This window comes from Podarcis pityusensis, assembly GCF_964106645.2.
Source record: "Podarcis pityusensis genome assembly, chromosome: 2".
Taxonomy (NCBI): Eukaryota; Metazoa; Chordata; class Lepidosauria; order Squamata; family Lacertidae; genus Podarcis; species Podarcis pityusensis.
This window is the reverse complement of record NC_138029.1, coordinates 41,693,878-41,982,235: the sequence shown is the minus strand read 5'-3', so window position 1 is coordinate 41,982,235 and position 288,358 is coordinate 41,693,878. Positions and strand designations below refer to the sequence as shown.

Sequence of the window (288,358 nt, the reverse complement as noted above, 5' to 3'; positions counted from 1 at the left end):
AAATTTGGAAACTTGCAGTTTTTCTACCGTCCCCATCCCCTTCCTGTCAGATATTTTCTGGTAATAATAAATAATAGTAAATGATAGCAAGTGTGAATGGGTTAATACTTCCCAGGCGCTCAGGTCTAAAGTGCCTGAGTCACAGATACAGCACACGAGCCCTTCTGCACATCCCTTGAAAATGCACCATTTCCCCACAACCATTTTATGCACCATTGGTGCACTTGAAGCCTCTGTAGACCCACGCCACCGCTGTTTGTAAACTGATCTCAAATCCCATTGTAAACAGGACCACATGTCCTGCTCATTTGTTTATCAGATCTAGTGTCCTGCTGCTCCTATTGAAAACCCTGCCCATGCCCCCTCCCACCCATAAACCTGATGGCATTCCTTTCTGTCACTGTTTCCAGCAGAAAGAAGGAAAGAGCATGCACTCTCCTCCTCCTTTTTCTGTATTTCCGTGGCATCATTTGATTACTGCTGCGCTTTGACTAAACATTGCCGCTAGCAATGCATTTTTGGCACCAGCTCTATCTGCCGTGCAGGTGGCTTCCTCTGAGTATATTGCAGCTCTAATGGCTATCTAATTGCTCACTTACCGCTGCCTTTACCTACTCAGAAGTAAGCCCTATTCCATGCACAGGGAGTTCCTCCTGCCTGTCCCCCTCTTCCATGCAGGCACCTGGGCTGCAGAAGCTACCAACACATGCTGAAGCAACGAGCGAGCAGCAAAGCTTTTGCAAGTTGGAGAAACAGGGAGAAAGCCTGAGAGGAAACGGGAACATGCTGCTGTGCTGCCACCCTTCCCTGCTGTCCCACAGCCAACTCACCACATCTGGAGCTCTCTTCCTTAGGTTGTACAACAGCAGCAGTGGCAGCTTCTGGTGAGATCTCATGTGCGGAGGTGGCGGGTCGGCAAGGGCACCCAAAGCAGCTGCTTCTCTCTGCCTCATGGATGAGCCGGCCCTGGGAGAGAGAGGGTGGGGTTTGGGGCTTGGTGTACTAGCAACTCAGTCAGGTACAATGCGCAGAAGTAAGGCACATTGAATGCAAATAATTCCACAGCGGGGGGAACCAAGAGCACCAGAAACAGACAATGAGGCAGGGGGAGGCATGGAAAACATGACATGCTTGGGTCGAGGCAAGGCCGGCCACCCATGAGGCAAGGTGCCTCATGTGGCAGATCCACAGGGGCCGTGGTGGCTGCAGCACATTCCTTGGAGGCCAGATCTGCTGCCTCCTCAGCAGCCCACCCCCCTCATGCCACCTCCACAACAGCCTCTCGGTGAATAGGAAGCACTGCTGGTGTCCTCCCAACTGCAGAGAGGAAATGGCGGAGGCTGCCCTCTGGGTTCTCCTGGGGCTCTGGTGTGATTCAGAGCAGGCTCCCCGCTCCTGCCATGACACCCTTTGAATCCCACTTCAGCCATCACGTTCGGCTGGTCTTGTCGTTTCCAATCTAGATCTTCATTCCTCTCTAGCTGGCTAGTCCTGGGTGGAGGTGGGGAGTAGAAGCAGGGGGAACCCAATACAAGGCCAGAGCCATGATATGACAAATGAACACCACAGGGGAAGCAACACGTCACTGTTATCAAACCTTTCTGCGTTACTACCAGTTAGGTTAAAAGCATCTTTTTGCTACAAGACATGTGAAATGTCAGCAGAACGCTGGGAACATCCTGTGTTTCCCTTGCTCAGAAAGGCAGGAACATTCAAGTTACGAAACAATATTTTGGGTGATGTGGGCAGGCCTATAGTAGTAAAGTCTGTTCTTTGCACTTTAGAGGTATAAACTTCTATCCTCATTGGCCTAGTTTGTCAGTCTTCCTGCTAAGGCATAGGATTCCCATCCTTGAAACAAAGGGGGGAATTGGCAGAATCTAGCAGCAGCAGCTGTAGCACTATTCCTGCCATTTTATGGGGCATTTATATTAAAAATAGGGAGTTTTAAAGGTGAAAAACATCTCTCTAATATATGCGCTCTCTCTCGCTCTCTCTCATGCACACACACAATATTTCGTAGAGTTTGAAGGGACCATGACGGTCATTTCTTGTGGGTGTTGGTGCAATAATAACACTGAGTTTTGAATTATCAGGAACAGCTTTCATAGCCTTCTCATTCAGCTGTGATGGAATCTGGATACAGGGCTACCCATATTTCAGGGTTCCTGGTGAGAGAAATTGCACACCTTGAGTAATCGCTTACCTTTGTGGACAGAGGAATACATTCACCCCATATAGTTGTAGCACATTTAAAACTCATGACTTCCCTATAAAGAATCTTGCAAAGTGTGGTTTACCCCTCCCCCTTGGAGCTAAAATTCCCAGCACCCTTAATAAACTACAGTTCCCAGTATTCTTTAGTGGAAGCTGTGTGATTTAAATGTGTGTTAAATGTGCTTTAAATGTATGGTGTGCATTTAGCCATTTTATCTCGAGCCAGTCCTGCTCATGTGCTTTGCTTTGTCTTTAAAAAATTCAGCAAGGGCAATCCAGAAGAAAAAATCAAACCAAGTTATTTCAAATGAAATGAAAATTACATCCTGGGCACTGTTTTGTGTAAGAGCCTGGTATAAATTCTTCCTCCTTGAGCAGACCTCCACAATTTGCAACCCACCAAGCAGAGCACGGTCCAGCAGCCATTTACAGTGGTCCATCAGGATAAACTTCTGTTTTTTGCTTTCTACCTGGCCTGGGACTGCAAGCTGAGTTTAGGAAGGGGAGGTTATCAAGCACCTGGAAACACCAGAGCTTGGTAGGTTATACAGACCTCTGCTAAAGTAATTCTTGGATGCTGAGATATTCAGGATTGGTCCATTAGTAATTTGTTCTCAGCAAAGCATCCTTGTTTACACTATTGGATTACTTCCCATCGGTTTGTTAAGCAAATGCTCTTTCATGTCTCTCTCTCTCTTTCACTCTCTCATCGTCACGAGATGATAAAAAATCAGCTACAGAATGTTCTAAAAGTGGCAGGCGCAAAAAGAACTATTTCCTGTCAGCCCCCATATGTTTCCAGCAAAGCAGGCTGTGTATCCCAGAGGAAAATTAAAGATCTGAGAGAGTATCTGAAAATTCATCAGTTTGAGATGCAGAGCAAACCTCTCCAATGTGCTCTGTCGAAAGAGGAGGCTAAAGCCAATGGGCGACTCAAGCTCTCCCCCTACTGAACGATGGGAGAATCAGCGGCTGGCTACTTTTATAGCATCTGACAGCGGGAGATGGGGAGAGAGGAAGAGAAATGGGCATTTGGTTAAGCAGATTTTTAATAATAATAATAATGTCTGGGCTGAAGTGGTTAGGAAAACGACACAAAGTACCAGTACCAAGAGCAAAGGCTCTTTGTGTTTTGGTTTCCTGTCGAAGTGGAAATTGGATTGAGAAACGCAGGTGGAAATCAGTAACGTCAAGGTGGTCTCAGTGTGTATGAATCAGGCGGCTTGCTTAGCTTTTGGCTTCTGGTTTGCAGGTACATAAACCAGAGGATCTGAGAGAAGACGATCAGCAGTGCCAGAGCTCCAAATAGGACATTGCAAAAGGGCCTTGGGAGCTTTGTGGTCATCGATCCTCATTAACTGCAGTGCCACAAAAACACACACGGGGGGATGCTTAAGAAGGGATGAGATTAGGTCTTTCTTCAGAATTGCACCTTTTCCTCACTACTGATCCTGCATTAGGAACATGTGGCACTTCCTTATACAGAGCCAGCCTATTGGTCCATCTAGCTCAGCATCGTTGTTGATGGATTGGCAGCAGTTCTCCAGGGTTTCAGGTGGCACCTGGCCCCAGTCCTACTTGTAGATGCTGGGGAATGAACCTGGGACCTTCTGCATGCAAAGCAGGTTATCTGCCACTGGACTATGGCTGACATGCAATGAAGCCACTACAGAAGTAGAGAGGTTTACATACAGCCTTACTTTTGTATCCATGGGGAGTTTATGAGCTTGTTTTCTGTGTATGATTAGCTCAAAGAGTGGATTATTGGGGAGGGGAGTGGGGAGGGGCAGGAAGAAGCCCTCATCACCAGCTTGTGGGATAACCAGCCTTATAAAACCACCATGCTAATGCATGAAGGGGTTAATGCCATAGAGTAACCTGTCCTGCCAGGCTTAGCTGGGTCACTCCCCCTCACCTTGGGAAGAAGGTAATCAAGCCTATTATTGTACCTCAGTCTACCAGAGAAAAGGTTTTGAGATGGTTTCTGCAGCTCAGACCACATGGCTCCAACAAGCCATTATTATGTTTTTATACAAATAATTTAGGAACTTTCACCACTGCAGCTAGGCCAAGTTTTACTGTGTGTTTTTTTATTGCTCTATGGAACAGCACGTGAATCTAGCCAGTTTTAACTTACCAAACATGTGGTCTTTTTCTATGCTGGGAAAGAGGGGAACTTTGGAAGGAACTTAGAAGAGCATATTTTAAAGGACTAACAGCCTATATTTCCACACTTTACCTTGCTGAATGTTTTGTGATTTTAAATTTCTGTTGGGGTCTCTCACCAAAGAGTACTTGTTCCAAACCTGGATCTTGGCATCCGGGGAATTCTCATTTTAAAACCTATTTTGTCCCTTGCCACCAACACTGTTGCCAATCTTCACTCCAGAAAAGCCTCCCTGGTTTTTTCCCCCTCCCAGCACTCCAGCTTCATGCTTATTTGCTCACAATTCACGCTGAGCTGACAACGTGCTACAACAAGCTCTCTTGGGGTTCCCTTTGTCAGAACACTGCCTCTGTCTAAGTGTATATTTGCACAAAATACAGCAAAATAGCTTTAGGTTAAGGAACAGAATCCCATAATTTAAAAGCATTCATTTCAAGCAAAAGGGCATGAAATAAATATACTGAACCTGTAGAGAAGCACCTCATGTGGAAAGCACAGGTTGTAAGGAGAAGCTTGGACGCACTCTCGCCTCATATTTCTGGCTTGAGAGTAGCAGCATCTTTTGTTCCATATGGTCTCAAAGGTCAGAGGCTTTCAGAGCCCAGCATCCAAAAAGGCAATAAATGCTGTATGGGCAGCATCTTTGTAGGTCCTGCAAACCATATGACAGGTGTAGGGGACTTTTGACCCTCCCAATTGGCCATGCTTGCTGGGGCTGATGGGAGTTGTAGTTCTGGAAGGCCGCCCACCTGCTGTATGACATATTGTGGCTTTCATCATAGATGTCATTTTGATGGTTTCCAGCTACAGGTACTTAGCATTGCTGTTGTTTCCCATGTCAGCTGGGGAAGGATCAGGAGGGATAGGGTCCCCTGAGCTATGAATTTTTTAAGGCTGTGGAGTGGTGGGGAAATGATTTGGCTAAAATTAGAGCAAGTCAGGCACCCTTTATGAACATTATTATCCGTTTCATTAAAGTTTTATCCATCACTTGAAGGAGCATCTCCACCCCCATCGTTCTGCCTGGACGTTGAGGTCCAGTGCCGAGGGCCTTCTGGCGGTTCCCTCATTGCGAGAAGCAAAGCTACAGGGAACCAGGCAGAGGGCCTTCTCAGTAGTGGCACCCGCCCTGTGGAACGCCCTTCCATCAGATGTCAAAGAGATAAACAACTACCTGACATTCAGAAGACATCTTAAGGCAGCCCTGTTCAGGGAAGTTTTTAATGTGTGACATCTTAGTGTATTTTTGGTCTTTGTGGAAGCCACCCAGAGTGGCTGGGGAAACCCAGCCAGATGGGTGGGGTACAAATAATAAATAATAATAATAATAATAATAATAATAATAATAATAATTATTATTATTATTACTATTGCAGACAACAACTTTTCCTTCCTTCATTTGAGAACTGCAAACTCAGCCTCTTAACAGACATGGGATCTATGCACCACAAACCAGTATAAACCCATACCATAATTAATTTGATGCAACTTACTGGAAAAAAAGAGGCAGCCGAGGAGGGTTCACAGGGTAGGCAGGGACACACTTTGGCTGAAGTTAAATCAGTCTGTTTCATTGGGAGAAGGTTAAGCATGTGCTCAAGTGCCACAATGAAACCAGGAGGGGAACTTTGGAACATGCCCTTGGTTCACCTGCTGCTAGAACAACAACAGATGAAATCAAAAAGGTCCCATGGTGAATGGAAGCAGGGGGACAGCTGCTGTCGCTTAAGGCAGTGAGGTTTGGCCTGGTGCCTGGGAATTCCGATTGCCCCCTGTGCCCCACCGTGGAAACACTTCTCGAGTGGCTTGGGTGTGTTTCCAAGGTAGGGTGTGGAAGGCGTATGGAGCCCGCTGCACAAGGCCAGCTCTCACCACTGAAGCGCTACTAGCCCCAAGCGGGGTCACTCCGATGGCCAGAGCTGGCCAAGCACAGTAGGCTCTTTTGCCCTCTGCACCCTGTCTCCCCCTTCCCTCAGGCGTGGTGGGAGTGCGCTCCACCGCTGACCTCCCCAGAAACAAATCAGAGTAGAACCCATTAAATAGCAAACATCATCTCATCTTCTGCAAACGAATCAGGATGAATGGTCCATAAACAGGTTGTATGAAAGCATATGTAATTGCACGGACAAGCAGTTATCCACATATACGCGTGATGCCCCTTTAAAAATAAATAAATGAAAAAGAGGTATTCCAGAACATTTTCTTCCTCCTTCTCTTTTTGTTTCCTTACATGTGAAATTAACTTGACCAGAAGCTCTCTGTGTTCTGGTCCAGTCAAGTCTACTACTTCATTGTCTCATATAAGTCCCTAGCAAGCAGCTATGATTAACTTAAGAATTCACAAGTTTCTCTTTCCCCCACCACTTCCAACTCATTCGCACAACTTTCAAGCTACTAGTGTGGGGCAGGAATTAGGCCATACAAATTTGCTTGCACTGCTCTTAAGAAATTTTACCCAGCCTGGGTCTTCCTTCAGAGAATGCCTGATATAGTTCTGTCTCTGAAAGCATCTTAATTCCGAGTTTACGCTGGGAAGCCCATGAGGTTGTCATCAGCCTTACTCAATGGAACGGCTTAACAGCCTCTGCTATTTAACCAACAACGTGATTTATATGTCCTGCATTTTCACGTTCTGTACATTTCTCAGCTCGAGGAAAATCAATTTCACCGGAGTCTGCCTTGGACTCATCACCCAGGAGAATAATGTATGTTCCCCGTTAATAATGCAGGAACGTGAAATTGGTTTGGGCTGATGAGAATCTCATTAATTGTTTGAAAAGCATAAAAGGCAAGCTGGGACAAAATCAATTCATTTGTATTTTTTAAAAAACGATGCCAAAATGGCCACACCCAGCTGATGGAATCCAGCAGAGCATGTAATGCTTACATTTGGATCCTGACATTCTGAAATAAATCCATCCTTATGTTATGATGCATGGCTCAACATTGCCATGAAGCATTATGATGCTCATAGATTTTGGCTTAAGTGAAGCAATAACCCAAGAAGTGCCATGCATGCCTTGAGTATTGTAATCCTGATCTAGGAACTGTTTGGCTTAGTCACCCGAAAGGACTTTGCTGCTGCTGCTGCTGCTGCTGCTGCAAATAATGGGAAGGAGTTGCTTCTGGCAATAAGAGGAGAAACCTGCAATTCTAGTGTAGCCTGGATATACAGTATATAATCTCTGGGCCTCCTGGTGCAGTCAAATTAGGCAAAAGTTCAGTAGGCATTTCCCCCATTGCTGATGCAGCCCTCCCAATTCTCTTCTCTGGTCCCTGCAGCTTTTCTCTTGTTGTAGTAGTAGTAATAGTAGCAATAGTAGTAGTAATAATTTTATTATTTATACCCTACCCTTCATTAAAAAATGATTTTTTTACCCACACTTTACCCTGAACTCCCAAGGTGGGTTGCAGCAATTTAAGATACAATGATAAAAACAATTTACAATCACAAAAAGAGGCTGGGTCCTAAAAAGGCCAGGGTAAAGATGTTTGCCTTCAGCATTTACTGAAAACTGCATCATCATCATCATCATCATCATCCAAAGCACTAACGACTGATGCTGCATCACCCAACACTTCTGGGCAATTGTGTTCTTCAAAAAGAGGGCATGAACTACAGCCCCAGTGGACATCTGGAGTTTGCCTAGCCATGCTGTGTGCTGACACTAGCCCTAGCCTGCTCTTGACATTAAAATATACCCTGTACAGGCTCTTCTGTTGCCTCCCACACAACCTGGCGATGTGCCCTCAAAGCTGCTGTAACCCCCCAATTGGCAGAATAAAATCTGGAATTTCCTGGCTTGCCTTGGCCACCCAATTCCAGGAAAGAAGAATCAGGGGAAGAAACATCTCAGCGGCCAGAATTCATCAACCAGGAACATTCTCTCTCCCCATAACAGCAGGCATCCGCTGAAGCCTAATTAAATCCACCAATTAGCCAGGGGTCGCTTGGGAATGCCTGTTAATACGGAAACCTGAGCAAAATGCAGCCTCAGACCTTGGACAGGAACTGCTACGTGGATAATAAATCTTAAGAGCAAAGCAGTCCCTGCAATGGCAGGCCTGTGGGCAACACACAAGGCACCTGCTCACTCTGCACACCTCCCTTCTCCCTGCAAGCCAAGAACTGCATAGAGCAAGTCCACTCCCCCTACACCCTCCAAATCTTTGATGGGGGATTTGGGGGACCCTCCTGAGCAGATCTTTATTCTGGAGAGGGAGAAGAGAAGATGTGGAAATCCCACTGAATGAGTGGAAGACTGTATGTGTTGCATTAGATGAAACCTATTGTTTACTAGCCAGTTCCATATCATAGAAGAATTTAAAATATATTACGTCCGGTTCACAGATAAAGTGCACAGAAATGTAGCAGTGAAGCTGCTGGCCTGGCCTTTGACCTTCAATTCATAGAATCATAGAGTTGGAAGAGACCACAAGGGCCATCGAGTCCAACCCCCTGCCAAGCAGGAAACACCATCAGAGCACTCCTGACATATGGTTGTCAAGCCTCTGCTTAAAGACCTCCAAAGAAGGAGACTCCACCACACTCCTTGGCAGCAAATTCCACTGTCGAACAGCTCTTACTGTCAGGAAGTTCTTCCTAATGTTTAGGTGGAATCTTCTTTCTTGTAGTTTGGATCCATTGCTCCGTGTCCGCTTCTCTGGAGCGGCAGAAAACAACCTTTCTCCCTCCTCTATGTGACATCCTTTTATATATTTGAACATGGCTATCATATCACCCCTTAACCTCCTCTTCTCCAGGCTAAACATGCCCAGCTCCCTTAGCCGTTCCTCATAAGGCATCATTTCCAGGCCTTTGACCATTTTGGTTGCCCTCCTCTGGACACGTTCCAGTTTGTCAGTGTCCTTCTTGAACTGTGGTGCCCAGAACTGGACACAGTACTCCAGGTGAGGTCTGACCAGAGCAGAATACAGTGGCACTATTACTTCCCTTGATCTAGATGCTATACTCCTATTGATGCAGCCCAGAATTGCATTGGCTTTTTTAGCTGCCGCATCACACTGTTGGCTCATGTCAAGTTTGTGGTCAACCAAGACTCCTAGATCCTTTTCACATGTACTGCTCTCAAGCCAGGTGTCACCCATCTTGTATTTGTGCCTCTCGGTTTTTTTGCCCAAGTGCAATACTTTACATTTCTCCCTGTTAAAATTCATCTTGTTTGTTTTTGCCCAGTTCTCTAATCTGTCAAGGTCGTTTTGAAGTGTGATCCTGTCCTCTGGGGTGTTAGCCACCCCTCCCAGTTTGGTGTCATCTGCAAATTTGATCAGGATGCCCTTGAGTCCATCATCCAAGTCGTTGATAAAGATGTTGAATAAGACAGAACCCAAGACAGAACCCTGTGGCACCCCACTAGTCACTCTTCTAATTATCCACCTCATTCCCTCTGTTTCGCCCTGCAGGGAAAGGCAAGGCTATAGCGCAATGTTGACGTCATAGGACCATAACAGAAGTGGGCGGGCACTAACTCTACGGCCTTGTGGTGCTGCACAGCCAGGCGATGCGCTGTGTCTTCAGTATTTACACCGTCCCACTCCTTCTCTGGCTGAGCACATCCCCAAACAGGCCTGTGTGTTGGAGGTGGAGTTTTATAGCTCTCCAATACCCTGTAAATTAATTTTAAAAGGTTACCGTGTGGGGTATATTTTATTTTTGCTTTAAAAAGGAGAAAAGCACAAATGAAGCGATGCATAAAATAGGGCTAACTGTTCTCCCATTTAAGCCTTTTGTTCTGGTCTCATAAAGGGCTGTCGGATTAGATATTAAAGGCACAGTAAAGCTAAACGAGTTGATTGTGGCTCGTGTTATTGGAGAGAATGTCTGAGGGATAAGAGGTGATTAGACACTTATCACAAAGCCCGAATGGAGGAACTAATCACTGCAGGAGTGCTGGTCTAACACACTCGCTCGGGTCTTTCTGGACATTTTCCTGCATGACCCTCCTGTAAGACAAGAGACTCTTACACAGAGGGAGAGTGAAAATCCAGGACAGATGACAACAAAGGGAATCAGGGTTTGTCGCTTTGTCAGTGACTCCTAGCACCGTGGGACAAAAATGGCCACGATGATGGATGTAATTGGTGACATAGTAAATTGCAAGGAAAATATGGGTGCTCTGTGCAGTAATATTTATAAAGATGTCCAAATGTGCTGCTTCTGTGGTGATTGAATCTGACTCTTTCAGATTAAAAACGTAAGAAGAGCCTGCTGGGTCAAGCCAATGGCCCATCGGGTCCAGCATCCTGTACTCAGCATGGAGGACCCAAGAACAAGAGCACTCTCCCCTCTTGTGGTTTCCAGGACCTGGTATTCAGAAGCATTACTACCTCTGACTGCAGAGGCAGAGTCTAGCCATCATGGATAGAAGCCATAGATACTCTCATCCTCCATGATTTGTCTAATGAGTTCTAGTGGTATGAGATAGATCCCAGCGAAAAAACAGGACCTGAACCACCTCAGTACTTTCATAGGGGCTCCTCCAGCAGTCATCCTGATTTGCTTATGCAGAGGTTAGACTATGCCTGGTCTTTACTGAGCACTCATCCTGATTTGCCTGCAGGGTGTTGACATGTCTTCCCATTCATCATTCACCCACCTCACACTTTCCATTGCGTTTTTCTATCAGCTCCCTAAACTCAGAGAAGGTTTTGTTTTGTTGTCAAGTGGATTTGTTGTACTAGGGCATGGGTAGGCAAACTAAGGCCCGGGGGCCGGATGCGGCCCAATCACTTTCTAAATCCGGCCTGCAGACAGTCCAGGAATCAGTGTGTTTTTACATGAGTAGAATGTGTCCTTTTATTTAAAATGCATCTCTGGATTATTTGTGGGGCATAGGAATTAGTTCATTTCCCCCACCCCCCCAAAAAAATCGTCCGGCCCCCCACAAGGTCTGAGGGACAGTGGACCGGCCCCCTGCTGAAAAAGTTTGCTGACCCCTGCTAGAGTGACAGGGCACTTTAATCCACTTCAACTGCACAAGCCTAAATTTCTGGTGTGCACTTGAATCCCTCCCTCACACAAAAAGCGATGGCCTGGAAAGCACTCTGCATTCCCTGAGACCCCTAACCAATATGTCACACAGGTTAAAAGTCTAGGAGTTTTCATAGGACGTCAGAACGGGTGACACCTTAAGGCCCCCATGCTGCAGATGCAAATGGGGGGGGGGGGGAGTTAGCTGGCATTGTAAAAAAAGAGAAAGCTTTGCTTCCAAGATTTGGCTCATGCTTACCTACGATGTGATTTCTCACCTGGACAGTTCTTGCTCTTGCACAACTCTGCTTTTGATTCCTTTTTCCTTTCCTTTCCCCTCTGGCTTTTTCTTCTCTTCATTCATCTGGCCTCCTCCCTCTTTCCTGCTTCTTTCTTTGGTGACTCCTTCCCAGTTGCCCTGGCCCCTTACAGCTTTCTAGCAGGTCAACTAACAGGTGCCAGAGAGACTGTGTGGACCCTCTCCTCTGAGTGATATTGGCTCACCTGGATTATTTACTGATCAATATCCACCACTGCTCTCAGGGCCCCTGCTCCTCTCGGCCTTGTGTCGGCCAGCCTGATACTGCACCAAATCCCATCGCCGCTTCCCAGCCCATCCCTGAGATGGATGGCGGAATAAAGCCTGTTTTCCTGCTGAGATGCTGCCTGCACCTTGCCTCTTTCCACTGACACAGCTAATTTCCCCACGGAGATGGATTGATTTCTCCGCACATGGGATGGTTGTAATACACAGCATCCATCAGCCAGGCTGTCAGTCAAAGGCATTCGGTATCTGTGTATACACCTTAATGGGACATCCTTCATTATTCATTAGGCAACAGCGGGGCCTTAAAAGTCACTTTTAGAGTATTAATAAATAAAATGTTGACATAAATATTGTCCAGGAAGGTCTCTCTGGCATGCAGCTAGTCTACCTCTAAGCAGGACTGGCTAACAGGGTGTCCTGGACGTGGCCTCACTCTGTGCTTCCTGGCTATTTACCCACACCTCCCATCCTTGCAGGCAGGGGTGCCATCTTGAATAAAATATTGGGGGGGGAGGTAAGCCCTGCCCCCCATAATCAATCACATGATGCGGTGCACCAACACCATGTGAATGGCAATGCCCATCAACATTTGCAAGGGTATCTGTAGGGTGCCATTAAAAGACCCAGAACGCAAGTGTCACTCCATTTCTGAAGACCAAGACGGACGCTGTACTGGTCAGCTGCAGCAGAAACAAAGGGTCTTGTTGCACCTGAAAGACTAACAAATCAAAAGCTTTTATGGACTTGAGTCCATTTTGTGCCTCTGATGAAGAGGGATTGTAGTCCCTGAAAGCTGATGCCATAATAAATGTCTTAGTCTTTCAGAGACTTTTTGTTGGGTTTAATGGCAAATTCTGGGCTATAAGCATGTGATCCTGGTGGCAAATCTACATGATGGGCAGAACTCCAGAGAAGGGAAACCTCAGACCCAGGGGGTCAAATGCAGACCTCCAAACCTCTGTACAGTGGTATCTTGGGTAACATACGCTTCAGGTTACATACGTTTCAAGTTACAGACTCCGCTAACCCAGAAATAGTACCTTGGGTTAAGAACTTTGCTTCAGGATGAGAACAGAAATTGTGCTCCGGCGGCGCAGCGGCAGCGGGAGGCCCCATTAGCTAAAGTGGTGCTTCAGGTTAAGAACAGTTTCAGGTTAAGAACAGACCTCCAGAACGAATTAAGTACTTAACCCGAGGTACCACTGTATTTGGTCCTCCACAAGGCCACCCCATTTCTCAGGCTGCGCCCCTCGCATGCTCTGCTCACATCCTCCTTAAGTGCTTTTGCCTGGCTGGGAATAATAATAATAATAATAATAATAATAATAATAATAATAATATATTATTTATACCCTGCCCACCTGGCTGAGTTTCCCCAGCCACTCTGGGCGGCTCCCAATCGAGTGTTAAAAACAATGAAGCATTAAATATTAAAAACTTCCCTAAACAGGGCTGCCTTCATATGTCTTTTTTTCCCTCCCCCCCCCTTTTTTCTTTTTCCCCCCTAATATTTTATTAAGGATTTTCTTGTTTTACACAAGTAAGTGTAATGCCTCGTATTTTTTTTCCATGTAACATTTTTACAAATCCATTTCATTTGTTGAGGCATTAGGAGCAGAAGAAAAAAAAAAAGAAAGAAAGGAAAAAGAAAGGGGGAGTGGGGGGAGGGAAGATGGATGGGGGTGGGGTCGGGTGGCGATGTTTCTATTATGCTTAATGTATCTAGATTTTGGTGTCAGCGTTACTTGTGTTCCTTTGGTGGTGAGAGAGGTTGGGGTTGGCCTAGGGTGTGATTGGCTGTGGTGATCTTTGTTTTCATGTGTGAGTGAGGTGGGTGGGTGTTTTGGATCAGGTTAGCCATATTGATTTGTATGCTGTTGGTGGATTATTGTCATTGTCTTGTTGGGCTGTGTATGTGATAAAGGGGAGCCATACCGGGGTGAAGGCGTCTTCTTCTGTTTGTCCCTGTGTCAGTTTCAGTTTATTAGTTAATTTTTCTAGTAGGGCTGTTTCCCATTCTATTTGGTACCATTGGTCCATGCTTACTCCTGACAGGTCTCTCCAGTGTCTGGTTATGGTGTTTCTGGCTGCTGAAAGTAGGTGGGTTATGAGTTCTTTGTGGTGTAAATGGGCATTGTTGTCTTGGAAGATGTTTAGTAGGGCCAATTCTGGGGTGATATCTAATACTTGCTTAGTTATTTTACATATTTCTCGTATGGCTGTTGTCCAGAATACCGTAGTTGGATTTTGGGACACTCCCACCACATGTGGAGGTATGTGCCTATGGAGGTGCACCCTCTCCAGCATTTTGGTGAGGTTCCTGGGCGTATTAGCGCTAGTTTCCTTGGTGTTAGGTACCACCTGTAGGTGAGTTTCAGTGTGAGTTCCTTTCTTTTCATTGATATGGATTTAAAGGGGGGTTTAGACCACATTCTGGTCCATTGAGTGGGGTTAATCTCATAGCCTATGTCATTCTCCCATTGTTTTTTGATTGCGTCTAGGGGATTTGCGGGATTTTGGAGTAGTATTTTGTATATTGCGGATACTGTCCCTATACCGTTTCCCTTTGTTGATAGGAGGAGGTTTTCGAAGGTTGTCAGGGGCCTAGTTGCTGCTGATTTTACTGTTGGGTTGTTTAAGAGGGCATGTAGTTGGAGTTGTGTTAACCAGGGCATTTGGGTGTCTTCTAGTTTGTCTTGTATTTCTTATGTTGACAAAGGTTTGTCATTTTTATAAAAGTCTATTAGGCGATATAAGCCTTTGGTTCGCCAGGTTTTTATCTGGAGGTTTTGTGCTGCATGGTGGAATAATGGGTGGTACGCCAGGGGGATTAGTGGGGATGGGGTTGGGGATAGTTTGCCTATTTGTGTTTTCCATGCTTTGAGCATGGTCTGTGTGTACCTGTTGAGTGTTGCGGGAATTTTCTTTAGTTTGTTTGGGAGGAGTGGGTATGTTGTGGTGCAGGTATTTTCAATTGTGTCCCTCTCTAGGTGTACCCATTGTTTTGTCTCATCTTCGAGTATATATGGGATTATATGGCGTATTTGGTTGGCAATGTAATATGCTTCTATGTTGGGGATTCCCCATCCTCCTTCTGAGGTGGGGAGGTGCAGGTATTTGGGGCTTATTCTTGGTTTTTTATGTGAGAAGATAAAAGAGTGTAGTTTTCTCTGCCAACTGCGGAGTTGGATTGAGGGGATACAGATTGGGAGGGTTTGGAATAGGTAGGTTAGTTTTGGGAGTGTGATCATTTTGATCATGGCTATTTTGTCTGAGAGAGTGAAATTCATGTTATTCCATCTCTTTAGGTCTTTGTTAATTTGTCGCCACAGGGGCTTGTAGTTGTGGAGGTGCAATTTATTGAGGTTTCTGGTTATTTGTACCCCTTGGTATCTGAACTTGGTGTGGCAAAGTTTTATTTTGGTGACCTTCGTGAATTCTTTTTGGGTGTGAGGAGGGGTGTTGAAGCACATAGCTTCTGACTAAATTTACCTGTAGGCCCGACACCACTGCAAATGTGTTGAGTTCTCTGATTAGGGAGGTTGCTGTGCTTATGGGGTCTGGTGTTGTGACCATTAGGTCATCTGCAAAGAGCCCTAATTTATAGGTTCTGCCTTTTATTTCCACTCCCTTGATGTCTGTGGCTGCTCGGATGCGGATTGCTAAGGGTTCCAGAGCCAGGATGAATAAGAAGGGAGACAGTGGGCATCCTTGTTCCGTGCCTCTTTGGATAGCTATAGTATTAGAATCCATATTGTTAGTTCTGCATTTTGCTGAGGCTTGGGAGTATATTTGTTTGAGGATTTGTAGGAAGTTGGGGCCAAATTTCATGTTAGTTAGTACTGCTAATATGTATTTCCACTCTAAGCAATCAAAGGCTTTGAGGATGTCTAGGGACATAATTGTCAATGGAAGTTTAGTTGCCTTGCTATGTTCGATCAGGTTCAGTAGTTTCCTGATGGGGTCTGTTATATTGCGGCCAGGGACAAAGCCAGTCTGGTCTGGGGCTATTAACTTGTGTAGGAAGATTTTTAGGCGGTTGGCCAAGATTGATGTGAATATCTTGTAGTCTTGAGATTGGGCGGTATGATTCTACTTTGAGGCTGTCTTTTAGTGGTTTTGGGATGGAGACTATTTTGGAGTGGGTCCAGGTTTTGGGGATGGGGCCCCCTTTTATGATGTCGTTGAATAGGCGGGTCATGTAAGGCATCAAGGGTTCTTTGAATTTCCTATAAAATTCTGCTGTGAAGCCGTCTGGGCCTGGGGCTTTGCGTGGTTTCAAGTTTTTGAGGACCACATCTATTTCCTCTGGGGTGATAGGGCTGTCCATGAATTCCTGTTCCTCATCAGTTAGGGTAGGCATGGTCAGTCCTGCTAGAAATTTTCTGATTTCCTTCTCTGGTGGGTTATGGGAGGTGTATAGGTTGGAGTAGAATTCTGCAAATTCTGAGATTATTTCTTTGGGGGAGAATGTTATGTTGCCGTCTTTTTTGGTGATGCAGTGTATTCTTGTTTTGAGTGCTTTTTTACTACATCTATTTGCTAGTAATCTGAAGTTTTTCCCTCCATATTCATAGAAACGTTGTTTAGAGTATAGAATGTTGATCATTGTTTTGTTGATTTCTAGGGAGTCTAGTTCTCTCCTTTTTTGTTCTATAAGTTTTAGGAGTTTTTTAGATCCTGTTTGTTTGTAGCGTGATGAGAGGGCTGTGATGTCTTGTTCTATTTTGCTAATTTTTGAGGAGGTTTGTTTTTTAAGGAGTGTTTTCTCTTTTATGCAAGCTCCTCTGGTGACCGCTTTCATTGCGTCCCATAGGAGGGGGTTTTTATATTGTCTACATCGTTTTCCTTGAAGTAGTCTTGGAGGGTTTTTGTGAGACTCTCTCTAATTTGTTTGTTTGTAGTTAGGATGGGACTGAAGGACCATGATGGGGTGGTTCGTGTTCCTTCTCCTATTTTAACGATGATTTTAACGATTTTAATGTTACCTATGTTTGTTGATTCCACTGAGGGGATCAGACCCTGAGGGGATCAGACCCAGACAGTAGAATGCTGTCTAGTCTGGACACTGTGTCATGGCATCCCGATTGGAATGTATGGCTGATGTCTCCCGGGTTTTGCTCACCCCAAATGTCGTAGAGACCCCTGTTTTTTAGCAAATTAAATAACTTGTAAGAGTTCCTAGTTGTTGGAGGTTTCCTTCGGAGGAAGGTTGCCCATGGGGTTGGGGGGTGGATATCTTTCAGGGATATACCTTTCATATTTAGATTGAGGTCCCCTCCTAGGATTGCTTCCCCTTCAGAGAAGGAGAGGAATTTGTTTAGTGTCTTCTGGAATAATTCTAATTGTTTCGCATTTGGGGCATATATGGAGCCGATTGTCAGTTTGATTTTGCCATCTAGTGTCCCTTTAGCGAAAATGAATCTGCCTTTTTTGTCTTTGAGGACTGTTGTGGCTGTGAAGTGAATACTCTCTACTGAGTATTATGGCTACCCCACGAGCTTTCCTTGAGCCTCGTGCGACCCACTGTTGACTGAAGCGGGGGTCGCTCAGGAGTTTGCTGCCTTTGGGTGGGTTGTGTATTTCTTGTAGGAAGGTGATGTGTGGTTTCATGGTGTTTATGTATGAGGTGATGTGTTTTCTTTTGATGGGGTCTGGTTAATCTTGGTCTGGTTTCTTGTGTCGTATGGCTGGCGGGACGATTCTGAGCGTGATGCTTCTCTGTATTGGTTTGCATTGTTGTGCCGCTTCTGTTGTTTCTTTTTCTTCTGTACCGTCGTCCAGTTGTTTGCTGTTGTTTCCTCGTGGTTGGGGCTGTCACTTGGTGGGTTTGTCAGTTGCCATTCCAGTGGGAGGTCGAGTTCAAGGTTCTTTAGTAGTTGCAGGGCCTCAGGCATGTTGGTAGCCATGTGTTGTGTTGTATTGGTTGTTACAATGAGGCGGAAGGGGAAGCCCCATCAGTATTTGATCCCTGCTTGTTGGAGACGCTGGGTGCATGGGCACAGGCCTTTCCTCCGGTTTAGGGTATCCTGAGATAAGTCCTGTAAGGCCAGAATGGGGGTTTCTCCATATCGAAGGTTGGTTGAGTTTCTGAGGTTGTTCCATACCTCTTCCTTCTTTTTGTAGCGTGTGAAGCATACAATGATGTCTCTTGGGGGGGGCGCTGGGTTTTGGCATAGGTTTTAGGGCTCTGTGAGCACTCTCCAAGTCATCTGCCTCGAGTTTCAGGCTTGGGATTGTGTTTTTCAGCCAGCGTATAATTACGTCTGCTGGGCTTTTCTCCTCTGTTTTTTCAGGAAAGTTGCGGAAGCGGATGTTACGTCTATTGCGGTCTTCAAGGTCGGCTTGCTTAATTTTCATCTCTCTGTGTTCTGCTTCCATTTGGTTTACCAGTTTGTCCAGTTTCTTGTTCACACGTGCGTTCTCCTCCCGGTATTGCTTTATTATTCTTTCTTGCATTTGGTTCTTGTTCTCTAGAGCTTCCACTTTGGAGGTTAGATTGTTGATTCGTACCTGCATGGGAGCCATTGTGGCCTTCAGTGTTTCTTCTAATCTTGCTTCTAATCTTGCTTCCATTTCCCTCAGGTCTCGTTTCGTTACTGGGTGGTCATCATCTTGGAGGGGAGTTACGGTCTTAGCATTGTTTGCCATCTCCTTGGTTGGTGTCATCTCAGTCTCCCTAATGGTTTTGGTTTGAGGTTGGCTTGGCGTCCTCTTGGAGTAGGGCGTGTGGTGGTTAGGAGTTGTGGCAGTGGTGGTTCCTGGGTATTGTTGGGTTGCTGAGCTGATCAGGCTTTGTTGGCTGGTGGCTTTTACAGAGCGTTTGGATTAGGTGGTCATTTGTGTCACTTCTAGCCTGTGTTTTAAGAACTTCTCTAGGGTTTCTGTAGTTGCCTCAGCGGTGCCGCCAAAGCGGGGGGGGGGCAGGTAAGCAGAGATGGATAGACTAACAGACAGACAGTTCATATAAAGGAATGGGGGTTAGCAGGTAGAGATGCAAAAGATTAGAGGGTTGGGGCCAGGGGAAATATGTGTTTAGGAGGGGGTTGTATATACCCAAAAGGGGTACTGGGGTCCAGTTAAGGTGGGAGTTGGGGTTGGGAGTGCGCTCAGAAACAGAGACAGATAAATAGGCTATATGTAAAGGGTGGAGGGAGAAAAGGGAAGAAGAAGAAGGGGGGAGACGGGGAGATTGGAGTAAAAGAGGAAAGAGAGAGAGAGACAAAAAGAGAGTTGAAAGAGAGAGGAGAGATAGTACAGTAATATCAGTGGTAATAGATTGCAGCAATAGTTTTAACTATAGTATGAGGGGGGCAAAGTATGATACGATGATATGAATGTGTGTATGTGTTTCCTTTAGGAGAAGGGGAGGGGGGATGGAGAAAGGGAGGAGGGAGAGAAAAGGAGAGGAGGAGGGGGAAGGATGGAAAAAGGAAGGAGAAGAAAAGAGAGGGGGAGAGAGGGGAGGGGGGAGGGAGGGTGAACTGTGGCAATGGTATGGGGGGAAAGTCTTATTTTAAAAGAGGGGGTGGGGGGAAAGGGCTCCCCCCTCAAAAACAAACTGACAAACAGGCTAAAAAGGGGGGGTTGATTTTAAAAAATAAAGGGGATATAAAACAAAGTTGGGGATGGAAAGTGAAGAGTGGGATAAAAGGAAAAAATAAGGAGGGGTGAAGAGAGAGAGAGAGAGGAGAGAAAAAAAGGAAGAAAAAAAATAAAAGGGGGGGAGTTGAGGGGGAGAGTATCAATAGCAATAGCAGTGATATGGAGAATTTTTTTGTTTTAAAAGAGAGTGGTGGTCGTAGCAGAGGGCGAAGGATTCCCCCCTCAAGAAGAAGCTAACAGTTAGAATAGAAAGGGCTTTAAAAAGAGGGAAAAAAATTGTGTGTGTTTTTTTTCTTTAAAAACAACTATTTCCCCCTAATTATTATTATTATCCTTTGTTTGTAAAAAAGTAATTAAAAATGTACGGGTAAAAGATAAAAATGAGAATTAAAGGTTAAAAAAAAAAGGTTTTTTGTTTTTATATATATATATAGATGGATAAAGTTATTTTATTTTAAAAAATGTGTAAAGTACGAAGAGGATAGGTAAAAGAGAGTGGAAAGTCTGGGGTGAAGTGGCAGTCCCAGGAAATGACCTGTGTTGTTTCAGGGCTCTTTTCTGGATACTGCCATTTTAATTCTTAAGAGGGGAGTTTGAGGTGAAAATAAAATGAGGTTTAAATTGAGGGTGTGTGTGTGGAAAAGTGTGTCTTTAGACAGTGTGTAGAAAAGGTAGAAATAAAAATAAAAATTCAAATAAAGGGTGGCTGCAGCAGCAGTGGCCCCTCTTTTAAAAAGAAAAGTGATAAAAGTAGGTATATGGGGGGGAGGGATAAAAAAAAAATTTTTTTAAGGGACGGAGGGGGAGGAAGGGGTTAAAAAAGGGGGTTAAAAAATAAGAAAGGGGGGGGGGAAGGTAGTTTCTTCCTTTCTGCGATCTCCTTTGTCATGCGGCTTTTCTGTGTTTTCCTTGCTGCTGGAGCTCCGGTAGGCTCAGCCACATGTTTTTTCGGAGCCTCTTTTGCCTTCCTGCTCACCTACCTCTCCTCTGCTTTCCCGTCGGCAGAGATGGGGGCAGCAGCGGTAAAGTTGGGGCTCCTTTTTCTTTCTTTCTTTTTCTTCCTCTCTCTCCCTTTCTTTCTCCCTCTTTGCGTTAGCTCCACTGTCCTCCTGGTTTTGGAGCTCCTCTCGGCTGTTGGGGGGGGGGTCGGGTGCCTTTCCGGCTCAATCTCAGTCGTGGGGGGGGGGGTGTGTTTTGGCTCCTTTGGTAGACGCCCGGGCACCCCCGATTCCTCTCCGCTGGCGGTGCTGGCGGCAGCAGTCCTGGGAGCCCGGGAGTCGGCCAGACAGAGCCTTTTACTCTGGTTGGCTTCAGGAGCTGTTTTCTGCTGTTGCAGCCGCCATGCTGCCTTGCCGGAACCTCATATGTCTTTTAAAAATAAGATAGCTGCTTATTTCCTTGACATCTGATGGGAGGGCGTTCCACAGGGTGAGCACCACTACCGAGAAGGCCCTCTGTCTGGTTCCCTGTAACCTCACTTCTTACAATGAGGGAACCACCAGAAGGCCCTCGGCGCTGGACCTCAGTGTCCAGGCTGAATGATTGGGGTGGAGACGCTCCTTCAGGTATACAGGACAGAGGTCATTTAGGGCTTTAGGGATGTGTTCTTGGATTCATCCTGCTTGTTTGGGTGGGGCATGGAGGGATTGGTTTATGGAAGCCTCTGACTTTTGCTCGGGTGGAATGCCACCTACTGTACAAAGGTAAGAGTCACATCTTTTCTACCGACTTTTGTCTCTTGCCCCATCCGCTGCTGGCATGCCTCTGCCTACCTCCCACCCAAGGCAGGTTGCCCACGATGAGGGGAATGCATCTCTTGGGCTGGAAAAACTTCTGCAGCCCTGCTACACTCCAGCACACCAAAGGGAAGAAATGCGCTGCAGCCACTACACTGGTGCCACTGAAGTTCTGCATAACACCTGCAAGCTTTTTTTTAAACAAGGGGGGGGGGACCTGTTGTGCTCATTCAGGGTCCATTTTGTTTCTAGAATAAGCACGCAGTTTCCCACTCTCAGAAACTGGTCTCCTTGCTTGCGCTGGTGCTGAAGGACAGCTGAATGTCAGGGAAGACTCAGCAGCCATCTCTGCTGATGGGCTGAGAGCCTGGTATCCGTCTGTGGGAAACGGCTTCTCTCCTGGGATCCTGAGAATTGCAGCCTCCTTCCCAAAGGGTTTTATGAAACACTTGACGAAGTGACCTCATTAATTAATTAAATGGGCTAACGCTCCGGCCATATACTTTAGTTAATTGCTCTTCTGTCATCTGGGGAGAATTCTTTATGCCACATTGATTATTCTCAGCTTTGCCTGATCAATAGTGCAATAAAGCATGGTTACTTTAAAAAGAGATTAAAGAGATAAAATACACGGGACATCCAGAGCAAATTGAGTCCGGCTCTGTGATGGAAACCAAGTGGGCAGGAATGATCTCGCCACCACAGAGACTGGCCTCTGGAAATCCCAGACTTTTTTTTTAAAGCGACTCCAATGTGACAGTGCATAATTTTTTGTCTTTGCACATGCATTGCAATGCTGGCCTGCGTGGCAGTGCAGCACCTTGTGACACGGCTGATGTAATGCCTGAGTATAATTTGAATATAGCAAAATGCGTCTGTCCACAACTGGAACTGACAAGACATGAAAACATCTCTGCCGTACTGGTGAAAAGCAGGGAATTTCTGCAGTTCACAGCAGCTCTTGCTCCCACCTCACAGCAAGACAGAGATCTCGTCTTTATGACATCACTGTTTAATGCTCTGGGATTAAAAATGTTCTGTTGCAGACATACAGAGCAGTGGGCATGTTAGCCATCTCTGTAGTTCGTTGTATGAATAAGCAGAGACTTAGAATCTTTGCGGAACTTTCACCCTGCATTTCAAACACTAATCAGCTTGAATCCACGTGGCATATTTCTCTGTGGGACCAGCAAGACATGGGCAGCTAATCCATAGCTCACTCCATAAAGATAAGGAGCCTCCAACTATAGAGTCTGTCAGACAAATCTACAAGCACTGCAGTAAAAACAAGAAGATCCTGTAGCAGCTTGTGAATTAAAAGAGAGAGAGAGAGAGAGAGAGAGAGAGGGAGCACAAAACTCTTTAGGTACCTCCAGACTGCCACTAATTCTAGGTTGGATTCAGCCACAGCATCCTCGAATCGTAGAGTTGGAAGGGACCCCAGGGGTCATCTAGTCCAACCCCCTGCGATTACCGACAAATTCCATTGTGGAGTGAAAGTGGACTCCCCCACCAGTACCTCAAACACCCAGACTTTTTGCAGTGAGGAAAGGCACTGGAAAGTGTGGGCCAACAATTGCTTGATGCAACGTCATATAACTTCCCTGAAAACAAATCAGAATGAATGCTCAATAGGCAGCCAATGTTACTGTGACCTAACAAGCTTTGGGTAGACAAAGCAGGAGGAATGCTCCATCGGCAGGTCACCAGTTTACATCATAAACTTCTAAGTGGAGCAAGGCCGCCACCGTGTGTCTAGGTAGCAGATTGCTTTCCCTTTGCTTTGCTTTGCTTTCCTTTCCGAAAGTTGCTTCGCCAGAAGGGTAAGTCTGCTGCACAAACTGATGTAGAGTCTTGAAGGTAGGGATGTGGGTGAAATTTGCTTTGGTTAGTGTTTTAATGTAAACCTACCTAACGGTCTCCCTCGTGTGGTTGTGGACTCTCTTTCATGGGAGGATGGATGGCCATCTGCCATGGATGCTTTAGCTGAGATTCCTGCATTGCAGGGGGTTGGACTAGAAGATGCTTGGGATCCCTTCCAGCCCTACAAGTCTATGATTCTAAAATGCACACTTTCTGAAACAATATGAAAACTGAAACACAACACAGGTTTCCTTCAAAACATGCACTGTGTTGTCACGACAGCTGTAGGCTTGGCTAGGCATCAAAGGTAATAATAATAATAATAATAATAATAATAATAATAATAATTTTTATTTATACCCCACCCTCCCCAGCCAAGGCTGGGCTCAGGGCAGCTAACCAGCAATAATAAAAACAAGTTGAATAAATACAACTTAAAAACAAGATTAAAATACAACATTAAAATATTGAAGCATTAAAATATTAAAATTCAGCCTCATCACAGGAGGAGAAAGGAAAAAGAAAAAAGAAAGAGGGGGAGGGAATCAAATTGGCTCCAAGCCAAATGCCAGGCAGAACAACTCTGTCTTACAGGCCCTGCGGAAAGAAATCAGATCCTGCAGGGCCCTGGTCTCATGAGGCAGAGCGTTCCACCAGGCCGGAGCCAGTGTTGAAAAGGCCCTGGCTCTGGTTGAAGCCAATCTAACTTCCTTAGGGCCCGGGACCACTAGGGTGTTGCTATTTATGGACCTTGAGGCTCTCCGTGGGGCATACCGTGAGAGCTCTGCTGAGATGAGGCCAAGGACCTATCAAGTCCAGCATCCTGATCTTGCAGTGGCTAACCGGCTGTCCATAGGAAGCCTGTAAGCAGGACAGGAGCACAGGAGCACTCTCCCCAAAAGGAAGGCAAGTCTTTTATAGCAGTGGTGGTTGCAATGGCTATAATGGTGACAGCTGCTATGGTTGGGATTTGCTATCAGAGCTTTTGAAAATGGGAGCCAGACCCAAAATGGGCAGTTCAAAGGAAGGAATGAGAAGCAGGCTTTCTCCCGGGTAGACACTTGTCTGACAATTTGAGGAATATAATTAATATTTTGGAAAAACTAGAAGTGAACATAAATACTAAGGCAGTTTTTATATTTGTGGACGCGGAGAAAGCTTTTGACAATATTTCCTGGAGCTTTATGAAGAAGAACCTACAGAGGATGGGGGTAGGCCAAGGCTTTGAAAACGGTATAGGTGCAATTTACTCTGAACAAAAGGCCAAGTTAATAGTTAACAATGAGGTGACGGAGGAATTTAAAATAGAAAAAGGGACACGACAAGCTTGCCCAGTCTCCCCATTGCTTTTTATATCAGTCCTGGAGGTTTTGTTGAATATGATTAGAAGGGACCAGTTGGTTAAAGGTATACAAGTCGGAGCAAGACAGTATAAATTGAGAGCTTTTGCAGACGATTTAGTATTGACATTACAGGAGCCAGAATCTAGTACTAAAAGAGTCTTGGAACTGATTCAAGAATTTGGTCAAGTTGCAGGAGTTAAACTGAATAAGTTAAAAACTAAGGTTTTAGAGAAAAACTTAACACCGATTGAGAGAGAGAGGTTTCCGAATGAGACAGGTTTAACAGTGGTTAAGAAAGTGAAATACCTGGGGATTAACATGACAGCAAAAAATGGGAATTTATTTAAAGACAATTATGAAAAATGCTGGGTTGAAGTGAAAAAAGATTTAGAAATTTGGTCAAATTTGAAGCTTTCATTGCTGGGCTGTATTGCTGCGATAAAAATGAATGTATTGCCTAGAATGTTGTTTTTGTTTCAAACATTGCAAATTTTGGACAAAATGGACTGTTTCAAGAAGTGGCAGAGAGATATCTCTAGATTTGTCTGGCAGGGCAAGAAGCCTAGAATAAAATTTAAAATACTAACAGATGCAAAGGAAAGAGGTGGATTTGCCCTGCCAGACCTTAAACTTTATTATGAATCAGCAGCTTTTTGCTGGTTGAAAGAATGGCTGCTTCTTGAAAACGCAGACATTTTGGATTTAGAAGGTTTTAATAATGTATTTGGATGGCATGCATACTTGTGGTATGATAAGGTCAAAGCACATAAAGCATTTAAAAACCATATTGTCAGGAAAGCATTGTTTAATGTTTGGATAAGATATAAGGATTTATTGGAAAACAAAACCCCAAGGTGGCTGTCACCGATGGAAGCGAAAGCTCTGAAAAAGCTCAATATGGAGGTCAAATGGCCAAAATATTGGGAAATTTTGGAACAAGATGGAGATAGATTGAAACTGCAGAGTTTTGAGAAACTAAAAAATAAAGTGCGAGATTGGCTTCATTATTATCAGATAATGGAGGCATACAATTCGGACAAGAAAATTGGCTTCCAGGTGGAAAAATCAAAATTAGAAACAGAACTGTTAGAACCTAAAACTAAGACTTTATCAAAGATGTATAACTTGCTGTTGAAATGGAATACTCAGGATGAAACGGTGAAATCTGCTATGATTAAATGGGCACAAGACGTTGGACATAACATAATGATGGCTGACTGGGAACAGTTATGGACCACAGGTATGAAGTTTACGGCATGCAATGCCTTAAGAGAGAATATTATGAAAATGATATACAGGTGGTACATGACACCAGTCAAGCTTGCAAAAATCTATCATTTGCCCGATAATAAATGTTGGAAATGTAAAGAAACTGAAGGTACGTTCTTTCACCTTTGGTGGACGTGCCCAAGGATTAAGGCTTTCTGGGAGATGATCTATAATGAATTGAAAAAGGTATTTAAATATACCTTTCTGAAGAAACCAGAGGCCTTTCTCCTGGGCATAGTCGGCCAATCGGTGTCAAAGAAGGATAGAACTTTTTTTATGTATGCCACAACAGCAGCAAGAATACTTATTGCAAAGTACTGGAAGACACAAGATCTACCCACTTTGGAAGAATGGCAGATGAAGGTGATGGACTATATGGAATTGGCGGAAATGACTGGCAGAATCCAAGACCAGGGAGAAGAGTCGGTGGAAGAAGATTGGAAAAAGTTTAAAGACTATCTACAGAAACATTGCAAAATTAATGAATGTTAGAATGTTGTTGGATAGAAATTAAGTGGTTTTTAGCTGTAATATTATAAGGGAATATGAAAAAAGGATTATTAATAGGTTAAAATTCAATGTCACAATATTTTAAGATTAAAGATTAGGATAAACAAAGAGGGGAAGGATTTGCTGAACTAACAAACTGAATTGGAATACAAAAAAGGGAGGCGCGAGGAGGTCCGGGAAACAAGCCAATGAAAGATAAGTAACGGAAATATTGAGTTGTTTTTAACTACTTTTATTTTGTTTTGTTTTGTTTTGTTTTTTGTTTTTTCATTTTGTAATATTTTGAAAATTTTAATAAATATCTTTTTTTTTTAAAAAAAAGAGAAGTTTGAGTACAGTCATACCTCGGATTGAAGTAGCTTCAGGATAAGTATTTTTGGGTTGTGCGCTGCGGTGACCTGGAAGTAACAGAGTGTGTTACTTCCAGGTTCTGCCGCTTGCGCATGCACAGGCGGTCAAAATGACATCATGCACAGAAGCAGCGAATTGCGGCATGTGCAGACGCGCGGACGCGGGTTGCATTCGCTTCTGGATGCAAATGGGGCTCCGGAACAGATCCCGTTTGCATCCAGAGGTACCACTGTAGTTCCAAAATTCAAGTCATGCAAAAGTTGCATTATGTTAGGTGGGGTAAAAGTGACTGATAACAGTGTGAAAAGTAAATTAAGTCAATCCACACACCCCCCTAGAATCTCATTCCCTGATCAGTTATGCCCATTTCTTATCCCTCTGTTGAAGACACTCCTTGCAGACTTCCCTACTTTCCATAGAGTAGTCACCAATGTTTTTAATATGAAGGACATAATTGTTGAAGATGGACACACTTTTACTAACAAGTCATGGGAGGTTGCCAATGATAGAAAAGGGCAGCAATGTCAGAAACATCTGTTATGATAGTTTTGCCCAAAGTTGTTAAGCTATTTTTGGCAAACTTGCAAGTTTTTGAAGGAAAATCACCAAAAACGATGGGTTGCCATACACCTGGAGTTTCTCAGACAATTTTTTTCGCAATTTCTGCCCAGCAGAATGACTGCAGCATTCTATATATGTCTGGGAAATTCCAGACGTATGGCAACCCTAAATATGACTTTCTTACTGCAGCAATGCTACATGAAATTTTTGTGCCTGAAAGTGTCACTGCAGCACAAAATCATTGAACATGAGCTTCATAAAGAGAGAAATATTCTACCTAGACTTATCACTGCAATGAGGGTCAGCCGCATATTGACGTCAAAGAGGAACGTAGGAAGTATGTTTTCAAGTCTCCCAATATTTCTCTTCTAGATGGAAACAAGCTCTCCTCACCAGTAAAAATCAGCCATGTCTTAGATCTCTGCCCAATCTACACAGTGATTTCTATTTAAAAACAAACATTTAGAAGCCCAAACCCATTTTTCCCCTTTACAAAACAACCTTCCATTAAAAAATAATAGTTCAGCTATAACACTCTTCTGCTAACAAACTCCCAGTTCTGAGGACTGTATCCCGTTCTGTGTAGGCTTCTAAACATCATGGAATGTGACTCTCCTTCCAGATGTTTAAGGAGAGGCAGTGTGGTGGAGTGGTTGGAGTGCTGGACTATGACCTGGGAGACCAGGGTTCAAATCCCCACTTAGCCATGAAGCTCACTGGGTCACCTTGGGCTAGTCACTGTCTCTGAGCCTATCCTACCTCACAAGGTTGTTGCGAGGATTAAATAAGCAGAGAGAGAACCATGTCAGCCACCTTGAGCTCCTTGCAGAAATAATTAAGAGAGAAAGCATGTGTGCACATGCAATGGAAAGGCATGGGTCTGGTCTAGCAGCATGGGCTTTGCATACAAATTACAATCACATACTGCTAGGTGGTTCTAAATTTTCCTTTTATAAAGCCCTGCTTGCTAGAAGGGGACAGAGGAGCCGGTGGAGACCCCAGTCTGGCATGCCTGAGAAGCGGGTCAAGCTTTCCAGAAACACTTTGGGATTCAGAATTTTGGTTATCGTGCCATTTGGTTTGATCCTCAGCTTCTCATTTGATGCATTTGGCTGCAAATGTTGCAAGGCCACAGTCACACTGTGCAGAGGGGTTGGGCGCAGGCCTCCCTGAGGGATATTCCAGGCCCCTTCTTTGAATTCTCCACTTAGCTTCTCTGCTTCCTGGGTGATTTTCACAGGCCCAGTTACGCAGGGGAAATTCCACCCAACCCACACCCAGTACAACTATTGTTTTGTTCAATTACTTACCACTAGGTGGTAGCAGCACTCTAAAACCAGTTGTAAGAAGATGCGATATATGTCCAACGTGCAGCGCATATTCCTGCTCAGGGAATTCTGGGTACTGCAGTTTGTTTAGAGTTGCTCGGAATTCTAACTCTGTGAGCTGTAAACTACAGCACCCATAATTCTTTGAGTGGGGAATGTGTTTCTGTGTGTGGTGCTGCTTGGAGGCTGTATGTATTTATGCAGTCTCTGGGATCAGAAACAGTGTGGGCTCACTCACAGTTCTTCTTGTGCCGTGCCTAGAAAGAAGTTTTCCCCTTGTGCCGCTCCTTTCCAAGGGAAAGCCCACTCTTTAGGGATAGACGAGAACAAATATCAATCCAAGGAAAACTTGAATTGCCATTTGCTCCAAATGAGCACTAAAGAGTGGTTTTCTCCAGGGAAAAACAGCAGGACAAGAGAACGTATGGATAAGCCCTGTGCCCCTGTATCCCAGCTATTGGGCAGCAAAAGTTAGAGAAGGCTGTCCGCTTTCATTTCCCAGAACCATATGTTTGACCACTGTGGTAAAAAAGATCCTGGATTAGATGTATGCTTGATCCTATCCAGTAGGCCTCGGCATATGTGTTACATGCCATTCCCAATCTCCACGGCAGTGTGAGTTTCTAGGGAGTTCCTGGTGCTTATCCAGGATCCCTGTTTGGTTTTGGAAATGAGGCACAGCGGGGACTGTAGTGTCTTTATGATATATGGTTTATATGCACATAGATACAACCCAAGCCTATGATGGAAGGGTCCTCCAACATTACACTCCAAGAGGATCTTGTCTCCTCATAAGCGGTGTTATGTAGTGTAGTTTCACCCTGGGCCAACAGGGGGATACTGTATATAGTTTTCACTCAGGTCTGTAGATAGTTTTCACTCAGGTCCGCGGCAGTTATTTTAGGCGGGAACTCTGGGCTGTTGTGGTTACAATGTTGACAGCCGGCTGCCTATAAATACAGGCCGGCTGAGCTGTTCGCAGTCAGTTCTATTCCAGCTTACCATAATAAAGAGCTACTTGAAGAAATCGCTGTGCCGGCTGCTATGTCAACCCACCACCTAACACTGGCGACGAGGATGGGATAGATGGACATCAGAGCACAGCCAGATGCGGCCAGCCTCTGAACTGAGCTGAATCACTGAGCTGAATCACAGAGCGAAATCACTGAGCGAAATCACTGGGCAGAACCAATTCAGAGCTGACTGTTCTGGCTAGAGCACTGTGTTCCATCCATCGCCCTTCACGCCGGCATCGGAATCATGGCTTCACTTGTGCCTCTACCGCCGTTTGCGCCAGCCTCTGAATCATGGGACTCCTACCTCGCTCGGTTCGACTGCTACCTCCAAGCCAACGAGCTGACAGAAGTATCACAGGAGCGGAAGCGGGGCCTATTTCTCAGCCTCTGTGGGCCTGAGGTGTTTGAGACGGCCCGAGCGTTGGTTGCGCCTGAAGCAGTCCAGGCAACACCATGGGACACGATCCAAGAGAAGCTCCGCAACCACTACGCACCAAAGCCGTCCAAGATTGCTGCCCGCCATGCGTTCTACCACCGGAACCAGGCAGAGGGGGAGTCAATCAACAACTACACCACCGCCCTGCGACAGGCTGCAATGCACTGTGAGTTCCGAGACTTAGACGATGCCCTGATGGATCGAATCGTCTGCGGGGTCCGGGACATCCATCTGCAACGGCGCCTCCTAGCCAAGCCAGACCTCACGCTACAGAAAGCCATTGAGGAGGCTGTGGCCTCAGAAGCTGCTGAACGCTCCGCCCAGGAGATCCGCAAGTCCAGCAGCCCGCGTCTTGCTAGGGAGCCAGTTCCGGTGCATCATGAAAAGGCCAGCAGTGAGGAGGCATCCTCCAGTGAAGACGATGACGTGCACCAGACAAAGCGGGAGCGCAGGAAGTTCCAACAGAAGTCCAAGGGCCAACCGGAATGTGCTGGCTGCGGAGGCAACCATTCCCGTGCCAAGTGTCGATTCAGAGACGCCATCTGTAGGAAGTGTTCCAGAAGGGGCCACATCGCTAAGGTCTGCCGATCGGCTCCGTCTGACACCCCCCCTTCATCGATTCGCAAGTCCAAGTCTTCACTCCAGTCTGCCAAGGAAAGTTGTTTCGCTCTCACCAACTGCCGCTGCCCGTCTGGAACCACGATTGGCCAAACCGACTCGCCTACGCGACGCAAGCTGAACGTCACGGTGCTCATTGAAGGAGCTCCATGTGACATGGAGATCGACACCGGGTCTGCCCTGTCCATCGTGTCATGGAGCACCATCAAAAGACTGGTACCCAGAGTGTCCAAAAGGCAACTCGACTCTCACCGCGTACACCTGAGAGACTACCAGGGAAACGACATTCCCGTGGTAGGCGTTGGCCGGTTCCGGATCGCCTTCAAGGATTTTTCGGGCCTGCTCCGGTTGGTGGTGGTCGAAGGTCAGCGGCCAAGCCTCCTAGGGCTAGACTGGTTTGATGCCCTCGGCCTGGAAGTCACCGGCATCAACTGCATCTCTAACGCAGAGACTGAGGGTCTGGTCAAAGACTTTGCCGAGGTTTTTGACGGCACCTTGGGCCAATATACAGGTACGCCCATCTCCTTTAGCCTTGATCCACAAGTCGCCCCCATCAAGCTAAAGCCACGCCGGGTTCCCTTTGCTCTCAAGGCTAAGGTGGATGAACAACTGGACAAACTGATCGCCCAAGGAGTTTTGGAGCCGGTTGACCACGCAAAGTGGGAAACCCCCATCGTCACGCCTGTCAAGCCAGATGGGTCGGTGAGAATCTGCGCTGACTACAAGTGCACGATCAACAAGGCACTTCAGCAGCACGCTTATCCGGTTCCTGTTGTCCAACACCTGCTGCATTCCCTGGGTGAGGGTAAGGTCTTCGCTAAGCTGGACCTTGCCCAAGCCTATCAACAACTGCCAGTCGATGATGCCACTGCTGAAGCCCAGACGATCGTCACCCACCGGGGGGCTTTCCGTTGCCGCCGGTTGCAGTTCGGGGTGAGTGTGGCTCCTGGCATCTTCCAAAGCCTTATGGAGCGTCTCCTGCAAGGGCTTCCGGGCGTGGTACCATATTTTGATGACGTCTTGGTGTCTGCAGACTCACACCAGCAGCTGTTCGAGCGCCTCCGTGCCGTGCTGACCAGGTTCCAGGAGGCCGGGCTCAAGGTAAAGAGGGAGAAGTGCCAGATCGCCGTTCCACAGGTAGAGTTCCTGGGCTATCTTATCGATGCCTCCGGTCTTCATCCAACCACATCCAAGATCCGCGCTATCCAGCAGGCCCCCACCCCAAAGAACAAAACGGAGTTGCAGGCATTCCTGGGGCTGCTGAACTTTTATAACATGTTCCTGCCCCACAAAGCCACAGTGGCTGAGCCTCTTCACCGACTCCTTAGCACTAAGACGCCTTGGGCCTGGGGTCATCGGGAGACGGCGGCCTTCAACGCGGTCAAGGCTCTCCTTTCTTCAGACAGTGTGCTGGTACAGTACAGTGAATCCAGGCCGCTGGTCCTTGCCTGCGACGCCTCACCTTTTGGCATCGGTGCTGTCCTTAGTCACCGTTTTCCAGATGGAAGAGAAGCACCGCTCGCCTACTTTTCCAGGACACTATCTCCGACGGAACGGAATTACAGCCAGCTCGACAAGGAGGCATTGGCACTTGTGGCTGGAGTGAAGAGGTTCCATGAATACCTCTATGGCAGGACTTTTGACCTCATCACTGACCACAAGCCACTCCTGGGCCTCCTCGCCGGTGATCGTCCAACTCCACCGGTCCTCTCACCACGCATGCTGCGATGGACTGTTTTCCTGGCTGCCTACCACTACCGGCTCATCCATCGCCCAGGGAAATCGATGGGCCATGCCGACGCCCTCAGCCGTTGCCCTCTTCCAGCATTTGTGGAAGACCCGGCTCCAGCTTCATCGCTCCTTCTGATTGAGGATCTTCCGGCAGCGCCTGTATCGGCTGCCACTGTGGCCTCCGCATCTGCCCAGGATCGCACCATCAGCCGGGTGCTCAACTGGGTGTGGAGGGGGTGGCCACAAGGGCCTTTTGCATCGGAGTTCCAGCCCTTCGCAACCAGACAACATGAACTCTCAGCTCATCGTGGCTGCCTGCTGTGGGGAGACCGCGTCGTGATTCCCCAGGGACTCCGTCAGCGCGTCCTGGAGGCTCTGCACGTTGGCCACCCGGGAATTGTCAAAATGAAGGCGTTGGCTCGGTGTTACGTCTGGTGGCCTAATATGGACGATGCCATCACTGCCTGGGTGTCCGCCTGTCAAGCGTGCCAGGAGTCGAGGCCTGCACCACCGGCAGCTAAGGGACACACCTGGGAGACGCCAAAGACACCCTGGTCGAGGGTGCACATCGATCTGGCTGGCCCCTTTCACGGCCGGACCTTTATGGTAGTGGTGGACGCCTATTCCAAATGGCTGGAGGTCGCCCTGATGTCCTCCACCACTACCGAAGCTGTCATCCGGGTGCTGCGAGGCCTGTTTGCAACGCATGGGTGTCCTGATGTCCTTGTCTCTGACAACGGACCGCAGTTCACGTCAGGCACGTTTGAGCGGTATCTTTTGGGACTGGGCATTCGCCATGCCCTAACGGCACCTTTTCATCCATCCAGCAACGGGCAAGCGGAAAGAATGGTGCGCTCGACAAAAGAGGCACTGGCGCGCCTGGACCGGGGAGACTGGCATGAGCGGGTCGCCGAATACTTGTTCGTGCAACACATCACCCCTCATGCGGCCACAGGGAGGAGTCCTGCTGAACTGCTTATGGGCCGCCGCCTCAGGTCACCGCTCGACCGGCTACACCCAGACTTTGCCGTGGCTGAACCCCCAGGCTGTGCCAACGCACCACGGTCATTTGTCCCAGGAAACCAGGTCTTTGCCCGGAACTATGTGGGGGACATCCCTTGGGTGCCAGCCACAGTAGTGGGAGTCACTGGACCTCGCTCGTACCAGGTGGCACTCGAAGACGGACGCTTGTGGCGACGGCACATAGACCAGCTTAGGCGCAGGGTTGGGGACTTGGACACTACCGAGGTGCCCCCAACTGCGCTTGCGGCTCCAGAAGAGACACGTACAGATGGCGAGGCCCCACCTACACCTCCCTCACAAACTGCCAGCGTGGAGCCGAACCAAGCCGTTTCAGAACAGACTCAGACCACTCCACTTGCGGAGGCTCCACCCACAGCAGCGGATCCAGGGGAGTTGGTTCCAACGCCACCTAGGGTCGCACCACAGCCTCAGCGAGAACTGTGTGGCCCTCCGGACTTGGCTACCAGTCCCCGGCGGTCTGGCAGAGTTTCCAAGCGCCCAACTTATTTAAAGGACTATGTTGTTGGACAGGTATCACTGTTGGTCTAAGTATGGGAAATGTAACCGATATGCTTTTGTGCTTAATTGAACCATTACGCGTAGTGCTGTATATAAGGAAACCATTACGATTGTAACTAACGCCTTATCTCGGTGGGGAGGGGTGTTATGTAGTGTAGTTTCACCCTGGGCCAACAGGGGGATACTGTATATAGTTTTCACTCAGGTCTGTAGATAGTTTTCACTCAGGTCCGCGGCAGTTATTTTAGGCGGGAACTCTGGGCTGTTGTGGTTACAATGTTGACAGCCGGCTGCCTATAAATACAGGCCGGCTGAGCTGTTCGCAGTCAGTTCTATTCCAGCTTACCATAATAAAGAGCTACTTGAAGAAATCGCTGTGCCGGCTGCTATGTCAACCCACCACCTAACAAGAACAAGCACTGGAACCAAACAGATACCAGTCATTTTCTCTGCCTCCTACTCTCTGCTTGTCACATAACACCCTCCTCCCAGCTTCTAACCCATATTGCTGTATCTGTGGAATGAAAGGGGCCCCACCCATTGTCACTCCACAGAGTTCCCCTTTGATCCACTGTTGTGCTAACGGCTCATTGCCCCACAGGCTCACGCCTCCAAGGAAAGTAGTCTGAGTTGATTAGTTTCCAACACACATAGATTGCAGGGGATTAGCGAGGTGTCTTTAGGAAGCTTGTCTAGCTAAATTAGTTCTTTCACACATGTTAATTCCGGAGAATTAAAAGCATCTAACATACAGCTTACCACACACAGGTCTAGCAACCAGTTTTAACACACCAACCTTCATTAAATTCTAACACTAACCTGATCCAGAATTTAAAGTGTCTTGCACCCACAGATTCATCACAATACATTGACTATGATAAGAGTCCATCCTTGGGCCCTGCTCAGGTGATGACATGAACCCTAGGCCCATAAAGCAAACAGGTATGCACCCATGAGACCACACTTTAAGGAGGCAACAGTCCGTCAAGTGTGTTACTATTGCTCACCGGGGCTATTTATAGCTGCCACAGTGAAGGACTATCTAAACTTGCCTTTGACAACCTGGTGCCCTCCAGATGTTTTGGACTACAACTCCCATCATCCCCAGCTGGAATAGTTGGCAAAGGCTGAGGTATATCTTTTCCCAGAGAAACAGCATTCCAAAGATTATCTGTCCCCCTCTTCTTCTCATAAACCGATCTCCTCTTTGTGAAAAGACATCTGCTTTTCCTCTTATAAAGACACCTGCGCACACTACTGGATTACAACCTGCTGCCTGTGGGGAAAGGCCTACAAACCTTTGCAGCATTTCCGTCAGAGAGCTCACTCCTCACACCTCCACATTTCCAGCCACTTTCCCCAGGGAAAGTCCGCTCCTCACCACTGAATCGGAGCAAACGTCTGTTGGGTTTTCCTCAGATTGTCGTTTGCTCAGGGGGGGAAAATGGAAAACTGCTCAGACTCGTGCCTAGAAAGTATAGAATGAGAGGAAAACCAATCAGACCCATGCTTCTAGGCACGGAACAAGCGGAATGAGCCCTAAGTCAAAAGAAGAGATCTTAGAGGAACTGGCTGCATTTAGCCTACAAGAAAGAGCAAAGAGCATTGGATAGATCTATGGGTCGTGATAAAAGGTAAAGGTAAAAGACCCCTGACCGTTAAGTCCAGTCGTGAACGACTCTGGGGTTGTGGAGATCATCTCGCTTTACTTGCCGTGGGAGCCGGCGTACAGCTTCTGGGTCATGCGGCCAGTATGACTAAGCTGCTTCTGGGGAAACCAGAGCGGCGCACGGAAACACCGTTTACCTTTCCGCCGGAGCAGTACCTATTTATCTACTTGCACTTTGACGTGCTTTCGAACTGCTAGGTTGGCAGGAGCTGGGACTGAGCAACGGGAGCTCACCCCGTCGCGGGGATTCAAACTGTAGACCTTCCAATTGGCAAGCCCTAGGCTCAGTGGTTCAGACCACAGCGCCACCCACGTCATGATAGTTGGTGCTTAATGGGATGGATGGGGTGGAAGGCAAGAGAGCAGCAGTGACTTTGTTTGTGGGGGCAGTATTTGTGTTTTTAAATTTGCTGTGAGGATATTTTCTATAGTAAGTGGTACAGAAACAGTCTTAAATAAAAATTGATAAATTAAATAACCCCCCTATCATCTCAATCCCAATTAATAACATTCTTTGTATAGCCTTCTCTGTAAAACCCAAATGTTGCGGGGGAAGAACGATAACACTTTGCTCCTCAAAATATGTGGCTGCATTCAAAGCTAATCACTCACGAGAATCTTTGGAACTGTAGCTTACACTTACAGCTATAACTCCCATCACCCTTAACAAACTACAACTGCCATGGTTCTTTCAACATGTCTGTGTGTGCCTTAAGTGTATGGTGTTGCAACAGATGGCCCAAATGCATCCATCTTCTTTCAAATACTCCCTAAGCCAGTAGTTTTCAACTAGTGTGCTGTGGCACCCTTGGGTGCATTGAATGATGGTCAGGGTTGCCGTGGGCAACACTGGCCTCTGTCCCTCTTTCCTTCCTTCCCTCTTCTGATGTCCTCTCACGGCTCTGCCTCCCAAAGGCTTGCACAGCTGTTTGTTGCAGCAGCCCTGGCTACACACTCCCCAGGTGAATGGTGCCTCTGGGGCTGGCCGGAGGGTGCTTCCCTGGCCCCTGTGGAGCAGTGGGAGGAGGAGCAGTGGGAGGAGGCACCTCTCTTTGGGTCAGAGGGGGCAGCTCAGAGACCAGGGATGGCGGCTGCCCAGAGCACTCCCAAGGAGAGGGGAGAAGAGAGCAGGCTGAGGAAACACTCCACAAGGGAGGGTATTCGCAAAGGGGTGAGGAGCTGTAAGCTCTGCAGGCAAGGGGTGACATAACTGGGCTCCTGAGCCCCACAGGGGTGCTGCAGAAAGAAAGTAGTTGGCCAAGGGAGCTGTGGACCCCAAAAGGATTAAACCTCTGCCCTAAGCAGTCCTCTTAGTGACCTGTCATTATTGCACGAGATAAATGAGATAAATCTATAAAGTTCAATAGAAGTTGCAATGTAGCTCCTCGCTTGATACTGAGAGTTATAGCAGGTATCTGATTAATCAAGGTGTTCTGTTGCACCAGAAGCAGTTTAGTCATGCTGGCCACATGGCCATGAAAGCTGCCTGTGGACAAACACCATCTCCCTCAGCCTGAAGCGAGATGAGTGCCACACCCCATAGCCACCTTTGACTGCACTTAACCGTCCAGGGGTCCTTTATATTGAGTATCTATACATTTCCCCTTCCTCGGTGTCCTGGCCTTCTCCAGCCAAGGAAGGCACACTTTTCATAGTTAATTCTGTGTTGGCAAGATAAATGTTTGCAGCAGCTTCCACAGCGTTCTGGGTACACATACTTCTAGCCTCTAGACAGTCGCCCACTGGTCTAGACCCTGCAGAGCAGTTGCAGCAGTAGAGAGACCCTACCGCTCTGCCCACTTATATATGCTCTCCTGATGGGTTGCATGCCTGTAATCTGAGACTTCTCCTGCATGGAATGTGCCACTGCTCTTACCACTTCAAGCCCCTCCTTGTTCTAGGAGACAGTGGAGCAGTGGAAAGGGAGGTTTCTACTGACCTGTCTTCTTCTCCCACATCTGGCATGCCTTTCTCCATCTCGGACTACCCTGAGTCTCCCTCCTCCCCTGGCTCCTTCCTTGCGTCCAACCCCATAAATCACTGGTCCCCTCTCCTGGTTCACTCTCCTGGTCTCCTGCCCCCCACACTTCAGAGTCCTGCCAGTCCCTGACACTCAGCTAATAGTAGCTCTGGCTGTGTGTAGTGGGTCGCACTGGGGGAATTAGTGCCCCACTTTGCCATGATCCTGTCACAAATGACCCCCCCCCACACACACACTGCTTTTAGCAACAACAACAAAAAGTGTCTGAATACGCATTCACTCACCTCTGGCATCAAGTCTAATTTGTCCTTTGTGTGAGAAGCAATGAGTTTAAATTTCAGGCAAATGGCTACAAGAATAGATCGGAAAAAGGTTGCCTAAGAGGATATCATGTTCCCATCTCTTGATCGTAAGATGAATTTGATACATCATAAAATTGTCCCCAAAGTTAGTGGAAGACCAACACAACTAGCCATATAACTTTTCTCTGCACTGCTGGAAGAGCAGAGAAGAATTACATTTGTTACTGGCTTGCCTTATGGCAGGAGCTAATTAGTCATATTCATCTGCTTCTGTATCCAGTTTGTAGCTTCTTATCTCATGACATAATATTGGCCAACTTTCCAATAAATTGGATGTTCAGGAAACAGGAGGCAGCTGGCTTTCCACACATAACTGGTGCCTAAAGTGCATCTGTTCTGAAGTGGGAAGCAGAAGTTATTGGTACCTGGGCGAGTGAGCTGTTAACATGTAGAGGGAATCCTGGAAGGGTTTGAATGTATTTGGTAATGTTTCTTCACATATTTTGGCCCACAGGGCTCACTGCAAGAAACAAGGTGTTGATACATTAGCTTTCCCGCCTCTTTTTATATCTCCACCCCCCACTGATTCTATTAATAACCAAAAAAAAAAAAGGAAAGAAAGGGTTTATTCAGACGTTAACTGAAGTGGGCCAACCGCATTTGGCATGTTGTGGGATAGCCCTGGAGGGTGCACTGAAGCCTGAACAGCTTTTACCCTAAAAGTGAGGCAACTAGCCTGTGGCCCTCCAGATGTTGTTGGACTTCAGCTCTCATGGATCCTGTCCATTATCCATGCTGTCTGGGATTGATGGGAGCTGCAGTCCAACTACACCTGGAGAGCTGCAGGTTCTTCACTCCTATCCGAAAATTGCTAGGGAACCTCAGGCCTGAGGCCCAAATGTGGTCCTACAAGTCTCCCCTTACTGCATCCCTTTCTGACTCTGCTCTGCCCCCAAATGTTTTTGCCTGCCAGGAATGTGTCCTTAAACTCTGATAAGGCATCTTGCTTGTCTGGACAGAGAACACAGATGGTTCTCTGGCCCCTCCTGGTCCTAGCATGTGGGAATGCACGCTTTGGCCTGAAAAAGATTACTCACCCTTGTCCTAAAAGGTGGCTTGTAAATACTTCACATCAATTTAAATAATATTAGAGATGGACATAATTGTTTGGTTCTGTTCCAGATATGTTGCACTGAACTGAATTTCTTTAGACGCCACTGAACCTATCCATATTCCTATAGCTTCAAAACACTAGTTATTGGACCCAGGTATGTGAAACAGGTACAAAGCTGGAAAAATGCCTATTTGGTGAAAGCCACAGATTAGAATACATGCAAGGAAGGGGAGAATGGGGGTTCACATTCAATGATCTTAAATTGTCAGAACCACTCCCCCCTCCCCCCCCCCCACGTTGCTGATGCTCCTTCTCTTGCCCAACCTGTTCCGGCACCACAATCCACTCCTGCCCTTCCTTTGTACTGCATCCATGGCCCATGCAGCTGTTGTCTGCTAAACAAAAGCAGCTCATCCTGTAGGCTCATCCCATGTGCTGGAGCTTTGGCCAGCGAAGGGTTAAGGCAAGCCATTGGCTGCTGAGTGAGTGAGCTCATCTGAGCTGGAACATGCTCCAGGTTTTATGAGCCACTCAATGCAGATGATATCAGAGGGGGGTTATCTGAGCCTGGAAGCTAAGCTACTTAGGGAAATCGCAACATCCACTTAGGACACATTCCATGCCTTAGCAGAGCAGCAAGCCAACTGCAGGGAGCCTCTGGTCATGTAAGTAGAAATACTTTCTCTCTTGGAACTGGGTGCCTGGGCTCTTTTTGTGGCAGGGAGCTGGAGGGTGGGGGGTACCCTGGATCCCAGAGGCTGAGCTTTGCATCCCAAGCTCTGAATTTTCAGTACCCAACAAGAGCTGGAGGAGCCTCCCGTCTCAGAATAGATCTCCGCTGGGCGGTTTCTTTCACATTTGCCTGGAGCTAAATAAATGGACCTTGAAGTTGGCATAATAGTCACTCCCTGCACAGGCTGAAAGAGGCTGGGAATGCAATAAACAGGTCTGAGTCCCACCCATATTCTCTCTGGCAAAAAAGCTGATAATCAGTGGCAAAACCTTTTGTGCACTGGAGCAACCACCCCACATAAAAAGTGGGGGAGCTGGGAACTCGTGAAGTTTCCCCAGGAAAGGCATGAGCACTTTTTCTCGAGGCACCCGGGAAAGGGAGTCTGGCAGACTGGCCATGTAGCCTACCTTTGTGTTTCTCGGCAGATGTGTGGGGACTGCATGGATCTGGGGGTCGGAGGGAGGGAGAAAACCAACACAGAACTGTAAATCTGACTTGCACAGGTTGGTTGGGTGTGGGTGTGTGGCAGCCCCGCTTCTGAGACGAGACTCAGATGCTCAATCCCCTGCCAGGCAAGAACTGCATAGTCAGGTTAATCCTGCCTGATGTAAATATCATCCTCTCGCAGCAGAATGGAGTGAGATGCTGCATCCTGGGCTGGAGAGTGAGGAATGGTGCAGCTGCTGTCATGATGAGTAGCTTCCTGAGCTCCAAGACTTGGGCACTCCCTGTTGGAAAGCCTTGGCTCCCATGATGGTGGTTCTGCAGGGGAAGGCTTCCAGATCATCCCGGCCTTGCTCAGGTCATCCTGGGTAGCTCTCACCCACTTTCATCTCAGCCAATGGCTCTTTCCTTCGAACTCAGTGGTCCTGAGCTGCTACTTCCTTCACGCAGAGGAATATACAAAGCTGCCTGATGAGTCAGACTATCATCTTCCCTGACTGGCAGCGACTCTCATGGGTTCCAGGCAGGGGCCTCTCCCAACCCTACCTGGGAGATGTTGGCAGGGGTCGACCAGGACAATCAGGTGCCAGGCCACGCATGCCAGGAGAAGGGTTGGTGCATGGCAGGCATCTCTGTGATAGTTACGTTGCCACTTGCCCACGTTTATTCACTTCCAATAAATGACTTAAAGCCATTTAACAATTTTAAAAATATCAACAATATAAATATAGTGCAATTTCACAAATCAAAACAGTTTCAAATCCAAGGCAGATGCATTAGGAAACTTGGTCCTTCCTCACTCTTTGGCTCTAGTTGTGGAGAAACCTACACAGGGCAGCAGGATGGCTGCGGATTTGACTTTCTGACTCCCAAAGGGATGTGGAATTAGTGAGGGCGGATTCAGCCAGTCCCCAGGTCCCCTTCCTCCACTTCTTAGAGAAGCCTCCCCGGGGCATGGCCAGCTTCACTAAAAGTCATCAGGATCAGGCCAATATCAGGAGCCCCAGGCCACTAAGGGGACCCACAAACACACCATTTAGAAGGCTTGGGAGGGGGCACCAGGCATTCTCATCTTACAAAGGGTTTCTGGAAAGGTCAGAATGCTGCAAGAGAGACTCTTGCTGCTTCCGGTCTCCCAGGTGCTTATGAGATTGTGGGAGTGTAAAATGTGAAGCAGAGAAGGAGGGAGGGAGGTTGAAACACTACCCCACTTCATGTGGCTTCCCTCTCCTGCTCACCACCAGTTAATGAAGCCAGTTTGCAGGCTTGCTTCCAGTCCCGAGGCAAGGTTTTGCATATTTCACAACTTTGCATTGCTGAAAAAAAGTCTTGCAAATAAATGCTGGGCCTGTGTGATTCAAGAGGCCTGCAGTCTGATTCCTGAAAGGGGTTACACTTCTCAATTGTCCAAGTGTCTGGGGCTCGGTTCAAGCCATTCTCACACACATTCCCAAGGCACAGTGCCACTGTAGCAGAGCTGGAAAGAACAATAGACTTCCCAGCAAGATGGCACTGGGCAGTCGACATCCACAAATTTGCCCACAAGATCTACCCAAAGGATTTAGGTAGGCATCCCCCGAAAGCTATAATCCAGTAGAAGGTGAGGCAGAGGCTTGTGCTGACCAGTAGAGGAGGAATCTTACTCTCAATTCTTTCCTGTTTCCTTCAAGAAACAGAAGGCAGATGGGAAGGGAGGTGTAGCGAGAAGAGCTCCAGGAAGATCAGGGATACTCCTCTGGATGATTAGTTTCTTCCTACCAGGAAAACCAGGATCAAAGAGAAGATCGAGGCAGGGCTGCACTGGCTGAAAGGAAGGTGATGTGATCTCCCTGCCTGACTTTCCTATGGGGAAACTGGCAGGAGAAGAAGTTGAGGCCCATTCACACTGGGATGGGGTTCAGCTAAGATGGGTCTCTTGCTTTTTGCATAATTTGTGTCTTTTGTTGCCCAACTTACCGCTAGGAAAATGAGGTGAGAGTGGAGACTGAGACTGGACTTTGTCAAGGGAGGCTAAGGGGAGAAAGGAAAGTCACAGTCCCATGCATTGTAAGTCAGGGATGGGGAACTTCTGGACCTCCATATGATGATGCTGGGCTAAAGCTCCCATCATCCTCTGACCACTGACCAAGCTGCCTGGGCTTGGTGGGAGTTGGAATCCAACAACATCTGGAGGACTGTGGGTTCCCCATCCCTGATATAAATGGATGTCTCTTATAATCTCATGGCTGGCACATCAAGTCCATACAACAAGGAGACCCTCATTTTTCAAGGTTGTCTGACACTTCTCAGCTGGTTATCAGACACCACACCAGCAACATGTAAAGAATAGGAGGAGTGGATCGCAAACCAACTCTTTGCAGATCCCCACAAAGGAAAAGGGAAATTGCTCGCAAGTACAACTGCCCAGGGCACATTAAGGGCTGGCTGTCGAACTACACGTGTAATGTAAAGGCGTGTTAGCAACTTGGGACCAGTTTACCTGTGAAATTGCCTCACCCCATATGTGCCCACTTGACCACTTTGACCAGTGCAATTGTGTGTGTGCAGGGTGTGTGTTTGTGTGATCAGTCTCCTGCTGATAAAAACCAACCTTGCCAGACTCTTTGCATAACCATTTTGCATGGCACTGAACAACTCATACTCTACAATGATACTGAATTAATGAGGCCAGGCTATTTAAATGAAAAAAGATCAACTCTAGTCAGAATTGTGTGCTTTTGTCCCCTTGAATTATGTCCTTCCCCCATCCTCCCACTCTTCCTAAGTTCCCTCTCGGTGTGTTTCATTCTAGTTCCCCAAGACAAACAGAGAAAAGGGGCTGCAAATTGTGGATATTTACTTATTTGAGGATTTGTTATCCTGCCCTTTCAGAGCAGCTAACTTAGCGAAAACATTAAAACAGGAGTCGGGGGATAAAAGACAGCACAATATGGTATAAAACGTGAGCAGCAGACAGACCAATAAGCTAAAATATGTCTGTGATATGTGGGAGGACTTCTCTTACTGTAGAATGGACAATAGAGGGATCTCTTGTTCATAAGCAGGGAATGTCCAGGAAATGGAATGTTTTGCAGTGCAAATACAGGCTCAATAGAACAAAGAGTACAATGCACATCAACTGGACTGAACAGATCCTTTGTGTTCCTGGTCCACAGAAACACACTTCAAAACACCGGCTCCCTGTTAAAGCCGTCGTCATCATCTATGTTCCTATCATGGTTTCTCATTCCCATAGCCTGTAGAATCACCTTAATTATATCACGGACATTGTGTGCGCCCTGGCAGAAGAGCAGCAGGTGAGGGTCCAGTGATGGGGAAGAATCCCTTGGGCATTTTTGAGAAGGAGGTCCTGCCTGTCGCTCTCTTGCCGAGTTGTGTGGTTGCGTACGCAATATATATTTAAATAACATTTCCCCCCACCAGTGCCAAAAGAATCCCTCTACTGTAATTCCACCACAGCACAGCTATGATTTCCAGCAGCCTTGACAAATCCCAGTTCCCAGAATTTTTGGAGGGAAATGCGCTTTGGATTTGCTTTGAATGTGTGGTGTGTAAGCAGCGTGTGCCTCCCTCGGTTTCTCAAGGCACAAAGCACACCTGGCGAGCTGCACCATTAAAGTGAAACAGACCCAGGTGTGGATGTTACGCCAGCAAAGCCATGCAAAGCCCTGGCACCACCTCTGGGTGGCAGCCATGAGTGGAACACCAGTGCACATATGGCTCTGGGGCAGGCTTGGGTGGCCCCATTGTGACTGTCGGAGAAAGCCTTTTGCCCGGCCTTCATCCACCTGATGCCCTCCAGATGCTATCTGCAAATGCTATCAGCCCCAGCCAGCACGACTGCTCTATCCAATCACTGCTGTTGCCTGTTTTGAGAATGCTGAACTTACCACTTCTCCCCCAAGAAACCTGGCCAGCTCCTCACAGCTTGCAATCTCAAGCAGGTCTGCTTGTCTTGGAGCAGCTAAGCACCCCTTCTGTTGGAAAATGGGAGCTCCCAGAGGCTTCCATGATGGTGGTATAGGGGCTGCTAGGGCAATCTATCATGTTCCAGGGTGAGGGGTACCTGTCAAGAGAACAAATAATGCTCTTGAGTGCTTTAAAGTGAGCATGTAAGTGCAGATGGGGTGAAAAGGAGTGTGAGGATGCTGTATTCTGGTCCTCAGACCTATGGCATAGGAGACAGCTCCTAGGGGCTGACATTACTTCACCCCCTCCCCCCAAAAATATTTGAGGGGGCCAGCTCCCCACAGAAAGTTGATGGGCATTGCCATTCAAATGATGTGTGTACACCACATATTGTGATTGATTATCTGGGGTGGGGCTTACTTACCCCCCCCCCCACAATTTTATTCATGTTGGCACTCCAGTCCTACTGTCACCATGCACCCCAGCCCACTGGGATGGGCAGCACTCAGATGAACGAAAGCCAGTACCCCTCACATTTTAAGGGAGCTCACTGAGGAGGATCTCTTGCCCCCAACACCTGAAGCCAGCACCAGCTGGACATAGCGTTTTGTTTCCAGGGCAGGGCTGCTCAGAACTGCAGTTTTAGAAGATAGCATGAAGTTGGCTTTGGCTGTGACTCACAATATCTACACAGCTATCAAGGAATGGATGGTGAAAGCTGTAACAGCCCTCTGCTGCATATCAAGCTCCCTGTATATGTTTCTATGTCTCCCCAGAAGCACAAAGAGGCCAGGAATTGAACTTCAGCCCAACAGTGACTTGACTAAGCCAACAATCCTTACCCATGGTGAGTTCATCTACAGCACCTACGCACCGCTAACAAAAGAGATCGAAACTTGGCAAAAGGCTAGCAGGAAAGAATGGGTTTCATGGGCTGCGGCAGGGATGGAGAACTTTTCTCAACCCAAGGGCCACATACTCTTGTGGTCAACCTTCTGGGGCCCACAGGCCAGTGGTAGGGTATGTGGCCAAAGGCAAAAGTGGGCAGGGCAATGTATTTGATTCTTACCTTTGTATGTAGATGACAGCAATGCAAAAAACAGGTTTCTGCGCACAAGAAAGGGCTTATCCACGCTTACCTTTCCTCTGTGCTTTCCAGGTATGGTCTGCGCTTTAGAGCTCTGTGTCTAAGAGCTATTTTTTGCCCCAGAGCTTTTCCCACAAAAACTCACTCTTTACTGCTGAATTGAAGCAAAAAACAACCCGTGGGAAGCCCAACTGGCAGTTGTTCGGATTCAGCAGTACAGTGGTACCTCGGATTACAGGCGCTTCAGGTTACACACTGTGCTAACCCAGAAATAGTACCTTGGGTTAAGAACTTTGATTCAGGATGAGAACAGAAATCGTGCTCTGGTGGCGTGGCGGCAGCGGGAGGCCCCGTTAGCTAAAGTGGTCTTCAGGTTAAGAACAGTTTCAGGTTAAGAACGGACCTCCAGAATGAATTAAGTACTTAACCCGAGGTACCATTGTAAACAGTGGGTTTTCCCTGGGGAAAGTGGTGAGACAAAACTAAAACTTCTCAGATATGTGACTTGAAATCATGGGATGAATGAAAGTGCAAATGGGCCATTAGTTTAAACCTGCCCATAGTCTAGCAAATCAGTGTAGGTCAGATGCTCATGCTTCAATCTGATTTCATTGTGGCTGCTTCCAGGTGGACGGTTTCTGGGTCTACTTCAGGGCTCTACCATTAGGCAGAGTGATACGGCTGCCTCAGGTGGCATTTGACAATGCCCATGTCAAAATCCTGCCCTTTCAGAAAGCCAAAGGAATAGTGCTAAGGGCACTTACACTTGTGGAGATTGAGCTCAGTTTCCATCCTTCTGGAGGCAGGGGGGGAGTCAGCATTTTTTGCAGTCTCAGAAAAGACAGAGGGGAAAGAAACAGAGTGACAATCTTTTGTTTACAGCATCATGTAGATGCCTCATAAAAAGTGAGTGAATGAAGCGGGGCAATTCCACGAGGATTTCTACAATAGTCAGCTGGTCATCTCTGTAAACAGTTTTGCTTCAGAATGGGACAAGATTTTCCCATCATTATCACAAGGGCTTTCCATTTAGCACTATGTAAATCTGGCTTCTGCTCCTAATTCTCAATGACAGGTTCTCCTTGACCCAGCTGGGAAGCAAAATAGTATGGTACCAGAAATGTGTTGAGTGGATTTCCACAGCGGGCTTACCACTTGAACTATGTATGTTTGTCATCATAGGAACTGAGGCCAGAGCCCTTATTACCAAGAAAGGACATGTGGAAGCTCAGAACTAGTGAGGCTGACCTTCCCTCATGGTCTAAACTGGGCCTGTGACAGACGCAAAGAACATCCAAGCTCATGAGCCAGTCACAGCCATTAGCTATGTAGATAAATCTTAGCCCAAGAGTTTGGGTGAGAGTGAAGCATACAGCTATCCAAATAACCTGCTCCTTGGTCTATTTCTCCCCCCCCCCCCTTATAGGCCTTAACATCCTGAGTCTGCATAACAGGTAACCATGGAAACCCAGCCAAAAGAAACAGAGGAGGGAGAGAAGTCCCCCGAGTACAAGGACCTGCTGCCCAGCCAAACAGCCAGCACCTTGTGCATCAGCTCGCGAAGTGAGTCCACCTGGAATGCTCCTCACCAGAACAAGTGGGACATTTACCACAAGCCCGTTATCGTCATCTCGGTGGGTGGAGCCGTGTTCCTCTTTGGAGTGGCTCTCACCAGCCTGACCTGCCTCACCGCAGACCAAAGAGGAGGCATGAACAACACGACCAAGGAGGTGTTCAAACTGTGTGGGCCAGCCTTCCTCTCGCTTGGCCTCATGCTGCTGGTGTGCGGGCTTGTCTGGATCCCCATCATCCGCAAAAAGCTGAGGCAGAAGCAGAAGTACCACATCCTCCAGAGCATCAAGTCCTTCTTCCTCAACCGCTGAAGACAGCTCTCAAGATTCGGCCACCAGGCGAAGAAGACTGTGTCGCAGAGGACAGGGCTCTGCCTTTCTCTCCCTGGACCTACAAGGACAGATCAGCACTGCCCTAAAGGGGAGTTCACTCCCATACCCTCCTCTTCTTCCTGTGTGCAACAGATTTCTCCATCCCCAAGCAGAGACACTGTTGGGTGACACTGCGTCCTTAGCCAGTGAATATATTTTCCAATAGGATATCCATGCTGAGAGAGTGAAAACTGGCAGATCAGATCCCAGAACAGTGGATTTCTCACACTCGTTATTGCTTGAAAGGATATGCTATCTGTATCTTCAAGAGCCTGGTTTTCAGACTGTATTCATAAGAAAGTTGAGGCTTGTGCCATGACCGTCCACTGGGACTAATAACTGCCACAAGCTTTTGTGAGAAAGCAGATTGATATTTTTATTCCAACAGCTGGCTTTTGGGTTTTTTAAACAAAACCCAAACCCCTCTGCCTCAACCCCAATTAAAATGTTCAAGGAAAGAAGCCATTGTGCAAGCAAACAACTGTGTGTGAGTACAAATATTAATCGTGCAAAAGTCTCAGGCTCGGTGCGAGAGGGTAATGTCTGAAGGGTCTCACAGGATCCAGGCTCTCAAATGCTCTCAAAATGAGGGGTTGTCATTGTAAAATTACTTCGAAAAAGAGGGGCATGGAGCTGTACTATCGTAGAGGAGATGGCAGACTGTTGTGTAAGGAAATGGGATCCGCCTAGAGATCTGTCACACTGTCAATGCCATGCTACTGCAGCTACTGTCTGTGACTGCTTTTCTTTCTGTCCTGCTCCTCCTTTGTTCAGCGAAGCGCCTGAACAAAAGACCCTGGGCTCATCCGCACTTCCCTTTTGCTAGGCAGGGGGGCACTTTAAAGCACTGTGTCAGGTGCCTCCCCTTTTTGCCCCAGTGCTTTCCCTGAGAAAACCTGCTCTTTAATGCTGAATTGGAACAAATGGCAATTCAGGTTCTCCATGGGTTGCCATTTGCTCCATTTCAGCGGTAAAGAGTGGGTTTTCACAGGGAAAGCACTAGGGCAAAACCAAACAAAACACAGAGACACGGTGCTTTAAAGTCTATAAACACAGCACAAAAGGAAGTCTGGATGAGCCCCTTGTTAGAATGCAAGTCCCTAAAATTATGTCAATGGTTGTAGACAAACACGGATGGACAGAAATATAGAATTCAAGGCAACTAGCCAGGATCAGGGACTTGCCAAGTATAGTGAATTATGTTTAAGGAACAATGTTTACAGTTATGAATGTGACATCAGCTTTTGAAAATATGAATACCTGGAGAGGTACATGGTATGGGTGTTCTGCACATATTTGCAAAAACACTGATATGCCGCCTTAGGGAACACAGCTCTCCCAAGGCAGTCTACAATATTACATTGCTGTTTGTCCAGGAATCTACCCCTTGGTCAGGGAGAACAACTGGCAACACTCCTGTGACCCAGTGAGAAGAATGTCTCATTGAAACTATGATCAAGCATGGTTTCTTGGTCCTGGAAGACTCTACTGCATGCCAAGGCCAGGCTCTGTGAATTAGCAGTGCGTTGGTCTTGGCAGGCAGGCAGGAAATTAAAAGTATTTGGGCTCCAGTTGGAAAATGTAAGTGGAAAGAGATCTGCTAGATCATGTACACATGTGCACTGAGGTTCACTGAGAAACTGTTTTGAAGGCTATTGGGCTGTACTGGTTATATGGCCCTTAGGATGAGGTGTAGAGATTTTTATACATAGAACAAACCAGAAGTGCAACCAACCAGGAGTCTTTAGATTCTGCCTTATAGAGGCCTTAGATTCATTCATTCTGAACCATTTTGAGAAGCTGCCTTTTGGAAATGGTTCTCACTCCCAAAGTGCCTCCTCACCAGTGCTGCTTTGTGCATTCTTCCCCCTCCAAATGGCACCCCTCAGCTATTCCTGCTGACACCAGTAGAAGAGGCACATAGAGACAGAGCTTTTTATTTCCTGGCACTAAGATAGCTGGTTCCAAACAACCCTCCTGCATTTCTAATTCATTTAGGGATGTGCTCTTAAGGTTTATTTCAGTTCTGTTCTCCGCAGAGTCAACTATTTAGTGTGGGCTTCAGTGTTTGATGCCGGGCTGTATTTCTCAAAAACTGGTAAGACCATGGCACTTCCTGTTAAGATTATGCCTTACTCCATTCATTGAGGAACAGAGAATCCCCCTTCCTTTCCAACATTTATACACACACACAACAGTATTAGGGGTGCACCATTAGTCATCACCTACCAAAACATGGGTGGCGCTGTGGGTTAAACCACAGAGCCTAGGACTTGCTGATCAGAAGGTTGGCGGTTCGAATCCCGTTGCTCGGTCCCTGCTCCTGCCAACCTAGCAGTTCGAAAGCACGTCAAAATGCAGGTACCGCTCCAGCGGGAAGGTAAACAGTGTTTCTGTGTGCTGCTCTGGTTCACCAGAAGCAGCTTAGCCATGCTGGCCACATGACCCGGAAGCTGTATGCCAGCTCCCTCGGCGAATAAAGTGAGATGAGCACCGCAACCCCAGAGTCAGTCACGACTGGACCTAATGGTCAGGGGTCCCTTTACCTTTACCAAAACATTACAAGATAAACTGCTCATTTTCTTTAAAATGATCTAAAAAGCTTCCCTACAGTTTACTGCAGATGTGTAAAAGGTTATTTTTATTTACCAGGTTTTCCACATCATGGGCAAATGCACATTAAACGAAGAAAAACTATAGGCTGGCATTTTTATGATAACATCAACTGGAGGGTGCAAGAAATATGTGTGTGTGAGCAGAACCAATTTCACAATAGACTCTCATCTGGAAGCACCTCTGAAAAAAATATAATTGTAACGCAGTGCAAGGGGGCAGTCCTTTAAAGAAAAAAAGGTGTGGTCTGTGCACTGTAGTGATGCGATTGCATGGTGCGGCAGTTAGTAAAAGTATTTAAAGGAAATGTAAATAAAAAGTACATTGAGATGGTGCTGGGGCAGATTACTGTTACTGGTGTTATTGGTCACTCTGTCCAAGGCACCCGAGACACTCATGGAACCACGTGATGGTAGAAGTAACAGTGCATGTGATATCTGGGGGAAGAGTCGAGTGTGTCTAGAGCTGGGACGATGTAATATCCCCATAAAAGAAGCACAGCCTCAAAGGAAAATGCCTTGACTTTGTAGGGAGAGGGGAGGAAGAGAACATGTGTCATTGTGACTTATCAAGGACAGGTAGCAAAAGGGGAGCAGGGCAATATCTGGTAAATAAAGACAACTAGAGCGTATGGCTCCTTGTTTCCATGGTGCACTTGTACGCTTGCAGCATCAGCACCAACTACCCACCTGGAATACAGCCACTTCCATCCAAGCCAGAACAGCAGCCGGGGAGATTCCGTGCATTCTTCCTTCAGAACAGTTATTTAGGGTGTTTCCAAACAACCTGTTTATTGAGCATTCATCCTGACTTCTCTGCAGGGATGTGAGTTGACGGTGGCTCATTTACTCTGATTTGTTTGTAGGGAGGCTAGACGATATTGAGTGCCAACCCACACTTTTCCACTGCGTTTCCCTGTCATATTGCTAAAAGTCTGGTCTTTGGGGGAAGCGGGTTTGTTGCAAACAGGCGACCAAATCAGCTTACCTTGCACAGCCTGAATTGTGATTGAATTCCCACCTGAAAATGGCAACAGTCTAGAAGTGCCCTTAGTTGCATACAGCCTTCAATATCCACTTAGAATACAGGGCAGGAGAGTGGCATGGGTTGGGGGTTGGGGACAGTTTGTGCAGTGTGTCACAGGATCCTCTAACACCAGTAATGGCTCTTTGTCTCCTGATTTTTTAAAAAATAAAAAACCAAGCATTTCTGTAATTGTGCGTCATTTCTCCTATGCTGCTCTAGAACTCAGCCTTGCTGGCACGACCATCTCTTACAGGAGCCGATCTCAGAGTGCACGTACCTCCTGCAGAACATGAGGGGTGGAGGTTAATGGGAGAACGTGGTACACTTTGTGCACCGCTCTTGGAAAGCATGATGGGACTTGGCACCAGGAGAGCCAGATTTCTATTAAGGAGGAGAGCAGCAGCTGAAATCTGAGCATGCTAAGTGTTTCCTGACACTTACCACATTGGCAGCGTGGCTCTTCTCCTGGGAATCAATGCTTTCGAATTACTGCACTACTTCAACTTGCACAGTCTGCTATGATATCAAGCTAAGAGCAGCTCCCTGCTTCTGGGGTTTGCAGAAATCCAGGCCATAAGAGCAGGGCTACGAGAAGGGAACAAACTAAATCCCCCCACCGCCACCAATTTGGGGAAGGGTGGTAGCTCAAGGCTAGAGCACCTGCTTTGCATTCAGAAGGACCAAAGTTCAATCCCTAACATCTCCAGGTAGGGCTGGGAATGTCTCCCACTCAAAACACTACCAATCAGTGTTAACAATACCAAGCTAGATGGACCAATGGTCTGACTCATTACAGGGTGGATTCCAGGCAGGCAAGACTCCGACAGGCAATTCTAGGCAATGGGCATTTGGTAGCCAGGCTACCAAAGAAGGCTGGGGCAACTGGTGGTGGAGGAAGCTGCTCAGGTGCTTGGGGCGGTGTGCCCAGGGGTGGGGCAAGCCGCCCCTAGGGGCGGGGCAGAGTGCAGGGCCTTCAGAGTCTGCCTGCCCCCTCCAACTCAGCTGCCGGACAGCTGGGGGGGGAGGAGGCAGTGGGCAGACCATTTGGGCAGCATGAAGCCCAGGAGAGATGCGTGGCTTGGGCACATTGCAGGCCGCACGGTGAATGCCGCCCGGCATTTTGTCACCCCTCTCAGTGGTGACACCTGGGGCGAACCGCACCCACTGCACCCGCCTTCCTCCACCCCAGGGGGCAACACAGGCCATTGATCTCATGAGCTGTGCATTTGTCCGGGCACTGCTGCAGGCAGGAAACTGAAATGAAATGAAATACAGCTCTGGCTTGAAACCACGAAGCCATGCAGAGTGGCTAGTCAAATAGTGCCCACCTCCAGAGAGATTCCCTGTGCCATATCCTCAGTTTGCCAGTATTGGCTTCAATGCTGTGGGCATGTGAAGAGGCACCTGGCCTGGTTCTTCCAAAACAAAAGCAGAACAGCCCACCCCAAACAATAGCTAAGACCTCTCTGTCTGTCTCTCTGATCCACTCCACACTCTTGAGCAGGTATAGAAGCTTAGCATACAACTCTCAGAACAGAAACACAGCTGGACAAAGTTGAATGATTGATCTGCATTTTTTATCCTGCCCATTTTTATCCAAGGAGCAGAACATTCCTTCTCTCACCCAAATCATCCTCACAACAACCCCATGAGGTGGATTAGGCTGAGAGATATTCACTTGCCCAAGGTGTGAGCTTCATGGCTGAGTAGTGATTTAGAGTCTGAGACTCTAAAAAAAAACCACCATACCATGCCCTGTTTCAAGCAAAGTTGCCATTGCTGCAGAGGTTGAATTTACAAGCTTATGTCTGGACAACGGGAAGTGGCATACATGGCAGTGCACTGCTCTTTTGTCCACTCCCAAATGGAGACTCTTCTAATTCTCACTCCCAACTGGAGCCATAAAACCCTTAATGTACTTTCCCCATTAATCCTCTTTCATTTGGTGCTCCTGCTGAAAAAATATTGTTTTGTATCTGCTGCAGTGTTTGTTTTGAGAACCTGACTACTAATAAATCCTTTACTAATGAACCTTGTTCTCTTGGTGTCCGTATGGAAAGGACTGCTTGGCTCCTCTCTTACATCCCTGTGTACATAGGTAACTGCGTTTGGAAGGGTGAGAAAGGCTGGCCTTCAGCCCTGCTAGATGTTGCTGGACTCCAGCTCCAATCAGCCCAAGTCACCATGGCCAATAGTCAGGGATGATCAGAGCTGAAGTCCAACAACACCTGGAGGGCCAAAGATCACTGCTACTGTATAGTGTGATCTGCTCTACAGAACCAAACCTGTAGCAAATGCTCCCATGACCCTGACACAGTGACCTTAGTACCGCTTGTTATCAAGCTTTATATTTGTCTCATGATGTCATTAGCATTACACCTCCCATTTCAGACGAGTGGCACTAAGCTTTGGGGGGTGGTCCTCATTCCCTAGTACCCCACTTGTTATTCCTGAAATTTGGAGTATTTAGTTAGAGTCACGTGCTTCTCGTGGTCACTGAGAAGACCTGGGGGAGGTGGTCAAATATCTTCAGAAATGTCCCCACAGCCTTTGTCTTAGTCTTTATTTGGCTTGTAACTGGAAGATACAAAAATTGTAAATACACCCTCAGATCAATACTGTTTTTGGCATTTGGGTAGGCTGACTTATATAAGTCATACAAACAGAGAACTAAGTCCCCATGTGCAAATCTCGCCCTCCCATCACATGTCAAAGAGATAAACAACTACCTGATTTAGAAGACATCTGAAGGCAGCCCTGTTTAGGGAAGTTTTTAATGTGTGAAATTTTAATGTATTTTTAACCTTTGTTGGAAGCCGCCCAGAGCGGCTGGGGAAACCCAGCCAGATGAGCGGGGTACAAATAAATTCCTCCTCCTCCTCCTCTTCTTCTTCTTCCATGGACCCATTCCTGAAGCTGCCCCATGGCACTATCCAGAAAAACAAACAAACCCTCTTTCTGTTTTGTGTTGCAACCTTGCCTTGAGTTACACTGGGATGCACAGGAAGCATTTATATTATAATAAAAGCCCTTTCTGTGCCAGAGTCCCAAATCTGATTGTTGCTTAAAACCAGCAGAAGGCTTGGGTAATTTCCTCTCTCCATTTACTTCAAAGTAAGCTTAATAGCCCCTGGAAAAGCTCGTTCTTCGTGTTTCTCTGCTAAATGTTGGGGCAGGCTATAGCCCAGGGCCCTTGAGGTAGAAAACAGCCGTGAAGGTAGGAGAGGGGATTGTGTTTGACAGAACTAGTCACACTGGACACACATACAGACACTTCTGGGAAACGTGGCAGCAGGGTAAGAGATGGAGTCGCACAAGAATATCATATTTCAGCTGAAAACAACACAGAGGAAATTTGTCAGTGTGCTTTCTGGCAAAACACAAACCAGCTCTGCGAAGCACTTATCAAGACAGCCGTTGGAAGCCACCAGTGCCCTGGGTGAACCTAAACCTTGCTTTGTCGTTCTAAGCCTGGGGTCAGGGGTTCAACTTGTCAGCAACACTTCTCCCATCTTATCTGTTTGCACACAAGCCTCTTCTGTCTGGAATCTGGGCAAGGGGGTGTCAACCAAACAGGCTTTCTCCTGTGTTTTCCAGTGGCATCTGGTTAGAGTCAGTCTTAAACAGTTTGATAGAAATGAACATTACCCAAGATGCTTCCACTTTTTGAAATACAAGGAAGCCCACAAAGTTGAAGGGTAGGGGGCAATTATTCATCAGCATATTAATAGGTAATCTATCTTTTTAAATATAAAAAATACACAGGTATATACTGTAAAGTCTGGCTAGTACTCAGGCTAATTTATGTTGGTTGGTTTCAACAACCACACTTAAAAAAAAAGTCTCTCTCACCATTCCAAAGAAAGAAAAGAATTATTTTCTATGATTATATATGTGCGCATACAGAGATACACACACACATACAGTGGTACCTCGGGTTAAGAACTTAATTCATTCCGGAGGTCCGTTCTTAACCTGAAACTGTTCTTAACCTGAAGCACCACTTTAGCTAATGGGGCCTCCTGCTGCCGCCGCACCACTGCTGCACGATTTCTATTCTCACCCTGAAGCAAAGTTCTTAACCCGAGGTAATATTTCTGGGTTAGCGGAGTCTGTAACCTGAAGCATATGTAACCTGAAGTGTCTGTAACCCGAGATGCCACTGTACACATAATGCCAATTGGTTTTCACAACCACAATGTTACTGAAAAACAGGATGTTTCCCTTGTTGTTTTACAGAAACAGAGGAATTACTGTACTTTTCCGTGTATAAGACTAGGGTTTTTTTTACTAAGAAATAATGTTAAAAGGGGGGGTAGTCTTATACACGGGGGCAATCTCCCCCCATTTTCTTAATTTTGAGTCCCCCAAAATAGGGGACGTCTTATACACGGGAACGTGTTATACACAGAAAACTATGGTACTTCTCTTCCTCACAATCTGCTATGGCATAGCTGGCTTTGTTGATCCATTAGCAAAGGATCTGAGAGGCTTGAGGTCTTGGGGCCCATGCGGATGTGACCTTAACAGTCTGACTGCCACCTGGTTATTTAAATATCAGCCACAATAAGGAGAATTGGGATTGGGGCTGTGGGTGCAGAGGAGTCTCTCTCTTTGCCTGCTGCAGCCTCAATGAAACACTTCCTCAGAGTTGCTATGAAACTCCCAATCCAGCCCCAATCCTGATATATTCAAGGAGGCAGGGGAGAATAAATATGCTAGGCTTGCCATATGTCAAAAAAGCTCAACAGCTTTTGTGTCTTGAATTTCACTTCTAGAAATATGACAAATGTAAAATTTAAAATGAGATGCACCAAAGTTCTCAAGAGTCTCCAAGCAGTAAGAGACTTGATTCACTGAAAAGCTTAAAAATGACAAATAAAGCAAGCATTGAAGATGCATTAGCTTAAGTTACTTATTTTTCAACACCTTTTATTTGACTCATAACACGGGCAGTTAAAGTATGACAAAGATATGCTTTTTTCAGAACCCTGTAGCTGAATGTTTAGGGAGGACCAAGGTGATGCTCATCTCTCTTTGCAGAGAGAGAAGTCATTCTACATCAATTAATGGGCACGGAGTACAGCAAGGGTGTGATCCTGTGTAGGCAGCATGGGTCAGTAAATAAATTGAGGTGTGAGTGAGGTTTCTGGCAGGTGAGCTCTTGAGGCTGTGTGTAAAACAATGTGGGAGGGGCTTCATTACCTGCTCACACCCTTCCATCAGCCTTTTGTTTTCACCATCAAAATGATCGGGCGAAGAATGAGAAAAGCATGGATTTGCTTGCTCCTTGTTTCCCTCCAACCTTCCCCTCACTTTTGTTGAGAAAGAATAAAAGAGATTTCGAAGATTCAAATATGGGCTGTCGTTTACTTGGCTCCGAATCTGGCTTTGACAGAATGATTTGGGATTTATCGCTATTTGCCGGACAAACAAGAAACTTCATATACGCCACCTGAGCTCCGAAAGAAAATAGTAACAGAAGAACAGACCTGCTATTAAGGTGGCCAACCAGATGCCTTTGAGCAGGGCATAAGACAATTGTTGCTGTTCCCCAGTTATTTCTATAGTTACAGCGTCAGCAAAGGACCTGAGCGCCAGGAAGCATCCACACAGCCTTTATTTATTACATTTATATCACACCTATCCCTCCAAGGTGGCAAACATGATTTCCCACAATTTCTTGGCAACTGTTCTATACCCCAAAGCCCACAAACTCTTGTGGGAGTTGCTCCAATCCCCTGGTCATTTTGCTTGGTCTTTCCTGTACCCTTTCCAGCTCTTCAGCACGTGGGCCTAGGGTAGTCAGGATTTAGGTGGGAAGGGGCAGGATTTACATTGGGGTGGGGGTGGGGGCAGAATCGACCTACCTACGACGAGTTTGGTGAGTTAGTTAAGTATTTTTACTTATTTACTTGATTTAGGGGGACATCTGCTTGGCTACTATACCCGTGCACGTGGCGTGAGAGTGAAATGGGGTCACCAAAACGGCGCACGGTATTCCAAGTGCGACGGCACCGGAGATTTTTATGACGATTACTAAGCGCACTGCGATACCGCTAAGACAGTCCTTGAACCGAAGGGCGAGATCCAAATCCGGCGAGATTGCGCGGTTTATGGGAGCAATCGGTGACAGGCTGCGACTGACAGCCGTCGGCTGTGGGGTAATTCTTGGCCGCGCACAGCCGAGCCGCTCGCTTGGGGTCTATTCTCTCATCTGCCCCCGGGGACGGCGCGGTCCCCGCTGCAATTGAGCCTCCTCCGGTGCCGCCGGGCAGGTGAGGGGGGCGTGGCCCCTCCGGCGGCACCTGAGCGGGCGTGCCCTCGGCGGACTTTGGCTGCCGCCTGCCCGCCGGCGCCGCGCCAGTGCGGGCATGGGCCACGCTCGCTGCGGGCACTGCGCGGTCTTCCTCGTGGCCGCGCTGGTGCTGGACGGGGCCGGCTTAGCGCTGGTGCTGGCGGGCGCCGTGGGGCGGCCGATGGTGGACGGGATCCCCTTGGAGGATTTCCTGGTGCTGACCGGGTCGCTGCTGCTCGCCCTGTCGCTGCTCTGCTGGCTCTTCTGGTATTCGGGGAACCTGCGCGGGGTGCCCGCCGAAGAGCTCCAGATCGGGGTGCGCCCCGCCGCCGATGCCGCCGCCGCCGCCGCAGGCACGACCCAGCCCCGTCGCCGGCAGAGCCTCCTGCGCCTGGCCGCCAAGCTCTCCGAGCGCCTCTCGCAGCGCCGCCGGCCGGCGCCTGCGCCCTGCGCGCCTCTTGGCTCGGGCCTTCCCGCGAAGGCCACGCGAGGCGCGGCGGCGGCGGGAGCAGCCGCCGGGACCCTGGAGCTCAGCTGCCTCCGCCCGGCTGCGCCGCTCGAGCAGGGGCCCGCGAGGACGCAGGAGCGGCTGGTGTGAAGCGCTGCCTCCCGGGGAACCTGCCCTTCCTTCGTCCGTCCTCGCGGCCTTGGACCTTTCTTTAACCCGCGCCAAAGGAAGGATGGAAGAAAAGGCACGTGGTCAGAAATCCCCTGGGATAGACAGGTCCCTCCCGCCGCACTTCGCGGTGTAACTGCCTCGCTCCCCTTTTAATATATATGGAATTAAATGGTATGTGACTTGTAGGACGTGGGGCTCACAGCTGCCGGACACGCTGAGCCCCGGCACCTCTCTTCCCAATAGTAATGACTGTGGTGCCAAATCGTGGGCCCGTTCTTTCATTGCTCAAGCAGTTTCGTACTTCTTAGGCTTAGGAAGACCTTAAGCTGAGCTCAAGCGGCGACCCTCTTGTAGCCCAGAAACAAAGCAATAAATGGCCCTGCTGAGCGTGTGCCGACTGCCTTTCCTTCCATGGTGAGTATTTGCAGTTTGCCCCTTAAACATTATTGAGAGTGTTAAGAAAAGGCATGACTTTGGGCAGGCTGGAGCCACATCATGCTCAATGCGTTCAAGCCTAACACCAGCAAAGCCTTATTGATGGTCTTTGTAAGAGAAGAAAAGCCCAGCTGGGGCTGAGGAGAACAGTAGGCAAAAACATCTGGACAGTACCAGTCGGAGGAGGCTGCTCTATATTCAAAACATGAGTGAAGAAAGGCCTGTTGTGCTCATCTGTAGGTGATTCCTGGCTGGCTTTTAGCTGCTGTAGGCTGTAGCTGTCATGAAATCATAGAAGGGCCATCTAGTCCCTGCAATGTAGGAATCTCAACACATGGTCTCCCATCCAGTTTGAAAATATACCAGACCCTGCTTAGCTTTGTAAGTGTGACAGCACTTCTCAACATGACTCCTGGAAGTCTTGTGGATGTATAAGATCTCATTTGCTTTGTACTTTGCAGTCCATTGTCTATTGTATTTATATCCTAAATTTCCTTCCTCTCTGTCCCCTTCATTTTATACTCATAACAATCCTAAGAGGTAGGTTAGGGCTGATGGATAGTGACTTGCCCAAGCTCTTCCAGGGAGTTTCATGGCTGAGCGGCAGCTTATATCTGGTTCCCCCCATTGGTAGTCCAGCACTCTTCATCATTGCACCACACTGGATCTCCCTTCTCAATAGGAAAAGGGCTCCCTTTCCTGTGTAGATCTCCACTCGTGTCCTTTATCACCACAAGCTGTGAAGCAGGTAGCAATAGGTGCTAATGTGTGCAAAACACATGGGACTGAAACACAAATGTCTATGACAGTAAGGTGCGTGGCTGGGAGATTGCAACACCCAAAAAAAAAAAAAGGCCGATCCCCTGCTATAGTAACTTTATGTTCCCTTTCCTGCTTTGTGCACCTCATTACTGCTGAATGTTTCTGGACTTGTCTAGCACTCTACATGCCTATAAGTCCCAACTGGATGACACAGCTAATGCTTCTGCAAAGTAACTTAAACTCTCTTTCTGTGCATGAAAGATTCCATTGCCTCTGGGGAGAAAACCCTAAGCCCTTTTCGCTGTGTGTTGCAAATGGTTTGCTTCCCAAAGGCAGCGGTTTCCTGCTTCTGAACAACATGTCCTTGCCTTGCCTGTTCCCCAGCTGAGTGTTGATTGAGATGGCTGATGTCACACTTGAGTGTTTTGGCTCAAGCAACTGTCATGTTAATGACCCCTGGCCTTCTGGAAGTATATCCTGAGACTAAGAAGATGGCTGGTGTCCATGGTGTCAGATGCCTAATTTGAGGGTCTCAGAAACCATTCAGGCCATTTTTATGGAAAAGACAAGATTACCAATTTAACCCTCAATTAGAAAAAAATCTGTTTTATGAATAATTCTGGATTTTTTTAATTGCATGGAAACTTTCATACAGTATTTAGTTATTTAACCATGTTTAGAGCATAAACTTATTTTTGGGAAGCTGCTGAAATCTAAATGGGCTTGACTTTTTGACAGCACAGAATCTGCTCCGCAGTCTTTAGTGGACTTACAATGCTGTGCATTCAACTTGTATCCATCATACAGTGGTACCTTGGGTTACATACGCTTCAGGTTACAGACTCTGCTAACCCAGAAATAGTAGTACCTCAGGTTAAGAACTTTGCTCCAGGATGAGAACAGAAATTGTGCTCCAGCAGTGCGGCAGCAGCAGGAGGTCCCATTAGCTAAAGTGGTGCTTCAGATTAAAAACAGTTTCAGGTTAAGAACAGGCCTCTGGAACAAATTAAGTACTTAACCCGAGGTACCACTGTATTTCTCTTTCTTTTATGTTTTTCTTTTTTCCTTTATTTTCTTTCTTTCTTTTAAAAAAGGTCTGTGGTTATATGAGTCACTCCTATCACTTGTGATCTATAGATAGGCACCTGTTCTCAAGTACCACCCCAGAGGTAAAACACTGGACATGTTTTGCAAGGGAGTCACTGTGTTGTTATTGCCCTTTCTCAGCCTTGGATGAAATCCTGGTCTCCCTTCTTCCTTCCATTCCACTTCATGTTTGAGTACTGTACATTAAAAGCATTCATTCTCTCCCCCCCCCCCCCAGTCTGAGCCACTGATTCCATTTCCCATGCTGTTTCAAGCGCTCTTTCAGTACAGTATAATTTCAGTTTGTTTGTGTGTTTTTTACCTGTGGCAAAGAAATCACTAAGCAATTGTCCTAGAAATGAGTGGTTTTTCATGACTTTTTCATGTTTTCTGTATCTTATGTACATGAAATGCATTAGTATATAATCCCTCATTAGTTCTCTATTCTGGACAAGGCAGAATTCATTGTGAAGCTTAGTCATTATACTCAGAAGAAAAACACATGAGAGCCTTCGTTGTAACCACCCCCTCTTTTCATTACTCACAGTCTCCTAGGATAGGTGTCCCCAAAGTTTCTGCTCCCATGCTCACTTGAGATGGCTGAAAACTACTGAGGCTCACCAGTCACAAAATGGCGGCCAATACAGGGGCAGTTTGGCATAATCGGGTGGCGGTTCATGATGTCTTCTTCTACTGTATCTAATCCACCTTTGGAAATGGCTAAATTCTTTGACACTATTTTTCTTGTGGCAGAAAGTTCCATAGCTCGCCTTTCCTCAAGCTAAGTGCAGTACAGATATTTGCTCTGGGGGTGCTATAACTCGGCCTCCCCATTTTAGGAAGAATTTGCTGGTCCTTTTACATTTTCCCCTTCCCCCCACACATGATTCTCAAATTATATTTACTCATCTTCTGTAATTTCTTCTCCTGTCCAATATTCAACCTGTTCCTCATTCCTCCCATCTTTCCCCCCTTCAAAAATCCCCCACAAGTGCCAGTTTCTTTTTCCCCACATCCCTGGATTATCCTCATGAAGAGAGTCGCTGGTACCAAATGACTACGACGCAGCTTAAATGTGAGGCAGACAAGTGAGAAGTTGCTGGGCAGGCTGTGGCATTGAGGCCTACCTGAAAAGGTGGCCTGAAGCCCACTGGCAGGTTCTAGCCAACTCTTTGAGAAACAGAGCTTGCTAGATCAGGCCAACGGCCCACATAGTCCAGCAACCTGTTGTGACAGCAGCCAACCAGATGCCTGTGGGACCTGAGTCCAAGAGCACCCACCCTTGATGTGGCTTCCAGCAACTGGTACTGGGAAGCATTACTGTCTCTGTCCATGGAGGCAGAGCATGGCCATCATGACCAATAGCTTTATTCTCCCTGAATTTGTCCAGCCCCCTTTTAAAGCCATCTAGGTTGATCGCCCAGGTGAATGGTCACCTAAAGTGGCAATAGACAAGTCCGTCAATTTTGACTCTTATATGAGGGGTGGGGGCAGATGTTCCTCCCGCCCTCTTGCAGGAACAGTGTGCACTTGTCCTTCCTTTATGCGAGTCCCAGAAGTGGCAACGGAGGAAGTGCATAAGTCATGCTTCCTCCACTGCTTTGATGAATGCCTCTGACACATGCCAAGTCAGCTTGTCTGCCTATATTCTGAGCCGCTTCAAAACCTGTTTTATTCCAGCATTCTTTGATGTGTGGTGTATGGCTGGGGCTGGCCTGCACTTCAGTGTAGGATCATGTTTCTGATTCAGTTCACATGTCAGGAAACTGATGCAAAAACAAAAACATTTGCAATGCTATTCATACATTCCAATCTGCATATTACATTTTTAAGTGTTTACTATTTAAAACTCACTGGAGAAAATGACATAGTAAATAGCCTGTGTCACACATCTAACGATATTGTATATCTCCACATACTTTCACTGTCACGTTCCAGTGACAAATGCAAAGTTCTCCTGGTGTGTTTTCTTCTTCAAAAGAACACGTAGAACACTCAGATTCCTTCATTCCGGTATTCCTTTCCAATAATTACTTATCTTTTCATTGTTCCATGAAATGTGTTTCAGGTTTGCACTTGCTAGGCCTCAATGTCTACAAAAATTATGCTTGGTTCTCATACAGGTGCAGGTCTCTCATGGCATGACTTGTATAAAAGACAGACTTCTTGGCTTGATATATTTGAGTGACTACAGCCTGATTGTGTATACCTTCGAAAAAGACAAATCTTTGATCTTCCTTCATCCCACCTCATAGAAACACACAACAAGGTCCCCTTTGTATAATGTATCTTCAAAGCGATAGAGGAAATTGTACAGTTTCAAGAGACATCTATTGCAAATTTCAGTGCTGATTTCAACACTTGATATGGAATCATGCTGGTAAATGCTTTTTCATGCCCCTGCTTTCATGACGCCAGTCTGCTGCTGAGACTTTTGCTTCAATTGGGCCTGGATATAGTTGTCCCTTGGGTGCTCCATGCTGTGTTTGTCCATTTGCTTCACTACCCTATTGCAATTACATAATAGAATAAAAGCACTTAGACAGAGCACGACCGCTGTCCCTTGAGCAGCATGTAATGTTCTCCAAACAACCATTTTTTAAAAATCCTCCTGAAAAGCACAAAGCTCTTTGTTTCCGCTCCTGGGTCCCCAGAGGTTGTGTAGACTGTAACAAAATACTACATGCATCCAGAGTAGACACCACAGTGACAGACCCCTATGCTAGAATTCAGGTTTCGGCTGAATTCATATGAAGTGTGTTGGAGATGATTTAAAGAGCAGCATGCATGATACGGAGGAGCCGAATCTACTCTCTGCCTGGACTTCCAGCCCCAAATTGCTTTGTTCCAGCTCTGTTCCTCCCAAGTGGGCTCAAAAAAAAATGGGAAGAAACCCTTACAGCGAGAAAAAACATATGGGGGCAAAATAGATTTTTAGGGGGAGCATGGGCAACATATTTCTCCATGTTTGCCTAGCATGTGGCATTTAAGTCTCTCCCCACACATTTATGTCAGCTTGAAATGGCTCCACTTGGATGAGATCTACCCCTAAATGGGAAACTTGAATGTTTCAACCATTGAATTGGACATAGCTTTTTGGAGTTAAACTTGATGTTGAAACATTAGCCTAAGAAGCCCTGATGCAATAGGGAATCAGGCGCCAATCTTTCTCCTGTGTTACCTGGGTTCTCTGCAAATGACCTCATCTTTGAAACTCACTTTTAGTAGAGGGAGACTTTTCATCTTCATCACAGGCACAGCAGACCATCTATAATTTGAGCAACCTGGGCACACCGTGGGCCCTCCACAACCAGAACGATGCAACAGGCCTTCCTTTAATCATTTTCTCCCTCCCCCTGCTTCCCCCCTCCCAGAAAAAAATTAATCAAGACTGTTTGCTCTCCATCAATGCAGTATCAGGAAAGCTTTCTCAGCTCTGGTATAAAGTGCAGCACCGAGGTAACACCCTTTCATTGAAAGGAAGGTACATAGATACGGATAAGCTTTTTGCCAGGTTGGCTATCTGGTGAATTAAACTACCTCCTTAATTAAACTGCTACCTCCTTATTCCTTGAAGTTTAAGTTCCTCCTAGGATTCTCTGGCAGAGAGCTGAACTTACTTTATGCAGTTTCTGGGCCATTTTAACAACATTTGACAACAACAAGAAATTAAGCCTTGAGTGTCATCGGACCAAAACTGTGGAACACTCTGCTAATAGAGATTCAGCAGGTGCCTTCTGTGCCAACTTTTAAATGCCTTCTGAAAACTTTTCTATTCCTCCAGGTTTATGCAGGCAATGAAGAGTTCTCCCACAGTGGTTTACTGTATTAATGCTTTTTTTTATTTTTTATTTTAAAATTGTTTTTAATTTTCATGTGCTTTTATTGTACGTATTTTTAAAAAATCATTTTAGAGTTGTAAACCCCTTTGTTATTTTTTCTGTATATAAGTACTTCTATAAAGAAATAAGCACACAAAGCCAAGTCTTTTAAGGCAGGCATGGGGAGCCTGTGACCCTCCAGTTATTGAACTCTTAGCATTCCCATAATGGCCATTGACCAATCTAGTTGGGACTGATGGGAGTTGAAATCCAACAACACCTGAAAGTCCACAGGTTCCCTGGTCCTGCTTTAAGGCATGCAGGGGGTGGAGATAGAAACCAAATTGTTGGTGTATGCGCTTTTTACCTGTCCAAGGTAAGAGTCAACATTTGAAGGTGGTGTAAATATTTGGGGTTGTCTGTCTAGAAACTATTGCTCTCATACTTTCAACTTAGGGTGGGATAAACTTCTCTCGCTTGTACTGTTTGGATTCTATTACTCCCTTTGGGGATTAGGCACCTTACGCCAACTCCAGATGCACACAGCTCAAGGCAGGCAGAGAAGCAAGAAAAACAAACCAAGCCTTGGGGTCTTCTTCCTGAGACTGTTTACTGAAGCATCAGTGGTGGCAGCTGCTCTCCACCCTGCTCTGGGCAAGCAGCACACACAACCTGTTCCATCTTCTTTAATAATAATAATAATAATAATAATAATAATAATAATAATAGGCTGAATTCTCCCCTGCTAGACCCTGACCAAACTTGTGCTCAGCTTTCTTAGATTTCCTATGCATTCTTGAAATGGGCATGATGTGAGCCAGTGATGCTTTCTTCTTTCTCCTCCTAGGTCAGCATGGGTCTGCCGCCATCTATATGCCAATCCAGAGTGTGCCATATTGCCATTGATTGGTGGGACACCCTCCTGTGCCGGAGCTGGTGGAAGAGCCTCGTTTTATGTACATCAGCCTTGGATGTGTGTGGGTTGTTGTTGTTTTTTGCCAAAGACTACTGTGCCAAAGTATTGTACTGCCAGCTCTTTGAATGCTCTTTGCACAGCCCCCTGCAAAGACTTGAGAACTTACCTTCACAATGGAGTCAAGCTGCCCTTTGAACTGCGGAAGGGACTTTTGATCCTGAATCTTTGTGGTGGTCTTGTACTGTGTTTTCTTCAGTACTCTCTGCCCTGTTAGGCTTGCTTAGTAAAAAGAAATCTGTTAAGACTATTGCTGATCCACAGCTGCTAAGCTATGCAAACAAGCTGATGTTCCTTTTGGACCCTCTTCTCTAAGAAGCTTTAGGTATGGTTAATTTGTGCAAATGTGTACTTGTTTACAAGAAAAGTGAGGACTGCGGAGATTTTTTTATAATAAATATTGATTTATTTAAAAAGAAAAATGTACCATGGCTGATTTTTGTATGGTCTATTGGGCTATCCTGACATGGGTTTGAGTCCTGTGCTTTATGATGCAGAAGTGAAGCTGCAGAGCTCAACCTGTCCTTCCTCCATGAGCAGGTTTTCAGATTAGGCTCTTGGGTTTTCTTGTCTCCATTTGTTCTCTATAACTCCATAGAGATTACCGGTACTTGCATTATCCTTTATCTATTACAGTTTCAGTAGATCTGCGTACATAGCACTTAGGACCTGTTCTCTATGCCTGCCCCCCTTCTGCTTCAATTTATACATAATGTGAATTATAGGACCACACTTGTGGCCCTATGTAAAGGGTGAGTCACCTGAATCACATTCCACCATGATAACCATAAATGCAGAAAATGGGTCAATGGATTGATTTGAGATTGGGCAGCATTTTGTTAATTGAATATCAGTTAAAATGGTTATTGATTTAAAAACCCTTTCTCATGTATCATCTAGCATTATTAACAACCCACATGACATATATATAATGAGAAGATCAAAGGCATTTCCTAGTTTCATCTGCCAAAATCAACTAAATGATCCTCAAGTTTCCTTCCTCTACAATTCTGTGATTCTTCCTAAAATTCATTGATTGTGTGAGCCCAAACCACCAGGGACTCCTGACACTTGTTCAAAACTGAAATCCTGTGGTGGGAGAATGATTATTTCCAGACATGTTGCCTGATGGTTCAAAATTATTTGGGGGAGTAGTATCAGGAACCGGCTACTGCCGACAAAGACATTATGGGCAGGATTCAGCCAAAGGTAAGCAATTTTAAGCCCCATTTACTTCAGTGGAGCTTATATATAATTTAAAGATCACCCATTAAAACCAAATGGTCATAAAAGTGCTTCATTTTGGCTGCATCACTGTGTCTGACTTGATCTATATTCACTGACTTGGTAAGGCTATTTATATGTCACATGCAAGTACATAGCTGTCACGCCCAGGCCTGACCCAAAACGTTTTGCTGGCTTCCCTCCCCTGCATAACACCCCCTGCTGAAGTTCCATAGTACCCAAGCCTGGTTGAGTTATTTTGGCACTTGAGGCCAAACAAGCATCTCTTTTCCCACTCTGAGAATAAAAGCATGATCAGTGAATCGATGAAAATCAGAGGTTAGGAGAAGGTAGAATGGGATCAAATGTGAGCTCTCTGAATGATTTCCATAGTTCAGCAAGGATTCTGACTCCCAATTATTCCTCAATAGTAACAAAAAGGGTTTTATTCTCAAGCTGCTGAGATGAAGAAAGCTTGTCGCAGTGGGGAGAACTAGGAGCGGATTTTTGTGTGACAAAGCTGGGCTGCATTTATATCTTAAATTTAAAGAAAATAGCCTTTCACTAAAATCCTGGGAACTGTAGTTTAGTCCTCGCAGAGCTGTGATTCCCAGAACCCTTAAGAAACTGCAGTTCACAGGGTTCTTTGGGGAAGTCAAATGCTTTAAATGTGTGGTGTGTATGCAGCCTTAGTTCTAGTTCTGAAAACAAATTCCTGGGCTGAGCAAGTGCTCAGAGGCACCCTGTTCCTTCATTCTAAAGCATGTTTGCACCTGGCTGCGGTTTGTGGATTGCAGGTTATGCATAGAAATCACAGTCCCCGGGTTGGTTACAACAATTTAGAACACAACATTGAAAACAGTTTTAAACAAACTGCAATCACAAAAAACAGGGTGGGTCCTAAAAATAGGCTGTCTCACTCTGCCTAATGGTAGAGCCGGCCCTGTTTCCATGTCAGTTTTACACCTCGCTACCACTAGTGAGGCTGATGTGAGTCTTCCACATGATTCACCACTCCTATCTGCTTCTGCACATTAAGAAAACATCAGGCAGGCATTTCAGCATCAAATGAGAGACTGTCACAGCATTCCAAATAATCCTATGGGGTTCTATGAGTTCCAGCATAACTCAGGAATTCATGAATAGGTGACATGTTTTCTCCAGATTCTTGATCCCTTATAACACCAGTGACATAAATCCTTCTTCAGGATATGTGTTGGGACATTTGTTTTGTTCTAGAAATCACATGACTGATTGTTGTAATTTCTGTGCATGACTACAAAGTGTAATCCCAGCTTGGCCTCAAAGCCAATTTTTTAGGCATAGTTCCTTAGCCTATGAAACAGGAATGATTCACTAAGCCACAAGGATGTTGAGAGGACGGGAGGCAGAAGGAATGAAAGAGTGTTGTAAATGCTTGTTGGTTTTTTTTTTTTTAAAAACCTCTGTCCTCCTACAGACAAAAGAAGGTGTGCATGAAGCAAGGGACAAAGCAGTAAGAGCAGATGATTTATTAATCCAGAATTTATAGTCTGTCTGATTGTTTCCGATTTATATGCATTCTCAAGGCAGAGAAGAATGTTTAAAAAAACGCAGTTACAACAATTAATCTGGGATGGAAGACCTCAGGTCCAGGAGCTGAATGCAACCCTCCAGGACTTTCTCTCTCTCTCTCTCTGGCCCACAGGATTCTCACCAGGCCCAAAACCCCTCACCAGCCCAGGTCTGCATCCTCCTTGGGTGCTTTTGCCTGGTTGAAATGTGTCCTGGGACTGTTGCCTGAATGCGGAGAGGCATCTGTATATGCCTCCATCTTTTGCCTGACTAAATTGCAGCCTACAAAAGGTGGAGTCACATCTGTCACTGCTTTTGCACATACAGTAGTACCTCAGGTTAAAGACACTTCAGGTTACAGATGCGTCAGGTTACAGACTCGGCTAACCCAGAAATAGTACCTCAGGTTAAGAACTTTGCTTCAGGATGAGAACAGAAATCGCACAGTGGCAGCAGGAGGCCCCATTAGCTAAAGTGGTACCTCAGGTTAAGAACAGTTTCAGGTTAAGAACAGACCTCCAGAACGAATTAAGTTATTAACCCGAGCTACCACTGTACACCCCCCCCCCATGGCAAAGGGCTTGTGGAGCCCAGAAGATTGTTTATGAGGGAATGTGGCCCTAGAAAAAAACTTTCACATCTCTATAATAAATAATAATTCATAACTCAATAGCAAACATGCATCATCTGCTCTTAGCATGCTTAATACTTGAAGATCAATCGTCTACTTATACAGGAAGGTCTCTCAACAAAACAGACCAGATTCCCTCATCTTTCTTATGGTAAATAATTCAAATACAACCACTTGGGGGAGGAATACAACCTGTAGTAGCTACTGAGGATAATCTCAGAAGAGTGGAGTCCACAACACATCTTGTTACTGAACTTCAAAGGATGGAGAGGTATATATGGAGGAAGATTTCCCCTCATGAATCCTGAACCCAGGCTCTAAAGTGAAGACCCAGTGCTTTGGATTTAACCCAGAACTTACCCTGTAAAATATAAGCTAAAAAAACCCAACAGCAACCAGAGACTGAGCAGCTTGGCATCTCTTCCTGGCCAGGGAATGTACTATTCCATTTAAAGAAGTGCTTTTGTTTTTGTTTCGAAGTTCATTTCAGTTTTGTTTCTCTTTTTAGGAATTATAAAAAGACTTTGTTTTTCTTTCATAGTTTATTACCCTTATTACACTTTTAGAAACACTCTCCTGGCAAGGGAAGTGTTGGCAGTTTCTAAGTCCTGCATGCCTGTCAGGTTCAAGTTTTAGCTTGTCACAAACGTTCATAAAACAACTACTACAGTAATAATAGTGATAACCCAATAACACTTCAAAAAGATTTGTAAACAAGGGCATAAATCCCTGCCTTAAGAAGACAGATTGCATTTAGTGTGTGATGATCCACATAATTGAAAAACTTAAAGGGAAATGAGGATTAGGAAGCAAGTTCCTCATCTGAGGTATTTAAGGCTCCCTTTCATATGCACCTGGCACTGGGGCCCCTTGCTAATGATGCTGCTATCCCACGTGACTCTGGCATGTGCATGAATAGCAGAAGGGCATGGGTGCAGCTGATCGTGTATGCCTTCCCTAAGGGCTGGTTCTTCTGCCTGACAGGATGATTATCTTGTTGCCAACTCTTCTAATCAATCCTGCCCGGGTACTTGCCACATTCACACACACATACCACAGCATAGTACAGTGGTACCTCAGGTTAAGTACTTAATTCGTTCCGGAGGTCCATACTTAACCTGAAACTGTTCTTAACCTGAAGGACCACTTTAGCTAATGGGGCCTCCTGCTGCCACTGCGCCACCGGAGCACGATTTCTGTTCTCATCCTGAAGCAAAGTTCTTAACCTGAAGCACTATTTCTGGGTTAGTGGAGTCTGTAACCTGAAGCATATGTAACCCGAAGTACCACTGTACTGAGAAGCAGTTCTCAAGAGTTTGGGTGTGAAGGAAGAGGAACAAGTGATGCCATCAGGGTAGGACTTTGGGTCAGGGCAGAAGAATGAGAAGCAAGTTCACCAAACACAGCGGAGCTTGCCCACCACATTTTGAAGTGATGTGAAACTTCTTACCAACTGATGGGTCCCTTTCAGAGCATTCAGTCCAGAGTCTAAATCTGCCCCCCTCCTGAGAGAGACTCGGGGCACCAGGGCTGTCTGTTTCTTTGCACCCATATTTTCTCTAGCTTGCCATGAAAGCCTGTAAGGTTTGCCTCCTACAGAGCTGGGATCCTCACTCTTCAAAACTGTTGTGCCTGCTCTGTTTCTTCACATAACATGTGTGCTCCAGAACAGGTTGTCTTGCCAGCCAGTCATCACAGTGACGGGAACTCTTTTTTGGCCGTAGGGCAGGTCAGAATGTGACTCCTGCAAGTGTGGTTTATAAATAGCCCTGGGAATGGTGCATCACTGGGATTGTAAACATTCAGTAAAAATGGTTAGTTTTCTGAGCTGGGGAGCTAACCTGGAGGCCTCTGCATGTCCTCCGCAAGCAGGGCAGTTACTGGGTAGCCTGTCGATGGCCAAAAGGGGTTACCATGGAAGACTGACAAATGGCAAAGCCAACTGGATTAGGGCTGGGCTTTTGCTGCTGAGGAATGTTAGTCACACTCGTTATCCAGAGAGGAGAGGAAAAGAGGAGAACGATCTGGCAGGAGGTTCATCTGGCCATATGGCTGATACCGTTACGTTTGGCATGATTCATAGCTTGACGTCACAAGCAGATAAGGTTTTTATTACGCCTGACACTTAGCAGACGTGGAGCAAGTGAGGCAGCTTGGTAAACCAAAAGCAAACCACCGGGGCATCTAAAAATAAACACCCACCATTTCAGCATCATGCTGCTTTCTCTGATGGAAAATATTGAATTAAAAAAATTAAGGGCTGCAAAAGTGAGAAGGGAAGAGATGGAAGGAATTTACAGGACAGACAAAGAGGAGGTGGGCAGGAATAAGGATGGTTGTTGTTTTTCTGCTTTTATTAGCAGCATACTTTGACAGGCAAAGATCCCCCAACAGCAGATGTTGAGAAATGCTTCACCTGTTGAATTTCTGCTTGATACACCAGCCCTGCCAGAAAAAAAATGGGTGTACCCAAATGTATATTGCAAACCCTCTAAGCAGAGACAGTGACGCATCCATGTTCTGAACAGTATGGGGTTTGATTTATCAGGCAGACATTTTAACTAGATGATTTTATTTTCTTGCAATTAGTCCTGTGACACTGGTGGACATGAAGAGTGACAAGCATTTAAACTCTTAAACAGCGGTGTGGGGGGGGGGGATTTGGGAAAGGATTGTGTGGATCAGTGGTAGGTCTCAGGCTCCATCCAGATAAGGTTGGCAAAGACCTCTCTGCCTGAAACACTGGAGAACTGCTATGTCACACGGTTCAATGGTCTGATTTTCCATAAGGCCATTTCCCATGCTCCTGTTATTAACCCAGCTGTTTTTAAAAAGAGCATAGGTTTTGAAGACAAATGGCTGCACCCAATTATATTATCATTTCACAACCACTATATGATTAAATATTGATTTTCAACAGTATGCCTTTAAATGGATGGACCAAAACAGCTGACAAACATTACGGAACTGCAAACACAATGCAGTTCCTTGACTGTGTGTTATAGTTTTATGGTTACTCTACTGACCAGAGAGAAAAAAACCCTGCCTGGACTGCTCTTGTACCTTTAACAGCAGGTTGATCTGCAAAAACCAGCAAGGCGAAGCTTTCCATCATATAGAGATAAACATTATTAACCACCTTATGCCTGTGCCTCAACTCCCCACCCCCCACCCCGTGCAAATATTTCAACTAAATGTTGTTCTGAACATACAAATAAGAAACATTAAGTGCTCATCCACACTTATGCTTGTCCCACTGCTTTCCCCCAGGAAAACCTGCTGTTGGGTTTTCTCCAGGTTGACACTGCCTCTGATTTAGTGCTGAAAAGCGGATTTTCCACACTGTGGCAGAGCAAGCTGATCAGGCGCTGTGGGCAGCCCAAATGCCCTGCACCCGGGCGTGAACCCATCCCTTGAAAGCATAGAACAAGCAGAAGACCACTCAGACAAGCAGAAGTGTAGATGAGCACTTACTTATGTAAAGCAGAATCACAGTACACCAGCTGCAACAGTATTCACTATGAAGTCTGGTATATTAATTTAAAGAGTGTCGCCATACGTTGGTCGAAAAATCACAGATAAAACAAAACCAATCATTGTCAAAGTCATCTCCCCACCGCTTTCCCTTTCAGCATTCAGTCTCCCCGTTTACTTTTTGGCTAAAGCAATTTGCCAAAAGTTTGTGTACCAATTAGATAATGTTAATCCTGAACCAGTTTACTTATCAGCTGATGAGCTGACACCATTGAAAAATATTACTAAGTCCTTGTAAGGAATACCAACATTTTGATTATCAAACAGGGATAACAAAACCAACTGAGGGAAGTACCATACATGGAATCTTACATCCTACTATTTTGCCAGTGCCTTCAAATACTTTTTGCCTCAACCAGAGCCAAGGCTTTTTCGGCTGTGGCTCCAATCTGGTGGAACGCTCTGTCACAAGAGACTAGGGCCCTGCGAGACTTGACATCTTTCCGCAGGGCCTGCAAGACAGAGCTGTTCCACCAGGCCTTTGGTCAGGGCACAGCCTGACTCCCTCCTTTGGAAATCTTCACAGAACTTTAGCCTAATGGTTGCCATCAATTTGAGTTGAATTAATTTTAATGAAATGATTTTAGAATGTTGTATTATTTTATTGTTGTTAGCCGCCCTGAGCCCGGCTTCGGCTGGGGAGGGTGGGATATAAATAAAAATTATTATTATTATTATTATTATTATTATTATTATTATTAAAATTGATTAATTTCAGACCAATTCTGCCACGTGACAAAAGGTTAGTACAGCCTCTCCTCTCCAGCATTGTTTGCTCAGTGTTTTGTTGGTGCTGCTCAATAAGACAGGTGTAAGGTTCTACCTATAACTCACTTTCAGAGTGTTTCCACAGACGCCTGCAGAAACAGATTTCAGTGCCTTTTTACTCCACTGAGCATTCCACTATGCATCTGAAAGGGTTGTATTTAAATCTGTTAAGAAAACCTTTTTTTTAAATAGAAAAAACAGAATCATTTTGAGTTGTGATAATAAAATTATAAATATCCTGTAGATGAAAGAAACAGGGGTTGTTTTTTAGACTTGAAGAATATTCTGTTAATGAATTTTCCATTTCAGTTAAGGGCATTATTGCTGAAACGTAAAATTTGATGCAGTTCAAACCATGGTGGGTTTGTTTTTTTTAACTCTTTTTTCAGTTTGAGGATAAGGTTAACCCACTGGATAGGTCCCTCACCCTACAGAGGCATTTTGGACTCCCAGTGTTTACATTACTGAATTTTATCAGTTCCACAGAACAAAGGATGGACAATTATAGGGGCTAATAGTGATTGTACAGTAGATTTTATTCCACTCTTGCCATACCTGCAGAGCATGCTTCAGAAAAGGGTTAGAGACCAAGTTGTTTTTTTAAATAGTATGGCTTAAAGAGACACATGTTCTTCATCAGTGCATTCCATTTGAGCCTGATGTTTGCCTGAATCCCTACAAATGAAGGCACATGCTGCATAACATTAAAAAAATGTCAAGGTGTCATTATAAGTGAGGTATTCCTAGCCCTCTGTCTACAGATAGTTTGATTTTTAAAAATATTGACCTTTTACCACCATGCATAAATACATTAATAAGTTCTGCCAATTTTGGAGTGCTTCCGTTGTGATAGCAATAGGTAACCTACCAGGAAAAGGTAAGTTTAACATGGTAAAATATTCATATTTATGGAACTGGTTTTTCCAAGCTATGCTATATTCATCTTGCTCCATCTTTGTAGTTTTGTTTTATTTTTTGTAAGTGCTGTGTAATTAAGTTTTTATAATACAGTGATACCTCGGGTTAAGTACTTAATTCATTCCGGAGGTCCGTTCTTAACCTGAAACTGTTCTTAACCTGAAGCACCACTTTAGCTAATGGGGCCTCCTGCTGCTGCCGCGCCACCGGAGCACGATTTCGGTTCTCATCCTGAAGCAAAGTTCTTAACCTGAAGCACTATTTCTGGGTTAGCGGAGTCTGTAACCTGAAGCGTATGTAACCTGAAGCGTATGTAATCCGAGGTACCACTGTAATTTAAAGTTTGTAGTAAAGACCACACCCAGATATTTTATGGGTTTGTCATGCCTGTGCCTCAGCTTGGCATTAAAAGGACACTTACCGTGGCTATCTAAAAACACAACTTTACATGTACGCTGAATGATCTTATTGACACATTTTAAAATAATGTTTAGTTATAGTTTTCCTGGTTTAACAGAACAATCCCCTTGGTCTAGGAAGTGTGGGGCTTGATTTCAAAGTGCTGTAGAAGCTATATGACTATAAAATGTCAGATTTAAATAAAAAATAATAGACAAGGGCTAAGTAAGCCCTTACTAGTTTTTCCGAGTACAAAAAGAAAAGTTCCCCAAGGGGACCAAAGCCCAGGTGGAGAGATCCATGCGGTGTGGCACCTTGCAGGCAAAAGTGTGTCACTGCTAGGGTGACAGTGACAGGGCAGGAAGGAGTTAAAGGCTCACCTGGTCTACCTGCTTAGTGTCCTCAGAGGTGTGCTCTGAAATTTATACTTCCTTCTGATGGCAAGGCAGCCTGGATGTTTGGGCAGGTAGCATGACAGTAAGACAGGCTTCCAAAGCTCAGCCTGCCTTTTTGGCTGATAGCGCCCCATGAAGAAGAATTTGGCCACGATCCTTGCCCTATACGTGGGCCGGTGTTATTTCATATTAGTTTTGGCTCTCGTCTGTGATGTGGCTGGATTGGTCCTCCTGCTTCTAGGGATTTTTGGCCTTTTGAGCTCTTGGGATTTCTTTGTTTACTCGGGAGCCCTGCTGTTGGCATTTAGTCTCCTATTCTGGGCTTTCTGGTATTCGCTCAACATTGAAGTCTCCCTTAAAGAACTAGCTGTTTGAGTCGATCTACAACCAGAGGAACGTGCAGGTGGCACCGTCAAACTACAGAGAAGAACGTATCACCTCCTGGAGGCATCTGAAATTTCCCCTGGAGAGTAGAAGGAAATGATGCAGCGACAAGAGTCAGTGCCCACCCATCCCCACAGCAAGGTATGTACCAAGAGTGTTGTTTTTCTGTTTTAGGCAGATAAATAATCTGAATTTTCCAACATTTGTGCTTTGAGAGAAATACATTTGAGCCGAGTGATTTAAAAAGATGTTACATCACATTAGCAGAATTATGAATGCGTAAGGGTGGTGCGGTGTGTGTGAGGTCAAAGAATTCCAGAGAATGATGTTACTTCAAGGAAATGGTGGTTAAGCGATGTGTGTGTGAGAGATCACAGAATTCCAGAGAATGAATGGTACGTCAGGGTCCAGCTGCACACACCCCATTGTGACTTGAGTTACTAAACTCAAACTACATCTCCTTAAAAGTTGTCACAGATAAGCAAGTCCTTATGATTGTCATAGAAGCCAGCTTCTGATAACTGCCACATTAAAGCTGCAATCCTGTACCCACTTGCCATTGAACTTAGGAGGAGGACTTAGTCCTGCTTAGGATTGCACGGCACATTATAGAATATATTGGCCTGTTGTGTACATTTCATGTTACTTTGAAGATTAGAGAAAGGGCAGATAATAACGGCTGGCATGGTGGGAATGTGATCAGTTGTGTCTGTTCCATTTTTTACTGTTTCACATCTGTTCTTAGCATGGTGTCCAGTTCCTGTGTTCTGGCTATCAATTTTTTTTGGGGGGGGGGGTGTTGCTCATTATGTTTGCCTATCTTGTTAGCAGAATTTAAACACACACACACACACACACACACACACACACACACAACCTTGGATGCTTGTCTGGTGTTTCTGTCTGAAAAACTTTATTTCAAAAACAGCCACGTTTGCATACAAAAGGGCAAAAATGAAATATGCGTCTTAGAGCAGGACTACAGTCTCAAACACAGAAGAGACAGTCAGCTGCCTTAAAAGCCCACTAGATAATTCAGTTGTCGTGTCAAGCTTCCCGCAGAGATGAAACATCATTTATTTTGTTTGTTGCATTTGGGAAGGTGGGTATGGGGTTTTTCTTACATTATCTCTAGTCAGAGAATTCTGTTGTCTGCTGTAGCGAAACCAAAGCCCCAAATTAAAGCTCCACTTCACCCATCTCGGCTATGTCTCTTGTCGTGTCTTCAGGAAAACAAAACATACAGGGAATATTTCTGGCATCTCATAACTGCTTTAACAATAGCATGCATTTTATTAGATGCTAATAGAAATGGGGCACAATCAGGGGTTTTGGTGCCGCAGGAGAAACTGCACAATCTGCTTTGAAGTAGATTCCATTCTCCCTAAATTAAAATCAGGTTCACAGCTCAGGGACGCTCCTTGATCCAGACTTGATCCTGGATGGTCAAATAATAGTAGCCACTAGTGGTGCCCCCTCCCAGTTTTGGCTTGTCCCCCAGCAGCTGTACATTTGTTTTGACAAATCCTGAATCCTGACCACAGCTCCTCATGTCCTCGCAGTTCCGATTATTCCTTGCATTCTAAGTCCTCCAATTCTTCCATTTTCTAGTTTCTGCTCCCTGTCTCACAATGACTGCGATGCCATATCGCCGACAACAAATATACAGGTGTCTGCTAGGAGAGAGTTCTCTTCGTATGCCATTATTCCTGGCATTTCCCTGGCATCGTGCCCAGACTAGCGGGAAGAGCAAGTGAACATCTGTCTCTCTACAACAGGGAGAAGTAACCGGGCAAGTTATAAAGTGACCAGCCTGGCACTATGGCCTGCTGTGTTTAATCATTAACTGTGGACCATAAAGTTTCCGGAGCCACAAGCTTCCTTGATGGGGCAGCTGCCAGATACATGGCTTGTAATTATTCTTTATTAGGCATTATAAGATGGCACAGCCGTGGCAGGTGGCACAAAACTCACTCTGATCCTCCAGAATATGGAATATGCATATCCCAGAGCACAATCCTATTAAAAGTAGGTCCTATTCAATTCAATCAGACTCCCAGATGAATATTATAGGGCTTCAGCCCCAATCACTCCAAGGATGGAGAACTTCCAGGCATGCATAACAACATGAAACTGATAATGCATGCGGCCAGAACGCTTCTCAAACTACACTGGCTGGTACAGTAAAAGCCCTTGCCAAATGATCCCACATTTGCCTTTGCTATAACATGCCAGCTTATCTTTGCAAAACAGTTTCAGAAACATGTCTTTGGTTGGAACGCACGTGGTTTTAAATTTTAATTGTGGGGGTTGGTGGTAAAACCAAAGCATCCTGATTACTAATTGAACCCTTTCCCCCAAAGCCCATTATTTACAGGATTTAAAGAAATAATGGATTTCTTAAAATCCATTATTTATATAAAACATCTATCTCCTGTGCAGATGTGACAAGATGCAGAAAGATGCAGGTTCAGCTTCATTAGCTGTGCAGCCTTTTCCCTGAGCAAGGAAGGGCTGAAACAGGAATGAGTTGGAACATACCCAGATACCACTTTCATTCAGCAATGGATTGAATGCAACTTTTCTTCTTTTGTGTTTTTGTTCCCAGTGCACTTAAAAGCTGATATACCATGGATTATCCCAGGAGAATGAAGGGAAGATGCAGCGAATATGGACACTCATGCCAGCCTACATTTGGAATTCACAGGATTCCTCCAGGAAAACTAGGCTATGTCGAGTCCTGTGCATTCAGAGACTCCTTGTCTGAAGCTCTGCACCTTATTGGGTTGAACGCGTACAGTCTGAACATTACACCAACATCTCGCTCTAAGCCTTTGCTTTGCACAGCTATTCGGCGCCCTGATTTTACCCATTGCAATCACCAAGCCACGCTGTGTCCTTGAGTAACGTATGGACTTTATTTTTAAAAGTTAACTAGAACCGCAGGAGAACCATACGTGCGTGCAGATATGATTGGTGCTGTATTTGCATGAATCTATACAGTTGAAACTGGGGGAACAGTTTATATAGAGCTTAATCATTTTGTGCATTGATAATAGCTTTGTAGATGCCTGTAATTCCAGGAAGCTGTGCAGTGCAACATTTCATGATGCTAGAGTGCTTGTAGGCTGGGAGGAGATGGTGCCAAGCAAGCCCATGTCGTTTTGCTGTGTGCTTTGCTCAGGTGCATGCAGAAGGTAGCATCTTATGAAACTGAAGGCTGCTAGGAGATGGAGACCCTACTTCCCCCACCGCTGCCAGTGATCCTGCCAGGGCCATTCTCTTTTGTTGGCTGATTTCCTCTCAGATTGGGGGTTATCACCTTTGGCCAGGACTGCTCTTCCTTGTTTGGCTTCCTGCCCTGCAGACATTTAGAAGAGAATGAAGCAAAACAGGGCACTACAGCATTTTGCACACTGATTTCTCTAGCTGGCTGGCTGCACAACCTGCCCCACAGCATTCCTGGTCCCTACGATCTGCCTGGTCATCCTAACTGGTAACAGCGTGCCTTGAAATAAAACCCCACCAGCCTGAGCGGGAACCCAGCGGTTTCTACACTAGCCGGATGGCAACTCAGCACAAATAGCTTCTCAAATGTTTTTTTAAAGCAAAACCCTCTCCAGAAAGTTGGCTAAACGGAGGGTGAGGGAACAGTGCAGATTCTGGCTTTAGTTAAGATCTCAGCTGTCCACGAAAATGCTTGGTTTCATGGAGATAGAAAGGTTAGCTTGTTCTTACTTCCCAAGTTTGGTATGGGACATATGAGAGGTGAAATTGTCTTAGTTAGAAAAACCTAAAGGGCTTGCAATGCATTGGTGAGGATCCAAACAAGTCCCAATGGGAGTTTTGTCGAAGGCCTACAGTGATTTGCCCTGCTATGGAGTCCCTCCCATGGCAGTGGGAATTAGTGGATGTATGTGGCAGCAGTGACTGAGCCAGACAGCAGTACTCTGTACAGGCCTGGGTAGTTGGAATTTTAAATCTGCCCAATGCCTCAGGAATAATACTATGTTAGAGGCATTGTGGGAAATTAATTAGAGGCATTGTGGCTCCTGGACCCAGCTGCTCAGTACTGCTCAGAACCCCAGGAAAAACGTTTCCAAGCTGTAGCCCAGGGTTCTACGTGTTGATGCCAGGTCTGGTATTGCCTAGAGATTTTGAAAGGGGAAAGGGATTCATTTATCTTGGAACAAGGAACAGCACATGAACAAAAGCAGGGGTGTCTGGTAGTAGAAAAGGCAACCGTTTAGGGGAATGAGTAGGCCTCAGTGCTGCAAGACCCAAGCAAGCATGTGGAGATGAATAGGCTTTGAGGGTGCATTTTATGGCAATCTCCCTGGCTGCCATGCTCAAACAAATGTTGGGTGTACCACGTCCAGTGCAAACACACACATCCGTGCTGGGCCCAAGCCAGTTGTTGTACATCTTTATGGCCTTGCAAAATAGGTGCTTTCGATTTTGATTGTTTTCTGAAAAGTAAATATTAGCTTTGTATGGGAAGGGAAGGAAGCCTTGAAGCTAGAACTCGAACTGCAGATCAGATGAGACCCTACAATATTGTGAAGGGGTTTTCCTATCTTGGGTCAGTGGCTGTTTTAATTCCTTTTTAAAGATATAGGTGCAAGCTTCCGAGCCATGCCTAAGACTGGAGATTCCGGAAAAGTAAGGTGAATTTCTGTGAACAAGAAAAATCCAATAACGTCCAAAGCCACTGCGGACACAGCTATGTATAGAGGTGACAAAATAGACTGCATGTTAGTGTATATGCACTGAATGTGCCGCTTTCCTGCACACAAGTGATGTCTGTGTAGGAATCCTTTAAGTGTAAAGCAGCCCTCGGAATAGTAATCCTATAAAATGAGATGTGGCTTTGCCAAAATTCCCCCTTCTAGATGCACAAGAACCCTGTCCCAAACTGAATCTAGCAGTCCCTTCTTTACCTCCCTGTGATCCCACAGGATATGAATAATAATAGAATATAAATACAGGGCAGGCAGCAATACTGAGGCCTTAAGCAAGCCCATTTTATGGCCCATCTGCTCCCCATAAAAATTGGGGAAGTGGGATGGATTTTCCAGTTATACTACCTGTACATGTAGTATCAATAATCAGCATTTATACTGAGCATTTCAGCTCTTCTCAGTTACAACAATGTATAGAGAAGGGGCCTGATTCAAAGACAGGCGGTGGCACTTAACTTCACTGAAATATATGGGACTTAAGCATCACTGTCTCTGGACTGGGGTCTTTCATTACGTGTACAGAGTTTCCCTTCTTGCCTTGCATGGAATGTGCTTAACATCCATGGATATCATCCTATAGCATTAGATGTAAGGACCAGGGGCACATACCAACATTTGGTTAACTCCCTTTTCAGATGGGTGACTGCATGGGAAAGGAACAAGTGTAGGGAGAGAGCAGCCTAATGGTATACACAGATAGTCCCATGTGCCTTAAATGTCACACAGCTTCCATTAGAAAGGGCATCAAAGCTCCTTGCTCTGTGGAGCTATGGAATATTTCTGATGAGTCTGAGCCCATCAGGACACTAATGCTTTGTAAATTTCTAGCCTATTGCAGACAGGGTGGGGTAGGGGTAAGGTTCAATGTATATGTGGTAATTTGATTAAATGTATATAAACAATTCCCACTGAACGCCTCTTCTCCAAAAACCACAAAACTTTCTCTCCTTTCACTGGTCTGATGGAATCAAAACTAGCCAGAGCCAGTCTCAGGTAGGTGGTGCGGCACCCAGACATGTAAATAGCTGCCTGGTGCTTGATTTGATAAGCATAGTGATTTCAACCTCACTGTGCCACTGTGAGTAGCCTCCTTATGTGCCACTCTTGCTGTGTGAGGAGGAAAATGCACAGTATGACTCTGCAGAAATCCCTTTCAACAAGTCCTGTCTGCTTATTTGTCCATCTGTTGCTCAGGGTGTCTTGCTGAGTTTAGAGTAAGCTTTGACAGCTGGGAAATAAATACTCATGGGTAAAGTATAATTTGCCTAGACAGCATCTTAAAAAGCAGAGACATCGCCTTGCCAACAAAGGTCTGTATAGTTAAAGCTATGGTTTTCCCAGTAGTGATGTATGGAAGTGAGAGCTGGACCATAAAGAAGGCTGATCGCCGAAGAATTGATGCTTTTGAATTATGGTGCTGGAGGAGATTCTTGAGAGTCCCATGGACTGCAAGATCAAACCTATCCATTCTTGAGGAAATCAGCCCTGAGTGCTCACTGGAAGGACAGATCCTGAAGCTGAGGCTCCAATACTTTGGCCACCTCATGAGAAGAGAAGACTCCCTGGAAAAGACCCTGATGTTGGGAAAGATGGAGGGCACAAGGAGAAGGGGACGACAGAGGACGAGATGGTTGGACAGTGTTCTCGAAGCTACCAGCATGAGTTTGACCAAACTGCGGGAGGCAGTGGAAGACAGGAGTGCCTGGCGTGCTCTGGTCCATGGGGTCACAAAGAGTCGGACACGACTAAATAACTAAACAACAACAACAAAGTATAATTTGAGCCTGGACTTGCTAAGACTGTCCCCCTTAACGCACACCCTAAGTCTTAGATCATGAATGGTAATAATTAAGTGTACAGAGCCTCTGAATGTGTGCATTTCCTTCACCGCTAAGACATTTCCCATACATCTGGAATTACCAGGCACGAATCATGAGCTAGAGAGTTATATAAGCACCGGCCTTTCTCTGTTTACCGTACTTATTTACTACTTGGCATGAAGGAGAAGATGCAGTTTTGAAAGTGAGATGTGTGTGTGTGTCTACACATGTGTGCAAAGGGTCAAGCACACTGTATTTCAAGTTGACAGCTTCTTATTTTGAAAAGATTTCCCCTTAAAACACCATAATATTTAGTGACTATCTCACAATTGCTGCTGGATTAGAAGTTCCCCTGAATTTCTAAAATGTTTTCTGTCTTCAGCAACAACCATCAAAAATAAAAAAATAAAAATGTATCTGAATGTTTCGAATTTGAAACCTGAGAGCAAAGTTGCAGTTCTTGTTGACAACTGGAGAAAATAGTTACTGAATACATAACTTTTAAAGATTCATTTCCTTGTAACAACAAAAAAACTAGTAAGAAAAAAATCTAGCTGCATAGCTTGCAACAATAATATAAGGTGTGTATCAGTACAAAGTTCGATCCACTGTTTTTTTATTGGCTATGCAGATATGGGTTAGATCGAAAGATTAAAAAGATCACATTCCACTTCGCCCAACAGAACACACAAATGTTTTGATTGGTTTTTGAAAATCTTTTTTAAATTCAGATGGTCAGATATATATTTTCCTTTCCTAAATGTCCTGCTTCCATGCTCTACTTTGCAACAGTGTGTGATAAGAACATAATTGTACACGGATGAGGCAAATGTACAGTGATCCCAGATTTTTTTCAAAAAATGTCTATGTTGCAGGTTCCCCCTTTGCACTTTTATAAGGCCTTTATTTTATCTGGAAGGCTCAGAGCATGTTATGGCTGTAATTCACTATCTGTTGGGATCATAGCAAATGAAAGCTTAGAGATTACAAACCAGGAAACCTGGACAACAATTCAAGATTCCTAGACTTTGAATCTACCCTCTCTTCCCATTAAGCCTCATCTACTTCCGCATGAAGGCTTGGTGGCATGTCATATGCACAGTGATCCAAAGTGAAGACAGACATGGGGCTCTTCCACATTGTGTTTTGTAGATGCAGCTCCTGCATCCACACAACATAATCCCCATCAGAGTTGCACCCGCAGATTCCCCCTCTCCCCAACACAGACCGAATTTCTATTTACTGTTTCCTCTGTGTGTTGTTGTTGGTCGTGGTGGTGGTGGTTTTTTGTTTTTGTTTTTTTTCTTAATGGGTTTTCCATAGATCTGGATTAAATGGGGGAAATAATACGGGATGGCATGTGGACAAGAATGACGTTGTGTGCCTGCTGCCCCAAACCCGCACACAGGAGCAGCATGGAAGACAGATGCCCATGTTCTCTAGAATCATAGAACTGTAGACACGGGAGGCACTGCAGTCTAAACCACTGAGCCTCTTGGGCTTGCCAATCGGAAGGTCAGCGGTTCGAATCCCCACGACAGGGTGAGTTCCCGTTGCTCTGTCCCGGCTCCTGCCAACCTCTCAGTTCAAAAGCATGCCAGTGCAAGTAGCTAAACAGGTATTGCTGTGGTGGGAAGGTGAATGGTGTTTCCATGCGCTCTGGTTTCTGTCACGGTGTCCTGTTGTGCCAGAAGAGGTTTAATTCTGCTGGCCACATGACCTGGAAAGCTGTCTGTGGACAAACGCCGGCTCCCTCAGTCTGAAAAGTGAGATGAGCGCTGTACCCCATACTCACCTTTGACTGGACTTAACCATCCAGGGGACCTTTACCTTTTAATTTTTTTTTTAGAGTTGGAAAGGACCCCAAGAGTCATCTATTTCAACCCCCTGCAATGCAGGAATAAAACACGGTAAGAATGGTTTGAACACAGAATTGCTACATTTTGGGGAAGAGTAGCTTCTACTGCACTTAGAATGTATGTCCACATTTACATGTAATGTGCTGCCTGGTACTAAAAAAACAAAAACACATTAGAATTTGTGGCAATCTTCATGTAGATCTCTGCTAGAAACTGAGCAGTGGCAGGATCTGTGAAGGTGGCCCCATCCCAAACAGCAACTGTACTTCAGTAGGGGGGAGAAACTCACTGTGCTAACTGGTACCACTCCTTTACAGATTCTTTCCTACAGCTCAGCACCACAGCTTCATTAGCTCAGTGCCTGTGACTAAATGACACCAGTGCACCCCACCGTATACTCGCATTGTAGTTAGCAGTGTTGGCCACCCATCGGTAATCACTGCTCTTTCACGGTGGTCATGCATCTTTAATCACCAGGCACAGCCCCCAGGAAGTACCAGAAGCAGCAACAACAGCAGTCCTCAACCTGGCAGGGAGCCAAATGGGTGCTTAGGCGATAATGCCAGCTGCTAATTGCTGTTCGTTTGCAAAGAATATGCAAGACTCATCCCCGGACAGCAGAGCAGCTCAGCGGATATCATGGTAGCTGCCAGCCTACCTTGTAGCAGGGAGTGGATGTGGGAGTATACATACCAGAAAGAAAGAAAGAAAGAAAGAAAGAAAGAAAGAAAGAAAGCCCTCCTGCAGGATAGCAAAAATGTGACACCCACATTTTTGCTTAGGACAGGACCTGCAAGTCTGTGACACACCCCAAGTGAGTCTCTCATTGATTTCACAGGGACAATGGACTGCAGTCTTGTGACTGTGCCATAGACATCATCTATGTCATGCCAGGGCAATAAGTGAGGACGTGTCCTTTTCACAGTGGACACATGTCTCTGTGATGCCTGTAGAATGACACCCAAGTGATTCAGATCCTGATCTGTCTCTCTCTGGCAGGAACTTTGGGGAAAGCGTGTAGAACTGCTTCCTGCAAGAGCCTGTGAACAAGGCACAGACTAAGAACACTAGAAAAGCCCTGTTGGATCAGGATAAAAGCCCCATCTAGTCCAGCCCCCTGGTCTCACCGTGGCCAACCAGACACCTGTGGGAAACCCAGAACCTCCAAGTGTCCCTATCTTCCAGGGATGTCCCTGATTTAGAGAAGCCGTCCCGTTTTCTGATTTGATCCTGGAATGTCCCGCTTTTCCTTAGGATGTCCCTAACATTTTCATTGGAGAAATGTTGGAGGGTATGGAGTTATCTAACCCCCAAGCCATCTGAAGGCAATTTTGTATAGGGAAGGTTTTTATAAAAAAATGTTAATGTTTTATTGTGTTTCTATATATGTTGGGGTATAAACAGTAAAATTATCATTATGGAATGGGACGTTCCTATTTTCATCAAAGAAATGTTGAAGGGTATGGAAACCTGCAAACAGGATGTGAGCAAAACAACTAACTTTTGATTCCCGGCAACTGGTATTCAAAGGCATGCTGCCTCCGACTGTGTTAGTAGAGCATAGCCACGTGATGTCTATGAGGCTCTTTGGGAAGTATCTCATTAAGCCAAATGATGAATTATTTGCCTTTATTGCGATTCAGCTGCTGAGCTGCTGGCCTGGTGGGCCTGCTGAGCTCCTGCTCAATTATTCAGCAGCTGAGCTGTAAAGCCAAGCAAGCCGAGTGTTGCCTAATGGGTCTCTTCAGCGCATCTCCTGCCATTGAGTGAGCAAGGAAGCACTTCCAGGCTCCATGCAATTCCCAGACCTGCCATTGGCAGGCTGCAAAGCAGTGCCTTCTTCTCAACAGTCGACTCCTTCCATTATAAGCCCGAAGTACCAAGCCATTAGCAATGCATTTCTCTGTGGGTCTGGTGCCTGTTCACACATGCATACAGCCCTACATGTTTCAGCTGGTGTTTGGCCTTGCAGATTTCTCCCCATACAACTCTACCCCACCTCTCCACCCCAAAGTAGCTGCTGAATCAATGGGCCATGGAAAGAAGGAAGGAAGGAAGGTGAGGGTGGGGAGAAGAAATAATAGAAGTTTATAAGAAAATGGGCAGAGAGAAGTTTTTCTCCCCTTCCTGTAATAGTAGAACCTGCAGATTGCTCAGTGAAGTTGAAAGCTGGAAGATTCAGGACCCAGCGAGTCTTTACACAGCACATAGCTAAAGCTATGCAGTTCACTGCCAGAGGGTGTGGTGACCAATGCCAACTTCAGCTGCTTTAAAATTAGACTGATTCTTGGAGGATAAGGATAATGGCTAAAGGTCAAGATGGCTATATGTTGGCTCCAGGACAGTGGCGTAGCTGGGGTTGCCAGTGTCCAGGGCCATGCAAAGAGGTGGTGGAGGGAAACGGATGGAGTATTCATGCGCATTCAACCGCCTAACAGTGTCCACAACACCCAAAAGATTGCAGCTGCCAAGATAAGAAAAGAAGAGTCATTCCATTGTCTGGAGAGGTCACTTCCTGGTTCACATGGAGAAGCCGTTTTCAATGGAGCTCAGCAACGGAAGTGTACAGCAGTATTGCTGCAGTACCAGATGTTGAAATTTTGCGTCCCTAACAATTTTGCACCATGGTACGCCACTGCTCCAGAATCAGAGACAGTCTGCTTTTGAGTATCAGTATCTGAAGCTGGAGACCAACAGCAGGAGAAAGCTATTGTGCTCAGGTTCAAGAGGCTGGCAACTGGGGGAAATAGAATTCTGAACTACATAGACCTGTGACCTGATCCAGCTCTTCCTGTGTTCTTCAGCTCTCTCCCAAAGCATACTCCCTGTGCCTCTATTTCCTGTCCCTCCCCTCCCCTCCTGCATCTCTCATACATACTCATTTCTTAGTCATCAATGTCATTCCCTCTCCTCCCTGCTGCAGGTGCTACGTATAGGAAAGCTTTGCCACCTGGCTTTTCACAGACTGTGGAGCTTTTCCTGTGCTTACAGGACTTGCCAAATTTGCTGCCAGGTGCTGCTGGGTATGTGTACAGCTCCACTGTGTGGTGAACCATTGAACTTCAGGTGGCAGCTTCTCAGGGACGTTCCTCCAAGCTGGGGATGGACTCTGCTGGTCCAGTTTGGCTATTGGGTCCCTTAGGGCAGGAAAGAGTATAAGAGGGCTCTCTGTGCCGGGTTGAGCTTTACGTTATGAACAAGGTCTTCCTGAGCTCTGGTGCATTTCTGTTGCGCTCTGTTCCTGGCTCATCCTCTCGTTCTGACTTGCTGCTTGGTCCTGGTTTGCCCTGTGGTTCTTTTGACTAATTTGTCTTGTTTTTAGTTTTTGTGTTTAATAATTATTTATACTTTTCAGATTTATACATTTCACTGATTTTACAATCTCTTTGACATTTCAAAACTTGACTTCCTTCCCCCTCTTTCTGCAGTTCCTTAAATTTATTTTTAATATCTTCTGCATACCCTAATTAACTTAATTTGCTCATTTATTCATCTTCTTTAAATATATACTCTTATGAAACTGCAGGTTATTACAATAATCCTGCCAATGTTTTTATCTGTTTACAACTTATCTGTAAATATTCAATAAACCATTTCCATTCTTTTATATAAAAAAAGTCTGTTATCTTGATTTCTTATTCTTCCGGTAAGTTTCGCCATTTCTGCATATCCCATAAGTTTTTGTATCCATTCTTCCTTTGCTGGGACTTCTTCTTCTTTCCATTTTTGGACAAATAACATTCTTGCCACTGTATACATGAACTAAGTTTCTATATCTAAACTACCTAGACTAACTCATCTTGAGGTGGGATTCGCAATAGGTGGGTCATTATGATGACTGATGAGCCCTCTTCCCTTGGACTCCCTGTGAACAATAGGGGGGGGCAGGGACCTTTTGGAAGTAAGTGTGCTTTGAGATGTTCCCACACATTTTCTATTAAGGAATGGCCAAGTGATTGACTTACATGGGCGTAGTTCTATACTTCTTGCTGACCTGCACAAGGCCAAGCCTGCTGCTCATTTGCACGTGTGGATGTGTTTGAATACACACATACAGTGGTACCTCGGGTTACATACGCTTCAGGTTACATACGCTTCAGGTTACAGACTCCGCTAACCAGGAAATAGTGCTTCAGGTTAAGAACTTTGCTTCAGGATAAGAACAGAAATTGTGCTCCAGCAGCGCGGCAGCAGCAGGAGGCCCCATTAGCTAAAGTGGTGCTTCAGGTTAAGAACAGTTTCAGGTTAAGAACGGACCTCCGGAACGAATTAAATACTTAACCCAAGGTACCACTGTATTTAAAATGGCTTATTGTCTTATACTGAATCCCTAATAGGAGAACTATTTCCCAGTAGTGATGTTTTCCCAGTAGTGATGTATGGAAGTGAGAGCTGGACCATAAAGAAGGCTGATCGCCGAAGAATTGATGCTTTTGAATTATGGTGCTGGAGGAGACTCTTGAGAGTCCCATGGACTGCAAGAAGATCAAACACATCCATTCTTAAGGAAATCAGCCCTGAGTGCTCACCTGAAGGACAGATCCTGAAGCTGAAGCTCCAATACTTTGGCCACCTCATGAGAAGAGAAGACTCCCTGGAAAAGTCCCTGATGTTGGGAAAGATGGAGGGCACAAGGAGAAGGGGATGACAGAGGACGAGATGGTTGGACAGTGTTCTTGAAGCTACCAGCATGAGTCTGACTAAGCTGCGGGAGGCAGTGGAAGACAGGAGTGCCTGGCGTGCTCTGGTCCATGGGGTCACGAAGAGTCGGACACGACTAAACAACAACAACAATAGGAGAACACTATAGCCATAGCTGTCAACTTTCAGGTTTGAAAATAAGGGATCAACAGCCTCGAAAATAAGGGATCAGCAGCCTCACCTGTCCTGGGGACAGTCTACGGGATATCTAACAATCCGGGATAGCAGCGGGAAACGGCACTGCAATAAGGGAATTTCCCGCAAAAACAGGGAAGGTTGACAGCTATGACTATAGCATATAATATAGCAGGTTAGCAAGAAGGGCTGTAGCTCAGTGGTAGAGCAGTTGCTTTGCATGTAGAAGGCATCAGATTCAGTCCCTAGATTTTCCAGGTAGATACAGTCTAGGACAGCTTGAATAAGGTTTCCTAAGTCAGCATTCACCGGTGCTGGTTTCAGTCTCTGAATGATGCTGTGTGGATCTGCTATGTGACTCTTCTCCTTTTTGTATTGAAGCAGGCACTAGGATTCTGTTTGTTTCCTGACTACTGCCCATCTTTATGCCACTTTTGACAAATGCATGCCACGTTTGAGTGGGCAGCAGTGTTCTGGCTGGAGGGAGTGTGCCAGCAAAGAACATCAGTTCCACAGCCCATTATGGCAGATGGCAGATAACCCAATCAGCCTGACTAGGAGAGGCAATTACCAGAACGCTAATGACTTTCCTTTCCTTGGTGCATAAGCAAACATTTCATCAATTGAGTTAAATACTGTGAATAGGCTCATGTCATTTCCTGGGATTAATGATCAGCTATTGGGGCTTGAGCTTTGATGCTACCAGTCCAGTGCTGGATTTACGTATAAGCTAAACAGGTTTAGGGCCCCACTCTCTTGGGGCCCCCAAAAAATTAAAGAAAAAAACCCTGGATGTACATTTCCAAAATATAAGATAAAAAAACAAATAAAATAAAACCTACATACAGCAACAGTGGTTTTGTTTTGTTTTGTTTTGTTTTGTTTTGTTTTGTTGTTTTGTTCTGTTTTGTGTAGGCTCCTATGATGTAAGTAATGGGCCCTGCCTGCTAGCCTGCTCCCTAAAATATCACTGGTTTGCTCATTTCTATATCTAGTGTGCCTACATTCTGCATGGACTGGTCCATAAATTACCATATAGCATATAAAAAGGGGAAAGGGACCCCTGATCATTAGGTCCAGTCATGACTGACTCTGGGGTTGCGGCGCTCATTTCGCTTTACTGGCCGAGGAAGCCGGTGTACAGCTTCCGGGTCATGTGGCCAGCATGACTAAGCTGCTTCTGGCAAACCAGAGCAGTGCATAGAAATGCCATTTACCTTCCCGCTGGAGCGGTACCTATTTATCTACTTGCACTTTGACATGCTTTTGAACTGCTAGGTTGGCAGGAGCAGGGACTGAGCAACAGGAGCTCACCCCGTCACGGGGATTTGAACCGCCGACCTTCTGATTGGCAAGTCCTAGGCTCTGGTTTAACCCACAACGCCACCCGCGTCCCCATATAGCATATATTCAACACCAAAAAAAACAGCGGCAATTTGTTGTTGACAAAGGACAGCTTCAGTAACTTAGGGCCTCATCAAACCTAAATCTGGCTCTGTGCCAGTCATATGAACAAACACGTACATGAGCATTAGCCCTGTGTGCAGCCTGAATGGGGTGTTTTCTCAAAGTTCCCTCCATTATTAAACCAACACTGCACATTTACTTAACATTAAGTATAAAAAAGAGACTTAGCTTGCAATGCCATCTCAGATTGCATTGCCATTGGCTTGCCCAATGGAACCTTTGCTTTCACAGCCTTGCATCTCTTAGTCTCATTAGCACCTACAGCAGGCAACTGAGAGACTCACTCACATCTGTAGCAGCTGCCATTAAGACTCAGGCAGCTCAGGGTCAGTAGCATCTAAGTATGCTTTTATATGTGGGTAAGAAAATTATTATCCTCCAATAGAAAATGGTTTTCCAAAATAAGTGAGATCTGTCTGATCTACGTTTATCAGCCTGCGGGTCAATATTTGCAGCTTAGCACCTATTCTTTTTTTAAAGCTTTTAGGGGAATCAGTGGAACCATCATGATGATACACTGGCACCTCCTTGTGGCTTCCAGGAGTATTTGCAGTCATGTGTTGCAAAAACAGCTGGTTGAGTTAGGCTGGACGGATTAAGCAGAGAATGAATGCAGCAAACAAAATGCAACCATCAGAGGGAGGAATATTTTAGACTGGAAAGGACATGCTCAAAGCACTCCAGCACTGCAGAATCTGAATATCAGATTCAAGACTTTGGACTGCACGTAGTCTGGAGACAAGACAGATAACAGCAACTGGAAGATGACCGACAGGGTATTATATCCATGTCATGCAATCCTAGCGTTGGCTCCATGCCACGTTGCAATCAAGTCATATGATTTGCCAAGCAAAGGAAGGTTGCCATCCTGCACCTTGGTGTATCTTGTTTCAGAGATAACCGTGTACTTTTCAACCTTCCTCTTGGGTTGGAGCTGTGATAACAGAAGTCCTGAACTACTCCCCTCCCAACTGTTTCACACCGAAACACTTGCAAAGCAAGCAAGATGTCTCCAGGTGGGCTCTGGGTGGGTGGGTGAATGAAAAGGGCCCAAACTCCCAGATTGGCTAGCTGTTTACTGTTCCTGTTCTCATAAATTCCTAAGAAGAGACTTGCTAGATCACACAGGAGGCTTCAGGAATCCAGTCAGGTGCTTCTAAGACTCTGACAAGCAGGACATGAAAGCAAAACCACTCTCTCACTGTTCTGCCCTTCTGCATGTACTGCTGCTGCCTTCTGGCTTCATGGTTGATCAACTTATTGCATTATAAATGCACAGTTGTAACTTGTTTGTTGCATGTGATTCAGATCTTTTGCACTTCTTTTGCAGAGATATTGCATTTCCCGGCTCTCAAAATACACTGTTTTGTTACTAGGGAAATGAATTTCTTCCCCAGCCAACATTTCCCATTGGCAGGTGAAATAGGGCTGCATGAGCATCAGAGACATCTGTAGGCCATCACCAGTAAGTGTTAGGAGACACAACTGCAACAACCTATGCACTCACTTTTCTGTCAACTTTTTAAAGACATTTAAGTAAGGGCTGTGACTGCACTATACCTTTAAAGCACATTTTCCCCTCAAAGAATTCTGGGCACTGTAGTTTGTTAAGGATTGCTGGGAATTGTACCTCTGTGAGAGATAAACTACAGTACCCAGAATCCTCTGAGAGAAAGAACATGTTTCAAATGTGCTGTACACAGCTATGTCTCTTCATGTTCATAGTAGCTGCATACTTCCCAGTATAAAGAGCTCATCCAAAACTTTAAAAAAGGAGGAAGGCTGCCTTCTTTCCCTGTCCTGTCAAACTTTTGCTTTCATCTTTTGTTTAAATTTTCTTTTCTGCTGCATACCTCCCATACTGCAAAGCCAGAACTATAGAGCTCATCCAGCTCCACTGAACTGTGTCCCCACCCCTTTGAAAGGTGCAAACCACAGCCTGACAATTCCTCCGCAGCAAAAGGGATGGGATGTTGCAACACTGGATAGAACCTGAAATGTGTATAGCACTATACATCGAATCCATGGAGTGTTGTGTTTTTTTTATTGTCTAAAATGGTTCTTTCACCTGCTTCCATTTCCTCTCTGCCCTACGCACAGAACACAAAAGCTTCTGGACCGAATGGAGGCAATGGGGCTGTACGATTTGCTTGAGAGGCACCTGCTCAAACAAACAAGGATGAATCTAAGCAAAACATTGTCAGTGCGTGACACCATGAACTTCCCTGCAGGAAAGACTTGAGGACAGACTGGAAAGGAATTTGACCTCTGCCTTTATTGAAAAGGGGGGTGGGATGTGTGTCCTTGAACAACAACAACAACAACAATTAGCTAATGAATTGTAATTTAAAAGCCATGAAATCAGACAGTTTTGCTTGTGCTTTTGGTATCAAGTCACATTCATTCTTGGAGGACCACTGGAACATGATAGGTACTACCATTGTTGGTCTTCTAGAATCAACACATTGACAACCTGGTGGGAGGACCACAGCTCAGTAGCAGAGCACCTGTCAATGTCAACAATACTCAACTAGATGAACTAATGATCTAGCTCAGTTTAGGACAGTTTCTGATGTTCTAAAACTGCAGCCATGCTGGGAGTTTGGTGCATCCTCCAACCTCAGCGCAATAGGAAAAAGGAAGTTTCTCTTGCCAAGCTTGACTTTGCAGGGAGACGAGGGATAGACGTTCCTACTGTCCCACTGGCTCATCTAAACCTAGCAGCTGGTGCTTTCTAAGACTGGTTAACATCTATTAGGCTTTAGACTTCCGGTCAGCGCCAGCAGCAATGGCGGACCTCCTTTGAGTTTCGGAGGGGGTAGCTCAGCGAGAGATCGGGTCCTGTGCGCTCCGGCGAAGCGGGGACCCTTAGAAATCGCAGGCGCGGACGCCTGCGAACGTGGAGGCTCGGCGGGCACCTTGGAGCGCCCCCCCAACCCGAAAGGAAGCCTTTTTTGAGGCTTCAGAAGGGAGTGGGGGAGAAGCGCGGTGCTGCGAGCGGATCGCTGCTTTCACTGAGCGAAGCCGTGTTGCCGTTGCTGGAGAGCGCTGACTTATTCCTGGGACATTTGGACTTAAAATTTAACCGTGAGTAGAAGAATTGGATAAAAGTGCATTATTTGGATTAATTGGACTATTTGTGAAAAAGCGGAAAAGTTTTAAAACATCTGAATTGGCTACCGCGGTGGAAGCGTAAACAGGAAGTCCGCTTCCCTGCACTGTATATGGAATAAAGCATAGAGATTTGGAGCTAAACGTGGGAAAACTGAATTGAAATAAGTGTTTCTTTCTGACCTGAGAACTTTGGAGGGATCTACCCTTTGGAGGGATAAGGGAAAGACTCTTGATTCTACCGGACTGTTTAAATTGAAGGATTTAATGAGTGACCTGTCAGTGAGACGTCTCAGCTGTCAAAGCTGTTAAAGCTGCTTGTGGGTTGTAAAGGAGATACATTGTGGCCAACTTCATTGGGAAAAGATTGGAAAGGACTGAAAAGCTACACTGTGTTCTCTATTTTTGCCTTTCTACTTAGTATCTTTCTCCTGTTATTTCAAAAGGACAGTAACTTGCTAGGTGGTAACAGTGTCCATCTAGTGGGACTCCCTGTAATTACAGGAAAGGAAAGGAATTTTCCACTTATAAACAGGAGCATCAGACGTGGGAAAGGAATTTGACCTTCACTTTGTTATGGCTGATGGTCAAAAAGACCAGTCAACTTTGAGATCAGGGAAACCTTGGACACATAGAAGGCAATCATCTGCTGGTTTGCCCGCATCGGCAATACAATCTAAGTCTGGTGGAATGTCTGAGGAACTTTTAGCCAGTGCTCTGACTAAGATTAATGAATCAATACAGCAATTAAGTACAAAAGTGGGAGAGATGAATAGGAAGGTGGAAGAGACGAACCAGAAAGTGGATATTGCAAACAGGAAAATTGACTTAAACACAGAAACATTAGGCAATTTGGAGAAAAAAGTAAATAGCAATACGGAATCTATTCAGAAACTACTGCAAGACTCAAAGTCTATACAGGAAAAAACTGCTGCTGTAGAATTTAAATTGGGGCAATTGGAAACTGAAAAAGTACCAGACTTGCAGAAAGAGATTGCAGAACATAAGTTAACGTTGTCTATGATTGACCTTAAAGACAAACAAACGAATCTTAGAATTAGAGCTGTTCCTGAGTTGGAGAAAGGTACCTTGATAGACTTTTTGACACAAGAATTTTTGGACTTTTGGAAATCGGAATTGAAACAAGAGGATTTTAAGATTGTGAGGGCCTTTCGACTGGGGAAAGGAGGAAGAAAGATCAAAATAAGGGACTGTTTGATTACCCTCCGATCCAAAGAAGAAAGGGACAAAATTTTGGGCTTGCATTACGAAAAACCTTTGACAATTATACAATCAAAAGTGGAAATCTTCAAAGATATACCAAAACATCTTCTTGATTTAAGAAAGGACTTTGGAGATTTGGTGGACTCGTTGAGAAAAAATAAAATCCTTTTTAGGTGGGAATTTCCCCAAGGTCTATCCTTTAGCTTCAAAGGAAGAAAGACCAAGATTAGATCAGTGGAGGAAAAGAACAAGTTTCTGAGTGCATACGAAGAAGATCTACAGAAAGGATTGGGAAAAGACATTGCGATACTGGATAAGGGTCTGCAAAAAAAAGTGAAACCAACGCCACCGGCAGATATAGACAATCTTCTTGGGGCTGTTGGAGGAGAAGGAGAGTAACTACAAAATGACACTACGAATTTTAAGTTGGAATATTAACGGTCTAAATTCGTCGGCAAAAAGGGGGAGAGTATTTCATACATTGAAAAAAGAACATTTGGACTTGATTTGCCTACAAGAGACTCATGTGACAAGGCTACATCGGAAAATTTTGATAAATAAAAGATTGGGAGAGGAATTTATCTCATCGGATAATGTAAAAAAAAGAGGGGTAGTACTTTATGCGAAGGAAAGCCTGTCACCAAAATTTATATTTAAAGATGATCAAGGAAGATATATAGCAATTGAAATTCAATTTCAAGGACAGAAATTTTTGATAATAGGCGTATATGCACCAAATGAGGGAAAATCAGAATTCTTTAAGAAACTGCATGAAACTCTCCTGGATTATTTGGATTACAACATTATTTTGATGGGAGATATGAATGGAGTAGTGTCTACAAATATGGATAAAGCCCAAAGACAAACAGTGACAAAAGATGGAAGACTGCCAAGGACATTTTTTGAAATGACTGACAATATGGATCTTGTGGATATTTGGCGAATAAAGAACCCCCTGGAAAGAGAAGGAACCTTCTTCTCTGAAGCAAATATGACATGGACAAGAATAGACCAAATCTGGATAACTAGAGGACTGGCTCCTAAAATTAAAAAAGCGGTGATTTGCCCGAAAATTTGCTCCGATCACAATCCAGTAAAGATTGAAATGATATCAACGCCAATTGGGGCCTTTAGATGGAGGATGAATGACTCCTTATTTAGGAATGAGGAAATTATTAAAAAGGCTCAGAAGAACTTGAGAGACTACTTTGAAATAAATTTGAATACTACGACAGAAAAAAGAGTGATTTGGGATGCCAGTAAAGCGGTGATGAGAGGATTTTTGATACAACAAAATGCAATTAGGAAAAGATATCAAAATGAGAAGAGAGAAAAAATTTTGGAGAAAATTAAGGATGGAGAAAAAAGACTGAGAGCGAAACCGAACTCACAGGAGATTTTAAAAGAGATAAAGCTATACCAAGTACAATATATGAAATTGATGAACCAGGAGATAGAATGGAAGATCAAACAGATGAAACAAAAGACTTTCGAATCGGCAAATAAATGTGGGAAATTATTGGCCTGGCAAATGAAAAAAAGACAAAAGCTGAACACGATTACGAACTTGGTTGTAGAAGGGAAGAATATACAGAATCCTGGAGAGATTCGGAAGTGCTTTCAGAATTATTTTAAACAGTTATATACGCAGGAGACTCAGAAAGAATTAGACATTGACCGATTTTTGGAAAACAATGGATTACAAAAAGTATCTCAAGAGAGTAAATCAATATTAAACTCTACAATATCTGATCAAGAGGTGGAAGGAGCCATTCAGAATATGAAATTGGGCAAATCTCCAGGGCCGGATGGACTAACTGCAAAGTACTACAAAACTTTGAAAGAATGGTTATTGCAACCGTTGAAAGAACTTTGTAATGAAATACTACGGGGAGGAAAAGCACCCGAGTCGTGGAAAGAAGCATACATTACACTTATACCAAAAACCGAAGTGGAGAAGACACAGTTGAAGAACTACCGTCCCATATACCTATTAAATGTGGATTACAAAATTTTTGCCGAAATTATGGCTAAAAGATTAAAAAATGTATTAGTAAAAGAGATTCATAAAGACCAGGCGGGCTTTCTCCCTGGGAGACATTTGTCAGACAATACTAGGAATATTATTAATATTTTGGAAAAATTGCAAGTTAATATCAATACTAAAGCTGTTTTAATATTTGTAGATGCAGAGAAAGCGTTTGATAATATTTCTTGGAGTTTTATGAAGAAAAATTTGCAGGGGATGGGGGTAGGCCAAAGTTTCGAAAATGGTATAAGTGCAATTTATTCGGAACAAAAAGCTAAGCTTATTGTGAACAATGTAGTTATAGAAGAATTTAAGATAGAGAAAGGAACAAGACAGGGTTGCCCAATCTCCCCATTGCTTTTTATATCGGTCCTGGAGGTTTTGCTCAATATGATTAGAAAAGACCAATTGGTTAAAGGTATACAACTCGGAGCTAAACAGTACAAACTGAAAGCTTTTGCCGATGACTTAGTTTTGACATTACAGGAGCCAGAAGCTAGCACAAAAAGAGTGTTACAATCAATCCAAGAATTTGGTCAAGTAGCAGGTATTAAATTAAACAAGATGAAAACTAAGGTATTAGAGAAAAATCTTACAGAGATAGAGAAGGAGAGGTTTCAGAAAGAGACAGGATTAACAATTGTTAATAAAGTGAAATATCTAGGGGTGAATATGACTGCCAAAAATGTGAATCTGTTTAAAGATAATTACGAAAAATGTTGGTCAGAGGTGAAGAAGGATTTAGAAATTTGGTCAAAATTGAAGTTATCATTGTTGGGCCGAATTGCAGCGATAAAGATGAATGTATTGCCTAGAATGTTGTTTTTGTTTCAAACATTACAAATTGTGGATAAAATGGACTGTTTCAAGAGGTGGCAAAGAGATATTTCCAAATTTATCTGGCAGGGCAAAAAGCCCAGAATAAAATTTAAGATACTAACAGATGCGAAGGAAAGAGGGGGATTTGCCCTGCCAGATCTTAAACTTTACTATGAATCAGCCCCTTTTTGTTGGCTGAAAGATTGGCTACTTCTTGAAAATGTGGACATTTTAGATCTAGAAGGTTTCGATAATGTGTTTGGGTGGCATGCATATTTATGGTATGACAAAGTCAAAGCGCATAAGGCCTTCAAGAATCATATTGTCAGGAAAGCATTATTTAATGTTTGGGTGAGATATAAGGATTTGTTGGAAAGTAAAACATCAAGGTGGCTGTCACCAATGGAGGCTAAGGCTCTGAAAAAAACAAACATGGAGACAAACTGGCCAAAATATTGTGAAATTTTAGAACAAGTTGGAGATAAATTAAAATTGCAGAGCTTTGACAAATTAAAAACTAAAGTTCGAGATTGGCTGCATTACTATCAAATAAGGGAGGTTTTTAACTTAGATAAAAAGATTGGTTTCCAGGAGGAAAAATCTAAACTGGAAACGGAATTGTTAGAACCTAAAACTAAAAATATGTCAAGAATGTATAATCTGCTGTTGAAATGGAATACACAGGATGAAATGGTTAAATCTGCTATGATTAAATGGGCGCAAGATGTTGGGCATAATATCATGTTTGCTGACTGGGAACGGTTATGGACCACAGGTATGAAATTTACGGCTTGTAATGCCTTAAGAGAAAACATAATGAAAATGATTTATAGGTGGTACTTAACCCCAGTCAAGCTAGCAAAAATTTATCATTTGCCTGATAATAAATGTTGGAAATGTAAAGAAAATGAAGGTATTTTTTTTCACCTTTGGTAGACGTGCCCAAAGATCAAGGCCTTCTGGGAAATGATATATAATGAACTAAAAAAGGTATTGAAATATACTTTCTTGAAGAAACCAGAGGCCTTCCTCTTGGGCATGGTCGGCCAATTGGTGCGAAGGGAAGACAGGAATTTTTTTATGTATGCGACAGCAGCGGCAAGAATACTTATTGGGAAATACTGGAAGACACAAGAATTGCCTACCCGAGAAGAATGGCAGAGGAAAGTGATAGACTATATGGAACTGGCTGAGATGACCGGCAGAATTCGAGATCAGGAAGAAGGGTCGATGGAAGAAGACTGGAAAAAATTTAAAATATATCTTCAGAAATACTGTAATATAAAAGAATGTTAGAAAAGGTTAGAGAAGAATATTAGACCGTATTGGCAGACAGAGTATAATGGAATAAGTAAATATGAAGTGTAAAACAAAGATAGAGGAGAATTAAATACTTTCGAATGTTAAAATAAGTAAATGAAAAGAAGGTTAGAAGGATTTGCTGGAGATACGATTTAAATTAGAATACAAAGCAGAGAGGTGAGAGGAAGTCACGGAAATAAGTAAATGGGAAGATGGTTCTAATGGTTTAATTTGATTTTTTGTTACTTTTTTATTGTGATTTTTTGTCTTTTGTATTTTTCTTTGTACTGTTTGTTTATTTTTGTAAGATGTATGTGATTTGTTTTTCTTTTTCTACTTTTTTCTTTCTCTGTAATTTTAAAATTGCAATAAATATTCTATAAAAAAAAAAAATAACATCTATTAGTCTTTCCCATGACCAGCTTTGCACATTCTGAGATGGTCTGCTCTTTTGCAACATTGGAAATGTTGAATGTGCTGATATCCAAAGCAAGTGACAAAGAGCAGGCACTCAAGACTGGGGAGTTGCACTGCCACTGCTGTTTTGGGAACCCCCAGAAGCCACCCCCACCCACCCCCATTTCTAGCAATAGTATGTTTAGTGTTGATCAACCAATTAGTCATTTTATTTGTATGCCGCTTTAAAACCATTCTCAAGGCGGCTTACAACCATGTAAAAAAAATACATAATTACAAACTTAACAAAAGTAGTTATGAACAATAAATAAAACATCAAAAAGTACACATTGAACCATTTCAACATAAATCGTAAGAATATCCAAAATAAAGATACAAGAAATTAATATCAATTACAGGAAACAACCTCACCTAAACAATACCACATGCCACAAGTAAGTTCAGCAGCCTCAGTTTTTGTAGTTGGAGTCAATCAGGGCCCTGCCTTCCCAGACCAGGTGGGAAAAGGCCTCTACAGCCTAGTTGGCTCTAGTCTTCCTCTCTGGTTTCATTACCAGAAGTAGCTCCATTCATCAGACTGGATAGAGGCAGAGCCAGGACAGGTTCAAAGTCCTTCTCTCACACGTGCCTACTTTCTCTATCCATTTCCTGCATACTATGCGCAATTTTACAGAAGTTTGATAGTGTGGAGAAAGTAGATAGGTTTTTTTTAATAAAAAAAAATCCCTCTCATAATACTTGAACTTGGGGCCATCCACTGAAGCTGAATCTTAGAAGGCAAAAGGAAATACTTCTTCACATATCACATCGTTTAAACTATGGAATTTGCTATGATGGCTTTAGAAGATGCTTGGACTAATGTGTAGAGGATAAGACTAGATGGCTACTAGGCATGTTAGCTACATCCCCTCTAAGTTCAAAGGCAGCATGCCTTTGAATAACAGGTGCTGGGGAACATGAGCAGGAAAGGGCTATTGCACTTGAGTCCAGCTTGTGGGCTTCTAATGTGATGAACCAGGATTGGGGCTCCTCCTATTTGGGCTGTGGATTTGAAGTGGGAGAGGAAATTTCCCCTAGGGACAGCTTCCAGAAGTCCACAGTAAACCAGAGGCACCTGCAGAAGAGAAGTCTCTTGTGCCAGTACCTCTCTGGGTTGAGGACACCAGGGGGGCCCTCCTCTGATGCTGAGACACCTTAATGGCTCCCACTTTCCATCAGGATCAATGCCTACTAAAGCAGGCTGGGCCCCTTTAATGAAGAGGCTTTGCTCGCGGAATGTGGTACTAGCTACACAGATAGAGCTGCAGCTCCCGTTTAAGGCTCAGGATTGAGTGCCTCTAGAATATCACTGCTCTTATGGAGTCTCCAGCTTCAATCCCAAACGGAGCTGTCCATGGTGCCCTTCTTGCCTTGCCCCATTTAGCTTTGCCTTATTTCATTTCAGGTGCTGCTGAGGTTGTCACTCAAAACAAAACATTGGTTGGCACACTTTGGGAGACAGGATGCCACGCTCCAAATTAGTGTTCCACAGCTACTGTGACATCGATGTAGGCATGAGTCACTCTTTGATCCAGTTATTGAGTTGTAGGTGAATTTGGTATGAGTGTTTACTTTTTTAAAAGCTACCAGGAAGTCTCAGACAAGCCCACTTGGCTGGACTACAAATTATGCACACCGTTTGACAGCAGCCTAACTCTGCCCATTGGAAATTCTGAAATTCCCTCAACAAAAGACGGGAAAAGCTAGAAGGACTTAGTAACCACACACAACTTTTTGTCTGTTGTTTCTCTCCACTTATCTCTTTCTCCTTAGGAAACATCTGTACTGGCTTTTTCTCTCTCCATATGGAGCTAATGGCAACCCGGGTGTGTTTATATGCCTGTGAGTGTAAGAGAGAGAGAGAGAGATTCATTGGTAAAAGGGTTTGAGAGGAAACACCCAGAATGGCACTACTTCATATCTGAAGCAGCTATGTAGAGCTGCTAATTAGTTTTCTTTAAAAGGAACAACAAAAAGCAAAACCCGCCCATGGGAAATAACAATGATACATTCCCCATGTCACACCAGCGAGAAGTAGGTCACAACGCTTTTTTTAAAAAGCACATAAATCAAGCCACTCCTTATAGCAAATAAAAGTGAAATGTAAACCTGGGTAATGTTAGTGCCCTTGAAAACGCCTTCCAGGGTACCTATGAATGAAGTCTAGAAACCATGATTCTCACAGTGGATCCACATCTGTACATACATAAGCCACTCTTCCGTCACAGTCTGCCGAATGTGTGAACAGGACACCACTGAAAAGTATTGAGTGATGCCATGTGTCATGGAAGCTCTGGGTCGTGTTCAACTAAATAAATGCATGAGTGGAATGACTTCAGTTTGTACAATGGGACTTTCTCTCCCTCGCTTCCCACTACACAATCCCCACTGCACACGCCCCTGTGGTGTTTTGACCTGCAATAGCTGTTGTGTAGCTGCTAGTCATCACTTGAAATAGTGGTGACGTTGTGTGAACTCACCCCTCGACTCTTTCTGCTTAGTCCCACCCACCACTGAAAATCCACAGCGCTACCTAAGGATGAGCAATTCAAATGATAAATTGCTTGTTCTCCTAACTGCCAGAAGAGGGTGCATGTGACCTGTGTGCTCATCAACTAGATGCACAACTGCCAGGCCTCCCTCTCTGCCTGCCTAGGCAAAAGCAAGGGCAGGTTTTGAAGAAGAAGGAGGGGGAGTCCTGGGAGGAAATAAGACCATCTGACAAAACTACCCTTGAAATCTAAGGAAGTCCATTTGCTAAGGAGTAGCAATGAAATATTTTTATTAATCTTAGTGTGACAACAATATCAAAAGTAGAAAACAGGACAGAAGGTACAAAAATAAAATGAAACCAAAATTAACATATTCCATCATGTGACTGAAATCTTCACAACATGAAGACTGCTGCTAGATGATGGGGGTCAGCAACAATAGAGCAATAACAGATGAAGAGCAGCTATTGCTAATGACTGGAGCAGGAGACCTAAGTTAATTCTACTCCATCTCAGCTGGGAGGGTCTGTCTCACCTATAGTGTGCCCAGAATTAAATGCAATAGGAGCACATGGTGTGCAGGACAAGAATCCTTCTGTGTTAGCAACGTGCTAACAGCTTGGATTTGCCTGGGTGGAACAAGGATTTTCATTATGCTGGAACCACCCAAGATGCCCTTGGCTTATCACAAAGGCTATGCCTTATTAAATTACCATGAGTGTTGAAGTAAGAGGTGGAACGACACTGAATCGGTTCAGTGAGCCCTTCCAAACAAGCACACCACAGCCCATATCCCCTTGGATGCAATACTGGCACCAGAGGCAGCTACAATGTTGAGTTTGGGTGTGAGCTCAGATCCCTGCTCAGCTGTCAAGCTCATTGGTTGGTCTTGAGAAATGTTGTCACCTCTCAATCTACCCTGACCTCACAGGGAAACTTTAATACAACTCTGAGCTCCTTGGAAGTGCTCCTTGAAGGGCAGGATATGCATGTAACAATTAAATAAACACACTGATTGTCTTCAGCAGGATATTTAGACCCCGTCTCTAGTCTAGGTGACCTTCCTTGCTCCTCTGAACCACACTTTAGCAATACCATCATACATGACAAGGGAGGGATTGTACAAATACCATTTCCTGTAGTTCTGTTTCCTTCGTGGATCTCCCATCGACCTGAATCCTGCAATTCTTTGCGGGTGTGCCAAAGGAATAACTTTTTTCATCATGTGGTTCCCAGGGGAGGGGTGCAGAGTAGGCCTCTAGGGAAGTCCATTCATCATGTCCATTCATTCTAGTAGTAGTAGCCAGGGGAGAACAGCCCCCAACAGAGCAACAGTGGAGACCAGGAGGATTGCCAAGACAATGGGTGATTGGAAGCAGCCCATTATTAGGGACCTCTGAGACGTCACTGACCCCGCAGCTTCCACATCGTGGTTTAGAGCGGTGACACCAATGTTCTCTTCGATCAGCGGCATCCCACACTGAGTGATAACGAAGACGTGAGACTGTCGCTCCAAGCCACCAGGGTGCACCATCGAGTCCATGCTAGGGCAGCCACACACATTCTGGTGGCTGTCGTAGCCACGCAGGGACATCAGGAAGTGGCCAGGCACCACTAAAGTGTTTGCCGGCCCCAAGGACAGCAACGAAGGTGAGAGAGGCAGCTCCAAAGGTGGAGGGTTTGAGGAGATCTTGGAAGGCAAGCAGGCTCTCTTCCTGCAGAGGAAGGTCACAAAGCGACAGACGGGGCAGGTGAGGCAGTTCTGTAGCCGGCCCTCATCCCGCGACGCCAAAAGGCACTTGACCAGACAGTCATGGCAAAAAGCGTGCCCACAGCTCAGCACCCGGCGCGACACTTTCGGAGACTGAAATGACTCATAACAGACGGGGCACTCCACCGAAGGGGCAGCAGCAGGAATCTCCTTACTGGTTTTGGTCACAGACATCCTTTCCCACTTGCTCACATGCAGCCACCAGCTGGATGAAATGCAAGACACAAATACTTTTAAGAACTCCAGAAGAAGATGAGGTGAGAAGGGGAAGAAAGTGTGGGTTGTATATACACGTGGAGATGGCCCCTTTCAGTCCCTCTGCAGATACATAAATTAGCCCACGTAGATTTAGACTGGTGGCAGAATTAATAACCTCAGTATGGAAACACCAAGGAACAAGCCCCCAAAGGATAATAAAAATAATAATTAATAGTGGGCTGGTTGTTGTTTTTTTAAGCACTTTTTGAACAGCCTTTCAAACATTTTCCCACAAGCAAGGGGACCAGAAATTAGCGTTAAAGAGAGATTGTAGAGATTCTTGCCATTTAGGCTGGGGAAAAGAAACTTTAAAATTGCAAAAGCTAGATGTGAATACGCTGCAACCCATCCTATCCCACATTCAAGGCTAAGGTTAAGTAATCCAAGAACATAAGAGCACAATGCAGCTAGAAACAGAAGCAAAACAAAAATTTCAACCCTTCTCCTAATTTACTTTTTGTTTGTTTGTAAACATTTCTGTGCCATCAACACACAGTAAGAAAAAATGTCTTGGTGGCAAGCGGAATAAAATCAACAATAAAACCACATTCATAATAGCACAAACAAAACCACATGGATATGCTACACAGATACATACAGGTCAAAAGATCTGCAGAGGTGTCCCATCCATGGAGATCATTTGAAGCACACGATCTTTTCCGTAGATCCCGGAGTTTTCCCACCAGCATCCTGCCACTTTCCTCCCGAGCACCATACCTCCCTTCCTCAAAACCAGCAAGGAGCTACCTCTCCAGACATTTGGTGTTGGTGCCTCCGACCTTCCCAAGCTCACGATGAACAAGCCCTAGCTATAGAACAATGGGTGTTTGCTGGGTGGTTCGCTCTGTATCCATGCCTTTGCCTTGCGTCAGATCTTTAAGCAGGCAGGTAGGCAGGAGGGCGGTTCCCCGAGGAGTGAATGTGGAGGAACTCGTTTGTGAATCGGAGGTTTCTCTTTCCCGATTTGGGACTTGGGGAGGAGTCACTACAACTCAGAGTCTGAATCATGGCACCTCAAAGACGCCAGGAGAACCTCTTTCTGTGCCAGGCTGTGACATGCATGGACATCATGTGGTCTTCCTAGTGAATGAGATACTGAAACTGAGATGCAGATCTGTTGGGCTTGTTAAACTTTTCACCTTGCCTCTAATTTACTTGAGAGAGGATCTGCCATTACGATGTACAAAAAGGAGAAATACCAAACTGCCCTCAAAGAACCTCAAAGGCAATTATATTACAAGAGCGCCCACAGAGGTTGTTGTTGTTGTCGTCATTGTTTATTGAATTTGTTAGTTGCTTTATGTTATCTTGCTCAGGGCAACCCAAAGCGACTTACAAACAGGCAGAACACCTCCTTCCTCTCCCACCTGCATAGATGCATTAAAATCAAGAGGAAAGAGGGAAGTCTGTATAGAAATATTGTATGATGAGAAAGCATGTGTAAAAAGAAAAATGGAAAATGCATAAACAAAAATTTAAAAAAATCAAGAGGAAAAATAAATATATTAAAAGCATCCCACCAACTTTTAAAAGACCACAGAGAGTTAAAGGTCAAAGGCTTGGTCATAGAGGAATTTTTTTGCCTAAAGATATGTAACAAGGGCACCAGGCAAGCCTCCCTGGGGAGAGCATTCCACAAATGGGAGCCACCACAGAAAAGGCCCGTTCTTGTGTTGCCAGCCTCCAGACTTCTTGTGGAGAAAGCACAAAGAAGGGCCTCAGATGATGACTGCAGGGTCCAGGTTGGTTCATATGGGGACAGGTGGTCTTTATAGATCAAAAACAGCATTTTGAATTGGGCCCGGAAACTAATTGGCAGCCAGTGAAGTCCAGCCAGGATTGGCACTACAGTGGTACCTCAGGTTAAGTACTTAATTCGTTCCGGAGGTCCGTTCTTAACCCGAAACTGTTCTTAACCTGAAGCACCACTTTAGCTAATGGGGCCTCTTGCTGCTGCCGTGCCGCCGGAGCACGATTTCTGTTCTCATCCTGAAGCAAAGTTCTTAACCTGAAGCACTATTTCTGGGTTAGTGGAGTATGTAACCTGAAGCGTATGTAACCTGAGGTACCATTGTATATGCACAAACTGTCTTGCCCTGGTGAGTTTGAACCGTTGTGTTCTGAAGTTCAGAGCCAGCCCCACACTTAACGTGTTGCAGTAATTAACCTAGAGTTAGATGCTATCAGACCATAGAGAACAGAAGTTAGGCTATCCCAGTCCAATTTACATCTATGACCTTCCCTGATTTGTATGGGAAACCCCTGCTCCACCATCCTGGACATGTAAATTGTGCTCCTTCAGCCCATCAAACAGCTGTTGATCCTCCCTTCCCCCTGCATGTCCTTCCCAACAGTGTGTGAATGCATGTGTGTGGGTTTGAATGTGTGCATTAATGGCTCCTCCCACTGATAGCTCCAGCCACACCTGTGGCACGTGGGCCCCAATTACCCATCCACTGCCACGTGGCATTTGAGGGCAAAAAGGTTTCCTAGTCTGGACTAGAACATACCTACCTGGCTAACACCAATCACAAATAAGACCAGTATTAAGAGTGCACCATTTTGGTTACTAGAACATTTCACAGATCAGTTCAAGGCGATAGGTTTTACTTGCATGTTTTCTCAGAAGGAAGTCACTTAAGCATTAAATGGCAGTAATTGTGCAAACGAATGCAGTTATAACCCTGTAATTGGCCAGTTCTGTGACTACCTCAAGCACTGCCTCCTCCCACGTAGACCCCACCACACCCTTGGCATTTGGTGAGGATCTGCTCTGCATATCAACTCCCCCCACCCCCCAAAAAAGTTTAGGTTGATAATATTTTCTAAGGATAAGGCTAATTCCAACACTGTTATCCCAGGCAAATGAAGAGGATAGTAATCAAGGTTAAATTAAATTGCAACTAGGCTGGCAAACCAATGTGCATTCTCCATTAAAAACATTTATAGAGCGGGTTCTGGTGTGCTCTAATTGCCACCTTGCAATCCATTCTTACAAGAACACAGGAAGGTAGCTCAGCAAAGTGTTCCTATATTGCAGAGGAGAGGTTTTTCGTAGGCCACAAACTATGCCGATGGTAGGCTAATAATTGAATGGGCGATCACGTAGTTGGCGAAGAACCAAACTGGGGACTTCCTGGTTCACATCGCAGAATGCCAGCTATACCTGGTCTGTTCTGCCTCTGAGAGATGTAGGTTAAGGCATATATTTTGACACGAAGAATAGCTGAGCTCTTCCTGATAGGATTGCAACAACAGCAGGACTTCTGAAGAGATGACTCAGAAAGAGAAAATTATTTAATTATTTAGAGCAGGGGCAGTCAACCTTTTTGTACCTACCACCCACTAATGCATGTTTCTTCCTGGTAAAATTTCCTTACCGCCCACCAGTGCTTGATGGAAGGAGGATTCAGCTTGTGCTGTGGAACCCCTGACTGCCCACCTAGAATCCTGAAACGCCCACTAGTGGGTGGTAGGGACCAGGGTGACAACCCCTGATTTAGAGCAATTCAATTTTTAATCCTGCGTTTCCACCAAAGAAGCTCCTGGATTATGATGACTTCATATATTCCACTTGTCCCTAATGTTCAAAGATAGTTTATCCACTTTTCTGTTGCTTGTCTCTGGTGAACCGAACTCCTGGGTGGAATTCAATGTGGCACTATTATAAACTTCCTGTCTGGGCTGGATGATCCCATACCCTCCAAGTGTCCCTATTTTCCAGGGATGTCCTTGATTTAGAGAAGCCATCCCGGTTTCTGATTTGCTCCCAGAATGTCCCGCTTTTCCTTAATATGTCCCTATTTTCATTGGAGAAATGTTAGAGGTTTAAGGAGTTATCCAACCCCCAAGCCATATGAAGGCAATAATAGGGAAGTTTTTTTTAAAAAAAATGTTTAATGTTTATTATGTTTTTATATATGTTGGAAGTCTCCCAGAGTGGCTGGGGCAACCCAGTAAGATGTGCATATAAATAGTATGAAGATGTGGGTAGTATGAAGATACAGACTCTGCTAACCCATAAATAGTACCTCAGGTTAAGAACTTTGCTTCAGGATGAGAACAGAAATCGCGCAGCAGTGACGCGGCGGCATCAGGAGGCCCCATTAGCTAAAGTTGTGCTTCAGGTTAAGAACAGTTTCAGGTTAAGTACGGACCTCCGGAACGAATTAAGTTCTTAACCCAAGGAACCACTGTAGTGAAATTATCATTGTGGAATGAGACTTCCCTATTTTCATTGGAGAAATGTTGGAGGGTCCTCTTACAAGCTCTTTCTGTGGGCTCTCCTGACTGCACCCCAACTCTGAGCCAACGTCAGCAGACGCAGGGGGCATGCAAGGCACATGGGGGGAAGAAGATGAAGAGAGCCCCATCGCCATTGTGCAGGGCTTCTACTAATGGAATTCATCCAGGGAACCCCACCCCCCCTGTCCCTACATTTGCCTTTGGGAGGTATATTTTAAAAGGCACAGGGGGCAAGATTCATCTAGCAAACCCTGTCAGCAAAGGGGCTTCTCCCCCTCCTCCAGCTGCACCCCTGAAATCAGCTCAGGGAGTCAGGAAAACTGCGAGAGGAAGGGCAGTCGTTCCATCTGGCAAGCTGGTGTCCTTGCACAGGCGGAACATTGAAGCTGATGTGCTTAGGCAGCCAGAACGTTTGTAATAGCACAATGCTACCCAGACAAGCAAAGGAAAAGAGGAGGAACTATCCCCGGAAAATAAGGACAACTGGAGGATATGTGGTCATTATAATCCAGGTCAAATAGCAGGGTAAAAAGTGTTCTAAATAAATAAATGTGTTTCTATTTCTGAGTCATTTCTTCGGAAGTCCTGATAGTGTGGCAACACTACCAGGAAGGCCATTGCTGGGCTGAACGGCCTTTTGTGTCCAAATAGACACAGAGACCATAGACCACCTGGCATACTATTCTGTGTTGTGAAAAGAGCAACTCCCTATCAGACACACACGCTGCAATGTATCCCAGTGTGGGAATGAGAAAGGGTTGGTAAATAGCGGCATCACTAGCGAACATTTCACATCATAGAGGGAAGACAAGACTTCTGTACCCTGCAGGTACTGCTAAGCTCGTGTGTGTGTGTGTGTGTGTGTGTGTGTGTAGGAAGGAACTATGCAGAATGGCAGGTGGTCTTTGTTCCAAACTGGACAGTTACCCCCCCCCCCCCCCGTGCCTCACAGAAGGTTCTCCACTCATCTTAGAGCCAGAACAGGCAGCATGTCTATTATCAATTCTCCAGACACTTTGCTTTTCACTTTAAAGCAGCCATTGAAAGGAGGACGCTCTGATTTAGATCAAAGCAATGGTTTTGGTGTAGATGTTTAACCCTTTCCTTGTGCTGCTTTCCTGATCTAAATTGCCCCCTTCCCAAAGCTGCTTCTAGCCCACTTGGTGATATAGACTGGTACCTGCATCATGAACTGGGCCCTCATTTTCTGTGATTGATCACTCGCAGTGTTTACTTACCCACCATGGTCAGAGGTAATACAGTGGTACCTCATGTTACAAACGCTTCAGGTTACAGACACTTCAGGTTACAGACTCCGCTAACCCAGAAATTGTACCTCGGGTTAAGAACTTTGCTTCAGGATGAGAACAGAAATCATGCTCCGGCAGCGCGGCAGCAGCGGGAGGCCCCATTAGCTAAAGTGGTACCTCAGGTTAAGAACAGTTTCAGCTTAAGAACAGACATCCGGAACAAATTAAGTTCTTAACCCGAGGTACCACTGTACTTCAGGAGCTTCTCTCCAGCTGTTCTGAAAGACTCCATTGGACCTAAGTAGGGCTGGGACACACATCATTGTTGCCACAGGACAGTAGGGAAGAATAACCTTCCCATGCTGAAAAAATGCTTGTCCCTGTACTAATGCTTTTGAAAATACTCACTTTGTGACTTATGGTGATCATGTTGTGACTCTTCCACAATCGCTTTCCATCATGTTCCAGTACCTTCTGGGGGAGCCTCACGAAATGATGAAACTTAGTCACATGGGGATCATTGTATCTGTTCTAAGCTAGTTTGGGATCCTGCATCATGGGGAGGCTGTTGCTTTGGCAGACCACCACCACCCACTTTAGAAAGCCCAAGGTGACCATAAAGGGAGCTGCTTTGGGCGAGAAGCTTCCAGGATAGCAGATCTTTGCTAGACTGTTGCTAGACTGCCCCACTTCAGATGGGGGGTGGGAGATGTTGGGATAGGACCTGGGAGAATAGGGTTCAAATCCCCGCTCAGCCATGAAGCTCACTGTGTGACCATGGGCTAGTCACCATCACTCAGCCTCACTTACCTCACAAGGTTGTTGTGAAGGTAAAATGGAAAGCGGGGAGAGCCATTTCCACCATCTTGAGCTCATTGGAGGAAAGTGGCATAGAATTATTATTATTTTTAAGTTTAAATGTGTCCCAACACAAAAACCTGCATGTTGAAAACTATCAGGCCCAGGAGAAGGCTAGCATAAACTCATTCACCTTTGATCTACTAATTTTCTATGTACAAGGAGCTTTTATTCTGAGGGACAATTCAACAAGCAATCTTTGACCTGCAATCAGAAGTGGTACAGTCCGGCAAGGGCTGTGCCTTAATACTCTTAGCATTCCAGCCTCCCAGAAGGTACTGGAATGAAGAGATAACTTCGTCATCCTTGACCCCATTTAGTTTCCTGGAAACTTAAAGCACAGAGAAGGAAAGCAGCACGTCAGGATTTGCAGCTAATTGAAGCCTAATGCCAGATTTCCTGCACCCTCCACAGTTAGGTCATTGGCCACCCAATGAGAAATGGAACCCACCATAGTCCACCTAAGTCCCAAATAATGTGTATTTGAAGGACACAAAGAAGACACATCATTCTGAGTCAATTTGTTCCCTTTTTACAAATGTGGTACTCAAGCATTCCTGCCTGATGATTTGGATACAGTTCCTTCTCTGTGGGTTATTCCTTCTCTCAGAGGCTGTGAGCCTGTGTCTCTGGACTATCCAGAATTACAGTTTGAAGCATGGAATATTCCACCATGAATAAACAACCCTCCTCCTTGGGTCAAACTACATGACCCACATGGAATTGGCCATCGGATCGTCTCATCTTTTTGTTGGAAGCACCCATGAAGGTGCTCCAGTTTTGACAGAAGAAGCAGTGTCAGGGACTGGGCACCCTGACCCTTCCAGGAAGGAGGAAGACAGTACAGATTGACAACAGGGGCTTGAGGGAGGTCGCAGCTCAGAGGGAGATGAGGGGGAAAGTTGGGAAATCATGGGAGAGCCAGAGCAACACCTGGCTGACATGTTGTCATTAAAAAGCATTCCAGACCCTCCATCTCCTAGAACCCGGAGAGCCTTAAAAGTAGGAGAGCAGAGAGCTCAAAGACAGAGGGCACTTAGCAGCACCCATAGAGGAGATGATGAGGATGACGAATGAGGAAATGGGAGAGGTGGTAGGTGGGGATTCACTCATGCCAAAGCCATTATCCAAGAGGCTGGGTTCTATAGCCTCTCTCTGTAAAGATTGAAATAAAAAAGGACTGTAAGAAACTTTTCCTTGTCATTATAATTTCCTGGGCAACTAGCTGGGAGTCGCTGACAGCATCCTAACATGTGGGAGGGGACTTCAATCCTTCTCTTGGGTCATTTCCCCTTTCTAATCTGCACCTCCCAAGCTGCTATTTGCTCCACTGGGGAAAACAGGTGGCTGGATATACAATACCTACACAATACCAGGGTATCCAGTCATGGACGGAGAAGGGCCATAACTCAGTGGTAGAACATCTGCTCTACAGTCAGAAGGTCCCCAGTTCATTCCCTGACACCTTCAAGTAGGGCTGGAAGAAGATCCCTGCCTGGAACCCAGGAGAACCACTGCCAATCTGGGTAGACCAGTGGTTTTTTTCTTTTAAAAATGTTAGGGGTACTCTCATTTTCCTACTCATATTGAAATACTGCCCCTCAATGAGGCCAAACTTGGATTCACAAACTGTTTAGGAGTATGCGTCCCCTTGCGGCTCCTCAGAAAAAAAGCACGGGGGTAGACCATGCTGAGATAAGTGGACCAGTGGCCTGATTCATTATAAGGCAGTTTCCTGTGTTTCTATATCCCATGTAATCTGCTTCATAGAAAAATAGCATGTTGGGGAGCAGTTTGGACTAGGGTGATTCTCTCTGGTGTGCCAATTTTCCATGTGCATGGTTTGTTTGTTTGCTTGCTTGCTTGCTTGCTTGCTTGCTTGTTTGTTTGCTGAGGAACATTTAATCATGTGAACCTCACTTGCAGTCCAGAGTGGTACAGTCCTGATTCAGGATTTACACCCTCAGTGAGAACTAGGCCAAAATGAAACTATGAGCTCACCACCATATTTATTTATAGACTCTGGCTAAACAGGCCCATCAGCTCCTGCTACTTCTAGCAACAATGGGAACAGAGACATTTTGGCAGATCAAGTGGGCACCTCCTTGCTGCAGGCTAGGGTGGGTAGTGTCCCCATTCTCCGGGAGTATAAATACATACACTCTACCTCTTCTCTAGTCAACTTATTTGGGAACTTGAGAGATACAACTGAGTCAGCCAAACAGGTTTAGATGCTGACACAAGGTTCTGTGGGAATCAGAGTAGCCCAGTGTTTAGTTGCATTATTATGAGACCGTTGGGATCCTTCTCAGGTGGCAGAAGGACAATTACACACACACACACACACACACACACACACACACACAATCTCACTTACTAGAACCAGAAAGATCTATAAGCAAAATCTAAGACAAACATAAAAAGGAGCTGCATAAAATTTAAGTAAAATCATCATCATCATAAAAAAAAAGCACCCGAAAACTTTTAGTTAAAATGAAATGCTAAAATTACATGCCTTGGGCTGATTAAGGCTCCCCAACCTTATTGTGCAGTTACATTTCAGCTACCAGCTTCCAATCGCTGCATATAATAATTCAAAAGCCTTCAGACAGGAACCCACCGCTAGAGAACAGAGTGTATAGGGTAAATTGCAGAGATTTCTGACAGGTGAGGCTGGAGGAAGGAATGGATCCTGAGAGGAGGGAGAGGAGTGGCTGTAATGCATGCACACGTAATACACTACTTGCTAGCAAATTTTATTTATATCCTGCCTTTCTTCCATAACAGAATGGAAGGCAGTGTGCCATGTGGTCCCCAGGCAGTCTCTTGCGTGTCCCTTCAGACCATACCCTGGAATGTTCCTAACCGGCAGGATCTGCCTCTCCTGTCAACCAAGATCATTCAAGTGCCTACGAAATTAGGGCAACAGCTCACTTAGCCAAGAATCCTGTCTTAGACAGTGGCTGGTCCCAGATAACTCTGGGGAAATGTATGGGATGATTCAGAGGGCACTTGAGGGTTGGCTCATCCTAGAGTCCTTGGACTCTTGGGAGACTTTGAAACTGGTAACCTTTGTTCCAGTTAGGAATGCAAGGGTGATCTACTTGCCTCATATGCCTAGTGTGAAGAGCCAGCGAGCAGCCAGATAGCTTGCATATTTGGGGCTGCCTCAGTTCTACTGGAGGCCTCATATATTAATAGTAGTAGTAGGAGTAGTAGGAGTAATAGTAATTTTATTATTTATACCCCACCCATCTGGCTGGGTTTCCCCAGCCATCGGCTTTGAGATTCATGCTTCAATCTTCCCCACAGGGCCAGAGAAGTATAGGTGTCAGTTCCCCGAAACACCTGCTGCTGCTGCAGCTGTTTCCAGGTGACTTTCTACACCTTACAAAATCTTTCTTTGTCCTGCACCATTCTTCCCACTTGGGTACCATCCCTCTCATTTGGCTTTCAAATCACAGTTGTGTTGGCTAATTGAGATACAGAAGACAAGGTCCATCTAGGTTGATTATACAACTCTAAATTACATAACACACACTGCATCACTTTGTCATTTGCCCAGGCCAAGGCAGCAATGTTTCTTTGTGGATTCCACCCTCTCAAGGAGACAACGTCTCTGAGCAAGTAGTGATCGAAGCTGATTACAGGCTGGACTGCATTTAAGAACATCACAGTCTTGCCCTGGGTCTCATGACTGTGAGTGATTTGCATGAGGCCTCTGGTGCCTTCTCTTTCTCCTGAAAGCAGGTTGGGCCAGTCTGACCTGAGTCACACACTCCCCACGATTCTTGACTCCAGAGCAAAGCTGGTTAGCTCAGAGTTACCCTTCCTTTTTCCAGAATGCACTGTTCTTCACCAACAGCATTGTCTCTTCAGAGTTCAAGCTACCTTCTGTGTTGCTCCGACACACACTGTAGTTCATGCTTGCTGCAGCCAGAACTTGTTGACTGTGTCACTGCCACTCTTCTACCACAGTGAAGCGCTGTTTGCCCTCTCTTGCCAATTACAGGAGGACCTTCCCACAAAAAATGACAAGTTGGAACCTCCTAACAGAGTGTCCATGTTGTGCTCAGCCCTGAAACTCTTCCCTAACCGGCTTGTGGGCGAAGCTTGCCCTGCTCCAAGCCGGTGGTGCCACAGTTATGCCAATGGCCTTTAGCCAATCAGCAGCGTGTCAAGGTTGGGGGTACAGTGGTACCTCGCAAGACGAATGCCTTGCAAGACAAAAAACTCGCTAGACGAAAGGGTTTTTTGTTTTTTGAGCTGCTTCGCAAGACGATTTTCGCTATGGGCTTGCTTTGCAAGACGGAAACGTCTTGCAAGTTTGTTTCCTTTTTCTTAACACCGTTAATACAGTTGCGACTTGACTTCGAGGAGCAACTCATAGAACGCGGTGTGGTAGCCTTTTTTTGAGGTTTTTAAAGACTTTGGTGATTTTTGAAGCTTTTCCAAAACTTTCCCGACACCGTGCTTCGCAAGACGGAAAAAATCGCAAGACGACAAAACTCGCGGAACGAATTAATTTCGTCTTGCGAGGCACCACTGTATTTATTTGGCAGTGCGACCCAATGGATTTAAAACTCACACTGTCATAGGTTTAATTGGTGATATGCTAGGCAAGGCCATAACCACAGAGGGCCCATGCCCTAGTTACATCCAAATTAGATTACTTTAGTGCACTCTACATGGTGCTGCTTTTGAACACAGTTCAGAAACAACAATTACCAGTAGTACAAAATGTGGCTGGTAAGTAGTTATCTAGAGCCTTAATACAACTCCAGTATTATGTTACTTTCATTTGTTTCTGTTCCATGTTTTGTACCAGTTCAAGGTGTTGGGCTTGATATCATCCTCCTCCTCCTCCTCATCATCATCTTTAAAGCCCTCAGCAGCATAGGACAAGGATATCTTAAGAACTGCATCCTCCTATATTAGCCTGCTCAAGCACAGAGATCAGTTTTGTAAGCTCTGCTAGGCAACCCTCCATCATCAGAAGTACATTGGGTGAAGGGAAATCTGCTAAATTTCTGTGGATCAGGTTCAGGACATGGCAAAACTTTGCTGATTAGGGTTGCCATACGTCCCGAATTCCCCAGACATACCCAGAATACTGCAATCAGAAGCAGTGTCTGGGCAGAAATTGGTAATAATGATAATGATGGTGATGGTGATAATGATGATGATGATGATGTCCGGGAAAATTTGGATGTATGGCAACCCATGTCGGCAGTGTCGTTTTTGCCGATTTCCCTTAAAAATAGCTCCAAATGTAAAAAATAAATAAAGTGATCCTAGCAAAAGGCCACCAGTGAAAACCTCACAAATCCTGTTATCTCACAAATAAGACCAAACTGAATGTACAAATTGCAAGCAAACTGAATGTGAATTGGACCAGGTTTCATTGCAAGTCGAGGCTGATAAATTACTGAACTGGGGATTTGTGCAAATCCTTAAAGTCTTCATATTTTATTAATGCAAAAAAAGAAGGAAGAAGCCTGTTCTTTCCAACCCTGCAGACCTTTGCTCAGCTATCACTTCCGCGCCTAGTCTAGGACACATATGCCCACAAGGTGGCACTGTGACATGCCACTTTTGGACCATCCTGTTTATGGCAGTGGGCACTGGAAGCAACGCTGTCAGGAAGATGTCTGATGCAGGGCCTACTTGAACTGATTAATTTTAATAATTTATTCTGACCTTCCATCATATTCCCAAGGGCAGTTCACTGAAAGAATTAAACAGTAATGTTATGCCTACCGGCGTGGTTGCTCGAGAGCGAACAGGCAAGATCCCCACTAGTCTTTTCAAAAGCTTTATTATTGGTGCAAAAACATTTACAGTGCAGAAAGTCTCAATTCCATGTCTTGCTCAGTCACTAGCAGAATCTGAGAGTGGGCGGTCCTTAAACTTTCCCCAGCAGAGTAGTCTCTTGGCCCCCATCCGACGCCTCCCCTCTCTGCGCGTAAACCTACTGGGGAGAGAGGGCATGGGTAAAGGGGGAGCTGCCTCCCTCCCGCTTTGCTCATGCACGGTGTCTTGGCTCTGCATCTCTTCTCCACTAGAAGCGGGGCTTCCCTCCTCCGCGTAGGAAGTGCTGCTTCTCACGATCTTTGGAGGCTCCCTGTAACCCAGCTGCCCTTCCACCTCTCGCCTCTGAGCTGATGGCAGTTCCCTGACAAGTAACTACTACACTCTCGCAAGTCACAAAATCATAAAAGCAACACAGAAGAGTCAGTGGGATTAAAATGGTATCTTAAGGTCTTGGGAAAATAGAAAATGGTTCTTTTCCTGGCACCAAAGGGCAATAACAATCTCACTGGGAAGAGCATCCTGCAACTAGGGTGCCACCACTGAGAAGGCTCTCTATCTTGATAGGCACCTTCCGCACCTGAGGTGAAAGGGGCCCCTGCAGGAGCACCTCCATTTAAGACCTTAATGTAAAGGTAAAGGTAAAGGTGCCCCTGCCCGTACGGGCCAGTCGTGTCCGACTCTAGGGTTGTGCGCCCATCTCACTTAAGAGGCCGGGGGCCAGCGCTGTCCGGAGACACTTCCGGGTCACGTGGCCAGAGTGACGAAGCTGCTCTGGCGAGCCGGCACCAGCGCAGCACACGGAAATGCCGTTTACCTTCCCGCTGGTAAGCGGTCCCTATTTATCTACTTGCACTTAGGGGGTGCTTTCGAACTGCTAGGTGGGCAGGAGCTGGGACCAAAAGACGGGAGCTCACCCCGCCGCGGGGATTCGAACCGCCGACCATGCGATCGGCAAGCCCTAGGCGCTGAGGTTTTACCCACAGCACCACCCGCATCCCTTTTAAGACCTTAATGTACAGGTAGGCAAATGTGGAGACACACAGGCATTGATCCTAAGCCATGATGGACTTTAAAGTCAAAACCAGCACTTGGGATTCAGCTCAAAAACAGACTAGGGTCCTGGGGGTGATAGTGGAAGGTCTGGAGCTGGGTTAGGGGTCCTATCAGGACATGTGAACCACTTGCAACCCTACTCTGAGCTGGGGCCCACAGTAAGGTCCTGCTCCTCCTCTGAATCACAGAAGAGGAGATTTCGCTGTGCTTGGGGTTGGCTCAGAAATGTGCCCCAACACATCCTCCGCATCAAAGTGCCCCTTTTTTAGCTGTGAGATGAAGGCAATTTGGTTGTTGTGCATTTCAGAGTATTCTTTGCACAAATGATTAAATGCAAAATGGTAATTAAGATGACCTTATTTTAGATTCTTCCTAGTGGTGAAATTCTAGAAATTGCATGCATAAGTGTGCAGGGGGTGAGGGGTGTGTGAGTGTATGTTTTATGAAGTTAATATCAATGAGACAGCTAGCTCATTCCTTGGTCAGACAAACTGGATCTTACCACTACAGGTTACTGAGGTTTGTAGATAGATAGCCGGGGGCAGGGTGTGTGTGTGTGAAATCTTTGCTATTTGTTCTCTGGACACTAGAGGTCCCAATGAGTCTGCTCCTCTTGCTTTTGCTTGGTGCCAAACTTCAGTCCAGCTCTGTGGCAGCAGAGGCCATGGAGGCAGGGAGATGCATCAGAGCCATGTTGTCTGTTAGATGGTGGGGAAAGAGAATCTATCGGAGATACCATTAATTTAACAATCAGGACTACAGCAGATAGATAAGGCTCCTCTTCATCAAACTTTACTCCTTTGTAGGCAATGTGAAACGTAAAAGTAAAGGACCCCTGAACAATTAAGTCCAGTCAAAGGTAAGTATGGGGTGCAGCGCTCATCTCACTTTTCATACTGAGGGAGCCGGTGTTTTTCCACAGACAGCTTTCTAGGTCATGTGGCCAGCATGACTAAACTGCTTCTGGCGCAACAGGACACTGTGACGAGTGCCAGAGTACAGGGAAATGCTGTTTACCTTCCAGCCACAGCAGTACCTATTTATCTCCTTGCACTGGCAATAGCACAATGCTACCCAGACAAGCAAAGGAAAAGAGGAGTAACTATCTCTGGAAAATAAGGACAACTGGAGGATATGAGGTCATTATAATCTGGGTCAAATAGCAGGGTACCACAGCAGTACCTATTTATCTACTTGCACTTTGAGGTGCTTTCGAACTGCTAGGTGGGCAGGAGCAGGGGCCGAGCAACGGGAGCTCACTCCGTCACATAGATTCGAACTGCCAACCTTCTGATCGGCAAACCCACTGTATAAAATGCTATCAGTGGGTTGTTTGAGGCTAGTGGCATGGCTGAGTGCTGCTAGGAGTAGAAAGCTGAACTATTTTAAAAAAATGGGTTCACGTCCTACTCAGTGCCTTAAAAGTTTTTAATTCTCTGATTTGATTCTATTCCCTGGGAGCAGGGAGGAGTCCATACCGAAGTAGAGTGTGTGTGTAGGCAATGCATACACACAGCTGGGAGTGCTTGATTGGCTCGGCTGGTGTGCCCAAACCACCCTGCCCTTGCCACCACCCTGCCCTGCAACGTCCTGGTATACACAACAGGGACACTGCTGCCAGGGGGCCTGGTCTGTGGCAGCTCCCCTCCCTGCTGGCTGCTCCTACCTCCCCCCCCCCAGCCTTGTGTTATTTATTCATTGTCTCCAGCGGTTTACTCCACGGCTTCTTCAGCGCTTCTTCCTTCAACTTGTTTTCTTTCAACCCTTTGAATCATACCTGCAAGGCAGGTCAACATGAGCTCCTGGTTTGCTCTTCCCCTCTGGTGCCCCAGGTCTTCCACTTCTAGAGCTCTGCTCTTGGCCCTGTGCCCCTTTGTCGTCAAGTCCCTCCCATGGCATCTCATATTGTCACCCGTATTTCAGTGACACCTAAATAGCATTTTTCTTTCCCCTTCCACCTGAACCTTCATCCATAGTTAGAGGCAGTAATGCTACTGAATGTCAGTTGGTGGAAACGACAGGAGGGAAGGGTGATCCTTTGCTCAGGTCCTGCTTGCAGGTTTCCTGCAAGCATCTGTCCACTTTTGAGAACCAAATGCTGGACTAAATGGGCCACTTGCCTGATCCAGCAGGGCTCCTCTTGTCACTTTTCCTGCTTGGATGACTTTTTCCTTTAACACAGGCAGGGGTGTGGATCTTCCTGCCAAACGCACATTGGTGTTTAGGGCCGTCTTAAGCATATCCGGCGCCGTGGTTCAAAGATCCCTCTGGCGCCCATCCCTTTCCCAGAGTTGTTGACCTTTTCCCAAGCCTCTGCGGGGATCGATCTCCTCCAGCGGAGGCTTGGGAAGGAAGCTGCATGCCCACTAGCCATATAGTTGGCAGGGCGCATCTTCCATCCTAAGCTTCTGCGGGGATCGCTCTTCTCCCGCAAAGGCTTGGGAGGTGTGCTGGGCCCGGGGGTTAACCCAAGCAACGTGGTCCAGGTCTGGTCCCGAATCCAAGGATTCCGCGAGGAGTCAGCCCAACAGGGCCAAGGCAAAACACAAGGCAGGAAAGCAGGCTAGCTCAGGCACAGGATCTCAGGCAGGATCTAGTAAAAGGTAAAGGGCCCCCTGACCATTAGATCCAGTTGTGGCCGACTCTAGGGTTGCGGCGCTCATCTCGCTTTATTGGCCGAGGGAGCCGGCGTACAGCTTCTGGGTCATGTGGCCAGAATGACTAAGCCGCTTCTGGCGAACCAGAGCAGCACATGGAAATGTCATTTACCTTCTCGCCGGAGCAGTACCAATTTATCTACTTGCACTTCATGCTTTTGAACTGCTAGGTTGGCAGGAGCAGGGACTGAGCAACGGGAGCTCACCCCATCGCGGGGATTCGAACCACCGACCTTTTGATCGGCAAGCACTAGGCTCTGTGGTTTAACCCACAGCACCACCCGTGTCCCTAGATCAGGCAAGATCTAGCATACAGCAATGTTGCTCCCGCAACCTGTGGCGGGGTCCAACAGTCTTTTGTCTTTATCAGGGTAGCGGCCGGTCCTGATCCCCCGATGACTCACCTCCCTGTCTCGCCCGAAGGCAAGCACTCCTCCTGCAAGTACTCAGGTCTCTCCTTCTCTCAGACCTGAGTCTCTGCAGCTCGGGTGATGTCGGTGGGTTACTAGACCCAGAGGCTGCCTCAGCCTCTCCTGACCCAACTGGTAGTGGAACAGCTGTAGGTGATTGCCCAGCAGAGGGTAACGAGGTAATCCCCACATCTGGACCCTCAGACCCCTGACTCGGCCCAGCTGGAGCTTGTTGCAGGGGAACCTGTGCAGACTGGGGATCTTCAGAATCAGGCCCCAGACTCGGTTCAGATGCCGCCTGAGGCAGAGAATCTGGTGTGGACTGAGACTCCTCCAGTTCTGAGTCCCAGCCCTAGTCCCAGTCCATCACAGGAGGCAAGCTGCACGCCCGCCAGCCATATGGTTGACGGGGCACAGCTAGTGGGCGTGCAGGGAAAGGGGAGGCCACCAGCAAAGCCACGCAGCTCCCCCACTCGCTGGGGCACCCCTGAGAGGCCAGTGCCCTGGCGCAACGCACCAGTAAGCCCAATAGGAAAGACCGCTCTGTTGGTGTTGCATTCTAATTTTTTCATATGGATTCCATCACGTAGCGCAGCTGGGGGTCGCAGGTCATGCCCCTCCCACTAGGCCAGGCAACCCGGCAGTGTGCAGGAGTCGGTTGAGCACAATAAAGGCATGCAAGTTCTATGCTGCTTTTTCTCTCTATGAGGCCAATGACTATAATGCTTCTTTCTTCTTAAATAAACATTTCTTTGTTTAAGTTTCAGCATGCATTGCCTTGGGGTTCAAGAGGCTGTGCTTATGCCTCTCTGTTTGAGACTCCCTCGCCAGATTATTCTCATGCCTTAAACAAGATTTATGCTTAGATTTATGCTTCTGGGTGTGAAACAGGGCTCTGAGTTGCAAAGGACAATGTGTTGTTTCTAGTCTAACCAGTGCATATTCTCAGATTAGGGCAATGCAGGACATCGGAAGCCTTTGTGGTAGTTTAGGCTACTTGTGCAAATCCTAAAACTCGTTTTCGTCAAATACTTTCTTCTAAATAGCAGGAAAGGGCAAGGAAAATAACCAGGGGCTGCAGTAATGCACCCACAAGGAACAGCATTTACAGTGTTGGGGGCCTTTTTAGCAAGAGTGCGTGGTGGAGATTATAGAAGTAAAGAAAGATATGCATGTGTGTCATGTGGAGAAACTAGATAGAGAGTTTTTCTTCCTCTCCAAGTCTGTGTGCACACCATACATAGAAAGCAAAGTCAAACACACACCCCTTCAAAGAATTCTGGGAACTGTAGTTTTTTTAGGGTGCTGGGAATTGTAGCTCTGTGGGGTGTGAACTACAGTTCCCAGTATTCTTTGAGGTGTGTGTGTTTAAATGTATGGTGTATACACAGCCTAGAATCACCCAGTGAAGCCAATCGGTAAGAGACTGGGAAATGACAAAGGGAAGTATTTCTTCACACAGTGCATAGCTGAACTATGGAATTTGCTGCCACAGCCCACTTTGAATGACACTGAAAGGGAGTTAGACCAATCCATGGAGGAGAAGGCTTATCAGTGGCTGCTATTCATAAGGGCTGTATACTACTTCGACATCAGATTCTAGTTGTTGGGGATTTTGCATGGGAATAGTGTTATTGCATTCATGTCTGCATATGGGCTTTTCAGAGGCATCCAGTTGGCCATGGTGGAAACAAGATGCTGGCCTGATGCCAGAGGGTTCTCCTTGCCGTCTTATGTTCGTACTGGAGGTTATTATAAAAGTTTGGGAAAGTAAGTCCAGAGCCATGAATCAAAAAGTTGTTCCAAGTGGTTTCATGCTGAGAGAGAGAGTAAAGGTAAAGGTAAAGGGACCCCTGAACATTAGGTCCAGTCGTGGCCGACTCTGGGACTGTGTCACTCATCTCGCTTTATTGGCCGAGGAAGCCGGCATACAGCTTCCGGGTCATGTGGCCAGCATGACTAAGTCGCTTCTGGCGAACCAGAGCAGCGCATGGAAACGCCGTTTACCTTCCCGCCGGAGCGGTACCTATTTATCTACTTGCACTTTGACGTGCTTTCTAACTGCTAGGTTGGCAGGAGCAGGGACCGAGCAATGGGAGCTCACCCTGTCGCGGGGATTCAAACCGCCAACCTTCTGATCGGCAAGTCCTAGGCTCTGTGGTTTAACCCACAGCGCCACCCGCATCCCCTGAGAGAGAGAGAGAGAGGTGCTACTAAAAGACAGTCAGAATGGCATTTCTTTCTGAAGAAGCTGAGACCTCATAGATCATCCTAGAACTAAGCTGAACAAAGTTCTTATCTCCTGAGAAGTGAAAAGTGGTGGCATCTGCTATGCAATATTCTAAAATAGTTTAATGGGGTGGACAACTATTTCCAAAGTGAGTTGAAACCTGGCAGTTCCTTGATGGGAACCAGCTTCAAGAATCAGCTCTGCTGAACCTCCTTATATGTGAGGTGGGATGCCAAGACATCTTAAAACAAAAGGGACGCATCAGTTGGGAACTATGGCCCTATCGAGGCATCTATTTTCTTCCGCCCACAAATCCCAGCAGATGCCAGCTGGCATTTGGTGCTGGCAGGAAAAGGGAACCTCAGGCTCTCTCCATGCTGGAGCAGGTCAGAAAAGCCAGGTGCTGCAGAGATCTGTTTCTGCAGGCATCAATAACCCTTGCCTGGTGTTCATCTCTTAGGAAATTTATTCTTTGCTTAGGGGGAAAAACCCCAGCTGCAGGGCCAGGGACATGCTAACACTTGGACTGCATCCTTGCAATGCCCAGTGCAACTATGGCATGGGCAGGTTCCTGAGAAGCTCATACATGCCACTCTTTGCATTATGAGTCCCCAGGGGCCCTCACAGTGAGAACTTCAAAGGTGGAATTAATATCTTAAAGATGCCAGTAGCTTCAAGCTGTCCTCATTGTAAGCAGGCCAAGCCTGCAGTTAACAGCTCGATTATCTACTTCCCAAAGGCTTAGGACAACGGCATAATGAACCACAGGAGGAGATCTGGTGATGAGGGTGTGTTTCCCAATCCTTTCAATTGCCTCAACCCTCCTCCTTCATTTTTGTAGGATGAGCAGCTTTGTTTGCCTAAAGGAGATAACAGAGGATTCACATGTCCCTGCGCCTCTTAGGAGAGAGATCTTCTTTGCTTGCCACCAAAGGAAGGCTGAGATCCAGGAGGAGGTAAGAAGACATCCTCTGGTTTAAGAATGTGTGCAGGAGGTCTGCAGGATCAGGCGGAATGTGAAATTTCTGGTGCAGCTACCAACACTGATGTTCCAGGAAGAAAGATGGGCTCAGGGGGTGAGAGAACTGCAAAGGGAGTTGAGAGAAAAGCTTTGCACTGTGTCTGTCTGTGTGTTGTCTGAAGGACAATTAGTGAAGGCTTGGCTTGGCGAAATGATTTCTGTATAAGCCCTTAGTCCAGTTGTATTCCAGTGCTACTCTCTGTATGCTCAGAAAATGCAGCTATTTGACCAGTGAGCCTTTATTAAGTAATGGCAATTAGCGCACCTTGGAACTGTTAAAGGAGCAGGTGCTGTCTCTACAGCCTATATCAGAGTGCAACAAAACAAGAAAGAAGGTATTGTGGGATGGAATTCAAAGCAGATGCTCTGTCACTGAGCTACGACCTTTCCCCTGTGAAGGAATTCTGGGAATGAGAGTTCTGTGAAGGAGGAGACAAAAGATCTCAAACTGAGTATTCTCAGAACTAGAAAACTGCAACCCTCAGCTTTTAAGTGGATTTAGGTTTGTAATGTGGATGGATCCTGGATTCCAGGTGGCAGGAGTCAGTCAGGAGGAAAGCATGACAAATTTAGCCTTTTCTTTTTTCAACTGCTGTACTTTAACACTGGATTTGTACACTGTAGGGGGAAGGGGGGGGAATTGATTCTGTTTCATGTTCTTCTCCCAGTGTTACACAGCTTGCACAGACCAGAGGAGAGGGCTCGACATAAAAGTCACAAACTGTCTGCTTTACTATTCGGCCTCAGTAAACCTGCCACCAGCTGATGCTTTTTATCCTTCCCCGCCTGTCTGAGATCCGTAACAAGGAAGCACTAAGCTAGCGCCCGACTGACCTATCTTTGCTTAGACTGTCTGGATGGAAATCCAACTCCGGCCATCTGGTGGAGCTTGTGGGGATGGAGATGGTGGGGTACAGGTCAGGCTACCACTTTGGGATGAATACCAGACTCATTTTGAAACGGCAGGAATGTTTCCACTTACACTGCCCCCTCCCATCCTCAAGAACTTTCCCCTAACCTAAGCAAAGGGGGTCTACTGATGAGTACTAAACTACATCCAGGTCAGCAGCACAAGATGTTGAAAGTAAGGGCTACAGTACAGGTCAATTTGGGGTCTCCGGAATGGTCTAATTATATGGAGCAACCCAATAAAAAGGATGTAGCCATCTGTCTCGCTACTTGGAAGGTCTTAAAAAATTGCTGCAGTTCATGCTGACAACTTCCCTTTCCATCCTAATCAGCAGGCAGTGGCTATTTTTCCAGTTGCTGTAAATTAAAATATATGGCTCTTCAGGGTGTCAGGAGAAACCGAATGCTCTCTATACTCCAAAGGAGCTTGCAGATCATTGAGGGAGAATGGGTGGCTGCACACTGTGTGTGTGTGTGTGTGTGTGTGTGTGAGAGAGAGAGAGAGAGAGAGAGAGAGAATGCATCTTTTCTGTGGCTAACATTGTGACAGCTAAGGAATATGGTTAAAAATGGGAGGTCAATAATGTGATCTAGCAGATTCCTTTAACCTGGCTCAGTGCGTATGACTAAGTATGTATTGCATAACATTAAAAAAAAACCACACCATGAAAGGGACTGCTGACGCCACACTGTCTCTGAAGGAAGACAATAGGGAAAAGTTGTAAGTCAGCCTAAACGAAACGGAATCAATCAACCTTTGGTGTCCCAGAAGGAAGACTAGCTGCCCTCCTCCAGAACCTGACTTCATTCATGCTTTCGGTATCTGACTTGTACTGCATCTTAGCTGAAGGAAGCCATCAGTATGCAGCTCAACATGAATATTTTGGAGCTGGAAAAGGGGCAGAAAGGGGCAAGCAAAATGATGAAGGGGACTGGAGCAACAGTGGCACTGTTTGGGGCTTGTTAGATTAGGAAAAAAGAGGCCAGTAGAAGGGGGAGGGGAAACATGACAGAAGCGTGAAGAAAGAGAAGCCCCGTCCCCCAATATTCTAGTATTGAATTCAGAATCATCCAATTAAGATGAATAGTAGAAGATTCAAGACAGGCAAGAGGTGTACAGTTAAACTATGGAATTTGTTACCACTAGATATGGCGACCAACCCAGACACTTGTAAGACAAAGTTAAATTCATGAAGGTTATGCAGCTATCAGTGGTTACTGGTCATGATGACTTACATGTTTCCTTCCAGATTAGAGATAGCAGGTCTCTGAATACTAGTTGCTGGGGAGCAACAGGAAGAGGGTCCCCTCCCACCACAGGTCTTCCCTGTGAGCTTCTCATTAGGGCATCTAACTGGCCACTGTGAGATGCTGAATTACATCTTATTTTGGCCTCATCCAGCAGCACTGGTGGTTCTTGAGGGTCTTATTTTCCCTAGGCGGGGATATTGTAAGGGAGGAAGAGTTGCTGGAGGTATGTGGTGGAAAAGTAAGGCAGGCAAAGCATAATACAGTGGTACCTCGGGTTACAGACGCTTCAGGTTACACGATTTCAGGTTGCGCACCGTGCCAAACCCGGAAGTACCGGAACGGGTTACTTCCGGCTTCTGGCGCTTGTGCATGCACAGAAGCGCTAAATTGTGCTTTGCACATGCGCAGAAGCGCCGGATCGCGACCGGCACGTGCGCAGACGCAGCGCTGTGGGTAGTGAACGCTGCGGGTTGCGAACGTGCCTCCTGCACAGATCGTGTTCGCAACCCGAGGTTCCGCTATATGTAGACACATATCAAATATTGCACACACACACACACACACACACACACATTTCCCTTGTGAGTACTTTTTATAAGGGCCTATGACAAAGGAAAAATTGGGGGGTGCATCTGGGGTGGGGGAGCCCTTGAGGCCTGACAGCCTACACTGGGTCAGCCTGAATGATCTTAGTGGCATCTTCTTATTTAGGCAAGGGAGGTGACAGTGGAGGAGAGAGAAGCTGTTTTCTGCATTGTGAGGTAATGGGAGATGAGCAGGAAGGGAATATAACCCAGCAGTCGCACTGTTCCTTGGGCTTCTCATTCAATTTTTTCCCTTTCCTGTCATTAAAAGGGGGGGATAAGGCACCAACTTCCTCCTCCTCTCTCTAATTTACAAAACAACAGGACAGTCACCAGAGCCTTGCATTCTCTCCCCAGGAGTGGGAACGAGCATGCAGTTTCCACCAACAAGCAAAGGAGGTTAGGGGTTAATTTACTTTCATAATCTAGAGTGTCAGCTCAGCAGCACCTCAGCAAAGATGCTGATGGTGTTAATAAGGAGACAGGAAGAACTGGCAATTGGGATTAAGTACTATCCATCTTCCCCCTCCTCCTTTCTGTCCCCCACCCCCAAACTCGCTGTCTCTCTGTGCCTTTCTGCATCTGTGCATACAATGTAATTTTCTCCAGTATGTCCAATAAACCTAATTTCTTCCCTCAAGATTTAGATGGTTTTATCCCTGATTATATACCCAGGAGAGGTAATTCCTGCTTAACTTGGTATCCAATTGAACCCTGATGGGAACTCTCCAAGCAGCTCCAGCTCTTTAAGGCGCAGGAGCAAATCGGATTATTATTCTTGCTGGCCGTGGAGGAGTTTGTCTGAGCAAGAGGTGCTCCTTGGAGGCTCTGCCTGCCTTCTCTTGAGTCCTTTTAAATCCAGCAACAGTGCACTGAATGGTTTCCTCGCCTTCTTTCTGCAATGTTAAATAGTGGGGATGGGGTTGCTGCTGTTTCCTAGCAGCTTCTAGGGGAAGCTAGGGTGAGCTTCTAGGGTGAGCGTCCATTGCTCTGTCCCAGCTCCTGCCAACTGAGCAGTTCAAAAGCACACCAGTGCAAGTAGATAAATAGGTACCACTGTGGCGGGGAGGTAAACTGTGTTTCTGTGCACTCTGGCTTCCATAACAGTGCTCCATTGAGCCAGAAGCTGTTTAGTCATGCTGGCCACATGACCCGGAAAAGCTGTCTGTGGACAAACGCCAGCTCCCTTGGCCTGAAAAGCGAGGTGAGTGCCACAACCCCAGAGTCACCTTTGACTGGACTTAACCATCCAGAGGTCCTTTACCTATAGCAGCTTCTCAGGTCAGCTTCTGTCTTTCTTCTTAGCAAATAAGGGTGCTTCCAGATTGCCTGTTTGTTGATTTGTTTGTGGGGAGGCGAGATGACCTTGTGTCAAAGTAGGAGCTATCTCACACTAGCCAGCACATCTCCCCATCACTTTCCTTATCACAAAAGTCTGATATTTTGGGAAAGCGAGGTTCTGATGTAAGACTTCCCAGTCTGCTATAATTGCAAGGCCTCAATTTACTGGTATGTGATTGAATCTTACCCGAAAATAGTGACCGTCAGAAAGTGTCTTTTATGTCTGGAGTCTTTCACAGAGCTTGGAAAGCTCATTTTAAAAAGGAACTAGCTAACCTTAAAAGCTGCCTGTATACAGGGCTGCCTGAAGATGTCTTCTAAAAGTCCAGCCTCGGAGCGACAGTAGTGGCTGCTCCTTGCAGTGAGCAAGCAGTGCAAAGCAGCCAGCTGCGCTCTGCTTCTTTGGAGGCAGTGGGGGGGGGGGATGGGTCCCATCCACCCAAGAAGCAAGGGGTCAAATTCCTCACCCACCCAGAGCAGGGGTAGATGGTGGCGGCTGCTGCCCTGAGCAGATAGGCCCTTCTGGGATGTTGGCACCCATCCAGAGACACCAAGCACCCTAACTCTTTTCTCAGGGCTAAAACAGCAGATACAAGAGAGATCTGTGGCTTGATCTGCCCACATTTTAATTTACTTTAAAGCAGGCTACATGGGGGTTGGGGTTCTTATTTTATCAGAGCAAGCAGTACTGGCAGCAATCATCCCCACCATACATGTAAAGCATGTGGCGCCCCCCAAAGAATCACTGGAACTGTAGCATGTTAAGGGTGCTGGGAACTGTAGTGCAGTGAGGGATTAATTCCCAGGATCCTTTGGGGGAAGCTATGTACTTTAAATGTGTTTTGGCATGGTATGGATGTGACCTAGATTGCTCTTCGAAGCTGCTATTTTTCCAAAGGGACGACACAAAAGTTAAAATAAAAAAAATCCTTCCAGTAGCACCTTTAAGACCAACTAAGTTAGTTCTTGGTATGAGCTTTCGTGTGCAAGCACACTTCTTCAGATACCTCTGAAGTATCTGAAGTGCAAGCACACTTCTTCAGATACTTCTTCGTGTGCTTGCACACGAAAGCTCATACCAAGAACTAACTTAGTTGGTCTTAAAGGTGCTACTGGAAGGATTTTTTTTATTTTGACTATGGCAGACCAACACGGCTACCTATCTGTAACTGGACACAAAAGTTGTTGAGCTTCTTTGGGCCATAGTTCTCTAAATATATGTTGTTAAAAAAAAAAAAGGAACTAGCTCAAGAAAAAAGGCATTCCTTGGGAAAACAAACTGGTTTCTTTAAAAGTAAAAAAAAAACCTGGTTCCTTTAAAAGGAAAACAACTTAGCTTAAATAAATAAGAACTGTGGTAGACACTCTTCTTCTCTAGAAAGCCCTGCTGAGGACAACATAAGCTTTTCAGGACAGGGAAGCTGCAAAGTGCAGACTACCAGAGATATTATTTGTAGAATGAAAGGAGGTAGGCTTACAAACATCCCTTGACCACCTTGAAAGAAAGGTAAGGGGAGACCCCATCTGTGATCCCCCCCATCATGTTTTCTCTCAGGCTCAGGTTCTGACCTTTCCAGAATAGGGCTGGGGGAGACTCATGCCTGAAAGCCAAGATGGATCAGTGGTCTGATCCGACTACCTTTGCACAATCGAAGCAATGCCCATTGTTTTACTACCTACAGCTGCTGCAGGCAGTTCTTGTCATTGTGGATTGCCTGCCAGATCCACAGTGATGGATCCTGTACTGCAGGGGTGGCTTGGGCTCGATTACTAACCCCCAGCGCTGCAAAGAGCAATTGCTCTCTTCTGTTGAAAAAATTGTTACCCAGCAACAGGGAGGCTCATCTCCCTGGCAAAATCCCACGATCATTCCTGTGGGGCGATTTGCATTTGAAAAGCGAGTTTCCTTCCATTGCTGGAATATCAATGGCTTTGAATCCATTACATGGGCCTTTATGGGGAAGGGGGCGGGGAGAAAGCAGTGCCTGGGAACTGATGCACTGTGGATCTGAGTTGGCCTATTCTCATTGGTCTTTATAGCCAGCAGCACTCCTGCCATATTGTGGCACAGGAACCATAACAGAGAAGGCATGCCATGGGCACTTCCTTTATGGTAAGGCTTTAGAGAGGTGTGCAGTAACTTCCTTCCTCATAGACACCCTATATCCAGCGGGCATTAAGCCAGAGGCATTGAGAAGGCTGCTGCAGCTGTACTCATCTTCATTAGAAACCACAGGCTGCAAGCACAGCGATACAAATTGCTATGGCAGAAGCAGAGCACTGCCTGTGAAACTGGGCACTTTCCTTAATTAAGTGTGTGTTCAATGGCTGCTTCTCATTATTAGATATGTTGCACTCTGCTACAAGATTGAGGGCACAAGGAGAAGGGGACGACAGAGGACGAGATGGTTGGACAGTGTTCTCGAAGCTACCAGCATGAGTTTGACCAAACTGCGGGAAGCAGTGGAAGACAGGAGTGCCTGGCGTGCTCTGGTCCATGGGGTCACAAGGAGTCGGACACGACTAAACGACTAAACAACAACAAAGCACTCTGGTACAAACACCCCAGTACAAAACACACATGTATGTCAACATCCTACCAGCGTGGCAGAATAATAGAATTATAGAATCATAGAACTGTAAGGAGGAAAGGGTCACAAGGGTCACCAATGCTGGAATCTTTCACCCAGCATCTTGAATCCATGACCCTGGACTGAAGAGTCTCCTGCTCTGCCTACTGAGCCAGGGGATCTGGGTGCAGGGCTTATCGGTGTTGGACTAGGATTCAAAACCCTACTCAGCCATGCAGTTCTCTGGGTGACCTTGGGCCTGTCAGGGCCACCCTCACAGGGTTGTTGTGAGGATAAAATGGGAAAGTATACGCTACCTTAAGCTACACTGGAGAAAAGGGTGAGATATAAATGTAGTAATAAATATATATATAGGTAAATAATAAACCGGTTAATGTGCAAAGATCACCACTTTTTGCTTCAAATTACACACAAGTTGTTAAGTAGGAAAAGATCAGATTCCCGCTTACATGTACAGTAGTTTAAAGGGAAAGCTACCTGGAAGGCAAACTTTTTGTTTTAATACTGCTCTTTTGTGCAGACGCAGGCCTGGCCAGGAAGGCTTTCCTGCTATAGCTTCTGGGGTTGACGAGGCATGTGAGCCTCACCTGTCCTGAGCCTACCCCAGCTGAGGAATCACACACCTCCACCCTAAGCTAGCGAGCCCCATCTGGGCTGTTGGTCCTTGCCTTCCTTCCCTCCAAACTGACAGCTGTTAGTTCTGAAATCCTGAGGTCAGGGGTGGTATGTCCCATTTTGCCACTTGAGGCAAAACAGCAAGTGCTGCCCTGCTCTGCAACACCACCACCACCACCAGTGAGATACTACAACTTAGCTGCCTGCCTATTTAGAGGGTATTTTTTTTACCTGTGATTTCCTTTTAAAAAAAGCTTAACAACTTTGGCTGCCTCCCCTCCCCCTGCCCCAACAAAAATCCTGGCTACGCCATTAGTTCATACATGTTAGACATTTCATTATTTCCATAATTCTTGACTAATGCCTTGAAATAAATTATCACCTTAATTTAAAAAAAAAAAAAAACCAGAGCTAGAACAAATGTGAGAAAATGCATTTGAATTCAAAACCTTTATTTGTTCGGCAGCTGCAAAGAGAGCTTTTGAAGAAGTTGGTTAAAGCAGATCTCAAAGTCTTGACATCCAAATTCTGTAATCTGAATGATGGCACCTGAGTTTTGCTTCGGTTACAGTCTGAAATTTTGTAAATGAAACGAAATAGCCAGAAATGGGGAAACGGGTGTCACCTTCTTTCAAACCATCCATTTGTATTCCATGCTTCTGAACTGACTGGGGACGTTCATCCAAATATGCATTTTATTTTGACTTTGAAGGTTTTCACATAAAAAAATGACCTGATTTGGGAGTTTGCAAATTAATACCAAACTATGATTTGTTACAAACTAGAAGTGGAAAGTTGTAAATCTCTTCCCCTTGTGCACAGCAGAAGTGGCAGAGGATGCACAGGAGCCCAAGCCTCACTGTTGTTCATTTCTGATTCTGATGTGTATGTGTGTGTGTGTGTGTGTGTGAAAGTGTCACTGTCTCCATGTGTTCCTTGCACAGCCAGCGCATATTCTTGCAATATCAGCATTCTCACAACCACAATCAAATATCTACGTGTGACCCTACTACTCACTTCATGCTGCTGTGCAACTCTGAAATGAGTATGTACAGTCACCAAATTAAGGTGCACAGCAATGGTTCTATACACTCTTATGTTGAACAGATGTAAACATTCTGGAATATTTCCATTTCCTCCTGATCAATGGAGCACAGAAGAGATTTCTTTGGAAGGACGTTACAGAAGCACTAGCAATCACCATATTGTCAGATGTGGCTCTGCTATCAAGACAGACAAGCATATGTCTTCATAAACATGTAGGTGCCTTCCTGAGCGACTGGAAGTACACAAAGGAGAAACGGGGGGGGGGGGGGAGATGTTTTGAGTAAGGTGTATCATTCCTCACAATTCCTCCCACGTGCTATTTATGATTACATGACTTGGAAACCATACAAAAGAACATCTGAACCTGGTAGGGGTATTTGTGTGGGGAGGGGGAACAGTGCAGACAAGCAAGCCCACAGATTCTACCCTTAATAGCTATTTTCATAGATATGATTTGCCTATTGCTAGCAAGCCCTACCATGCAAACACATGAAGAATTATGAGAATCAGGGCCGTCTTTACCCGGGGGTGCAAGGGGTGCGGGGCACCCGGGTGCCGAATTCTGGGGGGTGCCAGGCACCCACCGCTGAAGCCACCTAAGCTCTTAACTATCTACCTGTTATGAAATAATAAATAATTTTGATCAAGCTAGAAAAACAAAATACATATATGCCTAGGAATAATAATAATAATAATAATAATAATAATAATAATTTATTATTTGTACCCCACCCATCTGGCTGGGTCTCCCCAGCCACTCTGGGCAGCTTCCAACAAAGATTAAAATGTCACACATTAAAAACTTCCCTAAACAGGGCTGCCTTCAGATGTCTTCTAAATGTCAGGTAGTTGTTTATCTCTTTGACATCTGATGGGAGGGCATTCCACAGGGTGGGTGCCACTATCGAGAAGGCCCTCTGCCTGGTTCCCTGTAGCTATGCTTCTCGCAGTGAGGGAACCGCCAGAAGGCCCTTGGTGCTGGACCTCAGTGTCTGGGCAGAACGATGGAGGTGGAGACGCTCCTTCAGGTATACTGGACCAAGGCTGTTTAGGGCTTTAAAGGTCTGCACCAACACTTTGAATTGTGCTTGGAAACGTACTGGGAGCTAATGTAGGTCTTTCAGGACCGGTATTATATTGTCTTGGCAGCCGCTCCCAGTCACCAGTCTAGCTGCCGCATTCTGGATTAATTGTAGTTTCCAGGTCACCTTCAAAGGTAGCCCCATGTAGAGTGCATTGCAGTAGTCCAAGCATGCACCACTCTGGCAAGACAGTCCACAGGCAGGTAGGGTCTCAGCCTCCATACCAGATGGAGCTGGCCCTGGATACAGAATTGACCTGCATCTCCATGGACAGCTGTGAGTCCAAAATGACTCCCAGGTTGCGCACCTGGTCCTTCAGGGGCACAGTTACCCCATTCAGGACCAGGGAGTCCTCCACACCAGTCCACCCCCTGCCCTCCAAAAACAGTATTTCTGTCTTGTCAGGATTCAACCTCAATCCATTAGCCACCCTCCATCCTCCAACTGCCTCCAGGCACTCACACAGGACCTTCACTGCTTTCACTGGTTCCAATTTAAAAGAGAGGTAGAGCTGGGTATCATCAGCATATTGATGGATACCCAGCCCTGATGATCTCTCCCAGCAGCTTCATGTAGATGTTAAAAAGCATGGGGGAGAGGACGGAACCCTGAGGCACCCGAAATGTATACCTACTGTTTCACTAAAGGACTTTCGACTTTGTGCGCTCATTTACCAAAGATGCACCGTGACAGCAACGGCGTTTGTCATTCACAACGGCGGCGTTTGTCATTCACAACGGCAGCGCTTATCATTCTCAATGGTGCCCTGCACGCAAAATTAACTAAATTTGGGAGCGCTAGGCAGATCTTTGCACCCTGGCGGTGCATATGCTAAAGACGAACCTGATGAGAATGAACAAGAAAATAAATGGGGGGGGGGGAGGTTTATGTGATGGTGAGAAGGGCAAGTAGGTACAAATTGCTTGCATGAGTTCTCCAGGCTTGCCCAACCTTCTTCTTCTTTTTCTTTTTGCATTATCATCTAAACAATGACTGCTCAAAAATAGGCACAGGGTTTAATGCCAAAGATAGTCCCCAAATGCCAACAATTTCAGTCCGTCGTAGCGAAGCTGCAAGATCCTGTAGCTGCAGATAAAACTGATATACATGTGGAGTTGGGGCAATGAATGTAAAACAGGTACTGTACCACACCTGGGCAGGTATAGTTCGATAGACTGTGCTCACTGAAGCATTCACAGGCTCTGAAAGACATCTGTCTCTGCATTCCCACACTCAATCTATAACGCCCACCCTGTGTGTACTCCTATAAGAGAGAGAGAGAGAGAGAGCATGCCTTGTCAAGAGTCCTGACCCCAGATTTCATGAGACACTCCTTAGTCTCTGCTCTCAGGCCCCTCTGTGCTCTCATCACCCCACCCCATGAGATGGAGCCCACTTCAATAGAATCCATTATGTCTCTTTTCTTTGGTCTGCTTTTCAATAGATGACTTGGTTCTGCCTGGGAAGCACAGCCCCACCACGGCTAAAGAGGAGCAGTGGCTGTTCGGAGTAGGAGAGAATTAATGCTAAGTGACTGTGCCTTTGTGAGCCTCGGGACTCGGAGCCCGTGGAGAATGCATGGGAACAACTGCAGATTACAACAGGGTGCAAGCAAAAGAAGTTAAAAAAAAAACCCCGCACACACCCTGAAAACAAACATCGACTTTAAATCAGTGTTAACCAGACAGGCAGCCCCCTCTAAATGCAAGTTTGGAAACAGGGGCCCCAACACTGTCTCTTTGTTAATTCTATGAAAGCCCCGTCAGTATCGGACAAAGGCAAATGTGCAAGGGATGTTGCCATGTGTCAAGTGCAGCAACTAAGGAGGAGAAAGCAGGGGAAGTGAAGAGAACAGAGTCTCAGAGGAGAGGCCCATTGCACCTCTCCATCCTTCAGAGATAGTTCCATCTGCAGCCATGCTCTCCCGGTGTGAGATGGCATTCAGACTATCTCAGCTCTGGCGGGGAGGCAGTTAAGGGCAGAAATGTTGTAAGCAGAATGCAGGGATGTCGCTACAGCCATCACAAACATCTCCCTGGACTTTTGACAGCAGCATTTTCAGATCATTGAGCTTCAAGAATCCAGATGGCTTGTTATGGAATACTGGCCCAAGACATTTTGATGCCTGAGGCCAATGGTAGAGATCAGGGGCGCCATCTCCTACGGGCCAAACCCTTCCCCCACTTATTTTTGGGGAGGGGGATGGCCCCCCAATGTTCAAAGGGAGAGGAGGAGGCCAAGGATGGAGCCTAGTGCAGTGTGTCTTCAGTGGCCATCTTCTTCTTCTCCTCCTCCCCCCCCCCAAATGGAGGGGAAGGAAGAGGGAAGCAGCCCCTGGCCAGTGGTGGTGGCAGGAAGAGGAGAATCCACCAGCCATTGAAGCCACATTGCCACTGCATTCAGCTCCGCCCCTGGCTCCTCCCAGTGTTCTGATGTCACATGTGAAATCACACACGTGACACCGGGGCCCTCATTCTCTCTCGAAGTTGGCGCCTCTGATAGAGATACACTGCTCCCTCCTTTCCATATGCAGAAGTTGACTGGACTGATAGTTGAATCTTACTTCAGTTTCAGGAACAAGAGATCATCCTGCAACTTATGGGGGTGTAGGGCAGGCCACATAGAATACAAAGCTCTGCCTTCCAACTGAAGGGTGCAGCCAGAGGTTCAGGAGAAACAGCCAGGGGCCACCTGCCGCTGAGCATCTGCTTGAGGTGACTGTCTCACTTGGCCTAATGGTAGGGCCAGGAGAGATGATGATGATAACAACAACAACAACAACAACAACAACAACAATAATAATAATAATAATTTATTATTTATACCCCGCCCATCTGGCTGAGTTTCCCCAGCCACTCTGGGCGGCTCCCAATCAAGTGTTGAAAACAGTACAGTATTAAATATTAAAAACTTCCCTAAACAGGGCTGCCTTCAGATGTCTTTTAAAGATAGGATAGCTGCTTATTTCCTTCACATCTGAAGGGAGGGTGTTCCACAGGGTGGGCGCCACTACCGAGAAGGCCCTCAGTCTGGTTCCCCGTAACCTCACTTCTCACAATGAGGGAACCACCAGAAGGCCTTCAGCGCTGGATCTCAGTGTCTGGGCTTAACGATGGGGGTGGAGACGCTCCTTCAGATGGTTTTATGGTGGTGAGACAGGTGTGGTCGCACGGGGCCCTGGGCTGCAGGGGGTGCCACAACAATGCTGGGGTGTGAGTGGAGCCAAATATCAGCATCACCCAGTGCCCTGCTGAAATTTGAGAGCCCAGAGTCCTCCACTGAGACCAACCTTGGACAACATACAGTAGTACCTCGGGTTACAGATGTTTCAGGTTACGACGCTTCAGGTTACAGACTCCACTAACCCAGAAATAATATCTCTGGTTAAGAACTTTGCTTCAGGATGAGAACAGAAATTGCGCGGCGGCGGCAGCGGGAGGCCACATTGGCTAAAGTGGTACCGCAGGTTAAGAACAGTTTCAGGTTAAGAATGGACCTCCAGAATGAATTAAGATCTTAACCCGAGGTACCACTGTATACGAAGTCCATAGCAAGCAAGGAAACCATCCAAGTCACTTCCAGTACCACATAAGGGGAAGCAGCTATTAGGGATAGTTTTTACATGAAAGCAAGGCACCTGTAGTTCCTACTTCATTCTTCTCAGTCTTGCAGGAAAGGCTCTGGTTCGTCCCTTTAGGGGGACTGCAGTCTAAATAGCAGGTGCTCCAGTTACTTTCATTTATTCAGTCTGAACCAGACACTATACTTTGGTCTTGGTCTTATCAGTAATAGTGGCCATCACAGGACAGGAGTTAATGGATTGGGAAGCAGTAAGTGGTCTTCTTTAAAGGTCTGTCCTGAGTCCAGTGCTGTTAAGCACTAGGCACAATGCAGCCACAGTTAAGCAGTTATATAGTTCTGCCTCCTAGAATATTTTCAAAAAGGATATCGCAGAGCTGGAAGGACTTCAAAGAAGAGCAACCAGAATGATCAAGAAGCTGAAGCAGCTCAGAGACGAAGGAAAAATTACCACATATTAGACTTTTTAGTTTAGAAAAATGGGAAGTGGGGATATGATATATATTACACACACCACACCACACACATACACACCACACCACACCCTCTCTCCACCACAAAGTTTCCGAGCACAATTCAAAGCGTTGGTGCTGACCTTTAAAGTCCTAAACGGCCTCGGTCCTGTATACCTGAAGGAGCAGTTCCCTTATTGCAAGAAGTGAGGTTACAGGGAACCAGACTGAGGGCCTTCTCGGTAGTGGCGCCTGCCCTGTGGAACGCCCTCCCTTCAGATGGGAAGGAAATAAGCAGCTATCTTATCTTTAAAAGACATTTGAAGACAGCCCTGTTTAGGGAAGTTTTTAATATTTAATGCTGTACTGTTTTTAACACTCGATTGGAAGCCGCCCAGAGCGGCTGGGGAAACTCAGCCAGATGGGCAGGGTATAAATAATAAATTATTATTATTAAATGGGGATTAGATAATTAATGGGAGGACAAGGCTATCAACAGCTACTAGTGATGACGGCTACGTACCACCTCCAGCACTAGAGGCATTCCTCTGAATAGCAGTTGCTTGTGGTCATGAGAGGGTGAGTGCTGTTGCACTCTGGGTCTGCGTACAGGCTTCCAAAAGGCACTTAGTTGGCCACTGTGTGAATAGATTTCTGGACTAGATGGGTCCTTGATCAGATCCAGAAGGGCTCTTCTTATGTTCCTTCCATCATATAATGCTACTTCAAATCATCAGAAATTAACAGGCACTAAAGCAGCATTTGCCTGTCTGGTGTTTTAGACATATTGGTGCACTGGGAGTGGCTTAAGTAAGGATGTCTGCTGAATGCATTACCTAAGAACAATGGAGAGCCATAGCAGTAGAGTTTGAGCAGGGGCAGAATCAAGATCCAGTACAGGAAAGCCAAAGAGGAAAAAGTTGGAATTGTCAAACATGTACCGGATCAATTTGGGCAATAAAAAAATGGATATTGAGCAAAAGATGGATCCTGTCAATGCTGGGAATGATGTTCAAATTAGGGGAGCAGGGTGGTTCAGGGACCCTCAATGAAATCCACAAGCAAGCCATTGATCTTCCATGCCTAATTCAATCAAATCACATCACCAGTAGTGATGTGATTTTAAAAACAGGAGCCAAGGGGATCAGTGAAAAATTAAGGGAGTTTTGCTCCCTCTGGCCTTTCTGTAATTCAAGCAGTGGCTGAGAATGGAGAGAAAAACAAGAGGTGGACATCTCAGAACAGAGTTAAGGAAACTAAGAAAGAAAATTAAAAACACTAGCGATAGGTCTGGCCACTTTCTGCCAGTCTCTTCTTCAAATTTAGCACACAATGTTTGCTATTTCTGTTTCTGAAACTATCTCAGGAAGATCTCAATACTGGCAGGCATATCTAGGAAACAGATCTCAGCTAAGTCTCCTTCCTGTTCTCCTTCCTGTTTTAACTTCCTGTGAACAAGATAGAATGTCTCACACAGCTTAGCATGAACTACTACATCATCTTCCTGAAACACTAACGCTGTTCTGTTCAGAAAATACCTCTTTTGTGTAGAAAGGGGCACTGGTAGAAGCGCTTCATCTTTAAGAAACCAGTTTCTTCATCAAGAAGTAGGAAGTCTCAGGCTCTTTAGTAGCATACATCTATGCATGTTCTCTAATAAAATATGTCCCACTGTGTTTTTCCCATGTAAATGTACATAATATTGCAGTTTATGGGTGGGATTCAACTAACCTTTTCCCTCAGAACAGACCTACTGAAATCAGTGGTCTAATCTTAGCCATGTTCATTAATTTAAATGGGCCTACTCTGAGTAAAGCTTAGTTAGATACCACCCCAAGGCTTTGTAAGTCAGAATCACACTTTGCATCACACCTGGAATCAAACAGGCATCCTGTGTAGCTCTTCTAAGTACTGTACTAGTGATAGGTATTATTTCTTGGGTCCTGCTATATGCATCCTATCCACCAGTGAAAGGAGCTAAGCATCACTTGAGCAAAAGAAAAAAAAAGGGGGGGGGAATAGAACACACCCAACAACCCACTATTTATTATACAGTATTAACAATGTAAGACATTTTTTTCTTTTTCTTTTTACATTGCTGGATAGTTATAGGGAAGAAATGGAACAAAATCCGTTCTGATTGGTCTTGGAAACCATGCAGGTAGGAAGAGATTGATCACACTGAATATTTGGAACACACAACTAGGTTGCAATCCTGCACACACTTACCTGGGTGATAAGTATCATTGGCAGGTACATATTTGGATTGCGCTACATGTGTGATCGCCAGTGGGTTGCTTTGTCGCAATAAATTCAGCAAAACCACTACAGGAACATTAAAGTTTTAATTTTGCTTTTAGTATCACGCGCGAGTCTCAGAATAGGCACGGCGCGCGCTCGAGAAGGGCGTGACCATATCTACACGGCCCCGCCCCCTCTCCCGCGGCCTGCCGTTCAAGCTGGCTGGCTCCGCCCCCGAGCGGGGTTGTGCTTGTCTCGTGGCGGACCTCGCCTTCTGCTGTGACGTAGCCAAGGCGGTGGGTTGCCCGGATGAGGCAGGGTTCGGAGCTGTGTCAGCGACTGAGGCGATGCGGTGGCAGCAGCGGCGTCGGCAGTGGTAGGAGGAGAGCGCCGCTGGACGGTTGAGGAGCGCGAGGAGGAACAAGGGTGGGTCTAGAGGAGCAAGTGTGTGTGTGAGAGAGAGCGTGTGTTGTGTGTGAGGGTGGGTGGACTCTTTGAAGTGCGCGAACGGGGCTGAGGTACCGCCGAAGCCGGGTGAGCCCCCACCCCGGTCCTATCTCTCTCCCCCCCCCCCCACCGGGCGCACAACTGCTTCACTCCTTCGTCGCGAGCTCGTGCCGGATTGGTTGCGAAGCGACAACGGGGCAGATTCCGCCCCTGCCGGCCTTCTATTAGTCGGAAGGGGAGCCATGGCCGACTGTCACTGGCTTGAAGCCGTGTCATTCATCCATCAGGGAGCGGCGGGCAGGCGGCCTCCCTCCTCACCCCCTCCCCCGAGGACTCGCTGCCCTCCTTTCCCTGCCACCGCTCAGGCAGGGGAGGAGGCGGCCGTTTGTCGCTCCTCTGTTGGTGGCGCCACCGCCGCCCGCCACGCTGTCGGCCAGCGCCGCCCTGTGACGCCTCGGCGCCCCGCCCGGAACCTGCCCTCCCTTGCCCTGGACCGTTAACGCCGAAGGGTTCCGGCTGCTGCTGCTGGCCTCGTGACTCACCTCACGGCCCGCCGCTGCCGCCGCCGCCCTCCTCACTTCTCGGTAGGCCCCGGCCTCAGATGAAGGCCTGCCTCCGGTTCTGCACCGCCGGCACCAGCTCCCTTTCGTGCCAGCCCTGTGCTTCGTAAGAAGCGGGCATCCTGTTGCCGCATCTCAGGCCTCCATTTAAGCGCTCCGGGCTCCAGTCTCTTGAGCTTCGGCGTTTGGCCTGTGACTTCCAGCTCCTGGCCAACCCTGTGGCCGCCCTGACTTTTCCTTTCTCTTCCTGCCTCTGGCAACCTTGGCCAGGTACCTCCCGCAGCTTTTGTTCCAGCTGATAAGGCTCTAGACAAGCGAGGCCCAAATCCCCGTGTGTGTAAAATCTTGGGCGGCTTGGATTCCTTCCAGTATTGAAGTCTGTTCCCAGGAGTGACTCAGGGCCGTCTCTTGCAAGGTCTTTTTTGCGATGTTTGTGAATTTCCCAAGCGAGTAAACCTTGCTTTTAAATTAGGAGGTGTCAAAGAGTATATGACCTTCCTTCTGAGTCTTTGTGTGTTGTGATAGGAAAAAGATGACTGCCCACTTTAAGGATTTGGCTTAACCCTTTAAGGTTAAGCTGGACATGCTGAGACACTTACTTGGTCACATGTCACACTGTATATATTAAATGCGTATGTTTTTAATGTTTACATCCGACAGCTGTCTAAGTGAGGTGAATAATGTCTTCCTCTGTTAATTCCCATTGGGCTCACTTCTTGTGTTGCACCTCATCCAGGGGAGAAAGCCTGCAGTAATTGGAAATGGACAGATAAGTTGAGGAAGGGTCAGGATTCAACTCCACTGCCCTGGGTCTCCTTTTACTCTGAAATTGAGTTTTTTATTATTTATGAAATTTTATACCACCCCTCACCTGTAGATTTCAGGGCAGTGCACATCATAAAAATACAAGACAAAGAACAAAAACAATATAAACCGGTAACCTTCCCGCCCCCACCCTCTTCTTACATGTCAATAGGGATGAGAACAAAAAATGAGGTTGCTTCCATTATATGCAACTGAAGTGAACTGAAAGCATATCTTCCCCCACTCCCCTTATTACTCTTGCCTCCATTTCCCTCCACTCCCTCTGCACCCTTCTCCTGTGTCAAATAGTTGATCACACTGGATATGGTCTGTCTTCTACATGTGCACCAGTACTGTAATAGTGATAATAGATGTTTTATACAAACAACTCCTCCTTTGTTAATGTTGACTTTCACTGTAGAATCTTTAACTACTAGCCTGCCAAATTTGGGAAAGAGAAAAGCTTAGGTGTTTTGCTGGCAGATGGTTGCTAGGATACACAAATATACTGTTGATGTCAGAGCACTAAGTTCCCATGAGTCACTGAAAATATTTTTCTTTCGCTTAGTGGAGGGAAGAGGCAGGTATGGTTACAGATGCTGCATTTTATTTTGGAGATAATCAAGTTGTTGGAAGGTGGCTATACTAGATCAAAAGTAAACAACAACAACAAAAAACACCAACCCACCAAATCACGCAAAGCAAATCCTAATTATGGTTTTCTGCCCCAAAGAGTTGAAGGCTTTTTGTTTGAGACAGCTGCAGAGTAAAATCTTAGTTGCTGCTGTTCTCGTTGCTCCCTGACCCATCCGGTTTTTTGCCCTTACTGCGTATGTCTTAAACCATGTTCTGCAATCACAGAGGCAATTTTTGCATTGTTGGTATTAGACATATCTTACACTCAAATTTATGGTGATACAACTGCTTTCATGGTATTGGCCCTTGCAGATTCATATGAGATGGGGTTCAGACTCTGGAAAGTAAAGCCTTCATTGAGAGTTCAGCTACTTCAGATAGGATAGGAAGTGAAAGCCTTTAGTTTACCTTTCACGATGTGGATAGATTTGATGTCAGAGTCTTGGCATGATGTCCCCAAAGAGGCTTTCCTGGCAACCTCATTAACATCTTTTCGGCACCAGGCAAAGACCAAACTTTTCCTGCTTTTGGGGGTATATTTTAACTTGTTATTTCATTGGTCACTTTTTCTAGTGAACATACTGATGTCAAGACATACTGATGTTTCTTAATTGTGCTGTGATATACTTAATGATTGCTTGTGTTACGTATTTTAAAATGTGTAATGTTGATGTTTTATTTTGTCTTTTCATTGTTAGTCTACTTGACATTCTTCTGTAGGTGATGAATAAATGTTAATAATAAGTATGATTATTATAACTATTGATGCAGATTTCTCAAATGCCTGGTGACCTCTTTGCCTAATGGTTTGTACTGTATGCTGAAAACATAACCCTTAATTTTTCTGGTTCCATCCAAACCTTAAAAGCCAGAGATTACATGGAACTCCAGTATAGCTTCAGTTAAAAGCCTTGTGTGGTTACAGTATAGTCCAGCCCTAGGGCCCCATGAAGAAAGTGGACACATCCTGCAGGTTTTATCGGTAGGGAAATAGCTGGGCACCAGTAGGTTCTTTGTGAGTTCATTGAGGGCTTGGAGGTTGAAAATGAATGTGGAGCAGTAGTGGATCATTGTTGTGTGGTCTTCTGTCAAGATGACACATCATAATCTGGTCCTGTGTCTTGAGTGCATGGGCACACTGCTGGTTCTATAACATGGGCAAATATTCTTTTGTGGATGGTTCTTGTCAATTTGTCTTTATGATACATTATCTGCAACAATACATATTAGACTGAAATGCTGATACATGTCTTCAGCATTGCTTTTTGCAATGGACTTGCAGGTATCAAACTGCTGCTGCTTAGGTGCCTGTAGGTGAAATTCCAAATTCTTTCACCTCAAGCTTTCCTTTCTCACTGCAGGTGAAAATATGTGAACGTGTATCTCTTATGTTGCAGGGGTGGGGTGCAGTCTTGCATGGGTGACATTGGAAGGAGAATGGTTAGCAGGGAAAGTGGTAAGAGCCCTCTCCTGCCTTTATTTATTATTGCTGCCTCCAGTTGCTACTTTTCATTAAAAAAAAAAAGTCAGGGGAAGTTTACATCATTGAACTATGTGCATGCAGTGTGGCTTCTGGCCACAATATGCAGTTAGGGTCTGATTTAGGATGACTTCTCTTTAAAAGTGTAGAGCTTTGTAATAAGTACTTGAGAGCGTCAGAGCTGCGCCCAGGAAGCTTGCTGCTTGGCAATAATAAGAGCAAAGGGGAGGGAGTGGCTGATTCACAACTGAATTTAGAGAGAGTGAGACTCTGCAGCTCTGAGGACATGTGAACTCTGATTGCCTAAAATTGCATCATTTACAAAGTGCATGCTTTTCAAGTTAATGCTGGGACCAATACAAACTTTGATATGTGGCAACAGCAAACAAGCTTTTAAGGGAGAAATAAGTTGATGAAAGTTTCACTAGATTTAGATGTATCACGATCAGTTACTATTCCAAGGAAGGAAAAGGAGACCATGCAACTCAGCTATTGGTCTGGTGTATATAAAACTTGTATGTGCATCATTCCTTCATATTTGGGGCTTAGAAAGGTTAATAAGCTGTTATGAAAAAGAAAGTAAAACACAGCACAGTGCTCACAAACTAATCTGTGTTAAAGTACTATATTTGTGTATGCAGTATTGAGATATTTCAGACTTTAGAATCAGTTTCTTGAACTGATTCCTAATTTAAAGTGCATTCTGTTTTCATATCCTGCAAGGAAGTTGTTTGTGTGCTGTCTGTGACAAATATTGAGTTTATTTTGTTAATGCCATTTTAAGGATATATGCATTTTAGTAAACCAGTTCAGTGAGAACATTTAACTGGTCTCAAAAACTGAAGTCTGGAACCATAATGCTGTGCTTCTAAATGTAGACAAATGACTATAGATTGATAGGTCGTCGTCGTCGTCCCCCCACTCAGTGGTTCTCTGACGTTCTTGTATCTAAGTTTAGGAACTGGAAATAAATGTGCATTTGAGGCTATTGCAATTGAGGTGGTTTTTGTTTGAGTAATGTACTTGCCAGAGGAACACTAAATAAACCTCCCCCCCACCCCCAGTAAAATGGCAGGGAAAGATTGAATGAATGTTATACCTTTTTTTTGGAAATTTTTATTTGATTTTACAAATATAGAGTTATGACAATACAAATTACATATCCATATTTAGATATTTCCCTGAATTGCTGGACTTCCCACCTTCCCCTCCATGGGTCCTATTGAATGAATGCTATCCTTAATTTTAATAAACCTTCTCAGAAGAACTTAGGTCATCGTATAAAGAATCATGTTAAGTTTCCCCTACCACACCACACATTTGCTTTCCTTGTTCTTGCAGATGGCTTTTAAAAATTATAAATGCAGAACTCTATTTGGGTAATTCACAGTAAGCCATGGTTACTAGTTCACATTGAATGCAGAAATTGCTTTTGATTGCAAGTGGAAGTACAAACCATCACCTTTGGCTAAGTGTTATGGTTCATACTCACTTGTAGCAACCACTCATCCAATGGCCATCCTGGTAGCAGGAATCTTATTCAGAGCAACAGCCAAATCCATTGAGTGACTTGCACATTCAAAATATATTGCTTATTTGCTACTTTTATTGTACTTTGTGGCAGTTAAGATGTGCCACATTACTACTTCCACAACTAACATGTTGGCTCTCACCCAATGTCCAAACCGAGCATCAAGTTTTGCTTTGCTCCAAACGGCAGCTTCTTTGGAGAAAAATACATCTCAGTCCCCTGTTCTGTTGAGCCAAGGATTATAGCTTGTTGCTGCTGCTCATTAGTAGGGAGAAGTAAAGTAAGAATGATCTCTGCATCCATGGTAAACCATAACCATAGCTTACCATGTACATCTAAATGCAACTGCAGTGTAGATTCTCTTTACAGTTCTTATTTGCCATCATATAGTCTTGAGAGGTGTTGTTTTTATTTGAACAGGTACAAAAAGGAAATGAACAGCGACCTGTTCTGAACCCGGATCTGCCCTGGTTCTCTACATGTGCCACATACTTTATTCTGCTCTGCCCCCATGGGTGGATATCGTTTTATTCTCTTCTTTTGGTACTCTACAACTTCATTCATCATTTTCTTGTAAGCTTACTGGGCAGCTGGTATCAGTGAAGAGGTGATCAGAGACTGCAGTTTGTAAATTCTTCCTTTCCTTGATGAAACTGGTTGTTTTTAGTAGTACTGAGACCTTTCATTGAGTAATCATCATGTGACCTTACTAATCTCTGTAGATTCCAGAGCAGCATCTGATAAACACAGGTTTCAGGAAGTGCTGACATCCTCTCCCAGCCAGTTGCCAGAAGCGTATGATTCAGTATTCTGAAGTGAGTTAGATCTTATGATAATGCTAAAACACACTTCTGAGGAAGATAAATAATTGTTTGCTTGAGTAATCGCCACTTAAAATGTGAATTTGGTATTTGTCCCCCCCTCATAAATTTATGACTGCTTCCTACATGCATTTTAAAATGTGCAGTGAAGTGAACATGAAGTGACCTCAAAACATGTGTCTTTGGGATGTGATCAGAGAGGAGTCTTAGAGATGTATCTGGCAGAATTCAAGCTTGTCTGCTGTCCATTTGTCTCAAACTTGTGCTCTAATCTTACACATCACAAAGATGTGTGTCTGTGCCATTTTCTAGTTGCTTTCCTACATAGATTGTAAGAATGCAATTAAGGAATAATACTGTGGATAACATTTTTTAGAACATTGTACTTAGTGATACATATGCACACAAGCTTATTTTTCAGTTTGAACCTCTGCTTTGCAAATCCTTTTTCTTTTTTGAAGGCAACACAGAAGCTGTGGCAGTGCCTCTGGATGATGGGCTTTATTCCTAATTCTGTTCAGATGCTATGCTGGGCCAACTGGCAATCCCCCCTCCAACTGCTCCCCACACTTTCCCCAGATTAGTGTTAAGTATAATTAAGCATTTCCAGTGTAACCATAGTTACCACTAGACATACGTTGCCTTTAATTTGGAAATTGAAACCACGATTAGCCCTTAAATCAGAGATTGAAATTAGCTAGCCATAGTTAGCAGTTATAGTAGGTTCACATATTGTGTGGGGGTTATGTTCCGGGGGCTGCATGTAAAGCTGTAGAAAAGTTCTTTTGGGATGCTCTCAAGCTGCTAATTACTTGACTGGAGTGCAGTAGAGACTTTCTTTAATATTAGGTGTATGGCTCACATTCAGTGTTCGAAACTGCTATTCTAGGTGCATTTTGCGACAGGGAATTTCATTAGTGTGAGCAGTTTCTGAAGATTTCAGATTAGAGCTGCAGAGTGGAGGGGGAGAAGAGAGTTATCTGTTGAGGACTCCCCATTCTTGAAGACTTTTTTGCATTCTTAGTGCACATTTACATTTTATTTCCTTTCCTTTCCATTAATTGGCCAAACAGAGTTTACAAATCAAATATACAGTGGTACCTCGGGTTACATACGCTTCAGGTTACATACTCTTCAGGTTACAGACTCCGCTAACCCAGAATTAGTACCTCGGGTTAAGAACTTTGATTCAGGATGAGAACAGAAATCATGCTTCGGCGGTGCGGCAGCAGCAGGAGGCCCCATTAGCTAAAGTGGTGTTTCAGGTTAAGAACAGTTTCAGGTTAAGAACGGACCTCCAGAACGAATTAAGTACGTAACCAGAGGTACAACTGTACTCGCATTAGACTTTGCAAAATGTCAGTCAGTGCTGTTGGAGGATTTGACTTCATGCTTCATAAACTACCTGTTCTAAGGACCATAGCCTGCTTTTGAAGTCTCTTCATCTGCTTAGTTTTTCACTTCCTCCATACTTCTGTGCTGTTTTTGCTTAGGACTGATTTGCGAAGAGGCTGCCTGGAAACTTGCAAGCAAAGATGTACTACATTTGAAATCCCTTCTCCACAATGGTTGCCAATTATCATTTTTGTGGAAATTGTGCTATCCATGTTATTAGGCCTAAGCCACAACATAATCAGCTTGTAACAGACTGTATTTTTCCAGACCTGTTGAGTTTCATTTCTGAGAGGCCTCTGAGAGCAAACTACTGTTGCACTACTTCAGTCATGCTTGTTCGAAGCGTCTCATGTTGCCATTTTGGTGCTTTAAATTTAAACTGTAAATCCAAGTGAAGTCCTTGGAAGAAGTCATTTGAAAACAGCACACTATTGGGTGGAAGAACCCACAAATAGTTCATTCCTGGAATGGTGCAGACTGTTTTAAATAGTACCTTGGCACAAACACCATTGATGTTACCACACTGAGAAGGCAGAGTCTGCCAAGTCCCAAAATGCCACTTAGCAATTTGATCTGTTCCTTGAGTCACTTATTGCAATGATGTCTGTTTACATGCTAGGATTCTTTGTCCCAGTTCAGGGAGACTGTACTGGATCAGGTGCATTGGTTATGATCCAGTGCAGTTGTGTGATTGGAATGGGGGTAACAGAATGTAAGAATGATAGGTCAGCATTTATATTCTAGATGGACACAAAAAAGTCAAGGTAATAATAATTAAATAATAAATTAATAATAAAAAGGTAACCCATAAGTTGAAACAATATCATAGCCCAGTGACCAAAATATTCATCTCCATGACCTCCAATCTGTTGTCCATTGGACTATGATACTGTTTTTATAAAATTATCATTTAAAAGTTGTTCTGTACAGTGGTACCTCGGGTTACATACGCTTCAGGTTACATACGCTTCAGGTTACAGACTCCACTAACCCAGAAATGGTGCTTCAGGTTAAGAACTTTCCTTCAGGGTGAGAACAGAAATCGTGCTCCGGCGGTGCAGCAGCAGCAGGAGGCCCCATTAGCTAAAGTGGTGCTTCAGGTTAAGAACAGTTTCAGTTAAGTATGGACCTCTGGAACGAATTAAGTACTTAACCCGAGGTACCACTGTATATGGAGTAGATTTATATTTAACTTATAAGTCACCTTGACCCTTTTTGTATCCATAAAGTATTGGGCAGGAAATACATTTACCGTATTTTTTGCTCTATAAGACTCACTTTTTCCCTCCTAAAAAGTAAGGGGAAATGTGTGTGTGTGTGTTATGGAGCGAATGCAGGCTGCGCAGCTATCCCAGAAGCCAGAACAACAAGAGGGATCGCTGCTTTTGCTGCGCAGCGATCCCTCTTGCTGTTCTGGCTTCTGAGATTCAGAATATTTTTTTTCTTGTTTTCCTCCAAAAACTAGGTGCGTCTTGTGGTCTGGTGCGTCTTATAGAGCGAAAAATACGGTACCTTGTTCTTGATTACTCAGTGTTTATATTTCTCCACTATCATTATGCATGATACTTTTCTCAAAGTACTGGCCTCAGATGATACTGCTATTTAAGAACTGTAGTTCTGAACTGTTACGTTTTTTTCTTTGTCATGTTTTGTACAGTAAGATGAAGTAGAATACTATGTGTGTGCTTTGAATGTTCAGGTCAGAAATGTGGGTCACAGAAATGTGGGATGCGCCAGTTTGTTTCCCTGGAGGGAGAAATGGCTATTGATGCTTGTCAGAATTCAGCAGTATTCTTTGGTTAACAGCATTAGAATCTATATACATGCGGAGGATGAAAAGCTATCGTGAATGCAGTTCATTCCTTCCTGTGTGGCACCTCAAAAGTTAGTAAAACAAATGCCTTCTTTGTAGTTGAGTGGCTGCAACATTGACTCAGATGCTAGCAGTGATCATCTGTTGAAGGAATGGGGGCTTTAACAGTCCTCTGGAAGGAAGCAGCTGACTAAATTTTAATTGTATTATTATTATTTTATTTTTCAAACTTTTGTAGGAATATGATTTAAGGGCAGTAAAAAATTATATATAATGAGTCCTATTGGCCTTTAAAAAAATTGAACTTGCTTTTGATATCTAAATTTATTGGTAATCTTAATGTATATTTATTGTAACTTGCTAAGAGGTTTTGATCAAGTGCTATATAAATCCTGTTAAATAAGAAAAATAAAACAGGAGGAACAAACGCTGCTTGGAATCGTGCACTACAGAGGGCTAAACTAGATGTGTTATGAGAGATTGCCTATGTTTAACATTTTAAAAAGCTTCAGTGATCTTGATTAGGGTCATAGCACTAGGGGGAGTGCTGACCAGGGCTCTTTGCAAGGAGCTTGCAAAAAATGCTTCTGCATTCTTTGCAGGTCGCTTCAAGGATTGACTGTGGAGTTCCCCATGAGGAAATCAGTAGCACAGTTTTTTTGTTTAATGTATTTTTTATTAAAGATTTCTTGGTTTATAAAAGTATGTGCAATGCCTTTTTTCAAGTTACATTTTCTACAGATCAGTTTCATTTGTTGAGACATTACTGTTATATTAGGAAGAAAAGGGGGGAAGAGGTGGAGGGGGCCATGGTGGGTGGGATCGGGTGGCGATGTTTCTATTTTACTTAACATATGCGTGGGGTTTTGTATCAGCGTCACTTGTGCAAGTTCTCTGCTAGAAATCAATAGCATAGTTGATACCAGGAAGCTTGAACTGAGCACCTCTCAGCACAACCAGGAGTCTACTTTAAGGTTGTGCACTGGCAACCATGTTTCCACCTGTCCTCAGCTGATGTCACATACCATGTCAGATTTGGAACAAGTTTTGTGTAGTATAAGGGAGATAGCAGGCTAAATTGGGACCCATGCTGGGCCTAATTGGGTCACAGTCTGGAGATTCCCCATACCTCTAGTAGAGCTTCTAGCCTCCATCAGCTATAGTGCTTTATCTATGCCTTCAATGTACTCTTGAAGTGCTACCCTATGTTTTTGTTGGCATGTCAAAGCAGTTCATTATCTTTGTGCTTCTGAACAGATAATGTTGTAGAGCTACTCTGCCAATTTCTATTCATTATTCAGGTGCTAGAGAAAGGGCAGTTTGAAACCTTTCAGCCTCTCACTGTCTGTAGGGCAGGAACAAACCTTTGCTCGGCTTAAATGGCTGACCAGACTTTACTTCTATGATCTTATTCAGTGGGTGATAGAAGTGTTAGTTACAGTAATTACAGGTTTTACCACCTGGCTGAAAAGCCAATGCCTGCTTTAAAATGTGATCATTTGCATATTCCTTAGCTGGATTTGTTCCAACTCCGTTAACCCTTCTTTGAATAGCATGGTACATTTTGGGTGTGTTTTTATTTTGTTTTCCCAAAAGTCGGATTCAATTTAAATGCAACAATGCATCTTCAGAGAACTCTTGATGGCCTGGTTCAACCCAGACTTAAGGTAAAGGTAAAGGGATCCCTGACCATTAGGTCCAGTCGTGACCGACTCTGGGGTTGCGGCGCTCATCTCGCTTTATTGGCCGAGGGAGCCGGCGTACAGCTTCTGGGTCATGTGGCCAGCATGACCCAGACTTAAAACATTTTAATTGCTGATAAAAAAAATATGCCAATCACCCATACTCATTTCTTTTGAGATGAATAGAAGGTGAGGTATAGTTCTACTTGTTGCTTTGGAATGCTGAGAGTCCTGGGGCTTGTCTGAAACCAGTAGGCCATATCAGGAGCTTCCTATTAAACACTCTGGATTTTGCAGGTGACCATGATCATGGACTGTGAAGAAATCCCTGAGTTCTCATGTCCAGAGGAAGAAACTGCATACTGGAAGGAGTTATCTTTGAAATATAAACAAAGGTATGGTTCTAGTAGTAGTATACTGAGTTTCATTTCTAGGTAGTTAATGCATTTAAATTGCTTTCTTTGAGGTAACCTTTTAAATGTCTGTCGCAGCAGTAAGAAGCAAGTGGTTGGAAGCCACGTGTCTTCAGCAAAGCTGTGAGCTATGTGCTCTGGGATGCAGGAATAGAATTTCTTTGTCAGTAGTGGCCTTGCACTGTTTGAAATCTGCCTTTGCAAACAATGGGGTCCTTTATCATCTCAAGAATGCTGCTGATTGCTGCCTTTGGCAGATTGTCTCATGCTTCACTGTGGGGTTAAACTGTATATCTTTTAAAGTTCTAGTTTTACTGAAGTTTAGTTTAGGTACAGTGCAGCCTAATTTTGGTAAATAAGGTCGTTCTGAGATTATAGGAGCTTCTGACTCCCTCTAGTGATTAGGATGCTGTTTAAGCCTCTGATTCTTGTATATTGCATGATAGCAGCCCAGCACATGCGTGATCTGAATGAATTCAGTTTCCTGCCTGAATACTGGTATGGAATGAAAGACAAAGACAGCCATTATGGGCTACCAGAACCCCCCCCCCCCAGATTAGATAGATAGTAGATTCATTGTTCTGACTTGGTGGGTAATTTTTGTATAGTCTTGTAGTCTTGTTAGCTTCTTCTTGCCTAGAGCAGTATGGTTTGAAAAAGGAAAGGAAAAAAAAGCAGTGATGTTGGCTTCCTGAACAAGGTGTGTGGTGTGAGTTTTTAAGGAGTTAACACAGGGATGGGTAGAAACTACTCTATTGGGAAATTTGCGGGGGATTGGCAGTGGTTTTCAATTTTTATTTTTTTTAGCAATAGCAAAAAGGATTCAACAGCATCCTCAGATTATTAGTACCTTGTTTATTCATCACTTTTAAGAGTCTCAAAGTGACTTAGTTTTTTATCTAAAGGCACTCATCCAGTAATATTGTAAAAAAGTTGAAGCCTACTGTACCCAAATAAAATATTAACACCACAAACAGGCCAGAAAACATACCACAGTATTATCCCAATTAATCAAAAGCCTGGGCAAATAGGAATGTCTTAGCCTGGTGTCTGAAAGCTGACAGTGATGGTGCTAGGTTTTCATAGGGAGAGGATTCCACAAATGGATAGCAACCCTTGAAAAATCCCATTCTCAGGTTGTCACCCTCTATACCTCCCTCTGAAGAGGCACACAGAGAGGGGCCTCTGAAAATCCCTGGGTTTGGGTAAGTTCATACAAGGAGAAGTGGTCCCTAAAGTATTGCGGGTTCTGAGCAGCATAAGGCTCTATAGGTCAAAACCCACACTTTGAATTGCACTCAGAAACTAACTGTTAGCCAATGTAGTCAGGCCAGATCGGTCTTACTATGTTCAGACCATCTGATCCCAGTCAAGTCAACAATCTAGCTGCTCAATTTTGCAATTTTGTAAACTGGCTGCAGTTTACAAATACCTTTCAGTGGTTACCCAGATGTGGGCAACAGAAGCTAGGCCAGGGGTTGCAAGCTTTTTTGGAGCAGTGGGCAGTTTTTGAATTTTGAGAATGCTCTGGGCACCCTGCATAAATGGCATGGCATAACCCAAAATTAGAGTACATTCATGATTAATCTTTCCCCATATTTATATTTCTGTACTAGAAACAGCTTAACCTGTTCCATTTCAGCTTGTCATACAGATGTTAAAGGCATATATTAGCAAACTACTTAAATGCTAATGTATTTAAGTGGTAAATAAATTGTTTAAATAAAATAAATACAAACCCTGATTTTCCACAGTGTCAACCCTAAACCAAAGCCTACGCTGCCTCATTAAACTTGAAGAGACTTGCTTCTGAGTAGACTTGTAGACCATTGTATAGTAAATTAACTATACAGTGAATTGTGAATGAGTGCAGGAGACATGCCTAAGCCTCTTTGCAAAGCCTTCACTTTTGCCTTTTGCAGGGACAGGATTCTTTAACATCCAGCCACACTTACTGTAGTAATATGTTTAGAAAATAACTTATAGGGAGAGCCAGTGTGGTGTAGTGGTTAGGAGCAGTGGACTCGTAATCTGGTGAACCGGGTTCTTGCCTCCACTCCCCCACATGCAGCTGCTGGGTGACCTTGGACTAGTCACACTTCTTTGAAGTATCTCAGCCTCACTCACCTCACAGAGTGTTTGTTGTGGGAGAGGAAGGGAAAGGAGATTGTTAGCTGCTTTGAGACTCCTTAGGGTAGTGGTAAAGCGGGATGTGGTAAAGCGGGATATCAAATCCAAACTCCTCCTCCTCCACCACCTGATTTCAGGTGAATTCACCACAGGAAAGATGGATTCTGGTTGCTAGGGGAAAAGGAAGGGCAAACTACAAATATTCCACTGGTTGGGAGAGTAAGTTAGATGCAAGAGAAGTGCACTAAAGGGGAGGCGGAAACAGCAGCTCTCTGGGGCCCCAGGGATTTCTACTGCTTGGTGTCCAAACAACTTGTTTATTAATCTCTTTATTAACTTTAAACAGTATAGCATCACAAGAGACACAGTATTTTGAATAAGCAAGTGTCTCAAGTGACACAAAGGATTCTATTGTTTGGAAGATTATTTTTTTCTTTCTATGGGGATGCACATAGATAGTGTGCAGCAGTTCTTTCAGTAGGCTTTCAGCAAGAATCGTGGTTAACCTCCACACAATAATCCTTCACATAATCCAGCAGTAAAAACTTTTGGTCCTTTTGAGGGTCACTGGGAAGAAGTAGTTATGGGCTTGCTAATACCATATTGACAGGATGGAGGCATGGTTGGAGTAATGCCTCACTCATCATCACCATTCTTCTTACAGTTTCCAGGAGGCCCGTGACGAGCTGGCAGAATTTCAGGAGGGCAGCAGAGAACTGGAAGCAGAGTTGGAGGCTCAGCTGGTACAGGCTGAACAGAGGAACCGGGACTTGCAAGCAGACAACCAAAGATTAAAGCAAGAAGTGGAAACTTTAAAGGTACAACTGCATCTGTTAGCAGTGTTGGTGGAGGCAAATCTGGAATAGGAAATTATCGTTGCATTTATAGCTCACTTCATTATCAAGACATTGTTCTAAAGCTACACTTAGGTTTCAGGGCCAGTTAATTGTGGCCTATCCTTTCTCTTATTTTTATAGTCTCTTAGCCCACCAGATTTTCAAAAGTCACTGGAAAGTGAGCAGCCTAACAAGCCTTGGAGCTTAAAACTAGTGCTCAATGTCTATTAAAGGGCTTTTAAGAGTGAACATTGGTGTATTCAAATGCCTTTTACACGTGAAAGGACTGCTCGGTGCTATGAGTACACTGCATTGCTGTTGGCAGCACTCTGGTTGCAAGGCTATAAGAGTTTAGTTGCAGTTCAAAGACACAGTGAACTGCCATACTGCCTTGACATGCTTCTGGAGAATTGCATTCTCTCCCATAAACCTAAAGGTACTGTAACTTGGATCTTCTGTAGTAAGAGTACTTGGTTACTTACAACCATCCAGTATAATGAAAAAACATGCTTGCTTTATGGTCTTAGATGAGGGCTTGAGCATACTGTATCCACTACACCCCTTAAGACGAGCTGTCCCTATCAATATGAACCTCTTACCTGAGGGGCTCTTTTGTAGCTACACATCTCATATGTGAATTTGCTTTTCAGAAATGTGGTAGGCGTTGAGGAGAAAAAGAGAAGAAAATTGGTTAAGTCCTGCTGGGTGTGACTTGGTCTGCTTGTATAGGCTAGGTAGTCTGTAAATGTATCTGCAAATATGAATGTGTGTTTGAGGAAGCAGCACAGGGGGTAGCAGGAATGCTTCTAAATCACTTTGTTAATTTCAAAGCAGCAGAATACTTAATACTCTTGTGCTTTCAGGAGAAGCTTGAGCACCAGTATTCACAAAGCTACAAGCAAGTGTCTTTGTTGGAGGATGACTTGAGTCAGACCCGGGCAATTAAAGACCAGCTGCATAAATATGTGAGAGAGCTAGAGCAATCCAATGATGACCTTGAGCGTGCTAAGAGGTAAGGGTCATGGTGTTGGGTGGTAGTCTATTCCCTTCCTGAGACAGATAACTCCTTATATTGCCTTGCTGCTCAGGTTTTTGTTTCAGTAGCTTCCAAAGAACCTTGTATGCTATAAATAGTGAATTGATACTGATGCAGTTGTGTAACTAAAACATCTACAGTGCTTATCATATTTCCAAAACATCTTTTATGTGGTAGCCTCTTGGGTTAGCAAAAAATATGATTGAATTTTGAAGCATTAATGTAAAACACGCAATGACTATAATTTCCATTTATACAACAAATTATTTTGCACAGTCCCCATAAAAATATATATGTATGTGTGTAGTGTTTGTGCCTGGTTGGACTGATTCTCTCCAGAAGGATAAATTAGCATTCAGAATGTGCTGTGAGGAAAGTGGTCAATGATTTCTGCTACATCTACAGCCCACAGGATCAGGTTGGCACCAAATGTGCCAAAAATATTATTTTATTTTATTTATGGTTAAGTATATATAATAGTTAAATGTTGTACATCATGAATAGGAGCCGCAAATATCTTTAAAATGAAATCCTGCTCTCAGGGGTTTAGGGCATCCTTGCAAATAAATTCAGAAAGTTTGCTGACCACAAACTAACCATGGCTTATAATACGATAGTTTTAGAAGTGACTCTTGAATGTGCACTGAAGAGCTGTATCCTCTGTTTTTCTCTGTGTGTGTCTAGGGCCACAATTGTTTCCTTGGAAGACTTTGAACAAAGACTGAATCAGGCCATTGAGAGAAATGCCTTTTTGGAAAGCGAGTTAGATGACAAGGAATCTCTGCTAGTTTCTGTACAAAGGCTGAAGGATGAAGCAAGAGGTATTGCTAAATTAATGCTTAGTTAATGAAGATGGAATCTGGTTGTGAAGGAATAAATAGGAACTTTTAGAATGAACCGTGGGTACAAATGTAAGCCAAATTGTAATATATTGTCATATCGTGAAGTTTAGCTGGCAATATATTATGATGTTGGAAAGCAGGTATTTCCTAGCCATACTGGGAGGTTCATAGAAACAGTAAAAGGGCTTTGAACTACTACTGGTTTCCAAGCACCAAACAGCCAGGTGGGTGCCTGGAAAGTTCACACAAGGTATTTTGAGAGATGGGTGGCGTTGCCCACCTATCAATCATGTGATGTCGTCATGATGTCATGTCATATTTGGCTTACAAGGCTGATCCTGATAAGGATTTGACCTGTGGAGGCAAATAGGTTTCCCAGCCATGCTTTATGTAGTGGCTATCATATTTCAGAACACGAATCAATGATCTGTTGGACATCAGCAGACCAGATTTGATGAGGAAATACATATTAAGTAACTTTGAAACCCATCTGTACTTATGTAATCTCCTTTGGAAATCCCTGACTTATGGAACATTTCTCGGAAGAGGCTTCAGCAGTATGTAGATAAAGGCATGTCTGGCACCTTCAGCATTCTTTCTGTGGCATCCCTGTGAGGCTCAGGAGCCCAGTTATGTCACCCCTTGCCTGCAGAGCTGGCAGCCACTCACCGTTTTTCAAACACGCTTCCTTGTAGAGTGTTCCCTTAGCCTCCTCTCCCCTCTCCTTGGGAGTCGTCTGGGCAGCCGCTGCTGCCGCCCCTGGTCTCTTGGGTTGCTCTCCTTCCACAAAGAGGAAGGGAAGGGAATAGACTCCTTCTTCATGCTGCCCCACAAGGTCCTGGGACTTGTCTGTCCATTCCCAACATCAAGGGCTGGTGGACTGGCTGACTGGGCTCCCTTGCCTGCTTGCTTGCTTGCTTTGAGGCAGCCTCAGCTCCTGGCAACCAGTACCTGGCAAGACACTAAAAAGACCTTGCTGTGCCATTCTGCACAGACTTCTTGTCTCTCCCTGTTGTGGTGTGCTGCCTGCACTTATAATTTGGTAAAATAAAATAAGAGTGTGTATATTTTATAGACTTGGGTTCTTTTGACGTTTCAACAAAAATTGTCTTTTCCACAATGGAAGTGTGAGGTGCTATTCAAAATATGAATATGCTGTGTCAGCCAAGCAGATGCTTGATTGCCAAGGAGTACATTTATAAAAGCTAGTGGGAGGAGGGAGGTGAATTTACCTGATGGGCAGTTTGCCTTTGCTTAAGGGTTATTAGTTATGCTACTTCTGTGTAACTTGCATTGATGGACAATGGAAATTGTTCATTATTGACGTCAAGCTTTAGTTCAAAGGAAGTCTTGTCCAAGTTAGGGTTTGAGATCAAGTCATGCAGCTCCAGCCAACGTTCTGTTTGTGTCTCATTTGGCCTTCACAAACCTACTCAGAGATGGTAGGAATCTCCAGAGAAATGAGTACAACAGAAGTTGGAGGGTAAGGTGGATGTGTTCTCTGTGTTATGGGACACATCTGCAATATATTCTTCTTCAAACTTACAGATTTAAGACAAGAATTAGCAGTACGGGAAAGGCAACAGGAAGTGACCAGGAAGTCAGCGCCTAGTTCCCCAACCTTGGACTGTGAGAAGATGGATTCAGCTGTCCAAGCATCACTCTCACTGCCAGCAACACCTGTTGGGAAAAGCTGTGAGAACAGCTTTCCCTCTCCAAAAGGTAGAACACAATACACATGTTATGCTCTGAATGTTCTACTGTTTACATTGTGTGTGAATGTAGAACTTGCACAGTTCTTGCACAGCTGTAGTAATGTGGGCCAGTCTCAGAGTAGAAGTTAAAGAACAAATTTTGAGCCATATACAGCAACAAAGATTTACTTGTGTATTAATTAAGACTTATTTTTTTCCACCTGGCCTGGGAGGGTGTGACCGTGACTGACTTCAGCTACAAAAGCTGAGGCTGCTGAAAGAATCTTGAGCGGGTTTTTTGTGGTGTGTATGTGTTTCTGGGGTTTTTTTATATCTTTATTTTGTATCTTATTTATGTGGAAATCGTTCAGTTTGGTTGTATACTTTTTGATGTTTTGTTTCTTTTTTTATGACTACTTTTGTTACATTTTTTAATAAGGTGCCTTGAGCATGTTTTTAACTTTGTAAAGGTGGCATACAAATAAAATGGTTGATTATTTTTCCATTGCTTCTTGTTTTTGTTATAAAATCCTATCCCATATAATGGCAATGTAGATATTTGAAGATTGTGAGATAAGGTTTTAGGGAACTGACTGAGATAGTTGGTCTTCATAAATATGTGTAGTGGTGATATTTTCCCAGAGAGCAACTGTTCTTAGGGGCCGGGGAACATGAGTGGTCATGCTCTTCATTTTCCTTTTTTGTTCATATGTACATCCATGTGACTAGTCTCTTGTCTTTTCCCTTCTGCAGCTCTTCCCAACGGTTTTGGTACCAGTCCCCTTACTCCCTCAGCCAGAATATCTGCGCTCAATATTGTAGGTGATCTCCTAAGGAAAGTTGGGGTAAGAGCCTTTCATTACCATGCATGACTTATTTATTCTCTCTTTCAGAGTTCCAGGCTATGTTTAAAGTAGCCTAGGACTTTTCATTGATACTGTTGCATACTGATTCTGTCACATTCTTTGTTATGAGATGAACTGTAAACAAGGATGCTAATTGAAACAAATACATTGTTAATAGCATTGTGAATGAAGGTATCTGCTTCAAAATGTTTGAGCCAACTCTCTCTCTCTCTCTCTCTCTCTGTGTGTGTGTGTGTGTGTGTGTGAGAGAGAGAGAGAGAGAGAGAGAGAGAGTTGGAATTAGTTCTCTTGGGAACCAAAGTGTGTGCTGCTGGCTTACTCACCCTAGATAGTGGCAAGCTGTTGTTGTCTTCTCTCTACCCCTCTCTCACCCTGCCCATTGCAGAATTCAGAATGCATATATGTGTGTGTGTGTGTGTGCATTGAGGAGTGCAAAAGTGGATGGGCAATGCTTAATGAAATCATAGAGCATTTATCTCACAAATCCCATTAAAGAGGTTAGCTGGTTAGCTCAGAGTATCCCCCCATAGTCTGTTGTCTCTCCAGTCACATCCCAGCTCTGATGGTTATTTGCATATTCTTCTAGTATTTCTACTTTCCTGTAACAAATGCCTCTAGTTCTTACCTTTTTTGCCAGCTGCTCCCAGCTTTTCCAAGATTTCCTCATAAAATGATGCAAATTTCAATTTCTACTATTTTTAACATTTTGAAGGGCATTTTGGCTTTTCAATAAGGGAGTTCTCCTCTGAAGAATTCTGTCCTGAATTTGGGAATCCATGTTCTATTCAAGAGCAGACTTTTCAAATCAGCTTCTCTTACTAAGAATGTGACATAAGTGGAATCGGAAGATTGACTGGCTGCCCTGAGTCATTGCTCCATCTTATATTTTGTTGAATCTGCTGATGTTGATTCTGTTTCTCCTAAACCCTCATTAAGGCAAATTACTTTAAATAAAAAGCTCTGTTATCTACTTCTTTCTCAGGCCTTGGAATCGAAATTAGCTGCTTGTAGAAACTTTGCGAAGGACCAGGCATCGCGGAAATCTTACATTTCAGGGAACATAAACAGCAGCATGATAAACAGCAATGGCATGAAGTTCTGTCATTCAGGACACACGACATTCTATGACAAAGCGTAAGTTCTGGTTGTGCTCGATGTTTCAGGGATGTAGTTTGTATGCTAATAGACAAAAGCTTCCAACCTTTGGCCTATGGACATATTTCCTGTGGATATAGGGTGCAACTTAAGGAAGCCCATCATCTACAGGCCTCTTGTTAAGCCCAGAGAACAGGATACCTTGACCCTCTGAGGATGCGAATCTGAGCTTTCATGTTCTCCAGTTTGGCACCTAAGCTGTAGCACTAGGAAGCTGGCTTGGCAACCTTCAAGAAATTGTAGTGGGCCCTTTAGAGTGTTCTGTACAGTTGGGGAAAGGAGTTAATAGCAAATAGTGGAACATCACTCAAAATAAGCAAGGCATCATGAGGTCAGATTTGTTTGGCTTACTGTGACACTTCATGCTTTGGTTTCTTTCCAAGAGTTAAGTGAAGTTTGTTAAGTAAGAAACAACCTAGCCTTCACATGCCATCAGTGAAACTCAGGAGTATTCCATCATGGCTACCTCGTATGTCTAACAGAATGTTGTAGTAATGGTGGTGAGCTGAACTCCCACCCTCATATTTGTTGGACCATTTGTCCCCTTGGGAAAATGAATATGTTTTCCATTAGATTTCAAGATGGACAGAAGAAAATTTTGTGGGTAGTGGTTGGCTTGGACTCACTTTACTTCTTAGAATGAGGAGGCAGAGGGTTTAGGGTCAACAGGACCTTTTTTTTCCTGAGTGTTAACTGTCATGCCGTTGTGGATGTTTTGATTTAGGTAAGATCATGAAGGGGAAGGGTTGGGTTAACTCACCCATTCCTGCACAAAGTTGTCCTGATCCAAATTTTTATTTTTTAAACTATAGGGCAGTGGTGGGAAATAGAATTTGGCTGGTAAGCCAGATCCTTAGCTCCCCCATCCGCAGTGGGACACTTTGACAGCTGCAGTGTCAAAGTCCTGCCCACTTGTCAATCACTTGATATCACAATGTCAGGTGACCCATTTTTCCTAGGCAACACAGCTCAAAGTCAAACTGTGTCGCCAAGCAAGATTGCAGCGAGGCTTGAAGTTGGTGCTGATCAGCCAAATTTAACAGGTGCTGCATACAAGCCCCACTTGCCAAAGAGTAGTTGGGAGTATATTCTAAGGCTCCTGGTTATTCCTTTCTCTTGCATCGTTACCTCATATATGGCATCATATATGATGGCAGGTGGGCATGGCTTAGGAGAAATGGCTTACAGGCCATATTAAGGACTCCTAGCAGAACAAATTAGCCTGTGGGCTGGAGTTTTCTCAACCACTGCCGTAGAGAATGTGAAGGACTACAGAGTTTCTCTTCCTCTGTCATATCAAGTACAGGAAGACAAACTTGTTAATGTTTGAAATGATACACACTCTTGGTAATTTCATTATAAAATGTAAGGTAAGCGAGCCCTTTCCACTCTTTCCACTGAGAGAACTTTCTCAGAAATTTCTTCTGCTCTTTCCCAATTTGGGCAAAAATTATTCTAGCCTTTTATGCCCCTCCCCTGCAAATGGGCAAAAAGAGCTGTGCCAAAAATATTGGTCCAGCTCTAGTTAAGAGCTGTTTGTTTCAAAGGTTTCGGGAGCTATGCTGCCTTGAGCATTTGTGAGGTTTTAAATAGTGTATGGTCAACCATGTTCCTAATCTTTTTGCAGAGATTTGGAGCCACTGCAAAGAAAGCCCTGCCCTATGCCACCTTTCCCCATACTTTGGATTGTGGAGGATCAGGGTCATCCTTAAATTATCCTGCACAGAGATTGTTTAGGTGACATAAACAGGGAGTTAGGCAATGAAGTTGTTGCAAAACTGAAGTGTTATGTTCCATGCAGCCTGCACCAGTTGCAATCTAACAGCTGCATTTCTGGTACCTTTTTCAAAAGCAGTCCCTGACAGACCTCAAGACAGCAGTCTAACCTAGATGTGACTAAGTGTGATTAGGGCAAAGTGTGGTACATAATTCATGTGCAAAACTAAATCCACATAAGCAGCTGAGTCCTTCAGAAGTTTGGGAGGGGAAAGGGAAAGTAGAAGCTCTGCTGGCTGCCTTTGTGCCTGGCTTAATGATGTTTTCTGTATAGCTTACAGACCAAGCTGCATCTTTGCCATTTGCACAAAGGTGGGATAGGAAATTGCTTGTGGATACACTTAGTCTCAATGTGAATTGGGTGTGCCTTCAATGTGTGATTTGCTTCTCATGGTCATGAATCCAGAGGCAAGCCTCTTAAAACCCACGCTTGCTATCTTGAGCCATACTGTGAACAGTAAGCAGATTGTAAGGTAGGAAAGGGTCACTCCATGCTGGGCTGCATGCTGGGCTGGTTTGTGTAATGCAACATGCAGTTGACCCGCTGGAAGTATTCATGATTTGTGTATATTTTGTATTATTCCTCTATTGCTGCATCAGTCATCGTCTCACGTCTCTTTTCAGGTCCTTTGTGCTTTTTATCAGTTTAAGCTCATCTTATATTGGCTTAGTTTTTGTTGCCCTCTCCTCTTTTTGCTTTCTGCTCATCCCTTCATTTAGAACACCCTGGCTTTCCTCTTACAAGTCTCTCTCCAAAATTCTCTTCAGGTTTTCCCAAGTCTCATTCTGCACTTTTGCAGAAATGATTTCTTTCTATTTGGTCCTCTTATTTTTTTTTTTTTTTTTTGCCAGTCCCTGACCTCACCTTGCACTATGCCATATCCTATTCAGTGCAGACCTCCCTGTTGTTTATAGTAACTAGTACAGAACTGAAACAACAGAATTGGTAAACAGTACTGTTAGGCAGCTGCAGTCCTACTTTTGGGCAGTGGTTAGGGGATTCTTGCAGCTTGTCTCTTGAAGAATATGTCTAACAGAGATCTGGTGATCCTGTCTTCAAGGTAGTGCTGGGGAACAAATAACAACGACAAGCTATATCCCATGAAGCAGACACACAGGGTTTTCTTGAGCAGCAAGCAGGGAGGTATTCAAGTTCTTCAGGAGTGTGCAGAGAAGAGTCAAAGGCAACACTTCTTTTCTCAGTTCCTTCTGCTTTTGGCCCCGATGTTGACACTCTGTGGCCTTGCATACTGTCCGTCTTCCTTTGCTGCTTCTCCTTGTCTCTCCCCCACCCTCCCTTTCAGTCCACCTGCGATTATTTATTTATTTATTTATTTATTTGCATATTGTTAAGCCCTTCTGAGTAATTGTGAATTGGCTACCATCTTATTGCTATGCTGGCTAGGGCTGAGTATAGCTTATCATGGCATGGAAAGTGAGCTTAGGCATGCTCTTTTTTCTCCTTCTCCCCTGTTTGTTTGTTTCTTTCTTTCTCTCTCTCTCTCTCTCTTTCTCTAGCCCCTGTAGTCTTCTCCCTGCCCCCAATTGTCGCTGGATCCTGAAACAGCCACGCATGTTTATGGACCCAACCCAATCTGCTGCTGCTGCTGCCTTATGAATGGCCTATGGTTGGGTGGTGGGACTGATTGAGGTAACTCACACATTGCTCTATTGCTGGCTTTGCCGCTGTTCTGCTAGTAGCAATTGTTTACACTGTTGACACTCTATGGTGCATTGGAATTGAGTGGCTATTAAACTGGGGTGTGGTGGGTACTGTCCTACCTAGTGACATGCAGGAACAACTTGTTAAGGGCTTCTTATATGGAAAGTTAACTTAAGTCATTTGTTGAAACTTGAAGCCAAGTGAGCTTAAGTGAAGTTGGAAATTGTGACTGAACCAGAGAATAAACCAGTTATTCATGTCCTTGTAATGCTGAAAATTGGTGGTGGCTGATAAGTGGCTGAGATGACTTCATGCAAACTCGTCTTTTGAGCTTGTTAGACTAGGGATGAGGAACCATAGGCCTGTGGGGTATATGTCATCCCTAAGACCTCCCCATCTGGCCTACGGTGTTCCCTTCCCTGCTACAATTAAATATGAAAAAAGGCTTTTCCCAGAGCATTTCAGTTTGACACAGCTAGGAAGGAAAGTGTTAATACTCCCTTTGCACCAAAACACCCTGTGCTCTGCAATTAAACTTGATAAATAGCCTTCTGTTGCCATCAGGAGAAGGTTTTTCTCAAGCCTAATTGTTGTGATGGTCTGTCACAGCCCATTTGCAATCTCCAGAAAATCCATCCCTCCTCCAGGAGTTGGGCTTCAAAAACCCCAAAATACTGTTTTCAAGCCAAGTTGGCTGGGGGAGTGAATGCATGTGATATGATGGCAGGTGTGTGTATGCAATCCTTGGAGGGTTTATATCTCATCCTGCTTTAGATCTCATTGCCAAGAGTACAATTGCTTGCATTGTAGTAGCACACGTTTCTATTGCAGAATGAGAGCACCATCAGCAGAGCACACTTTAGATCCCAGCCCAAGCCAGAATTCCATGCTGGTGTCTTTGTATCTTATGTTAGCATTAATGTACAGTGTTATCAAATTCTAAACACAGCTGTATTGATGTTGTACAAGCTAGTACTAAAAATGGTCTCTGGTAGGCCATCAAGGACCACTGACTATATTATTAGAAATATATACAGTATACATGAATGCCAGTTGTGCAGGCAGAACCCCTAATAGCAAAGTGTTCCCAAAGCAAGGCAGACATGTAGATGGTAAACTGGATTGATTTTAGGCAACTCTAATCTTGCTGTTTTAGTGCTATGCTTGGTGGAATTTGGAAAGCAATTCCCCACTTTGGCTTTAATACTAGTTCCTAAATTGACTTCAAGAACCTCACCTTCATCAGTGATGCCTGGAAGTCTTTTGACATAACAGATATTTTCAATATGAATTGTTTCCATCTCTCCTTTTGGGATAGGTCAGATTCCCTGCGCATTTCATGGGTAATTGCAACTGTTTTGGTGTGATGCCTGATGCGTGGAGATGCGAGTGTGTGTCACTTATCAGGGATGTGTGGGGCTGAGATACTAATCTTGTGACTGAATTGGTTTTTGGTTTTTATTGCCATGTAACTAGATTTATAGATTTTACGTAACAGGATGCTATACTTCTATTGAACTCTTGTCCTCTTCATGCATGCCACTTGAATGCGACAAATACGTGCCAGATTTGAGGTGTGTGCTGTGTACAGAAATGAAACTTCTGGAACTTTGCAAACCATGGAAAAACAAATCCCTAGAAATTTTGAGACAAAATAATATATATATAAGTACTTATTCATCAATTTCAAACTTGAATATAAAATGTATTGTGTAAAGTTAGTACTTTAGCAAACAGTACAATTTAATGAAATTTTAAAAACAAATGGCTTAGTTGTATTTGAGCATCAATTACAAATAGGCCCAGAAATAGAGTTACTACCTGCTGAACCTTACATTACATAAAGATAACTGTTTTTTGTAAAAATATGAATGATCACATAAAGCAGGAACAATCAGTATCGTGATAAGCAAAATGAAAGTTTTTAACAATTAGGCCTTGAAACAGTCCACTGTCCATAGCATTTATCCAGAAATGGGGGAAAAACCCCAAATTAATAAAATAATAATAATCTGGAGACACATGAGGGGATAGTGGATTGATACCACATATCACAAGCAAGATTCATATATATCTGCTTTATATTAAGGTGGTGACATTTTCATGCGGGGGTTCTGTTCCCAGCCCCCACAAGCGTCAGTGGAGTGCGTATAAGCCTTCATCCGGGTCCAAAAGGACCTGTGCGTCTGCAATCATGTGTCAGTTGGACATGCCTAAAATGGTTGCCGTCTGTGTAACAGGATTGAGCTCTTTAGTCATTAGCACACAACAAGTGTGGAAGGCAAGGGTAAAAATACCATAAATAAGCCACATGAAACCCTAATTGAACAATAAAGCACAACCTTGAAAATTCCCACAATGAAATTTGTTTCTAATCATGATCATTTCTGAAAGATCAGTAGATTCCAATTTTCTGTTTCCTTCTCCATAATTTGTGAACTGAAGGTTTGCTGCTTGAAACAATATTTGCATGTTAGCTTGTTTCTTAATTCAGTATGTACTTAATTTGCATCATTTTATTTCATGCTCAAATTTCAAGTGGAGGAATTTGTAATAGGCATTAAGAATTGTGCATGTCTTCAAAAAGTACCTAACACTTTACATCAGAAATTAAGGAAGTAAGATAAAGATGAAACAATATTTTAAAGCCCTGTATTAAAAAGTGTCATTCACATTAAGTTGGCTCCAGTGCTGGAGGAATTCCACTCGCCTAACAAGATTTCACCTGCCTGTTCATTCACATTAGGTTGGCTCCAATGCTATGGAATTCCACTCCCCTAACAAGATTTCACCTGCCTGTTCTTCCATTCTGCCCCTGCCACCAACAGACCTCCAAAATCTGCTCCAGAAGGTTTAGAGACCCTTCAGAGAAAATTCTGACTGTGTGGAAGTCTGTTGCAGATGAGGAGAGGGAATTGAAGTCCCTTTGCTCAAATACAGAAAGCTGCCTAATCATTGGTCCCTGTAGCTCATTATTGTCTACACTGATATATTGGCTCTCTAGGGTTTCAGGCAGGGAGCCTCTCCCAGCTCTACCTGGAGATTAAGCCTGGGACCTTCATCAGGCAAAGCAGATGCTTGCCCAGTGCTGAGGTTTGACCCTTCTGTCCATAATTCCAAAAGTGAAAATAGTTCATAAGTTTCAAATTTTCTTCCACAGCGTCCTTTCTTTTTCATTGAAAAATGGAGGGGAAAGGCCTTGAAGGGAGAAGGGCATTCCCCTACCTCCCTATTCATTCTTTGTCAATAGATTTCTGCTTAAGAAGGGGAGAGGAAGTCACTGCTGAATGTAGTCACTTCTGCTGTTTGAGTGAGAAGTATGCCACAGGCAAGAAGCTTTGCCTGCTCATATTGATGCGGCATTTCTCCAGCTCAATCTGCTGTTGAATCAGGAAGGCAGAGGGAGGCTTTAATGGGCCTCCTGCCCCAGCCAGTCCTAAGGAGATAAGTAGGCTAGAAATGGCTGACCGACAGTTCGCTAGGGCTTTATTGCATCAGAACTGCAGTTCAGTGAATGGCCTGGATCTGAACAGTCTTGTACCTCAGTTCTCAGCTGTTACCATGACATTCCTTGTGTGACTAGCCCCAGCACTTTGCGTGGTTTTTGTAGGAACAGGTTAGCCTATAATTGCCTTAAGCCATCTTCAGAATATCTGTGACCTAGAAATACTTTTTCTTCTCTGTAGGGCTCACACCACCATCATTTAGCTTGCCCTGGGAAGCCCTAGCAGTCCACTAGATACCTGCTAATCAGTGTATTGTACAATTGACCAAGACAATCTCTTTTCAGTGCTAAGTGAACTTCCATAGCTGTGATGCAGCCTCCAGCTGCAATCTGTGTAGGAATTGTCTCTGTCCAATATGGGACAAGCTATGCAGTGGGAGAAAGTTTGGACATATATGTTGGGTTTCACTTCAGCATCATCACTGTGTGCTTAATTTGTGCCCAAGCCCAGTACATTTAAAAACCTGAAATTGGAAATAAACATCAGTATATTCAAAGGGATGTGTACATATTTTGTGGGTAACACCACATTAGTGTATCTGGGAATACTAGTCAACAAGTTCAGGTCTGTTTAGGAGTTGGACTCCTCATCAGTGAATGTTTGTATTCCAGAAGTGTTGTCCCCTGCCTGTAGGTTTGGTAGCATAGAACTATGCATAACCATGACCTTGCTGGAACTTTCTGAATCCACCTTCTAGTACAGAATCTGCCATCACTCCAATTCTTGGTGATTGGATTGCAAATTTTGAAAACACAGGCAATTTTTGCAAAATCACTTGACCTGGATGGAGCATATAATGGCTAGGTCATTCAACATGTTCTATCATTCTGTCTCAATGTCCAATGCCATGGATCTGTCCATTCTCCCAGGACACTTTCTGTTCATTAGCATCATAAACATCTTCTCTGTCTCTACCACACTAAAAGTAGCTAGGGGGTTGCATCCAATTATACAGTGGTGCCTCGCAAGACGAAATTAATTCGTTCTGCGAGTTTTTTCGTCTAGCGAATTTTTCGTCTTGCGAAGCACGAAATCCCATAGGAATGCATTGAAATCCAATTAATGCGTTCCTATGGTCAAAAAAAGTCCAAACAAAGCCAAATTTGGTACAACAAGAGTTTATTAAGTGCTCTTTAAAGTCACACATACTGTAAAGAGCATTTCAAAAATTGAAGGAACAATAAATTAAGTTTCTAAACATGACAGAAAAACATTTAAAAATCAACAAAGTGTACAGTACATTTTCTAAGACTCTGGGGGACAACTCGAAGAAGGTTCCTCTTCCACTCTTTGCTTCTTGCTGAAGAACCCCCTCTTCAACTGTTCCCCCAGCCACCCACCACACAGAAATTCAAATCCAGAATTTTTTTAAAAAAACAGCAGAGTGGCCCAATGGTCACAGAAAATCATAAAAATGCAGGAAAAAACCACACAAGCTTCCAGATTCTTGCAAACCCCTCCCCAACTGTTCCCCCAGCCACCCACCACACAGAAATTCAAATCCAGAATTTTTTTTAAAAAAACAGCAGAGTGGCCCAATGGTCACAGAAAATCATAAAAATGCAGGAAAAAACCACACAAGCTTCCAGATTCTTGCAAACCCCTCCCCAACACCAAGTCCTTGAATTCCAAACACCCCAACCCAAAATCCAAAACCCCCAAGAAAAGTTTTAAAAGTTTAAAAGAAGTTTTGGAAAAGCTTCAAAAATCACCAAAGTCTTCAAAAACCTCAAAAAAGGCTACCACACCGCGTTCTATGAGTTGCTCCTCGAAGTCAAGTCGCAACTGTATTAACGGTGTTAAGAAAAAGGAAACAAACTTGCAAGACGTTTTCGTTTTTCGTCTTGCGAAGCAAGCCCATAGGGAAATTCGTCTTGCGAAGCAGCTCAAAAAACGGGAAACCCTTTCGTCTAGCGAGTTTTCCGTCTTGCGAGGCATTCGTCTTGCGGGGCACCACTGTATTCTGCTAATAAATGGTTTCTTGATCCATCAGAGGCTTATATGAATTCCCCCTTCCCTCTGCAGTCCACTGTGTGCACACACATTCCAGAGAGTTGGGGAGCCCTTGAAGTGGGGGGGGGGGGTTGGCAGGAGAAAAGGGGACTTCCATTCACTGAAACCTCCACTTGAATGAAGAGCTTGCTGTGGGTGTAGGACACAATTAGATAGATTGAACCAATGGGAATTCCAATTCATTGGCAAAACTAACTCTGAAACACTTCTGTCACTCTGCAACTTTTGAATAATTGAATTTGAGACCTATTTCTTAGCTATTGTAACACAGCCCACAGCAAAGATTTAACTAGCTCTGTGAGCCACCTAATCCTTCTTTATGTAATTCATTTTTGCTTTTCTTCTGGGTTGCAGCAGCAGGAGAGTGTCCCACATTTGCATGCAGCCTAGCTCTGGGGGCTTGTGGTAAATTATGAGTCTCCTCCTCTAGTTTTTCAAATGGAGATTAGGTCTAAGAGCAAGAGGTAGAAACAGAGGTTGGTTTGGTATTTGTGTGGCAGCAGGGAGCACCTCTACATGGAGGTGTGATGTTTGGTCAATGCATATTGTGTGTTTTGATACTTCTCATAGCTTTCTGATAGACTGGAAAACTTGGATGATAATTTCTGTGTTTGGTTGTGTGGTAATGCTAAGGCAACATACCATACAAAGGTATTTATGCACATCTTGATGGTAGTGAAACATTAGTAGTTTACAAGAAACATTAAAATTATCAGTTTATAAGGTTAAAAAATGTCAACATCTGTGACTGAACAGGCTTGTCTAAACAAAAATGTTTTAAGCAGGTGGGTGTAGAACAGGATACACTAAAGGTGTCTGTCTGGTGTCAGTAGGCAGGGAGTTCCAAAGTATAGGTGCTGCCACACTAAAATACCCATTTCGTATAGCCAGATATGCTTACAAAGCATTTGGTGTATTTCTGGATAAGCAAAAAGCCCTGTTACCCCTGATGACAGCCCCAAAGGCAGATGTTTCTATTGAATATATAGAAAATACATGTGTACTTTGCCTTTTTGCAGTTAGCCCCCCAAATTATACAATTGTAAAATATAAACAAACATACCAAAATTGAAAACAAATGGAAGGAGACTATTCTAAAAGGAGACAGAAGTGTTTATCAAGGGACTTGCCCTTGCTGCATGCATTTTGGGAACTGAACTATTGGCCTTTAGTTTGCAGGATTAACAGTCCTTTGGATTTTCACAATTCAGTTTACACACTTGGCTAGCCCTTGCAAGACAAACAGTTCAGCTTTGCATCTGTTTGTGACGTGGCGCAACAAGTGCAGTTTTTATCTGTCGGTACTTCTTGTTAACCCTTTTCTCTTACTGTTCCACAGGGCAGTCAATGGCTTTGACCAAGGCCCACCACCAGGTCTAGGAGGGTCCAGACCATCATCAGCACCAGGCATGCTCCCTCTGAGTGTATGAATGGGTTGCAAGGCAATGATGGGACTCTAATTAGTTCGTGAAGGAACAAGAGCTGCTTGCAAAACTTTTCCGTTAGTGCCCCCTGCTGGAGCTGAGTGGGTTGTAGCACTCAGAAGCTGCCTGGAGAAGATCCCAGCACACACAGAGCACTCCTTATGTCAATACAGTCTATTTTCTTCTATTTCCATCGTGGACGTTCTTTAACGTGGTCACCGCTGATGTCTGTCTCACAGGATGCTGGAGTTGCACTTGCCTAAATCACCTTCTCCTGCTGCCCCACCCTCCAGTTTTGTACCTCTGCTAAGTTGGGCCTACTTTGATGCTGGATGGCCCCTTAGCAACTCCTCCACCTCCTCCCACTGCTCCCCAAACTTTGCACATAGGCACACAGGATCCCAGTGCTGTATTTCTTTTCCCCACCCTGCCCCCTTTCTGGATGAGACAGCTCATATTCAAGGGAAGCCAGGGAAGGCCTAGAACTTCTCTGGCCAGCTGATACACTTGGGATGCAGGATGAACCTGTATGGACCGTCGATACTCCCAATGATATGATGATGTATCCAATGGGCTTGAGACCTGATGGAGCAGCCCTGCTAAAGATCTAGCTGTGGTATCTCCTCTGTGGAGCACAAGAAATGTGTGTGTTGTGCAATTATGTCTCTGTTCACCAAAGCTGGTAATTTTTAAAGTAGAGCAACACCCCTGTTTAATTTTTTTTAAAAATTAGTCAGCTTCATCCTATGCTGCTGGCTTTTGCCTATCTTATTTCAATAAACCAGTGGTTTGGGGCTCTGGCTTCTTAGTGAGATTTAGTGGGAATTGCCTAAGAGCAAGGGAAAGAGAAGGGAGTAAAAGCCAGAGCAGGCTAGGGGCAAATTGCCACTCACAGCTTGGATTTTGTCAGCCCTTTTCTTGTGTGTCCTTTGCTGCATTTACTGTTTACATTTGTTTTACTGTACATAGGTTTGTAAACATAATATCTTTGCCTAAGATATTTGTACATAACTTGGGCTTTGTAGCTTTATTTATTCAGAATCTCTGAGGCATGTTTTCCCTAGGACAGTGTATCAGATTTCTGTGGTGACTGCCATCCTGTGGTTCAACGAGAGATGGTCCAAAAATAAAGATCTTTTAATGTGGACACATTGGCTTTTGCAGAAAAGATGCTTCTGCCTATGCTTTGTGTGTTGTTTTGGTGAGTGGGTGGTGTCACTGTGGCAGCTGTGGAGCAGGCTCTTCCCCTTATAAAGTTGACACATGTTCCTTCCACAGCTGTGGCTAGCTGTCAGTAGAGGGTAAATACGGAAGTGAGTGCATCTACAGCTGGATGTGGAGGTGATCTAATCAAAGAGCATCCTTTTTCATGTGTTTTGGAATTGTGGCAGCCAGGGAGGGGGCTCTCTTCTCCTACATGCCTAACCTATGTTGGATTCCTGCAGCACATGACGAGTGCCAGGAAAGACTAAGTTACACTAAGAACTAACTAAGAAGAGTACTTAAAACTTGTTTAATGTCATGATGGCAACTGAACAGAGGATTCAGGTCTTGCACAGCTAGCAGCTGAAATTCAAGTTTGATGGTTTCTAGTAAGATTTCCAGCCAAAATCGAAACTTTCTGCATGATGCTTCACTACTGTCAACATCCCCCATGATTGGCAGTAGCATGTGCTCCTATTCATCTTCATAGTTTCTTATCTTGAAGAAAGTACACACCCAAAAGACCAAGCTTCAGGTAGGACTTTTTTTCCTAGATGTAAATACACCACTAATAATGGACCAATCCACCACTCCTGTACTGTCATCATTGGTAAAGTGGTGTGTGGGTACTGCCTTAAGTTATATACCAGTTGCAAAGCTATTTATCATCTTCATTACACACTGCTACAAGAGTAAACAAAATCTAAAGGGAAAGGGAGTTTGACAGGTGTGGCATCAACCTGTCAAACTTTGCTTACAGATAAAAGGTTCTTCTCCCTTGTTCTAAATTAAGGAATGGGGGAGGCAGCATCCCCCCCCCCAAGTTATTGTGACTAGTATTCCTTGCATTATGTATTGGTTGCTGAACTCTGCATACATGTTTCTCAAATGCTAAAAGAATTTAAAACCCAAGAAAATGAATTATTGAAGTAACTCAATGTCTATCACTTAACTACAATTTAAAAATGATTCAGTATTTAATATTATCATCATTTACTTTTATAGCACCATCAGTTTATCAACAGGGACAAACCTGCACGTTTCATTTATTCATTTCTATCTTGAGTTCTTCTAAGTAAGCAGCCCAAGCATGAATGAGTCTCTAGAATGAATAAATTTATTGTCTTACAAAAATCATTGTCTAGAAATATGGAGATACAAAGAAACAAGGTATTTGCAGTCAGATGCCTGGTGGTCAACAGCCAGTTAGGATTAAGAAATACCCAAATGCACAGAAACAAAAGCTTTATAACGGATGTTAAAGCTTGTAACCAAAGAAAAGTATTTTTTTCAAGCATGTTGCAACAGATCAAGATTTCATAGTTAACACTGATTCCTCATCACTGAATATCAATACCACTTGGACTAGAGAAGATGTGTATGTAACATGATATGATAAAATTAATACATTAAATCATTGTTATAGGCAAATTATATATGTAACATTGTCTTAGTACTGTAGTGTCTAAGGCACTTTCTGTAAATGTCAGTTCACAGCTATGAAACAATAAGGATGCTAAGCTAGGTGCAGTTAACACTGTCCAAATGAAAGGGAGAGAGCAGTTCCACAGGCTGTATCCATTTACAGGCAATGTCCTCGTGCTATCCTCTGGCAGACACACTGATCTTGGGCATCAAGATAGCTGGCAAGAGTGGCTCTAATCTTAACACTTCTACCCCCAGCAAGGAAACAGTTGCTGGGTAGCTGCGGGGGGTAATCCAATTCCCAGGCTGAGACTATCCAATTTGCACTGAGCACTATTAATAGTACTGAAGAAAGTGGTTAGTATCTTATTTGGTCTCAAATCTGCCAGGACATAGCACCAACCCAATTTGGAGGTCCCACAGTTGAAGAGTGCTCATTATGTAGCACCAACTGCTGGCTAGAAGAGATGCTACTCTCAGCTGTACGTTACCCCCTGAAGCCCCTCAGGGCATTTTCACAGTCAATCACCTAAATCTATCGTAAAATGTTCAGGAAAAAGGCGCAGTCGGGGCTGGTACATAAGCAGAACTTTGGAGACCAAAAGAAAAGCAAGTGATTGCTATACAGCTAAACATGCATAGAAAAGGGGAAGAGGAAAGTGTCAGAAACTTCTGCTTGGGAATGGTGTATCAGAAGGGACAGAGGGGTAATTCTATCGCCCAGTGCCTTAGAAAATGGCTTTACAATGGATACCTTGAAGACAAAGAGCACTGAACGAAGACAGTTTTAATACATATAAAGAAGCAGTGGTACCTATATCCAAAGCAGGCTACATCATGGCAAAGCCAGGCAGCAGTATGCTGGGGCTGACCTGCATGACCAGGTAGTGTGCCAGTGTTGCCTAAGGCAAGTCTAGGGCCACAAGGCAATTTGGTGGCCAGTAAGGGCCTCTTCTTCCTCCTCTTCCAAATGCATGGAGCAAAAGTCACATTGGCGGGAATGCCCGCTGTAAGACATGGTGTGGGGGAGGCTCTACTCTGTTTGGGCAGCCTGCGGCTCGTTGATATCACTGCCTTTACTCTCTGCGTCGTCATCTGAAAGTTCCAGGGAAGCCCCTTCAATGTGCAGCTGGCGCCTCCCGGATCGGCTGGAGGAAAACGTGATTGGGCCGCCCCTCCTATGAGGAAGAGGGAAAGGAGTGGGTTGTTGGAAGGACATAGAGAAAGGATGTCTAGCTACCCACCATGCCACATTAACATAAAGGAGTCCCCCTCATTGAGACCATAGCGCTCACAGATGAGGATCACAATACCACTTAAATCATGTTTCCAGTGATAGACAAGCCTACAACTATGCCTGCTACCTGTGTGGCTATAGCTCAGGATACATCACTTTGCCCTCTCATTCATTGGTATAGGAGTTGAGTAGGGCCATTTGTCATAAGCAGCTTGCACTCAGCCTACCTGGCACAATCAGCTAATGATCTGACCCTGTAGACATGGGGTGGGATTCAACAAAACTGTTGTGTGCGTGCACACAACAGGATTCCCCTCCCGCTTCACCCCCCCTTAATCTGCTCTGGGGGGTTGGGGAACGCCCTGTTGTTGAGAGGGCCACATCCCCCACTTAGTGCTATATTAAAATTTAAGCATAATGTTCAATTCTGGCTACTCAACAGACCCTCCCATTAAATTCTGGACCACATTAGAGGCGAGCTATCACAAACTGGGGGAGGGAAAGAACTGGAAATGTTGTGTGGGGCTCATTTGATTCACCAACTCAAAAGCGACCTGCCCCGAAGCATTTGCCCACACCTGCCTTGACCTTCCTTCCACCACATGACTCACCGTAGCCTGTTCTTCAGAGTGCTGACCTCCCTGCTAAGACCCTCATTGGCTTCAGTGGCATCATCCAGCTCACGCTGCAGCTTACGACGTGAGGCATTAGCACGTGTTGCCTCCTCCTCTGCCTCTTCCAGCTGCCGTTTGAGCTGCTTCATCCTGGCATTGGCCTTCTCCATCTACAGAGCATTATCAGAAACAGGCCCCATGAAAGAAACATCCGCACAACACGCCAGATGAGATTAGAGGTCCTCTTTCACTTACACTCCCTTTTCGAGACAGAGAACCTCTGGCAGCGGCGTAACAATCTTTCGGTCTCCATCCACTGTGGGATGTTCATGGGGCAGATTGACGAGTTCGTCCACTTTCACAAAGCAGACAGTGCTGCCTGCCTTGGCTGCCTGTGCTGCTCACATGGATTTGGCAAAACTTTGGTTTAACTCTTCTCTAATGCACTACCTGAGTTTTTTTTTAAAAAAACCTTATGGCAAGAAGTTGCATGCTCCAGAAATACCCTTCTCCTGAAGGTATAGTTCAGTCATTTGCAATTACTCCAGATCAGAGAAGCAGAAGTTTGAATGGGCTGCAGGAGAGGCTTGCACAAGCCCCCCGGACTCCACACCCAAGTGAATGGGATCCATAGCAGCAGAGATGCTGCAGGATGTGCACACGCCTGCTCACTTAAAGAACTTCATGGAGGTTATTGGCCAAGGGTGAAGAACCTTTTCAGCCCAAGGGGAACATTCCCTCCTGGGCGTACATTCTAGTGGTGGGTGGGGAACAGCAGCAAAAGTGGGTGGGACGCTGAATTTGACTTTTAACTAGGCTACTTTCTGCACCCACTCTCACACACCTTCTTTCCTTCATCCAGACAAGCGGGAGGCATTATCAGAGTTCAAAGACACATTTCAGCCATGCAAAAACACTCATGGAGAGTGCGATGAAGGACCAGTGAGGGGGGTTGGCCTGGAGAAAGAGGTTGTGGCCAAGGAAGGGAAGTCACCAGGGAGTGCTCTCAGCCTCCAATTCTGAGGTTCCTTCCCTGTCCACAATACAGGCTGTTGTAAACAACCTACTATGCTTCCCAATGTGCATTAGCAGGGAAAATTTTCTCTAGTCGGCTAGCCACAGCAGAGATTCTAAGTGGCACAGGTAGTTCCTCACCTGTTCTTTGTACTGATCTGCATGTCGACGCTCATCCTCGACCTGCATGAACACCTCCTTCAGCTTCTTTTCTGTCCGACGTACTAGCTTGTTGGCTGCTGCTCTCTCCCTAAGGTAAGTCAACAGAGTGGGATCACTCAACTTGATGTCAAAAAGGTAACAGACCAGTCAGTGCAACAGAGCCCAAATGTATACCAACCACAGGTGAAGGTTCCATGAACCCACAGCAGAAAAATAAAGCACTAGTGAGAATAATTAGCTACCAGGCTAGGTTGAAGTGCTGGTATTAGTGTATGAAGCCCTACAGAACCTGGGACCAGGATACTTGATAGTTTGCCTCATTCCCTACATAGCCAACTAATCACCGCATCCAGCACAAGTGGGCAACCTGCAATTATCATTCACTTAGGAGGTCTGTTCCATATGATGTCAGAATGAGGCCTATAGTGTGGCAGCAGCTACCATTTGGAACTCCCTTCCATTGCATATCAGTCAGGTGCTGTCTCTGTTGCCTTATCAGCACCTGCTAACGTCATTCCACTTTCAACAAACCTTCTAAAATCTGTATCCCAACTGGTATTTGTTTTGGATTTGAACTGAGTTTATGTGTGTGCTGCTGTTTTTATATTTACAGTTGTCTTTAAAACTGTATTATATATGCAATTGTTTTAACTTATTTTATTTATGTACTGTTTTATATAAGTTATTAGAAATTGCTTTGAGGTGTTAGAAGAGATTCATAAATGAAATAATAGAAAAATTAATAATGATGATGATGAAGTGGGTTCCCATAACCATGTAGAGCAGTGGTGGCCAAACTTGGCCTTCCAGCTGTTTTTGGACTACAACTCCCATCATCCCTAGCTAACAGGACCAGTGGTCAGGGATGGGAATTGTTGTCCCAAAACACCTGGAAGGCCAAGTTTGGCCACCACTGATCTACAGGAACAATTCATGCATCAAGCAGTGCTAACATCAAAGAAATAAATCACACCATCAGAAATAAACTTGATTAAGATCACACAAATGCCTGCACTGGATGATGATTATTCCTTGGGCTTGCAAGCTTCTTGCTGGATGACTATCTTGTTTCATTAACAGCTACCAGAAAAGGTGTTTCAGAATAAATTCTGCTTTTTCAAAATCAAATCATGATTCAGCCTCCTGGAAACACTATTTTCAGAGTGTGCTGTGCTTACTTTGCCTCTTGCTCCAACTGTTCTTCGAGCTGCCCAATCTTTGCTTCCAGTGCTGAAATGGTTGCCTTGAACTTGGACTTTACTGAACCCTCCAGCTCCTGGAGCTTAGCTTTCAACTCTTTGTTGTGCCGCTCCAGCTGCTGGCGTGCATTCTCACTCTTCTGGGCGGCACTCCGCTCTCCGGCCAGCTCAGAGTTCAGGGTGTCAACCTTTAAGAAAGGCAAGCAGTTGTTTAAACACTCTCACCCCTTTAGGGAGACAAGTAGAAAACATCCAGCTAACACAAAAGGGGTTACCTGCAGAGTGGTTTTGCGGAAACGATCATTGAGGAGTTCCATGTTGCTCTGCTCTTCCTCTAGTTCTTCCTCCAGCTGTGCAATTCGGGCTTCTAAGCGGCGCTTCTCGTCAAGCAAGGCAGATCTACACGGGGACAACAGAGGATCACTACAAACTCAGCTAAGAGATTAGGCTGTTGTCACACGTATTGAGGTTTGCGCAGCAACTGCTGCAGACACAGAACGCTTCTGCCACATAATGGCTGCCACAGGTGGAGAAGTCTACCCAGAGTTACTTACTTTCCAGAGGTACTGTTGGCAATTTCATCAGCCAGCTCATCTCTCTCTTGCTCTGCATGGCGTCTGGCTCTCTCGGAGGCAGCAAGGTCCTGAAAATATATATTCATGGGAATCTCACTAGTTTCAGCAGGCAAAACCATTTCCAAACATATGGGGGGGGAAGGGAGAGAAGTCTACCATGTTGTGCCCAATATCACTATCAAACAGGCCTGCACAAGAAGCCTTTTGCTTTTAAGAAATTAATATGCTTTGCTTCTAGCCTAGTTTAACCATGTTGTGAAGTTCCCCTGCTCACATATTACCTGGACTTTGTTTATACCATTGCCCTAGCCCAAGAGAGTTTGATACTGAAGCCTGACTCTACCAGATCCTTGAAAAGTATTCAAATCAACTACTTCAAACAAATGAACCATTTTAGCGTGTACGCTTTAAAAGTTGTGCCAAAACCACACACACTCAACTGCAAAGCATCTGTAAAATATACACACTCAACTTGCAGAATGTTAAGAGTCAAAACATTCCTATCTCCACCTTAAGCCATGGGTATATCTCAGGCAGCTTTCCGTGCCATACCTCTTGCAGTTGAAGAATTTCTGCTTCAAGGCTTTTGAGCTTTTTCTCATTCTCCTTTGACTGAGCAAAGATTTCATCTCTAGATGCCCGGGCCTCTTCTAGTTCACGCTGATAATCTTTCATCTGAGCCTGAAATTTAAAAGGCATCTTAAAACCAAGACATTTATTCTGAGAACTTGGCCAACCAATCACATGGCCAGAATTTACTCTACACATCTAGAGTATCCAGTTTTGATTAGATCCTGTTTCTATTAATGTTAATTATATTCAGGTTATCCAGGTCCTTTTCTCTGTTACAGTAAGGAGAAGCTGATAAGGACTTTGGGGGCCAAGGTTTGATTAAATTATTTCTGGAATAGCTGTGCACACCTGCAACTTGCGCAACTGTTTGATTGCTTCGTCGCGGGCTTTGTTTGAAGCCTCTATCTGAGCTTCTAGGTCTTTCAGATCTGCTTCCATTTTCTTCTTGGATGCCACAGCCAAAGCACGCTGCTTCCTCTCATCTTCTAATTCTGCTTCCAGCTCTCGGACCTACAGGGTAAATCAGTAACAAGGAAAACAGGAAGACAAAAGAAAAGAATTCAAAAAAAGTCCCACAGTTTGGAGCTGCCTATAAGGAAGGATGAAGTCCAGGGGAAACATTTGTGCGGTATTTAAATAAAAACACAGACTATAGGATCCACATGCCCTTATGAGGATGCCGTAAAGAAAACCTCTGATAATCTGCATTAGCTGTTCACGAGACAAGCCAAGCAGAGGGCATATAAGCAGACAAAAATGCAGAAGAGCTACATGGGCTACAATCAGCTATGTTTTCACTTGTCCAGTAATTTTATGAGCAGTTTTTCACCAAGAGCTTCTATCTCCTTTGATCCATAGCTCCTGTGCAAAAGCTTAATATTACAGGTTATTGAAGCCAACCGTAATTGTTAACCTCATAGTAAGGCCGAAAGGGCACACTTGTTCATGGTACACTGGTTCCCAAAATGGAGACAATAAAAGCTTTGTGTAGTCTCATTAATTCTTCAAAGCAAAATGGAAAGTAATTTATGATCAACTATGCAAAAAAAAAAAAAAAACCCTTAAAAAACCTACTGAAGAGCTCATAAACAACTTAATGTGTTTTACCGCAAAACCAAATTAAAAAAGAAAGAGGCAAAGAATATGGCATAATTTCCTGAATCAGAACTTGAAAGACATTTTCTTAACAGACTTTACAGCAGCTTGCATGCAGTAGAAAGCAACACCTATTTCTACCTCAATAAGAACCTCCAGTCAGCAGCACCCAACTAGAATTGAAAGAGACCTGTTGAAGGACATCTGCACTAAGCAAAACTCCTAAGCCAGCAGTTTACAGTCCTCCTTTGCAGTTGATAAATCAACAGGTCCTCCTTGACTGTTTCCATATTCATAGTGCTCAGCACTCTGTACATTAATTACAACAGCAGAAAGGAAGCTATAAATTCCATGATCCAGGTTCACTCTACCTGCCCTCCGTCATGTAAACCACAGAGCCAGCAAACTGCTTCCCCCCACCTGGCATTTTTCTAACACTGGTTCAGTGAATACTGAATCCATAGGCATTACACACGTATGCAAGATTATGATAAATCACTATGGACTTAATACAAATTAAGATTTTCTGCTTTATTTACCAGAGATTTTCAGCTTTATGCACCCTACAAAACCTGGGTGGGGAAAAAGCCAAAATGAAACAAAATCTGGCATTTTGAGAATGCTTCAGCCACTGCCCTTTCAAAGGAATAATCAAGCATGCATGGAAACTGCTAGACTGTCATGAATGGGGTTGGAAGGACTTGTGCTTCCATCTTCAAAGCTTAATAAAATCCAACGATCTACCACTTTAGTTTGAGGGACACTTGCTTAACAGAACTTATAACCACCAGTATGGTTACTTCCGTATGTTAAAAGCTTTACCTGTTTTACTAAGAGCCTCTTCTTCTCCTCATTCTGCTCATCTCTAGCCTGGAGATCCCGCTCAAACTGTGCTTTCATGGCTTGCATGTTCACTTCCAGGCGCAATTTGGCATCTTCTGTGGCTTGCAACTCATCCTCCAGCTCTTCCAACTGTGTTCGCATCTCTTCCACTTGTTGCTCCAAGGTGCGCTTGGATTTTTCCAATTCATGAACCTACAGCCGCAATCAAATGATTAGTGTTCTTACATTCCCATTTTTTTAAAAAATAACAACAACCTGTGAGTAGCTTCTTAAGTAGTGTAATTATTTCAACAAATCCTACATTAATAGGGGCATTAAGTAAGATTTTTGCTTGGATGCCTCAAGTAATAGGTATAAAATTGCCAAATTTGCAGATAAAATGCATGCCTATGATGCCTCCCCCCAAGACCTGAGGTCCAAAATTCACACGACAATATACTGTTGGGTCATCAGACCAAGTAGATTTGAACTTGTGGGCTGCCCTACCAAAAATATTGGGAACCACCGACCTAGAACACACACACAAGTGCTCATGCCACATTTGCTTCTGCCTTTGGAGAGCACAGGGATGGAAGACACTACCATAGTAGAGAATGCAGAGCTCTTATGTTCAACAGAGAGTAAAAGCTGAAGTTACAACAATGACAAAAATCCACAAAGACGTGCAACTTTAACCCTAGAACTATGAGTGTTTGTGTTTTAAGAATCTTCCAGTGCACGCAGCTGTTGAAGCATACAGAATTCCAGAAGTCTTCTCAGAACATTAGAATGAATGTGCTCCAACTGCCCAAAGTTCAATTTGAAATACAACCATTGAAGCACTTGTTCAAACTGTACTGCACCATTCTCAGTCATGCAAATAGTACACCACTCACATTTTTGCCCACATCATCTTTGGAACTCATCAAGTCTTCCATCTCTGTCCGGAGTTGCTTGTTCTGCCTCTCATATTCTTCACGGGCCTCCAAAGCTTCCTCCAGGGCTCGCGCTAGAGAGAGGGCTTTGGTTTCTTTTTCTCTTGCCTCGGCCTCTGCACGGTCCCTTTCCTCTGCATAGCGGGCAGATATGTTCTTCTCTTCTGCCAGCATCTGAGCATCGCAACATATGCAAAGTTGGAAGAAGTCGGACATAAATATAGATTTCAAGCTCATAGCTTCCAAATTACCATGGTAGTTTGATACTTTGCATCTCAACCTTGAGAAGCTCTGGGGAACCACAGTGAATGTAAGAGATGAGGGTGCATCTCTTCTCCTCTCCCCAATTCCTCAATATTGATCCTGTTTCTCAAGAATGCATTAGGATTCCTGCAAGCCCCAAGTTAAGCAGCCAGCTGAAAACCAGTTTCGATACTACAACAGCTCACAGGTAGACCATGAAAATGCCTATGTAACAAGATTATCTACTGGGCAAATAATAGCTAACTGCTACATGTATCATCAAGAAGAAAGCAAGAGGATTTATATAGTTGCATACCTGATCAAACTTCTTCTGTTTTTTCTCCAAGTTGGAAACAATTTGGCGCTGATGATCAAGGTCCACTATTAAGTCATCCAGCTCCTGCTGAAGACGGTTCTTGGTCTTCTCCAACTTATCATACGCCATTGCCTTTTCTTCAAGACGCTGGCTCAGAAGTTCCATGTCCTTCAGTAGTTTCTTCTTGTTCTCCTCCAATCCTTCAATAGTCCCCAAGTCGTCATCAACCTTCTTTTTGGCATCAGCGAGCTGAGTTTAATGAGCAACAGAAAATAACATCGTTATGACCTTTCTGTGTTTGGCAAAGAGACAGACATGCGTTGTGCAGGTGGAAGTTGGCTTGTTTTCCATTGAGATGGCAAGGTTCTCACTGGAAAGCTGTGTGCAGGTGAGGGCTTACACACAAGGACAGCAGATGCCTAGGCTAGAACCAGATAGAATGGAGAAACATTTCTTCATTCAGGTCAGTTGCCACCTGCAGTAGTACAGACTACCTGCACATTTGTTTTTACTGCAGTGTGAACTAGACCCACTTTTACTGAATTTATTGTATTGAATTGGTGGGAATACCCAAGGCAGCTGCATCCACTATCCAAGCTAACAGGTAAATAGACTGGTGTAACCTTGAAATGCTTTGCAAGAAATCAGGAGCGGTGCACCTTGCCAAAAGTTCATAGCTCCTGACGTTTCCCTGCTCCGGTACTGGAGATACAGTAATGAAGAGTCAGGAAAAGCCAATTCAGTTTAAACTAGTCTAAGACAAACCTGGCTGGAATAAACACACAGAGATGCGCAATTGCCCGTATATTCCATGGCTTCTCACCTGAGACTGCAGAGTCAACACCTGTTTCTCCAAATTCTTCCTGGCTTCCTCCTCTTCCTCCTGCTGCTCCTGCAGATTGTTCTTCTCTTCCTCCAACTGTCGAATCCTGCTACTCAAGTTCAGTTTCTGGCGAGTCTCCTCTTGCAACAGCTCCTGTTGTGGGAATGAAAAACGCACTCATGTTTATCACTTGTCCTGAGAGAATCTGAACTTAGCCTGACGCGGTGGTGTTCAGTATGGAATGGGGATATTTCCTTGCTGTGAGATGATACGGGGCTGGGTAAGGATGTCAAGTTTATGCTGGTGCGATCTGAAAGCATTAACTCATTGTTATACAATTTGGTAATGAGATGCATCGTTACAGATCTAAAAGCAGTTAACTGGTCCCAGCCAAAAAGAGTCATCCGTTAAAATGAGGAAATATCCCAGCATCTTATTGTCAGGGAACGGGATGAGACTGCTGCCATTAGGAAAATGACATTAATTGCACAACGAAAAAAGGGAACTTAAGAATTGCCAGAGCTGGTCATGCATTACAGTGGAAACTGGGCGATGCTACCACTGCTGCATTACCCATCATGCTTCTCAGAAGCAAGTGTAAGCATCAAAAGGACATAGGGATCCTGTGCCATAAAATGTCCAAAGTTGTGTTAAAGGTTTGAACAAATCCTTGCAAGGGAATCCATTATTTTAAATGTGAGCATGCAATTAAAAACCTTGTCTTGTTCATCTTCAGCACAACTCTTGAGACAGAATACCTTTATTTCCACTGTGCAGATAAGGAATGAACCAAGAACATCTAAGGGTGCTGCTCCATGTTCTAGATCTGAAAACACTTTGGGTCACCTGCACACCTGTTGCTCAGAAATGCCTGGGCCTTAACTCTTCCAGAAACAGGCATGTAAGTTCACAGGAGTTGTATTATCTGCACTACAGCAGCCGCCGTTCTAACAGCTGCATGGAGGCCCAGCTTGGCTTCCCTCTTATTAGCATTCCAGCTTGCCATGAACACCTTTCTATTTTGCAGGGCCTTCATAGGTGAAATTAATTTGCTTCTCTTCTTCTGATTTTATGTATAATGACTGATTTATACTCAGGGCAGCATTGGCTTGTGCCCTTCCATGAACAGGAGTCCTTTGATCTAGTGGAGGTCCCCACTAATGAAAGAGGAGGGGAGGCGATTTTCACCAATTCCCACTGCAGCTTTTATCCACATTGTTCTAGAGGATTCCAATATGTCAGAGCAAAGTTTGGCAGGGTGAGCAGCTGCAAAAAAGGTCTCCCCTGCTCTTCAGTTAGCTGAGGTGTCCACTGGATCAAAATTTCTTAGATGAGCAGAAGAGCACAACTACAACCAGCCCCTTGTACTTCCATTTTAATTTTTGCTTGGCTTATATATAGGTTTTTTTGCTGACTTATGGGATAATAGAATGGCAGAAAAGAATTTCAAACAAACGTGCATTCTAGAATTTTAGACATACCTGCGTATCTTGTAGCTGAGACTCCAAACTGGCAGCATCTTTGGCAAATTTAATGCCTTTTTTCTCTGCTTCTTCCAGGAGACTTGAGACGCTCTCCAGCTCATTCTGCAAAGCAAAGGAATCTAGAGGTAATGTACTCACATCTTGCTTGTGAGAAAATGTGTTTTCCCAAAGCGACATCCTCGGTATAGGATATTCATAACAGTATTCATCTAAGCCAATATTTGAAATATCTATGTTCTGATGTCTCATTGCTATGCCTGCGACTATTTACATGAGACTTCGCTTTAGAACATGCAGCAGATTTGAGAAACTGCAATGGAACTAAGGAGAATCTTGCTATTTGTTTCCTCCATGACACTGACAAGTACTTTGATAACAGCAACTGCATTCTATTGATTCCAAAAGTAGCCCAAGTGCACCCATTTACAAGACATTTCTTTTGCAGCTACTTTAAAGTAATCCAGTTGTATAATCCACCTTTTAGGCATGCTTGCTTCTGGTTCTGCTGCCCTATGTCAAACACAGCTAACAGAACTCCTATAGGGTTCTAGTTCTCTGACCTGACCTGATCTAATCTAGTATGGTAAACTGGAATTAGCTGGAAAACAGTGTTTCAGTTCTCTTTGCATGACTGGGCAGTTGTGTATTACATGAGTGAAGTTTTTTTACAGCTTCAAAATAAAGTGGCAGTTGAAAGGCTCGAAATTTACTTAGAAGTTTGACCCTGTGCACATTTTTACTGTAGAATTTTCTTGAAGCAGCTTAGACTGCAAAATAAATAAAATAAAATACCGTCCTTTAACACTTCCAATATATTTCATGATAAGTCCTAAAGTGTTATGATAAACTGTAAGAGAATTTTAAAACTATTCTCCTCTGCCTATTGCAGCAGTTTCTGGTTGGTACAGATTTTCCCCAAAGTATTCTACACCCATGAACCATCTCTCTGACATTTTTACTGCTCATTATGTTTGTTATATACTAAATGGCCGGAAAGGATGCAAGGCCCTGGAGCATAGTCCTGACCCAAGGCCTACATTTCTTATGAACTTTTGAATACTTTTATTGAAAACTTCCACAAAAAGTTTCAACAGCCTCCCTAAGAAACTGATTCTTTAGTTTTAACTCTACTCAATCTGTAGTGAGCAGAATGAGGAGTAATTTTCACTCTGATGGTTTAAGTAACTTTCTCAAACTTCAAAGTGTTTCTCTGAGCAGGATGTGACTTGCATGGGGGAAAATGGACACTTCAAGACAGGGGAAATGGTACTAGAACTCTATAAACAGTCTCCTTGCCACGAGAGGAACAGTAACGTTGCATTTTTCAGGAGCTTAAAACTATTTCAACTTTCAAGAACCATATCAATGCAAAGCATAAACTTTGCATGTGCTCACCAAAGGATAACTAGTGTAACACAAAGTATTACCAGCAGCAGCTCCCGTCCTATTATCTGACATTAATGCCACACCAATTTTTCAAAATACTACATCTGTATCAAGCAGGAGCATTTTAGAAGGATGTTCACTAAACTGTGTAGTCTGACCAAGAGTTCGTGAGAAAAAGCTAAAGAATCGCCCATCCAAATCTTTACCTGCAGTTTGCTTGATTTTTCTGTAAGTTCTGTCCTCAGCCTCTCTCCTTCTGCAACCTTGGCCAGCAATTCCTGTACCTGCCCATCCAGCTTCTTCCTCTTGTGCTCCGATTCAGATCTAACCTGCTGCAACACCTTCACCTCGCAGGCCAGCTCCTTGTTATCTGTTTCCAAGCACTGCTTGTTCTTTTCAAGATTTGATTTGAACTAGAAGCAAAAGAAAGGTAATTACACTTCACCTGCAATATGAAAGCTAGGCTTCACCTGCAGCAAAAATATCTTTTCTAGATTCAGACTAAAATTCACTGGCTTCTTCATTTGAGGAACCACAAGTTTGGCCATCTGATTTGAATTCTTAGCTGCTTCAAGTTCAATATGAATTTGTTTTTGAAACCGAACAGCTTTAGATATTGCATTGCAACACAACTTTAACACTTTACTGCAGAAGTGTCTACAAATGCATGAATTTGACACGGACACGCATGCTACCGGCTACAGTTATAACAGTGGTTGCAACAATGGTTATGTGAGCAATTAAATAATAAAAGTGAGGCCTCATTTGCCAGAAATATATACCTAGGGTGGAGCAGGAGCTGCCACTGTAGATCACAATTCCACAGGGGACGCAAGACGACTCAAATCTTAACACTTTATATTTTTTAGGTGCATATCTGTGAGCAACACCCATATGAGCAAAGTCAAATGAGCTTGCATTTCTGAGATAGGTAGCAAAGACTACTGCATTTTCATCCTTAATCTATTGGACGTTTATCTGCTGTTCTGTTCAAAACTGCTGATAGGTTGGTTAAAAAAAATGCAAGATCAACTGACTTAAGTAGACAAATGGCAGCCATATCCACTGTGCAGTTATATTATGAAAGAAGAGTATTAACATCTGTTGGAATGTATTATTTAATATATGAATATCCTGCCCTCCTTCAACTGAACCCAACAGAGTATATACAAAGGGCTCTGAGGCAGTCTCCCGTGCATCTTCCACTCACTCGTTTGGCCTGTTCAAGCTGTTCCGAGAGCTCTTCCAAGGCTGTTGCATGCCTCTGCCTAATATCCTGAATTTGGGCTTCGTGATTCTTTGTTTCTTCCTCAAGAGCTTTCTTCAGTTCAGCAACTTCCTGCTCACGCTTTGTCCTAAGGAATACCCAGCAAGTCAAGATCTGAAGGTCTGAGCAGCTTTCTACCACAGTGTTTATTTTCCAACGATTTTTGCCTCTATGCAAATTTAAGATAGTTTTCAGAAACAAGCAATCTACCAGCATTGCCCAGAAGTAGTGGTAAGAAGAATCCAGTTTGGGTAGAATAACCAAGTTTTAGTTTTAGTTGTTATTCCCCAAAGGCAGATTTCTGTGGCAAGGGAGAGCCACCACCACTTAAATGTTACAAAAAACACCAAACTGGAGATTAATCTGTGTCAGAAGACATGAGGCAGTCCTAAGTTTATTACAATATAAGGAGTGCTGCGTTACTTTTGGAAACTCTTCCTGTGTGAGAGTTTTTACACAGATGTAAGTCATTACTGTTGCTTTGATTCAACAAAATCATTACATCTCCCAGAGAGTTGTAGCCAGGAATTCAGATTAACCAGAATAGGGCTTGTTCTTTATGAGGAATCAAAGCATTATGAACACATTCCTTGTTATGTATCTTCTACTAACCTGAGCTCTTGTTGAGCTGCTGTGGTATCCAAGGTATCTTCCAGCTCAGTCTTCAGTGCCTCCAGCTCCTCACTTAGATCTCTCTTCTGCTTTTCAGCCTTGTTTCGTGAAGCCTTTTCTGATTCAAGGTCCTCCTGCAGTTCTGCAATTTGAGCTTGAAGTTCTCGTATTAATTTCAGCGCATTGTTCTTCTGCACAGCTTCCTCATCCCCTCTGGAAACACAACACAATTTATAGAATAAGAATGAAGCTTGGGGTCCAGGCTTTGCAAAAAACCTATTCAAATAGATTATTGTATTATAGATTATTGTATTTTATACAAACTGTCCAGAGTGGCTGGGGAAAACCCAGCCAGATGGGCGGGGTATAAATTTAAAAAATAATGTTGGGAGTGCAAGTAGGAGTTCTAGACTTCCACAAGAAAACTTATCAGTGAAGAACCATTTGGCAGTGTACTGGATTCTGTCTATCTAGTCGCAGATGGGAGATCTAATAAGAGGTGGAAATCAAATGGCGTTGATAGCAACAGTGACTAGATTTTGAGTCCTTGCAGATGCCATGACACCACCTGACAACACACACTCCTTGACATCTGCAGAGGCCCACTGCTGCTCCTGATTTTTATTTTATTTTTTCCCCTGTCATGAAAGGAAATTGGTGATGCTCAGAAAAAAACACATGTGATACTGGGATGGGCTGTGGAGTGTGCAATTTACACGGCACCCCAGCACCAACAAAGCAGAAATATGCAGTAATAGCTACAATACCAAATAGCCTGGCACTATCTTTGCATATTCTACCTGGCAAGAGCAGCCTGCAGCTCCTCTTCTTTCTTGGCAAGCTGGATTTTTAGCTCCTCAATCTGGGCTTGCAGCTCTGCAATTTGGTCCTGTAGATCAGTTGTTTCTCCATCCAGTTTCCTTTTAGCTTTTTCCAGTTCTTGACGAGTCTTTTCTTCTTTTTTCAAGCGCTCTTTAGGAGAAACAATCATGGTAAGTGGGGAATTTTTGTCTCCTAAACGCTATCTTGTGAGAGCATGCCAAGGATGAACTTGCTAAAAATGAAGGCAACCAAATGGCTAATTCAAGATTTAGGGGCATAGAGTTGCATCAATCCCAAGTGAAAATGCCAGAATTCAGTGTACACATTTAGAGCATCTAACTTACAGATCACTACCATAGGACAGAGCTCCTGGAAATTATCATGTTTCAAATAGCATTCTGTTTGAACACTTCCAACATGAAGAACGATGCAGTCTGGGTTTAAAATCAGTGTTGTTAAGAACATAAATGAACCCTAGAGAGTAACAGTGATGTTTCATTTCTTATCTGATTAATTTCTGCTATCTTCCAAGGCAACAAAATTGGGACTAGAACAACTCTGTATGTCACTTATGTAATAATGACTATTGATGTTTTTATCACAATGATGGGACTGCCATTTGACTTTTCTGTGCCAGGGACCAAGATATCCTGGGCTACCTATCTCTAGAACCTGGGAGGCAGACTTCTTAAGGAAAGGAACTTCTCACCACAAAGTCCTCAAACTATTACCAAAATCACAACTTGATGACAGTATAAATCAAGGTGTTTAGTAAGGAAGCCTGATTGTTCTCTGACAAGAGCAGAGGTTCACCAGCTAAGAAACAGAACTTGACTAGCCCTGGGAGACCATGATTAGAACCCTCTTGTCCAAAAGCTCCTGAAAAACATCAATTTATTCCACAGTAACTTCTAAGGTAGTTATGCCTGTGTGTGCACCTGCATTTGTGCAGACAAGAAAAAGAGCACTTAGCTGAGACAATAACTTCGCAGGGAATAGAAGGATCTTAAATGACAACCTGATGCATTTTGAGTCTGATGCATTATGCATTTCATTAAGGAATATTTAGTTTATAAAAAGTTTCTACTCTGAAACATGATTGCATAGCTTGTGCATAAAAGGGTTCTCTGCGCTCTCCTTTGCTCTCTGGAGACTATAAAAGAGACTCTTGCAGGCAGCTAGCTCTAGCTTCTGGAAAGCACAACCGACAAGTTTCCATCTGTATCAAATAAAAGGAACTATTTGCTAGTAAGAAGTTGACTGTAGAAATCTGGCTAAAAGCCACTGAAGAATCTTTGGAGTATCCAGAAGTACTCTACAATTATTGGTTGTAGAAATCCTATAGAAAACTGAAAAGTATTTGGAACCTCTTTAGTATCTCTGTTGGTTATTTAAAGCACTACTGAAAAGTACCGTATTTTTCGCCCTATAGGACGCACTTTTTCCCCTCCAAAAATGGAGGGGAAATCTGTGTGCATCCTATGGGTCGGCAAATACAGGCTTTCACTGAAGCTTGGAGAGCGAGAGGGGTCGGTGCGCACTGACCCCTCTTGCTCTCCAGGCTTCAGGAAGCTATCAGCAAGCCTGGGGAGCCCGCGAGAGTTCCCGCAGGGCTCCCCACGCTGCAGATAGCAGCCTGCCGCCCGGCATGCCCTGAAGCAGAGCGCCAGCCGCACAAGCTCGGGGGACAGCGGGGAGGCGGAGCGCCACCATACCGCTGTTCCCCGACCTGGTTTGGTTTCCCCGACCTGGTTTGGGGGGGGAAATAAAGGGGGGGGAATTTCCTTTATTCCCCCCCCCCAAAAAAAAACTAGGTGCGTCCTATGGGACAGAGCGTCCTATGGGACGAAAAATACGGTAACTCTCCCGAGGAGCTTGTCTGAAATATGTAGTCAATGGCTGATGGTCACAGAAGAGGCTGAGGTGGGAAATGTGCCAATTTCCTGTTGGGTGAGATTGTGTTGGGGATAGAATCTCCTCACTCAGTCTCAAAAAGATGACTAAAAACTCCTGCCTGTTGACTGTTGCTGGTAGAGGCAAAACAAAACCTTCAGTGCATTAAGATAAGCTTCTGGTCCTCAACTAAAGATTTCATGGAAAGTCTACTTCCCAAGCAGAGGGAAGAAATAGGAACTGGGAGAGATCCATCTCTTAAGTTAAGCCAGGATCTTGGGAGGCTAACTATAGGATTTCTGTTGCCTCAGAGGAGAAAAACAATAAGGAAGACACTTTGGGAATCTGTAAAAAGACATTTTCTTCCATTTTGGACTGCCAATGAAGTGGTATATAGTGACACCTTTATGCTTTCTTCCAGTATCAGGTTACTAAGTGTAAGGAAAGGCTATGACTAGCTTAAGAAATTGCAAGATGAACTTCAAAAATATGGCGGATGTCAGTTGCAATCCTTATTACTCAATTTCAGCCTATCTAGCTAAATGTCAGAACTGTAATACTTTCAGAATCAAGTCAGGTGGCCACAGCACTGTAGGCAGAAACTATTCCCAAATTAGGACACAAAAATAAGTAAATGTGTATGGAAAGTCAGAATTCTATGATGTATGCGTTTTACAGCCAAAAATTACTGCACATCTAAATCCAAGAAGGGGGTTACACATACTGTTGATATTGCAAGTGTAACACTGCAAATATTTAATGGTATTTCTTCTCAAAACATAATCCATCAGCAAATGCCAAAAGCAGAAGGGGGAATTTTTATAAACAGAACATTGGGATAAAGAAAAATAACTCAATTTTGAAGCAAGTTGAGATAGCAAAAATAAATGCTAAGAACTTCCAGAAAGTATTCTAATGTGCAGCATAAATAGTGATGTTAAAAAAATTGCAGAGAGAGAGAGAGAGAGAGAGAAAGAGAGAGAGAGAGAGAGAGAGAGAGAGAGAAGTCAGTTGGATCTGGAAGGCAACTCGGAGTATGGAAGGGGGGAGGGGTATGAAAACTGGAATGCCCCAGTGAGAGAAGGGATCCTGTTCTTGTTGGCATGGCTCTGGTCTCCCAATAGGAGAAAGAAGGAAGTTCTATAAGTAACAGTATACTGTACATAGGAGTGAAATTTGCTTTGGTGATGCCAGGTGCCTAGATATTTGCACTAACATAACAATCTAGGAATGCAGAAGTTGGTACAAAACAAAGACATTCTCCTCTTTTGTCATTCCATAGGGCCAACACAGCAATACCCAATTCCTATGAATAAGATTCAATATTTTCCAGTAATGAAGGACATGCTGCTTTCTTTCTTTTTGAAAATCCACTTAACACAGACAAAAGTCAGATTAAGACAATGTGCCCAACAGCCAAAATGGCTATTAAGAAAACACAAAGGAACATTTGAACACATGTTTTTGCATTTGCAATGCTGAAAGCAAACTGCTAACCTAAATAGTTTTCTTTGTGCTGACATTCGTAATAATGAAATACTCAAGATACCAAGAGATGCAAGTCCAAATATTTGAAAATCTGTATTTACCCTGATTAATTCATTAACTTATTTGTTAAGCTGGGATTAGCATGTTGGCCCACTGACCGGTCAAATGTTGTCCACTGACCTCCTATTTGACCAAATACTGCCAAATATTTCATGAAGGGGAATATGACACTGGATAGGTCGCAGCTTAGCTTTTCTATTTAGTTATGTATCAGCAGTAACAGAGAATGAAGACTGCTTGCCCCTTCACCCTGCAGTAGTCAGGAGCATACTGTTGACATACTGAGGCAGATAGAAGAAAAAAGCAGGGGAAACAGGTAACCAAAGAACTAGCCTGCTTTCAATTTAGCACACTTGTCTTTAAAAACCAACTTGTGTTCAACAGTTGCTTTAAAAAAATATATATTTTAAAAAAATGTAAAGCGGATGAAAACGTGTTTGTCATCAGAAGCCCTTCCCCCTTAAAGGAACAAAAATGGTATGACATAATTTGTGACATAGCATTTTCTGAAAAACTGACCCAGAAACTACATACGGGTAGTGGGGAGGGGGGAGCAGGGAGACTTTCATAGCAGACTGGTGGCCATTCATTCAGCACACGAACAAAAACTCTACAGGACAAACTGCACCTGCTGCATTCCACAATTTATGTATGTATTAGCGTTCTCTTTCATATTGATATTAGCAACTTTTCAGCCTCTTTCCACTTCAGTGCTTGCATGAACTATGGTTTTTATCTGAACTATGCCTTTGAGTTCTGGAAAAGGAGGGGGGAACTTTCAGTTTGTAATTCTTGTTCTCTTCACTATATTTTTTATTTATTTATTTTTTAAGAAAGAAGCCCTCCTGAGAGTCCCTCTGCCATATGAAGTTTGCCTTCCCTGTTTGACATTTGCCTGTTTTCTTGGTTGGGGCCCTTTGTATATTAAATACCCTCCCCAGGGAAACCTGCCTGGCACCAGACCTGTTTCTTTTAAATCCCAGGTGAAGACCTTTTTTTCTCCCTAGGCATTCCAAAATGTATTGAAGCTGGTTTCCGAAGGCTGTTTCATGGTTTGTGTGGGATTTTGTTGATTTGTTTATTTTATACTGAGTTTTATTGTATTTGGGTGGTGGTGGTGGTGGTTGTAAACATGTACATGGGAGCAGACAGACCATAGGTCAACTTGTAAATTCACTGATTTTATTTAGTAACAAGTCAGTTGATTAAAATATAATTGCTCCAACAGTTAGTGCTTTAAAAATACTTGATCAAACAAATATTTTCTGACCAAATGCCCAATCCTAATAGCTGCCAAACTGACACTGTGGAAGACTATTATTGTACCTCTGGTCCCAGAAAATGATACACGTAAAGGCAGTGATAAGCTTGTTTTTCGTTCAGTGTTAGCATACTTTCGACTTTTACTGAGAGTCCCTTCATATGGCAAATCTTGAAATTGCTAACCTTCAAGATCTGTGATCATCATTTCCTGCTTGTTCTTGAGTTTAGCTAAGTTTTTGGCCTTTTCTTCTTCTTCAGCCAGCTGTGAAGTACACTCTGCAATTCTATCCTCCATTAATTTCTTTTCCTAATTGAGAAAAAGAAAGCAACTGTTAGATAGTACATATATGGGCTCAGAGCAATAGACATGGGTTCTGCAGATACAACTTGAGGCTGCATGAACGATGCGACAATTCAATTGCCCCTCCGTATTTTACTGATCCTCCTAAGATTTTAAAGCAAAATGTGCAGGGCGAGCTGAAAAGAAGCCTTGTTACTTAATTACTTCCACGTAATTAAAACACGGGCCTCATCCAGATATATTTAGTAGAGGGCACAACAGAAATCATCTGGTTCAGGACATATCATTCCCCAGGGATGAGGGGTAAATGTTTTTAATGGTTCAAATAGGGGAGAAGTAGAACTGACAAGGGTGCAGAGAGGTGAGAGCTCCCTGGGGTAAACACATGTCAAATGTATTTGGAGAAGGATGCTGTGTATAGGGGTTTACACTGAGTTTCTGAGCCAGGATGGGCCAGCTGGAATGGTGGACTGAGAGAGCACCAGTGGGGGGGCAGTGGACGCAAACTCCAAGGACAAGGAAGGGAGTACTGGAGGTGGAGTTGCTCTGGACATCAGAAAGTTCAACAAGCTACAATTCTCAAAAGGGGCAGACTTCTCCACAGAACCATTGTGGGTGAAGATACTGGGTCAGGGGCAATTTAGTACTTGAAGAGATGTGCTGTCATCCCCCTGACCAAAATGCTCATGGTGATTTTGAGATTGGAGAATGAAATCTAGGAGGCATCTGAAATAGGAAGTGTAGAAACCAGTGACTAACTACCCTCACGCATGTTCAGGTCATGATGAATAGCACTACCGCCATACAAATAGAAAACAGGTCTCCAAATGCAGGTTGGGATTAAAGGTGGGACCTGGGCTTGGAAAGGCTGAAGAATGCTACTCTAGAAGATGACCATTAAATCAAAGCTATCTTTCATAGAATGAACAGCAAAGCCCACCCTTTTTGAATGACTTATGACATCACTGCATGATAGCGGCACAACACATGACAAGAGTTTGCTCTATGGAGGGGGGGCAGGGAGGGTCCTAAATCCAAACAACAAACAGATGCCAATCACTCTCTGGATTACAAGATTGAGGAGCCACAAGACGGCTCCCACAGCAGTCACTTTTCACGCATTGCACTATTGCTTCCACATTCACTAGTTCTAAAGGAGTGTGTCACAATTTGCTCTCACCTTAAGAAATTTGGAATTTTGGTCCTCTAACAGTAAGATCTCTTCTTCCATCTTTTTTATTTTGGCTTCAGCTGTTACCTTCTCCAGCTGCAACTTCTGCCGAGCACCTTCTTCCTCATCGAGCTGCTCCTCTAAGTCCTTAAAAAACAGAAAGCTCAACTCAGCTATATTATAACTTGCCCACAGTTTTCACGTGGTCTCACCAAAGATAAGTCAATGTACCAAAATTTTGACATTTTCCAATCATCCTACCATCAGCACATCAAGAGATACCTGTATGTGCGCCTGCATTTTCTTCTTTTCATTCTGTAGCACTTGGTTCCTTTCTTCTTCCTCTTCCACCCTGGATTCTAAATCATGCAGAATTTCTTCTAACTCTTGCTTCTTTGAAGCCAGACGGGCTCTCATCTCTTCGGCTTCAGCAAAGAGTTCTGTCTCTGCTTGCAACTGCTCTGCAAGAATGTTTTTCTCTTCCAACAGCTGCAAATTCAGTAAGAAAGTATTGTCAATCCTCCTTCAATATATTGTCAAAAACAACCATTATATAGTTACGGGAGCATCTTGCATAGCTCACCCAGTCCTAAAAGTTACTGAAAGAACAAGCATGCACAGACAACCAGTTACCAGAAGGAAAGACTTCTGAGTGATGCTATTTGCTGTAATCTTGTGTCTATTCCTCCAGTTGTTCTCAAGGATGGAACCAAGAAGGAATAAACTAACAAGAGGGGGGAAATATATTCTTTATCTAGCCCAGGCTCCTGTTCACTATACCAGCCTCCAGCTATTTTTGCCATCAGTAGCCATATACATAGAGAGAAACTATACAGGGAGGGTGTGTATGCATACAGGGGTATACTTTGGTCTTTCAAATTTCAGTGGCTCCCTGTGCAAGGCCAAAATTCAGTGTCCCCTGCCTCTCACCTTCTGTTCCGCACATGTGCTATGTCATAGTTGCGACGCCCCTTCCAGCTCCATGCCCAGTGTGGAGGAACCAGTTACACTGCCCTAAATCTGCCTCTGATTATATGTATATATCCAGAAAAGATTGAGTTCAATTTCAAAAGCGATCCACTGTGCAGCTTCATACCCCTTCTCCAGGCCAGTCATTAAAATGTATTCGCTATAACTCCTTGCGTGTTTATTTGATCACACAATATGCTTTCTATTCCGACACAAACTAGCTAGATGTATCTAACCACAGAAAGTTAAGATGTTAGTTTTGCCTAGGTAGATAATAAAGTCATACATGCTATTAGAATAAGGTTCGACTTTGTGAATAGGTCAGATTGTGTATACAAACCTGTTGATGTTTCCTTTCCATCTCTTCAAGTTCTGCTTCTACCTTTGTCTGTTTCTCCTTCACCTTCAGAAGCTCCTCATCCTTAGCCTGAAGTTCTTCCTCCTGACGAGTAACTTGAAGCAGGGGCTTCACCTGCAAAGTATGACACAAGAGGCATGCCACTTTTGTGCTGCTGAAAATTCCTAACCATCACCACCACCACCACCACCCTTTGTGGACAACCTACCTTTGTGAACACTCTCCACCACTGCCAATGCCGCAGCTTCAAATAGGCAGCACAATTTCTCTGCAGGACTTTCAATGCACTCAGCTGCTGCTGTTTCTTAGCAAAAGCCCTGAACACAAACCAAGGTTTTCCATTTCAGTTGGGAATGTTTGCATTTTAACAGCTACATCAAAGCATTTCCAAAGCCATATTCAAGTGCAAGGGGGCAATACTCATGTTTTTTTTTATCCTGGCAATAAATTTATTCCATCAGACTGCTTCTCAAGCTTTTTAGCAGTGAAATAACCATGCATCTATCTGCAAATTCAGTGCTTTTGATTAAGCTAACTGAACATTTCCACAAAATCTGCACTTCAAATATAAGCGTCTGCCAAGATTACTATAAACACTTACTTCCTGGCAAGGTATCCCCTGCAGACTGCCTGGAAGAAGATGATGATGTCTGTGATCTTCAGATCCCTTTCTTCCTCTAGGTGTGCCAGAACACCAGCTCGGAAAAAAATCTTGCTCTGTCCAATTCTATACAAGTTGGGGTCCAGCTCTAATGCTCTGATCTGCACAAATACCCAAAACCCATTTGTTTCAAAATTTATAAGGCAAAGAAGGTAATGGTTTTTAGCAATGTTAGATTGCTACTGAATGACTTACCATGCGTTCACAAGCCTGCTTCCCATCCATAAATCCCTTAGGAATTGCATTAGGAGTCAGGATCTCATATCTACCAATCAATAAGAAAACAACTAGTTAAGCTCTGATCAAAATGTACAGGCACCAATTTTCATTTAATCCCCATGCTATGCTTGACTAATGACAGAAGGTTATGTTGAGGGGGAAGACTGGGTTTAACCACCTGAAATGATGTAGCTCTAAACATGCATTCTGGAGTAAAAGCCAAATCTAGTTATTATAGTACCTCTGTCTAAATTCTTGGAACACTATCCTGTTTGGAAATCCTTGCCGACAAATCCTTATTCCTTCCAAGACACCGTTGCAGCGAAGCTGATCTAGAACGAGGTGCGGATCCAGCTTTCCAGCCTAAAGGCAGAGGAAAAGCTCTGTTACAGGACAGTACTAGCAGCTCCTTGTAATCATCCTTCTGGCTTTTAGCCTTACCTAGTTAAACTAACCACTCACAAGGATGAAGTGGGGTTCTGAATACTTGTGAAAACATGAAATCCAAACCCTATCATGTCAGCAAATACATCAAATGTCAATAGTATTGTTGGAGATTCATTCCCCGTGTCTGCAGTCGTGGGATAGTTGTCTATGACGTGATAGTGTATGTTTTCATTCCACAGTGTGGGAAGTGATGGAGACAAGATGTTTTGTGTTACTGTGTTCCGTGAAGTGGGACTATTGTCCTTTGTTCTCTCTCTCTGTTGTCTGATGAGAAAGAGGATGGAGCTAAGTCAGAATGCTCCAAGTGTATTATATGTAAATAAATGTAGATTAGCCAAAATGCTGAGCTATTGAGTTCTGTTACACAAACTGCGAATACTCTGCGGATCCCTAAGTGTGCTAATGCCTTTTGGCATTAGTTGCTGTGATGTTCGGGTTGGAGAAAGCTTTTGAAGCTCCCGAACAATCGGCCAGGAGGGAAAGAACATGCCAGTTGGGCATGTGTCTCTACCAGGGTCCTACTTGAGAGTAGGTCACTCCTAACAAGTATTAGCGACTGGGAAGGGAAAATCAGAAGCATCTTTTAACGTTTGAAATGAACACATACCCTCTTTTCATGGTTTGGAATGATGCAGCGGACAAAATTTGGGTTAGTATTTCGCAGCGTGGCCATCAGTTTGGTGAGGGACTCCTTGTATAGCTGCCCCACAGTACGGAACATGCCCTTCTTGGTCTTGTAAGTTGAGCCAAACGCGGTCTCTGTTATCCCAGTGACTTGATCCAGACCCACAATGCGGTCCACTGCAGGCAACAAGAACACCGAATTAAGCGGATTCGGGAAACAGGGCAGCGCACGAGAGATAAAATGTTCAACAAATGCTCTGCGCGACAAACGGTGGAAGGTGCTGCCTACTATGGCAAAGCAATCTACATACATATGGAAGCAGCAGGATTGAAAGCAACACACCAGGCAGAACATTGTAGCTTTTGCCATTATGCACTACAAAGCACAAGTCACGGCTTTATGCACCAAAAGCCATTCCCTTTTCATACGTAAAAGGAATTTTAGACCAAGAAGCCGCAAATAATGTGAGTGAATATGTGGGAAGGTTTACAATAGAGCCAAAAAATGCAAATGACGACATGTATCAAACTTTGCTAGGAACAAACCATGATCAGCCTGCCAACAACTTCTGCTTAACTTGAAGAAAACATGGAATAATATTCCCATAGAAAATGGGGGGGGGGGGAGGAGAAATAATTAGGCCACTTTGTTTCACCACTGACATTCCCTTTACCACATCGTATGAAGTGCCATTCTGTGGGTATGTCATAGCAAATATATCAGTACACCTGAGATATCCACTGTGTATGTGACAATGATAAAGCTTCTGTAAAGCTCTTTACTTTTTTTGAGGAACAGAAGGGAAAGGATTATTTATAGTGTTTTCCTCTATGGGTTATATAAATAAACCAAACTCTAAAGGCATGAGGAACCAAGCACACATTTGGAGCAGGAGGACAGGGGGAGGAGATATTGTTTTTTGGTCAGTTATCAAAAGAGAAATGCAAATAAACAAATCTCAGGACAGCCACAAGTACTGGGTAATCATAGGAAACAACACATTAAAATCTTCAACCTAAGATCTTGCTAATTAACCTAGTCATTCATTGCACCAGAAATCTAACATCTACTTCCCAGTTAGACCAAAAGCACCTCAGCCTAAAATGTTGAAATTCATACTAGGTTCAGGGAGTCCTTTCCCCTGTGTCCCTAGACAAATAAAATTTAGACAACTTGGCCATGCTGCTTATACCGACCAAGTGGCACGTCGTAGTACTTATGAAGTTCAAGAATCTATCCTGCAGCTAAAACCACTGCCATGTCTACTTTAATTAAGTATGCATAAAATTACGTCACACTATTAACTAATGAGAGAGTAATGCATGCTGCATCCTCCAATGAAGGAAGAGCCAAACTGTAACCAATCCCCCAAGTTGAAGTGAATATGGGCCATATTCTTAAGTATTTGCACAATCATGTATTTCACAAAATACATTTTTTTTCTATCAGGAGTAGAAATCAGTCCCCTCTAGCGATCAAGGAAGCAGCGCATGAGAGCAGATCCACTCAGGAAAAAGCAACATGCTTCATTTTGAAACTACATCAATATGATTAACTTAGATACACCCATGGAGATACATAAATTCCCTGCTTATGTATTTTAGCTTACAACAAAAGCACGATCAGACTCGTAATGGTGGCAGTAAAAATCTAATAAAATGCCAAAGCAGGCTCCGTAAAATACTTTTAGTGAAAAACAAAGACGACTAAAGAGCAGCTTTAAAGTCTACCAAAATACATAGAGTTTTGCTAATGGGGTAATCTTATAGGTTTACTCAGAAGTAAATTCCACTGCGATCAACTGGGCTTAGTTCCTTGTAACTCTGCTTAGGAGCGCAGCCTAACTGAGATTTGCTTCAAGTTTAGAAGTGCTCCTGCAGATTAATGGGCAGCATATACCCCTGGCAGAATTTGTTTACTTGGCCCAAGTACTGACGGACTTCCCTCATAAGCTATCATTCAAAATATAGGCATTTAATAGCAACAATACTAATTTTGAGCAGCTTCTGAAATAATAAACATTCAACATGCCATTTAATGCCAGCGCAGCAAGTTGTATAAAGAAAACTTGCTTTGACTGCAATTAAAAAAAAATTGTATACAGACATTAACAAGTACAAATCATACCGAACCAGAGTACCGAGACTCCTAATTTCAAATACCCAAAATCATCAAGGTATGTTGGAGAAGCAAGCCTGTGTTTCAAAATGCAGCTACTCACTTGCAAAGCTTCTAGAGGTGCAGTACAAAAAATGAGACTCTATGTATGCAGCAGCAACTAAATAGGTATGTGCCCAAGAACATTTGCCTTGTGGAGGTAACGCTAAGGTTAGGATGAAATGAAAGTTCATGCTTGCCTAACAAGCAAAAAAATGTTTTTCCTACAGATTCAAGTCCTGCTTTTAGGAGGCCTATGTTATTATTTTTGTTTTTCATTCATTCACCTGGTGTATCAGGAAGACCAGTAACATTGTCATAGAAAGAAGCTCTCTGAAAATTGTGAATCTCTATGGCACAGAAACAGCAAGAACAAAGAGCAGATACACAAGACAGTCTAGTTAGTAAAGAGAAGACAATTTTGAATTGCAAGCAAGCTTTAACAAAGTGCATAACAGGTCGCTATGGTGTAATGATGGATCTTCAGCAGTGTGTATTGATTTCAGGGCCCAAACAGTGAACATAAAGGCAGGTGTCAGACTATAGATTTACAAGGGAACAGTGATTCCATCTTTCACAACAAGGAACTGTTTACTGAAATAATGTTCTGAAATGGAACAATTGTGTTCATGCATACTTTGGGGCTGGTTTGCAACCTCTTTAATAGAGAAACCAGTGCTTTTTTCCTTAAAAAATGTTTAGGGGTACTCTCATTTTCCTACTCATATTGCAATACTGTCCCTCAATGAGGCTAAACTTAGATTCACAAAATGTTTAGGGGTATGTGTACCCCTGCGTCCCCCCAGAAAAAAAGCACTGAGAGAGTGCCCACAGGCACACCTTCTACTAAGTTTACAACTTAACTTATGACAGACGTGGAAATGCCCCCTTCTCACAATCCACGTACGGTCCCTGCTCCAAGGCATTTACAATATTCCCAGATGGCCGTTTATCATAGTCATTACACATTCTTGAAACCTGGCTCCATAAAACCTCAAAAGCATTTCTTCTGTCTTCAGCATGTTTACTTTGCTTCACTAAAGTTGACCTTAGCGAGGAAATAAAACTGCTAATATTGCACCTTTGTATAAATCTATGATGGGCCACACTTGTATAGTGCAGCTGGTAGCTATATCTTTAAAAGGCTGTTTGTGGACCTGAAAATGATGCAGAACAATGGCAACCAAATTTACCAGGGGCCTTAAGCATGTCCCCAACATAAGGAAAGCTGACCATCTTGATTTGTGGCTAATTTTGCTAGCAGGCTAGGTTCAAGGTTCTTGTGTTAGCTCACAAAGCCAAAATCAACTTGGGCCCAAAGTACCTCAGTGCCCATCTGGTCCCTTATACACCACCTCACTCCCCGAGATCCTGGTGGTTCCTCACAGGTCTGCGGTTTGGTAGGCCTTCATTACAGGCCTGTAGGGGTTTGGCAGGGACCAGCCCTCCCCTTCTTTGAGAAGCCCCTTGAAAGCTGTATTTTCTGGACAGGCCTTCCCAACATGCATTTCTTTTTTAAACCAACCAGTATCTACTGATGTTTTAAATTATGTTTTATAGATGTTTCTAGATTTTATTGTATTTTATGCTGTCAGCTGCCTTGATATATTTTATGTATCTGTAGAAAATGCCCCTCCTACAGCACTTTCTAAGCACCTAGGAATCAGCTGGTTGTCAGATGCCTGGGAAGTGCTGCTCAAGGGGCTTTGCAAGCTCTTTTGGAAGGAAAACAATGCTCTGCTTTTAGATGGAGCATTCTTTTTTTTCTTTCCAAGGAACAGGTACAGAATTCCCACCAATTGGGTGATATGCAGTATCTCCAAACTTGCTAGATTGGTTGAACAATCTATCATTGCAGAAAGCCGACTTTGGGAGTCTGATAACAGTCAATAGAGTTGGGAAGTCCAAACCTCTGTGGGTCTTCAAAGGTAGATGGCACAGTTACTGGCGAGCATTAGCTTTTGCCCTTATGTCTGGTTTGTGCTTTCCCATAGGCATCTGTTTGGTCACTATGGAACACAGGGATCCAGGATTAAGAGTGTCTTTTGGTGTAATCCATCAGATCTCTTCCTAAATTAAGTTAATGTGAAGCTAAGAGTTAAGCAGGCATTAAAAGGATACTAAATTATAACACCGTCTTGGAAGCACTCCAAGCAACGCAACCAAGTTTTAAGAAGTGTTTTTGGTTAAGCAAGCTTATGGTCTGCCATACCAGGCACACAGAAAATTAACAATGCAAGAAAAAGACTTAATGTACTATTATGATACAACCTTTAAGAGCTATTTAAACTTTGATTATTCAAAATTCTTAGTTTACTGTCCTGTTTTACCAGTGTACCCATTGCTGATAACTAAAACAGCAGCTTCAGTACTTTTAGCTGTCATGAAAGTTTGAGAGTCGTTTAGTCACAACACAGACTTTCAAACTATCCTAAATGACTACGAAAAGAGTCTACTCAAAACACACTTGCAGCTAAGTAGCTTGATGTATGGAAGTGCAATCAGCCCATAATGACACATGTGCAAGTAAATTAATTGATACTGCAGCGGCACTTCAAACCCTCCTGTTGCTACTGCTGGCAGGAATCTCAGAGGAATTGAACTAATCCATGAAGGATTCATGTGTTAGCTTTGCAGAGAAGGCCCCAACTCACCCACCAGGATTTACCAGCTCATCTTATATAGATTAGGAGCAGATTCTTACCATCCTTCCAAAGCTCTGCCACAAATTTGTCTGAAGACTGGTGTAGAAGCGTAGCCACATTGTCATTCAGAGGGTCCATATTCTTCATAAGCCACTCATCTGCCTTGTAGTCCACCTGGAATTAAGCAAGTGGGATAAACAGCAAATACTGCCAACCTTCCCAACCTGTTTTTTGTTTTTAAGGGAGGATGAGTTGCATCTCCTCATATGTGATTGACATTTAAGTAGTGCTGAAATTGTGAAGAACCTCTGCACACACTTACTGAACTCCCTTTTCGGACTAACACTGAATGTACCACACTGTCAAGGGTGTATGGCTAGCAGGCACAACTCCACCGTCACACTGAATGCATGAGGTGGGTTGTCTGAACAGGGTTTTTATGTGTACAGTGGATCCACTTAACATGATACTTTCCAGATTCTCCCTCTGCTGCAAGTGACACATAAGTCTTTCAAACTCATTTTAGAGATCACAACTTCCCAGTGTTTACATGGCGGTAGGCTACTATTGAGAAAATGCCTCCCCCCCCCCCAACCAATTGTAGGGTTATTATCATTTTTTAAAAAAATTATTCTTATTCTTATTTATTAAAATTATCCCACCCTGAAGCAAAGTTCTTAACCTGAAGCACTAAATCTGGGTTAGCGGAGTCTGTAACCTGAAGCGCATGTAACCCGAGGTACCACTGTACTGCAGCACATGAAGTATCTTGCATGGAATCAAAATGGTCACCAGAGTTTGGAAGCAAAATATTTCACTCTCCAATCCTACCTGATGACCAGACTCAGGAGGCCAAACCTATTCTCAAATACCAAGATACACAGGCTCCTGTAGCCTCTCAGAAGTCCCACAAATGGGACACACTGATAAATGCCGAAGAAATCATATAGCATTTCATGCTTACCCTTCCTGCATAATGAATGATGCAGAAGTCTGCCTTGTCCTTCAGCTGCCGAGGCTTTTGGAATTTGGAATGGGTTCCTTGTTCCTGGACCAGTTTTTCTACAAATGTCTTGTCAGTTGCTTTGGGGAACCAGCACTCTTCATCCAGGAGAGCAAGTACACCAGGGGGGTTGGCCTAGCAAGTAGATAAATAAATGTTTTATTACCAGAATCTATTCTGTTCTCACCTCCCCTCATTTGATATTCCTTTCACCATACAGTTGCACCTGAGCAACACAGCCGAAGCAGAGCACGTGCTTATGCAAAAATAAGATCCATATTCGCATTTCAACGGGAGATACAAGTGGACATACGTGACTAATGGCAGTGGAGTCCCCCCCCCCCAAGTCAGTTGATTTTGAAATCAGATACAAGAAGGGAACAAGATACAAGCATATCAAGAATTCTAAAGCATCAAGTTCAACCAACTTGATGCTTTGCCTCACAGGATGTCTCATAGCAACACAGAGCTACCTGAAATGTAATCAAAATTATCAGAACCGAAGTAAGAGCTATTAAAGGTATAGGACGAGAAATAGGAAAAGGAACAGAGCTCAGTGACATATACACTGAAAGTCAGGGTTCCCTACCATTCAGTTAGCTCACAAAATAATGTGTGACATAAGCAAGCCTAGAGTACATTTGGGCATGTTCCAAGTTACCAGCGCCTTGTTAATCAGATCCAGTGAGGCATGTATTGCCTGTAAGAACATCATTCTGAATTTCAGTTCATAACACATTTTTCTGGCTGGGTTTTGTTTATTATAAATTTGCTTTTTAAGTCGCCTGATCAGTTTTTAATTAGAAAAGCAGAATAATAATGCCACAAATGCAAATCAGGAGGGTAGCACTTGCTGGATTTGTCTACAGGCACACTTTACAGAAATGTCTCTTGATTCAACACTTAAATCCCGGAGAAGCCCCTCTAGAAAAACAAAAAACAAACTTGGATCGGTACGGTGTATGGAATGATTTACATTAAAGAGAGATCTTGGTTGAGAAAGCTATGAGCTGTTAAAAGGACAAGGATGAGAACTTACAGGTCTTTCAATTAAATCAATACAGGGTTGCAGATCCAGTCCAAAGTCAATAAAGTTCCACTCTATGCCCTCCCTCTGATACTCCTCCTGCTCCAAGATAAACATGGTGTGGTTGAATAACTGCTGCAGCTTCTCATTGGTATAGTTGATGCAAAGTTGCTCAAAGGAATTCAGCTAGGGGAAAATAACAAGAAAGTTAACTTTTTAGAGTTTTACAGCTTTTGTATTGGTTATACTACAATGTAAGTTTTGCAGGGCAAACCATTTAACAAGCAACTGGCCAAACGTGCAGAGAGTTTTGCACATGATTCTATGATAGCAAGGAAATAAGGCAGACATGCTAATCTCTTACACAGAAACCCCATCTCATTCAGAGCTTACCAAGACTGCTTAAAAGTCAGGAAAAGCCACTGAAAAATGTGGTCACGTGTAGAGTAGAATCTTATCCATGAAATTTCAATATTGCAGTTTGGAGCTACCAGATCCATTGCAATGCTATTTTATATATGTTACAAAAATCTCTCGATATAGTAAGTACTGGAGATTTCTTTCATTTGTCTAAATACCTCAAAGATTTCAAATCCAGCAATATCCAAGATTCCGATGAAAGAAGCTCCCTGTCGCTTGGTCCTATCCAGAGCTTTGTTAATGCGGTGAACAAGCCAGCGGAAAAGGCGTTCGTAGGTAGCTTTTGCCAATGCCTCTACAGCAAAGTCTGCCTGAAAATTAGAAAAAGAATTTGGAAGAAGTTATAAGAAAATAGAAAGATTAAGTTTAACACAGTTACTATTTCTAATAGAAAGATAATGAACGTGCTATTTCCTAGGTATATTTATTTTGTTTATATCCCACCCTTCATCCCAAAGGAGTATGTCATATTCTAATTAAGATCTAAGCTTGAACATTGTACCACCTAGACACAGAAGGCCAGCCATTATGTGGCTTTCTAGTTTTTCTACAGACACACACATATCAAACTGTATCTCACTGATCAACCACTGCACCCAGCATACTGATGCTCAATGTAATTGTCTCCTTATTTGGAACTCCAATGTTGAAGCTCAACCAAGAGGCATTGATGGGGATCCAGGCACTTTTGAAATGCCATAACTACCGTATTTTTTGCACCACAACACTCACTTTTTTCCTCCTAAAAAGTAAGGGGAAATGTCTGTGTGTGTTATGGAGAGAATGCCTACGGGTGGCATGCCTACAGATTTTCCTCCTCTAAAAACTACGTGCGTGTTATGGTCGGGTGCGTGTTATAGAGCAAAAAATACGGTAACTTGTCAGCAGTTTTTGGGCTCCAGGTGAAACCCGAGGCCTCATATGCAGTCTTACTATAACAACACAGGATATTTAACCACCCCCCAGGGCAAAGAGAAATGGTGAGAATGTTTGCTGGCCAGAAATTGGTGGCTACTTTGGGTGGAATAAGATTCAACATTTTGCATCACGGAGCTTACTTGTTCTTTGGTTTGTGCTTTCTGGACGTAGTCCCTGCCAACTTTAATGCGTGGCGTGAGTATTGCTCGAGTAAATTCCATTACATTCATCCCCAACAGGTGGCAGAGTTTCTGTGCAACTACAAATACAAACAATGCAATCAGTTACCAGAACCTCAACAACTGGTTTTACACTGAATAAGTGTCCCCAAAAAGTATTTCCCCACAGTTCCTAATGTTAAGGAACCCTTTCCAAGTCAACTTGTTTGACAATGTACTCCCTGTGTATTGCAAAGGACTCCAGTGAATGTTCTAGGCTGCCAACTCAGTTCATATAGGCTTAATGAGCCTTTGCACTACCCTACATGAACCAAGCGTACACCCTAGCACACATTCAGCCACTGCCCTGCAGCTACATGTTGCAGGGGAACGCTGGTAACGTTGGGCAAATTGACCTTCAAGGAAGTTTTTCCACCATTACTGCTTCTATCAATGAGGAATCTCAGCATTTCCCAGAAAACCATTTGAAAATCACTCAAGGGGTAACACCAGAACAGTCGTACCTTGGATCCCAAACACCTTGGTACTTGTCCGTTTTGGCTCCCGAACGCCACAAACCCGGAAGTGAGTGTTCCGGTTTGTGAACACTCTTTGGAACATGAACATCCGACCGGGCTTCTGATTGGCTGCAGGAGCTTCCTGCAGCCAATCAGAAGCCACGCCTTCGTTTCCAAATGTTTTGTAAGTCAAAAGGTCTTCCGGAACGGATTCTGTTCAACTTCCAAGGTACCACTGTACTTCACATTAATGAAAGGCAAGGCGATAAGTAAGCTTTGCAACTCAACGAGTGAAGCCTTCCAAACAACCAATGCAATAAGTTCATAATTCTAGCATTCATTCACCAGGAACGTGTGCCTGGGTTTGCGTATAATAAAACTCTGTGTTAGCATATAATAAAACTATCACTGAAACTCTGTAGATTCAGGAAATACATATTAAATATAGTTGTGCTTCATACATGTCACAGCATACATTTCAACCAATATTAAATCAGCGCTCAGGGGGGCGGGGGGGGGGGGATAATGAACCCACTCTGATGACAAAGGCAGTCACACACTACTCTATGCATTAACAAGTTCCCTTAAGAAATCCACTTAAGCACAAAGGGCTGAATGATACAGATGATCCTTGTCACAGAGAATACAAAAGTGAACTAAGAACGTGAGAAAATTCCTACTTGTGTCACGATTCCACACCCCCCCCCCCATGATTAAGAGGAACATTAGACACGGATAGTATTAAATTATAAAGTCAGTCCTATGCATACCACCCTGTCACTTGAATGATCAGATTTTCTAAACTTAGCATTTATGGTCTCCAATTCTCCAAAAAGTCGTGTTTGGCTCCAGAATCACTGTCCCTGGCAGCATAATCACTGTATAGACCCAAGAAAAATAAACCGATTCAACTGCACATACCATTTTACTTGGGAGTTTTAAAGACTTTGCTGATAAGCTCTTAATGAGGTTAGAGTTCAAATACTTTTTCAAAGAGGAAATACCTCAACATAGTCTCAGGGATTCTGCAGTATTTAGTAGGTTTGGGGGTGGGGTGGGGGAACAAAACACAAGATGTGTGAACAGTACCAGTTTCTTAGTACCTGAAGGCTAGGACTTATCGCTACAACCACAGCTGCCTCTATATTGCAGGCATAACCAACATGGTACATGATGATGTGAGCTGCAACTCCCATCATCCCTGGCCGTGCTGCTTGGGGCTGATGGGAGCTGCAGTCTTCAACGTCTGAATGGCACCACATTGGCTATCCTTGATACAGAAGGAGCTGTTTCTTTGCAAGCATCTATGCAGATATCAATCACTGATGAGGAAAATAGACTAAAATCAAGTCTACTGAGCTTGTAAATATATCTACCCGTATTTTCCGGCATAGATGCCTGGTCGGTATTTCGCTCTTTCTTGAAGGAAATGTTACCAAACTGCAGTACTGAGGACACCACTTTCAACATAGCTGGAGGCACACAAAAGAGCAGAGGACAAGAGCAGATAAATACATCGTGTATACCTGTTTGACAGGCAGTCAAGTTCAGTATGAAATAAGAATATCTAACTGGTTCAGGAAACCCATAGGACAGGCCCCCTCTGTTTCAGATCAGGTCATAGCTGTATCTGACAAGTCCAATGTTTCAACAAGTCAAGGTATTTGTCAGAGGCTCTACAAACCCTAAAATAAAGGTACTGAAATCCTACACTAGGGTAATCCAGTTCTACACCAAGAAGTTATTACCTTTTTTAGGATTTATGCTACTCTTGAAGTGTTAATGAACTACATAATGTCCTGCCCGGACCGTTAAAAGTCTCTGACTTTTTAAGATTTTACTGCTCATTATGTACACACTTTCAACTCCATATTTAGAGCCATATACCATGTTTATTAAGCTGCGATGCCACACTATTCTAGATACAATACTGAACTTACCTTCTGCATTTTTACAAAAATGCTACAGGTTTTAAGTGTAAAAACACACATTTCCCAGCTTCAAAAACCAAAGCCATTTCAAACATACCCAAGATTTCATCATGAGAAAACCCCATGATATGCATGGCTTCCATTGTCTCCTGAAAGTTATCCTTATCTTGCTGGCCAGGAATGGGCACGTAGCCATTGGAGAGGAATCTGTAGTTATTAAACCCTTCAAGGAGTAAATCAGCTGTATTGAGGAGGAAAAACACAAAAGAGGTTTCTTCAAGACACTGGGAAATTCCTGACATCTGCAAAGTGGTTGGGCTTTTGTAAGGAACAAACCCAAAATTGTTGAGTTTTTGTGGGGAAACCTCCCCCCAAAATAGTAATTTAAAGCTTCTGGAGCTGTTTCCGCTGCTTTTTCCCATCATGTTGCCATACATCCGGGTTTTCCCTGACATTTTACCAATTTGGCAAAATTCCCCCCTGCACCATTTTTACACCCCAAAACCAGGACATCACAGGACTTTTCCTGACATATGGCAAGCCTATACAAGACATTATGGCAGGCCAGTATTTTATTTTCTAACAATGACAAAGTTTAAAGAGTTCAGAGACCAATTCCCTAGTATTTATAAACTATTTTAAAACCCAGATTCATTTTCACATTGGGCTGGAAACAAACAAAAACTTTCCAGAGGACAAATGTAGACAAACAATATTTCAGAAGACACAAAAGTAAAAAATGAGTATCCTCAAAGAACATCTACATCTGGAATGCTGATGATCCCAAGAAGAAGTGGAAGCCTTCTCACAATAATTTGTGCTTCATCTAAAGTGTAAATACCATGCTGCTTTGGCCTATCAACAGCATCTTGGCACCATTCCCAGCTTGAGTGCTCTTATGTCCAGTGTGAGTTTGATAGCTGATGCTAGCACTCCTTTAACTGCCTGGCTTGAAGCTTACATGTTTCTGTCCAGCCAAGGGCTCAATAAATTTTATAAAGCTTTAGACTGTAATTGTCTGCTGGATCTGTTAATATGGCTGATACAGATTTCATTGAGGCCTGCACCACTGCAGCATTCCAAATACAGAACCTTAACTCCAAATACCGAACTGAAGCCTAGCTGCAGAGTTCATTATTTAGGAATCACTCATCCAAGGTATCTTGGACAGCGCCAGTACAAATGACCTTACAAACAGAGCCACCTGTGCCCTTCACATATGCAAAAAGATAGTAAAACCATGAAATCAGTTCAGCTTCTGTTTAAACGCTGCAACTAATAAATTCTAAAGAATAACGCACTGACTCACCTTTCAAGTGTTCGCCTGCCCCGGATAGAAGCTGATAGAAGATATGAAAAGTCCGCTCATCTTTGGCTTGACGGACGGCACGTGACTTTTCTAGGAGGTCTGAGCCAGAGCAATTAAGGATTGTAATGGACAACTATGCAGTTTTGCCATGAAAAGGAAACAAACTCCTAATTAACAACAGCAATCCCCCCACCCCATTTCTTTTCACACATTCTATTTTGCACTGTGTCTTCATCAGCACCAGAAATTCTCAGCGTAGAATTTGATGTGCAAGATTAGTACCTCTAAAACCATTAGAGGTCCTACGCGTCTTCCAAATAGTCTGAGCTACATCCACCACGGGCTGCACTATTCATAAATTAATCTGATCAAAATTGTTTCCTTGAGTCTTAAAGAGAGAGAGAGAGAGAGAGAGTGCAAAATCCATAAATTAAGCAGAGGTGCAATACCACTTCACAGCCAGCTTAGAGGAAGACAAGGAGATATCACTGAAAGGAGGGATAATGTTCTCCTGGCATGTGGTGAACTCCCTCTGAGCTTCCAGGCTGTGCATAAACTGAGAACTGCTTGTGCTTGGGCTACTAAATGCCATCAGGCTCTGATTCAGAAGATTCTGCAACCCATGATTCCTGCTTGCAATTGCTTAGTGGCAATATAAATGCACTCTGCATATGCCATTAGCCACAGGCCTTTTTCAAACTATTTAATCTTCCAGAGCTAAGCTCTAACAGAGGAGGCAGTTCTGGACGTATAACCCTGCTATGAGTAAATCGTACTTTAGGGAAGACTTGAAGAAAATGAAGGAAATGTGACATTTTAAAATAATAATAATAATAATCTACTAAATTTGTTAGTCACTCTGTCTCATCCAGGGCAACCCAAAGTGGATTACAACCAACCAACAACCAAATTAACAACAAAATAAAACCCCATATAGATACATTAAAACTAAGGCGGAAAAGAAATACATTAAAAAATTTCCGCCAACTTCTGAAAGGCCACAGATAGTTAAAGGCCAAAGGCCTGGTTATAGAGGAAAGTTTTTGCCTGCAGCCTTATAACAACAACAACAACAACAAATTGTTTTTTAAAATAAGGTTGAAGGAAGAAAATAGAGTGGGAATGTGAAAAGAGCAACTGAGGGAGCTAGATTTCAAAAGTATGTATTATAAAGGAAATAAAAGACAGAACAAAAACATTTTCTGTTAAAAAAAATAAGGTATGCTGATCAAGGGAAGGGTAAGTATTGTGTAGGAAATATATATGCCATTTTGCGTAGGGGTGCATTTCAACAGTGAATTTCAACACAACAGAAAGGAGCAAGATATACAACATCTGAGTCCATGAAGCCTAGATGCTCCATTTTTATTTGCTGACAGAATTATATGGCAAGCTCCTCTCTTGATTCTAGAATCTAGAGGCCCTTAGGAAGTTCATACTTCAGGGAGCTTTGCAAAGTGTCGTGTCTCCAACCATGAAATTGGCATTTTGCTTGCATACTGTTTTTAAGCTGCCTATAACAGCTGAATGGATTTCAGAAAGGGAAAAGTAGGGAATTTGGAAGTACAGCATATGTAGATTTGAGGAAAATGTGGTAAGCAATCAAAATGGTTGCAAGAACTCCATGCTAAATCTTCCACTTTCTGCATTCTGAACTGCAGACCTTTGTGCAATGGTCATAACCAGCCACAAAAGCTGTAGTTACTCATTTTAATTACTTCCTATCATATCTAGTCCATTGGTAATTTTCCCAGCAACAAAATCACCCAGGTGCAGTTTCAGTGTATACCAAGACAGAACACAGCCTTGTAACCCGGTCTTCAGATGACTCAACTGATGAAGCTTTATTTACTTCAGCAGAACCTGAGCCTATACAGCACTGAGAATTGGGATAAATGTTGACCAGCCTATTGTGGCATATTTTAAAAATTGTGTACCTTGGAAGTCAGGAGTATGCACCAGAATTTCTTCAATATTAAGGCCTGTGCATATTTGGCGCTTATTCTACAAACCAATAATGGAAGTGCACTTCTGCATAAGCCCCGAGTTTTCCAACATAGCCGCTGAAGAAGTGTCTACTGTATTTTAACCAAGTCATCAATACACTTTCAATAATAATAATAATAATAATAATAATAATAATAATAAATTATTTGTACCCTGCCCATCTAGCTGGGTTTCCCCATAATCAGAGTTTATCAAATGAGCTACTGAGAACAGGATACATGTTTCAATGTTGGCCCCAACAATATAACCAGTAACATCAAAATTTATTCTGATGAACTTGCCCTGTAGGAAAAACACAGATAAGAAATTACTACCTTACAAATTCAATGCATCCAAGTTTATTTAAACTGAGAAGAGAAGCAGCAATACCCCTCAACTACAGCTACATTTTACCTTTATATCCATTAAATCAATGTTTGAATGCATTTCTTAGTGTATCACTATTATTACACTTCCATCAGGTGAAGATAATTCACAATGCATTTCCCCTTCAGGGGAGGAACTCTCTCTTATCAAATCAGAATTTAAAAACCTTCACTACTGGAGATTACTTCTATACAAAAATAAATCACCATCTGGACTGCATTAAACTACTCATTACAAAAATAGTGCCAGAGCCATTGGAGTGATTATGTTCACAACATCAATGCAGACTTAAAGGAAAAATGTAATAGGAAACAGATGCTTAAGGACTTTTACAGGAAAGAAACTTTACTGCATTCACGTCTTTGCACCTCCTGTAAAAACTGAGCAAAACAGCAGCGCAACCTGCGAACTTTTAGCCAATGTCCTATCTGTTGGACTACCATTAGGTTTCAGATAGTACATCTGAGAAGAAACCTAATTACATCTACTCTACTCTGCAATGCTATCATACTTTGGACAGATTGAGATTTGGTTGATCTAACTCATCTCAACCCAGTTATAAGAAAAGGCCTCTTGTTTGTTTTTTTACATCCTCTCGGCTGTGCTTACAAATATTAAAAGATGTAGGCCACAATGTGTTTCGCAATGTCATTCAGTGAATTCACAGCCGAGATAAAACATTTTAACTAGGGACTCTCAGATCGTGCTCTTTGTCATGATGCTAAACTTTTTTTGTTTATTTTGTTATGATATTTATGCCCCGCCTTTTATATTGTCCAAGGAGCCAAGGATGGTGTACATGCTCCTCCTCATAACAATTGTTATCCTCTCAACCACCTTCTGAGGAAGGCTAGGCTGAGAGGGAGTGTGACTTGCTCAAGGTCACCCAATGAGCTTCATGGCTGAGTGGGGACTCGTTATGGCTCCACCATTCTACCCTGCATGTACTGTATACGCACACCTACAGGGTACTACTGATGCTCAACTTGTATTAGTCATTTAAAGTCTACAATGCATCAATATTATAAAGAAAGCAAGATTGGAAGGCTAGTCATAAACTAAATAAACGGAGTGACTATACGCTGCTACCTCTCTTCTAGAGAACGAGGTAACAAATTGGTTCTTTCTGTTGTAAGCTTCAGCTGTTACATGACTTGCTCATGGAAAAATTAACACTGAGCTCTTTTTTTTTTTTTTTTAAGTATCATAGGTAAACATGGAACTTAATCAGGAGGGAATTGCTTATTTATCCAAGGCATGTTTACACCAACACAACAGGGGATGGACTCATTTAGACTGCAATGCTACACCCAGTCATTGCAGAGTAAGCTCCATTCAACTCAGCTGGACTTCTAACTAGGCATGTATTGGATTGCACTGTTAGACCAGTAACTGGCACAGACATTGGTACTTATCTGAGAATATACAAGGGCTGGAATATACTCAGAAAAATGATCTAAAATTTCATGCACCTGAATCAAGATTTGTTTTGGCCCAAGTGTTATGTATCTTTGTAATGCAAGTTTGGTTGCTCCCAGCGTAAGTCTGGGCATTGAAGACCAAGATTAGTGGAGGGGGGATTCTCCCCTTCCCGAAGAGAAGAACTACTGCATTTCAACAGGTTTCTTAAGAGTAGATCTGCCTAGAAAAAATAGTTTAGAATTTAATTAAGGTTGCTTGGTTTAAATTTAAAATTTAAAAACTTACAAAACGAGAGGAATTATCATTTTTCACAGTCTTTGCATTCCCAAAGGATTCCAAAATGGGATTGGCCTGTAGAAGCTGACGTTCCAGTTCACCCTGGAAAAAAACAACAAACCACAGACACAAACCCAAAGTTAGGCAACTCCAATCCAAGAGCAGCACAATTTCCCAGGTGTGGTTTCCATTTTCAATTGCCTTGACCCCATATGTCTTCTCAATACAGCATCTTCAAAATATGCTTAATGCTGTTAACAGTTGAGATGGACGACATCATAAAAAACAGTTGGAAAATATGGTATTAAAAACTAAAGAAATAGATACAATTTACGTTAGGGCTAATGGATAAAGCACAGGGTTGACAAACTGCCACCTTTCAGGCAATTTTAGAAAAAAAAAAATGATGCTCCATCTTCCACTGAGATCAGTATCTGGGGCAGCTAAATGGCCTGACAAAGTATACGTTAGTAATGCACAAAGATTTTTTTAAAAAAAACTTTGTGAAGTGGACATTTATCATTTTAACTAATCATCTGTGCAGCACAGATTTCTGCTCCCACATCTAAACAAAACTTATAGGATTGTTTTAGACTGAAGTGAGCAGTGTTGCCTTAGCTCTGGCTATTCTCAAACTTGAGGTGAAACAGTATTTCAGCTACAAGCACAGGACACAGAACTAATTTTGCAGTTTTTTAGAAAGGTTTTTAAGTCTGAGTTGCCAGCTCAGACATGTCTGGGAGAATTCCTTCCCCACTGCTGTCCATGTTAACACCTGTGTGTATCCATTAGCCCAATGAGGAGTCAAGTTGGTGAAAGATGAGATTTTGCTGCCATGTCTTGGATAGCAAAGGTGTGTGGCAGAGTGGAATTGTATCTGTAATATAATTGCAAAATTAATATTAGCACCGCTAATAGGTCTGCTTTTTCCAGTCAATCTTGTTTGTAGAAAACGTATGAACCTAGGTTACCTAACAGTAAGTGGCCTCCATTCAACTGCTTTGAAATACCAATATTTCACAGTATGATTGGTTTTGTTTGGTCCCAATTATATGTATGTTAAAGATTTCTGCATACTGTTAGTTAATGTTTGTACAGTACCTTTTTAGAAGTGCATTATCTGAACAGAATTATCGCTTAGTTTCTTGACTGAACATTCTCTGCTTATCCAGCTAACATCAAACACTCACTGGTTTCAGAGAAGCAAGTGCTTAACTCATCTGTTGGAGTTCAACAAGTGAGCTTTATACAGGATGAGTCTTTTAAAAGAGGCCCCATGGAACATGTGTACTCTGTATCCACGGGGCCTCTTTTAAAGGACTCACCCTGTATATGCAGAAGAATGTAACGTAATTTCAACATGCTTTTTCTAAATGTTTAACTAAGACTACACCATTCTATCTATAGTAAGAGGAAGTGCAAGGCTGGTTGATATCCACGATAAAAAAAAACCCTTTCATACAGCAAAGAAACATATTGTTGCCTTTTGCATCTTAACTCTACATGGCAGGTTCTTGCTAGTTCCTCCTTTCTAAGAGATTATCCAGCAAAATGCCTTTCAATGGGCACTGAAAAGCACAAAAACAAAACAAAACACAGAAACCAAGTAATAGGGGCTCAAACAGCTAGTTCAGAGTCAATTCAAGTGAGCACACATCTGACAAGCAGAAAAGGTCATAAATTGTTTGTAAACAATATGAACTGCAGAAATGAGCTCTATGGAGTCTGCAGGAATACATCTAGTCAAGAACGGAGTTTATCTCAGTTTGGACAGTTACAAAAAACTGAAATACGCCAAGATAAATCATTTCATGGAATACTGATGCTACCTCCTGTTACAGTCCAAGCACACTAGCATAGTGTGCCTTTAGCTGTTCTCAGCAAGCAAAATCAAATTTCAGACTTCACTGAAGAGAGACATTCATTTGTACCCCCCAAGTGTCTGATCAATACAACAGGTTTAATCTGTTATTTTAGTCTCTATGAAGTCAGATCTTGAGGTTTGTACAATTGCTTGCCTACAACACAGAAATGAGGAATTGGTAGCCCTCCATATCTTGTGTACTCCCAAGTCCCATCAGCCCCAGTCAACATGGTCAGGGATGACAGGACTCTAGCAAACATGGAGTGTTACAGGTTCCCAATTCCTGATATGAACACTTCAAAATAAGTTTCCTAGTTATTCTTACTTATGGCCCTAAAATGCCTGGCACGCGTGTCTTGGTGTCATGAATCAGTCTCATGTGAGGAAACAGACAAGAGGCATATGGAGACCACCATCCTATTTTGCAATGTATCACAGAAGCTTGAAACTAAAGGCAAGATCTACATTGGCTTTCACACATAAATTCAGGGAGATCTTGGAAAAAGCATCCAAAATATTGTGAAGGTGTGGTAACATGCAATATATTCATGCAAATCAACAGTGTAATGATAGGTAAGAGAGGCTTTGCTCTCAGCATCCCTGTGATTTGACTCATTTTGAGAGCGGGGTGAGAAGCTAGAAGAGCTACATGCTACTCACATACAACAGGGATCCACTCTGCAGTTCAAAATGACAATGAAACAGAATGTTAATGGTTATGAACTTATGAAACCTACAGAAACACACTGGGATTAAAAATACAAAATGGCTTTATTGGGTTCCTATAGGAAAGTTTACTCATCTTTTTAATATAGAAAATCTGTTATCAGACCCTTCTTCAACTTCACTGTATAAAATAAACCTGATGAATATGACACCAGGTAGCAAAAACTTTTATCCTGTTTAATCTGGTTGGATCACCAAGGAGATCCACCCATGTTTTGCTCTGCACTCAAAGAGTTATTCTCCAGTTACCCTAGTCTATGGATAAGAAGTCATTCAAGCTCTCCTACTGATTAAGCAGTGGCCCATAAGGGTTATAGAGGGAAGAGCTATAACAGAATCTGTTTGTATGCTTTTTCATAGAAAGTAAACAGCATTAGCCTTTCCCTTGCTAATACAACCAAAGTTGCTGAAGGTCACATATTTGACCAAATAGCTAACCACTCAACCACATACCAAACCATAGGTGGTTCAACCTTCAGCAGTACTTAAGCTGCTCCTAAAATCCACCTGCCAAGAGAGTCACAGCGAACTCCTATTCATTCAAAAACATCTTAGTTTCAACTTCAACACCTGTACATAGCACAAGGCATCACTTCAAGACATTATACAGGAAGTAATAGGTCACTTATTTAATTAGGCAGGTGACAGCTTGAGTCAAAAAAGAATGGGGAGAAAGATGAATCCAGAACAATCAGTCCTGGGATTCGCATACCCTCTTTCCTCACTGGCCTCTAGAACTAAGAATCTATGCAGTCAGAGTTTACTGTTCCAGCCCTAGGGCGACTGCAGTTCAGATTTATCCTGAGCCGCAGGAAATCTAGGCATACCAGCACTAAAACACTCCTGCTTTCCCCACATAGTCAGCAAAATATGGAACAATGATGCCCAGCAATCTGGGAGAATCTGTGCCCGACTACTTTGTCAGTTACACTGAGTGATATGCACGCTCAAAGGACAATTATATCGGTGTTTCTGTACATGTGCAATAATGAAGTTTACTCTTAGCTGCATGCCTGTACCAGAAATTACTTGTATACTTATATTGGATGTTGACAGGTAGTCTCCTAAAAATGTAAAACAAGAATGATTAAGCCTATATAAAGTTTAGAAGCAGAAAAAAGACACTTGCCTGGTGCTTCACTGGTTTAGGTGACTCGGGCTGTTTGTTGTAAACAAACAAATTCACATGTTAGCAAATCTGACCTTGCCTTCCCATCCATCGCCAAGATTTCACTCTCATATACATACTAGTATATTTTCTTTAGCCACTATGTTCATCGTGGCAACAGCTAAATTTTAGCCAGATAGAATTAAATGTGAACTTCATTCAAGGAAAGCTGAAGAACTAAAAGTACTTTTTAATCTTATTTCATGACTCCAGGTCTGATACTGGTTTCTTTTAGAAAAGGTATAGCTTGGTAATACAATATACACTGTATGCTCTCAAGACTTAATTAAATACAATGTTTCCAAAAGGTTCTAACAAAAAAAAATCCACCTAGAATTTTTATTTTCTGGATCACATAGAAGTCTCTAGGCAGTGTATTTAGTTTCCTTTGCCAGGATTCAACAGGCCTGATGTGCATTCAGGGCCTCCAACATGCATACAGATGTGTGAATGCAAGAGCTGCTCTTATCTTTTGTGAGATGATGTGTGCAACGTTTTGCACATGCAAGGGAATTCCTAACTCGGAAGAAAACACAACACCAACGTGTAAAACTCCTTATGTGAAGCAGAACTCTGTATTGCTCCAGAGCATTTCCCAAACTTGGGATACAGTAGCACACAAATTGCCAAAGTTTACATATGGGTACCGTGCCACACAAAAAAATTCCAAAACCCAACAAACTGAGATGTAGTTTTCTTTATCCATAATGCCTTTTAACAAAATTGGATTATTCACACAAGGGATGCTAAATAAAACCTATTTATTAAAGATGCAATGTCAAATATTGGTTCATAGAAAGCAACACAGCTAAGACCAATGGTGAAAAATTCAATCCTGTGCTTCTATGACATCAATTAGACAACTCAAGTACTCATTTATATTGCACTATACAATGAATATTGTGGGCAGATAAAGCCCATGTTCCGAAATATGGTGCCTTCTTCACAGCTATAAGGCAATAGCAGTTTAAAGAAGAACACCATGCCCTACAATTGTTTGTCAAAACAAGAAAAAGTTTCGGAAGGCAACAGTAGAGAGTTTTCAGATGAAAGTTACACAAACAGATGTTTAAATGTTGCCAGCTGCAGAATTAAAGGAGGGTAGCAACTAAATACCTTAATAGTTCTAAAGCTACAGAATGCGGTATGCCTTCACAGTGTCTTCAGAGGTGATTTAATGGTGCTCCATTTCTCACTTCCCCATAAAGCAGGAAAGGTGTATCTGCTTTATGTGCACGTGCATACATACAGTGTACACACAAACCTATACCACCAGAACTAGTGGAAACCAAGATATGGACTGCCAGGGACAGAGGGTATGTTTTGTGCCCAACTACAACACCATCCCAAATTCATTATTCTTCTGTCAAAAGGGTTAATCAACCATTCATTCACATGAACAACAAGTGTATACTCAGATACCATTTTGGTACAGGACTAAACCCCAGCAACAGAGGAAGGGACTGGTTTTATGTCCTATACTTCATCTTGCTGTCGATTTTGCTCCACAAAACTCATTGCTAGCCTTGGAGATCCAAGACAGTTCCATGAATAATCCTTCCTTGGATTCCATTTTTTGGGGTATGCTCAAGTACTGGTCTTCAAGTGGTGGGCTGGGACCCACGAGTGTGTTGTGTCCTGATTCAATGTGGGTTATAACAGCTGGGACTATTAGGATGCAAATATATGGCAAAATTTAAGAAATGGGTCCCCAAATGCATATTTGGGTTAAAAGTGGTTCCTGGAACTGAAAACTTAAAAGTTACCTGTGCCAGAGTTAACAGACTCCTAGGATTTATATCTATTAAATGCCCAACGACTTTAAATTTTTTAGTCCCCAGTTACAGGGCACATCTCTATCTAGAGGAATAGCAGCCAGCCAACTGCACACTAAAAGCAATAGTACAGGATCACTTGAAGGCCTCCTTACATCTCAAATATACATCACAAAAATCCTTATGCTAACAGCAAGAACTTAAGGAGACATTGCAATATCCAAGAGAGCACAAAAGTGGGGCAATGAATTTTCATTCAAGAACATGCTTTGCTTTGCTATAGAACTTAGCATATGGCACCACAAAAACTAATGCCAACGGTGTATTGTACAATACATATTTCTATTTTAAGAATTGTTTCCAAAGACAATTGTAACAGCAAGAGGGTTGTTATGTACACATAGCAATTTGAAATCTACCAAGCTGGCATCCAACTGTTTATTCTTTGTAACTTCTAACAGAGAGCAATTGTAACACAACTATTAGGTGGCTATTCCCTTAAACTAAAGCAAGTACTTTGTTGAATGGATAATGAAGCAAACAGCAGTGCTTACAAACTGATTCCAACTTTAAGTGGGCTGTTTTCCAACACTTGTTTATCATGGACAGGGTCTCGGAAGCAGACTTCAAAGCAAGGTATTAACCTTATTTACAGATTACAACAATTACAAATTAAGGAAATACCATGTATAACTTACAGGAATATTGTGGTCCTTTCTTCCTTTATGAGAGGAAGCAACATGTGCAAGATACTGAATGACTTTCTTGGTGTTTTCTGTTTTCCCAGCACCTGATTCACCTCTGCAAGAACACACATAATTTAAAGCTAGATTTGTAGAAGAGAAACAACAATCAGGCTTTCACTACAACTTAATGTCTAGGATAATTTTATTAATGCTAGGTTTGGACAACTGCAAGGTACTTTCTGGTTCCTGAGATGTGAAAAGATGCTGAATTGAGTTGTTCAGTAGTGAGTTTTATGTAAAACCACTGTTGTACAGCAGATACACTTGGTACTGAGAGCACTTTTCACTGAAGGAACTCTGTCAATGAGGCAGCTTGCTGTTCCAACTGAAAACACACTAAAGGTATTTCAGTAAGAACTTAGATGGTGGGTTTTAAATAATGAAAACCAGACATTCCGAGCTAACTTCTAAAAGCACTCTTCAGTCACCCAGTGGTAAAGAACCAAAACTTTAGTGAGTTTGGGATAGTTCAATCAGTAGAGCATGAGACTTGATCTCAGGGTTGTGGGTTCCAGCCCCACCTTGGACAAAACACTCCTTCATTGCAGGAGGTTGGACTAGATGAGCCTCATGGTCCCTTCCAATTCTACAATTCTATCTGAAGTCACCTCCGCCACTCAGGAAATACCATTTGAGTCTCCCTCAACAGTTTGTCACTCCTGTTTCAATTGCATAGGGAAAAGGAAAGATGAGACGGTGATATACAAGCTGAGAACCAAAAAAGGAATCTCCTTGAACAGTATATAAATTTGCACAACCATTCTCAAGTTGCCCGATATAAGACTTCTACAAACATGAATATGTATTGCTGCATATGAAGTAGTCACTTGAGAAAGAGCCCCAAGTTTCCTTATGCCTTTTGGAGTAACAGAATTTAAAGGATCTAGCTAAAGGGTGGTGAATGCTTCATGTACAATATCCAAATTACTGCTATTTTATAATCAATTTCATATGGTCCATCTAAAAGGTAAAGGTAAAGGTACCCCTGCCCGTACGGGCCAGTCGTGTCCGACTCTAGGGTTGCGCGCTCATCTCGCTCAAGAGGCCGGGAGCCGGCGCCGTCCGAAGACCCTTCCGGGTCACGTGGCCAGCGTGACGAAGCTACATCTGGCGAGCCAGCATCAGCGCAGCGCACGGAAACACCGTTTACCTTCCCGCTATAAAGCGGTACCTATTTATCTACTTGCACTTAGGAGTGCTTTCGAACTGCTAGGTGGGCAGCAGCTGGGACCGAACGACGGGAGCTCACCCCGCCGCGGGGATTCAAACCGCCGACCATACAATCAGCAAGTCCTAGGCACTGCGGTTTTACCCACAGCGCCACCTGCGTCCCCTAGATGGTCCATCTAGCTTCCACATATATGAAAAGAAAAAAAGCATAACTTTAAGCAGGTATTCAATGTGTCAATTATAGGTTCTATTCTCTTTATAAGCAGTGGCTGCAAAGCTGAAATTGAAGTTAATTCTCCGCGCGCGCCCCCCCCCCAATAGTGTATTGTTGCCAGATGGTGAACTATACAAGATTTCCTGGAATAGGAATACTTGATGAAAGAGGACACACACACTCCTGGCCTTTAGAACACTTTTAGATCATTCCATTACTGATTTTCAGATTTCACTGCCAAATAGACTTGTTATATACTGGAGACATATGTTCACCGATATTAACTTATTAGTTACGTATGGGGTTCCCACTGACTAACCCAAAACTTTTACATTTTTCACTTGTTTTATTATGTGACAAATGATCCTCAGAAGACAGACTGAAGACCTCATTAGTCCTCTCATCTCCCCCTGTATCTTCAGTGCCTTTGCCTCTTGACTTCCGTATTCCTTATGAATCTGTGAATTATGAATGAAAGATGTTTGAGGTAAAAGACAGTGACTGCCTTGGCGACCACGTGAATGGCGCAGATAGTGTGAAGTGGGGTTACTGCCCTTCACTAAACCCCTAAATAGCTGGAAGTCATTCTTCCAGATCTCACATGAATGATATGCTTAGATTTATAGCCTAATCCAGGCATAGGCAAGCTTCGGGCCTCCAGATGTTTTGGCCTACAACTCCCATGATCCCTAGCTAACAGGATCAGTGGTCAGGGATGATGGGAACTGAGAGCCAGTGTGGTGTAGTTGTTAAGAGCGGTAGTCTCGTAATCTGGGGAACCGGGTTTGTGCCTCCGCTCCTCCACATGCAGCTGCTGGGTGACCTTGGGCTAGTCACACTTCTCTGAAGTCTCTCAGCCTCACTCACCTCACAGAGTGTTTGTTGTGGGGGAGGAAGGGAAAGGAGAATGTTAGCCGCTTTGAGACTCCTTGAAGGGAGTGAAAGGCAGGATATCAAATCCAAACTCCTCTTCTTCTTCTTCTAGTCCAAAACATATGGAGGGCCAAAGTTTGCTTATGCCTGGCCTAATCCATCCTAAAGCCATGGTAACAAGTGGCAGCAAGAATTGGCTTGCAACAGGAGTTAGAATAACAGTTGCGAGAGCAAGCAGTGAACTGTGAAGTTCCCAGTTCCAAGCTCACCTCCATGAAGGCACTGGACACACTAGATCCAGTTCCTACTAAGGCAGGAATGCCACAGCCAGCCTCCTGCAAAGGAACTTCAGTACATAGTTTGGTAATAATGATCTCTGCCACCCGTGAGATCGTTCAGTGAATAAAGTTAAATGTTAACTCTTGTGTAACTCATCTTAGGAGCCCCTGTTCCCAGTGAATCTGACAAATAGTAGTCATCACACTATCACAGAACAAAGCTAAGCTCCAAAATGTATTTACTTACGTGCAAAGAATTGATTGGTCCTCACGATCTGCAAAGGAAAAGGGAACAATTTATGATTGACATTTTGGTGCACATATTTTGCTAGTAAGGTACGCAGAGACAGAAAACCTGAGAGGAGGGAGAGTAAAGGTGACAAGAAGTTGCCAGGAATAGCTAGAACCATAATATTATCCAAACGCAAATTCTCACCACTGTAACATCCATCCACAACCCCCCTAATTTTTAAATCAAATCACCCAGACAAGGTGAGTGTAGACACATGTATATAGGCAGTCCTTCAGGCACCCTCGATTTAAACTATGGAAGACTTATAAGGTTAAAACATGCCCTGAATTGAGCCTGAAAGTGGTGTTAACTTAAACAAAGGTCATACAAGGTACTAACCGAACAAGGTTTGACCTATATGCTGCCAAGGCTCGTTATTTTATACTACCGCTGACAAAAGGGCTCTCTGCATAAGTCTACAGTAGAGAGACAAGAATGTCACCACTTCAACATGCCTACCATACATCCCCCCTTCCTTTGGAGCTACCAGCCTTTTGGGGACAAGTAAGCAAATTTGGAATTTTGAGCAAGTGCCATGGGCACCAGTCACACAAAGTGGCTGCTGTAGGGGTAAAGCATAACACAGAATAGTTATGACATTTTTTAAAAAGACAGGAGCACAAAATAGTCACACCACCAATGGGAAATACCTATATTAGCTGCAACTTTATTTGCTCAGAAAGCAGCTCATTGCACCTCTCCTCTGTTAAGAATAGATGGGAGTGTGGATGTCCAGTCCTGGCATCTAATAAAATATGGGCATGTTTCAGAGGTGTGTGTTCAGTGTAGGAGAGGGCTGAGCAAGTGTAAACAGGAACTGAGCAAGAACAGAAAACAGTTTCTTGTGCATTGTGGATTTCTGAAGGCGTATTTACTGTGACCTCACAAAGGCACCATAGGAGGTACAGCCTGTGACTGCCGAAATGGCCGGAAAACCTCATATGCAAGCAAAGCAAAGACAAATAACTATTTGAACAACTATACAACCTAGCCTCCTCTGGAAAGAGCTCTTTCAGCAAGTATTGTTGAAGTTTGGTATTGAGGTGCCAACCAGCCATAGAACTATCAAGTCTCATTTCACCATACATTTTTTCTTTCAGGGACTGCTCATACAATGTATATGTTTTTGACATAACCAGCTGGTGAAAGATTTGAAATGAAAACTCGTAATTTTAAAATATTGCCTTAAAGGTGATGTGTCATGTCAGATACAAGCCCTATCCACTTAAAAAGATTAATGTTTAAACTTATATTTGTAGAAGAAATGTTAGCATATTGAAAAGCACACACAGATATAAACTAACGTAGTACCCTTCGGGAATCATTCAACAATAAGCAGAAATAAATGCAGCTGTTACACATCACTTTGACATTCATGGAACACAAAAATATGGTTATGTTATAGCAGCAGATAATTTATAGGGCTGCCTATGTCTGTGCAGAGCAAAGGATGGAAACTTAAGCATTATTTCCTTTAAAGAAAATTTATAAAGGCTGCTAGAATGCTTTTGCCTCATTTCTGCCACCAACAGCAGACTGCAAACTGAGCCAGAAGCAGAATATGAAGCAAGAGAAGAGCACAGTTTAGACTGGGCTTCTGAGGTAATTTAGAAAATAGAAATAATGAAAAACAAAGTAAATGGCTGGAGATACTTTGGAATAACTAGTAGACTGTGCTACACAACATATGATGAGCTTTTCCACCAATTTCCCTAGTGCTCAGAAGATTAATTCATTCTTTACTAGCCACAAAAATCTTGGGCAAAGGGAGACTTACTATTACAATTTGTATTCTAATTCACCATCAATGCATGGGCAGCAACTTTCACTTTTTCCTCTTTATTAGCATTGCTCTTCATTTTTTTTTAATTTTTTTTTTTTGAGGGAGAGGACAGTGTTTAATATTAAGCCTTGTAAAGACAAAAACCCAAGTGTTTAGACCAGGCATCCCCAACCAACCTTTGGCCCTCCAGATGTTTTGGACTACAATTCCCATCATCCCTGACCACTGGTCCTGTTAGCTAGGGATCATAGGAGTTGTAGGCCAAAACATCTGGAAGGCTGCAGGTTGGGGATGCCTGGTTTAGACCAACACTGCTTTGTCAGTTATAACTTTAAAGAGCTTTGAGTTGACATAAGTAAGACTTGGGGACTAGGACACTCCTCACCACAATGAGCAGCTACAATTGCTTTTGTGTTGATACAGCAGAAAAGGAGATGTTGGCCTCTCAATACTTAAAAAACCCACAAGGAAGTATGCTTCTAGGAGAACGATATCAGAAAAGCTTTGTGGGGGAAAATTTAAATGAGAGTTTACCTGACAGGATTTACCTGTTAAAGTTCATCATAAGCTATTTCCTTCTTTTTAGTTATTTATAGTTTCTACATTTCTGTTTCTTGAACAAAGAAAGACTGTGCACCTCGTGTGTCTGTAATAGGGTAATAAAAAGGACAGCCTTTCATAACGAATCATTTTTCATTTTAATCTGCAGTGCTATAGAACTCAGGTGAAGTAAAGTCCAACTGAATATCTCCATAAGTGAAGTGCAAGCGCCTTCATGGGAGGAAGCAAGTGTTTGCTGCCAGCTCCACATGGCTGGTAGGCAGCAAGCAAGCTGGGCCATAAGGCGAGTAGGAAAACCACCCCTGCCACTTCTCTCACCCACAAACTTCCTTCCAAACCAACCAGAATGCAACAGTGCAGGCCCTTCTAGTTCCAGCAATTATTTTGCATCACTCTGCCATTCCCATCTCCCGCATCATACAGGGTCACCAACACAGCACCCACAGGTAAAATGAATGAAGACCTTTGTGAGTGCCTGTGAAGCCACAGGCACCAGGTTGGTGATCCTCACACTAGGTGATCTTGGGCCAGTCACTACCTCTCAGCCTAACCTGGGATCTTCTGAATAAATACTATTGCTATGAACTGTTTGGAGGAACACAATACATCCCCCACCTTCCTAGTACTGTACTATGTCATTAAACCAATACAGAGAAGCATGTGTGTGTGAGAATACTGGACAGCTTGAAAAATAACTATTAATAACAATGCCAATGAAACTGGGTTAATCATGACCCCAGCTTGGCAATATAGTTTACAGGAAACTCATTCAACATTAAACTGTTTTTGTAAGAGTTAACAGACTCCATCCTCTAAATACAGCATGCCCAAAGCAGACATACACAAACGCCAGAAAAGTAATGCCAATGTTTATACAAGGGCAGCTATTACTTTTAAACCTAGTTATAAAACTTTCAGAAACACTTGTCTGAACACAACTCGTTTTGAAAAATGAAGTTAGTTTATAAAGAGAACTCTGGAATTAATTCATGTTCATAATGTAGCCAAAGTGTATTACTGGACATGCACGCAAGAACATCAGTTAAGAAATTTTGTACCCTGACTAAGTTTATCAAAGTTACTTATTTTTTACAAGCTTCTTTAAGTTAGATTTCATGCATTAATGTTTAATAGAACGGTTAAGTCCAGTAGCATCTAGCAAGGCAGCACAGGTAGTAATGCGCTGTTAAGCCATCTTCCCAATGCCAGGTATCATTGCCCGTTATTGAGAGGGGGGAGACAAAGCACTGGAGAGCTCAGCATGGCAGGATTGCCTCTGCTGTTGCACCTGTACACCACTAAACTCTCCACTGCCCTGCCCCTCTGCGTAACCAGCAGCAATGAAGTACTGGGAAGTCAGGTGAGCAGCACAGCCCACCCACACTGCCACACCAGCCACTACAGGTTAACTCACTAGCCGTTTTGCAAACAGAACAGCCTTGTGGGCAACTCTGTATATCTAACAGCTTTACTGTATCATAATTCACTGAAAGAAAAGGTCTAAGTTTAGTATAATCATTTAAATTATCCTATACAGTGGACGCTCGGGTTGCAAACGTGATCCGTGCGGGATGCACGTTCGCAACCTGCAGCAAGCATGAATGACTGAACAAGAACTTATCATCTGTAATTTGGTATCAAGTGCCACTCAATCAAATGCATGCTTATTCACAGCTACCGTCAAATTCAATGGGATTTACTCCCAAGTGTGCAAAATATTACAACCTCCACATAAAAGCAAGTACTTCAAGCAGTGGTAGAGATGTAGCTCTGCGCAGTGTTACGTGCTGCTGCTTTCTGCATTTTAAGAGCATGCATCTTAGGTCAGCACAAGGCAAACATCACATGAGCTAGGGCTTTATGCTAACCATTTTATGTAAGGAATTTTTAAATCAAGGCACTACCAAATTTATCTTTTAGCATTCTATTCTATCAAAGTTTATTGAAGCAGAAAAGACAAGAGGATGCAATTCATTTAACCAGCCCCATCCATTGAAGCCTTGCACAAGGACTTCGACTTGTGCAAGGGTACTTTCCCCTCCTACTCCCCTCAGCATCCCCCCAAAACTGTCTGGGAATTTTGTGGGGTGGGGGAGAATCCCAAGAACAGGGGGCAGAAGAGGGAGATTTCAGCTTGCCACACTTAGAAGAATGTCACAGTGAATTCCACCCAGAGGCATTATCTTGAAAAAGGCAATGAAGCAAAGCAAATGCATAAAATGCTTCTTTATCCTGAAAAGGGGGCGGGGGGAGGGATGCTTTCCACTAGTTTGTAACCTCTACCTTTGGCTTCAAACCTGATCGGCCTGAAGTTTTCTTCCTTCATGAATTTTTATCTTCAAAGTAAGCAAGCCTGCTTTTCCTGCATTCCTAGAGAACACTCACTTATCTCCTCATTCTCGTCTGTGTACCTCCAAGATTTCTTCCAGTTATCAAACACTGTGAGATATCATATGCTTATTTGGAATACCGTGTACCGTTTCTGGTCACTTCACCTCAAAAAGAATAATTGCAGAGTTGGAAAAGGTTCAGAAAAAAGGCAACCAAAATGATCAAGAAAAGCAGTGGAGAAACTCCCCCGTGAAGAAAGATTAGTTTCGAGAAAAAGCAAGAGGGGACATGGTCGAAGTGTGAAAATGTATGCACAGTGTGGAGAAAGTGGTTAGAATTTCCCCCCCTCCCACTCAGAGGAACTCATGGGCAACCACTGAAGCTGAATGTTGAAGGAGAAAGCACTCCTTCACACACCATACAGCTAAACTATGGTATCTGCTCCACGAGAGGCTGTGATGGCCACCAACTTAGATGGCTATAAAATAAGATTAGACAAATTCATAGAGGATAAGGCTATCAGTTTCTGGGCCAAAGCTCTACAGATGTAGTCGGTTTCCAACTCCTATCACCCCCCTGAACGTGCCCCTGGGGCTGCTGGGAGATGGAGTCCAACAAAACCTGGAGGGCCGTAGCTTCCCAGCCCCTGCTCTAGGATATCCCACACACAGCACGGCACAAAGACCTTGAAAACGAACATTCAAGTTGACTGAATTTACTGTTAGACACAGCTGATGCAGCAGCTCGAAGAGAATAGCCAGACTCCTGCTCCACTTCCTGCATATGACAAAGACACAATTCATCTGACATTTTCCAGTTCTTCCCTGCACACTTAAGAAACCCGTCTTGTTCTAATCCGCTGCAACACTATCATTAAATTTTATAAAAGCAGACTTTGTTTACCAACTCTTGGGTCTTTCCAAGTCCCATGAAGAGCTAAGTGAGGCTTTAGCAGGGCTGGCAGTTTGACAGAAGCACAACTGCAACCCATTCAAAGTGCAAGGAAGATAAAGTAGGAAGAATGGCAAAATGATGAAGAAGAAAAGAAAAGAAAAGAAACCCAAACACCGTAGGCCCTTCTGCAAACTAGCTAGCTGGAAAGCTAGGAATACAATAAGAACTGAATAGTTTTGAAGAACAAGCATATCAATACAGTATGAATCAAGCCAAACTTACAGGAACAAGCAGAACAATTGAGTTAGGCCAGTGAGAGAGTTTAGCAAACCTCACCTGTATGTTAGTACTACTGAATAATGGAGGAAGGAAACCCCCCACAATTGACAACACATTTTGAACTCCATCCAGATCGAACCTGTAAGGAAATTTGGGGAGCTGCAAATATGACTTCCAAAATTCTGTGGTGGATTTTCTGGATGTAACTAAATTCTTTTCATAGCGGCCTATGCTAGATGAGGATTCTAGACATCATATATGCCACAAGAAACCTGAGGCCTCCACGCCTACCTCAAAGTGCAGATACTTCCCCTATTACACCAGAGAGCCAATTTTCAGATGCTCAAGCTGAAACCCCCTCCATTTTCGCAATTTTGATATGCAGATTCAAAATAGGGTGCATCCATTTTTTTAGTAGAATTTTGGTTTTTCTCATCTTTCCTGTAAATTCTGAGAAAATCTAGTAATCACCAGCACACTGTCCAAATTTAATTTCCCCCCAGGAAGCTAGACACTGTGTGAGATGGAAACACCCCCTCCCAAGCTCCTCCACTCCCCCAAACAGAACAAGCGGCCTAAATGACCCTGAACGCAGTGGTACAAATTTTAAAAGCACAGAAGTTGTCCTCAAAGTGTACAATAGATGAGCCTTCCTGCTTTGGCTTATCTTCCTTTTTACTTTTCTTTTTTTCCTATTTTTCTTTTTTCTTTTCTTTTATCTTTTCCATAGTTGCTTATGTTCTGTGTTATGTACCGTATTTTTCGCACCATAGGGCGCACCGGACCATAGGGCGCACCCAGTTTTTAGGGGGGGAAATCAAGGAAAAAATATTTCCCCCCCCCCAGCCCCAAAGAGCAGTGTACAGGCTGCACACAACCTCTCCCTGCCAGAGGGGTTGTGCGCAGCTATGGAAGAAGGCAAGGCAGCGAGCGGGATGGATCCCGCTCGCTGTTTTGGCTTCCCCTTTAGCCCCGTGCAGCCTCTCCTTGCGGAGGGGTTGCGTGCAGCTATGGAAGAAGGCAAGGCAGCAAGCGGGATGGATCCCGCTCGCTGTTTTGGCTTCCCCTTTAGCCCCGTGCAGCCTCTCCTTGCGGAGGGGTTGCGTGCAGCTATGGAAGAAGGCAAGGCAGCAAGCGGGATGGATCCCGCTCGCTGTTTTGGCTTCCCCTTTAGCCCCGTGCAGCCTCTCCTTGCCGGAAGACGCTGCGCAGGGCTAAAGAAGCCATAGCCCCGTGCAGCCTCTCCCTGCCGGAGGGGTTGCGCGCGGCTATGGCACAAGCCTGCATTCGCTCTATAGGACGCACACACATTTCCCCTCAATTTTTGGAGAGGGAAAACTGCATCCAATAGAGCGAAAAATACGGTACTTTGATATTTTTTGTAGTTTTTAAAGTTTTTTCCCCCATTACTATTAAGGAATTTTCCTTTGTAATTTTGGTTGTCTATATTTATATGTACCTGTTTAAAGCAAAATAAAAGTTATTTTTTTTAAAAAAAAAAGAAGAAGTTGTCCTCAAGACGCAAGCAGCTTAGTCAAGCCTGCCTTTAAAAGGGTAGCACAAAACATCCCTAATGTATTTCAAAGATTTTTCAAGCTCTCCCTCAGTGGTTACTCCCACCTATGTTAAAGGCTTGGATACCTAGAGAGCAGTGTGACTGCTTCTCTCTGAATTCCTTGTGCCCCTGCATGATCACTGAGGTCTTTGTGGGAGTCACTTTTAGTGGTCCACCGTGGCTCAAATCCATAGTTGGTATCCAACAGGAGCTGTACACTTAGTATTACTGGCCCCATTTTATGGAACTCCCTTCCAGCTGATGTCAGGCAGCAGTCACCACCATTCCCTGCCCCCCCCAAAAAACTTCTGTTGCCTGCTGAAGACTTTATTATTATTATTCCAGCAGGCATTGTAATTGAGGTTTGATTTTATAGTTTTGACCGTTTTTTGTTTTTGTTTTGGCACCGTATTCCTGCAAACCACTTAAGAGACGACTGTAGTTAAGCAGTATATAAATTGTTTGATATATAAATAAATCACACACGTGTCCCCAGTCCTGGAGGCAGAGAGCACAGCTTTTCAATGCTCTGCCTTTCATGTACCAGAAGCAACAACTGTAGTTTTAATAATGCCAAGTGTTAAAGCACAACAGCTGCCAAGTGCTCCATTCTCCAGTCCTTTCTTCACTTGGCAGTGAAGTCATGGAACAGAATTATCTTCTCAAAGCCTATTGCCTGAAATTTATTCCCATTTCCCATTTGAGAGAGGCCAAAACTTGAGGGCTCCAATTAATGTTAAACATCATGCTAACAGTCTTTAATGCATTAATATCTATTAAGGCAATTTAACCATTCATAAAAGATTCTGCTGACAAACTCCAGGGATAACAATGTGATTAGCAAGAAGTGGAAGCCCCCAAGGGGCAAATTTTCTGCAAGTGGTTTCATTTAGTCTGCAAAGTCTTCCGTAAGTAAGTACTAAGCATCTCTTCGAGTGTAGAATGTGGAGTCCCTCTGCCCCAAGGATCGGCACTGGGACCTGTGCTTTTCAACTTGTTCATAAACTACCTAGAGTTGGGAGTCAGCAGGGAAGTAGCCAAGTTTGCTGATGGTGGTAAATTGTTAAGGGTGGTTAAAACAAAGCAGTCTTGTGAAGCTTTCCAAAAGGATCTCTCCAAACTGAGAGAATGCATGGGAAAATGACAAATACAACTCAATTTTAAAAATCATAAAAATGATAAACATCAGGGTGAAAACCAGTATCTCAAAGTGATATCCACTACTTTCATGTAGTTTTCTTTAATAGGTAAACATAAAAGACCCCTGAACGGTTAAGTCGAGTCAAAGTTTTCTTTCATAACCCTGAAAGGATAGATAAAAAGGCAGAATATTTGAGTACCGGCAATAGGCTTTGAACAGTGGAGTAGCCCAGACTTGCAAAGGACTTAACATCTAGTATTTCTGAGGACATTTCCAGGTCAGAGGATTCAGTTGCACAACGGCAATTGGAAAATCCAAGAACTAGATCTCTCTCTGTGTGTGTGTGTGTGTTTGTGTATGTGTGGTGCCCTAAAAAGTCTTCCCCATTTTATTTTAAGTATATTGGCTGCCTACTAACTGAAGTTCTTAAGATGGCAGAGTATAAATATATCATATAACCACAACCTATGAAGGCCAAGGGAAAAGTGAAACAGGTCAGTTTTACCAACAGGAAGGTAAAAATGTAGCATATGGATAGGCAGATACTGAAAATGATTCCCGGCTACGTATTCAACACTTTGAAGTGTGCAGAAACTCTGAAAATGCTGTAGCATAATCTTCTTGTAGCCATTTTTCACAGCATCTCATGTGTGAAACAGAAGCCATGCATCCAACTCCTCAAGTAGCAAGGGAAATATGAAGTTTGAAAATTTGCACCTTCACAGTAGGGTTCACCCCTCTCTCCCCATTGTCAGTTTCAGAATTAGTTCTCACTAAAAAGCTTGGAGGGGGAGAGATAATTCATCTGAGGTTTTAATTAATTTAACCAGCATCGAAGAACTTGTCAGACAATGGTATTTGGGTAATTGAGAACTTAGCAAGATGTGGTAGGTAGAGTAACATTTTACTCTATAGTGCATTATTTGGGTGTTTCTATATTTAACAATATGGCATACAAACTGATTGAAACATCTGTGCAGTAAGCAAAATTTGTGAAATCCATATTTAGGATGTCTCCAATGTGATTCGTAACATTCTTTTAAATACACTGGTAGCTACCTTAATAACTTTCATTGGTAGCCATGGTATGGATATATCAAATAACCTATGAAGTCATTGGGAAAGTATAAACAGGTCAGTTTTACCAACAGAAAGGTGCAAATGTAGCATACGAATAAGGCAGATACCGAAAATGATTCCCAGCTGCATACTTAACACTTTACGTTTAAAGTGTGCATCTTACCTTGCAACATGCATCGATATGCTGATTCAGATATTGCATAAATATGTGGAGGCATCTCATGGCGTTTCTTTCCTCTGTACATTTCAATGATGTTCTCGGAGTAAATTGGGAGGTTCTTGTAAGGATTTATGACTACACAGAAGAGCCCGGAGTATGTCTACAGGGAGGGGGAAGAAAAGTTGATTAGTCTCTCCCAGCCTGCATTAACCTAACCTGTATGTACTACTGTTTATTTTTTTTAACTGATTGTTAAATAAATAAAACTTTTTCCCCATTATCTTTGGTTTAATTCACGATGCTAAATTGTGGATAAGAGTGAACAGGAAAGCATGCAGGTGTAGAGTTATAAAATAGTGGCTAATTCACTCCTACTGCACTGTTGGAAAATAAGCCATGGTTTGGCTTAGAATTACACATGAACTATGGCTCATTGATTGTCTAAACCATGGTTTGTCCTGCAACCAAGGTTTGCTTTTGGTTTACACCTTGCCTAGCAGGAGCAGAGAGAAGAAAGATGCTTGTCATTTTCTAAACATGCTTGCTCTTTCACATACTGCCATAATTTGGCTTAGCGTGACATGCAAACTGAGCTACTGATTCCTATCCATCCTGTCCTTAACCACACAACGCTCAATGCTTTGTTTTTGTTCAGAAACATACACAATGCCCTGTTAGCTTACACACATTTCACTCCTGCATAGATACAAACAAGCAAGTGGGGGAGACATGTTCCACACTACAGCATTATTGAAATAAAGGTACTTAGTGGGTCTTTTAAAAGACTTCAGCTGCAAAAAATAGTTTACCGCTATAGCTCATGTCAACGTTGGGGATGGGGGGAACAGCACACGGTCTGGAGCTGATGTTTATTTGCCCTCCCTACTTAAACCAGCAGAGGAAAAATTCGGATGACAACCAAGCACATAGAAAGAGTGTTGCATTTCACTGGTGCAGAAAAAGATTTTAAGCTCTCCACTTTGCTTACTGGATCTTGGATGGGCTGGTGACATCTCACAGGAACCTCCAGAACCTGCATGAACCTTCACAGAGCCTAATAAGCAATGTAGAGGGCTTAAAAGCTCTCTCTGCCTTCCGGGTGGGGCAAGGCCCACTCGGCGCACCAGCTTCAGAAAGGTCACATGGAGGAGGGGGGAAATCTGTGGTTGTTCTGATTATAAATGATTTCAGCTTTATGCACACTCCCTCTGAAAATAACCCTGTGCAAGTTGCAAGCCTACTGTATACTATGACCACAATCTGGGCATGGATAATGGAAAAGCTCTAGCCTCAAGACTGATGCTGGTACCTCTTTGCATAACTAGATGCCCCATTTGCTGCAAGTCAGAGTCTTGCTAGATTTTAAGCCAAAGATATTAGACCATCTTAAAACACAGGCCCAAATATCTTTTTTGAAATTCTGCTTCTCAAGTGAAAGAACAATATATAATCTGTAGCAATAGCAGCATATAAACCTGTGTCCTATATTCCCCTTCCTCAGTAGTGCACTGTTCTACAACTTGCTTAGGATTTGGGGTCCTCACTTCAGCTGCCACTTCCCAAGGAGGAACAGAACAATATTTTCTGCTAGCGGGCTCCTCAATTCCATAAGTACAAGGCTAGTTTATCTATGCCATACTATTAAGTAGCCTAGAAATGGGAACGTTATTTTTTTAAAAAAGCAATAAAAGAGAAGACCATCATGTGCGCTGTTCTACAACTCATGTTAGTGTGAAGATTTAACCTAATAGTACTGAACAAGATGAAAAACAGATCAAAGTACACACATTAAAAAAGTGAATTCGTGTCTTGAGGTAGCGTGGGGGGAATACTTATTTATGCCTCCTTATCAGCAGGTTTTTGAAACTGAATGCTACTACAACACTAGACAGTATTGCTTAGTAATTTGAAATCTACATAAAGCCCACAAAGCATCCTGAAGGAAAATATGGTACAATCTGTGTTTCAAGAAGTGGCAGAGAGATATTTCTAGATTTGTCTGGCAGGGCAAGAAGCCTAGAATAAAATTTAAAATACTAACGGACGCAAAGGAAAGAGGTGGATTTGCCCTGCCAGACCTTAAACTTTATTATGAATCAGCAGCTTTTTGCTGGCTGAAAGAATGGCTGCTTCTTGAAAACACAGACATTTTGGATTTAGAAGGTTTTAATAATGTATTTGGATGGCATGCATATTTGTGGTATGATAAGGTCAAAGCACATAAAGCATTTAAAAATCATATTGTCAGGAAAGCATTGTTTAATGTCTGGATAAGATGTAAGGACCTACTTGAAAATAAAACCCCAAGGTGGTTGTCACCAATGGAAGCGAAGGCTCAGAAAAAGCTCAATATGGAGGCCAAATGGCCGAAATATTGGGAAATTTTGGAACAAGAGGGAGACAAATTGAAACTGCAGAGTTTTGAAAAACTAAAAAATAAAGTGCGAGATTGGCTTCATTATTATCAGATAATGGAGGCATATAACTTGGATAAGAAAATTGGCTTCCAGGTGGAAAAATCAAAATTGGAAACTGAACTGTTAGATGCTAAAACCAAGATTTTGTCAAAGATGTATAACTTGCTGTTGAAATGGAATACTCAGGATGAAACGGTGAAATCTGCTATGATTAAATGGGCACAAGATGTTGGACATAACATAATGATGGCTGACTGGGAACAGTTATGGACCACAGGTATGAAGTTTACGGCATGTAATGCCTTAAGAGAGAATATTATGAAAATGATTTACAGGTGGTACATGACCCCAGTCAAGCTTGCAAAAATCTATCATTTGCCCGATAATAAATGTTGGAAATGTAAAGAAAGGTACATTCTTTCACCTTTGGTGGACGTGCCCAAGGATTAAGGCTTTCTGGGAGATGATTTATAATGAAATGAAAAAGGTATTTAAATATACCTTTCTGAAGAAACCAGAGGCCTTTCTCCTGGGCATGGTTGGCCAATTGGTGTTAAAGAAGGATAGAACTTTCTTTATGTATGCTACAACAGCAGCAAGAATACTTATTGCAAAGTATTGGAAGACACAAGATTTACCCACTCTGGAAGAATGGCAGATGAAGGTGATGGACTATATGGAACTGGCGGAAATGACTGGCAGAATCCGAGACCAGGGAGAAGAGTCAGTGGAAGAAGATTGGAAGAAATTTAAAAACTATCTACAGAAATACTGCAAAATTAATGAATGTTAGAATGATGTTGGGTTGAAGTTAAGGGGTTTTTAGCAGCAACGTTATAAAGGAATATGTAAAAATGGATTGTTAACAAGTGATAATCTAAAGTTATAATATATTAAGATAAAAGATTAAGATAAAATCAAAGACGGAAGGGAATTGCTGAATTAATTGAACTGGAATACAAAAAAGGGAGGTGTGAGGAGGTCAGGGAAACAAGCAAATGAAAGATAAGATATGGAAAGACTGATTGTTTTTAATTGTTTTTATTTTTCTGTATTTTGTATTTTTTTCTTCTTATTTTTGTAACCTTTTTTGAAACTTTAATAAATATTATTACTAAAAAAAAGGAAAATATGGTACAATCTGTCACAGTTATCATTGGAGTGTAGATATTTGTGGAACCCTGTCAAGAGTACATTCCAGCATTCCTAGCCCCTTTTGAACAATAAGACCTAAGACTTGATCTTCAAGAAAAGGAAGCTATCAGTTGCTTGAATTTGGCAGGGTTTACAATTGCTTATCATGTAAGCAGTGGAAAATATTATATTCAATTTAATTATAATTTCATTATCACAGAATGCACATGTCCTTTACACTGATCCTAGCAGTTTAGTCCGGTACATCTGTACTTCTGCAAAGTGAAGAATTTGTAGAGAAATTAGTAGCTGGTACAATCACAATAGCCAAAGCAATAATTCTGGTTGTTTTTTTAAATAAAATCAAGTCTCTAGTCATCCTACAGAAGCTCAAAAGTGGCCTCTGGTCACAAAGTAAAGTTTATGTACCCCACATAATTTCATAATCACTTCCTCCTAAACCCCCTACTGTCTACTACGTTCTCAGCTCTCTGGGGGCAGCCCTTAAGACAACTCACAAAAAACGCCCAAATCAACCACTTGATACAAAACACAGTGCAAAGTAAATTTCCATTGTATTGATTTTCATGGTTTATTTTGAAAAGTAGAAGGCAAATTTCCGCAGTACAGTATTTCCTGATTCACTGAATACAAATGTGGCGTTGCATTTGGCTACAGCTCCTCTTTCAAATACCATTTTATAGCTCAAGCACAAATTTTCCTTTCCTAATGCAATTTAAATATGAATTTCTTCACTTCAGGTGTTTCTAAAACAGAAGGCTGCATAGACTGTTTGCCTAGAATATGTGGTATAATATGACTCAACTCAATACTGTGATTTAAACATTTCAGGTATTATTAACATTGACTTCTTTTTCTTGGTGTAGAAATTAAGATCTAGGACAGTGCCAATAACATGCCACACAGTAACTGTTTTGTTGAATTATAGTTATTCACTTTGAACTAGACCTCAAAATAAGTTACCAATCTCAGATCTGGCATGGAAAGATTCAGATTTTGAAATTTTAAACATTTCCATTAGAATTTTTATACTGAGAGTCACCTAAAGATCAAAATCAAGTCTTTCCAATGCTGCTACCCCCTTTTAAAAGAAGTGGAGATGTGGGGAATTGAACTGAGGATCTTCTACATGCAAAGCATGTGCCCTAGCATTGAGCTACAGCTTTCCCCTTGAGCTTTTACTACCTACTTAATATGTGCATTGGATAAATGTAGGATATACCAGTGGATAAACCCAGGACCCAAAGGTGGCGTTATTTCTAGATACTGTGCTGCGCCCACCCCCCTTTGTAGTTCTACCTTGCTTTTTCTTCTGTCTTGAGAAAATAGAGCAGAAAGAAAGAAATATATTAGTGAAGGACAGAAGGGAGTCTGAAGCTTCAAGTTTTCTTGTTGTGTCTTGACATATGAACGTATGGAAGGGGAAGAGTATGAATCAGCTATTAGAGTATGTAGGATGCAGCAGACTGCTATAGTTTGACTACATTTAGTATTGGAGGGAGGGGAGAAGGAATTTATAAGCTTATGTGAAGTTATTTACTGTTATCCAAAAACCATGTAAAGGGTGGAAGGGTGACTTTGGGAGTTATTTAGGAGGGCTGAGGAAATATTGCCACTGTTACTATTTTTTGAAAAATGGGGGAAAGTTGAGTGATTTTAAAAGGGGGCATATTTCTATTTAATTTGGTAAAGCCAAACAAGCAGCCAATATAAGATTCTGAAAGATGGGGCACATTGAAGTAGAAGTCCACCAATGCAAATTGACCCAATGTCCATTGTCATACACAATCTGGCAAGGAATATGATAGACAGTCATAGTGGGAGTAAGATTGAGAAAGAGGTACCAAGGCAAAACACATAAAAATCTAAAAATGGTGAGACTTTTTAAAAATAGCTAGTGAGGAAGTCATGTGTATTTCTTGGGGGATTGTATTCCATGAGTATGGGGCCACCAGTGAAGACCACTTGTTTTCGATATCATTCAACTATTACCACACAGAGTCTGATTTATTAAAGCAGTTTTTAGGTTCAGATATAAAGGGAGACGGTGGTTTAAGAAACTCTAAAAGTTTTATATTATGGCATGTGAGTGAAAAGAGGAGGAAAAAATAGGCACAATGCTCCTTTTTTCAGTCAAATAAAACACATATTATTTGGCCATTACTGTCATACCTAAGCCATGCCTGTAAGTCAAAACTAGCACCTTGCATTGTGCACAGGACACAATTACAGATGCAATATGTACTTCGGAGCACAGATATAATTTGGTTCCAACAAACCCAGCCCTAGATAATCTACCACATTCTGTGCCTGTGGAAAATTCTGTTTTCAGGGGCACGCCCCACACAAGCGCACATTACAGGTGTCTGGTCCTTTGAAGGTAATTTGAATTATCCAACAATAAGAGATGCCAACCATCAAGCAGAAATGCCTAGCTGAAATCCAGCCAACAAAGCTGAATATGCATAGCGATTACTAAACTCGACTGACAAGGAGGAAGTAAGCCACATCTAGAACAGGAATCCTAAACTCCCAGAGGCCACCAGACCTGCCAGCTATCATCATCACTTCCACCTTGCCAAGATTCAACTTCAGCTGGTTCACTTCAGCTCCTGACCATGTCCAAACACTGAATAAGCATCATAAGGACAGGTGCAGCCTTGGAAGAAAAAGTCAAGGCTGCATATCCTCACCAGTTGCAACAGCAGCTTGCAAGTCAGCTCTCCTATTTTCCTAACACTGCATGTTGCTGCCAATTACCCAAGAGGGGGAGGCAAGGCCACAGCATTGGGGGGAGTCAGATTAGCTCCCTGCTGCTTTGTCCCTCCCCCTCTCAGTAACAACAGTGATGCTTTGGGAAGGTAGGAGAGCAATGTTTCACCCATGCCGCCTCTCTTGACTGCTACTGACTACTTGTCTATGCCCCAAAACTATGACCAAGCCCAGGGGCGAAAACCTCATCATTCTTTTTTACCACCCCAAATCGAAGAACAAAAGAAGCTTGGAAAGAAAAGGTTCCAGTCACACAATGAAGAGATGTTCGTGACCAGTTCCAAAGCCTTCCTGGCCACAAATGCTGAAGCATTCAAAAATGTTTTGTGTGTCCTGGTCACCTTATCACTACCCCACAGTCAAAAGTACCAAGAGCCACAGACTATCTAATAAGAAAAAGTAGGGCGATTATCAGAACCCTAACCACATTGTGGATCAAGTTACAAGTTATACGTAACATCAGGCTGGCATTAAAAAAGATACAGGTACTTTTTCACATTTCAGTCAATAAGGAAGCTGTTGTTGGTGGCTCCATGGTCCAGTAAAGGCCAGTCAAATAATTATTACTTACATAAATGAGCCCAGAGTAGTATCGGTCCTTCAAATTATGTAGAACAGAGGCCTCATTTAAGCAGGTTAATTCTGCCATGTCTTCCACTTTAGAAAATTTGGGAGGGTTCATCTTCTGAATGTCATCTTTGTTGACAACTGCTTTCTTCCCATTCTCAGCCAGTTCAACCAGCACTTCATCTCCCCTCTCCTCTTTGATGCTTGCAGCTTCAAAGCCATGACGTTCTGAAGGAATCCACACAAGTTTTTTAGCAGTCCAGTCAGCCTGTGTAGCAGGGTTGTAGATTACTGCCCTGTCCACAAAGAGATATCTCTCAGGGTCCTCCTGTCCTATCCTCTGCGCCATCATGCGGGAATTAACAAATAACTGCAACCTAGGGGGGAAAAATGAAAACAGAAGTAGCAGTCACTATTAATACATGAACCTGAATTGGCTGGTTTCTCAAACTCAGCAGATTCTACAGCTAGAGCACTGAATAATCTCAAGGATGTATACCCAAATAGGGGATTTAGCAGATTCTGCAGAAATGGGTGCTTATGAAAGCGAAACATCCTATGAAACCAGGCCATTTCTGTAAGAAAGCATATTTGCTCCAATGTAATGCTCATCTTTGCTTAATAAGAGCCCCATCTGTAGCCATGCAAGTATCTGCATCTCAGCTTGCTTTTCCCATTTACTTTCAATGCACTGACACTGCAGCCCACCAAGACAAAGGTGGCGTTGTGGTCTAAACCACCAGACCTCTTGGGTTTGCTGATCATAAGGTCGGCAGTTTGAATCCAAGCGATGGGTGAGTTCCCATTGTTTTGTCCCAGCTCCTGCCAACCTAGCAGCTCGAAAGCGTAACAGCACCAGTAGATAAATAGGTACCAGAGTCGCGGGAAGGTAAACAGCGTTTCCATGTGCTCTGGCTACCGTCACGTTGTCCCATTGCACCAGATGTGTTTTAGTTATGCTGGCCACATGACTCAGAAAGCTGTCTGTGGACAAACTCCAGTTGATTGAACTTAACGGTCCAGTCAAACCAAAGGCTGCAATCTTATAAACATTTAAGCTAGGGACAAATATTCAACTCTATGGGGCTTATTTTCAATTAAACATGTACACTACACTGCATTTTCCTATGCCAAAGTACTTTGATGCAGGATACCAGTTTCTGTATAGAATGGCTTTAACTTTATAAAGTTATATTTAGTACTGTACAATTTGTTTTTGGTGCAGTAACAGAAATAATGGATTACCACTCCATGACAGCTCCATAGCTGTCAGTGCATTCAGTAGTTTCACAACTACCTGTCCAATACATAATAGGAAGCATCAGCAACTTCTGAAGGAGGATAAACCAGCTGAGTTGCCAGCTAGGCTCTGCTGGAAGATGGTAGGCAAACAGAAGCAGTGTTCGAAATTCCGCAAGCGCCAGGCACATTTTGCTACTGGCACAGGTCCAACTGCAACTACCTTGAGATTTCTGGACACCAAAGTTGGCAAACACATGTTTAAAAACCTCTGCCTTAGTCCAGAGTGAATTTCCACTGTGTGTTTTTCTACTTCTTGCATACTGGGACAAGTGAACTGTTGTAAGAGGAAGCTACAGTCAAGCAATGTAGTTGAGATCACAGAATCATAGAATTGTAGCATTGGAAGAGACCCCGAGGGTCATCTGGCCCAACCTCCTAGTGTGGTGTAGTGGTTAAGAGCGGTGGACTCGTAATCTGGTGAACCGGGTTTGATTCCCTGCTCCTCCACATGCAGCTATTGGGTGACCTTGGGCCAGTCACACTTCTCTGAAGTCTCTCAGCCCCACTCACCTGACAGAGTGTTTGTTGTGGGTAAGGAAGGGAAAAGGAGATTGTTAGCCGCTTTGAGACTCCTTCAGGTAGTGATAAAGCAGGATATCAAATCCATTGTGGCGACTGTAACCTAGGTTTAAGGTGCCATTTGGCACCTAGCTTATATATCTGAGTTTCTAACACTGAACAGAAGTGGGGGCTTGGAGATTTCAAAGGGCAAAATTCCAATGTAACAAAAGTAAAGATTCCATCCATAGCAAGCCTGATAAACGCTGAGGAACTTAGGGGTATTCCCCATCCTTCTCATCTGGAAGAACTATACTGTAATACCATATCTTCAGCATGTTGTTTACTGTCCTTCAAGTGACCCTGAACTAGAGTGGTAGAAGAAATGTTTCCTTTCATTCTGTCTTCCAGCAGGCCCTAAGTCTTCAATGGGATGCGTAAAGATGAATTATAAGCAGGAGCTCCGAGAAACCATTTAGCAGTCTGAACCTTAGTTCAGGGGATTTTTGGCTGGAGATGCGCAATCAACTTAAAACAAGTACAGTGGTACCTCGGGTTACATATGCTTCAGGTTACAGATTCCGGTAACCCAGAAATAGTGCTTCAGGTTAAGAACTTTGCTTTAGGATAAGAACAGAAATCATGCTCCGGCGGTGCGGCAGCAGCAGGAGGCCCCATTAGCTAAAGTGGTGCTTCAGGTTAAGAACAGTTTCAGGTTAAGAACAGACCTCCAGAACGAATTAAGTACTTAACCCGAGGTACAAAGAAACAGTGGGGTCACTCAGAGGAGAAGATGGTGAAATGCAAACAGGGGACACAGAAAGGGCTGAACTCCTCAATGCCTTCTTTGCCTCAGTCTTCTCCGATAAAGAAAACAATGCCCGACCTGAAGAATTTGGAGCAAATGATTCAGCAGAGGAAACACAGCCCAGAATAACTAAGGAGATAGTACAAGAATACTTGGCTAGTCTAGATGTATTCAAGTCTCCAGGGCCAGATGAACTGCATCCAAAAGTATTAAAAGAACTGGCAGATGTGATCTCAGAACCACTGGCAGTCATCTTTGAGAATTCCTGGAGAACAGGCGAAGTCCCGGCAGACTGGAGGAGGGCAAATGTTGTCCCTATTTTCAAAAAGGGGAAAAGAGAGGACCCAAATAATTACCGCCCAGTCAGTCTGACATCAATACCAGGGAAGATTCTGGAGCAGATCATTAAGCAAACAGCCTGTGAGTACCGAGAAAGGAATGCTGTGATCACCAATAGTCAGCATGGATTTCTGAAAAATAAGTCATGTCAGACTAACCTGATCTCGTTTTTTGACAGAATTACAAGCCTGGTAGATGAAGGGAACGCAGTGGATGTAGCCTACCTTGATTTCAGCAAGGCATCTGACAAGGTGCCCCATGATATTCTTGCAAAGAAGCTGGTAAAATGCGGTCTTGACTATGCTACCACTCAGTGGATTGGTAACTGGCTGACTGACCGAACCCAAAGGGTGCTCATCAATGGTTCCTCTTCATCCTGGAGAAGAGTGACTAGTGGGGTGCCACAGGGTTCTGTCTTGGGCCCGGTCTTATTCAACATCTTTATCAACGACTTGGATAATGGACTCAAGGGCATCCTGATCAAATTTGCAGATGACACCAAACTGGGAAGGGTGGCTAACACCCCAGAGGACAGGATCACACTTCAAAACGACCTTGACAGATTAGAAAACTGGGCCAAAACAAACAAGATGAATTTTAACAGGGAGAAATGTAAAGTATTGCACTTGGGCAAAAAAAATGAGAGGCACAAATACAAGATGGGTGACACCTGGCTTGAGAGCAGTACATGTGAAAAGGATCTAGGAGTCTTGGTCGACCACAAACTTGACATGAGCCAACAGTGTGACGCGGCAGCTAAAAAAGCCAATGCAATTCTGGGCCTCATCAATAGGAGTATAGCATCTAGATCAAGGGAAGTAATAGTGCCACTGTATTCTGCTCTGGTCAGACCTCACCTGGAGTACTGTGTCCAGTTCTGGGCACCACAGTTCAAGAAGGACACTGACAAACTGGAATGTGTCCAGAGGAGGGTAACCAAAATGGTCAAAGGCCTGGAAACAATGCCTTATGAGGAACAGCTAAGGGAGCTGGGCATGTTTAGCCTGGAGAAGAGGAGGTTAAGGGGTGATATGATAGCCATGTTCAAATATATAAAAGGATGTCACATAGAGGAGGGAGAAAGGTTGTTTTCTGCTGCTCCAGAGAAGCGGACACGGAGCAATGGATCCAAACTACAAGAAAGAAGATTCCACCTAAACATTAGGAAGAACTTCCTGACAGTAAGAGCTGTTCGACAGTGGAATTTGCTGCCAAGGAGCGTGGTGGAGTCTCCTTCTTTGGAGGTCTTTAAGCAGAGGCTTGACAACCATATGTCAGGAGTGCTCTGATGGTGTTTCCTGCTTGGCAGGGGGTTGGACTCGATGGCCCTTGTGGTCTCTTCCAACTCTATGATTCTACCACTGTATTCTCCTCCTAGCACCTTTTCCCCTGAATGAAGATAAATACCCAATTAACCTAATATCTTTAACTCTCCAATGCAGGCATAGGCAAACTTGGCCCTCCATATGTTTTGGGACTACAATTCCCATCATCCTTGACCACTGGTCCTGTTAGCTAGGGATGATGGGAATTGTAGTCTCAAAAAAACATCTGGAGGGCCGAGTTTGCCTATGACTGCTCCAATCCTTCTTTTGATACAAAATTATTCCTTATGGGTAACCTACAGCCCTGAGCCTAATTACAAAAGCTACCCGCTTCTCTGGGGAAAGTAATCAGTTCCTCCTTTAGCAGCCAGCTGGGCAGGGAATAAGAGATTGTGCTTCCAGAGAAAGAAAGGAAAGGGCCCGCCCCCTGGTCCTGTGTACTTTTGGCTTTGGCATATCCATTCCGACTACCAGCATGTGGCTGTTGACCAAAAAAAGCAAAGGTTCCCCACCAATGCTGTAATACCAGCCATACTTAAATCTTCAGGCGAATCACTTGAATAAAATTCCTAAACTCAGATCAGCTTGGTCATAAGTCTAGAAATAGTGACCAGCATAACTTAAGCATGGCACTTAAGCATAGGTGACATAAAATGCATGTTAGTAGCTATGACTGCAAAATAAATGTTGAGACTATGTGTAATACTGGAACATAAACATGGGAATGTTGATCCAAAGCAGAATAAGTAATACTTCTGAAAATAATCAATTACAGCAGTTTAAATGAAATTACATTATTTCTGCCATAGCCAAGAAACGCATTTAGAAATATATTGTCAGCACAGAATCAAGTTTAAGAAATTTAGGCAGAAACTTAAGAGACCAAGTAAAATGAAGTTCTGTGCTGTGCATTTCCTTTAATAATAAGTTACCTGAAACTTACTACAGACACAAAATGCCAGCCAACAAATTCACTTGGATGTGCTCTGGAGCTGAACCAAAGTTTTACTGATCCTGGAACAGTAAGGCAATCAAAGGGCAGATGTTCAGATTTGATGCAACTGGTGATGTTTTGAAATATATCCAATTTAACAGTGAAGAGGACACTATCTAAAGTTAAGGAAACATATTGCTTCATTGATTTATTTGATGCATTGCATAACTACTATATCCAACCCAACCCTGTTTTGTCTAAAAACATGGTCAAGCAAGTTAAAATGTTAATTCTTCCCATGAAAGATAAAATTCATGGTGTGTTAAGTAGGTATCATGCAATTATGTTTTACTAGGACGCCTTCCAAGTGTTTGCTATCCTATTTTTTAGCATATAAATCATTTTATTATAATGGACAACATTTTTGTAAAGATTACTAAAAAATAAAAATAAAGTTGCCCAACGTAACATTCATTTACAAATATTGCCATGGATTCCGGCATGCAGGCTAATAACATTTCCTGCACTGCTCTAGATAAACAGGTCACAGTTTTCTCTGCTGGGTGGCTGCTTTGTGCTGACTTGTTCACCACCATCCTGGAACAATTTTTACTAAGAGTCCTAACCCAGCCTAAGCCTCTCACCATTTCAGTTGAAGTACAACAATCCAACACTCATTTTAAAGGAGGCAGTTTTAAGAATTATGCATGCATTAGGTTGTATTCAACTAACTTTTACTCAGAATGGACCGAACTTCATCACGGGCATTCATTTCAGTGGGTCTACATTGAGTACAAGTTAGTTGAATACAACCCATTCAAGTCTATTCTCCTTCAAGGGAGACACCTACATGTCAGACTGATAAGTTACTATAGCTGAATAAAGTGTGAAGTCATTCAATCCACCAGAGGGCCATGAAGCAGCCTGCCTTACTTGCTGCAGACCAGATGAATTCACATCAGTAGACCAAGAAATGACTACAGTAAGCAGAGCTAAGGAGGAATAGTGCTTTAGAATAAACTGCTCAAAAGAAGGTTCCAAGAAGGAAAATAAGGAGAAGTAAGGTTGCTCCAATTGAAACTAGAACCCAAATAAATCATGCCCAAAGTAAGAGCCAGTAGCTCTACAGATGCTACAGACAAATTTGACTGAAATCAAGATGGCACCTTTGAAAACACATGGAGACATCTATAGCAGTATTATTCTAGTGGGGCCCTATACTTCCAGCTGCCCTATGCACATTTATATACGTACATATATAATACATACATACACAGCAAATTGATAGGCATTTATTTTTCCTTTCTAGGTTAAAGCTAGAACTCCAAAGCAGGCCCAGGTGTCATTCTAATACAACAAAGTAGCCAACCAACACTGTGCAACCAATATACAACCAATATTCCAGGTGAGTGCATCAGCTAGTTTCTAGAGCAATGCAAAGAAGGAATCAACATTAAGGTCTGGAAGAATACAGTCACATGGCGAAGGGGTGTGTGTGCTCCCAAATGGGTTACCTGGGCAACCTTAGTTTGTCACACAGTTGGATAGGACCTCTGTTGTTTGCCATTCTGAGAAACCAGCACTAAGTGTTAAGAAAAGATCACTTGTCAGGCTACATCACTCTTTTCACATCATCAGACAACAGTGACTAGAATAAGAAAAGAGTAGAGTAAACGATGGGTGGGGCGAGGTTTTAGAGGTTCCGTGCAGCCATTTCAAGGACATTGAAGCATCTTACATACACCTGGAGCATCTCACATGAGGAACAGAACAATGCTACGTAGCCCACTAGGTCAAGCAGTTTTGCGTGCTTGTTGTGAACTGGCCGGTAGTTTCGAAATTAAGTGGTAGCAGCTCCCAAGTTTGGAACCAGTTGTGACCAGCACCCACGGTGAAGCCCACAAAAGGGCTGCGTGACAACTTCCCAGTCCTTACCGGGAAGATGGAAGGAAACAGACGCCGCCAACCCACGGAAGGGCGTCAAGACCTCTTCACTGGGCAGGGAAATTATTTGGAAAAGCGGGGTTACGGCTAACCGGCGCCTTCCTAGCGGCCACACAAAAGGCAACCGGAGGGCGGGAGAGGGTAGCGCCCCTAACCCCAACCCTATATACGGCCCCCAGAGATGGATGCTACCGAAACCTCAGCCGCGTACGGACTAAACCGATGCCTACCCCTCTGGCTTCAACCGCTCATCCTACCCCACGCCGTCAAGCAATCCCACCCACCCCTTAAACAAAGGGACACGTGCGCTTTTCGGCGACCCGGGCCCCGAGCAGGCAGCCCTTTTGGATACGTCTGCACCGGCGCGCATGCAGCGCGTTGCAAGGGAGGGGAATGGAAAGGACGGGAGGTGGGAGACCATTACAGGCGAGCCCCATTCATATTTCCCCCATATTTCCCACGAGGGGGGACGTGGGCTATTCGTTTCGCGCACCTCCCTCAGAAGGTGGAGTGGGAGGGGAGGACGCCTGAAGATGAAGGCGAGGCAAGCGGGGAGGAGGAGGACCGCCCCCCCCCGTCTAGGTGGGAGCAGAGACCCCGCTGCTTTCGCCTCCCCCCTCCCCATCTCGTCCAGGCTAGGCGGGAAAATGTGGGGGAGGGGGAAAGAGAGGGGGGCATTCGCAGCTTCCCCTGCTTCCTCCCCGCTCCTTCTTTCCCCCGCACGCCTCACCTCTTCTCCGCGCGCGCGTGCCCGCGCCGTCCTCTCGGCCGCTCAAGCTGGTCCGCTGTCTGCGGAGCCGCCTCTCCCCCCGGCGCGCGCGCGCTCGAACCGACTCCGCACTACCCGCCCCGCCCCCGCTCCCGGCGCCTTTAGCGCCACACCGAGCTCTCCCCACCTCCTCTCTGGCACCGCCCACCAATAGGGTGGGAGAAAAAGAAAGTTGCTGGGCTGCCCCGTTGGTCGCCTCGCCCGCCTATCGGCGTTTTTCCTCGCTGCCTATTGGTCACTCCCTTTAGACCCGCCCCCGTCCAAGCCAGACTCATAGCAACCTTCGCAAAGCTTCTCGTCCGAAATTCCATCTCCTCCCGCTTCACCGACCCTTTGCGAGGCCTCGGATTGGCTGGCTGCCTCTGCCTATCAATGGGAAGCAGCCCTTCCAGTGCTGGGCGTCTTTACGCTTGTCACCCGAGCGTATTGGAATAGAGGCGGGACGTTGGACGGCTGCGGTTGTCCCGTTTTGCGGCGGCGGCGGCGGCTGCTGCTGCTCCTCCTTTCCTCGCCGAGGTCAAAGCGAGCTCGGACCAGAGTGGCGCCGCGCGGGGTCAGGTGCAGCGGCCGTGGTAATGCGCGCGCGCCGTGCGGCCGAGCAGCGCTGCAGCCTTTGCTCCCGCTGGGGTGCATGTGTCGCATGTAGCAGCACCCCGCCCACTTGCGCCGCATGCATCTGCAAGCAGCTGCAGTTGCCGCGCGCGCCATCGCCCTCCTCCCTCTCTGCGTGCCTGGTGTAATTAGGACATGCACTAGCGCGGTGCGTGTAGCGGGCTGCCCATCCTGTGGTGCTGCGTGTAGCGTTGCGGGAGCAGAGTCACCCCAAGCGCTGAGGCCTTGGGGTACGATGCGCGCCGCGCCCTACCCGCCGCATAGGCCGTGGCGTTGTAGCAAATCCAGACCGTGCATTGACTCCCTCCTTCCCTCCCTCTTACAGACCCCTCTACTTTACACATCGTCCGTGTTGACCATTTCCCTCATACGTGGTACAAAAGCAAGAATGCTTTTTGCATTGCATTCCTGCAGTGAATTAGATGTCTTAAAGTACCACTCCCTTTCTCATGGAAAACTACCCTTTCATTCACCTGGGAGGTGATTTTCTGCAAAGACTGCAGTACAAATAACGTCATCTAAATTGCTTTTCCTCGCCCATTCTCTATGCAACAAATCCCCCCCGCCCCCGCCCGCCCGTCTTGAGGGTCTGTGTAGAATGATTATACACCCACCAGGAACTGAGTTCACACCTCTGATACCTCTTGGCCTCGGCTCCACCCTCTGCTTTTTGCTGCTCACAGCTACACTCATTCTCTGCCAGTTCATACCACACATGCACATAATATATTGCCAATAACTAGACATGGACACTTTGACGTTAAGTGAGTGATCGATCACAATTTAACCTTAACATGCTTTTCTTGCATGATATGCTACAGGTTTAATCAATTTGTTCCGAATGCTACTGATAAGTAAATGCAGAGTGGCGGGAAACTGTGTGTGCGCACGCCAAAAAGTTTATTTTTAAAATCCAGTGATCATAGTTTGTAATCTCAGTTCAGCAACAGCAAGGCTGGCTTCTGAATGTATCTGGAGAGGACTTGAGGTCACTGAGAGAGTTCACAGGGCTAATTGGATCTGGTGCTAAGGAGACTGATCAGGTGAAACTCATTAACAGTGTTAATGTATATTCTGCACTTCAAAAGAATAAAGGCAAATTCTCCATCAAGAAAAACAATTCAGTAACTGATACAAATGTTTGTATGTGCTCATAATGTGTTTTGCTGTTTCTAATTAGGGGAAGAGGTATGGTCCTATATAGAACGTAGAAGCACCAGTCTGGAACTTCTACTTGGATCCCAGCTCTCTGAGAGCCGCTCCCATTTCCCATCACATTTTCAAGCCTCTCTTTGCAAACATACGGACTAAAGTTTGCTTTTTAAAAATAAAGCCAATAATTTATGGGTGCTGGATTTTTAACCCAGAATTAACTTCTGTACTGGACTGTTTGTATGGAAATACAGAACATGCTCAGTCCTTTCCTTTGAAAGTCTAGGTCAGTGGTTCTTAATCTTTCTTAGTCATGGACCCCTTGGAGAATCTGATGAAAGCTATGGATCTCAGAAAAAATGCACAAAAATACAAAATTTTGCACATACCATATTTTTATGTGTATAAGACACCCTCATAAGATGCCCCCTACTTTTGGGGACCCCAAATTTAGAAAATGGGCATATGCACTATCCTTGTACAGTGGTACCTCAGGTTACATACACTTCAGGTTACAGACTCCGCTAACCCAGAATTAGTACTTTGCTTCAGGATTAAGAACTTTGCTTCAGGATGAGAACAGAAATCATGCTCCGGCGGTGCGGCAGCAGCGGGAGGCCCCATTAGCTAAAGTGGTACTTCAGGTTAAGAACAGTTTCAGGTTAAGAACGCACCTCCAGAATGAATTAAGTACTTAACCCGAGGTACCACTGTATAAGACAGCCCCATATTTTTAACCTTATTTTAAAGTAAATAACCCTAGTTTTATACACTGAAAAGTATGGTAATTTATCTTATTGTATTGGGGGGTTTGTTGGCTTCCAGTTGAAACTTGCTGAAACTCCTCAATCCATGAACCCCAGGTTAAAAAACCCTGGTCTTAGATTATTTGAAGAAAGAACCTGAAACCTTTAAAGGCAGGTCCTTCTTTCACTGTAGAGCGAAAAGGGGATAATTCAGGCTGCTGTGAGATGTCTTTGTGAACAGTTTTTTAAAAGAAGAGGGAGCTGACACTTGTTTATTTTCTTGTTTTATGCAATAAAATGTATGTATTGCATGACTGAAAGGTTGGGAAACTCATGAAATGGTTTACAAAAAGATAAAAAATTAAAAATGCAACAGTGCTTTAAAACCTACAAAAGTTAAAATGCTAAAATTAAAATTACTGTATCTCAACTTACTTAGCATCTTGGTAGACTTGTCTAAACAAGAATGTTTTCAACAGGTGTCAAAAAGAGTACAGTTTATGGCTTAGGAGAATGTTTTCTTCCATAGAAAGTGTTTATTTACTTATGTATTACTGCACATATATGGCATTTTCCTGCTAAGGGTGTACAGTTTAAAATACAGTACTAAAAAATGGAAAAATACAAAAAACGAAACAGCAAAGTTGACTCAGACCAGCCTGGGCTTCAAAGCTCTTTTGCAACAGAGCTTTGAACAGATTCTTCAGATCTGGAAGAAAGGTGGCCAGAGATCAGCACTTAAGAAAAGGAAATGAGTAGGGTTGAGCAAAACCGATGTGGTAAAAGCTACCTAACCTATTTCTTCCTCCTTTTAAATAATTTTAAATTATTCATACACGAACAAATATACAACATATAATACATTCTTCATAGTAAGAGCATAAATGTAGAAAGCATTAAAAATTATATTCCTTTAGTTCTATTCACATAAATACGTATCAGATTTGTACTAAAGCACTGTAAATATAAGGCAATCAATATTAATTTATTGTATCAATCCCAACTTAAAACTTGCTCCTTATAGCTGACAAAAGGGGAACTACACCTTTTACAAGTACTCTTTTTTCTGTCTTCTGCCACTTATTTCACTTTGTGTGCCTGTTCGCCATCCTTTCAACATACCATATGTTGTTGAACCATTCTATACTCACCTACCTGGGACTAGTAAGCTTCGTTGAATTCAGTGAGACTTTCTTAGTAAATTTGTAATTCTACATAGGCTTGCTTGGAAGTAAGCCCCAGTGAACACAGGGGGGCTTATTTCTGAGGAAGCATGCATAGGATTACATGGTAATCCATCACTAGTTATACGCAGAATACTCCCATTGAAATCATTGGAATTAAGTAATTTAAGTCCCAACTCTGTCTACGACTTAGTTGGGCATCACTCTATGCCTCAAATAAGAAAGTCCTAGGTTTAAATGTTGTGTCAACCATGAATGCTAAACAAGATGCTAGATCAAAATAACTGAGCACCACTAAATTTAGAAGTTTTTTTTTTTTAAGAAAATAAGTAAGACTGTGAAATTTAGCTCCTTTTGAGAATTATAAGATTATGAAACATAGAAGGGATATAAGAATTTAAATAAGATGATAAATTGCTGACAAAATGTTACAACGATGAAAATGGGAGCGGGAGATGTGAGGAAGTCCAAAGAAAATGTGAAAATATGTTAAGATCAATGTTACATTGTTCATTATGTTTATCCTTATTGTAAAATTTAATAAATTGCTTTAAAAAAAAAAAAAAATGTTGTGTCAACCATGAATTCACCATGTATTCTTAAAGCACTCTTGAACTCGCGTCTCCCACCCATGATATGGAACTAACAATACTGATCTACCTTACAGAGAGTTGTAAATATTTTAACAAGTGAATGTATGTGAAGTACTTTGAATACTAAGCACCATTCTAAATAATAGTAGTCTTGATTCATCTTTACCACCCAGCCCTGAACTTTCATAGGATTTTCTGTGAACATTATGCTCCTTTCATGTCAAGTAATATCACTGTTTTGGGTTAAAGCAATGGAAACTAATTAAACAATGGAAACAAACAATATATGTTTTTTAAAATTAAGCATTCTTAAAAGGAAAGAAGATGTGGGCTGAGACAAGGGCTTGCTTTTTCCATTTTTTATATGCACTCAAATGATAGATTATATTATAATCTTGACTTTAGTAGGAGTTTTTTGCTGTCTACAATTGGAATGGAAGCCAGCTGGATTTATAACCTAAATAGAGCAAGATTTTGCAGAAGCAGGGGAGCCGGTGGTGTGGCTCCTTTTACTTCCTTGAAGAAATGGATTTGGTCATATATGGTGGGGTGAACAAGTCTGTGCAACAGCGGACCAAAGAACTCTTTCCATTTCCAGCTGTTTTCACATTTCCTTCTTAGCACCCTCCAGTGCCAACACCATCATACAGAACCTGGAGGCCAACAGCAAAATCCCTTTGGATTACGCTTAAATTTGAAACTAACTGACAGGGAGTGTATTGGAGATAAAGAGCTTAGAAAAGAATGAGGGATCCAAGTTTTGTTAAATGCCTTGTGCTGATATATGGATATGACTTTTGTGAAAGTTTGCTTTGTGGGGTGACTGGAGTTCAGTTCTTGCACTCAGAAACTTGCTCTTCACATGCTTTGTCCAAAACAGCACTTGTGTTCGCAGTGTGCCTAAACATGCCCTGCTCATGGTGGCTAGTCCCTCAGAGAGAAAAAGAAGAGAGAGATGGTCCTCTGTCTTTTCAGGTGTCCCACAAAAGACCATAGATGACTAGTAATCTTGCCAGTAGCATATGCCCCCAAGTAAATGTGAGACTGGAAGGACAGATCGTGAAGCTGAGGCTCCAATACTTTGGCCACCTCATGAGAAGAGAAGACTACCTGGAAAAGACCCTGATGTTGGGAAAGATGGAGGGCACAAGGAGAAGGGGACGACAGAGGATGAGATGGTTGGATAGTATTCTTGAAGCTACCAGCATGTGTTTGATCAAACTTCAGGAGGCAGGGGAAGACAGAAGTGCCTGGCGTGCTCTGGTCCATGGGGTCACGAAGAGTCGGACACGACTAAATGACTAAACAACAACAAATGTGAGACAAAAGCATAGGAGGGAAGACCATTCTATGGATTCATTTTTCAACAGTGCTTCTTGTTAGATTGAATGGCTAGCAGGGGAGCATGTGATTCGATTTTACAGCAGGGGTGCCAACTGGAATAAAATATTGGGGGGATAGATAAACCCCACCACACATAATCACATGGCACGATGCACACACACACACACACCATTTGAATGGCAATGCCTATCAACTGGGGGGGGGGCTGGCCCCTAGGAGTTGGCTCCTATGTTTTACAGTACACTAAACCATCAAAGTAGACTTGTTAAGCACATTATAGTTTAAAGTCTAGCAGCACAAGTGTTTCTGAGCCATACATTTTTAAAGCAATAATTAAGTAACGCTCTACATATGTAGTTAAATGAGGAACATGACAGTAAATCAACACAGTCACAAAGGGGAATTACAGGCAAAAATAAAATAGATGCTGGACCACATAAAATTTAAAACCATAAACAGTTCATAAATTTTGTAATGATACAGGTGAAAACCATCAACCAAAAATGACAACAGGGTGATGGAGTATATATTCACATTAACGCTTACTCCACTTCCAGTGCATTCCCACTTCTAGTTTTTGAAGTCACATTCACACAGTGTTAGCCACAATCCATATCTAACCTGTAAAGGTAAAGGGACCCCTGACCATTAGGTCCAGTCATGGCCGACTGTGGTTGCGGCGCTCATCTCTGGCGAACCAGAGCAGCGCATGGAAACGTCGTTTACCTTCCCATCGGAGGTATTTATCTACCTGCACTTTGACGTGCTTTCAAACTGCTAGGTTGGCAGGAGCAGGGACCGAGCAATGGAAGCTCACCCTGTTGCAGGGATTCAAACCGCCGACCTTCTGATCGACAAGTCCTAGGCTCTGTGGTTTAACCCTCAGCGCCACCCATGTCCCTTCATCTAACTTGTAGTTTCTTGATATATACAGCTGTTTGATGTGTGTTTTCCCAAACCATCTTCAATCCAATTAGAGAACTTGAGCCACATTCATTTCATGCTTAAGTCAGGTGCATACAATTGAGACTGCCATTGGCCATGCACAGGTAACAGCTTAATAAATAATTCTGCAAGGAGCGTTGCAGTGACAGGGTGGAGACTTCCCTACCGCATCTCTGATGTGAACACTGTACAAATGCAGCTTGAAACACAGCGTTAGGGGATGACCTCACTGCATTTTAAGTCACTAATGTGAACATACCTGGAGTACTCTGTGTTTCATTCAACCTAGTTTTAGCAGCAGAGTGCCAGGATTTGTTCTCTGATACAGATCAAAGAGCAGCAATGAAGGCATGTGTTGGGCGTCTGCATTTCCATTGCTATAATGTGCGTGGTCTTAAATCTAATGCCAAGTATTTACTTCCATGAAGGGATAGTGATAGCTAATTAATAAACAACTACTACCTTGAAAAATCTCTGGCAACAATAGTCACCGTACGCCACAATTGCCTCATTACGTAAATCATGTTTAGAACACCACAACACACACGTAACTGGCTGTAAAGTAACATAACATTATATGTAATAAAACTGTAATTTAATCGTCATATCAAAAAATTGCAAAGCACAGTTCCTGATGGCAATAACATATATTACTATTAACCATCTATATGTATTTATTGTCGTAAAGTCCAAGGATTGTCATCCAAAGATTGTCAAGTCCAACGATTACAAGGTACAGTTCCTGTTGGCAATGCCATTTCATACTGATATCTTCCTTCTGCATCGTCCTATGTCTTAAAAGTGCAACAAACGAAACTTCCTTCTGCATCGTCCTATGTCTTGAGAGTATAGCAAACGGAACTACAGTACGTAGTAACAACAAGGCAGCTGATGATAGACCAGTTCTCAGGACACGCTCTTGTTTCACCCATTGGGCTTCTTCAGCGACAAGATTTCCAGGTGCAGGCAATTAGAATTAAACATTCTCAAAGAGAAATAATCTTTAAGAATGTTTAATTCTAATTGCCTGCACCTGCCCCATTGCAGGGGTTGCTCCTGTATAGCTTAGTTTCAATGGTCATTGATACGGAGCCTCTCTGACTGGCAACTTCTGCATTCCTGTGGACTACTTTCGGCTGAAAAAACCTACTGAAAAATCTCCTGGAAACCTTGTCAATTTAAATTAAATTACAGTTTTATTACATATACTGTAATGTTATGTTACTTTACAGCCAGTTACGTGTGTGTTGTGTTCTAAACAATAGTCACCCTGCATTCTCTGCAAGGGTCTGAAAATGGCAAATAAACCTCCACTACTACTACCCATCCACACTTCCTAGGAAAGTGACAGAAATGGCTTGTCAGGTTGAGTTCTTGCAGGTTAAATTAGTTCTACAATTCTAAGATATATTTTTTTATCTCTCTGATAACTGGTCGAACATGTTGTTTTATTTCCAGTGGTGTGGTTCATCATGTAAGAAGTATTATAACCTTAAATGCACAGTAATGCAGAGCCACACATTTCAGGGATGGCCGTAGAAGTTATAATAACCTGGTTTGGAATCACTCTGGAACTAAACAGGAATGGTTTGACCTCAGTGTGTTGTGGAGAACTCTGCAGGGGTTACAAAGACAGTGTCAGAATTCTTGTCTCTGTTATTCCTTACTCGTCATTTGAGTCCATGCGAGTCACTTCACTTCTCTGCTCAACTGGTTGTCTCTCTTCCTGGGGTATTGAATCATGAGTGTTAATTCAAGCTTATGTGCCAACTATTGGAATGTTTCTTTGATGGACATACTATTTTAGTCCTGGAACCTTTCAGAATGGAACTCAGTTGTCCTAAAGCAGGTTTGGATGGCCATTTTTGGCTTTGGTGAAAAACACTGAGCTAAAAGGCCAGAAATGTGGTTTGGTTTTTTTATTGGAAAAGGTAAAAAAGGGGAGGAAGAATCCAGGATTCATCATTGTGGGTTGGGAAAAACCAGAACTTAAAACACATACACACATTTCCTAATGTTCAGACAGAATTATCCAATAAGTTTTAAAATGTTAGCCTTCTTGCTGAATATCCGACTTTTCTGTTTAAGACAAAAATTGCACTCAGATATCATTAACCTTATTTCACAAATGAAGCCTGTTCTATTTACCTTTATCTTGTGTATCAGTGGGAAAAGTGAGGGTTCCTTTTGTGTGTTTTATAGAGATGAACTTCATTATCTTTCTAGGAAGATAGCCTCCCCCCGAAAGTTTGCATAGCAGCTAAAACAGGAATGGAAAGATTTCTTATTTAGGATTGCACAATAGCAGTGGGCTATGCTTTTGCAAAACTGAGGTCAGATCATCAAAAATAGCACACGGTACAAGCTGGGAGTGAGTCAGGGTAGAAGCAGCAGGGGCCAGAGCATGGAATTTCACTGGAGTTATTCATCAGTGGTTGAGCAGTTGCCCATTGATGGATGTCAGCTGCCCAGGTTTGAACATAAATGTTCAGACAGTAGGACATTTCCTGGTCATACCATTGAGTTGCATACAGCTAATGATTGTGTGCCACTAGCATGACAAGCTAACATAGTTCTCTGAGGCACTTAATTTTTCCATGTTGCGTAAGAGTTGTGTTAAGAAGTCAACTCTTTGTGTTGGGTTTCCCAGTGCCAGACTGAGTGCACAGTTTGCTCATAAAACTGGTTGGATAAAGACTCAGTGGAGGGCTCAGAGTATGTTGGAGCCACCCAGCTTTCAGTTTGCTTGAGCTCATCTTTACAAGTGCTTGGTGGGGCAGGAGAATAACCTGAATCAATGATACAGGATTATCACCCATAGCAGGGGGATGAATAGTACTCTCATAAACAGGCATAGGCAAACTTGGCCCTCCAGATGTTTTGGGACTACAGTTCCCATCATCCTTGACCACTGGTCCTGTTAGCTAGGGATGATACGAGTTGTAGTCCCAAACATCTGGAAGTCCAGAGTTTGCCTATGCCTGCTCTTAAAAATTCAATGTCATTACCTAATCTCAATGACTTAAGGAGCTGAGGCTGCATACACACTACACTTGTAAGGCATATTCAAAGTACATCCACCCCTTCAAAGAATTCTGGGCACTGTAATTTGTTAAGAGTTGCTGAGAATTTCAACTCTTTGAGGAGTAAACTAAAAGTGCCTGGAATTCTTCGAGGAGAAGAATGTGCTTCAGATATTTCAAATGTACCTTAAAATTGCCTCTGATGCCACCAGTACCTTCATCGAGACCAAATCCATCCCAGCTAATGGAAATTGGAGAGTCTTTGATTCGTCCATTTGAAATGTGAGCTGACAGCAACAATTGAACTAAGTTTAATTATTGATTGGATCACACATTCATTTAATTAGCCAGTCGATATTTAGATTTCAGCAGCTAACATTGGGTTCATAATGGTTTAGAGCTGGATAAGAGGAGTAGTTGGTTCCAGGCCAAACTAAAGAAATGGTCAGATTGCAGGACTTGCCATCAAAAATTTTGGGCCTCAGCCACTTTTTCCACACTGAACTATTAGAGGCTTGACTATGAAGCCATGGTCCTTAGATTAGACGCATGCCTCCAGTGGTTTGAAGGAACCTTAGGATGCCAAGATTTTAGCAGTCGGTATTCTATTGTGTAAGAGCAGAGACCAGAGTGAGGTGAGCTCCGGATGAAAATATGTGACCAGGGTGAATAGTCTTGCCACAAAAGAGAAGCATGAACTTAATGGTTTTGTCATCATCCAGTCTTAACATTCTAAGATTCCTGGCGTTAAGAAACAGGCAGGATCAAACACCCCAGTGTCGGAATCATGGCAGCACTTTCATTGTAAATAGGCTTATGGATGGACCTGGGCTAAGTACATTCCTGAGGACCCCATAGTACTTGGCAAGAGAGGTTCCTGTCTTTAGAAGTACAGTGATACCTCGGGTTAAGAACTTAATTCGTTCTGGAGGTCTGTTCTTAACCTGAAACTATTCTTAACCTGAAGCACCACTTTAGCTAATGGGGCCTCCTGCTGCCACTGCTGCACAATTTCTGTTCTCATCCTGAAGCAAAGTTCTTAACCCGAGGTAATAGTTCTGGGTTAGCGGAGTCTGTAACCTGAAGCGTATATAACCCGAGGTACCACTGTAATGTGCAGCCCTCGGATTTCTTAGTTGAGCTGCCTCAGGAGTTAAGGAAAAGAAAGCACACCAAGTGAGTGAGAAGACAAAGCAACTCAGTGCCAGGAATACCATAGCAATTCTAAGCAGTGTCTGTGATATGTACACCAGTGATCTTTTCCTTAGTGTCTTATCCACTGACTATTACTGGGATGGAAAGGCTGATCTGGAGCCAAAGGGTTTTTCTCTCTCAATGTGTGAAACTCACTGAAGCATGTGATGTGCCAGGTGACCATCAGTGGCAGTAAAATGGCCTCCTGGTAGCGCCTGCACTTCCAAAGCATCATGACTATCCTTGCGGTCTGTGAGCTGAAGACAGTGGCTATTGGTCTGCATTAGGAGAAATGAGTGGCATTTTTTAATATCCACGTACATGTCAAGAATTTTGCTTCCCCAGATTTGTTATTTTTAATTTAAATTCTCTGTCAGGGTCCCAAGGAGGCTGCTTGCCATCCCTAGCTTAAACGTATATGGGATCTGCAATGAATTACGGCTGAATCCCCGCCAGCCCCTTTCTGGTAACATTTAAGACAACGCCTGGCCGGGGCCCAAACCTCGTCTGCTAGAAATGCACAGCTAAGCTCTGACAGGAGTTAAGATACAGCAGGATGCATGTGGGACTGAAACAAGTTTGGGGATATGGGGCAACAGGTTCGGGGATATGGGGCAGCAACTTCTGTGCTCAGTAGTCGGGTAATCCTGTAACAGGAGGGAGAGTTGTGAACAAAACACCTTGCCAAATATATCACTTGAGGCAACTAGGAGGGAAGGTCTGGCTCCTTTCCTTCCAGTTGTCGAAGCCTGAAATGCCTCAACTCTTACCCACCCCTCAAGGTCTTGTCAAGCTTTTCTCAAACAGACTTTTCTCTCAGAAGTTTTTGCTTAAAGCAGGGTGGGGAACCTTTTTGCTGTCAAGAGCCTCATTCCCTCAGGAGTAATGGGGCAGGGGCAGGGAGAGGGGGCAGGAGCCAGTGGCATGTCAACAGTGGGAAGGGCCAAAGGTGGGCTGGATACCCTCTCTCTCCCCCACCCCAAGTAGGATTCTGGCTTGGGAAGAGACAGAATGTTCTTGTCAGAAGTCTGAACAAGTCACTTGCAGGGCTGGGTGTAATTTTAAAAGTTATCTGCATGTGGCCTTAGGGTTTCACGTTGCCCACTCCTGTCTCAAAGTCTCCTCTCAGCAGCTGGTTGAGCAGGGAGAGGGGTTTGTTTGTTTTTTGGTGGGGATGGGGAACATTTGGAAAAGTTGTTTTCTAGGAAAAGAGGCTACTAATGAAGGCTCTGAAGACCCACTGATCCTTGTTGAGGTTTATTATTTTTTCAGAGTGGCAAACACAACTATAATAAAGCATTGCCAAAAAAAGTTGCAAAAACACTTATTTCAGAGTCGCCAGGAACAGTGTCTTTCAGACATCAAATGCCTGGTTAAAGAGGAATGTGTTTAAATTTCCCATGAAAGTCAATAATGAGAGAAATGGGGAACATTCCACAAATGGGGAAGTGCCGCTGAAAAGGCCCTGTCATAGCTCATCTCCAACTAGACAGTTTCTGGTGACAGCACTACCAGAAGGTTATGGAAGCAGAAGTTGAAACGCAAGTCAGGTGTGTTACTAGGTACTGCTTAAGTTAAAGGCCAAAAAGTCTCTTATTCCAGAAAAACCACAGCTCCTTAGGTGTCTTTTTTGCATCAGACACTAATCTCCTAAAGGCCTGTTTGGAATCAGGCACTGGCAGTTTCACAGAAGAGACCTGTCTTCACAGAACGGAAATTGCACAAGGACAGGTCTGCGCACGAAGCAGAATTAGTAGAGTTCTGAGTGGATAGAACAGGCTGCTGTACTCCAGACAGCAGTTTGTTCCAAACACCCTGGAAGATTGTGTGTGTGTGTGTGTGTGTGTGTGTGTGTGTGTGTGATATCCCCTCTGCAGTCTGAAGTACATTCTATGACCACATCCCTGCTATATGCCGCCTGAGGTGTGAAATCACTGGGGTGAAAAAGAGGAAAGGAGGTCCGGCCATATGTTTGTAGACTATACCATTCTGCCACCTTTGGGATTTGGGCAAATCAGTAAGTTTCTTAAGACATCCCATTACCTTGAGCAATGAAAGCATTGCAAAGCCAACTGCATTGGAGAATTGCTGTGAACAACCTGAATGCCCTGTTGAACCTACACAGTAGTATGGTGGTACTTAGAGCTTTGAGAGTCATATATTCCCTGTAATTGCTTTTCAGCATGAAGCCACTTTAGTAAGGTCAGTCCGGAGGATCCTGTGCTTTTCAGTCCAATGGGTAGCCATGGTTAGCACTTATTCCAGGTAGAACTGTATTTTTGCAAAGCGGCCCTCTGCAATCTGCTACGTGGAAAGGGTATCATTGCCCCTTGCACAAAGGCATTCCAGAGTACGTCTTCCCCACTGCCTGCTTGCTAGCCTTCTCCTTTCAAGAGTCCTTGTTGCAGCTGCTTCAGCCTCGGTGCAGCCTGTACTTCCTTTCTCCACTGCCAGTCAGGACAGCGCTGAAGAAGCAGTGGCCTCTGCCCCTGATTCTTTGGGGGCAAGGCTGGAGAGCACCAGATCTGCTGCCATGTGGATAAATATTTGCCGTTTCATACCCCTGTTGAAGGTCAGCTGCCATCAAGCGGCTCCTGTCAACGTGCAATTAAGCCAAATTCCACCCTGATTAACTGCTGTGCTCCTCTGTCTTGGAAAAAGCCGGCTGTTTAACCCTTCAGGTACCAGCTGAAATGCAAGCCACCGATTTAAAGCAAGACCAGGGTGCGTGTTAAGTGTTGAAAGAGTTAACAGACTGGGTGAGCACATGAAACCAACATGTCACTGAGAATAAATTGCCAACTGCCCGCTCCTTACAGGGAATCATTGCAGAGCCAGGTACAGCACAGGCCCAGCGCAGAACAGGCGGCACTGTGTCTAGGAGAGAATCCTATCGTAACACCCTCCTGGCACATGGTGATGAGATTGCTTGGTTTGTGAGGGCTAAGAAAGGCCATTTTCTCCAATTATCCATGGTACGGGAGTTCACTGGAAAATTAGAGGGAGAAGGCTTTAACTGCCCTACTTCATCCTGCTTGGTTAAACTGAGGCTTCAGGTTAGGCAGGTTTCCATTGTTATAGGAGTAAAGTAGTTTATTTACATCTGCTGCTGCTGCTGCACCTCCGCTGGAATCCACCAACGTGTTATAAGTTCACAAAGCAAGAGTGCGTGCTTTGGATCCCTTAATAGTGAGACATGGCTGATCTAGGTCATCCAGAGGTTTCACTGCTCAAGAATTTCTTTGTTGTGTCAGTCCAAACCCTACCTAGTCCAGCCCCCATTGCCATCAGTGTGTACTAACTAGGTGGTCCACTATAAACTGATCAGTGGCACGGTTTGTCCTCTGCCAGCTCCTGTTGCACATGAAAGCCACTTATTTTTAAAATACAGGGGGTTGGGCTTTATGGAGGAACTGCTGAGCCAAAGGCTATAGCTTAGATACCACTTGAGTCCTGGCTCAGGCAACCCAAGCCATGAGCAGGAGAACCTTATCCAGCTTGTGTTAGTAGCCTTAAACCTGGCATTTCCTAGTTTCCTTTTTTTTAAAAAATGATATTTATTAAAGTTTCAAAAAATACAAAAAATACAAAATACAGAAAAAAGAGTAAAGTTTTTTAGAATATAACAAAAAAGTAAAAAATAGAAAAGAAACATACAAAATAAAACAGTTAAAAAGACATTAATTTTCCAAACCTATCTTCCCTAGACTTATTTCCCCGGACCTCCTCATACCTCCCTTTTTTGTATTCCAGTTCAGTTTGTTAGTTCAGCAAATCCTTACCATTAAACTTTTACCCAATTGTAAACCTTTTTTTTTCATATCTCTTAAAGCATTACAGCTAAAAACCTCTTGGTTTCTATCCAACATCCTTCTAAGATTCATTAATTTTACAATATTTCTGTAAATAGTCTTTAAATTTCTTCCAGTCTTCTTTGACCGACTCTTCTCCCTGGTCTCGGCATTTCCTAGTTTCCAAGGGCTTGGCCAGCAAATACAACTGCTGGTTTATACGGTGTAAATGCTGCCTGCTGCCTGAGAGATCCTGACTTATCTAGTGCAATTGTTGGGTGTCACATTGCCATGTCAGGCAGTGTGGGAAAATTATAGCTGAAGATAAGTGAATTGTGTATGCATCCTGTCTTTAGCCTGCTTCCTATCATACATGCTCACCAGCAAACACCAGCAAAGACACAGACAATCCCAGTGCATGGGCACCAGTTTTACCAGCACACAAAACATACTTAACGCATGCTCATAAAATGTATGCATGCATTTTAATTCCCCTCCCCCAGAAATAATGGTTTTTCAGTCACATACCACTCTAATTAAGGGACGTGGGTGGCACTGTGGGTTAAACCACAGAGCCGAGGACTTGCTGATCAGATGATCAGAAGGTTGGCAGTTCGAATCCCCGTGATAGGGTGAGCTCCCGTTGCTCGGTCCCTGCTCCTGCCAACCTAGCACGTCAAAGTGCAAGTAGATAAATAGGTACCGCTCTAGAAGGAAGGTAAACGGCGTTTCCATGCGCTGCTCTGGTTCACCAGAAGTGGCTTAGTCATGCTGGCCACATGACCCGGAAGCTGTACGCCGGCTCCCTCGGCCAATAAAGCGAGATGAGCGCCGCAACCCCAGAGTCGGCCACGACTGGACCTAATGGTCAGGGGTCCCTTTACCTTTACCTTACCACTCTAATTGCACAAGGAATGTGAACAGCAGCCTAAGACCATCCTTGCTCTGGTAGCTTGGAAATATGTATCATTCTGTATCCCAAATTCATGGCTTTCCTGAAGGCTTGCTGTTAGGTAGTGTACAAGGACTCATTTTGCCAGATACCTGATCTCTCATCCTAACACAGCTTTTAAAACAAAGAAACCCTCAAAGTTTTGAGTGTGGTGCTGGTCAAAGGGAAGGATCTCACCCCTCAAATCAACTACCTCATTGGAGGTGCTCTTTTGCCTTTGATATTGTTCCAAACTCCATTCTTTTTCCTGTCCTCCAGCTTCTTGTTTGGAATCTTTTATTTGGAAGTGAAAGAAAGGCTCAAATATGGTTGCTTGAGGAATTCATGATTTGCAGATTCCGCTATGAACTCATCAAATCCACACCTATTGGACTAACGAACAGATTGGAATGCAGCTGTCCTTCAGATTTTAGAGCGCTCCAAATTCTGCAATGCAGATTCCAGCTTGAAAGTGGAACTGAGATGCATATCTTAAGAAAAAATACATTTTGGAATTCATACTTTCAGATAAATTACACTTAGAAATGTTTGTTTTGTGTACAGTATATGTGCGCTCCAGTAATATCCCTGCTATGTCTCTGCCAACTGATGTCAACTACAAACCTTCACATCCACCTTCTAGATAGACTGGCAATGGGAGCTAGATCTTAGCAGAATCTTAGAGAAGGGGAGATGAAGCATGTGGTTATCATCAACAACACAACAGCACCTGTGCAACAGGCGGGCATGAATGATCCTTAAATGTGGCCCAGCTTCATTTCCAAAGAGGTTTCATGAGTAAGTAATGTCCCTCTTTAGAATAGAGTGGGATGGTAGACTTAGCATTTTTGGGTGTGTTCACATTTCCATCTTAGACTGCAGTGATGTTGTTGTTTTGGTGCATTTCACAGCTCTTCACATCAACATGGCTTCAATTGTTTTCAGTTGTGTACATGGAAGGAGGCCCAGCTTAAGGACTCCAGTCAGTGTGAAGCTGGCTTGAGAAGCAAGTCATCAAACAGTAGTATCAAGTACTGTACAGGATACATATGAATTTTGCATTGGGTGGTGTGAATACGGATTAAAAATCCAGCACGGAAAATGCACCAAGTGCACAGCAAACAAGAGTGTGAACACAACCTTAGGTACTTTGGGTAAGCATTACTCATTTCTCCTTGACAGTAGACTGGTGAAAGGTCTTGAATCTGCTGCTCATACTTGGTCAGTATTCAACAAAAGCTTCTCCCCTGATTTTTGCTGGGATCTGCCCTACAACTTTCAAAGCATTGGGCGATGGATGTATTCTGCACCTAGTCTTGTGAGGTTTATGTCACATCGGACCTTGTCTTGCCATGGCCTCACTTTTCAGCGCTTGGTAATGTCACATATGGAAGCAGCTTCTCCTTATCTCTGCCCTGACTAAAATAAACCAACCAGCATGAGGGAAGTTGGGGGGGGGGGATTTCCAGTTTTCTCTCCGTATTTAGGCTCCTGCCTGCCCACCGATTGTGATTCATTTATGCCTTTGTGCTATGGCTGATCGCAGCCCTGCTCCTACTGCAGAGAACAGAGAGTGATAGAGAAATATTGTTCTCTTTGTTCTCGCCAGGTCAGCCAGATGCTTCGGCTTTGATTGTGTCCAGATGTGCATTCTTTTTCTCAGTTTGTTGTGGCAAGTCAAAATAGTGTTTCTTATGAGGCACCTATAATAGGCAGAATAATGCAGAAGTAGACAGGGTGTTTGTCAAGGGAGTTTCCTGTTATTCAGGATCGCTTACTCCTAGCTCAGCCAGAGAAGTCAGGGATTAATGAAGGGACTCTGGTTCCGATGCCAGAGCTTCCCTGGGGCCTCGAAGACCCAAGCCCTCAGCCTGTCCCCACTGAGCTGAAAAGGCTTGTGCAATGCTGAACCCCACCTCCCTTCCCTATAGCTGAGTACACAATGTACACAGGCTGCGCATTCAGTAATAGAAATAATCTGTGCGTTTCCATTCTGTCTCAGCTCACATTTGCTCAAGCACACAAAGAACTGACCTAGACAATTGGTTGACTAGAAGGGAGTCAGGTCTGCTTGTGATAAAAAAATGCTGTAGGACCCAAGAATAGTAGATTTGGGTGCCAGGAAGTATGTCAACTATATATCCATTGGATTTGTGAATTTGGGTGTATGTGTTTTTAAATGGACCCAGAAGGCTATGAGTGACATGGCTTTACAGACATGACTTTATGTTCTGTCCTCAAGCCCAAGTATATACTCTGCATGCCTCAAGAGTCTCTTTTCTCCCACTTCTCTTGGGACCAGTGGAGGACCATTGCTGTCTTTCTGCTTGGAGCTGTGTTACACTGCTATATGATGTCTACCTTTCATGCATTTTGCCTGCTAATATTGCAGGCAGGAATACCAGGCCTTCTGAAATGCAATGCTTGACTTCAGGGTGGACAAGTTCAACCTTGTGGGAAACCCAGCGATTGAGCCTTAGGTGGCATATATGTGCACATGCCTATGAGCTTCGTGCTTGGATCGGGTTGTAAGATGATTCTGATTGCTGCTGAAGCCACTGAATTCCCAGATTTCTGGAGGAGCTGAGAACCAACATGGTCTAATGCGACACAACTTGAAGCCTCGTGGAAAGTTCTTGCTTTTCTTCTCAGTCAGCACCCTCATAGATCTCTTGTTAAGTCAGATTTGGAAAGGAGTTAGTCTCTTCAGTGTTAGCATTATTACTAAACCCACATATACTATAAATTGGAAACTGTCACCAGCTACAGTATTACTTAGCAGTAGGGCTATCAGTCAAGATTATGTACCCTGGACTGTGTCTGTACCATGGGGACTGAGCCCTAAACCTCTTGGCTTCCTAGTCTCTGTCTGCATTGTTCATTCAAAGGCTGCAACACTTTTTTAGTAGCTTGACTACAGCAATAGCATAACATGGTAAACTGAGCCTTGATTTAGAACCAGAGCAGCTATCAGGAGCTTATATTCCTTGGAAATGTTTATTTAGAATAGAGATAGGAAACTTGTGGCACTCCAGATGTTAAGCTAAAAACCCCATCATTGGCTATGTGTCTAGGACTGTTGGGAGTTGAAGTCCAGCCACATTTGGAGCACCACAGGTTCCCCATCCCTGGAATTTGAATATGCAACTGAAAACAAACAATTGTATCATTAAAAATCACAGCAAAATACTTAGCCAGAGAGGACTAAATAAGGCAGGTGTTTATTTTTATGTGATTCTCATGGATAATTTAAAGATGCATTCTCATTGCAGACATACAAAGCAGAAGCCCAGCTCTGCCTCCTGGCAAGCTGGCAATGTCAGGCTGCCCAATCAGGACATGTGAATACATATTTCCCAGAAATGATAGGCTGAACATGTCTGAAAACTGAACACACCCCAGGCAGGTTTCCGGACAGCTTCCATGGAAAATTTTATTAGGAAAGCCCCAGGGACCAGAGGGGTGCCAATAGATAAACCAACAAATTTGCTTAAAGTTTGATCCTTGCAGAACAGCTTAATCCAAGATACAAGAAAGAAGGGGAACTAAAATATTAACATGTGCTATTTAGTAGGCTCAGTCCCAAGAAGTGGATTCAAGCAAATCTTTTTATTCTAATTACGGTAACTCCTGTCTAGGGAGATGTTTACTCCCATGGAAGACACCATAACACCAAAAATCGAGGTGCGTACAACAGCTTGAGATATGATCGCGAATCTGAAAATGAAATATTACTTTTTTTAAAGGCTAGAAGGCATTTAAAAAGAAGCCAAAAACATACCAGCTTTCCAAACTTGGTGCCCTCCAGATGATGTTAGACTACATTCCTGACCATTGGGCATGCTGTTTGGGACTGATGGGAGTTGTAGTCCAAAACACCAGGCACCAGGGTTGGGTACCGCTGGTATAGATCATGATGATTCTCACTTTGCCCTATACATTTGCTACAAGGACGTAGTGCAGAGTTTGAATACATCACTATCAAGGGCAACTTCATAACATCTTGTGAGAATGGTTGACCTTGGATTTGAGGGCCCTGGAATTAAGCAAACGATGCACTGTGCAACCTCAGGCTCATACGTGTAAGGTGGGAATTACATGTGTGTGAGGGCAGACACAACAAAGGTTGCACTAGCCTCCCCGTGGAGTTTGGTATTACTGGGAACTCAGGGATTTGCAATGTGGGTCAGGAGGCTCAGAAGCTTTGCCTCCAGTTATGCTTCAGCACACACATCGCAGCTAGATGGAATCTAGTTGAATCTGCACTGGTGGGATCTGGTTCACCCCTTACAGTGGTGGCACCATTGTTATCGGGCTCCTGTGTGTAACATGAGTGTGCAGATGTCCCAAGCACCTATTAGACAGTGGTTCTAACCATACTTAATGACCGGCGAAACAAAACTCTGCTCACCATGTTTTGCCATTTAAAGTTCATTTTGCTTTTAATTAAGGGGGATGGAGAATTATTGGCTCAACTATATGAAGTCTCCATGTCGCACTTTATAAAAGAGAAAAAGGAGGAGGTGGCGAGGAACATGTCAGCATGGTATAAGAAGAAAACATTTTCTCTCTCTTTGGACGCTACCTTCCGCTGAGTCAGACCATCTAGCTCAGTATGGTCTTCACTGACCTGCAATGGTACTCCAGGATTTCAGGCGCAAATGCCTCTCAGTTTCAGTGTATTTCCATCTCCTCCTCCACTGTATGGTTTGTTCCTTTGCTAGGTGGGCTTCCTTGGCCTGTCAGTGTGGCAGATTCCACTGCAGCAAGGCTCCTCTCGCCCATGTTACATTGCCAGTGTTGTTGTGCTTTTGCTGCAGGACAGAGGATGAGGCAATAGGAACCCCACGCAGTTGGCTGCTGCTAAAGGCTGAACGTCTGTACAAGTACAATACATTTTGCTTTCATTCTATGGAGACAGACAACCAAGTGCTCAAGGCCCAACTGTTCCAAGTACTGACAGGATCTCTCCACAGTCTAAGAAACATGATTTGCTGCAGCCAGCATCTCTGGGTGGGAAAGTGAAGTAGTAAACCCAGGAATGTGAGTAATTTCAGCCAGTGAGTGCTAGAAGCTGGGAGGGCGGGGAGGGGTGTGTGTGTGTGTGTGTGTGTGGTGCAGCCTCTGCTTCAGAGAGTTGTGGCTATAGGGACCAATGGCGCTACATAAGGCTTGTGTAAATATTGTGACTGGCTTCTCCTTGGAATCAGATAAAGGAAGATTTTTATCACATTTTACAGAGAGAGCAGCTTTCCTGGCCCCTTAGTAGCTCCTCACGGCAGATTCTTTTGAGTGATTTAATATAAGATGAAAGGGGCCAGATTGCAGCTCCAGACAAAGTGGAATGTAAATATGGGGCCAGCCCCCAAAGTCCCACTTTGAAAGTCCCTAGAGGGAAGCAAAGCATGCCCTCCCCTCCCCCTCCCCTCCCTACCCCGCCATCTAAACACACAGTGCCTCCAAGCAAGTGTTAAGGGGCTTTCCCTTTTGGTAAGAAGCAGCTCCTGTTTTCAAAAGTGGGTGTAGACAACAGAGCTCCCTGAGCAGGTTCAGAGTGCATTTATTTTATTTAAAATAAGGCCGCAGTTCCTGGTTTAATATAAAGACAGACCTGAGTTGTTGCCCATCACTGTTGTATACGAAAGGAGTTAGAAAACAATTTCGGTGTCCAGAAATGCTCAATACTCCATCCGATTGCCACCTGGATATTTCCCACGTACTTCTAAATTCACTGCTGAATCAGGGAATGTGGCAGCTGTGGCTTCTATCCATTTCTCCCGGGTCCTATTGACCACTATGCCACTCTGCTCTACAGCATTAAGGAGAGAGAAGCATTTTTCTACATCGGCATGTCTTCACCTTTAAGAATCCTCAACTCTACACTCCTCTACTTTGAGAGGGATGCTGAAGGATGGCCCAGCCAGAATAGTGGAAGAACTGGAAAGATAGTCCTACCAGAATTATCAGTCATTTTACAAAAAGCTTACACCGAAAGGCTGAGTTATTCCATTTTCATATAAATACTGATGGTTTATTTTATTTTATTTTATTTTAAAGTAGCAGATTTAAAGGAACAAATACCCTGGAATTTTCTTGGTGGGCTGCTTGCCTTAATAAGGTGGGCAAGATATTGGGATGGGGTAGGAAAAGGTGGTTCTGCTTCATCAACAGGAGAAGTTGTCTGCATGTTGTGACCGGGCACTCCTACTCAGGACACACAGGACCAGTACTACTTTTACACAAGGTGAGGCAGCAGCAGATTTTGGGATACAATGAAAGAGCAGCTAACTGTCCATTATTTAACTGATCATTGTATTTTGATCATGATATGGGAACACCTTTTCAGCTGCTGACCTCAGGTTCCAGAGTGTCTTTAGACCATCTCTGTCAGTCCTCTGTCCTTAAAGGAACAGGATGACCACCAAAGTGGAAATAATGGAATGATGAAAACCCACCCACTGTTTTCATGCTGGATTGACAGCCTTCTGTTGTGGCAAGAGGCTACATGGCTGGCCCAATACATTTTGGCACCTGGTGTGAATCACAAAATGGCATCCCCCCAGCCAGAGAAGAAAGGGTGAGTGAAGATTGACATCAGGAACAAGGGGGGAACAAAGGTCTACATTGGGAACAAGGGGGGGGGGGGATAAATACCTACATTGGCAACAAAGGTGGGAGGAGACCAGCAGCACCTCCCAATTCACCAAGAGGCTGTTGTAGAGGTGGCAATTTGGGGGGAGGGGCTGCCAAGGAGAAGGCAGGTCCTCCAAGGAGCTCTCTACAACTGGAAAGGCAGCAGCAGGCAATGCGTTCCTTGGAGGCCACGTCTGCTGCCCCTGTTGGTACTGCCACTTGAGGCAGTTGCGTCACCCTGCCTCATGGGTGGACCAGCCCTAGGCGCCTAGAAGAATGGCTTTTTGGCTGGCCCTATAAAATCCTGGCTGACTGGCCTGCCAAGATCCAAGGAACAGTCACACCAAGCCCCAGATGCTGAGAGCGTATTCTTTCAATGCTTTCTTCTTTCAGCTTCCAACAGAGCAGTACAAAAACCACCAAAATCCTTGTGGTTGCCAAGTTTTCAAGTGGCTCCGCGCTTTTAATAGTAGCTTAATATGCAGAAATTAGGCACCTGAAATTCCTCCTCCCACACACTTTATCTTAAATGTTCTCATCAGATTGCTTAAACGCAAAGAAGCAGAGCTGGTGAGAAAAAGTTCTCAGACCCTACCTGTTTCTCAAGCCTGTGCAGGTAATTTCCTTTTAGGCTGGATCGAATTATGTCCTTCCCTTCATCCAACACAATGTGTCCATCCACTATGCAGGCCTGCATACATGCATAGGAATGGAGCATCCAAACGTCGCCTGTGCACATACAATTCAGTGCATCGGTGGAACGTAGGTGGAAGCCACATTTGATTTTCAAAGCAGAACATCAGCCATGCAATTTCCACCTACACTGTACTCTGTGGGCAGCATGTGGACATTCCATCCCTGCATTTACCTGTAGGGATGACAGAGGTGAGAACGGCATACCAGATGAATGAGAAAGAGTTGTGTGGACTCAATCCCATCTACACACTGGGCTGAATTTGGGGGAGACGTGTGAGTCGGGGGAAAATCTTCACATTCCATTTAACAAGACAGCTAAATGATGCTACAGGGTTTCAGTGAAATGATGACACACTCAGTTTGTTCATATCAATTAGTTGATCATACCCTGAAAAGCTAGAGCACCAAGTGGAAAGGAGAGCTTACATTCTAATGAGGCATTTGCAGACCAGCCATTAAAACGAAGTATGTTCCTGGCCCTTGTGACATTCTTCATACTGCCACATCCTTTCCACCCCCTCTCACAAATCAAGACTTTTGTCCTTATAACACAGCAAGGAAGCTGACAGAAATTGGCACAGTGTAGCATACTTCGTGGGCACCAGAAGACACAGATGTAGTTGGTTTGGGCAGACAGGTTTATTTGGAAACAAATAAGGCTTACGCCAGCAACCAATATTTCATGGTTTCCAGGCCGAATCTAGCACTCTGCAGAGGGGGAGGGAGAGATGGTGCAACAATCCAAGCTGAGCTGGAATTGCTCCAGAGCCCAGTGCTTCAAGCTTATTGCAAAACAGGATTTTTAGAGCACATTTCTAGACATTACACCAAGGGTAACCAACGAACAGCCCTACGGATGTAGCTGGACTACAACTCCCATAATCTCTGATCATTGGCCACACCGGCAGGGGTTGTGTCCAATAACAAAAGGAGGGTGCCACGCTGACTGCTACCCCTGCATTACACAAAGGCCAGCCTGGACATTTTCGTCAAAGCTAAGAATAGCACCCACATTGTCTGCATCCAAGGCTAGCCGTCAGTAGCAATGACCCACCCTCTGGCGGTTGACTCTTGATAAGCCCACAGCCTGCCTGCCTGACCTTTTGACCTTTGCCTTCAGTGCAGTATCCTTGGGATCCCTTGGCCTTAGCTGCTTATCATCAAACCGCCCTTCCTTTCTCCTCCCCTCTTGATGGTTATGGTGTTGCTGGGCGCCTGGAAATATTTCTGTTATACATTATTCTGCAAAACCCAACAGTAGGAACAGCTTGTGGCAGTAGCTTGTTAAGACGGGAGACTTCACAGCGGAAGGTCAACATTTTCTTTTATTTTGGCCAGAAATGCTGAAAGGAAAGAATAAGCAGAGGTGCTGGTGGTTATGCAAGGGGAAGGGGGCAGCATGAGCTTTGAAGAGGATCTTTTCTCATTCCAGGACAATTCTGCAAAGAGTCTGCAACTAATCACAGCATTTTGGAGGCTGTCAGGAGAAATTCTCTGTGTGAAAGATGAAGGGATTTCCCCCCCAGCTTTAGGGACAGCAAGCTGCCTGCGCAGATGGTCAGCTTTAGATCTGTGCACCCTTGGTCAAGGCAATGCTTGGGTGACCCTTGAGCAGTGGCCATGTGCTCCGAGCTGCCATTGCTGCAGGACAGCACAGCAAGCGTCCATTCAGTTCTCCATTACCTCCAACAGATTTTACAGGTAAAAATGGGGGTGCTCTCATGCGCCCTTCGCCAGCCTAGTGATGCAGTTGTGCTACACCTCCCCTCGGTGTGCTGGCAGGGGCAAATGAAAACTGTAGTCCAACAACATGTGGAGGGCACCAGGTTGCCAAAGGCTGGTCTTGTGCTTTAGTGAGTGGGGCTACAGACAGAGTCTGGTGGTGGAAGCCTAGAACAGCATGCAAGGTAAGTGGAGATTGTTCGATGTGGCAAGCAGAAAGGCTTGTGCTGAAGGAATGACCGTATCAGCCCGACGTTGCTTTGATATGCCATGCAACTTCCCATTCACACATCTTTCGGCAACTGAAGGTCAGACATTGGAGTAGTCTGGAAAGGCTTTGCCTAATCCCATTCGGGAAGCTTGGATATATGCAGACTCACATTCTGGACCAACCAACATGCTAATGTAGCTAGACTCACTCTGCTTCTCTGCTGCACAGCTCTCTTTTTACCCCCAAATAGCACGGAGCGATGCAGCCAACATCTGTCTTGTGGCTTCCCAATTCCTCTCCCTCTGAGCAAGGAATGCTGCTTTGCCGAAGAAAGGCAGGAGTTCAGAATGAAATCGCCCCTTTGTGATTGTGTTTTCTGCCCTGGCCATTTTGAATTAATTAAGGAATGTGATAGGGACTATAAATACCTCCTTCCTGTATGATTGATGGTCTATTTGTGCTGGATTGGAATGCGCCTAATCTCTAATTGGGAGCCCACCATCTGGTTCTATTGATTTGCTTGCCAGAAGTCCGATTGTTCTCCCTGCCCATATATGGGAAAATTAGATACGTGGAAGGCCAGCCAGACCTCTGCCTGTTGTGACATCACTGCTTGGGCCCAGCCAAGGGCTTGTCTGCAGCCTCATGGTGGAATTCTGTTTACTGACAGTGTGAAACTTTAACTTCTGCTTCCAGTGCAGCCCCTCCCTCCCCTCATTTGCTGGAGCCTCTCTTATGTGTCAGTCACTCATAAACCCACACCAGGGAAGCAGTTCCAGCGCTTGTAAAGCAGAATATGCCTGGCCTTGCTGACTCTACTGCCATAAATCAATGGACTACAGAGAGCTTTGAAGCAAGGAGAATCTTCTTGTATAACAGAGCATTCCCCGATCAGAGTCCATCACAGAAACAGCACGGGAGAATTCCTGATCGGAGGCTCCATTGTGGTGTTTGTGCACATCCAGACGTTAACAGCAACATGCTTTAGAAGGTTAACAAAACCTGGTGCTGGGAACGCACTAGGTAAACAGTAAAAGCTAGGAGAATTTGAATTAAAAACAAGGAAAGTATGGTAATATTGAACCACGCTGCCCAAATATCCTTAACTCTGCCCCTCGGTTACATGTGTACATACCCTCCAACATTCCTCAGATGAAAATAGGGGCATTGCTCACTCCCCACCGCAACTGTTCCTCCTTGATTCCTCCTTTTTTGGTTCCTTCCTCTCCATAGAGCATTTCCTATCAGAAGAAGGGCAAAGGGACACCAATGGGACACAGCCGATTATAAGAAGTTACCTTACAGTGCAGGAAGCTACCTCATACAGAGTCAGACCATTGCTCAGTATTGTTGATAGTACTGATTGAATAGCAACAGCTCTCCAGGGTTTCAGATGGGTTTCACGTGGCTCTCATCCAGTCCACTGAGGCAAGACAATGAACCAGCATATCTTACTGCCACAGCTGCAGATTTAAAGGAGAAGTAAAGTTGTGTGTCATTAGCATATTTGTTGACAATGTACTCCAAAACTCCAGATAACACCATTCAGCAGTTTCATGTAGATGCTAAACAGCATGGGAAATAAATTGAACCCTGAGGTTGAATGCTCCATGAAGCCAAAGAGCACTCCCCAAGCATCACCCTCTGGAAATGGACATCCAAGGAGGACCAGAACCATTGCAAAATGGTACCACCCACCCCAACTTGGACAGCCACTCTGGAAGGATACCAAGGTCAATGGTATTGAAAGCCACTGAGAGGTCAAGGAGAATCGTCAGGGACACATTTCCCCTGTTTCTATCCTGGAAGAGGTCTTCATACAGGGCGACTAAAGCAATTTCTGTGCCATAACAGGGCCTAATTTCTGAATGAAATGGCTCTAGAAATCAGTTCCCCCCAAGAGCACAAGGATCTGGTCCATGACCACCCGCTCAAGAACCTTGCCTGAGAAGGGGAGATTGCCTACTGGCTGATAGTTCCTTGATTTTCCAAAACCAGGAAGGGTTTCTTGAGGAGTGGTTTAACTACTACCTCTTTCAAGCAAGCAGGGACCACCCCATCTCACAAGGAGCCACCTGTCCCCTCCCTGCTAGTTTTTATCAGCCGGGGGGGGGGGGAGTGTGCCGAGTGCAAGTGGTTGCCCTGACTGATCCAAGCACCTCGTCCACATCCTTTACTTCTCTGCATCTTTGAGCCTTACGAAGTGAAACTCATCCAACACAACAGCACTAGAGGTTCATCTGCTGTTAACAGCAGAGACAACATCCCAGTGCATGTAAGCAATTTCATCCTCAAAATGCTTTGCAAACAAGTCTCAGCTAGCTACTGTCAATTCTGCCACCTTCGGGCCAGAGTGTAAGAGGCCCCACACTACCCAGAAGAGCTCTACCGTACAGCACAATGAGGATGCAATGGAAGCAGCAAAGTATTAAAACTATTCTAAAACCAAATGTTTTAAAAAGTTCCAATGCATGTACTTGGATGATGCATGAATTTGTCACATTTATGTTTTACAAGTTTAGGTGTACACTTTATTCATTGATTCAATTCATTTTAGAGATTTACACCCTGGCCTTCAACACATCCCCAGATGTTTTAAGTGTACACTTAAAGATGCAGTGTGTGGCTAGGAGCGTCCTTCAGCTTTGACTGCTGGACCTCTTTTGGGTTTCATTTCTGAGTCTTCTCACCATTCTGCTTGCGTCCTGGTCCTTATTGCATTGACTCTTCCTTCTCTGAAGCAGAACACAGACTGGCTCTGTGCAGCACAGACATTCTGCAGTGATTGCCAGCAGCCACCAAGCACCATCCAACATCTCACCAAGGTCACCCACTTGCCGTTCCCTCTACTTTGTTCTCAGATTGCCTGGCAAGCATAGATCAAATCTGACAGTGTCTTTGTCTTTTAGAAACCCACAGTCTTGCCAAGAGACTGGAAGTCCTCCTGAACTGTAGAGAGCAATCACAGATACAATGTGAACTCCAAAGCTTGCCTCCACCCTAGCTCCATTGTCTGAACTGGCAATGATAACAGGTCTCTGTTTGTGAGACTTCCTGGCTCCTCATAGCATGTTTTCAGGGCCAGCCCTACCATGAGACAGTGTGAGATGACTGCCTCAGATGGCAGATGCTAGGGAGCAGCTGTGGTAGTCCCCCTCCCTATCTAGCTCCTCATCCTCTTGGCCCCCTTGACTGTACCCTCCTATTGGAGGAGCCAGAGAGCTGTGTGTGCCACTTGATCTGCACCCCCATTATTATTATTATTATTATTATTATTATTATTATTATTATTAATATACCGCCCTATACTGGTGGGTCTCAGGGTGGTTCACAGAATAAAATCAAGATATAAAACCACAAAATACATAATGAAAACAGCAACCCAATACCCCCCCTCCAAAAGAGCCACATTTTAAAAGGGCATAGGATGTAAATCAAATCAACCAAAGGCCTGGTTAAAGAGGAATGTTTTTGCCTGGCGCCTAAAGGTGTATAATGAAGGTGCCAGGCGAACTTCCCTGGGGAGAGCATTCCACAGACGGGGAGCCACTGCAGAGGAGGTCCATTCTCATATTGCCACCCTCTGGACCTCTCAAGGAGGAGGCACACGAAGGAGGGCCTCACAAGACGATCTCATGGTCCGGGTAGGTTCATATGGAAAGAGGCGTTCCTTGAGGTAACCAGCTTCAGGTGCAGTAAAGGACACTATCCTGTTGTCTGTATTGAAGTAATATTCAGCTGCCAGTCCAGTTGGCTTTTGGAATGGGTCGGTGGCACCATCTTGTCCTTCACCCGAGAGAGAAGAATGACCTGGGCTGGCTATGCATTGTGCTCCACCTGTGTTTACAGGAAACAGAGTGAATTCCACTTACCTGCCATCATGCTAATAGAAAGTATCTCCAGTGTACAACAGAAACCCCTGGGCAATAAACAAGGATAGGTAGCTATAAGAGCTGTGGCTTAGTGGTAGAGCACATGTTTTCAGTGCAGAAGGTCCCAGATATAACCCTCAACTTCTCCAGCTACAGCCTGGAAAGGCTGCTGTCTCAAATTCCCAAGTGCTGCTGCCAGACAGTGTGTAGACAACGCTGAGCTAGAAGAACCCAAAATGTGACTTGCTAACATAGCTTCCTATATTTCTAGATAATTCAGTGTCTTTATTGATTTATTCATTATTTCATACTTGTTTTAAAGGCGGAAAAATTCCCCAGGCGGTGAACAAATTTAGTTACACAGTGGTACCTCGGTTTTCAAAAGTCTCCGTAATTGAACGTTTTGGAACTTAAACACTGAAAACCCAGAAGTAAATGCTTTCAAATGTGCCTTGGAGGTCGAACAGGAAATGAGGCTTCCATTCTGAGTTTTCCATATAGCTTTCAGTTTTTGGTTTTCGAACGTTTCAGAACTTGAACAGACTTCCAGAATAGATTACGTTCGAGAACCGAGGTACCACTGCATATGACTCACAACTAAAATATACAAAGAGATTAAAAACAAATAGGCCTCCCTCAAGCCATCATTAAAAATAAAGATAAAATCAATAAAACATTTAAAACCAATTAACTAAACTGTTATGTCCTCAGCTCTGTGCACTTTGCCCCATGGCTTCTTTCCTTCTTTATTATTTTTAAGTAATAATTTATTATTGAGATTTATATCCCACTCTAGAAATTCGTTTTCAGGAAGGCTTACAGTGAAATGTTTAAAACACGTTCAAATAGCCAAAGCATTAAAACAGGGGCTAACCTTTGGTCTTCCAGATGTCGTTTGACCACAACTCCCATCATCCCTGGCTATTTTGCCAAGCTGGCTGGGGCTGAGTTGAAGTCCAGCTGTATTTGGAGGGCCACAGTAATTTTACTATAATAGAATTAAAGCAATAAAAAAAAATAGAGATAGTAAAAACAGCATAGCACTAGTAGAAGCCCTTTCCTCAAAAACAGTCAGTTCCAACAAAAGTCTGCTGGCGTAAGAACAACAAGGAGAGAGTTCTCTAGAGAAGGAGCTGCAAAGTTTGGGAGCAGACACTGTGTAACCTCTCTCCCTCATCCTCACCCAACGTGCCTAAGAGAGTGGCAGGATTTGGGGCTCATCCACACCTCTGTTTGCCCCACCATTTCCCCCTGGGAAAACCCACATTTTACTGCTGAATTGGACCAAACAGCAACTGCGCTCTCTGTGGATTGCTGTTTGTTCCGATTCAGTGAAAAAGAGCATGTTTTTCGGGGAGAAGCTGCAGGGCCAATGCAAAAACGCTCAGAGGCATGCCTAGAAAGCAAAGGACAAGTGGAAAACTGCTCAGACCCATGCTTTCTAGACATGGGGCAAGGAGAAGTGTAGATGGGACGTTTTCTTGCAATGGCAGATCTATCATATTCTGCGCTGTCTTCCAATTACCCGTGAGTGTGTTTATGCTGTTCCCTTTCATTAGCATTCTGCTCTGACCTCTGGGACACTGGGCTTCCTTCTCCCACTTCCATGGGAAGGCAGGAAGCCCACTGTTTGGGAGATTACATCCTGTGTCTGGAGAAGGCTTGCTAGCTTTGGATAACCCAGGTGTTTCCTGCCTTGCTTCATCTGAGCTATGCTGTTTGCTGGCTTTGGGGAGGGGGATAATTCCTTATACCAATCTTCTTGGAGGATGCACATTAGCTGGGGTGTAGAAACAGGAAGCAGACTGGTACTGTAGGCCAGACATAAGTCTCCTTTTGGATCCACACTAGGAATAAGTGGAATCCAGGCTGAAAATGTGTAACCACTAGGGAGGTGGCAAGCTTGTAGTCGAAGGTTAAGGCAGTGGTGAAATGGTGCTGTAGAAGATATAATATGATGGGAGAGACTTAGGATGAGTTCGCATTACCGCCTTAGAGTGCTGTGAAGTTTTTGTTATTAAAACAAAATTTGGGGAAAGAGACTAGGTTAAGCAGTTAGCAACAAGCCATGCACCTTTCCTTTCTCAATGTGCCATGAATTGTCAGGGCAGATGACAATGAACCCCAATGATGGGAGTCAAATGTGCTTATTACAGCAGATATTCGATTGCTGTCATGCTGCATTGTGGTACAAGCAGGAGTACAAGCAGAAGCTGGAAGGTAGACTGGGATCTAGTGGTAGTTACAGTGGTACCTCGGGTTACAGATGCTTCAGGTTACAGACTCCGCTAACCTGGAAGTAGTACCTCGGGTTAAAAACTTTGGTTCAGGATGAGAACAGAAATTGTGCAGCAGCGGCACAGCGGGAGTGGGAGGCCCCATTAGCTAAAGTGGTACCTCAGGTTAAGAACAGTTTCAGGTTAAGAACGGACCTCCGGAATGAATTAAGTTCTTAACCAGAGGTACCACTGTATATGGGTATATCTGTAAAAGTTCCTGATGGCTAGTTGTCTAACAATAGCAACAACCTCTCAATTAGACTGCTGAAACAGAATGCTTGTGGGGGAAATCAGGCATGGATTATTGTGTGAAAGGACTTGAGAGCTTGGTTCTGGTACTGATCTCAAATTGCTGGCCTAAGCATCTGTTCAGTGGCATCCCAGTCCTTATTTCTCAACATGCATCTGCCAGGCTGAGCTCCTGTTTTGCACCTGGCTCTAGTTGGTGGACCTCAGGATTCTAGTAAAAAATAAAATGGATCCTGAAAGCCTGATGTCTGCCCACCCATGATGTACAGGGGACATCTGTTTCATCTTATAGATCCCTTGTGGGATGTTGGTATTGAAAGGAATCTGTCTTTTTTTTTTTACTTTGACAATAGCACTTTGTCAAGTCTATAGGCTCTGAGCTGAATTAAAAGAAAAATACAAAAGTTTTGTGACACCTTAAAGACTAACGGATTTATTATGTCATAAGTTTTTGTGGCCACTTTGTCAGATAGGCTTGAGTCCATGAAAGATTGTGCCGTAAAAAGTCTGTCGCTTCTGAGGATACCACACAGGACTTTTGCCGCAAGACACAAACAGAATCAGGGTAGCCTTTGAGTTGCATTGAGTTTGATACACCTTGGGAAAGCTTCACAGCGCCACCTGCAGGATGTCCAAGAGGAAAAATAGCAGAAGGGTTTTCTTTCAATGTGCTTCAGGAATTCCTTCATCAACTTGTGGTAGCTCTGAGTGAAGGAGTAAAAATCATAGAATCATATTTTAAAGATATATTTCAGATAATATTTTAGTTTCCTGTTAATTATGTTGCTTTGACTGTATACCTTATATTTGACTTTCTTGAGAAATGTTTGATTCTGGATTGTTTTATTGACGTTTAATATGCTGTAAACTGCTTTGAGATTTTTCTTGAAAACATAAAGTGGTATAGAAATGAAAATAATAAATAAATAAATCATCTAGCCCAACCCCCTGCAATGCAGGAATATGCAAAGGCATACAGTGTTCAAAGCAACGACCTTGGCATTATCAGTACCACACTCTAACCAACTGAGCTAATCAGCAAGGTATGAATGAATGGAGCAATGAATGGAGCAATGAATGGAGGCAAAACCAGGCTACAGACATAGTTTGGGCTCAGCCCCAAAGCTGCCCCTGTGATTAGTGTATCCTTCTGCTTTAAAATGTTTGATTCACTTTTAGATTGGAATACTCACACAATCCCTGATCTGGAAATACAAGTACACACAATGGGCGCATATACATTTCCTCTTCCGTGTTTGCAAAAGTAACAGAAATGCAAAAGCTTTGTGCATCCCGCATACTCCTTCCCTCAAAAAAGTTGCTCTGCTTATTCAAAGCAGTGATTTGATACTGACAACATGGGTAACACCGTATTTTTTTTTCATTTTTTTTTTTTTCTGTGAACAAGATACCACCCCTGGAAAAATAACCAGATTAATTCAGGATGTCTCTGCAACTGTTGAGCTGGAATATTAATGGTTGTAACATTCCGGAAAAAAGGAAGAAAATATTTCATATATTAAAAAAAGAACAATTGGACATTATTTGCCTACAGGAAACACATGTGACAAGGCTCCACAGAAAAGTGTTAATAAATAAAAGATTGGGTCAGGAATTTATATCGTCGGACAAAGTTAAGAAGAGAGGTGTGGTGATATATGCGAAAGAGAGCCTGTCACCTAAATTCTTATTTAAAGATGAACATGGAAGAATTTTGGCAATTGAGATACAACATCAAGGAGAGAAATTGTTGATATTAGGAATCAATGCACCTAATGAAGGGAAATCGGAATTCTACAAGAAGCTGCAGGAGACAATGCTGGATTATCTGGACTACAACAACATCATAATGATGGGAGATATGAATGGGGTCGTATCAACTAACATGGACAAGTCACAAAGTCAAAATGTTACAAAAGACGGCAGACTACCTAAAACCTTTTTTGAAATGACAGACAATATGGATTTGATTGACATCTGGAGGACAAAGAACCCACTAGGAAGAGAGGGAACATTCTTTTCTGAAGCCCAACTGACCTGGACAAGAATCGACCAAATATGGATATCTAGAGGCCTGGCACCTAAGGTCAGAAAAGTGGAAATCTGCCCAAAGACCTGCTCCGACCATAATGCAGTAAAGATGGATATGACACTACTACCAACTGGATCCTTTAGATGGAAGATGAATGACAATTTGTTCAGAGATCAGGAAATTACCAAGAAGGCCCAAAAAGTCTTGAAGGATTACTTTGAGATAAATATGAATACTACGGTGGAAAAAAGAATCGTCTGGGACGCAAGTAAAGCCGTAATGAGGGGATTCTTGATACAACAGAATGCAGTAAAGAAAAGAACACAAAATGAGAAAAAAGATAAGATCTTGGATAAAATAAAAGAATTAGAGAAGAAGTTAAGAGTGAATCCGAAGTCACAGCCAACTCTGAGAGAAATTAAACTTTATCAAACACAATATTCTAAACTGATAAACCAGGAAATTGAATGGAAGGTTAAATTAATGAAACAAAAAACGTTTGAGTCGGCGAATAAATGTGGAAAACTGCTAGCTTGGCAGTTGAAGAGAAGACAAAGATTAAATACGGTTACAAACTTAGAGGTTGAAGGAAAAAACATTCAGAATCCGGTGGACATTAGAAAGTGTTTCCAGAGATACTTCAAAAAACTATACACCCAAGGGCCGCAAGACGAAGTTGAGATTAAACAATTTTTGGCAAAAAATGGACTATCCAAATTGTCACAAGAAAATAGGACAATCCTGAATTCTAAAATAACACGACAGGAGATTGAACAAGCCATTCAGAACACGCAACTGGGCAAATCTCCAGGGCCAGATGGGCTGACCTCCAAGTACTATAAGACATTAAAAGACTATTTGATACAACCTTTGATGGAGGTCAGCAATGAAATTATGGAGGGGAAGAGGGCTCCGGAGTCGTGGAAGGAAGCGTTTATCACATTAATACCAAAGTCGGAAGCTGAAAAGACACAACTTAAGAACTACCGTCCCATCTCCCTTCTAAATGTGGATTACAAAATATTTGCAGACATTTTGGCAAGTAGATTTAAAAAAGTTTTAAATGAAGTAATCCATAAGGACCAGGCAGGCTTTCTCCCAGGTAGACATTTGTTTGCTAATACAAGGAACATTATTGACATTTTGGAACTTTTGCAAACAGATATAAATACAAAAGCAGTTTTAATCTTTATAGATGCGGAGAAGGCCTTTGACAACATCTCCTGGAAATTTATGATGGGAAATTTAAAAGAGATGGGAGTGGGACGGGGTTTTGAGAATGGGATTGAGGCGATATATTCAGAACAGAAAGCTAAACTGATAGTTAATAATGTGGTTACAGAAGAGTTTAAAATTGAAAAAGGAACACGACAAGGTTGCCCTATCTCCCCTTTGTTATTCATCTCGGTTCTGGAAGTGTTATTGAATATGATTAGAGGGGATCGGTTGGTGGAAGGAATTCAGGTCGGACAGAAACAATATAAATTAAAAGCTTTTGCAGATGACCTGGTTTTGACCCTGCAGAAGCCAGAGCCTAGTACGAAAAGAGTATTACAACTGATTAATGACTTTGGTCGGGTGGCTGGATTTAAATTAAATAAACAGAAAACTAAGGTTTTGGGGAAAAATTTGACAGATACAGAGTCAGAACGGTTTCAGAAAGAGACGGAACTTAATGTGGTTAAAAAAGTAAAATACCTAGGGGTAAACATAACAGCAAAAAACCTAAGTCTATTTAAGGATAATTATGAAAAATGCTGGGCAGAAATTAAGAGAGACTTAGACAGTTGGTCAAAATTGAAACTTTCTTTGTTAGGCCGAATTGCTGCTATCAAGATGAATGTATTGCCAAGGATGTTGTTTTTATTTCAAACACTTCAGGTTTTGGACAAGACGGAGTGCTTTCAGAAGTGGCAGAGAGATATTTCTAAGTTTGTCTGGCAGGGCAAAAAGCCCAGAATTAAGTTTAAGATATTAACTGATGCAAAACAAAGAGGGGGCTTTGCCCTGCCAGATTTAAAGTTGTATTATGAAGCCGCAGCGTTCTGCTGGCTAAAAGACTGGCTACTTCTTGAAAACACTGATGTGTTGGATTTGGAAGGGTTTAACAATGCTTTTGGATGGCATGCATATTTATGGTATGACAAGGTTAAAGCAAATAAGGCCTTTAAGAACCATATTGTCAGAAAATCACTGTTTAATGTCTGGACAAAATATAAAGACTTGCTGGAAAATAAAACCCCAAGGTGGCTTTCACCTTTGGAAGCTAAGGCCCGAAAAAGACCCAATATGGAGGCCAAATGGCCAAAATATTGGGAAATTCTAGAAAAAGATGGAGACAATTGGAAACTGCAGAGTTTGGAGAAAATGAAGGATAAAGTGCGAGACTGGTTACATTACGCTCAGATTAAAGAAGTTTTTAAAAATGACAAGAAATTAGGGTTCCAGGTGGAGAAATCGAAAATAGAAACAGAATTGTTAGAACCTAAGAGTAAGGTACTTTCAAGGATGTATAACTTGCTGTTAAAATGGAACACACAAGACGAAATGGTTAAATTGGCTATGATAAGGTGGGCGCAGGACATTGGGCATAATATTATGTTTGAGGACTGGGAAAGGTTGTGGAGTACTGGATTGAAATTTACTGCATGTAACGCTTTGAAAGAAAATGTAATGAAAATGATATATAGATGGTATATGACCCCAGTCAAACTTGCAAAAATTTACCACCTGACTGACAATAAGTGTTGGAAATGTAAAGAGTGTGAAGGAACATTCTTCCACCTCTGGTGGACTTGCCCTAAAGTGAAGGCGTTCTGGGAAATGATTTATAATGAACTGAAAAAGGTATTTAAATATACCTTCACTAAGAAACCAGAGGCCTTTCTTTTGGGTATTGTCGGCCAAGGGGTGGCAAAGAAGGACCAGACATTTTTTATGTATGCAACAACAGCAGCAAGGATACTACTCGCAAAGCATTGGAAAGCTCAAGATCTACCCACACTGGAAGAATGGCAGATGCAACTGATAGACTACATGGAACTGGCTGAGATGACCGGCAGAATTCGCGACCTGGGAGAAGAGAGGACTGAGGAGGATTGGAAGAAATTTAAGAATTATTTACAAAAACATTGCAACTTGAGTGAATGCTAAACAGGATGCTAGATCAAAATAACTGAGCACCACTAATTTAGATGATTTTAAGAAAATAAGTGAGATTGAGAAAATATAACTCTTTTTGAGAACTAGAAGATTATGAAACATAGAAGGGACATAAGAATGCAAATAAGATAATAAATTGCTGACAAAATGTTATAACGATGAAAGTGGGAGCGGGAGATGTGAGGAAGTCCAAAGAAAATGTGAAATTATGTTAAGATATATGTTACATTGTTTATTATGTTTATTTCTATTGTAAAACCCAATAAATTTCTATAAAAAAAAAAAAAACACACCGTATTTTTTGCTCCATAAGACGCACCTGACCATAAGGTGCACCTAGTTTTTAGAGAGGGAATGCAAGAAAAAAAATATTATTTAAAGGGAGCACTGAGCAGAGCCTGTATGCACCACGAGCCGCGTGGAGCATGTGTGCCGCGCTTGCAGGCTTTTCCCTGAGGAGGGAGAAGAGCAGCCCGTCACTGACGGCTGCCCTTCTCCCTCCTCGCGGAAAAGCCCCCAAGAGCCACACACACACACACTCCACGCAGCTCTTTAAAGGGAGCACAGCTCTTGGGGGCTTTTCTGGGAGGTGGGGGAAGGGACGCTCTGTCCCTTCCCCCACCTCCCGCAAAGGCCAGGGATAGCCGTGTGAAGCCTCCGCAGGGCAGCGGGATGAAGGCTCCCCCCTGCCCTGAAGAGGCTCTGCGCCACTAAGGCAGAAGCTAGAGCAGCTAGAGGGAGTGCTGTGCAGTGCTCCCTCTAGCTGTTCTGGCTTCTGGGGTAGCCCGCGAAGCCTCTGCAGGGCAGCGGGGAGCCTTCAACCCGCTGCCCTGTGGAGGCTTCGCAGGCTACCCCAGAGCGGCTCAGGAGCATGGGGCATCTGCGGGCAGCCTGCCCGCTGCTCCCAGAGCTTGTCAGGGCTGGCGGGGGAAGCCCGGGTTTCCCCCAGCCCAGCCCCAAAGAGCATCTCAGGAGCGTGCCGCACTCCGGCAATTTAGCTCCAGGGACCACACATTTGCTCCATAAGATGCACAGACATTTCCCCTTATTTTTTAAGAGGAAAAAAGTGCATCTTATGGAGTGAAAAATACAGTACATGTCCTTTATGCAGCATTTGTATTCACAAGTGCTTTCCCCGAGGTCCAACAAAGTGCTGTGTCCTTTGCAACCAGCCTGTTGCCCAGTGCATCACAACTGGAAAGAATGGCCTTCCAAGCCTTGAGTCAGCATTATTTAGATACCCAAGACTTTGAGTTGGGTGGTTCATACCAAATTTGATGACAACCCAGCCCTAAGTGCAGTCACAGATGCTGTCAGAAGGGATACACTTATTTGCATGATTCATCTGAATTGGCTTCAGCAACAGAATATAAAATGTGTGCTGACTTTTCTAAACATGCCTCCTGTTTGGAATCACTCTCTGGGGTGCCACTCGTAGATGCTCATAAATAATTTCAGATCTGTCAAAACCTTCGCAATTTCAGTTGTTTCTAATGGATGAGCTGCTTTTAACTTGGAGCTATTAGGAGCCTCACCTGTGCTGAAAATGTATTTATTATGTGTTTCCATTCCGTATCTTGCATGTCCTGTACTATACAACTCTTCTTGGTCATCCAAGAAGATGCCTTTAACAATTAGTAAAATAAAAATAAAAACCATGCATGGGAAATGAAGCCTGAAAGCTAACAATTTATTCAAAGCCACCCAGGAACTTTACATGGCTAAATGAAATTTTTGGGTTTTTTAGGACAGGTTGCAGGGGACAGAGCTGAAAAGGGATTGTATTATTAGGCTAGCCCAGGCATAGGCAAACTTGGCCCTCCAGAAGTTTTGAGACTACAATTCCCATCATCCATGACTGAATTGTAGTCTCAAAACTTCTGGAGGGCCAAGTTTGCCTATGCCTGGGCTAGCCCTATATAGGCCCTGACCCCCACTTTTAAATGGGCTGTAAAGATTGCTCTATTCTGGGGGGCTCTTTTAAGTCAAAATCTTCAGTTGTATTTTTTTAGTGGGCTGCTGCTGATACAATTTTTAGGGTGATGTTTCACTGCTGTTTATTTCACTTTATGGTTAGGACTTCTTTTAATTGTGCTGCATTTTGCATTTTTATCTATAAGCTGCACAGAGTATTTCATCACAGAAATGCAGGATATCAATGTTCAAAACAACAAGCAACATTTTAGCTTGGATGCTGAAATGTATAGGACTCTCATTAGGAGAATGTCACACTGTTTGTGTAGGCCGTAGTTCTCACAAGGATGTCACCAGCAGGAACAGCTCCTGAAGCACAAGGCTGCTAGCATTTTAATGAGCCTCTGCCACTGTGCCTTTAGCAACAGCTTATTCAAGCAGGGATTCCGCTGGGGGAAAGCTTCTCACAGCATGCCAGTAAATGCTATCGCCTGCTAATTCCTCTGTTAAAGGCACAGAAGCAGGTCGTGAAGCTGGCAATCCCACTGAATCAGAAAATACGATGAAGTGCCTTTAGTATAACCAGGCCTGATAAGCAGGCAGACTTTCCTACAGTTGGTGAGATGAGATTCCATCCTTTCTGTGACTGTGGGCTTCATGCAGCGGTTGGGTGGTCAGAACCCAGGTTTGCAATATATGAAATGTTCCCTACTGCTAAGCAACCAATAGAGGGCAGCATAGGCACTGCTCTCTAAGAAGCACAGCAGGTACATTGGCTTATAAAGTGGCAGCGTAGGGAGATGAAACTCCAAAGCAGGGGTAGGCAACCTAAGGCCTGGGGGCCAGATGCGGCCCAATCACCTTCTCAGTCCGGCCCGCAGACAGTCTGGAAATCAGCATGTTTTTACATGAGTGGAATGTGTCCTTTTATTTAATATGTATCTCTGGGTTATGGTGGGGCTTGCCTGGTGTTTTTACATGATTAGAATGTGTGCTTTTATTTAAAATGCATCTTTGGGTTATTTGTGGGGCGTAGGAATTAGTTCATCCTCCCCCCAAAACATATAGTCCTGCCCACCACATGGTCTGAGGGACGGTGGACCAGCCCACGGCTGAAAAAGGTTGCTGACCCCTGCTCCAAAGCATATAACAACCAATTCTGGAAGCATTTGAACAATGTGGTGCTAAGATCGGCACCGTCCAAATATCTTTCATTTGTTTCCTGCTACTTCTTCTTAGCAACCGCCCTTCCATTTCTGGGCTCTAGCCAGGAAAAGTGAATAGGGACGAAGCCACTGCAATGACTCTCTTCTTAGGAACTGTTGCCTATGCCTGCTAGGAGCTGATCTTTTGGTACTGGCGGCATTCCGCCACCCATTTAACATCACAGATCATTTGCCACCCTTTGCCACCACTTCAGTTGAAGAAGGGCAGTGTTAGGGACCATGATAGAGGGACATCAGCCTGGGAAAAGAAGCTCAACATTGCTCATCCAATCCACACTCCCACTTGTCCCGTGCCTAGAAAGCACAGGTCCAAGCAGTTTTCTCCAGTAAAGCCCACTCTTCAGCACAGAATCGGAGCAAATATCAATCCCCGGAAAAACCCAATGGATGTTTGCTCTGACTCAGTGGTAAAGATCGAGTTTTCCTGGAGGACAAGTGGCAGGCAGGACAAGACTAAGTCTGGATGAGCCCTTTCATAGAAACAGAAAACATATGGATGCTTTCTGCCTGGTTGTAGCCTTTTTTGTGCAGGGGGTTGTTTTCTTGCATTTGTAGACCCAGGCTCACACCCCTGACTTCATGCTTGCCTCCTTGGTTTATCCCAATCTGCAAGAGGAATCCTGCTACAACACATCAACATCGTCATTTCTAACATAGCCAAACCCATGCAGAGTCGTGCATCCTCCATGTCAGAACTTGCAACATGGGAATACAGCTCTATGGTTGGGAAAGTTGGGTAAGGATGGGCAAATTTGTCTGTTTCTATTTCTTTCTGTTTCTCATTTTTCCAATTTTAAATCTGGTTCATTGCATTTCCTCATTGGTTTCTTTTTTAAAGTCCTCATGAAAATTTCTCAGCATTTAAGCACATGTTTCTCTTAACCAGCACATTTAGGTATGCAGTGTTATCTATTTTGCATATATGTTTTCCCTATATAATGCATTATTGTGTGATACCTGCACTGGCATGTGCTTTTTTATGCACACTCTTCCAGAATATACACATTTTAGTAAACTTTCTTTGGTGGGACAACTGTATTGAAAAAATCAGACAAGTGTGAATTTTGAAGGACAGCTGCAGATCGGTTCACTTACTGTTTCAGGAAGTGTGAATTAAGTAGATTTATATTAAAACATGACTTGAACTGAAATCCTCCCATCCTTAGTCTTCAGGTCCATCACCATCTGAAAGCACATTGCATTTCAATGTGGACCTTTGCTGTTCTGTACACTTTGATATTGCTCTCTTTAAAATCCATTTTACTTCTACTCAGTTCATCCTTTGAAAGGCCCTCAGAGTGTCTTACATGGGGCTTCCAGCGTTCTCCCATCCAGGCAGTGGGCAAGCCCTCACCCACTTAACTTCGGCTGTCCAATTGCCCTGATTGCTCCCTCTGCTCACTGGGTAATGCCCAGTGTTTTTACTATATAATCTATCCTTATGGGATTCTAATTATTTCCACTGAAGATATTTCTCATGCACCAACCTGAGTGTACACTTTCTGGGAGGTACATATCCTATAAATATTCCTTGGCACATTTCATTTTAGCATAACTCGTTAGCAATTGTTGCTGGTGCTTAACAAATTTCAAGTCTCAGCATGACTTTCCATGAGCTTCATTAACCGAGCCCAAACCTTGCTCTCATGCTGCTAACTGAACAGTTTTAGTATCTCTAAAGAGAAAACCAACTATTCTCTATGTCCATCAGATCGAACAAATTCACCCCTTAAAGACACTTAAGTTGTTAGATTTTTGGCTCACAACTGGTTGTGATACTGACATTATTAATTGCTTTGCAATGGCTTTCAAGTTCACTGCATGATCCTGGTGTTAACATCTTTACCTGGAAAAGACCACTTATTTCATTCAAGCTGATGATGTATGATACACTCTGTCTAAACCAATAGCTATGCCTCTCTCATTGGTTTCCAACAGAGAGATTTTCATCTAGTGTGAATGAGCCTTTCTCTGTTTAAGATGAAGCCAATGATTTACAGCAGAATTGCGCTAGATTTACATGAAGGAAGGATCCAGCCCTAATTCATGTCACACTGTGTTGCCATCACCACTGCAGGACGTTAATCAACAACTGACTAATTTACTCATTTTCTTAACAGTTCATGTTGCACCACAATTAAATGAAAACTCATAACTTGTCCTATTTTCAGCCTTTACGCAGATAATTGTATCGGTTGTTGCAATGAAATCTTGTTTGCTCCAGTTTAGAAGCATGCTTAAGCTGTGTACAAGTGTGCTGTAGCAGGTCACACCCTCTTCCAGGCTGCCTTTGAGAGAGGGGCAATGTTGTCCGTCCTTTTAGTTCAAACTGTCTTGACAATGCCTTTCATTTGGAAACTGAATGGAAGCCATATCAAGTCAGATCTCCTTTGGATCTCAGATTTGTAAGGGCGAAAGCAGTGGTTTTAGGAAGTAAAGCTGTCCAACTTCCAACATGCAAACATGGAGCTGCATTTTTGCTGTCCTTTTGACTTTCGTTACCCCTGCTGAGCCAACGATCACAAAAGTGATTTGGGGTTTATCTATACACTCCACACTTCAGCTTTTTCAACAGCCATTCCCTGGGAAAGGGCAGTTCTGTGAAGAGTCTGTGCGCATGTGTGCTGTCAGAGGGAAACCTCAGCACCTCCAACAAGCTACAATTTCCACGATTCCTTTGATGGAAGCTGTGACAGTGCAATTAGTATAAGATAGTGGGTCAGTTTATAACATGGGCATGCCCAAAGGAATTGTCACGCAAAGGGGTTCAATATTAGCTAGATGCTGAGAAACAAAATGCCTGGGATGGTGATGTTATAATGCTGGTAACATAGGATGTTAAGAAAATAGGAAGCCGCTTCATTTAGTGCAGTACAGTACAGTACAGTACAGTACAGTAGTACCTCGGGTTAAGAACTTAATTCGTTCTGGAGATCCGTTCTTAACCTGAAACTGTTCTTAACCTGAGGTACCACTTTAGCTAATGGGGCCTCCCGCTGCCACCGTGCAATTTCTGTTCTCATCCTGAAACAAAGTTCTTAACCCGAGGTACTATTTCTGGGTTAGTGGTGTCTGTAACCTGAAGCGTCTGTAACCTGAGGTACCACTGTACTTTCTGCAGACTGCCAGCGACTATCCAGCGTTTCAGGCAGAGGACACTCATATCTGGAGATGTCAGAGAATGAACCTGAGACTTCCTGCATGAAAAGCAGGTGATCAGTGGCGCTGACCTGTGTCCGTACTGATGCTCAGACCTAATGTCTGTTGAGAAGTCCAAATCCTCTCTGGTAAGTGAACATGCCACTCCGCACTTTTA

General features: G+C 43.9%; 6 protein-coding genes and 2 long non-coding RNA genes across 19 annotated transcripts; 6 read left to right on the top strand and 2 right to left on the bottom strand.

Annotated features, from left to right (window-relative positions):
• The first annotated feature begins 39,345 nt into the window (after nucleotides 1-39,345).
• PIRT (phosphoinositide interacting regulator of transient receptor potential channels) lies at nucleotides 39,346-50,841 on the top strand. 3 transcript variants are annotated; one of them, XM_080994134.1, is made up of 3 exons: nucleotides 39,360-39,562; nucleotides 44,760-44,830; nucleotides 46,497-50,841. In XM_080994134.1, the coding sequence occupies exon 3, from the start codon at nucleotides 46,531-46,533 to the stop codon at nucleotides 46,951-46,953; it is 423 nt and encodes a 140-aa protein (XP_080850260.1). In that variant the 5' UTR covers nucleotides 39,360-39,562; nucleotides 44,760-44,830; nucleotides 46,497-46,530; the 3' UTR covers nucleotides 46,954-50,841. The 3 variants fall into 3 exon arrangements, with proteins under 3 accessions (XP_080850262.1, XP_080850260.1, XP_080850261.1); XM_080994135.1 differs by lacking the exon at nucleotides 39,360-39,562 and adding an exon at nucleotides 43,092-43,370; XM_080994136.1 differs by lacking the exon at nucleotides 44,760-44,830 and having other exon boundaries at nucleotides 39,346-39,562.
• Nucleotides 50,842-57,026: 6,185 nt separating this feature from the next.
• LOC308470638 (transmembrane protein 238-like) lies at nucleotides 57,027-65,084 on the top strand (the record flags this gene model as incomplete). Its single annotated transcript, XM_080994117.1, has 2 exons — nucleotides 57,027-57,983; nucleotides 64,521-65,084. The coding sequence occupies one exon, from the start codon at nucleotides 57,027-57,029 to the stop codon at nucleotides 57,546-57,548; it is 522 nt and encodes a 173-aa protein (XP_080850243.1). The 3' UTR covers nucleotides 57,549-57,983; nucleotides 64,521-65,084.
• A 9,052-nt stretch (nucleotides 65,085-74,136) lies between these two features.
• TMEM238L (transmembrane protein 238 like) lies at nucleotides 74,137-74,797 on the top strand. Its single transcript, XM_080997325.1, has one exon. The coding sequence runs from the start codon at nucleotides 74,202-74,204 to the stop codon at nucleotides 74,442-74,444; it is 243 nt and encodes an 80-aa protein (XP_080853451.1). The 5' UTR covers nucleotides 74,137-74,201; the 3' UTR covers nucleotides 74,445-74,797.
• A 23,462-nt stretch (nucleotides 74,798-98,259) lies between these two features.
• Nucleotides 98,260-103,547, bottom strand: RNF222 (ring finger protein 222). Of its 2 annotated transcripts, XR_013982491.1 has the most exons (3): nucleotides 103,238-103,547; nucleotides 101,741-102,586; nucleotides 98,260-99,958 (listed from the first exon to the last, which is right to left on the bottom strand). XR_013982491.1 is itself a non-coding variant. In XM_080994060.1 (2 exons), exons 1-2 carry the CDS (start codon nucleotides 103,264-103,266, stop codon nucleotides 101,896-101,898), a joined length of 720 nt encoding a protein of 239 aa, XP_080850186.1. In that variant the 5' UTR covers nucleotides 103,267-103,474; the 3' UTR covers nucleotides 100,884-101,895. The 2 variants fall into 2 exon arrangements, 1 of the variants encoding a protein (XP_080850186.1); XM_080994060.1 differs by lacking the exon at nucleotides 98,260-99,958 and having other exon boundaries at nucleotides 100,884-102,586; nucleotides 103,238-103,474.
• Nucleotides 103,548-121,966: 18,419 nt separating this feature from the next.
• On the top strand, nucleotides 121,967-169,539 carry NDEL1 (nudE neurodevelopment protein 1 like 1). Of its 6 annotated transcripts, none has more exons than XR_013982468.1 (11): nucleotides 121,967-122,112; nucleotides 149,336-149,433; nucleotides 152,246-152,399; nucleotides 153,281-153,429; nucleotides 154,138-154,274; nucleotides 155,844-156,017; nucleotides 156,743-156,834; nucleotides 157,838-157,989; nucleotides 161,305-161,437; nucleotides 162,768-162,792; nucleotides 168,308-169,539. XR_013982468.1 is itself a non-coding variant. In XM_080993966.1 (10 exons), exons 1-9 carry the CDS (start codon nucleotides 121,999-122,001, stop codon nucleotides 161,402-161,404), a joined length of 1,170 nt encoding a protein of 389 aa, XP_080850092.1. In that variant the 5' UTR covers nucleotides 121,967-121,998; the 3' UTR covers nucleotides 161,405-161,437; nucleotides 168,308-169,539. The 6 variants fall into 6 exon arrangements, 3 of the variants coding, with proteins under 3 accessions (XP_080850092.1, XP_080850094.1, XP_080850093.1); XR_013982469.1 differs by lacking the exon at nucleotides 121,967-122,112 and adding an exon at nucleotides 138,138-138,295; XR_013982470.1 differs by lacking the exon at nucleotides 121,967-122,112 and adding an exon at nucleotides 139,541-139,650.
• Nucleotides 169,540-170,690: 1,151 nt separating this feature from the next.
• Nucleotides 170,691-245,832, bottom strand: MYH10 (myosin heavy chain 10). 4 transcript variants are annotated; one of them, XM_080993558.1, is made up of 43 exons: nucleotides 245,813-245,832; nucleotides 237,617-237,989; nucleotides 230,705-230,861; nucleotides 220,873-220,900; nucleotides 218,043-218,145; nucleotides 215,531-215,560; nucleotides 214,336-214,353; nucleotides 211,821-211,913; nucleotides 209,966-210,029; nucleotides 207,741-207,839; nucleotides 206,529-206,672; nucleotides 205,877-205,972; nucleotides 203,965-204,083; nucleotides 203,065-203,217; nucleotides 202,499-202,672; nucleotides 201,421-201,594; nucleotides 200,516-200,630; nucleotides 195,637-195,830; nucleotides 194,824-194,945; nucleotides 194,559-194,628; nucleotides 194,304-194,464; nucleotides 193,911-194,019; nucleotides 193,685-193,816; nucleotides 192,658-192,864; nucleotides 192,385-192,522; nucleotides 191,087-191,210; nucleotides 186,178-186,349; nucleotides 185,378-185,590; nucleotides 184,709-184,853; nucleotides 183,705-183,911; nucleotides 182,110-182,214; nucleotides 180,629-180,781; nucleotides 179,806-180,054; nucleotides 179,208-179,420; nucleotides 178,312-178,524; nucleotides 176,743-176,904; nucleotides 176,374-176,502; nucleotides 175,801-175,889; nucleotides 175,522-175,645; nucleotides 175,226-175,434; nucleotides 174,027-174,135; nucleotides 172,869-173,041; nucleotides 170,691-172,198 (listed from the first exon to the last, which is right to left on the bottom strand). In XM_080993558.1, exons 2-43 carry the CDS (start codon nucleotides 237,962-237,964, stop codon nucleotides 172,054-172,056), a joined length of 5,982 nt encoding a protein of 1,993 aa, XP_080849684.1. In that variant the 5' UTR covers nucleotides 237,965-237,989; nucleotides 245,813-245,832; the 3' UTR covers nucleotides 170,691-172,053. The 4 variants fall into 4 exon arrangements, with proteins under 4 accessions (XP_080849684.1, XP_080849683.1, XP_080849685.1 ...); XM_080993557.1 differs by lacking the exon at nucleotides 245,813-245,832 and adding an exon at nucleotides 245,493-245,614; XM_080993559.1 differs by lacking the exons at nucleotides 214,336-214,353; nucleotides 245,813-245,832 and adding an exon at nucleotides 245,493-245,614.
• LOC308470711 lies at nucleotides 180,059-182,914 on the top strand. Its single transcript, XR_013982584.1, has 2 exons — nucleotides 180,059-180,193; nucleotides 182,188-182,914. It is a non-coding gene; the product is annotated as an uncharacterized lncRNA (long non-coding RNA).
• Nucleotides 245,833-245,838: 6 nt separating the features above from the next.
• LOC308470697 lies at nucleotides 245,839-247,575 on the top strand. The gene is made up of 2 exons (XR_013982567.1): nucleotides 245,839-246,103; nucleotides 247,324-247,575. It is a non-coding gene; the product is annotated as an uncharacterized lncRNA (long non-coding RNA).
• The last annotated feature ends 40,783 nt before the right edge of the window (nucleotides 247,576-288,358 follow it).

Coding starts and splice junctions, on each gene's coding strand:
- NDEL1 (XM_080993966.1), top strand. CDS start 121,999: ATGAGCAGCTTTGTTTGCCTAAAGGAGATAACAGAGGATTCACATGTC. Junction 152,400..153,280: donor AAGAAGTGGAAACTTTAAAG/GTACAACTGCAT, acceptor TTGTGCTTTCAG/GAGAAGCTTGAGCACCAGTA. Junction 156,018..156,742: donor CAGCTTTCCCTCTCCAAAAG/GTAGAACACAAT, acceptor TCCCTTCTGCAG/CTCTTCCCAACGGTTTTGGT.
- TMEM238L (XM_080997325.1), top strand. CDS start 74,202: ATGAAGAAGAATTTGGCCACGATCCTTGCCCTATACGTGGGCCGGTGT.
- MYH10 (XM_080993558.1), bottom strand. CDS start 237,964: ATGATGGCGCAGAGGATAGGACAGGAGGACCCTGAGAGATATCTCTTT. Junction 194,946..195,636: donor TTCCAAACCATGAAAAGAGG/GTATGTGTTCAT, acceptor CTCTGCCTTTAG/GCTGGAAAGCTGGATCCGCA. Junction 191,211..192,384: donor AAAATTCCAAATTTCTTAAG/GTGAGAGCAAAT, acceptor TTTCTCAATTAG/GAAAAGAAATTAATGGAGGA.
- RNF222 (XM_080994060.1), bottom strand. CDS start 103,266: ATGGGACACCTCTGCAGATCTTTTGACCT. Junction 102,587..103,237: donor CTCTGCAGATCTTTTGACCT/GTATGTATCTGT, acceptor CATTTCATCCAG/CTGGTGGCTGCATGTGAGCA.
- PIRT (XM_080994136.1), top strand. CDS start 46,531: ATGGAAACCCAGCCAAAAGAAACAGAGGAGGGAGAGAAGTCCCCCGAG.